At 46.5% G+C, this 270,433-nt stretch overlaps 3 protein-coding genes across 7 annotated transcripts in view; all 3 read left to right on the plus strand.

Annotated features, from left to right (window-relative positions):
* The window catches only part of Kank1 (KN motif and ankyrin repeat domains 1), a 183,034-nt gene extending 126,125 nt beyond the window's left edge, over positions 1–56,909 (plus strand). The window contains exons 1-11 of one of the 5 annotated variants that reach the window (XM_075973754.1): positions 6,461–6,613; positions 31,903–34,581; positions 45,166–45,351; positions 45,920–46,031; positions 47,158–47,400; positions 48,919–49,006; positions 50,880–51,099; positions 53,023–53,165; positions 53,241–53,441; positions 55,304–55,402; positions 55,946–56,909. In XM_075973754.1, the coding sequence (XP_075829869.1) occupies positions 32,340–34,581; positions 45,166–45,351; positions 45,920–46,031; positions 47,158–47,400; positions 48,919–49,006; positions 50,880–51,099; positions 53,023–53,165; positions 53,241–53,441; positions 55,304–55,402; positions 55,946–56,008 (3,597 nt within the window). In that variant the 5' untranslated portion in view covers positions 6,461–6,613; positions 31,903–32,339 and the 3' untranslated portion in view covers positions 56,009–56,909. Of the gene's footprint in view, positions 1–6,460; positions 6,614–29,279; positions 29,901–31,902; positions 34,582–45,165; positions 45,352–45,919; positions 46,032–47,157; positions 47,401–48,918; positions 49,007–50,879; positions 51,100–53,022; positions 53,166–53,240; positions 53,442–55,303; positions 55,403–55,945 lie in introns of those variants that run through there. The other 4 variants (XM_075973750.1, XM_075973751.1, XM_075973752.1 and 1 more) reach the window with 4 other exon arrangements.
* A 62,198-nt stretch (positions 56,910–119,107) lies between these two features.
* On the plus strand, positions 119,108–206,563 carry Dmrt1 (doublesex and mab-3 related transcription factor 1). The gene is made up of 5 exons (XM_075975053.1): positions 119,108–119,455; positions 123,489–123,672; positions 159,982–160,265; positions 171,631–171,775; positions 206,400–206,563. The coding sequence occupies exons 1-5, from the start codon at positions 119,108–119,110 to the stop codon at positions 206,561–206,563; spliced, it is 1,125 nt and encodes a 374-aa protein (XP_075831168.1).
* A 7,254-nt stretch (positions 206,564–213,817) lies between these two features.
* Positions 213,818–226,317, plus strand: Dmrt3 (doublesex and mab-3 related transcription factor 3). The gene is made up of 2 exons (XM_075975054.1): positions 213,818–214,286; positions 225,181–226,317. Exons 1-2 carry the CDS (start codon positions 213,818–213,820, stop codon positions 226,140–226,142), a joined length of 1,431 nt encoding a protein of 476 aa, XP_075831169.1. The 3' UTR covers positions 226,143–226,317.
* The last annotated feature ends 44,116 nt before the right edge of the window (positions 226,318–270,433 follow it).

A 270,433-nucleotide genomic window follows, 5' to 3' on the forward strand; every position in this document is an offset into this window, starting at 1 on the left:
TTGGCTATGATTCACCGGGTGATCTTGTCTTTACTTGGTGGTGTGGCAGTTTGCAGCCTAAGGTTCTTTTATTCCCATCTTATGAACTCTTAAGTGCATACTACACATACCATAATGATACATCATCTACGGAATGGCCTTACTAGAAGGCAGAGGCAAGAGTGGTACCCATGCAGTGCAGATGGTCAAGTCAGATTCATGGCCAGGGCAAGCTGAAGCAGAGTGCACTGCCTAACCAAGTCCTCATGAGTGGCACCAAGTCCAAGCTGGGGACAGTCTGAAGTCCAGTGCTGATCGATCAGTTGGTTAGATGGCATGTCCCCGGGTGACACTCTCTCCCAGTGTTAGCTCTCCATCCTTTATGGTATCCAGGTGGGGAGGTCATATTCATCACCCTCCTGGTGTGCTCAGTAAATTTTAGGACCTGGCTTTTCTGTGTCCCCAACCAGCTATGTTAAATTCATAGTATCTCGTAGCTTGGTTGAACAAGTAACGTGCTTCCGGGTTCACGTTGTACTAGTCGTGGTATCTAAGATGGACGCTCGTTCTGACTCAGCATTTGATTGAAAGGGAGTCCACCTGTTGCTTCATACAATGGAGTCACTCTGGGCAAGGCGTAGCTAGTTTTATACAATATGGGATAACTTAGAGTAGAAGAACATAAGCTCAGTCGCCCCAGGAAGAGACTGTATGCTGTAAACAACCTCCTTTTGGAGTGTGTAACAGCTATAAGTTTGAATCATGAAGACTTGTACTCTTACTTTGGTTATTAGAGACCTGTGTGTATTGAATACCAGTTTGCTTTTGTAAGACTTGGGAGAAATTTGTAGAATAAATGGGGTGGGGGGAGGTTCATCCTATTAGTAGGTAACCTGCGTAATCAACATATGGAATATTAATTCCTCTCTGGAAAACTTGCTGAGTAGCTGCATGATTGACAGCGAGAGTTTCCCGCTCCAGAGCCTGACTGGAGTCCTAGCTTTTCTGACTCTGAGCCCCCTCACGCGGCAGCATGGTATGCAGGAAGGGCAGACACTCAGAGCCAGGAGGCTTCATTTGCGGTCTGCTTAGTCTGCTTAGCATTTGTACTCCCGCTCCTGTTGTAGAGATCTGTGTCAACCCCTGCCTCCCCACTTCCTGACCTCACCTTGTTCCGCCCTTGAGAGCTGGTGGTATCTGGTGGCAGCAGGAACTTTCTTCCCGACTTGGTTTCCTGCCTACTAGGGTCTGGGCATCAAGTGCAAAGTAAAGGAAAGCCCTCAGATTCTGTGTTCCAGGATGTGCTGGTATGAATGGTTCCTGGCGGCGTCCAGTACAGACAAGGGGACGAGAAATCCTTGCTTCTACTGGTATAAGCAAGCCTCCAAGCCAGGGTTCTCAGCCTTCCCAATGCTGCCGCCCACTAATACCGTTCCTCATGTGGTGATGACCCCAACCATAAAATCATTTTCATTGCTATTTGATAACTATACTTTTGCTACTGTTATGACTTATAATATAAATATCTGTGTTTTCCAATGGTCTTAAGTGAGCCTCGTGGAGGCGTCGTTTGACCCCCAAAGGGGTCATGACCCATAGGTTAAGAACTACTGCTTTAAGCAAATTATTCGTACAGAGTTGCTTAGTTAACACGCATGGATTTATGTGTACATGACACTCATTAGATACAAAGCAGAGAAGTATTGGACTTTCTAAAAATGAATTCAAAATCCTTGGTACTACTGCCACCCCAAAAATAGTTTTCCCACTTTCCAAATTTTCACATCTTAAATATTTTTGATGATAAAAAGGTTTTTCTCACCAAATCATGGTTTTGTGTGCTTTTCCGCTCTCGTTTTGTATTACACAAGAAATACGTGCCCACGGACCTATCAGGCAGTTCTCAGCCACCGGTAACTCCTGCTCTCGGGGCTCCGGATCCCTTTTCTGTTCTCTATCAGAATCTGCATTCTCTACATACTCACAATCATGATGAAAAATTCAAGTGATTCTTTTTACAAGTGAGTTTTGTGTGTTGGTTTTGTTGTCACCTTGACACAGGCTAGGGTCACTTGAGAAGAGGGAAGCTCAACTGAGAACAGTGGCTCCCTAAGTTCGCCTTAGAAAAGCCTGTGGGGCATTTTCTTGATGGACACTTGATGTGAGAGGGCCCAGCCCATTGTGGTTGAGAAAGTAACCCAGAAAGCAGCATTCTTCCATGGTCCCCTTTAGTTCCTGACTGGGGTTACGTTGGAGTTCCTGCCTTGACTTCCCTCAGTAATGGACTGTGATATGGAAGCGTAAGGCAAATAAACCCTTTCACCCCCAAGTTGCTTTTGGTCACAGTGTTTTATCATAGCAGTAGAAAGAAAATTAAGGCATTCTGTATGGTGGGGGGCAACTAGTGGGGACCGGTTACCGATCAGTCCTGTGAAACTGGTCTGGGTCATTTAGTAGAAGTTTTAGATGTAAGTTATATGTTTGCAGGTCCCCTTCCCCCAAAAAAATAAAGTCATGTTTATGATTTTTTTTAATTGCATTTCCCTTAAATATAGTCTCCCAATCCTTTCCCTAAAAATAACTGTTTGGGATTTATACAACATGAATAGGAAACTCTTTTCATGTTTGTACAAGTCAAGGAAAAGTGACCAATAGAAAGCACCACAAGATCAAATTGCCACTGCCAGGGTCTCCTATGGGCAGGGATGCTAAAATAGAGCATGTGTTTACACCACAGAAGGGCTGTATGTCTGAGGTTCGCGTTTAGCTGGTGATCTGTCTACTTCTGCTTGCTAAACCTGGCTAAGCTGCCCCACCCAAACCCTTCTTTTTGCGTCACCCTCCCGTCTGCACCAGTCATCCTCACGACACTATCTCTTTTTAGCAGAGCTGTGGCTACTTCTGTCCCCTGGCATAGTTGGTATGTACTCGTTCAGAACACGGCTAGTGCCCGCAGAGTCTGCCCTCAGGAGCCGGGCTGTCGAGATTGCCTTTGACTGTTCTGTGACTAGCCAGGCGGTAGACATCCCACTGGTTAGAAAGGTAGCTGGATTTCTTCGGGGTCTCGAAATGGGGACAGTCTGTTCTTCACCCAAGTTCCCAAGTCGTGTCATCAACTGGCTACACTGATTGATACCTCTCTAAACACTAATTAATGTTGTGAAACTTTAATTAGACCTTAGGATTCCTTTAGAAGCCAAATAACAAGTGGCTGATTTGTCAGATGAAGATAATAACCCGTGTCTTCTTTTCTTCACAAGACAGGTGTGAGGGGAAAAAATAGGCAAAGCTGTGAACTTTGCCTTGCATTGTTGTGGTTCTTCTGAGACAGGGTCTCCAGGCTGCCCTTGAACTCAGTCCTCTTTCCTCCCGAGAGCTGGGATGACAGGCATGAGCCCTTACACCTGGTTTGGGAGAACACATTTTAAGGCGCAAGTGCTAGGCAGATGTCAGGGGACAGGCCAGTTGTCCTTGCCCCGTCGTCCCTGTCCTGCTTGTGCCCTCATGTGGAACCCCCCCAGGTGCTGAGACATTGGTGCCAGTGTGTTCTCCTGCCCCTCTCTAACAGTTAAGTGGGATGAACGGGCGAGTGTGGTTCGGTGACTTTTCTGGCCACTGTTACCATCTTTGCGTTTGCAATTAGCTGCCTTCCTCCATTGTGGCTCTTGTCATTCTGGGTGTCTTTGCTCACATGTCTGCTTACTTGCAATGTCTGCTCACTTACTTACTGGCTGCATTAAAAATTTTAAATTATTGGAAAAATGCTCTGTGGTTCGAGAGTATTTGCTGCTCTTGCAGAGGACCTGGATTGGGTTCCCAGCACTCAGATGGCAGCTCACAAATCTCCGTAAACCAGCTCCGGGCTATTACCTGATCGATGACCCCTCTGGTCTTTGTGGGCACCAGGCACACAAGTGGTGCATATATATCTGTGCCAGCAAACACTTCTACATATAAAATAAAAACTTTTAACTCCATTTTTAAAAATTGATTGGATCGCATTCATGAATTTTTTAGGAAGAGAGAAGGGGGCACACTTACAAACCCATCCTATGTCTTATTTTCAGCGCTTTCCCTTCCCTGGTCAGGCAAGCATAGGGCTTCACTAAGTAAGCTTTCGTACATTTTAGTATGGAGTCCTTGGCTTTAACACTCTCTGTATTCTTCTGCCCAGTCTTCATGGAAAATGCTTTCTTTTTTTTTTAATTATTTATTTATTATGTATACAATAGTCTGTGTGTGTGTGTATGCCTGCAGGCCAGCAGAGGGCACCAGATCCCATTACAGATGGTTGTGAGCCACCATGTGGTTGCTGGGAATTGAACTCAGGACCTTTGGAAGAGCAGGCAATGCTCTTAACATCTGAGCCATCTATCCAGCCCCTGGAAAATGCTTTCGAATTCCTGGTACTCCTGGCCGTAGTTCTAGCAGCCCGGTTACTCTTCACTTTTTGCTGGGGTGTTTGGAAGGAAAGTTGCTGCATCTTCCCTTCCCTGGAGAAAAATGATGCCGCAAGCCGCCTCTTGCCTTGGCATTTTTCTCCTCTTCTATGATTTCCTGAGCGTAGTTTCACAGAAATGGGAGTTGAAGAGCTCAGCTTTGTAATGGCCTCAGTAACTGTCACGGATCTTGAATCTGCTTAGCCAGGGCAGTTGATTTGGCTGTGGATTTTGTCTCTATGCTGATCTCAATTGAGGTACAAAGGGCATTGATAAGGCTGGGTCAAGCAGACAGAGCCCAAGACTCCTGCAGAGCAGGCAAAGCTAGCTGTGACACCCACAGCCCACTCTGGGTTGTGTAAATATTTTTTCTGGGCAGGCGCATTTCTCAAACAGAACTCTGAGCCCACTGAGGGTGAGCCTAGCAGCTGGAATTTCAAGTTTAAACACCACTCTGCATTGACTAGTCTGCCTGGAATCACGGTGGTGTTTGCTGAGACCATCTTTAGGAAGGACACAGCGGAGCTGCCGTGTCCCTGAGGGTGAGTTCCAGCCCTGCCGTCTAGTTACTCTGGTCCCACAGGCGGAGCTTAAACGGCGTATAAACAATGCTATGCTCTGTGACTTCTGGGGTCTCTTGGTTCTGTCTGTAACGGGACGTTAGGTGGGTGTTCTTATTTCAACCCTGTATTTTCCCGTAAGTAGTGTCATCAGATTGTCAGAAAAAAGCCGAGGGTAAAAGTGAGTTTCTTAACATATAAATACAGGTAGGAGCAAGAGGAGGTCTGTTTTATATCAGTTGTCTGGCCTCTCTTCCCTCCTCTCAGAAGACAAAACCCAACTTGTGAAGTTCACCCAGTGAGCCAGTGGCTAAGGCAAGTCCGCCTTGTGTTGTCATTGACAGTGTATATAGTGTCTGGTCAAGATAGTGTGAGAAAAGAGACCAAGGGAGATGTACGTTAAAGGTTTCTGTGCCCCAATAAACCTCTCCGCCGACGCAATAATCCAAATCAGACCAAATCAAGCTGAATTAGAAAAAATCCAGGTTTAATGGATGCCAAAGCTCCCAGGTGGCCTTCCAGCATCTCAGAGAGGAAACTGGGAAAGGAGACCGGAAATCCATGTGTCTGTTCTCTGGGGGCAGTTTAAATACCCTGTGGGAGTGGTCTTGAGCATCTCTGGGATGTGGGGGGGGGGTGTCATCGTTTGGGGGGCTTTCTCAGAGGTGGAGTCTGGACTGAGGCAACTCCCAGGGAAGGGGCTTGGGATGCAACTTCCACCCAAACATTCCAGACTCTTTGGATATATGGATGCCAGGGGCTGGGGTGAAGCCTTAACCCAAACAGTATGTATTTCAGCAAATTTATTAATACCTGGGAAGTGTGATGGTTAAAAGCAAAATATCCTTTAAGATTGGGGTTTTGGTAATAGGTATTTTCTTTAATGCTAGTTTCCTAATATGCATGATAATGGTTATATTGATAGTTTACCTTTTAATGTGCATTGATGTGCATTGTTTAATTGAATTCCATATTATTTAATGCCTTATACTTCTCTATTGTACCATGAACTTCCTTCCTAGCATTGGGTATGTTATTGGATTTAATTATATTTACATTTCAGCTTTTAATAAAACTTATATATTAGTTTTATCGAAGGCTAATTTCACACCGAAGGTCACAAAGTAATTTTTCTTATAACAATGGTCTTTGACGAGGCTTTTTTTTTTAAGTCAAATAGTTTGAATTTTATAATTGTTAAAATGACAACACTAGTTACAAATAGGAGACCCTGGGTTTTGGAGTCTTGCCTGGGTGGCTAAACAGAACCCCAGAGTTGATGCCCACCCCTGGAGAGACTGTGGAAGATCTTCCCTGCTCAGGGTTTGCCTGTTGTACTAACGCTCCTGGCTTCAGCCTAAACCTGTAGCCAGCTTCCCCTTCCAAGCATTCTTTCTCCCAGGCTTGCCCAGTCTTAATGGGTTAAGCATCAGATTTCAAGCAGGCGATTAGGGCTGCAGCTAAGCCGGGACTGGTGAGTACCAGCCTCCTTGGGCGTAGGAAGGAGAGAAAAGGGCTCCTCCCGGGGCAAGGCCAGGAAAGCTCAGCTGCAGATTTCTACTGCGCTGACTCTAAGAGCCCTGGAAGCCAGCACAGAGCCGGCACAGCCCCTGCCACACTCCAGGACTCCCCACCGTGAGTACTGTCGTTTATTATGATTCGCGCCGTCTGTGCTGTCTTCACTGGCTTCAGTGGGCTGGGGAATCCATCCATGGACAGCTCACCTTTTCCAGGGCTTCTTCCTGTGTCGTGGAGACTTTCAGTCCATCTCCTCTGTACAGTCTCAGCGGTTTCTATGGGCTGGGAGGAGGATGACTGATAAAGTTCCAAGTCTCTGCTTTGCCGTTCTTTCCTGTAAAAAGCTGTTTGATTTGATCCGGCTTGAAGAATGTAAGCATAGTTCTTAGATTTGTGGAAGCAATAAAGTCCACTCTTTTCTGGAAAAAAAAATGCATTAGCATTGCCTAGAGTAGACGTCACCAATAAAAACTTGATTCCGGATCTGGAAATCAGATGTGGCCGGATTAATTCAAACTGCTGTAGCTAGAGAAGCGATTTGCTGTCAGACGTCACGAGTACTGTGTTCACTTGAGTTCTTGTTTGTCCTGGAAGAAAATTTTTCTCTCTAAGTGATCTCTTGTAGTTTGAATGTGTTTCCTGGGGCTGGAGAAATGAATGTCTCATCGGGCAAAAGTGCCTGCGTAGCAAACAGGAGGACCCGAGTTCAAACACTCTGAGGCCAAGCGTCTTGACTTCTCTGTGAAGAGTCTGAATGAGCTGTTCATTGGCTCATTCATTTTCCTGTTTGTTAGGAAAAATGTGCTCGTGTTTAGAAGACAAATTGGATTCATCTTTGGGGCTATGCAGTTTATTAGAAAGGCTAAAATAATATGCGGCCCATTTGTGTCTAAACACTGGTGATCTCAGCGGGGAGTACTGTTCAGACAAGTGGGCGCCCCACTTAAAAATAATTATGCTTCTATTTTGAGGATTTTTAAAAATACAGTGGCCAGATTCCTCATCGGAGCAGAAGTTAGAAGCAGTGACAGCTACGGTCCAGACTCCGTGCGATCCTCAAGTCTTCTCTCATCCATAGATAGAAAGTAGAACTATAGGCAGCGAAGTTTTGTCAGGGGCTAGATGTCTGGTTTGCAGGATTTAACTTAGCTGGAAAGTCAAGCTTCTGGAGTCCTTATTTTATGCAAGCCAGGTTTGAAGGATCCCTTGACAGTTCCTTCACCTGGATCAAGGGCTGTAGACTTTATTACATCTTCAGCATATAAACCTTTATTTATGGAGGAAATAAGAATTCAGAGAAGCAATTTGCTTTTAAAAGTCACAAGTACTGTGTTCATTGGAGTTCTTTTCTGTGACTTCAGGTCATCAAAGAAGGTTTTCCTCTCAAGTGATCTTCTGTATTTTGAAAGTATATTCTAGGACCGGAGAAATGTCTTAGATTGTAAAGTGCCCGTTGCACAGACATAAGGACCTGAGTTCAGATCCACGGCACCCACACAAAAGCCCGGGGTGGTTGCAGGTATCTATAACTCTAGTATGGTGGTGCAGAGGCAGGTGGCTCACTGGAGTGTGTTGGTCAGCTAATCAGTGAGTTCTAAAGACACAGCAGAGCCAGGCGTGGTGGTGTAGGCTTTAATCCTGGTGCTCAGGAGGCAGAGGCAGTCAGTGTGAGTTCAAGGCCAGCCTGGTCTACTTAGTGGGTTCTAGAACAGCCAGGGCTATACAGTGAGACCCTGTCTCAAACAAATAGCAGCAACAACAACATATATGTATGTGTGTATGTATGTACATATGTATATGTTTACATATATACATATATAGTGGAGAATGGTAGAGGGAGACACCTGCCTGGCTCCACATGTATATACACAGTCTGATGCATATAGGCACAAGAGGAAGGAAGGAAGGAAGGAAGGAAGGAAGGAAGGAAGGAAGGAAGGAAGGAAGGAAAGAAGGAAGAAGAGAGAGAGAGATAGAGACAGAGAGATGGGAAAGGAGGGAGGAAAGGAGGAAGGAAGGAAGAAAATTTAAAAGTCAAAATGTTCCTTGTTATTGTTACGGAAAAAAATCCTAAGATGAACTGCTCCGCCGGCGCAAAGAAATCCAATGAGGTCAGATTAACTGAGAGCACGGCAGGGGAGACAGAAAAGCCGGGGAGCACATGCAAACCCAGAACCATGCGTTCCTCCGCTGGGAGCCCACTTAAATACCCTGTGGGAGTGGTCCTGACCCTGGCATGCTGGGATTTGAAGTCCAGAGCAATGCAACTCTGAGGCCAGGGGGCTGGAATGGATGCCAGGGGCTAGAGTGACGCTCCCAACTTAACAGTTAGGTAGAACCAAAAGAGAATCAGTGGCTTCTGTATTTGTTCACATAATATTTGGTGGAATCGATAAACCCCATCATCTTTGCAGATAATTTTGTGAAAACATCGACCGAGCATACTTAGTCCACTTTTCCCGACCCTGCCCTCTTTTGAGCCCTTTCCTCTTGTCTGAGCCCATTAGTGCAGGGCATGCTGTTCCTCTGCCACGGGTGCATGTTAGAGTCTCCTACAAGAAAGCGGACAAATGCTTCAAGCTAGAAACTTGGGAGGCGGGGGTTGGGAGACTGGGCATTTCCAGCAGTTCACAAACCTAGTGCTTAGTATCTTTGTAGTACTAGTGGTGTGTGTCAGCCCTTACATCCTCTGTCAACCTCCTCTAAGTCCAGAGACCCAGCAAGGTACGACTGATTCTCTGCCCTGTATTTTTGATGGGCTAGGATGCTGTATTCCAACTGGGAACACACCAGGAAAACTTGGGGGCACAGCCTGCTCCCCTGCTCCCCTCCAACTGAAGACAGAGTTGGTTTGCCTTTCCATGCCCTGGCAGAGGATGCTGAAGTACTCGCCGGGTTTATGTAGCACGTCCCCTTGCTGGTGCCCGGCCTACAGTGGTGAATCAGTCCCATGATGCACTGGCATTTCCAGGGTGGAGACCTGGAAGTCTGTAGGCCAGTGGGGGAGGAGGCATGGCCTGCCTGTGAAATGATTCCAACCGTGTAGCTTACAGGAAGAAATTGCAAAACACGAAGTCCTGTGCCACCAGATTTTCCCACTAGTGCCAGGATCTGCCCAGATCTGCCCCAGGGACTGTGTGAGGAAGATGGCCCCAGTGTGTCATGAATTTTAGGTCTAGTCACCTCTCTGTGTATCCCAAAGGGCCCACAGGGAGCCCATGCTTCTCCCTCCTCCCACACACTCAGCAGTTGCAGAAACAGCTATAGACATTGCTAGGGCTTTATCTGGGCACCAGAAAATAGCGGCTGGAGTCCACAACGCCTCAGAGTACTGATTTGAAATAAAGAATCCCAAAATAGACTCCTAGAAGGTTAAAGGGATTTCGGGGCCAGAGGTTTCTCCCCTGTCAAAACCCTTGGTTTTCCCCAGAACGTGTGACACTGAGAAAGGAAACCTCGCATTAGTGGTGAATTTGAATTGTTTAGGGACTCATAGGCAGAGTAGCGGAAAATTGCAGCAACACTCGAATTCAGAAAGCTCATTCATTTGGTGGTTCCCTTTAAAACACCCGCTCAGCTGGGCGCTGGTTGTGCACGCCTTTAATCCCAGCACTCGGAAGGCAGAGGCAGGCAGATCTCTGTGAGTTCAAGGCCAGCCTGGTCTGTAGAGCAAGTTCCAGGAAAGGCTCCAAAGCTACACAGGGAAACCCTGCCTCGAAAAACCAAACTCGCTCAGAGATGCATTTGGCAGAGGAACACTGAGTCCCGGTTTGTGTGATGAGCCATCCTAGTCCCTGGAAAGGCGTCTCGCTTCCCTTTCTCACCAGGTTGTGGTTTTGTTTGGTTAGTGACGATTGGCACGATTCTTTGATTTTTCTTTCTCCTCAGATACTTTTTCCCCTACAAACTTTGGAACTATTTTCTTAACTCCAGACCTTTGTTTGGGGCCAATTCTGACAGTAGCCGTTGTCTGCTTCTCTCCCCATCAGTGTCTGAGGAGACCGCAGTGGGTTTTCCTGGGCTTGAGGTAGCAAGAGGCCAGACGACTGTGCAAGAGGGAGAGTCTCTCCATCCCAGTGCTGCTCCCCAGCCTGGGGCTTTGCTTGAAGCACTGGTCTCTGGACCTGAAAGCCCTTCCTGCATCTGTGGATACAGGCCCTTCATAACCTTCAAACCCCACGACTCTGCTCTAGAGTCTCAGTGGTCGTTGATGGATCCTGTGGAATTCATCTTCTTAAAATCACTTCTGAACATCTCTTTTCTTGATTTGACTTTTTATTATTTTTGATTATATTTGTCTGTGGGTATGTGCATGGAAGTACAGATAGGAATACAGAAGAGGGTGTTGGATGCCCTGCCGCTGGAGTTGCACACATTTGTGAGATGCCTGATAGAGCTAGTAACCAGTCTTCTGAAAGAGCTGCTAGGGCCCTTGACCACTGAGCCATCTCCAGCTCTTCGTCTTTCTTTTTAAAAAAAAAAAATAATTCCAAGAGTGTTTTGTATTTCTATCAAATGATTATCATCACCTCCTATAACTGGAGGTTTCTCTCCTGCCCTCCAGTTCCCAAATGTCCTCTATGAGACTTAATATTAATTGCAAATTGTTTGGCCGATAGCTCAGGCTTATTACTGTCTAGGTCTTACAACTTAAATTAACCCATTTCTATTAGTTTATATTTTACCAGGAAACTTGTGCCTTGTTACCTCACATCTTGCATCTCCAACAGTTTCTGATGTCTCCAGCAGCTTCTGGCATCTCCCTGACTCTGCCTTCTCTCCCCGCCTCCTGCTTGGATTTCCTACCTAGCTATATTCTGCATGGCTATTGACCAAATCAACTTCTTTATTAACCAATGGTAATAAGACATATTCACAGCATACAGAAGGGTCATGTGCCTCTGCTGTGTACCTCATCCCTCTGTTACAAGACTTAAGACTCATGTAATGGTCTTTGTAGACTTGTCCTCCCTTGCTTTGTGGACCAGCAGATTCCATGTTCAGCCACACTTTCAGTGCCCTTGCATTATGCTTGCTAACACCGGGCACATACTTCAGAGCAAGAGGCAGAATTGTGGGACTGAAATGGGCCCTGGCACTTGCCAGTCTGACATCGTTCCAGCCGTAGCATGTTGTCTACCCGCCTGTTCTCTGGAGTCGCTTGCTCTGCTAGTTCACACTTGGTCTGTCCACCTGGGTGAACCAGACAAGTGGTTGTCACCGTGTCATAGGCACTAGCTTCCATTCCACCTCTTGTTTGGGTTGCTGCTTTCTCTCCGTCCTTTGCTCAAAGGCTGGCTTCAGTGACAGCGTTGGGGAGCCTCTGGATGCAGGGAGAAGGGCAGAGTAGTGTGAGTATAATGAGCAGCCGTTCTCAGAAGGATTTTCTGAGGCTATTTGGAAAGTTCTCTCCAGCTCCCGTGACCTTTTTCTTTGCTCCTTTCACTGCTTGTTGACAGTCCAGACAGAGGGGGAGGAGGCGGACCACCAGCAGGGAGCAGGAGGCAGAGGACCAGCTGACTCCTCTGGCCAAGCTTATTTATTCTGGTTTGGTGGAGCCCTTGGAATTGTGGGTGAGACCTGAGCTGGGGACTCTGAGAGTGTGGTCTGCCCTACTTCTGTCCCACTATTCTCTTGGCATAGCGTCTGCACATCTTTTATCAGATGTAAGGAAATAAGTAGTCCCTATTGTTGCTCATTCACAGTCTACAGCCTTGTGAACATTTAAGGTTTTCATCCCCTCATTTACTTCTGTGCCCCACAGGAGATTCTGCCATTTGCCCTTTGTTGTTGTTGTTTTGTTTTGTTTTGTTTCTCGAGACAGGGTTTGTAACAGTCCTGACTGTCCTGGGACTCTCTTTGTTGACCAGGCTGGCCTTGAACTCACTGAGATCCGATACCTGCCTCTGCCTCCCAAATGCTGGGATTAAAGGTGTGTGCCACCATTGCCTGGCACCATTTGACCTTTTAAAATACCGATTTCAGCCAGGCCTGGTGGCACAGGCTGTAATTCCAGACACTGAGGAGACTGGGACTTTAGGATTGCAAATTGAAGGACTGCCGAGGATACCAATTGAGTTTAAGGCCATTATGGACAACTTAGGAGACCCTGTGTCAAAATAAAATATAAACAGAGGGCTAGGGATATGGCTCAGAGGTAGAGTGCTTGCTTGTAAGGTCCTTAGTCCCCAGTGCTGCCCAAAGTAAAAAGATAAACTACAACTAAAATGTTGATTTTTAATCTTGACTAGACATGGCCACATCTCTCCTTTAATCTGATGAGGATAATAATGGGGGAATGGACAGTAGAGTGTGTGGAAATCCAGTGTGACTCCAGCTCGGGCCTCTGCTCAGGGAAAGCCATAACAAAACAAACAGGCTTCTCATTCTTGTCTTTTCAGATAGGACAGTGAGATAGTGTCCTCTTCCGCTGTCACTCTCGTGAGAAGAACCACACCCCTTTGCTGCTAGGACACACCCTCCTCCCGGTGCATGCTGGGTGGTCTGTCCTGGGAAAGTCTGCCCTAACGCGAGGTCTCAGGAACAGGTCTTGCTAATCCGGGCATATAAAACACCCAACACCCAGGGTGGAGCAAGGTCTACACCCCACAGAAGGAGCAGGGGTGTAGGGCCTTGCTGACTTGCCCTCTAATCCTCTGCAAGTCCCGCCACCCTCTTGGTTGCCAATGGAAGTGGGTAGAGGAGCATCAGTGTTATGGGAAGGAACTATACACCCACTGTTTGCCTCTGTACAGTTCTCCAGACACCCAGAGATCCACACCCGCACCCCATCATCAGCCAGAGGGTAAAGGAGAGGCAAAAGTACAGTAAGAGAGAGTTGAGTGTTTGGAGGCCATCTCTAACACAGCAGGAGCAGCCTAGCCCCTCCGAGAAGAAATGCAGTGAGTTCTCCTTCAACCTGTCCCTTTAAGGGTGAGCGCTCATCTGTAGAAAGGTTCTGCGAAGTGCATGAAGGAGATAGTGGTGGGATGTGATGTGAGGATGCTGTTGTCCTTGTCATTATTCCGTCTTTTTAATAAAGCATCTCGTTAGCCAAAGAGCTGGATCGAAATGTGAAAGATGGACAAATTAATATGCAACAAACTAAAGCCTTAAAATCTGAGTTATTTTTTTCCCCTTGAATGGGTTTATAAGACCAAAGTCACTGTCAAATAAAAAAAAAGGAGGCCTTGGATATAGAGTGCTTGCCCTGCACCACCAGGCAAGGCACTGTGCCTACAAACAAGATCAGAAGTTCAAGGTCATCTTCAGCTGGGCAGTTCAAGGACAGACAGCCTGAGCTTCCGGAAACTAGAGTGGGCAAGAAAGATAAGACAAGGAAAGTGATAGGAACAGGAATAAAATTGGAACGGAAGGGGTATCAGGTGTCCTCGCCTCGGACACGGAAGAGGTAATGTTCTGTTTCTCCAACTCATTCTTTTCATTTGAGTTTATTGCCAGGATATTTTAAATTGCTTCATTTTCTATAAAGATACCAATTGCTTTCGCTTCTTTGGGGACAAAAAAATCGGGAGATATGACAACACTGAACATGGACATCCCAGTGGGCACAGTCACTGGAGAAAGAAGCAGGTGCTCTCTGGGTCCCCCAACTTCGTTAACGCCCCTTTCCTTTCAGTTGAGACACTTGACTTGGAAACTACCTAGGCCATGAGGGTGCCTGAGTTGTTTAAGGGGTGTGTTAACTCGGCTCTAATTCAGAAGCCAAAAGGAACTTTATGTGGTTCTCACTCCTGGCTGCAGGACAGACTCATTGGAGGAGCTTTGAAAAACGCTGATGCCCAAGTTGGGCCAGGCCCCAGGAGGTCTGATTCATGGTGGGTGTGGAGGTCAACATCTAACAACAGCCCAGGGTGGCTTGTTGGTGTCCAGGGACTGAGAACTTTTGGGAGGTTCCAAGCTCAGTGCCAGCTCCTTGAATGACAGAGCAAAAGTCAGTTAGTGTCACCTCTTTGTGCCCAGAGTTCTGCCTGGCGGTGAAATGAGGGCATAGGATGAGTCGTTGGCATGTTCACAAACCCCCTGAAAGGAAATAAATACTCTTGGGATTTGCTCTCTGAGAAGGGCTGGAGTTGAGCTTGTCCTGTACACCCGAGGACCGTATATGGGCACAGTCCTGTCTATGATGGAGAGGACAGAGCTCTCTGATATTCATAAAGATAGGATACAAGGGGTATACCAAGATGGGGTCAGGGGCAAGCTGCTCTGATTGCCGTGGTGGAAGAGGCGGCTAAGGGGATAAGGAGCAGCCTCAGAGGGCCCTGGGAGGCGGTGAGAGAATTTCTGTTGCTGTAATGAAACACCATGACCAAAGCAACTTGGAGAGAAAGGGCTTAGCTCACTTACACTTCTGGGTAATAAATAGTTCATCACTGAGGGAAATCAGGACAGGAGCTCCAGCAGGGCAGCATCCCGGAGGCAGGAGCTGAAGCAGAGGCCATGGAGGGGTGCTGCTTACTGGCTTGTTCCTCATGACTTCTCAGCCTGCTTTCTTATAGAACCCTGGGGTAGCCCCATCCACAATGGGCGGGACCCTCTCGCAGACAGACAAGCTTGCCTTCAGTCTGATCTTATGGAGGCATTTTTCTCAGTTGAGCTTCCTTCCTATCTGGTGACACTTGCTTATGTCAAGTTAACATAAAAGCTAGCTGTGACGGAGCAGGAGGGTTGTGTTTATTTTCAGTCCTAGGGCTTGAATCCTAAACCTTGGGCATTCTAGGCAAGTCCTCTGTCTACCGCTGGGCTACATTCTCAGGCCCCAGAGCTGATATTTTGGCTAGCCTTTGGAAATGGGAAGAGTTTTTCCAGAGAAAAATAAGCTGTGACCCTCACTCAGAGAAGAAATAGCAAATGAAGTCCCTAAAATATCATTACCAAAACACGGTATTGACCAGTCAAACTTCAACAGAATGTTTTTATAGCCCTGAGACCCTCCATTCAGATGCCTTCCCTCAATTTAACGCTTAAGATCCAGAGGTTTTGTTTTTGCATTGGTGGGAAGCGGTTGATACTTAGTTTTGTGGCTGTATTAGAACAGAATTTCTTTTTCTGAAATTGGAAGAAAATTTCTTTGCAGAAATCTGCCTGTATTTAATCCTCATACCAAATCCCTTTCCCAGACCCTCTTTGCCCCCATAAAAGCTGCGGGATGGAGCGTGTCTGGCTGGACAATACAATAGAGTGTCAAGACGCAGTAGGAGGGTACTGTGTGCACGTGATGTAAGCTCCTCTGTGAAATGCGGAGATGGTCACACCTGCTTCGTAGGGCCGCTGTGAAGATGAATGAGGTCATACATGGAGAAAGCCCTCGGAAAGGTGCTTCAGCTGTCGGTGAATAATGGCAGAATGACTGAGGCTGGGCGGTGGGGAGAGGTGGGAAGCGTGTGGGCAGGCTGTTGCAAGCGTGACAGCTAGTAGAGTTGTTCCTGCTGTAGGGTGAGGCCGGGAGGGCTCTGTGAAGTGAATAAGCACGGCGGGGAACAGGAGAGGGGAGGCGGGCAACAGGCAGCTTGAGGTGTCCACCATGGAATTCACGTCAGCATTCAGCTTCGCTCTTTGCTCTTGATGAGGAGCCAACAACCGGAGGCCAGTCTTGGTGTCTTGGTGTGGCGGAGCTGAGGGGCCAGAGGTGTTGGCCTGTAATTACAGAGCTCTGAAGACCCTCCCCTGGTGTAAAGTGAGGCCTGTGCTAACACAGCAGCCTGCCGTCTGCAGCCGGTGTCCTTCTCCTCAGGGCTCACTTTCCCTGGCTACTCCCATCTGTCAGAGAATCCTCTCCTCCCTCAGCTTTTGCCTTCTTGCTTCCTCAGTCTGAAGAGGGTGAAGAGAATGGTCCTTGGTGGGCCTTCGATGGACCTTTGTGACTGACGGTTTCCAGGCCAGTGGAACTCGTCTTCTCAGGAGTTTCCCTTCCCAACCTCTGTCATCCTCTGACAAAGGCCTCGACATTCATTTGCGTACAATAACTGCTGTCCTGCCAGAATTCACCTTCGCAGATGCACACAGGTGTCTGATTCTGCACAGCATCGGATACAGGCCACAGAAGCCAAATAGTTAGCATCCACTCTTTATATACTAAATCATATTCTTGCTGGAATGCAATGTTTATATATAAAAATGTACCAGAATGCTTTTATAGGATCAAGAAACAACATATTCTGATGCTTTTCTTGGTTTAATTATTTTTTTATGGACAGAAAAATGAATGCTGGGAAGATGAGCAGACACAAAGTCCCCAGTGTGGGCACGTCTAAGCAGGAGGACGGATGGAAAGGCAAATGACTGGGGGTGAGGGGAGGGGTGGGTCAGGCAAGGGGATCTGAGATGAGCAGAGAAAACAGGGCCTATGAGTTCTAGAAGCTCACCGCTTCCCTTGCAGCTACCCCAATCTTGGGTGCTGTCTGAGGTCTTGTTTGGAACTTCCTTCTCTTGTTTGTGCTCTGATGGAATTCGGCAAATCTTCCACAGGACCACATCTACCCTATAGGCTTTGGTTGGGACAGGGGGTGGTGGTTCTTCTTTTTCTTCTTCCTCCTCCTTCTTTCCTCTGTCTTCCTCCTCTTTCCTTGTTTCCCTCTTTACATCCTCTTCCCTTCCTCCCTCCCTCCTTTCCTCCTCCCTCCCATTCTCCCTCCCTCCCTCCCTTCCTTCCTTTCTTCTTTCCTTGCAGTGGTGAACTTAAATCATTAAAGGGACACAAGTTTACTCATTTTTAAGAACAGAAACAAAAGCATGCCCCATGATGCCAGTGCACCAAACAAAATGTACCTGTCCCAGAATTCATCTTCAGCCTTTGAAATTCATGCCATCTAAGTTGTGGTTGGGGTGGGGTGGGGTGGGGCATGGTGGTGGGGACTGTGGTTTACTAATGGTGTTTTTAGCCTTCAGATTCCAAGTTGTACTAAATAAGGATTACTGGACCCAGTTAACTTCCAAGCCCCACCTGCCCAAGAATCAGGCAACTTCCTGGGATTCTGGGAGTTGTAGTTCTTAGGAAGTAACAACAAAGCCTCATAGGAATTTAGGCCTGTGGGTTTTGTCCATATAAGCCAACCTGTGTCTTGGGGCCACACAGCTGGGAAGTTTCCAGGTGGTGGTCCTAACTAGATTTCATCTTGGTGAGTAGTTAACATTTTAATAAAAGCTTTCTTAAATTCGGCCAAAATGGTTGAACTGGTTTTTCTCTGGTGAATTTCAGGATTAGCAGAATATCCTCAGGGAGTCTCCAGCTGCCCAGCCTGGGGCAGCATTAGACCAAATCACTTCCAAGCCAGCTGCTGCCTCATAACTCAGAGAACTAGAGTGAAGGAACCTGGCTACCTTTCTCTCTTCCTGGAGTTAAAAAAAAAAAAAAAAAAAAAACAACTCCATTTCTGGTACAGCGTTGCAGAGTGGGAGGGTGACTTGTGGAAGAGGTTTTTTTTGGGGGGGGGGTCCACCTTAGCCTGTTTTTCGGTTAAGATCTGTACAGCAGTTTCATTCATTGGGGATTTTGCTGTCTCACATAGCTCCGTGACATGGAATTAGACGCTGTGGCTGTTAACTGTCAGGAAATTCCAAAATGGGTATAAATAAATGCTCTGCCGTGGCTGCTGGGCTCTGTGCCTGGGAGTGCGTGGAGTCTCTTTAATGCTGAAGGAAGTTCGCTGAGACTTCCTGCCTTGCTGAAAACGACAGCTTTTGTACCCCTGGGTGCCCAAAAAAAGACAGTGGACCGTGACATGTGGGTGGGGGCTGCTGCAATACAAAGTGGAGCACTGTGTGTTATGAAAAATATTTGCCTTTATTACAGACTGGAAAAAATAACTCGGCACTTGCCTCTGGGGTCAGTGAAAACTTTCCCTTTCGCCCGTGGCCTTGGCACAAAGATGCCATTGTCGCCCTAGGGACCGTTTCACACAGATGTTAAAGCTTGCGTTTCTGAGGTCACGATTTGCTTAAATTCCAGGACTTCCCTTATGTTGTTAATCAATCCCTCTTTGGACACTTGTTCTCACATGTTTTTCTTTTAAGGATTTATTTCTTTTATGTGCTTAAGTGTTTTAAGTGTGTGTGTGTGTGTGTGTGTGTGTGTGTGTGTGTGTGTGTGTGTGCATGTCTGGTGCCCACAGAAGCCAAGAGAGGGCATCGGATCCCCTGGACCTAGAATTACAGGTAGTTGTGACCTGCCATGTCAGTGCTGAGAAATGAGCCCAGGTCTCTGCAAAACAACCAGTTCTTTGAACCGATGAGCCACCTCTCCAGCCCTCACTTCCATTTTCTCTAGGGAGCTAGTTGCCTGGGATATATTAAATCTGGTTCTGGTTTCCTATGTCAGCTCCGTAGGGGCCAGGATTCCTACAAGAGTTCTTCCACGTCCCCGAAAGTGTCGCTGGTGCCCTCTCTATCAGTCTCAGCCTAGGTACCTTGTCTGCTACTCATAGAACATCCCTGTCTCCTGGCCTGTTTCCTATTTATGCTTAAGAGTTGCACGGAATTCTTTTTGCTTGCTTTTTTTTTTTAATTTTTTTCAGGAACAGGATTTCATGATTAGTCCCTTGCTGGCCTGGAATTCAATATCTAGACCAGGCTGGCTTCAAACTCACAGAACTCTGTCTGTCCCTACCTTACTTGACTTAAAAATGTTTCTTGTGTGGTTTTTGTTTTTGTTTTGTTTTTCTTTTTATTTTATTTGGGGGTATGGGTGTTTTGCGTGTGTATATCTGTTACTGTGTGTGTGCCTGATACCTGAGGAGGTCAGGCAAAAATCGAGGATGGCTGTGAACTGCAAAATGGGTGCTGGGAACCAAACCTGGATCCTCTCCAAGAGCAGCCCGTGCTCTTCAGCACTGAGCCATCTCTCTAGCCGAGGCATGGAATTCTTGACTAAAGGTTGAACAGCAGCTCCCCTCTGTGTATGAAAGATGACGCTGGGCTGACTCAGCTTCGAGTCTCTGACTACACAGATAGAGCGTGAACAGCATGGGTGGAGCTGGGGAGATGCCTGGAGATTATTGATAAGGGGTTGTTGCATCTATTGTTGACTCTGAACAATGGATAAAAGGACAATTGTGCCCAGCCATTTGATACCTGCCTCCTCATGCACCTCTCTGGTCCAGCCTACCCTTCAATGAGACATTTTGTTCCTATGAATGGTGACTAACCCTTTCCACGTTCCCTCCCCTCAGTGCTGCTGCCTGACCCTTGACTTCTTAAGTCATATGTAAGGTATAACCAAAGACATTGCCAATGGGTTCCTGTGTTTGGGGAGGGGGTGGCTCAGTCTTGCTGGCCAAGAGGCAACTGGAAAGGTACCTGTGAGCAGGCCCTGCAGAGAGCAAGCCACAGACCCTGCTGGAGCTCACCCGCTCTGACAGCCACTGTAAATTAATTTCTACTTTCACTCGTCACTAGCCTGCTTTGGTAGGGGATGTTTGTGTCAAGTGTGGTCCGCAGCTATTCAGTCAAGTGGCAGCCGTAGAAATCATGGAATACTTATTAGTGGACCCATTTTACACACTAAATTATTATTGCATTTTTGTTGTTGTTGTTGTTGTTGTTGTTGGTTATCTTGTTTTGTTTTGGTTGTGGTTTTTTGTTGCCCATTGCTTGATGGTGAATGAAGAACCATTTATACTTCATACTCTTGATCAACAAAATGTAAGCTGTACCTTCCCACAGCTTAGGAAGGCCCTGCAGGAATGACCACCATGGAAATATACTGGCTGGGTCTCAGGCACCCTCTAGGCAGGTGCCCTCTGCCCTGAGGACCTCCCCAGACACCACAGAGTAAGCCCTCATTACAGTCATTGCATACCCCTTAGTAGGAATATATTTTACCTTAGCCTTATGCTTTGAAGAGTGAGGATGCTCATCCCCTTTTGTCTTCCTTCCTTCCTTCCTTCCTGTGTGTTATTGGTGCTGGTCCAAGCCTCCCTTCCACGGACCCAGCACCTAACCCTCGTCCAGCACATGCATGTGCTCATGCCTACCCTGCTCAGCAACACAGGACTCAAAGGTTAGCAGATTTCCTTGATTTTGAACAAGTATCACACATAACCTCAGATCCCAACTTCGTAGGGCCCTGACAGAATTTGAGGCAAAGTTCTGCCTAATTTCTGGGTTATCAGGCTGTTAGTGATCCCGTAATGATAGCACAGACCCCCAGCATCCCTTCCCATCCTCATAGCAGTGATATGGGTACCCATTTTCCTAATTATACCATGGGAGGATAATCCAACTTGCCAATAACTAGCAAGTAGCATGAACAGTCTACTTTTAGTAGAACAGGCTCCTGCTTTTAGTACAGCACACTTACTCATGAGTAGATGCCCAGATGTGAGGGTTTGGTGCCGACACATAACTAAGCATGCGGTATGCTAAGCACCAGGCTAGCTAGGCACTGAAGGACTAAAAAAATAGATATTCTGCTCAGTTCTCACCCTCCTAAGACATTTACAGTTGAGGGTGGGGATGAGCCATGTGCCTGCTCACCCCAACATGGGGCATCGCATCCTGCAAAGGCCTTCGGAGTGGTGGGAACAAGGTGACCAGTCCTGCCCAGAAGAGAGCAGCTAAGGTGTAAATGTGGGCTTTGAGGAAGGTGAGCCAGGCAGCTTAGGCTCAGAAGGACAGCACAGCTGGTGTTGACAGTTGGTGGAGCCTGGTGAATAGACGCTAGATGGAGAGAGAGGCCACAGGTAGCTATGAATATTGTTTGGCATGCTGAGGAGAGTGGGTAGAGACGTGGCAAGTGCTGGGTCGAGGCTGAACTGTGGACGCTTCAACACCACCGACAGGAACTCAGGAAGATATTTTTGTAATGGGACACATCCATCAATAGAATTGAGTGAGATTCTGTATGTTTTCAAAAATACCTCAGAGAAAGGGAACATCCTCAAATTAACAGAAACGGAGAGCGGGCTGACTGCTAAGTCTGCAAAACAAGCATCATCAAGGGCTCGGCCTGGCTCCATGATGACTGATGGGCTACGTTCATGAACCTTTAAAGTAGAGAGAAGGCCTGGAGAGATGGCTCAGAAGGTTAAGAACACTGGTGATTCTTCCAGAGGTCCTGAGTTCAATTCCCAGCAGCAGCAACATGGTGTCTCACAGCCATCTGTAATGAGATCTGGTGCCCTCTTAGAGCATGCAGGTGGAACACACATGATAGATAGATAGATAGATAGATAGATAGATAGATAGATAGACAGACAGACAGACAGACAGATAGATAGATGATAGATCTATCAGAGGGATGGAGGGAGGAAAGGAGGAAAGAACTGAAATTTATCTTTTTAAGTAACCCAGTCTCTGTCAGTCTGAAACAGTTGTATTTCCTTTCTTTGTGACTTTGAGAATTTCCAAAGGAAAGTCCTTTGGTGCTGTAGATTTGTCCTTCAGGTGGGGTCCACAGATGTTTCTAGATTCCGGCCATATCTCTCATTTGACAAAAGTGACTCCGCTCATCTCAGGTGCATTTCACAGGGGCACAATGCCAGCCTCGCTCACTGTCACCATCACTTTCTGTCCATGACGGACAGTTCTGTCTTGTCGTGAGGTTTTCTGAGACCACAGCAATATTCTCCTCTCTGGTAGGAACTATTCCATCCACCAGCCTTCACAGCCATTCCTGTCTCCGTCAGCCACTGCCGTGATGGTTGCTGTATGGTAATTTTCTGTTCCCATAATCCTTACCGTGGTCATTAGCTGGCTCTCTTCTCTAGCATTATGGACTCGCAGATACTTATCAGTTAGTCATTATCATTAATTATATTATTTTGATGCTCAAATTATCCAAGTGGCCAATGGGATTCCAGAAGAGTCTCTGAACCAAGTAGACCACTCCACTGGTTTGGAATAGCTAATGTCGTGTTGGCATTTGAGAGCAGCATCCGACAGGCAGTGGGGCTAGCTGTGGGTTTAGATGCCTGCATCATGCAGAATCATCCAAAGGAGATCTAGGCTGATAGGAGCATTCAGGACATCAGGCAAGCCAACCCCGAACCCAGCTTTAAGGCCATCTGGTGGGTAAATGTTTTGAATCTGGGGCTGGGGGGCATTGTTTAAGTCTTCCTAGCCCCTCTCTGCATTGTTGAGTTTGTTGAGTTTTTCCTCATGAGGCAGCTAGGCAGTGTGGGTGGAGAAATTAAAGTTAAGGAAGGGTTAAAGGTACAGAAACTCCTGCTGGCTGCCCGGTCAGCCTTGTGGTGACACTTTGAATCCTTGCCGTTCCCCTCCTGGAGTCTCAGGATGTGGAGCGAGTCTCCATTCCTCCCTAAGCGTGGATTCCCTAAACCTACTTCCTGGCATTACTCATGCCTCCTCTGCCCTTCACAGATTAGATTTACTGTTGTTTAATGACCTCCAGAAGAGGAAACCCCTCCCCCACCATTTTCCTCCGCGGTGAGTCATTGGCTCAAAGAAAAATATTTTTCTTTTTAGCAGCAGAATGGGGCCCAGAGAGAGACTGGCAGAGCCTTGGTCCTGGTGTCGGTCCCCAGCTCAGCCCACAGGGACTGACGTTTGCCAGGACATATAGAGGTGGAGAGATGGGCACCGAGACCCAAGTTCCGACTACCCAAATACAGTGTAGGCTTGGGTAGTTTAATGTCATGCCACGCTGATTATTTATCTCGTTAAGTAGACAGTACTCACTTGTGAGACTGAAGAGAAAATTTGTACAAGCAATCCTTGTGAGTCTACCAGGAAACAGAGAAGGGAATTTTAATATATAGTCGTTCAACTAGCCAAAGAAATCTTATTAAAATGTAAATGGACCATTTCACTCTCTTGTTTAAAACACCCATTAGCTTCAAGACACACTTCAGGATCCAAAACTGATCTTTCCCTATCCCCCTCCTCTGCCGGGGGGGAGGGGTCCTCATCCCCTCCCTCATGTACCTAATAGACTGCCCAGCAGAACTCTACAGTGCAGCTCCCAAAGATCACTCCCTACCCCTTGCCCCCACGTGAGGGCCCCGTTTCACCTCCACAGTATTCACTTAGGCAGTTGCTAATCTGTCCAAGCACTTGACTGTCTCCTATAGTCTATAAGTTCTACCTGAGCGGGCTCGCTCCTTGGCTGTTCTGTGCAGCACTGAGCAGCTTGCCACATGTTGGGTTCTTCATGAATATTTACTAAGCGAAAAACTGAATCTATCATTCTCCTAAGGTGAGGATCCCCTGTGGAGCGCCAGAGTATTCCCAAAAGGAAACCGGGGAATGTAGAGCTAGTGTAGAAAGGAAGGCTTCGGTATGGCTCGCGTGTGGGTGAAAAGCTGTGGCACAGCTTACAAACGTGGAGATGAAATCGAAAGGTTGAAAGAAAGAAGCACCAAGTCCTCTGGCAGCCACATAAACAAAGCAAAACTGTTAAGTTGCTGTTTTGCTGCCTATAGTGTCAGTGGGCCGGGTACTTAAAGCTTTTGAAATATCCTTTCTCTTTCTTGTTTTATTTGCGGAAGTGTTTGGACAGCTATTTAGAACAGCTGTGGGGAGGGACTGGCACGATTCAGATAGGCAATCTATATTCCGAGAGGAAAAATGCAGGTTTCTTCCAACAGAGCCTAGCACCCTTTTGAGTGGCTTGTTAAATGAATGGGCTTTAGCTGGGAAGAAAAGAGCTCACTTGCAAGCAACTAACTCTGTCCAGCATGAGGGCAGTTGAGGCGGATCTTGAGTTTGAGGCCAGCCTGTGATGCAACATAACAAGACTATCTCCAGAGGCAAAATAAAGAAGTAAATAAAACCAAGTAACTGTTTGATAAATGCAAGAAAGCGTCTTGCCTGCTACACATTCCAGTTTTGCAGAATGCAGAATACTGTTACTGTCATCTCTCTTGCAGTGGTTTCCTATATCATAAGTGATGTTTCTCATGTAGATTTGGTATTGGGAGGGAAGGTGCTTGGATAGGAAAGCTTACTGCTCAGTGTCTCCAGAGTGCTTCCTGCTAGACCTGTTCGGATTGGCACGGTCCAGCAGCTCCAGTTCCTGCTTTCTCTCTATACCACTGTCCCTTCCTGGAGGATCTGTCTTGCTAGCTCAGATCCCTTCAAACGCTGAGGAATTCACTGCGTGAGCCTTGCCTCCTTCCTCTTCATCTGCATGGCTTTCTTTTCTGCTGTGGGTCGTCCGTGTTGCTCCCCACAGCAACGGACTGCACTGGGTCACTTGTCAGTGTGGGAATCCGTGGTGATGTCATGCTTCTCTGGGACTGATACAGCTCCTTAGGCCAGGTCCCTGTGCTTCCTGTGAGAGGGGACAACGTGTTAGTGGGAATTAACTCTTTCGCTTCGGCAGTCAGTGAGAATGTCCGATGAGTAAAAACACATTAACAATGTGTGAGGTTGTGGCACACGGCTGTAATTATTCTTCATGCATCCTCAGTAATTGGGCTTAGAGTGTGCAGCAGAACAAAGGAGCCATTGTGCCCTGACAAACAGAGAGTAATAATATCAGGCCTTGTCCTTTCAGAAGTCCAGGGCACATCATTTTGGAAATGTCTAGTGCTTTTTTTTTCTTAATAAAGAATAGCTCATTATGGCAGAAGTCTAGGAAAATGATGAGTGTCTCTTACTCAAAAGTAGCATTTTCTCTGAAAGATAAATATTGCATATTTTCAATCATACACAGGATTTAAATTCGGGAGCATGAGGAAGAGACAGGAGGAGTAAGACAGAGAATGGGGGCGTGTGAGTGTGGCAGAAGAACGTGGTCCCCATGTGTGAGGATGTCGCCACAAAGTGCATTGTTCTATACGATGAAGAGACACTGAATGAAAAGACTGGCGGCGAGGCATGGTGGTGCAGATCTGTAATACCACCCCGCAGAAGGCAGAGGCAGGAGGATCAAGTTTGAGGTCTACAAAACAAGCTCCATGTCCTAGGGCCATTTAGCAAGACTATTTTGTTTTTTTCTTTTGTTGTTGGTTTTTTAAAGATCACCCTGTCCCTGGCAAGTAGTATTATAGTCTCATTGAGAAATAGAGGGCTAAAAAAAAAAAAAATACAGCCCAGATGTTGCAGTATGCAGATCTTTTGCTCTGTTGGGGGGCTGTCTTGGAAGAGGAGGCAGACCAGGCATTAAGCACCACCCTTGGGCTCTACTCACTAAGCCACTGCCAGCCAGTAGTAGCTCTTTTCACTACTTTGTGACCTTGCCAGATGTCACCACTGCTGGCTGGACACACCCTCACTAGTTAACTACTTCCTAAGCTGCTACTTCTTGGTGAGTAGTCATTTTTAGGTCTTCCCAAGTCGAATATTATTTTGATATTGGATTTAGTTTGCTTAAAAAGTTAAAATTGAATAAATAACACATTATGGCCCTAGATGAAATTTTTTTTTTAACACCTCAAATTTGCTGGTAAATGGAAAAGAACCGCAAGAAAACGCTGCACTGTTCTTGAAGCCACTGTTGGGCCTTTTTCCCTTGGGGTTCGGAGTTTCACGGGAGGCAAATACACACACAAAGCCTTTGCCTTATCATCAGCTGTAGATTTTGATTTCCCTCTGAACTCTTGGGAATCTGCCCTGGACTTGGCGAGTTTTCTCTGATGGAGGCTATCACGTTTGTTTGTGGTTACCCCTAATTGCACACCGGACAGACTGGGTAGAGAAGGGAGGAGAAGGGTCTCTGTGGACCTTTGGTTTTCAGGTGTAAGGTCATCTCAGAAAGGGTGCTGGCCCAGAAGGCTGTGCAGCCCACTTTAGCAAGCCACCCAGTTACCCAGGCACACTGGTGCAAAGGCTGGCGAGAGCTCTTCAGTCTAACTTCACGCCTGCTTTGTAGATCATCTTTTTTCCCCTTGTGTGTCCCATCTGCACTAGACTGTGAGCCACATAAGAGTAGAGACCTTGCTTCTTTCATTTATATTATATTTATATTATATTCTCCTATAGCAGAAAGTGTTCCGTGGTGAAGATGAATGGATGATAGATTTTCATAAGCTTTTAGTCTCAATATTGACTGTAAATTGCACATAAGAATACACAGCTTCAACTGGGTGGCCGTGGCGCACACCTTTAATCCCAGCACTTGGGAGGCAGAGGCAGGCAGATCTCTGAGTACAAGGCCAGCCTGGTCTACAAAGTGAGTTCCAGGATAGGCTCCAAAACTTCACAAAGAAACCCTGTCTCCCAAAACAAAAACAAACAAATGAACCAAAAGAACGAACGAAAAGAATGCCTATCTTCTTTGCTCTAAACTTCCCAGTGGCTATTAAGACCTATTCCTTGCTGTCACATATAATAGCACTTGGGAGGCAAAGGCAGGCAAATCTCTGAGTTCAAAGCCAGCCTGGTTTATATAATTAATTCTAGGTCAGTCAGAGAGGTACATGATAAGACTGTCTTTCAAAAAAAGGAAGCACCCTCCCCCCCCCCCAAAAAAACCATTTTATCTGGTTCCCTGAATTTGAGCTCTCTTTACCTAGCTCAGCCCAATTCCTCCATAGCTGTCAAGGACATATTTGCTGGTGCCTTTTAACCTTTGCCCCCCAGTTAGTGGCTACAGGGGGTAAAGTGCCCTGCTCTTGGTCCCAGGACCTCTTCTGCACCCATCCCCTATCTTACCTGCCCTGAAGGTAAGGTTTCTCACAGACACAGCCCTGCCCCTCTTCCCTTGGTAGTCTTCTCATCACTTACCTGGGCTTCAAAACCCAATTCTTGGGCATCCCTTTCTGTTTTGACCACTCGTTCATGTATTGCTGCCTGGCTTGTTGCTGGCCTACCTTCGTAACTAACTTTAGCCTGTGCTGTTGTCTTGGCAGTCCTCGGCCCAGCTGGCCGACGTCTCATTTTATTTCTTAGACAGTTTTCCTTCTATTCTTTTAACAGAATGGGATCCTCTTTCTGCACCCAATAAGTTTTCAATCAGCGTTATATAATGAAGACAAAAGGGTGCTGGGGTGGTCTCACTCCGGTACTGCATTCCCAAGCGTTCAGAAAATTCTAGTAAATACCTGGGCAGCCCTCCAGTTCCAGCAGGGTCAGAAGCTGGTGCTTGCAGAGTTCCACATAACCAGTGGAGGTTTGGCCTTGTGAAAGCAGACATTTCTGTTAAGTCTAAAGAGGTTTTTGAGAGAGCTAAAACGACTTTTTAACTCAACTGTGGATATTTTTTTTTCTAAAACGTCATTGTTTTTATTATTCCTTATCCTTAAATTTACCAATTTTCATAATAAAAGCTTATTGTTGTAATACCTCCTCAGTTTAGTTACTTAGCATTTTCTCCTTTGTAAGAGCTATATAGCCGGCAATTTGGGGGTAGGGTAGGGATGAGAAGAGGACATGGGATAGAAGCTGCTGCATCTCCTAGAATCTGCAGTCACTCTAAAGTTTATTTCTCTCACATTAAAGTACAGAGATGTGGGCTCTTCAAGATCCGCAAAGCCACTTGAGGCCCAGATCCCTTCCAGCACAGGGGTCCTCTATCCCCAGGTGTAAGCTCAAAGGCCAAGTTAGCAGCTCGAGCCCTGCACTGGAGGAAGGAATGGAGACAAGAGTTCGAAAGATTACTCCTGCGTCTCTCGAGGAAGGTTCTGGTGGGTGTTGTTTCACGAACTGTCCACTTCTGGCCACACTAACAGTAAAGGGAGACTGGGGGAAATACTGGCTTTATATTTGAAAAAAAAAGAAATGAAATGAAATTTATGCCCTAGCAATGCATGGGCAGCCCGTATATGGCGATTCTGTTGAACTTGTCCATATTGGGTTTCATAAGTTAATTCTACTGTGGAAGAGGAATATTAGCTGTCTTCCCTTGCCACTTTCACACACCGCCCACTTGAGCGTACTTAGATTTTTACTGCAGTGCGTTCCTGTAGGAACAGTGACTTCTGTTGGTAGATTTTTTTAAGTATCCGTGTGGCATAAAAATTTGTAGAGCACAAAATATGTATCACCCCTAATTTCACACCCTAAAATAACTGTTAAAGGGGTTTTAAATGTCTACTTGTTAACGGGGGTAAAGTTTTTGAAAATTCAGTCTGTTGCTCTGAGGATGTTTATGGTATGGAGGATAAGTTAAGACATACTTTTGTACAGAAAAACTGAGGAATAAATACGGGCCATAGGTATGTCAGCGGATACTTGTGTATGGACACACTGGAAATCAGGAGATAAAAAACAGTGAGATTGTGTCCTGGGTGTGGTTACCACACCTCTTTTCCAGACACTTGGGAGGTAAAGGCAGGTGGATCTCTGAAGGCTAGCCTGGTCTATTTAGCTAGTTCTAAGGTAATCTGGGGTATCTAATGAGACTCTTAAAAATATAAGTGAATTAAATAAAAAATATTGAAGTGAGACTGGCTATTTCAATTTAATAGAATACTTGGTACCCAGGATAGTTGTACAGATTACTCTTTGAGCATGTTTGTTTGCTTGTTTGGTTGGTTTTTGTTTGTTTCGTTTTATTGCTAGAGAAGGAAATACGGGCAGGTTCCAGGGTCCTTTCAGAACTCGGGATTCAGCAGTGCTTGGGAAGAAATCCGCTGTGGTTAAATTCTAACTGCCCCTGTTTTCTAGGGGAGAAGTCCAAACCGTCACTTGGGGATAATTCAGAAGGACCCAGACCTTTGGTTATCTCTACTCGCTGAGCTTGGGAAGCAGCTAAATATAGCGCCAGTTAACTTTTGCTGAAAAATGTGCTCTGGTGTGTGTGGTGGGGGTGGGGAGTTGAAACCTGACCCAGAATCCACTCACTTTTCCCACTGAAAGTGCTGCAGCGGGAACATCCATAAGAAAACCTAGAAGTCAGGCCGGCTGCCACCGCCTCCGACAGGACTGACTTTTTCTTTGTCAAGCCTCTGTGATATCCTGCAAACATGCCCCCGCTTTGTTTGCAGTGGATAAAGGGCCTGTTTCATTAATTTTCTTTAAGATTCATGGCTAGGGCTCGACAGTGGGAGGGGAACTGTTGGTTACCGGTCACCTGTCAGGAACTAGGCTGAGAAGTGCCCTTCAGTGCTCGGGAACAGTGGCCAATTGTGGCCCTGCCCTTCCTCAGGTGACCCGGGCTGAGTTTGCTGGGCCGGCCTCCAGAACACAGACTCTTTGATGAAGTGTCGGGCCCCAGGGGCAGACTGAGCCCTCGGTGGAGAGGCTCACATTGCCGGCTTTATTTGGGCTCCTGGCAAAGCTGCACCGACTAGCACAGGTTTTCCGAAGAAGGCAGCGGCTTCCTGTTTTCATTAAGACAGCAGGGGGCTGCCGGTCCGCTGAGTGTGCCTTGGGGGGTGCCGGCTGCGGACGCCTGAGCCCTCATTGGTGAAGGCTGGGCCTATGGTGTTCCTGCGGGCCTGGGAGGTGTGTGCGCGAGTTGACAGGCGTTCCCTTAAGTGGAGAGGAGCGGAATCCGGGCCTGGGGTGCTGCGGCCAGAGGCTGTCCGGCTGTGGGCCTGCGGTAGGTGAACTTGGGAGGGGTAGGCCTGTGGGGTGGGGCGAGCCGAGGGGTGCGGGCCGTCGGCTTAGGGGCTGAGGGCGACCTGCAGATGGCTCCGGCTCCCGTCCCACGGGACCCTGAGTGCCCCCACCCCCACCCCTCCGGCACCATACTGTGAGCCCTGGCTGAGTGAGTATGCACTCATTCACTCAGACACCCTGGGCTGGTTGGGATCTGTCCTTTTCTCCTCGCTTCCTTTGGAACTTCAGACAGTTCTGGAAACAGGTCTGGCTGCATATTTTGAGCTAGCGCACTGTCCTGTGGAGTTGGAAGCTAGGAAAGAGAGAGGGGAAGACACATTCTGGTAGCATGAGCTCAAATTTCCAGACACTAACACTCTCGGTCAGCTCACGCTGGGACACTTATTTCAAAGAGAATTCCTTAGCAGTTCTAATACTGCTTTCTGGTGCTGGTGGTGGCAGCAGCGACTGTGGTAGTTTGGATTTGGAGATTATGTGTATATGTGGAATGGTTGAACCCCAGGACTCATGCCACAGGCTAGCCAAGTATTCTTATCTTAATATTGTTTGAAATCGAGATACAAAGAATGTGTGTCCGTTTTTATTCCTGCTTGGTAATCTTTTTAAACTTTCTGGAATTTCAAAAGAGAAAAACTTGGAGGCAAATGGTGTGTGTGTGGGGGGGGGGTGTCGTTCCAAGCATTCCCCATCAGTTGTAATGTGTTGGGGACTAGGAAAGTGGCAGCAGCATAAATTGGCTTCACATCCTTGGAGCTGAACTATAGTATAGGCAGGGGGATAACCAGGACTGGGCAGGGGAAACAGATGGCTCTCATTTTCACTCCTAGCTTTTGGTTCTTTCCATAGACCTGAAAACACAGGCCTTGTTAGAAAAACCTATGACCTAATCCCACAGTTTCAACAAAACGACCTTGCTTTTAAATTCGCAATGTGGTGGTGGCTCAGATCAGCAGTGAGACCTGTGCTTTGCTTTGCAAGGTTCCTGCGTTTCCTTTTTGATGTTTGGTTTAGCCAGAAGCAGCATTTACTGAATCCCACAGGATCCTGATGGTGGAGTTTGGTTTGCCCTTCCTTCCACTCCTCTTTGGACCTGTTCTCGTTGCTTATGACTACAAAACTAGGTATTTGTGAATTGGTCAATGTTGTGTCTAAAAGCACAACGTGGCAGAGCTGAGAAAACTTTCTCTCCAGTTGGGAGAGCGCTTTTAGCAGGGAGAGAACGGAAGCAGTAGGTGAAAGTCTGTCCCCTGACCTTGTTCTTGTACCTAGGCTACCTGAGAATCCACTCCCTGTCCTGTGTCCCCAGCTTGGAAGCAAGAAGGGGTCAGGGCAAGATGGAATCATGTGGGCATAGTCAGACACCAGGTGGCTCTGGCCCACTGGCAAGAAAGACTACCAAACCTGCAAGAAGGAACACACACACACTCTCACAGAACACACTGACGTCCCCGGCTCCACGCATTCCTCTCTTTTACTCTGCTGATCTTGATGAACACTGCAGAAGATGGGAATCTTAATAATTCCTCTCTTTTCCTTCAAAGAACTGTGGAGGACAAGTGAAATTACACAGTCATGTTGTCAGGCTTTTTGTACTGATGTGCTTGGCTCTCAAGGCCGTAGTTTCAAAATGTTATGAGTTGAATGCTTGAATTATCCTTTTGTTTATTTGTGGGGGGCTTAGTACTGTAGATTGCTCTACTACTGAGCTACACCCATGGCCGTCTTTATTTTTATCTTGACATAAGAGCTCTCTCATTTGCCTAGGCTGGCCTTGAACTTGGAATCCTTGATCTCTCCAGTAACTGGGATCATGGACTTGTGCCATTACAGTGGTCGGTGTCTCTGTTTTCATTCAGAGAGTTGAGGTTCAGAAAATAGGACTGCCAGAACGTAGACGATCAGACTAGCTTGTGCCACACTCACGAGCAATTGTTCTTACTAAAATATATAACACATGTATTATCATGTCTTCTCCCTCTCAGATAAAACAGATGACGTTCTGAACGGAGACCATAACAAGGAACAGAAGGACCCATATTTTGTGGAAACCCCTTATGGTTTTCAGCTAGACTTAGATTTCGTCAAATACGTGGATGACATACAGAAGGGAAATACTATCAAGAAACTCAACATCCAGAAGAGACGAAAGCCGTCTGGACCATGCGCAGAAGTCAAAGCCACACCTGCTCATCAGGGTGTGTGGACTTCCACTGAATCCCTGTCATCCTCCAACAGCGATGACAGCAAACAGTGCCCCAGCTTCCACCTAGCCAGAAGCCACGTGACATCAACCCCAATCCCGCGACCACCTGCCCCCCTAGAGACCTCACCCACTTTTGCCATCCCAGAAAGTCGACAGCTGCTGCCCCCTCCCTCGCCTCAACCTCCAAAGCACAACCTTCATGTCACCAAGACATTGATGGAGACCCGGAGAAGACTCGAACAGGAGAGAGTCACCATGCAGATGGCACCGGGGGAGTTCAGAAGGCCCCGGCTGGCCAGTTTTGGGGGCATGGGCTCCACGAGCTCCCTCCCATCCTATATGGGTTCTGGTAACCACAATTCAGCCATGCACCAGCTTCAGAATGGATACCAAGGCAATGGGGATTATGGTAGCTATGTCCCGGCAGCTGCTACCACTTCCTCCATGGGGAGCTCCATCCGCCACAGCCCATTGAGTTCAGGGATCTCCACCCCCGTGACCAACGTGAGCCCTATGCACCTGCAGCATATCCGAGAACAGATGGCCATCGCCTTAAAACGCCTGAAGGAACTTGAGGAGCAGGTGAGGACCATCCCCGTGCTCCAGGTGAAGATCTCCGTCTTGCAAGAAGAGAAAAGGCAGTTGGCCTCACAGCTGAAAAATCAGAGGGCTGCGTCCCAGAACGAGGCGTGTGGGGTGAGGAAGCGCTCCTACAGTGCCGGCAATGCCTCCCAGCTGGAACTGCTTTCCCGGACCCGAAGAGGTGGCGGGGAATTGTACATCGACTACGAGGAGGAAGAGATGGAGAGCGTGCAGCAGAGCACACAGAGAATCAAGGAGTTCCGGCAGCTCACAGCCGACATGCAGGCGCTGGAGCAGAAGATTCAGGATAGCAGCTGTGAGGCCACATCGGAGCTCAGGGAGAATGGACAGTGCCCGTCTCGGGAGTGCAAGTCTGTGGCTGTCGGGAGTGATGAGAACATGAACGACATTGTTGTTTACCACAGAGACTTCAGGACCTGCAAGGATACAGCTGTAGGGACCCTCATCGAGACAAGGAACTTTGGCACCAGTGTGACAGAAGCCATGCTCGGGGTGATTACCGAAGCTGACAAAGAGATTGAGCTGCAACAGCAGACCATAGAGGCCTTAAAGGAAAAGATTTACCGCCTGGAAGTCCAGCTTAAAGAAACCACCCATGATCGGGAGATGACTAAGCTAAAGCAAGAACTACAGGCTGCTGGATCCAGGAAAAAAGTCGACAAGGCCACAATGGCCCAGCCACTTGTCTTCAGCAAGTTGGTGGAGGCACTTGTGCCAACCAGAGACCAAATGGTTGGCAGTCACGTGAACACAACAGATTCGTGTGTTGGGACCTCGGTGCAAACCAGCAGTGTAGGCATCTCCTGCCAACCTGATCGCAAGAATCAAGTTGCGGGGCCCGAGCTGCCAATGAATTGGTGGGTCGTGAAGGAGAGAGTGGAAATGCATGACCGATGCGTAGGGAAGTCTGTTGAGACTTGTGACCAGAGTGTGGGCGTGGAAGTCAGCATCTGTGAAACAGGCAGCAACACAGAGGCTTCTGGGAGTGACCTGACACTCCTTAAGACAAACTTGAACCTCAAAGACGTGCGGTCCATTGGCTGTGGAGACTGTTCTGTTGATGTGATCGTCTGCTCCCCCAAGGAGTGCACCTCCCGAAGCATGAACACAGAAGCGGTAAGTCAGGAGGAGGCCGCGATCATGGCAGTGCCTCATACCACAAACCAGCATACTAGCACGACTCTGGAGCAGGTGGACCAGTGCACTAACACGGAGGCGGCCACCCTTGTGGAGTCCTGCACCAACACCTTCCTCAGCACTCTTGACAAGCAGACCAGCACCCAGACCGTGGAGGTGCGAACAGTGGCCATAGGAGAAGGCCGGGTCAAAGACATCAACCCCTCCACTAAGACTCGGTCTGTTGGTGTTGGGACAGTGCTGTCCGGCAGTTCCGAGTTTGACAAGCCATCTGCTGTGAAGACCAAAGAGTCAGGTGTGGGACAGATAAATATTCACGACAACTACCTGGTTGGTCTCAAAATGCGGACCATAGCTTGTGGGCCTCCACAGTTGACTGTGGGACTGATGGGTGGCAGGAGGAGCGTGGGTGTTGGGAGCGAGCCTGTAGGGGATCTCATGGAGGAAGCTCCTCAGCCTCCGCTTGCATCTGGGATGGTGACTGATTTGGATCACTACATTGAGCGCGTGCAGAAGCTGCTGGCAGAGCAGCAGGCCTTGCTGGCTGAGAACTACAGTGAACTGGCAGAGGCTTTTGGGGAGCCTCATTCCCAGATCGGCTCCCTCAATTCCCAGCTCATCAGCACCCTGACATCCATCAATACCGTCATGAAGTCTGCAAGCATGGAAGAGCTCAGGCACCCTGACTTCCAGAAAACCAGGCTGGGTAAAATCACAGGTAGGTGGTACCCCAAAGACCTGAGCATGAGGACATGGGGACACTTACAAAAGGTAGAGGTGTGTGTAGCTTAGGGCTCTGAAGAGTAGAAGTCCAAAGCATGGCCCCAACTTTCACAAGCTCTTTCTTTGCTCTGTCATAGCCAAGAATGTATCATCTGGTAAGGCGGAACGGTAATGTCCCCATTTCCAGGATAGTGACATCAGTCCACAGGGACAGAGGGATTCATTTTCCACCACATGAATTGTTGAGGACACATTCAAACTGTAGGAGGAAAGATGGGGAGACTGTCTCTCTAAGAAGTGAGGGTGTTTGATTTTGTTTATTCTTTAACTGCTGAAACCATTTTTTGACTCTTGAAGACAACTTTAGGATGGGATTGAGTTGATCGCAAACCAAGATAACAGCAGCTTTGCTGATCCTCAGTATCTCCTAGCTCCTTTGGCCCCTGGCTTCAGCCTAACACAGGAAAGCAGGTCTTTGAGGCCTGGCTTCCCCAGAAGTATCCTCTGAGGCTCATGTCTGTCTTCTGGTTATGTATTTGCTCATTTTATACAGAACTGCTTTTGAAATGCCTGTATTATTTATATGCATAATTATCAGTATATGACCAATTAAAAATTCTAGAGTAAAATGTTCTCGGTTAGCATTTTATGAGAGGGTAGACACTTACTTCATCGACTCGTTATGAGGGCAAATAACCTTTGAATTTCCACGTCATCTCAGCACAGGCTCCCTTCCCTGCTGGGGTCACCAGGCCATAAGCGGGAGAGCTGTGCTAGGTCAGGAAGCAGCAAGGACTGTGGAGACTTTGCTTCTAGTTCCAGGGACAGGGAGTGCCGTGTCTGGAGGGAAAGGTTTGCTTTTGCAAGGACAGACAGCGGGTCTTTCTCCTACACTTCCGTCTTCCCATTCATGGAGATTCCTGCTCATCTGTTTGGAAATTAAAGCTGCTCACTGAGCAATCACCCTGGGATATTTTGTGATGTAGCATCTCCCCAAGAGACTCACTATATGTGTCTTCCCTTGGAACCGGGTGCTCCAAGTCTCTCCACAGTACCCTACTCCTAGGCATGGCCCCAGGCTCCCAGTCCCAGTACCTAGGGAGAAGGGTGCTCATCAAGTGAACTTTTTTTGTGAAAATGCGAGGAATAGGTTGGAGTAAGCCACCCATAGAAGTCTCAATATGCCCCTTATATCCAGAAAGGATAGCCATGAAAGTAGACTAACATACACCCTTTCGATATCTTCTGGGTTCATGCTTTCAAACCTGAATGATTATTAGTTTTTAGTATCTGTGCTATAGGCCAGAGTTTACTGTGAAAGGGGAAAAAAGCGCATAACAACTGATGTGTATGTCGGTTTGCCTTTTAGGATTCTAATACATACATAATGATTCTGATATTATAGACACATATATATCACTAATAAATATACAGAGGAGTCATTTTAGGATAAACAGGATTAGACTGATATGTGGGCTGAAGTGAAATCTTACATGTCTGCCTCCTCATCCTTTAAAAAAAAAACATGCTGTCAGGTGTTGATGTCAAAACAAACTTCTTCCGTGCCTCAGACACAGATGGCAGAGGGAATTATGAAGACATGCTCTTCCCAGCCTTCCTTCCTCCTCCCCAAACTGGGGTTAGTAGTTCACATTCTCATCAAGAATATTCCACTGTATTACCGGAGTGATTCGTGTGACCTTCTGAGCATGGAGATTGGGAAGTCTTATTTGATTGTGCTACAGTGTGCTCTGGGTTCTGTCCAGTCGTGCTGACATTCCACACTTTGGGGTGTAGATCTGACCCAGCAATGAACACCTAATTAGTCGGCTAATACACACGAGATCTGTGACAGCTGGGAACAAAAGGGAAAGATACTCTCGTAGCAGGTGGCTAGTCATAGTGGCAGCCATTGTCGGAACACACAAGAGAGACTTTAAAGACCGTCTGTAACTCTTGTCACATACACATCGTAACCCAGATCTGGTGAGAAAGGAAATCAGGTCAAGAATTTACCCCACATAGGGTGGCAGGCAGCTCGATACAGGAAGGTGTGCATTCTTAGCATCTGCATGCTACATATAAGGAAGTGTCTGTCACAGGACACTGGGTCACCATACCTACCTAGTAATCCACACTGTCCCTCACACAGCGTAGACCACATAGCTTTTGTTCATGCAATCTGATCCTTTCAAAACCATTAAGGAATTGGGTTTGACATGGCTCGGAGTATTAGCAGTCGCTGGAACAAACCCGGTTCTTTCAAGAAGTTAACTTTGGGGTCTGAAGTCAGCAAGGCAGTCCGAGCCCAGATTATGTCTGCAAAGAGAGGTTGTCTTTGTGCTGCCACAAGGTTGTGATGAAGAATCGGGGTCTGTAAGAGGGAAGCATGGAGTATTCTGCAGCACAGAGCAGAAGGGCTGAACGAAAGCTGCTGCCGCTGGTGTCTGAGCTCCTCCAGAAATGGGCGTGTTCAGAAAAGTTGCTAAACAAAGCTTGTGCAAGTAACCTTTGACTTGTTTGCTTGTTTGTTTGTTTTTCTGTTGTTTTGTATTTGTGAGTGTTTTGCCTGGCTGTATGTCAATGCACTGCGTGAGTGACTGGTTCCTGTAGAGGTGGGAAGAAAGCATCAGGTCCCCTGAACGTAGCTATAAGTGGTTGTGAGCCACCATGTAGGTGCTGGGACTCGAACCCAGGTCCTTCAAAAAAACAAAAGTGCTCTCGTCAGCCCCTCCCCTTTTAATCTCCACTTTTTATATTCATAATTCTGGCTTGTGAATTTCCTCTCTAACACACGCATTCACATATTGCACACTCATATGCACCAATTATTATGCCTGTCCAACTAATATTTTTATCAAGATAAAAAGTATTATAGGGAAATTGGGTGGGAGTAAGATAAATTGTCAGGACACAGTCTTTCAAAAATCAGTATTTAGGCTCAGTACATTATTATACAATATATACATGTATTAGACCTTGTCTGTAGATGCACTGTTTCTAGAGTTAAGGGTTTAATGATGGAGTCACTTGTCAGCTTGTGGACTGTTGTCATCGCCATAACCCCTCCAAGACAGGGTTTCACTGTGTAGTCCTGGATGTCCTGGGACTCACCATCAACCAGGCTAGTCTTGAACTCAGATCCACTTGCCTCCACCTCCCAAGTGCTGGGCTTAATGATGTGAACGACCACTGCTCAGCCGCGAACTGTTCTTTTAGCCACATCATCACACTAAATATTTTCGTTCTATTTAAAATTACACTGTGAGTATGTGATTGTAAGTCCTTTAGAAGACCATGAAACATGTTCTCCTGTAGTGCCCCTGTGTGCGCTAGCTATGTACGAGAGTACAGGTATGTGGCTTGTGGTGTAGAAACGTGTTTTTTTTTTCTAATCGAATTTGAATCACAAATTATGCTATTTCGCTGTGCAAAATCATGCTATCTCCCGTGTATTTCCTCACCTAAGTGGCCATAAGCATTCTCTCAGGAGTTGAGGGACAATGTGTCATGACATTGTTTGTCTAGTACAGTTAAAATGGTCACAGGAAGTAAGTTCCCTCCTTCCTCCTCTTGACAGACCCTCACTGTGGATCAGCCTGACCTTTCACTAGAGCCTCCTGGCTCAGCCTCCCCAAGTCTAGGATTCCAGGTGTGCACCGCCATGCCTGGCTAAGAGGAAGGAAACTCCATTATTACCAAAAAAAAAAAAAATCTTAAGAGGTTTTACTTTTTCCTTTATACCAGTGGGTTTATATTTGAGGAGTGGAGTTTCCTCCTTCTTCTCCCCCTTTTCTTTTCTTTTCTTTTTTTTTAACTTTGGAAAGGGGAAGAAAACTCTAGACAAATGACTCAGAGTTACAAAGTCCCTAAAAATATCTAACTATCCCTGAGCAAATGCAGATAGAACTTAACTGCCTGCCAGATGATTTTTAGAAAATTCACCTTTCACACTCAAAGAGCTGCTGCTTACACAGTCTCTGTTTGCATTCTTGGTTTAAAGGCTTGTTTAAAACGTTTATGAACTTGGAGACCTTCTCTTAGCTGTGCAGATTTGTAGGAGGAAATCTAACCAAAACAAGAGCGGGAAATGAAACTGTTACAGAATTCTGTTTCTAAAGAACTATCTGCTTGTTTCTCAAGCTACACCACTCAGTATCTGTTTTTCTTTTTGCATCTCTTTTTTAAGATGTTACAAGAGCATCAAAATCAGCCAGGCCAAGAGGTCCTGGCACCCCGCAGTGTTTAAGTGGCCTGGGGAGGAGGGGTCTCTTCTGGCCTGGGAGTCTGGAGAGCTGGCTGGTTCTCAGGCCTGGGAATTTGTGTTTGTCTCTGCAGAGTCTGAGTTCTGCGTCTGGGTCAAATGAGAAGACTCATTTTCTCCCCAGGCTCCCTCCCAGCAGAATTTTCCTGTGGAAGGTGCTGTATAAAAGACTGGCCATCCACTTCAGTGAAGGGTTATGCCTTTGAATTTATTTAAACATGTATTATCTGCTACCACCCATTCCCTACCCCCGTCACCAAATAAACACTCCAGTTTGAGGGGCATGTGGGAATAAACGGGCTTAAAGCATGGAGTTTAAGGTGAATCTGGAGGCTCACTGCCACGGAACTGCATCCCTGGTCTGTGGTCAGAGCCTCTTCATCTAGAGTCAGCCCATAACTTTGAATATCTTTATGCTTGGGCCTTTTATTTTGTAAATGGTGTATAACTTTATGTGATTGTCCAAAATGATAGCTAAACGATGGTCCATGCCTATAATCTCAATACTTCAGAGGTAGAGACAAGAGGATCAGAGGTTTCGCTTATAAGGAGTAGTGGGCTAACCTGCTATATATGAGACCCTGTATTGAAAAAGAGAAAGAAATTATTCCTGCTGGGCATGTTCTACTGGGCCCACACCTTTAATCCCAGCAGTCAGGAGGCTGAGACAGGTGGATCTCTGAGTTCAGGGTACCCTGATTTTTATAGTGAATTCCAGGCTAGCCAGAAGGGAAAAAGTGAAACCCCATCTTTTTTCTCTTCTTTTTTTTTTCTTTTTTTTTTTTTTAAGAGCTGGTTGAGCTGGAGAGGTGGCTTTACAATTAAAGGCTAGGGCTCACAACTAAATCGGGGCTAGGGAGGTGATTCGGTGGTTAAGAGTAGTTACCGTTCTTGCAGAGGATCCAAGTTCAGTCCTGGCACCCACATGGTGGCTCACAAACATTGTAACTCCAGTTCCAGGGCATCCAACATCCTCTTCTGTCTTTTACACCGGATGCACACATGGTACACTTGCGTACATATACGCAAAATACTCACATAAAATAAAAAGAGGTGGGCTGGGCGGTGGTGGTGCACACCTTTAATCCCAACACTCAGGAGGCAGAGACAGGCATATCACTCTGAGTTTGAGGCCAGCCTGGTTTACAGAGTGAGTTCTAAGACAGCCAGGGCTGTTACACAGAGAAACCCTGTCTCTCGGTGTGGGTGGAGGGGCATATCTTTTTTTAAGTGACCCCTGAAAGATTAAAATTGTAGGCCCGGCCCAGGTCACTTGCCTATGTGTTAATGATCTTGGGAAAAGGCATTCATCTGTGAAGGAAGGGCCGTCAGAGGATTAACCCCGCCCTCTCCCTTGGCAGCCCTTCAGTTGACACTTGTTAGACAATTCTGCTCTCCTGAACTTGATCTTCCTAAGTGGTTATGAGCGAACTGCAGAAGTGTCCTGGGAGAAGTGCTGGCTCACTTGTCACTTATTCCGACTGGATCCCGAAGCATATAGCTGATGTCAGGCTAAGGGCAGTTGGTAATTTTCAAGAAACATAAATAGCTTGAATTCATGCTGTCTGCAGGAATGGCAGACACGGTCACTTTCACCGTGTCTTTTCCTGAGCAGAGAGTCGCTCATACTTCAGTGAAAATGTTTAGACTCTGTAATGCCCCCCCCCCGCATCTATTCATGTTGATCAGTCGCTGTACATTAAATGTCAGCGGTATCCATAATAAAACATGCGGTACTGCAGCACATAGCTATACCGATGTGCCGTGAATAACTGGCCCACTGTTTGGGAAGCCAAGACGCAGCGTGTGGCCGAAATGTGAGTGGTCACCATGGAGATCACTTAGGCAAGTAGAGAGTGCTCAGGGTTCAGCTGTGGTCAAGGCCACCAAGGTCCGGGGAAGAGCCGAGGACCTTGGCTTCTCTGGGAGGAGCCTGCCCAGGGCACGTTTTAACTCAGCCTTAGTTAAGGCAGCTTGTCAGCCTGGGATTTCTGGGTCAAGTCATGGGAGGATATATAATTAAATGTGGGTGGGGTTGCGGTGAAAAAGAATTTGATTCTTAATCCACTTTGGGGTTGTAGTTTCTGAGCATCCACTTTTGGTGGATACTTAGCAGCCATTTGAACTGTTCTCGGGAGAATAACACAATGGTGCTAGAAATGACGGAAGGGCGCGTGGCTCTGTCCTGGCGCAGCTCCGGGCTCCTCTGGTTGGAGGTCACCATTTGTATTGCGGAGTACGTGCCTCCTCCACTTGGGGCAGAAGTCCAAGAGGGAGGGTCCTGCTCCTCCATCTAGGCCACACACTGTCCACCCTAAAGGACCTCTGTCAAAAATAGAATCTCTGCTTCCTCATCATTGAGCCAGTGTGTACACCCAAAGGGCAGGCCCCTGCTTGTGCCCATCCTCACCCCAGGAAATTCAGTTACACAGTTACATTTTAGGGGAAACACCTAGAGGCATGGACAGCCTCCATTGTGAGTCAGAAATTATGGTTCTGCTCGTTCTTGACAGGGAAGCTAAATGGTCTTTAAAAACCCATACAGAATGCTAAGGCTCAGGCACTACAGCTGTTACTTAGCGCGCCGTACTGTTACAAAGCTGTGTTTTCTCAAGGCAGCTGGAAAAATAAATAAAAATTTGGATTTGCTTGCCACGGTAGTGTAGGTATCTGTGAACAAAACTTTCAAAGTTCATCTTAGTAAATTTTCAAAAGTCAGGAAGAAATGTCACAGAGGAATTGTCCCCTATTTTTCATGGAATTATTTTTCTTATTTAATATTTTGTTTCTAATGGCCCTAAAGTTGGAAATGCTACAAAATAAAATTTACATCGCTTTTTTAAAATATAGCTTGCCTTCGCTATTAAGATTGTCTGCATATTAAATCCTGTGTGCACTTTAAAATTAGAATTAGTACATTGAATGAATGCTTTCCACTCTCCAGAACAGTAAGATTCTGTCACTCACCATCTTCCAGTCGTCACTAACCTGGCCAAGGCCTAAAACGGAGCTCATGTTTTATTAGTATCTATGTCCACTTTAAATGAGCTGGCGGCCAAAGCCATCTCGCAGCTGCCTGCTCCTCCCGTCTTTGCACTGACTATGCCTGTAGGAACCGTTGCCACCCAGAGGTGTCTGAAACATCTGGGCTGTAGGGCTAGGACAATGGAGGGTCTTTTATCGCTACCTTGCGTTTTGCTTTTGCTTGGGTGACATGTCGTCTTCGCTCTGGACTTCCACCATTGGTGGCCCAGGCTTGTTCACTAAACAGTTATTTCTTTTTTTTTAATTATCCAAATTTTCTGTATTTATTTTAATTTTTTAAATTTATTTATTTATTAAGGATTTCTGCCTCCTCCCCGCCACCGCATCCCATTTCCCCCCCTCCCCCATCAAGTCCCTCTCCCTCATCAGCTCGAAGAGCAATCAGGGTTCCCTGACCTGTGGGAAGTCCAAGGACCGCCCACCTCCACTAAACAGTTATTTCTAAGACTCCAGACACTTCCCAGTTGATGAGTTGGGCTGAGGAGGCATGCACTCTTGGTTTTCAGCCCTCAAGCTGCAGTTTAGTTTAATTTTAGTAGTTCTCGATCTTGGCTGAGGGGGAAAATCATGGGGAAAGAATAAAAAAAAAAAATCCCGATTCCACACTGGGCATCGTGGCACACACCTAATTTAAAGCAAGCCCTGAAACAACAGAGGCAGGATGCTCTCCGAGGCCAGCTGGTCTACCTTCCAGGCCAGCAAGAGCTACGTTATGTAGTAAGATCCTGTCTTGAAACAATGATGATTATTATATTATTATTATATATTATTATAGTGATTGCTGAGCCCACCAGCACATAGTAGCTCTTTTCTGTATTGTTGAAAGTCCCATCCCCTCATATACATGATTTCCAACCATGACCAGTGTGAAAATCTGGTTTTCCCTGTTCATCCCCACTCTTCCTCCTTCTTCTTGCCTGTCAGTGTCCTTGGTCAGAGCTTTGTGCTGGGGCAGTGCCACTCCATGTGATGCCCGTGCCTATAGTAAGGGCCTTGCCAAGCTCAGGGAGTCACGTCCAGGCCGTTCAAGTCCAGCCAGTTTGAACACCACCCAGCACAGATTTTCCAGCAATACAGGTAGGAGTTTTCCCTGACAAGACTAGTAAGGACTAGTTTGGTGCCCGGTGACCTTGCAGTACCTGTTGGCCTCAGGCAGCATCTCTGACCTCCAGGTAAGTTGCACAGATGTTTAATGAAGGACATCTGTTGTCCAGCACCATTCTAAACCTTGCCGAGGATGCCAGATACAGATGCAGCAAAAGGGGCTTTCAAGGAGCCTGCCCGTCCAGGAGGGACTGTGCAAGGGCTGAGAATCCGGGGCAGGGAGTGTTTGGTTTGCACAGAGCAGTGCTAGAGAAAAGAGAACGGTGTCTAGAAAAACAGAATTAAAAGGATAGGATTTAGGCCGCGTCTTGGAGAGAGCATAGACAGCACGGACCATGAAAGTGGCAGCGTGCCAGGCTGGTGAACAGCTTGCCGAGAGAAGACTCGCTGCTGTGGTCACAGCACCACACGGAACCCATAAAGACTGCATAGAATTCTCTTGTGCGAGTACCCGCTAGCTCAGCACTGGTTTCTTACGTAGACTGTGAGGTCAGCTTCTCCTTTCTGGTTTAAATATGGGCATAATGAAAAATCCTTCTGTATGTCTCTGTGTATCCGTAGAACAACATTTTTGGAAATCAAATTACTAAATTAAAGTGATTTTGAAAACAGCTGGTCCACACTTAGTATGGATTATACAAAACAAATTTCTTACACTTAGTATAGGAAGGTAGTAAATATTTGAAAAATTTTAATCACCAATAGCTTATTCCTTTTAGTGGACTTTTGCTGGTTAATCTTCTATAAAGGTGTATTTGTGTGTATTATTATATTTAGCTGGGCATAGTGGCATGCAGAGGCAGCAAGTAAGATCTCTGTGAGTTTGAGGCCAACTTGATTGATATGTATATATAGAAAATTCCAGGCCTACCTACCAGGGACATATAGTGCAACCTTCTCTCAAGCAAACATACATATCCATAAATTTCAGTTTATTTGCTTTTTAATTTAATCTTTTATTATCAAGAGCATTTCAGTGTTGGCCATCTTGAGAATTCTGTAATACATTAAATTACAAAATATTAATCAAATTTTCCTGCTTTGGCCAGTGAACAGATATGAAATGCTTCCCATGTGGAGAAGTAATCTAGTGAACACGATGAGAAATAAGTTGACAAGGAAATATTTCTAAAACTCACCCTGTCCCTGTAGGATAGACCCTAAAAGTGTGACAGATGGCTGTACTGAGATAGGAATGTTGGCTCCAGCTGAGGAGGGAGGGGACGAAGGTGATGGCTGTGTGGAGATGGGGAGAAGAGCTGTCAGGAAATGAGGGAACCCAACCTTAGCTCCCTGGGCTGCCGTTCATTTCCCCACAAAGACCACAGGGATAAGGGAATGACGATGGACCAGCAAGATGGTATTGGCTCGGTGCATCTCCATGCGGACTCCATTTCCCAGACTTCCCCAGTGGAGGAGCTGCTCCATAGGTTGTGTCATATATTTTTTTTTTCCAGCTGAAGCTTTAATGTCTTTGGAGATGGGTGGGAACGTGGTTCCTACACCAATGTGCCAGAAGGGAGCCACAGTAGAAGAGCGAGATGCTCTGTGGCTCAGATGACAAGCCTTGGCGGGCCAGCGTTCTGCTGACCAGGGCAAAGCTTAGCAATCATCGAAGGCCCTGGAGGTCTGAGTCTGGGTGATGTAAATAAGCAGTGTAATGTGTTCACAGGGGAGCACAAGAAGGAGAGTTGTGACACTTGGATTTTTTTTTAAGTATTTACTTTTTTATTTTTTTATTTTTTTGGTTTTTCGAGACAGGGTTTCTCTGTAGCATTGGAGCCTGTCCTGGAACTCCCTTGGTAGACCAGGCTGGCCTCGAACTCACAGAGATCCGCCTGTCTCTGCCTCCCAAGTGCTGGGATTACAGGAGTGCGCCACCACCGCCCGGCAAGTATTTACTTTTTAAGAATTTTATTTGCATTGGTGTTGTGCACCTGCATTTATGTTTGTGTGAGGGTGTCAGACCCCCTGGAACTGTTTACAGACATTGTGAGATGCCATGTGGGTGCTGGAACTTGAACCCCGTTCCTCCGGAAGAGCAGCCAGTGCTCTTAACCACTAAGCCATCTCTCCAGCTCCGTGAGAACTGTTTTCAGTGAAACAACTTTTAAGTACATGTGCTGCCCTAGTACCCCATTCCCACGCTCTTCTCTTTCTGAACAGGAAATCACTGTAAGTGTGGAGGCCTTCGGTCGGGAGGACTGTTAAATGTGCCAGAGGCCCAGCCTGAGCAAGAGACAGGAATGGCAGAAGGGAAGCTCGTCAGAGGCCGAGACCAGTTCCCCACTCAGGGAAATACTCTGCCGCCGGTGAACCTGACAGATGACCAGATAGCCACTGGCCTCTATGGTAAGTCTCCACAGCCTGGTGCTGGGATTCTAGGCAGCACTGCCGGCATTCCAGCTGATGATCTGTACGTTGACCTGGAAGACAGGTTATATAATATTTGGCAGCTGGGAGACCTGGAGTATCTTTACCAGATAGCATGCTCTGCAGTCTTAGCAGCAAATTATGCGCTATACAAACAGCCTTCCGTTCTCTCGCATGCTAGGATGCATGTCCTCCCCACCCCCCAGCTTATCTTAGCTGAAGAGTACCAATATCCCCTACCTTGGTGCCTAGGGTGAAATGAGACACGGCGTCACTTTATAAACATTACAGCCTGGTATAAATGCCCCTTATCACCAGTTTGTAATGTCTGGGCACGCTGATAGATTTTTTTTCTCCCCCGTTTTAAAAACACATTATTAATAGAACGAGTGCTGAATTATTTCCACTGTTTCACGGTGGTCTCGTGAAAGTTTCTCGCCCAAGCACACTAAGATCCACATTCACAAGCACGAGGAAGGATGCCCACTCTGTTTAACTCGCATGATTTCCGTGAATTTTCATCACTTCGGTTCGCTCTTCTTTACAGTCTGTCCCAATAATGAAAATACACTGAAGTCCATCATGAAGAAGAGCGATGGGAATAAAGATCCGAACGGCGGCGCCAAAAAGAACCTCCAGTTCATTGGCATCAACGGCGGGTAAGGAGAGTTGGTGGTGGCGGAGTGCAGACACCTGTCTCCTTTACGTCACTGTCCAGGTGCCTGTTCTGGGATGCTGCTACATGTTGATAGAAGAATCCTTCCTCAGAAAGGTGCTCCTGGGCTTCTCTTCCTCTCTCCTCTCGCTGTTCTTAAGGATATGTCCCTCTTCCAAGGGTACCCACTGAAACTGGGAAAGTGACTTCTCCTCTCCTCTGACCTGGAAAAAAAACATCTTCAGCAAAACCCCAGCAGGGCTGCTGCTCTCCTTTGGACAGTTGTGCTTGTACATGTTAGAATACAGGAGGGAACCAGAAGAGGCTGGCAGCATTGACCCAGGGCCCAGTGACAGACATCCCCTTCTCCAGAATGGATTGCTTTTAGCTTAGCTCTCTATGTTCATGAGCAAAACTTTAGGGCATTTCAACCGAGGAGTGGTAAACCCGGCCCTTGCTCGAGTTCCTTGCTTTCTCCATAGAATACCTAGTAGTTACTAGCCCAGGTGGTTGAGCCTGTTTGTCCTCCTGCAGCTGAATCAAAGCAATTAGTCAATTGCTCAATAAGAAGGCAACAGTGCCGGCCGGGGTGGGTATTTAGAGAGCAGTGGCTACCAGGAGAAGCCTAACATGATGGTGCACGTTTTACAAATCTCCAGCCTTACTGAGTGATGTGGCCCGGAAGATTTCAAAGGCCATGCCCGAGAGGAACTATTGGTTGCTTGTATCATCTGTCCACCTTGACAGTGGGAGGAGGAAGGGGGCGAAAATAGGAAGGATGGAGGGAGAAGCAGCAGCTGCAGATCTGGTTCTCTATAAAGTCACTCTCCTCTCGATTTATTCTGAGCTAGTGGTGTCATGGCTTTTATTATTGTTGTTGTTGTTATTATTATTATTCCAAGTGGTATATAATACCAGGTGTCAACCGGGAGATAGCTCTCTGACGCCAAAACCCACTGTAAACCTATCAGGCCTTCAAATATAGATCTGACTTTGAATTTCTGTGTGCAGGCTCTAAGCCACTGGCTAGGTGTCTGCAGTCAGGCAGCGGCTTTCCCTCCGCAGGAATGTCTGTCACTGGGTCTTAATGGGGACACCGTGCATCTCCTGAACTCCCAATTGCCACCTAGGTATGAGACAACTTCAAGTGATGATTCCAGCTCAGATGGAAGCTCTTCTTCTGAGTCAGATGACGAATGTGATACCATTGAGTATCCTCCCGAGGAAGAGGAGGAGGAAGAGGAGGATGACGACACTCGGGGAATGGCAGAAGGGCACCATGCAGTTAATATTGAAGGTTTCAAGTCTGCCAGGGTGGAAGATGAAAGGCAGGTTCCAGAATGTGAACCTGAGAAGGTGGAAATCAGAGAGAGGTGTGGTACACTCCCCTCCCCTCCCCGATTCCTCCCACGCTTGGTGTACTTGGGTAATAGAATTAACTGGTTCAGGTAGTTTGCAGCTCTACGTGTGGGTTTAGCCTTATCTGTGTCTCGGAGGCATGCGCATCTGGTTGAGGCACTGGTAAATATAAGTGCAGGGTATGGTCTCTCTCAGATCTCTTAGCGTAGCAACGAGAATGGCTCAGTTAACCGTTCCTTTGTTTGCTGAAACTTTAACTCTTTGCTGTCTAATTTGGCATGTGGAACCACCGTCCACTATAGCGGCCATTGTTTGAACACATCACCTTGAATACAAAGACATACCTGACATTTCTGATGGCCAGCACAATATTTAAGAGTTCAGATTTTTATCTTGATGCAAATGTCAGAATTGTTACAACGGGACCATTGTATGTGTGTGCAGAATGGGAGTTCAGCCTCAACCCAAAATCCTATTGACTGGAAAGGTGATGGGTGTCAGCCACATGTCTCTGCTTTGTTGCTGACCGGGTGGCAAGGAACACAACAGTAGATATGGGACTGTCATAACTATCAGCTGAAGTAAAATCTCACATTCTGGTTGGCTAAAACATCCTCTGAGACGTGGGGTGAGTTTGTGACCCCATTAGCAAGTGCAGACTTTTGGCTTATAAAATGAGAAAAGATGGGAACTTCGGTGTGTTTTTTGGGTCTATGAAGTACACATTGGCACATTTCAGCAAACATTCGCTCTGTTACATTTGTCAAATAGAAGCTCACCGTCAACACAAGGTAAGTATTTCCAGAGGGTGTGAGATGTCTTCTGGGTTTCAAACAGCTTTATTGAGATTACCATGTCATTTGATGTGGGACTTTGCGTATGTGTTGAATGAACACTTGTGTCACTAGACGTGGGTTCAACATATTTTAAAAACAGAGCCTTAGCCGGGCGGTGGTGGCGCACGCCTTTAATCCCAGCACTCGGGATGCAGAGGCAGGCGGATCTCTGTGAGTTCGAGGCCAGCCTGGTCTACAAGAGCTAGTTCCAGGAAAGGAACCAAAAGCTACGGAGAAACCCTGTCTCAAAAAAAAAAAAACCAGAGCCTTACTGTGTAGTCCTGGCTGGACTGAACTCACCCTGTAGATCATGGCTGGCCTCAGACTCTACTTGCCTCTGTCTCCTGAGTACTGAGATCAAAGGCATGTGTCATCACACCTGGCCAAGACGAAGGATATTTTTAAGAACTTAGAATAAAAGGGATAAAAATTTCCAAATGCTATTTTGTAATGTCCTAAAGGCCAAACTGATGTAAGTGGAAGTTACCCTTCTCCAAAGACCTTCATTGCGGAGTTACTGACTTTGTGTAGTGATGTGTCAATCACCACTGCCCAGAGACAGCTCCAGTCATTACAATCCATCTAGGCTGGCTCATGGCCCTGGCCTATTAAATGGTTGTGGGCTTTCAGATAAAAATCGCTTTTATTTTATGACAATTCCTAAGTTTTCTGTCTTGTTTTTTTTCTCCCCTTTAGGTATGAATTAAGTGAAAAGATGTTGTCTGCATGCAACTTACTGAAAAATAACATAAATGATCCCAAAGCCTTGACCAGCAAAGATATGGTGAGTGTGGTGATAGGAACAGTCCCCCGACTGTGCGGCATCACCCAGTGTACCTCGGTCGGGAACGTGGTAGCCTGCCCCTCAGCTGTTGCAGGCATGCTTCTCCCTAAGCTGCTCATTTCTAGCACAGCTGGCCGAGCATCATACTGCCCAGCCCAGGGAACACACTGTTTCCCTGAGGCCCAGCTTCCGCTCTCCTTCACCCACCCTGTACTTTTCTTGGAGTGGAGGCATCTGGGAGGCCCATACTTGGCAGAAAGAAAGAGAGGGCTAATTGCAGGCAATCTTCTTTCCCCGTGTTCCGCTTCTACCCATAGAACCTTCTGGCCCAAAGAGCAGCATCCCAGAACTTTTCAAAAAGTAAGCATAGTTTTTAAGGAAGCTTATCTGGGCTGAGGTCAACATTCCTTTCCATTAGGAAAGCGCCCGTTAGGTTCCGGTGGGGAATGCAGATGGCCACTATTTTTAAACAGAAAACTGACTGAACAGCTGGAGAGACGCAGAAGCGGGTAGCAGAGAGACTGTGATCCGCTCAGTGGTCAGGAGTAGCCCAACACAGGACACAGAGGGAGTGCCGTGCAGCGGCTGAGCTGGTGGGCTGCCGGGTGACTCACTCCTCTGCCGACAGCCTGGTCTGCAGCTGCTTGGCCTGGCCAGGCCTCTGATTGGCAGCTCTGTCTTCAGGGAATTGTGAAAATGTGGCTTCTTGCATTATTTTGATAATGACATAGATCTGAGTTGTCACATGTCAGCAGGTTCACCTCCCTTGAGACTGAGTCATGCAAGTCCGCATCTGCTGCTCAGGTGACTTACAAGGCTCTTGGGATTCTGGAATTCTGAAAGCAAAATGAGAGCTAAGGAGTTAGCTAATCCTAGAAACATAGTTGGGATTCTGTGGGCCTGGCACGTTATGTTAAAAGTTGGCAGCGCTGTCACAGACTTGGACACCAGTACACAGGAACATGTGCCCGTCAGACCACTCTTGCCAAACCTAGTCCCTGGATCTGGGGCCCTGGGAGATGCAGCCCTTGGGCCTGAGAGATGGCTTAGTGGATAAAGGTGCTTGCTGTCAACCTGATGACCCGAGGTTGAGTCTCAGGGCCCATACTGTAGATTAAGACAACCAATATCTGCAGGTTGTCCTGTGACCTCCATATGTGCTTATGATGTGTATTTTACACGTGCATGCATGCGCACACACACACAAAAAATAAAAAATAAATAAATATATAAAAAATTTTTAAGTATCCGTAGCGTACCAGCTACCAAGTCAGACTGATAGTGCTAGGATCAGTTCATTCCAGCTTGCTCTTTGAGACAGGCCCTCACACCGTAGCTCAGGTTGGCCTGGAACTCGCTATGTAGCCTAGGCTAATCTCACCTCCCAGCCTCGTGCAGCGGGAGAGTTGGAGTTACTCACTCTGGCTCAGGAAGCAACTTAGTTGTAGGTGGGCTAAGTTCTTCCTGATTCCAGTGAAAAGTTCGCTTGCAAGTCTAGTTAGTTCAGTAAACACAAACAGCTCAAAAGTCAAGCCAGGCCTAATAGATGCTATAAAAATGAAGTTTTTGCTTGTTTTCTTTTGTTTTTGTTTAAGACACGGGAACTAAAGATGTAGGATGGGGAAGATTCCCCAGGGATAAGTAGCTGGCTCTAAACCCATTTGCACATTACTGTAACCTCTGTCCTAGTGATAACAGTGGATAAACGAGAAGAGAAGTTCAGGTTTGCTGTCTGGAGCTGCTCTTGAGATGCTGGGTTTCACTAGCACTTGAGAGCCGACACTGACTGTGTACACTTTGACTATAAAAGGCCTGACTGCTTGGGCTAGAGAGAGCTATAAATAAAACTGACAGCAACTTGGTGTTTTGGCAGAGGTTCTGTCTGAACACCCTCCAGCATGAGTGGTTCCGCGTGTCCAGTCAGAAGTCTGCTGTGCCGGCCATGGTGGGTGACTACATCACGGCCTTCGAGGCCATCTCCCCGGAGGTCCTTCGCTACATCATCAACATGGCCGACGGCAATGGGAACACCGCCCTCCACTACAGTGTGTCCCACTCCAACTTCCAGATCGTCAAGCTGCTTCTGGATGCAGGTACGGAGGCTGCCCTGATGCTCCCCTAGGAACACTCGGGTTGTGATTTGTCTACACGAAGCCCGTTGACCCATGCCTGAGTTCGTTGACCATCCTGAAGTCTGTTCATTGCTTTTTCACATGACACGGCAAGAACACTGTTCTTGAGTCATGAGTGGGAGGCTTCAAGTACACCAAGCCCGGACAATAAAAAACAGAATCCGGGTCTATTTTGAAAGGCGGCTTTGAAGATATTCTCGCTGCAGGTTGGCTGTCTTCAAATGAGGTGGACCTTGCTAGTAAACATGGCTCCCATTGGCTCCTCCATGAATCATGCAGGCTTGGCTCACGGGCCCAAAGTCCCAGCCTTGGTGTCTGCAGCCACTTTGTCCTTGTACACCAGCCTCATGTGGCCCTACAGAAGTGAGGGGCTGCTCAGGATAGCAACTAGCAAAGCCACAATAGAGTCATGACTGTCCCTGCCCAACTACAGCGCTCCTGAAGAGTCGCAGATAGCAGAGGTGGTGTTTCCCATACACTGAGGAGAACTTGTCATCCCAGAAGGCAGCCCTGGGTCACGCCATACATGAGATGAGAGGGCAGTTCAGAAGAAACCTCTTGAGAAATTGGGCCTTCAGCAATGCGCTTAAGTGGGGGAGCCCCCAAATCACCTCCATTATCAAAACAGTAGTTTTGATATGCCTCTAGCACAGAATGTACAGTAACTCCGTCTAGTGAAGACATGTTAACACCTGATTTCTATAATGAGATCATCCAGTTTCCTTTATTGTCCTTTGATGTGATGGCCTGATAGCCTTTACTCCATCCCGGAGTTGTTAATACAGAGGGGAAAAATACATCCAAGCACGCTTATCATTTATTGCTATCTTCAGTTTCTTTCTTTTCTTGGTAAGGGGTGTGGTGGTGGAGCTATCTATGGCCTTCTGCATGCTGGACAAGCACTCCGCAGTGAGCTACCTCCCAGGGCTGCGTGTGCCCACGTTAGGGGGTGCCTGCTTCCATCTGACAACGGGAAGAAGTTACAGGCCTCCTTCCCTCTAGTCTATGACCTTCAGCTGGGGATACGTGGAGAATACCCGAGAACACAACTTCAGCATTACTCTTGAAATGAATGGTTTTTCTGCCCTCCGAGCTCTAGAATAGGTATCTTGGCAAACTGAATTGATCCCGTTGTTAGGTGATTTTAATTAATCACTTCATTTACTCTATTTTTATTGCTTCCTATTTTGAGTAGATTTTTGGCTTCATATAATGTAGCTCTGGGTGCTTCAGCATGGAAGGACTGACGAGCTCAGATTCCGAGGACCTTGGGTGCATGTGTGTACCCACTTTGCTTCTTAGACATAAGTCCTTCTGTACATTCCATTGTGTTATTATGTTATGGAGTAGGTAGGGTCCCAAGCAGTTTTCTCCTTGTGCCATCTTAAGTGTTTAACTTGATACCTGCTCAGTGTAAAAGCTACTTTCCATTGCTCTTCATCCTGGCTTGTCATTAAAGCCCCAGAATGCTTCTTGAGACTTCGAGAAGAGGAGAGCTGTAGCCTGTGGGGTCTGGTAGTCCTTGGCAGTCTCTTAGAGGACTTTTTGCATTAATATTGATCTTACACCACTGAGAGCTAGGAGCCAAGTGGTTGAATTTCTGAACATGCGCCTGTCTAGATCCCTCATGGTGCTTACACTCCAGAGTAAGCACACTTAGAGCCTGCTCATGCGGCGCCAAGCTTTCACACCATAATCACCAGTACATGCAGGGCACACTGTAATCACTTCCCATCGTCTCTGCTGCTGCCAACCCGCTGAGATGGGGCGTAGAAACAATCGTCTCGTTCTTAGTCGCTTTCGTTCCCAGAGCCCTTTCCACAGGGCTCCCCCGAACACTTGCTGCTTTAGGTGGCTCTCCCTAAGGACATTTCTCTCTTGCAGACGTGTGTAACGTAGATCACCAGAACAAGGCGGGGTACACGCCTATCATGCTGGCGGCACTCGCCGCCGTGGAGGCAGAGAAGGACATGCAGGTTGTAGAAGAACTCTTCGGCTGTGGGGACGTGAACGCCAAGGCCAGTCAGGTTAGTGTCTTGCTTACTGGGCCAGCCTTCCTGCTCAGTCTGTACTTCCGCCTCTGACCCATACTTCTTTCACAGGCAGGACAGACGGCCCTCATGCTGGCCGTCAGTCATGGACGAATAGACATGGTGAAGGGTCTGCTGGCCTGTGGGGCTGATGTCAATATCCAGGATGACGAGGGCTCCACTGCCCTGATGTGTGCCAGTGAACATGGGCATGTGGAGATCGTCAAGTTGTTGCTGGCCCAGCCAGGATGCAATAGCCAACTGGAGGACAATGTGAGTCCCACTGGGCCTCTAGCCAGGGGCTGGCGGGTGTGGGCCCCCTCTTTCCTGCTCCTTGGGGACTGGTGTTGGCATCCAAGCCTCTTCCTTTTATAGCCCAACTGAGCAGCATTTACCGTGTATAGTCTGACCCTGCATTAGCCAAGAGCAAAAATAAATAAATGGACCTCACCCTCGAGTTCATAAAAGGAAGAAGGTGAGAACCAGTGTCCCCTATGGGAGTGAACAAATGGGCCCCACAAGATGACACTCGGTGGAAGCAGTGTGTGAGTAGCCTGTCGGTAGACACTTGGGTTTTCTTCCCCGGATGGACCACTTAGGCATGCACATGCATTGTCATGGCTGGGCTACAGTGGCCTTTCAACGTGACTGTTCTGTGACTCACAAGCCAGGAAGCCCATGAGCTCTCTGGCTGTTCTGAGCCCCCTTCTGCTTGGTCTGTTTCCATGGTTACAAATGACCCTCCTCCCTCAGCTCCCAGGCTGTCCCACTCCAAGATAAACCTTGCACAAGAACCTTCTGAGGCAAGAGGACAAGCCAGAGAGACCATGTACCCCCAGGCAGAAAGCACAGGACTGGCACTTGGGCTGTGGACCCAGTCAGGGATCATGGAGGTCAGGCCAGGCTGATCCTGGTTTTGAAAGTTTCTCTCTGCAGAACACAGGTTCAAGCCAGAGTTTCTTTCAGTTCAATACACCGTAACGTTAGAGGAAAGATATCCTCCTTTGCCATAAATTTCGGATCCTCCTGGGCTCACTCCAACAAGCCAAGCAGGAGAGATCATCACTGGGTAGAAGGGCAACCCCCGCCTGCCTCCAGGGAACATGCAGTTCCCTTCACTTTCTCAGGGAGAGAGAGTTTGCAGCTTGCCTCTCCCCTACCACAGTCTCCGTTGCATGTGTTTGGGAGTTTGTTTAGTTGCTTTCCTTCGGAAAACTTGTCTCTTTGTAATAAGAACCTGTAACATTATGAAGACTTCAGCAATCATGGCTAACCAGCTGATTGTCCACTTCCTTATCCGTGTACAAGGAGGCCTATGTCCACCTGACCCCTGGAAGGAAAGCCGCTCCCTGGACTCACATATTCAACATGGGAATCATTTCCCGTTGCTATAAGCAAAGGAGAGTCCTTACTTCAGAACCAGACAGTTTGTGTGTTTGCCCTTACTTCAAAACCAGACAGAGTTGTCCTTTGCCTTAGTTCCTTCATATCCAGTTCATGCCCTGCAATTTCATAAAAATCAAACAATTAACAAAACAATGTTTCTTTCTTATGTGCAATGCTTCCCTTGGTATTTCCAGAAGATACCATGCAAGCTGCCAGGGTAGAACGCTTAAGTGTGTGTTGGGGTGTGGGGTGTGTGTGTGTGTGTGTGTGTGTGTGTGTGACCTCCAGCATTCAGTAGAGTGCTATAGGCTACAAGATCACAAGCCTCCTCATCCAGAGGCTACGCGAGTTCACACACACCCTCGTTCTTACCTGATCATTTGTGACTGTAAGAAGACAGACTAAGGTTTCGGCCCCTCCTGTTCATACTGCCCCTTCTGATAGGTGGGACAGTCGGATAGGGGTTCTTCATGGACAGCCTTCAGTTTTTAAGGATCCCAGGGAACACACATCTCTTGCCAGCCCTGATAGGCAAAACCGAATGATTCTCCTTGTGCCTGGCTTCTGATAGACAGAACCTAGTCTCACTCACCTTTGGGTCCTCAAGACCCAGCACGAAAGATCCAGAAACACTGCCTGAAGAACTGAACAGATGGCTAAATTTGGGGGACTTCATCAATTTTGTTACCTTCTGGCTGCTTGACATTTGAAAGACTCGACCTGACCTGTTGTTTCCATTTCCTCTTTAGGATGGCAGCAGCGCTCTCTCCATAGCCCTGGATGCTGGACACAAGGACATTGCTCTTCTCCTGTATGCCCATGTCAACTTCGCCAAAGCCCAGTCTCCGGTCAGTATCAGGCATTTGGCATTTACAAATAAAGTGGAATCCACCAGCTGCCCGGCCCCCTTTCCTAGGGGAATTGACAGACTACAAGGGTCTTATGTTAATTCTGAAAATGGGAGTTTTAGCCCAGAAGTTAAGTCTTCATCATTTCTACCCAATGCCAGGAAAGGCAGGGTCTCAGTTATCCTTGGGGGACAGCAGCTCCCATGAGGAGCTAGTTTCATGCATAGTGATCCAAATAGCACAGGCTGAGCTCATGGCTACGTGTCACGGTGTTCCTGACACTGTTTCTAAAGCCTTCAGTAGGCTGCGCTTCGTCTCAGAGTTTACTCAGAGTTGGAAGACTGACTCTCCTGGACAGCTGGACAAGTCCTGCTAAGGCTGGCTAGCTTTAGAGCCGTGCCTGCTGAGGGCGGACATCTGTCCCTCATTCTTAACTAGAGAGTTCCTGAATCTGGCACACAGGTGGGCGTCTGCTGTGATAACCAATGTGCTGAAGTCACTTATTAACTAACCTCCACTTTTTTTCGCTTTCCTGGTCTCTAGGGCACCCCTAGGCTTGGAAGGAAGACATCTCCTGGTCCTACTCACCGAGGTTCCTTTGACTGATCATGTAAAGATAGCCCTCCACGTGTGTGCCGCCACGAAGCTGCTAATTATTCCTGTTGAGGTGACAGATACTGAATGTATATGGACCACGCCGAGCTGACCGGCAAACAGAAATGTCAAGGAAGAAGCCGAAGGCTGACCCTTTGGCAAGGAAAGCAGAGCTGGTGGGAAATGGCCAAGCCAGGTGAAGGCCGCCTCCCTAGCCTTCCGCTCTTGTAGAACTGGGACCCAGCTCTGTGGCTGCTGTATTGGCTCCGTTATTTGCAGTGGTGGAAAGCGGTAGCCTGGCTTGGCCAGGCCATTTCTACAATGTAAATAAGTGGCAGGTTCTCCATGACATTGTAGTTGTGAAATTTTCCACAAATACTTATACTTACTAAATGTGGAGCCATTGGGAAGCCCTTCCAGTATTTCATTCCAGGATGCTTTTGTTCATTTCTCTTGTCTTTTAAAATAAGAAACTTGAGATGACTTTGATCATCAATGTCTTGGCTCCAGGCTGATCATGTCTGGCTGAAAAATAGAAAAGGGCTCTCAAACCATCCAAACTTACAAAAGAAATCTTTTCAGCTGGTTTATCTAGGTGGGTGTATTATATGGCTTTTTATATAAAAGACTTCTATATGAAATTGACACGGCATTTTCAACTTTTATATTCCACAATAGAGTCATAAAGAAATGTGTAATGTTACATTTTTAACAGCTGCCCAACTGCATCTATACCTGGTGAGAAAGGTTGAATTGGGTTAGAGGAGTGGGTTCCGGATTGGCCTCTAGGGGAACATAGTGTCCTTCTCTGTGTGTGTCCATCAGTCACATTTACTCTGGTCCTGATGTATTTAAATGTTTGAAGTGCCTTAGACTCTTGCCATATTTTCAAAATAAAATTTCATTAAGCTCTTTGGTTTGTCCCTGATTCATCACTGACAGCTGTCTGCCTGGTTCTGATGGCTTACGGCAGTCACCACAAATGCTGATGGATGGTTTGGCCTGGGAGAGCAAGAGCATGGTCTGCTGGTCTCAGGCTCCAAGGGGGGGGGTCAGGTCTTCAGAGGGGGCTTGAGCTTGTGACGTAGGTTCCACATCCCCAGATTGCATGTCACAACACTTGAGATTTAAGACCTTTTTATACGTGCCAAGCAACCTCCGGGCAGCCCCTGAGTTGATTCTTCCTGTTGCATGAATGCTTGTCCTGAACTAACTTGGGAATACAACTGCCAGTGATTAGCTAAAAGGGGTCAGGAAGCGAGCGAGGCAGGCTTTTCTTTAGGTTTTGGTATGCTAGAGAAACTGCCGGAGTTAGGGAATAAGTGCCGGGGATAGATTCAGGTCGGCCTGGGCCAGCTGACCACTCTCTACAGCAGGCCTGGGGCCTCTGGGACAGAAATCTGTCCTCATCTGTGAACTGTAAAAGTGAGGTCACCGAGGTCGGGACTCCCAAACTGCTTACTTTCCCCCCCAAACAGATCTGCGAGCTCTGGGATTCCAACTAAGTTTTGGCTTAGGAAGTTATTAAAGCCTAAGTCCCATGGACCAGAACTGGGTACAATAAATTCATATGGAAGAGTGAGGGGCCTGTGAAGGGAAGTGATTTGGGGCTTTGTCTGTCCCTTAATAGCCAAAAATGCCTTCTGAGCAAAGAGTTGTTTCCCTGGAGGTTCATGATCCTGGGGATTTTGTTTTACTGACAGGTAAAAAGCATTTATACTGTAAATGTAGGGCCAGGGTAAGGGGGTCTAGTGCAGTGGTCTTTACCTGACATGCCCAAGGCTCCGGGTTCAATCCTCAGCACTGATGACAAAAAAAAAAAAAACCTAAAACAACATTGTAAATGAGAAAAATGAAATGAACCCCTGTGCTCTGATAAAAACAAGTGCCTATTTTATCTTTGAGTCAAGTCTTATACACTGTGTATTTAACCTCTGGGGAGTGCAGACTGGCCCACGCCGTGTTTGCTCTCATAATATTGGGCACCTCGAATGCTTTTTATCTTCTGATCTCCACACACTGTATACACAAGCCGGATTACCCCTTTGGAGAAGCTGCGGTTTGTGAAAGCACAACTCTGTTCAGGTCCCTAAAGCAGGGACAGCCTACGGGAGGGGACAGCCAGCTTTATCTTCTCATCCAGTACGAGGAGACCAGACCTTCAGGTATTGCCAATTGCCTAGGAACTCTGAGACCCTGGTATCGAGAAGGTCACACTGGCAGCATGTCCAGCCACTGTTAGGACATGTGATAGCTAAATTTCTAATCACTTCTGGAGAAATCTGTCCAGAACACACTACTGACTTGAGGGCCCAAATACAAAAGCGTGTTGAGTACTGACATCCTGCTAGACGTCAGTAGTCTAAGAGCAGGTTTTGATTGTTTTTTTAATTTCGTGTGCATTGGTAGGTGTAGCACAATCAATAAAAACCCAGAGACAGAAATTGGGGTTCAACCTGAAGGTCAGAAAAGCAAAACAGCCAGCCACTGGCTTTTACCTCTACCTTAGTCCAAAATGGTGATCCTGCCTCCAAGAATCTCAGAATGGGACTGTGAGAGCTGTCTTCTCCCGTCTTATATTCCTCTCGAGTGCTGAGATTAAAAGCATGCACCACTACCTCCTTGTTTCTATGGCAAACTAGTGTAGCAACTGGGATGAAAGGTGTGTGTCACCACTGCCTGGTCTTTAAGGCTGATCATTGTGGCTGTTTTACTCTCTGAACTTCAGGCAAGCTTTATTTATTAAAATACAAATGAAATATCACTACATTTCTTTTTGTCTAATATTTAAAAGAGGGAAGGCTATCACTAATAAGAAAAACCATATACAATAAGTACAATGACGATATACAATATATACAGGCAATAGGTACATTAACAATGTCTAGTTTATTTGCATTTGACAAATTTAGAGAAAATACTCCTTAACTATCCTATCTTGGAGAGTCCAAAATCTAGTACCTAATTTACTTTCTATCATAACTTGCTTTCTGCATCTGGTAAACTATAACTATCTAATCTTCAACTCTCTTAGAGACCCAAAAAGGAAATAATATTAACTGATTAAGCAGGAAGTGCCAGCAAGCATCTCCCCAAAATGACAGAAACAGCTGGCTGCCTAGACAGGCACCCAAAAGTTCCTCTGCAATGTTGGGGATTCTATCTTCAGACTACGGGCCTAGCATATCCAATAGTCTTTTTCTGTGAGGCGGGATCTTCTAAAGGGCTATTCTTCCTAGTCCTGAGTAGATAGCGCCTAAACATTTGGCAAGAATTTTCACATAAAGCCAGAGAAAACTTTTAAAAAGAAGAGGATTCTAGATGAACAGTAACAGAATCAAGTGCAGCTTTGTGGAGTAAAGCTTCATTTTTACTCTGGTAGGCTCCGTTTGCTGGCAGTGAGCAGAGGCACGGTTCCTTTAAGAGAGGCTTCCTGACTCAGCGTTAGCAGCAAAAGTCTCAACAGCTCTTTTAAGAGGCTCTGCCACCAAACACTTAAATGGTGTTTATGAGCAGCTGGTGGCATGCTTCTTGGTGGTGGCATGGACCTAGAAACTCCACAGAGTTGTGACAACAAACATGGCTCCCACCAGTACCTCCACCATGAAGCTAGACTCTCAGGAAGCCAAGGAGTAGGGCAGAGCCAGCTTTAATCCTGCTTGTGTCACTTAGCAGATCAAAACTAATGGGGTCAGAAAAAGATAGAGATACACAGTAAAGATAGACTCGGATGAAAAAAAACTTCTAAATGGTTTACAGTGTTTAGAAATACGCATAGGCTTGGGAGAGAAAAGAAAAAGGATAGAGAAAGTCCTTTAAAAAAATAGAGTAGTTGGGTGTGGTGGCGTACAACTTCAATCCCAGTACTTGAGAGGCAGAGGCAGGTAGATCTCTCTGAGTTCAAGGCCAGCCTGGTCTATAGAGTGAGTTCCAGGACACCCAAAGATATACAGAGAAACCCTGTCTCAAAAAATAAATAAATAAATAAATAAAAATAAAAGAAATAAAATTTTTAAAAAAGCCACATAAAGATGGAAAATGCACAAAGATTCTGGATACTGTATATTATTGTGTTATCTTTGATTTGTTTGACTGCTGAGGAAGGAACAAGAATTTCTAAAAGACATTTGATTATAAATGCTGCTGGATTAATCCAACATATATATTTTGAAAATGCCTTGACTTCAAAATTTAAGTCAAAAGATACGTTACTTTGGAGAAGAGGTGTTGCTTTTGTTTCCACAGGAAATGAGAGGCTATGAATTCATTCTTGGCTAAGAAAAAAAAAGGTTTGATCAGCTGTGGATTCATTCTTGGTTAAGAAAAACAAGTTTTGATAGAGGAAGACTGGCTGAAAAATCTCCAGTGGGAATGGCTGGCCCCAATGATCCAATGCTTCCGAGCACCTCTGTTGTGTTCTTTTCTGAGTTCTCCATCCAGAACAGCTTCAAGGCTGTTGGCTAAAATAATCACAGTACTGTGGGAAGTCCTGCATATGCATTGCTTTTATTAGTTAATGAATAAAGCTGTTTCGGCCAGTGGCTTAGCAGAATAGAGCAAGGTGGGAATTCCAAGCAGACAGAGGAGGAAAAAAGTTGGAGTCAGGGAGATGCCGTGCAGCCACCGATGCCTGAACTTTGTCTGGTAAGCCACAGCCATGTAGTAATACACAGATTAATAGAAATGGGTTAATTTAAGATATAAGAACTAGCTAACAATACACCTAAGTGATTGGCTAGGCAGTGATTTGATTAATATAGTTTCTGGGTATATTCTGGTTATAGGTTATGGGTCTGGGTGGCCTGGAAATAAACAAGCAGGCTCTGTCCATAGATTGATGCCCAGCCTTCAACAATGTACATCCACCTAAAGACTAAAAAGGCTTTTTTTAAAAAAAGAAAAAAGATGGCTTTTAGATCCACAACATAGTGACTGACAAACTGCCAGTATAGGTGGAACTGTCTTTGGAATTTCCTGCTTCATGGGAAAGTCTGCCAGATACTATGGCCTGTAGGCTGAAGATGGATGTTCCAGTGTTACAGAAAAACTTTGGGTGACTGTCCAGGCAGCGAGATGTCTCTGTCAATTCTAGAGTTCTGGAAGTTGCTTACAATGTACTTTCTGTTAACTTAGGTAATATTGTATCCTTCTGTGGCCTTTGAAGGAGTTGAAGAATAGATAGTTATAATTATAGTTTTTTTAGTTACGATAAAAGGTAAAGTAGATATAAATATTGTAACTGTAATTCTTGGTTGATACTTGTTTTTTATATGCAATTTTACTATGCTGAAGTTAAAACCTTTTTATTTGAACAGAAAATGAGAAATGGTGCGGGATGTCCTTCTGTATATGTGCTGCTTTTATTGGTTAATGAATAAAGCTGTTTCAGTCAGTGACTTAGCAGAATAAAGCAAGGCAGGAATTCCAAGAAGATGGAGAAGGAGAGAAGGCAGAGTCAGGAATGCCATGTAGCCTCCAGAGGAGACAGATGCCTGAACTTTGCCCAGTAAGCCACAGCCACGTGGCAATTTAAGATATAAGAGCAATACGCTCAAGCAATTGACCAAGCAGTGATTTAATTAATATAGTTTCTGAGTGATTAATTTGGGTCTGGGCAGCTGGGAAACAAACAAGCAGCCTTCACCTAAATCATAGATTACTCCAGTCAGGACTTGACCATAATCCTAAATTTTCTTTGGTTCCTCATAAGATTACCAGCACTCCCAATTAGCAGGAAGTAGCCTTAAAAAACTGTGCCCATATTCCCAAAAAATAAATTATGGGTGTTTGTCTTTGTTTAGTATGTTGGTTGCAAGTGGTTATGGATAACAGTCAGGAAAAAAGCTGAACAAAAGAGATTATATTCAGGGTTTTTGTTTTGAAAAGAAAGGAAAAATGCTGTGGGATAATGCTCTTGTACACTATAAAGATTTGTCACTTGCATTGGTTTAATAAAATGCTGACTGGCCAGTAGCCAGGAAGGAATTATAGACAGAGCAACCAGTCTAGGAGAATTCTGGGAAGAAGAAAGGCAAAGAGTCAGTCACTAGCCAGACACAGAGGAAACAAGATGAGAATGCCTCACTGAGTAAGGTACCAAACCACATGGCAAAACATAGATAAGAATTATGGGTTAATTTAAGTTGTAAGAGTCAGATAATGATAAACCTGAGCTAAGAGGCCAATAGTTTATATTAATATAAGCCTATGTGTGTTTCTTTGGGACTGAACAGCTGTGGGACTAGATTGAACAGAAACTTCTGTCTACAGGTGGGGGGAGGGGTTGTTTGTTTTGTTTAGTTTTGTTTTTGCCTGCATGTATGTCTGTGTACCCCTAGAACTGGATTTACAGACAACTGTGAGCTGCCATGTGGGTGATGGGACTTGAACCCATGTCCTCTGAAAAGAGCAGCCAGTGCCTCTAACAGCTGAGCCATCTCTCCAGCCCCTTTGAGAGGAGTTTTATCCCTGGCTTTGTAATACTGACTACTACTACTGTAGAAATGTGAGAATCCTTACAGATGAAGAAAAAACTCTATTTTTCCCTCAAAGGAAGTAAGTAATGAGCAGCTAATCACCTTTCTTTAAATCTCTAGAGAACCTGGTGCCAATGGCAAGACCTTTGTGTGTAAGTTTTCCATTCACAGAGCAGGTAAGGATCTCCTGGGGAGCTGGTAGATTACACACATTCTGGCTCCCCCCTGGCATCTGGTGCCGTGGGTCTGCAAGCATCCCAGGTACTTGTCAGTGAGAGTTAGGTCCAGCCTGATAATTCCTTATCCATTACCAGACACTCTACGCAGATGTTTATAGCAAGGAAGACAGGCAAGGTGGGTGGGGCTGTGTCAGAACCAGGAACTCTGTATCTCTGCTGAAGAGCCCATCCACGCCTAGTGTCTATGCTGCTTGTCCAAACGCAAGGGCATTTCTGAACCCCCTGGGATAGTCACTTACGGTAGACTGGGAACCGTGACTGCCACCATGCCGTGTTTTCCGTGCTTAGCTACCACGAGGCTTATGACTGGCTGAGCAGGAAGGAGGGCTGCTCTTGGTATGTTTTCCCAATTTAATCTTTTCTTTCCCCACTTCCTCATGGAGCTGGAGTGTGGTTACTCAGGAAGGCCATGAACCTTTGCTTTGGCTTTGAAATAATGATCCTTTTCCATTTTCTTTCTTTTTTTTCACTAAAAGCACATTTTTTTTAAAGCCCCAACCCTTAGCAGGAAACAATTTCATTTTACATTCGACAGAAGGAAATTGCTAATCATAAGTTTACTCTGCTCGTATTCAGCACGACTGTAATTTAGAAGCCAGCCGATTATAGAAATATATCTAAAGTGCATTTTGTTGGAGACAATTACCACAAGAGGATGTGGTGAGCCCTTGGCCACAGCGCTCCAGACCTACCCAGGTCCCTGCTTCCTCTCAGTGCAGTCAGTAGCGGTACCCTTGGGGCCGAGAGTTAACGATGAGTCCAGATACTCTCCTGAGCTACCCAGTCTGGACTTGGCAGGAACGCTGTGCAGAAGTTGGAAAGCCAAGCGCTGGTTTTGCATACTTGTACATAATGTCTGAAGTAGAAGAAGACATTTTGGCGGTTGTGGGAAACCAGCCATCCCTCTACCTCTGCTTTAAGTTCTATGGTGATCTGATGGGCAAGAAGACAGGAAGTCTGACCCTCATTTGCAAGTCATGGAACCTGCATAAGAGGTATTCCTCCTGAGTGTTTTAAGTCAAAACAAGCGAGTTTTGCTTCCCTCTCTACATCCCAGAAGGAACCAGTATAAGGGTCCTTGAACCACCTGGAAAGGTGAGACTGGATGCTAAACAAAGAGAGGTCTGATGTGGGGGGCTGGGAACAATTCTACTGTCAGCCATTCCTGGTGGCTTTAATACCACAGAAGACCAAATTGCGCCTGGGAGGGCCACTTAGCCCTCGTGTGTCAAGCACGGAAGGTGTCTGGCTAGTTAGGAATACTGGCTGTATCTAAAGAAGCAAGTAATAAAGACACTAGCTAGGTCAAGTCCTTGAAAGCTTCGCTAACTCAATTCATCCAACCCCAGGCCTGCCTGAATTAGCACTTTCCAGAAAGTTCCCATCTCTGGCAGCGTGCCCAGTAGGACCAGCCTCTACATTTGGGTTTGAGACACTACCTGCCAGGACTGGGGGGTTCCAGTGTGTGGCTGGTGAGTACGGTTTGAGAGTAAGGCTCTGGAAAGTCAGAAGAGAGCTGCCTTTGGGGAGGAGATGCTGGGGTTGGGGGTGGGGCACCAGGAAGGAGCTCGTGAGCCTCTGCCATGGCCACTTTCCATCTGGGCGGCAGCTGCGGTGTTGTAGTCATTTTGTGTGCATGAATAATAGTGTCAGGATGGTTTTTAGTTAAAGCTTGGGTAAAAGACTATCTGGGGATGAATGGTTGGGACCCAAAGGTTGGAAGCAGTGAGAGATAGCAGGCGGCTGGGAACCTAAAGCCCTTGACCCCACCACCGTGTATCTGTAGTGTGAGCGGCAGCTCTGCTCACCGGGAGTGTCAGCAGTCACTCGCAACCTCGGATTCTAGCCAACGGGGCTGTCCTCAGACTGGTGCTCTTGGGAGACGGAGCAGAATAGGGTGTGCATTCCATCTTCTTCTGAAGGCAGCTTTGGCCATGCGATTTGCTCTGCCAACGCAACATTGACAGAAGTAATGTGTCAACTCCGGGTGGAAGCTTTTAAAGCCACTGTAAGAGGCATAGAGTGGACCTATAGCATGACTTAAAATTTCCAGATTCATCTCGAAGCTGCTTCCTGGAAGTGGGCTGCTGTAACAAGACAGTTGGTTGGTGTGGGCAGCAGGGACACTATCACTGGGGACTCCCCAGCAGACACCACCAAAGTTTAAATGACTATTTTCTGAATCTCAGGAATTAGACACCAGAGCCATCCTTGTGACCCAGAGAGCAGGTCCCCTACTGTGTGCAGCGCCCACAGGGATCAGCATTTCCACAGGGCAGGCCCAGGAATTGGCATTTCCACATAGTTCTCTGCTGAGCCAGAGGTCACACCGTGAGTAGAAGACTCATTGTAAGTAGGTCTTCCTTTACCTTAACTGCAAGGAGGAAGGACTCCTGCAGGGCAGAGAGAACACCTCAGGGCCCATGTTTGTCACCTGGGGATGTCTCTTTTACATCTTTCAGTCACAATGCTCCCTGTAGAATCTGTGCTTCCCAACAGAAAGATAATTCTGAAAAGATGCCTTTTCCTATGACAAGCCTTCTTTTTCTACGGCTCAGACAACGTAGCCTGTGTTTGTAAACCCTGCATTCATCTAGAGTTTGCTTTCAGAACTTGCCCAGCACTCATGACTTAAGTCATGGCAGTCCTGTAAGAAGACAGAAAAGGACTCCATTCACTGAGACCCCTCCTTGCTGTGCACCCCGGGATTCATATATTGACTCTCTCCCTGAGAATGTCCCTTTGGAGCCCAGGTGGTCTCCCCTGGAGCCAGTGAAACCACACAGCTGCTCTCTCAGCAGCTGCCCCTGAAACCCGTCCTCTGTTCTCATTCTGTCACTGGCCAGAAGCACACAAGGGCCCTTACACAGCCGAGACAGAGGCCGCTCTCGCCATGCCTGACAGCAGCTGAGACAGACACATCTGCCAGGGAAAGTCACCAGAGCCCTTGGGACCAGGAGCCAACTGGAGAAGTCCATTGTTCTGAAGGCGTACAGGGCATGCCAATGCCTCGGAGTGGGAGAGTGAGTTAAGACAAGAAAGGGTCCGAAGAAATCAGTGTTCTGCTGGGAAACTAGAGCCAAGGTGTTTATATCCTTCCTGTCCATAAATTAATCTCCAAGACTCGACTCTAGGAAGTTCAATCACTGAGACTGATTGATGGACGGCCTTGATGACCAAAGGGCCATCAATAAGGTGTGTGTCATTCAGTCTCTGTCAGGATATAAGGCCAGACACATAATCAAATATCCAGAAGCTCAGAGTCTATCTTACAAACTCTTTTCCAGCCCTGAGACAGGGTTTCTCTGTGTAGCCCTGGCTGTGCTGGGACTCATGTAGACCAGGCAGGTCTCGAACTCAGAGATTTGCTTGCTTCTGCCTCCCTCCTAAATGCTGGGATTATAGGTGTTTGCCGCCACCACCAACAACAACTGGCCTGGCGTCTTACAAACTCTTGATCCTGGTCTGTATGGGTTTTGTTTGTTTGTTTCAGTTTTGCTGGCTTTGTCTATTCAGGTTTGAGTTTTGTTTGGTTGTGTGTGCATTTTGAGACAGTCTTGGTGTGTAGTCCTATATGAGCACTTGGTACACATTATGTACTGCAGATTCATGGTAATCCTCCTACTTCAGCCTCCTAAGCGCTAGGATTATAGGTATGAGTGACTAAGTCCAGTTTGTGAAATGTTTGAAAAGGTAGAGTTTGGATTTATTTTTATGTGTCAGAGTTTAGAGACCTCAGCTAATGAGGAAAATAATCCTACCGTTGTCAGATACTGGCTCTTGGATTCAAAAATGTTCTGTCAAAATATTGTCTATGCTTCTGACTCACATTAATATTAGGAAAACCAAGCACTGCCTTTACTCATGAACAACCCTTTCAGCTCTATCCACTTACCACTACATGAAGAAGAACTCAATCCGACGCCAACATGCTGAACGCTGACCCATGCGATGACCTATCTGGGTAACAAGAGTGTTATCCAAATGTTTGCAGATCCAAGGAGCCATGTTTGTGGGCTTTGGCTCCTGTTTGCTTGACGCTTAAAAGAGAATGTCTTTTCACCTCATGAGTACCTATTTATTCTGTTCCTACCAAGATATCAGGCATGTGGAACACACTTAGCTCAGAGCAGCGCAAGAGAAAAGCAGTGGACAGGAGCCTGCTTGGGAGAGAAAGTTGTTCCTGAGAACTCTTTGGAGAGCCTGTCCAGTGAAGCATTTATCTAATTATTCTTTATCCACAAAAACTTGGGAGTCAGATATCAGGGTAAGAATCTGAATGATCAGAGAAGCGGTGGAGAAGTGACCCTCCCCCACACTCTGTCTCTTATTTTCCATCCCAAAGGGTTGACACTCTCTCCAAGCCCCTTCCTACCACTTCCTATGTCTCTCTATCTGTTCTCAGTCCTCCAGAACCTCTATGGTTAATGTTGGTCAGCTAGTAGCTAGCTCCACCCTCTGATTCAAAGCAAACTTTATTGGCAGCCTCAGGAACATCAGAATGCAAACAAAATATCCCACATCAGTCCTTTCACAGCAGCCCAATATCCTTTTGCCTCTGTTACTGCTATACAGCCAACAAAGAGCCCCAAAGCCCGGGTCTCTGCTCACAGGCCTGGGTGGTCAAGGATGGGGCTCTCCTGACCTTGGCCAGACTCACGGCTTTCCACAGCTGTAGGCGATCCTGGTCAGGCAGCTGAGAGGACTTAACTTTGCCCACACGATTCCAGCCTCCAGCTCAGCAGCCCATGCAGGTTCCCATGGCCATCCAAACACAGAAGAAATACGGGGACAGGATTCTGGAGACTTGGACTCAATCTGGTACCTCATCATTTCCGTGGCCTTGTATTGGCCCAAGCAAGTCAAAGGAGCAGCCCAGATCCTTGGGGAATGAAAAAATACAAGTTCTTTACTGACAGGAACTGTGTAGGTCATATACCAGAGTGTTTGTAGTTAGAAAAAATTAAAGGATCAATTAGAGTCATAAAGTGAAAGAAATCTATCATCATAATGGGGACCATCCCCTAATCCTACATCTGCAGGACTCCGGGGTTGCTCAGGAGACATACTTCTATTCACCTACGTAGGTACCCGTGGGGAAGGGTGGAGACAGCACATCTGGTCCACCCGTGAGACTGACGGGCACGTGCAGAGCTTTGTCTGAGGAGGGCTGACACATTTGCAGCCGCACCATGCTTCTTGCCATCAGGGAAACCCAGGGGAGGCAAGCTTGCCTGAATGTGAGCGGAAGATTGGAACGGCAGCCATTCAGAAACTGCTGCGGTAACCCAAACTGAGAGAAGTCCACCATCGTAGAGTCCTGAGAGCCAGTCCCAGACGATACTTGGAGGTAAAGAACGCAGAAGCGAGGACTAGACTTTTCTAGCACATTCTCACTGAGGAGTTGACAACATTAAACTTGGGGAAATTTGACTGCTACAGCGATTCACAGAGGCTTGGGGGCATGTCAGCATCTCCTCAGCTCTTGACTAAGGATTATTATTACTACAAGCCATGGCTTACTTCTTGGGGCCAATAGGAAAGGGTCCAAAATATGCTCGGTATCCTTGCTCATAAAGCTTAGCTGAGGTGCTTCTAATTAGCAAGACTGTCTAGGAAAAGACAGACAGGCATCCCCCATACCCCGTAATAGTTGATGGCAGCCTGACCTGTCATTGGAAGGCTGCAAGGTTGGGGCTGTGCTAGCATGCCTGAGTGTTGAGGTGGCAGTAGAAATAGAACCTGGCAGAGAAAAAAGCTTTGCTACTTACTAATGAAGTTAAAGAAATTTCTCTTGCTTGAGGCTCGTTTAACTGTCTGACTTGAGCCGATGAACACTGTACACTGAATACCCACAACATGCTGAGATGCCTACTTCCTGTCCCACTGCGAAGGGGGAATTCACCATCATTTGTCAAGTATGAGAAACAGTCTTACCGACATAGAGGTAACTGGGTAAGAATTCTGCTGTTGTCACCTGATGAATACTAAAGACGATGTAGCTCATTGCTCCAGGATCTGACCCCTTTGTGCTCATGGGCAAAAGCTAACATACCTTAGGGTCTATGGTCTCTCACTGAAGATAGACTCACTGAGGTGAGTCCTGAGCCAGATAATGTCTATCTGCTTCAGGGAGCAGGTCAGGGGCGGGCAGCTCTGTAGGCCACTGGGGTGGTTGTCCTCAGAGTAGCTGGTATAGTTGGCCATGAGATTTCCTTGTCTAAGCCCAAATGGGCTCCTCATCCCCATGCCCGGCTATGAGGCATTTTGGAGTCTCCTCTATTGGTATCATTTTCTCAAGAATCAAAATGGGGCTGGAGAGATGGCTTAGTGGTTAAGAGCAGTGGCTGCTCTTCCAGAGGTCCTGAGTTCAATTCCCAGCAACCACATGGTGGCTCACAACCATCTGTAATGAGATCTGGTGCCTTCTTCTGGCCTGCAGGCAGAGTACTGAGAATACTGTATACATAATAAATAAGTATTTTTTAAAAAAAGAATCAAAATGGCTATCTACCTAAGTGTGGTAGATTGAACGTAACTGGTTCCCAGAAGCTCATTGGGAGTGGCACTATTAGGAGGTGTGGCTTTGTTGGAGTAGCTATGGCCTTGTTGAAGGAAGTGTGTCACTGTGTGGGTAGGCTTCGAGGCCTCATAAATGTTCAAGCTACACCCAGTATTTCAGACCTCTTCCTTCTGCTTGTTGGATCAAGATGTAGTTCCTCTTCACTCTCTGCTTCTTCTCCAGCACCATGTCTGCCTGCATGCCACCATATCCCACCACGATGATGGAATAAACCTCTGAAACTGTAAGCCACACCATTAAATGTTTTCTTTTATAAGAGTTGCTGTGGTCATGGTGTCTCTTTACAGCAACTGAAACCCTAACTAAGACACTAAGAATACTTATGATACATGTAAGTTTGTGTATCATATACATATGTAGTTCATATGAAATTTGCTGACAGTATGTCCCCAAGTGCCCTATACCATCTAACTCCAACACCAGGCATGAGAAGCCCTCTTGAGTTGTTGGTCAGAGTTATCCAAGAGACTCCCTAAGCATTATTTCTGTTGCCTTTGGTTGACTTCCCACCAAGGTGGAAGGATAAATCTCTACTGCTGAGGACACCAGGCATTTTGGATATAGGACCCATAGGAACCAAGTTGGATCTAATCTCAAAGCCTTGTTCCTGAGGACTAGCCTTAAGTACCAGAAGCACCATGCAGCTTTCAAAGTAAGGAAGCAATCAATAGTCCTCTCCAGCTCTGATGCCTATGGACCACAGCAATGACCATCCTGGAACAATAACCCTATAGGTGCAGTAGTGGCACACATGCCTTGGCAGCAACCAATAGCTCTCTGATTGGGTATAAGGCTTGCTCAACATCAGGGAAATCGTGCTTAGTACTGGAAACTGAGCCAACTGCACGGGGCTGGTGACGTCATGGATTTTGGAGGAGAGCCCACAGCCATCCCTTTATTGAATTCACGCAGTCTCTAACTACATTCTAAATGTTTGTCCTAACACCCACAGAAAAGTGTTGCTCTCACTCCTCATCAAGGAAACTTTTCTTTGTGACAGAGACTATTCCAGAAAACCACAACCTATCAAGATGCAGAGTTGTGAGGCCTGTGCCAACTGATACATCTTCTGTACCTAAGGCTCAGGGATCATCACAGAGGAGGGCACCGAAAGACTGGAAGAGCCAGAGGATTAGGAAGTTTGCTGTGAGGTTGTGTCTTCTAGAAATGTCAGTAAAGCTACATACATGAAGCCTCAGCAACACGGCTGTCTAAACATGGTCTGAAAAAGGGTGATGCCAAAAGACAGATCAACGTGGAAGGAAAGCCCACAAGACCCCCAACCCTAGACTAAGAACTACAGGCAGCTAAAGAATACTGAGAAATAGTCCTCTCTGGGGAAAAGCACACACATTAGGTATCTAATACCTAATGGCTAGCCTGAAAATGCAAATATACAAGTAACATTCTGTGGACCAAACAAAATGTATTTATATATTTAGGAATATACCTATACACAAATTACCACTACTACTACCAATAACAACAATTAAAGAGAAAGGGGCCATGAATTTAGAGTAGGGGGCATACATACGAGGGTTTGATGGGGAGCAGAAGTAATGTCGTTATAAAAATCAAATTTAGGCGGGGCGATGGTGGCGCACGCCTTTAATCCCAGCACTCGGGAGGCAGAGGCAGGCAGATCTCTGTGAGTTCGAGACCAGCCTGGTCTACAGAGCTAGTTCCAGGACAGGCTCCAAAGCCACAAAGAAACCCTGTCTCGAAAAACAAAAAGAAAAAATCAAATTTAAACCAATAATTTAAAAATTATTACTAACACCCCTCTACCCAAAACAGAATCAAAATAGCAAGCAGTTTATTTGCTGAGCTGAAAGGAGGGTGCCTGACACAGAGGGCCATTGAGGTGAGTCTACATGAGGCTCAAGGTAAGTCTCAAGGCTGCTGGCCATACTAGGGTAGTTTTATGAGAAAAAAAATTGTGTTGGAAGGTGAAAACAAATATTCGCCTTCTCTGGGAAAAAGAGTGGCCTGTACTGAGTCAACAACTACAAAAAATAAGACATTAAATTAAAACTACCCCCAGCAGACATTAAGCCAAGAAAATGTTTATCCAGTTAAAGCAACTAAATAGACAATTGTTCTGCAGATAAATCAAGTCAACACCTGTCATCCCTCTTTAAGGGGAATTGTCAAGGGGCCTGAGAAGCTGAGGGTCCTAAGGCCCCAGTTACGAGACTGCCATACTTCAAAACTCTCCCAAACCAATTTGCTCCTCACTGAGTCCTGACCCGTCAGCACCCCTTAGTGGCCAGCTGTGAACACACCCACGCACATGCCTTTCTAGTGAGTTTCTCAAACAGGATATAGGGTTTATAAAAACAGAACACACCTGCAATCTTAGGTTGCGTTGTACTGCATAAAGTTAGAAAATCCCCTCCTGAGGATTTACCTGTCTATGTGTTAGGAGCCACGGAGTAAAGTGAAGTTATCACGGTGAGTGGAATGTAAGTTTGTATTTATTTATTTATTTATTATATATACAATATTTTGTCTGCGTGTATGCCTGCAGGACAGAAGAGGGCACCAGACCTCATTACAGATGGTTGTGAGCCACCATGTAGTTGCCGGGAATTGAACTCAGGACCTTTGGAAGAGCAGGCAATGCTCTTAACCACTGAGCCATCTCTCCAGCCCGGAATGTAAGTTTAAATGTTTGCAATGCCAGAAAGCGAACATAATTGTCCACAACTGCTCCTGGCAGGGAACAAAGGACAGAATCATCTGAAAGTGCCCATCTGGACTCCTTTTGGTCACAGACTTGTGGCTTGTGAAAGGCACCAGAGCAGGAGGAGGAACAGTCCCTGGCCACCGAGGGGCTGAGGGGATCACCAACCAGGCTTGCAGAAGGAAGACCAAATTGCAGTACTTTGGGTTCCCGAGGGAAAAGCAGCAAGGACTTCCAAGCACCAGCAGAAGTGCCTTGGGAACCAAACACAGGGCTGCGGAGTTTGTCTGAGCTATGTCAGGAAGGAAATGATGGGCAGACAGCATGAGAGAGGAACAGCGGGGTTTGCCTCCAGTGTTTGCAGGCCAGAGCTGGGTGGGCTTTGTGGGGTAGTATCACTACCTCATGGCTTTTCCTGGGAAGTCACGCAACCTTGTCTCTGTTTTCACTGCTTGCTTTTCTGTTATTGCTACAGTACTGGGGACTGGGCCCAGAACCTCACTGTTGCTGGGCAAACAACCTACCAGTGAGCTATCTCCCCATCTCTGTGTTTTGTTCTTGTTTTATGGTGAAATATACATAGCACAAAGCTCGCCATTTTAACCATGTAAAATAGTGATATAGTGACATGCACCTAGAAAAAAGAAAAGAAGAAAGGAAAAAAGAAAGAAAGGAAGGGAGGGAGGGAGGGAGGGAGGGAGGGAGGGAGGAAGGAAGGACAAATAATCAGCAAAACCGACCTCTGCTTTTTGTCCATGCTTCTTCCTGTTGAGATGCCTCGCTTAAGTGGAATCACGTGCCAGCTGTCATTCGTAGCTGGTTGTTTAGCTTGGCGTGTTTCGAAGGTTCATTCATATTATAACCTAGCCCCAGAGTCCACTGTCTTGCTTCTGGAACCACTTTCGGATGGACGCATGACAGTTATCACAGCTATGTCACCAACGTGTCTTAAGTGAAAGGGACTACACAAAGACACTCCCATGACTCTTTGGGAAGCCTGGGGAGAGAGGTCAGGCCTTCTGCCTCCTTGGCAAAGCATTTCTGTCATCGCGAGAAGCCACTGAATGCGGTCTTGCCTTGACCCCTTGTATTTCACATTCTGTTCATTTCAGACCCTGTTTACGAGTGTGTTATATACGCCAGCCCACTTTCTCCTTGCTGTGAACCTAGGAGGCAGCTGTGTGCCATTAGTTTTCCCTTTGTGTAAGATTCCAGACAGGTATCTGGGTGGTGGTGGAGCACACCGCCTTTAATCCCAGCGCAAGGGAGGCAGAATAGGCGGATCTCTATAAGTTCGAGGGCAGCCTGGTCTACAGAGCGAGCCCCAAGGCAGTTAGGGCTCCTGCACAAAGAAACCCTGTCTCGAAAAACAAAAAGATTCCAGACAGGAAGTATCAACTCTGACGCCCTTTATCTGCAAGTTGAGCTCTACCTGACCTGCACAAACATCTTGGTCCTATGACCACATGGGCTTAGGAAACAGCCCGCTCTAACTGTAAAGATTTTACTGTTCTACTATACAATGAAATCCTCTAGCCTCACATGTCTTCCCTGATACATCCTAGACCCTACCAAACTGGTGACATCAGGTCTGATTCTGCGCATGTCCTGGCTCTCATAGGTCAGTTATCCAGAATTCAGAATTCCATTCACCCTCGGGTCTCACCTCCAGCCGATTGCAAATAACTATAAACTAGAGTCCGGCCAGCAATGTACAAAGCCCAGAAGGACAACATTAGTTTTAAGAACTCTGGCCTAGTAATAGTTAGGTCATGAGACTTCCTAACTATGGAGACAGAAACTTCTAGAACAAAAGCCAAAGGATCCATAGCTGCTTTCTTTAGGAGTATTTATTATACTTAAGCAAGCAACGAGGCTCTTACTCCCTCCCTTAGGATAGAGGGAGGGAGTTTGCTGTCTCCAGCAGAACAAACACGACACTTAATTTCCCAGCTCTGGGACAAAGATATTATTAGAAAGTCTGTGTTCTCAGGGACTCTGTGTCCTTGAAGTGTGGCGCCCAGTTCGCTGGGTTGTAATTTTAGGAACAAAATCTAAGGACATCAGTTGATCAGGTAAACAGAATTTATTTACCTGCTTCTGTACCTCAGGCTACAGCCCTGATAAGTCCCTCAAGGTGCCCTTCCCAAGCTCACATGCTGCTTCTGTTTCCTTCGGGAAAGTCTGGGTGCCAGGCAGTGCCCAAACGCCCGGCTAACTCATGGGCCTACTTGCTCTAAGGTCTTTCTCTTCAACGTTTCTTGCCTACCAGGGTTAAGCCAGGTCTTCTACCTCAGAAGTCTGATGCCACAAAAGTCAGGGTTAGCTGCAGCAATGCTGTCACCTGCCTTGTAATCTCAGGAAGATGGGGACAGGAAGATCACCACCAGCTAGAGGACATTCTGGTCTGTGAGTTCCAGATCAGCATGGTTGCATAGGGAGACCATAACAAAGAAGAAAAAAAGGAGGAGGAAGAAAGAAAGAGAGAGGGGGGGGAAGGGAGGGAGGAAGGAAATAAGGAAGGCAGGAGGGAAGGAAGGAAGCAAGGAAGGAAGGAGGGAAGGAAGGAAGCAAGCAGGCAGGCAATAAGCAAACAAAAGCAGGGTAGAGAGTGGGTGGTAACGGGCAGCAGACAGGGTGGGAATACTGTTTTCTCTGCCCGGTGGCATCTACTGCTCCTGATCAAGTCTTTGGTGTTCAGTGGAACACAGCCCATGCGCAGTTGTGTGCACAGCCTTCCCTGTGAGACCCTCATGATTCAGTCAGGGACCACCCGAGAAACAGAACCAATAGAACACACAGACACCGAGAAAGTGGCATAGGAGGGACTGAGCTGTGAAAGTCTTGAAGTCAACAAACCCTACAATGTGCCATCTTTAGGTTGGATGCCCGGAAGACCCAGTGATGTGGTTCTAGTCCAAACTCAGAAGCCTGGAACCCAGAGAGCCACTGTCTGATTGCAGCAGAGAATGGAGACCTTGCAGAGGCGGGAGAGCTTGCCCTTCCAAGTCTCTGTGCCACTGGAGCCAAACTAACTATAGATGGGATGGTATATGTCTTTTTTTTTTCTTGAAGAAACTCCCTCACAGACACACCCAGAGGTTATAATTCATTTTGTCTGCTTGTTTGTTTTTTGAGACAGGATTTCTCTTCATGGCCCTGGCTGTCATGGAACTCACTCTGTGGATCAGACAGGCCTTGTACTCAGAGATCTGCCTGCCTCTGTCTCCCAAGCACTAGGATTAAAGGCATGCACCACCACTGCCCGCCTCTGGACGGGCATTCTTACCCAAGATGACACAGTAAATTAACTCTCACATTCGTGTTCTTCACAGTTGAGTGTCCCGAAACCCTGAAGCCTGACCTTCTGCCTTGCCCAGGTTAGGACCACAAAGAATCCATTCACATAGGAAGCCAGCAGTACTTGCAGGCCATAGCACCCTGCCTGTAATATACAGACTCCGTCCAGTCACACACACAGCCAACAGCCCTACCCTACTTATGTTCAGGTCATATGACTTGTTGACCATGAAGAAACTTCTAGAAGGAAAGACAAAGAGAATCTGCAACTGCTGTCTCTGAGCCTGTGCTGATGGATGCACTCTTTACCTACGCTAGCACCATGGGAATGCTGGCGATTTTGCACAAGGGAAACTCATTTTTCCTCTTCAGTTTGGGCAGCTTTTCTCTCCTTCTTCCCCTCATTAGCATTTCTCTAGAAGAACAGAGGTGCACAAACAAAAGTAAGCATCATTCTCGGGTACCCCAGAAGCAAGGCTAATAACTGGGCCCACACGAGCAAGGCGCCATTCACTGCAGTGCTGACAGAACTCAGCAGGTAACTGTGATGGGGTGGGATAAGCCATGGAACCCAGCCTAAGGTCAGCAAGAAGACTCCTCTGAGGAACCTCTAGGCCAGTGGTTCTCAACTTCCCTAACGCTGCAACCCTTTAATACAGTTCCTCATGCTGTGGTGACCCCCAACCGTAAAATTATTGTCATTGCTATTTCATAGTTGTAATCTTGCTACTATTATGGATCATAGCATAAATAACTATGTTTTCCTATAGTTGTGACCCCTGTGAAAGGGTTGTGACCCACAGGTTGCTCTAGGCTGTAGCGTCACTCCATCGATTGCTTAGAACTCCTTTCCAGGGAGTCCAGCAGCGATCGAAAGTACCGGGTCTCTCATTCTCAACACTGGATGCTAATCTCCTTTGCAGAGAACCGCATCACGGCCTGTCTGGTTCCAGCTATGGATGCCTTAACATGCCAGTCACAGTGCTGGGAGATTACCAGGATTGATCAGGATTGAGCCTAGTATATGCATCCGTTTGGAGGTTGAGTCCAGTTTAATCAGGGATTAAATAATCAGAATTCTGTCCTATATGCAAGATCCCAAGCAAGAGGGTCGGACGGAGTGGCTTTGGTAGAGGGGTCTTTCCTCCATCCTGTGGATAATGACTCCCACTCTCATTTCTCATTGGGCCAAAATCCTAACCCTGGGTAGTTCTGTAGTATTTCCTAATACTAAAACACCCAGCCACCAAGTCATTCAGCGTAGAATGCTTTGGATTTCACACAGTTAAAAGTAGGGACCCATCACTTTTGAAAGCATTTGCCAGACCACTCTGGAAAAGGCAGAGTCCCTGCCAGGCCATTGCCTGTATCTGACTTGTCTTAAAATGAAGGTTACAAGAGGGCTTTCTGGAACCAAGCAGGCCTAGCTCCCACCTTCAATCCGTTCACCCTCAGTCTGTTCACTCTGCAGGCAGATGATGAGCCAATACCTGTAGCCATTCCACATGATGTTAAGTCTTTGCACCAACACTCTCAGATACTATTGTGCCAAGAGGAAACACCATTGAACTCAGCTTCTCTCCTGTGAGATGAGAGTATGTATTTCTCTTTCCTTAGTCAGAAGAAAAGCATTGCCCTCTGGGAAAACTAAGAAAAGGAGACCTTAAGCAGCTCTTGCTTCTTTAAAAAAAAAAAAGGGAATTAAATGAAATTTATCCTTAAATGTAAGTGAAACTATCACAAGTGTTTGATTTAAGCTCTTTTTTTAAGGGGGGATTTAAATGGAATTTTTACAGCATTGAGGCTGTATCAGGGCTCTTTTCTCATTCCCATGCTTGTTTTTTAGTCTTAATTCCCTTTTTGTGTCCTGTGGTGATGCGATGGTTTGAATGAGAAAGTCTCCTGCAGGCTGGTGTGTTTGGGCACTTGGTCCCCAGGGTGTCTCTGCTTCAGAAGGGTGTGAACTCTTTAAGGGGGAAGTCTCAGGAAAAAACTAACCATTAAGGGTGATCTTATAGGTTAGTCTGGTAAGGTTTCCGCCTAATCTCCCTGCTTCCAGATCTACCAGATGTAAGGAGTCCCAGCCACACACACCTGACACCAAACACCGTGGATGCCGCCACACAGTCCCTGCCATGGTGGACTGAGCCCTCAGACCATGAGCCAAAATGAATCTTTGCTCCTAAGTAATTTCTGTCAGGTATTTGGTGGCAGCTATGTAAAAGAGTCAAGTAAGCGGCCTTCACAGCTTGGGTAGCTATTTAATAGCTACGCCTACCCTTTTCTTCACAGCAGAGTTAAAGCTACAGCCGGACATAGCAGCCTTTGGCTACAGAAACCAGTGAGCTGGACGCTCTTGGTCTGTGGAGCCCAATGGTCCCCTGCCACCTAGTGTCCACATAGGGTACCGCAGGCTTCTCCATAGGACACCTCCAAAGATGGAATCTTCCCTTCCCCTCCCTCTCTCATGGCTACCAACCCAGAGATGCCATGGAGAACAAGTGTCACCATTACAGGAAGAAAGCAGGGGCTCTTGGACTGGACAGAATGACCCAGAGTTTGCCACATTCTTCACCTGAGACTAGGAACAGGACATGGGTTGGATAAGCTTTAGCTTCTGTGTCTGCTGAAGGTGGATCATAAGAGCGATGGCTGACTTGTGATCACTGCACAAGTGGACCTAAGTTTGATCCCCAGGACTCACGTTTTAAAGCTGTAAGTACGTGTAATCCCAGCACTGGGGCAGGGGCAGAGGGTGGTGTGGAGACAGGAGAATGATCAGAGTTCACTGGCCGGCCAGCCTAGCTTGGTGGAAGAGGTCCAGGCCAGCATATGACTTTATCTCATGAAACAAGCCTGAAGAAAAGCCGAGGCTGTCATCTGGCTTCTGCACACACATGCACACATACACTCACACACACATGAACTTGCACACATGCATACACACACACACACACACACACACACACACACACACACACACACACGGAAGCCAAATGGCCGCATTGTAAATGTTAAATATTATAAAGTACTTGTAAATCTTAGATCAGTGAGTGCTCAGGAGAGTGGATGGAGAGAGATGAAAAGAACAGAAATGGTAAGTGTGTTTGTGTGTGTGTGTGGGGGGGGGGGGAATCAGGACGACAGAAGACAATTTAACTTTCTTCCCAGTGCCAGAGCTGATCCCTCTGAAGCATCCGGGAAGGTAAGAAGCAGAAGCTGGCTGCCTGAGAGGAGAAGCAGATGGTGACCGCCCACGATGGGCGGTTTAGAGTTGCTCTTATACTCCCAGCTTCAAACACAAGAAAAAGGAACTGGTCCATCTAGATTTGGGCCAGATTGCTTCCGAATATCAGAGAGTCCTTGGTCCTCTGGAATGCGATTGACACTCCGGGGGCATTTACTCAATGGCACACAATGATTGTGCCGTCCATCTGGCTGTAAAGATCAACCCAGATAGCCGGGTGGTGGTGGCACACACTTTTAATCCCAGCACTCAAGAAGCAGAGGCGGATGAGTCTCTGAGTTCAAGGCCAGCCAGGGCTACGTAGAGAAACCCTGTCTTGAAAAAACAAAAGAAACAACAACAACAGCAAACTAACTGTTTCCTCATTTTAAAGGATTTATTTTTATTACTTTAAAGTGTGTGTGTGTGTGATGAGTACAGGTGCTGGCAAAGTTCATAGGCATTGAATCCCCTGAAGCTGGAGAAGCAGGCAGTTGTGAGACACCCAGGATCAGTGCTAGGAACTGTACTTAGGTCCTCTGCAAGAGCAGTATGTTCTCCTAACTGCCCAGCCAACTCTCTACCTCCCAAAGTCTCATTTTTATCCCTTTACCCATATGGAAACCTGTTGTAGGAAGGCTGCTTGTTATTTTCTGGCTGCTCAGCCCTGAAATAATCACACAGAAACCATATTATTTGCAGTACTGCTTGGCCAATAGCTGAAGCATATTTCTGGCTAATTTATAACTTAAATTAACCCATTTCTATTAATCTGTATAACCATGTGGCTGTGGCTTACCAGGTTAAGTTTCAACGTCTGTCTCCGGTGGGGCTACATGGCTTCTCCTGACTCCATCTTCTTTCTCCCAGCATTCAGTTTAGTTTTTCCCCACCTAGCTCTACTCTGCCCTATCAGACCAAGCCAGTTTCTTTATTCATTAACCAATACAAGCAACACATATACAGAAGGACTTCCCCCATCAGAAACCAAATCACAGAGAAGTTAGATTCCCTGCTGGTCATTACAGGGACACTTGGCTCTAACCAAACTCACATTCTCTACACTGTCGTTGAGATCTCCCACTTCAGGATCATAGCCCAGGTAGAAAGTTCCCTCAGGAAATGTGAGAGTCCTGGGTACATGAAGCGATGTTCTACTATTCTAGAAATCCGTCACTGAAGTCCCCCTCTTCTCCTCCACAGGGACACTCTGTCACTGACTCCATGTACTATCAGTTACATGACTCACGGGGACACACTCTTTATCTCCCGGATGTCCTTGTCATACTCCAAAGAGCATGTCAGGAATGGCAGAAGGGTGAGGGTTAGCGTCTATGAACCTTAAAGCACAAAGATCTTGACTCTAGTACTAACCTAGTTCCACAGAAGGCGCTGTCTCACTGGTCCCTAAAATCTGTTTCTTTGGGTAAAGCATCTTTCTTTAAAAAGATTCTTATTCAATTTTATGTGCATTGGTATTTTACCTGCATGTATGTCTGTGTGAGGGTGCCAGATCCCCTGGAACTGGAGCTACAGACAGTTGTGAGCTGCCATGTGGGTGCTGGAAATTGAACCTGGGTCCTCAGGAAGAATACCCAGTGCTCTTTCTTAATCACTGAGCCATCTCTCCAGCCTGGGTAAAGCATCTTGATATGAAATTTCTAATAATAATAATAATACCACTCAAACAAGCCCCTCCCCACATTGTGGCACTTTAGAGTGTCAAAGAGTAGCAAAATGACAACTTGCTAGATGTGTCTATTTAAAAAACGGTTAGAAGATTTTTATTTAGACAGTGAGCCATAGACCACAGGGCACATGTGTGCACATGCGCAGAGGCACACACACACACACACACACACACACACACAGAGTCCCTCAGGTAAATGCCTTCCCAGATGGGTTTTTAGATATGTATCATTTACTTGATAAAGCATAGAGGTCTATGGAGAGGAGTTAGGGTCTGCTGCACAAATGGGCGTTTGGACAGCTTTAAAAACGCATACTCTTTACACCCAAATGCCAGGGAAATTCCCAAGGAAAGTGGTTATTACGAGCAAAGAGCAACCGCTTTTAAAAACCAAGGTGGGTGCTGGTCCAGTGGCCCTTAAAACCTGCCTTCTCCAAGAGCCGTATGAAGAACTGCTGATTTACTTACTTAATGACACTAACCACTGCTGGTCCTGGTTGATAGTGGGGTCCCTGCTCACTAAGAGGGGCTAGGACACTTCCCACCCCATAACTCAGGCTGGCTCAGGGTTTTCAACCTTCTGCAAACATTGCAATCTCCTGGGGAGCAGTCCCAGACCAATATCCACCCTCCATCTGGGGGGTTGGGGGGTTGGTGATATTTACAAGTTTGCCCTGTGATCGCTGTGTGTGGTTTGGGATGGAAACCTCAAGGATGAACAGAGAAATCAGCTAAAGCCTTGGAGAATCCTGGTGTTCCAATCCAGGTGTCATGTACTCTCTTTAAAGACTTAAAGAGTCCTTCCTCCCTTCCTCCCTTCCTCCCTTCCTCCCCTCCTCCCCTCCTCCCTCCCTCCCTTTGCTTGAGATATTGTGTTCCTGCTACTTGGAAAATCCACAGAAGAGGACAGCAACAACTTTGCCACGAGGTGCCCTCCTCACTAGCATATTTTAAGCTTTCAAACAATGTCATGAAATAGGAACAGAAGAGGGAACACGGACCACTGTGCTACTCAAGGGTTTCCGAGCAAGGAGGAAATGATCTTTAGCCCTGGGAAAAAAACAAACCTGTGTCGTCTCCACTGGTCTCATTAGCTGGAGACATGGAACCTGGATTCACCTGACATGACGTATGGCGGTGTTTATGAATGCCAGTATTTCTCACACCTTTTTCATTTCTGGCATGTACTGAAGGTCCCAGCCTATGACAACAAAATTCTAAAAATAGTATTTTTAAAATAAGACAAAAGTCTTTTTCATCTCAGATCTGCAGTCCAGTAAATATGGAATTCTTTTCGCAGTTTAGGATTTGTTTACAACACCTAAGCTTGCAAGATGAGGATGACCCAAAACTATAGTCCCTTGATGATGTGGGATTCCGCTCTGTATGCTGTGAATATCATTGGTTAATAAAGGAACTGCTTCGGGACTATAGCAGGGCTATAGGGGAACAGAGCTAGGTGGGGAAAACTAAACTGAATGCTGGGAAAAAGGAGGTGAAGTCAGAAGCCGGTGACAGAGGGAACTTTATCCAGTAAGTCACAGCCACATGATGATACACAGATTAATAGAAATGGGTTAAATTAATATGTAAGAGTTAGCCAATAAGAAGCTAGAGCTAATGGGCCAAGCAGTGATTTGATTATTAAAGTTTCTGTGTGGTTAATTTGGGGCTAAGCAGCTGGGAACCAGCAAGTGGCCCCCTCCTTACAACACCTTGAAACTGATGTTAAGTTAGTTACGGCCATAGAACTTCTATCAGGTAGGTATACTAAAGGGTTTTATAAGAAACAAGGTAGTGGGGCGATTAAAACTTTAAAGACACAAAATACAGATGGCAAATAAGAGATAGTTCCTATTCTACCCCAGTAGTCACGAGTCTTTTTTTTTTTTTTTTGGATTTTCAAGACAGGGTTTCTCCATAGCTTTTTGGTTCCTGTCCTGGAACTAGCTCTTGTAGACCAGGCTGGCCTCGAACTCACAGAGATCCGCCTGCCTCTGCCTCCCCAGTGCTGGGATTAAAGGCATGCACCACCACTGCCTGGCACGAGTCTTTTTTGTTTTGTTTTTGGTATCCATTAAGCTCCTCTTGGCATATTTAATGGACATCAGCATGCCTTTTAATGTACACAAATGTCAAACTGACAAACATAACCATGTCTTTCTGCAGGGTGAGGTTGTTCTCCATGTACTAGAACATGAACCATGGTTGCAGCCTGAGAAACTCAGTCTCTGTTGCTGTGCAGATTAAGTGCAGAGAAACGTCCGCATTAACATCTCTGCTTTTAAGGCTTGATAATATGTAGTAATAAGGGCGGCGTGGCTGCGTCCCCAGCACCCTGGCTGCCCACATGGCTAGCTTATGCTCCGAAATAATTACACAGAAACTGTATTCTTTTAAACACTGCTTGGCCCTTTAGCTCTAGCTCTTACTGGCTAATACTGATATCCCAATCAACCCATCTCTAATAATCTGTGAGCACCGGTCTTACCGGGAAGATTCTAGCCTACGTCCATTCTGGGTGGGAGCTTCATCACGTGTGTCTGCCCGGGAGCGGGGCATGGCGTCTCTCTGAGGCGTCTGCTCCCAAGAGGAGAGCTGTGGAGTCTGAGCTCACTTCCTCTTCCTCCCAGCGTTCTGTTCTGTTTACTCCTCCCACCTATCTTCTAACCAATGAGGGCCAAGCAGTTTCTTTTTATTTAACCAATGACCTTCCTCCGTCAATAATATCCACAGATAACAACCTCTGAGCACTTAATACTAACCTGTTTTCCAAGTATTCAAGAAATTTAAAATCAGAAATCTATTCAGTGACACAAACAGCTTTTTGGATTTATTCTAGGGTGAGGTAAACCTATTGTGGGTTATTAGCCATTCTGGGATACTCAAGTATGGGGTTTGTCTCATTGCAGTGATAAAAATTTGAATATTCTGAAGAGAATTTTATTATGAAAATTTATGCTTAAAATTGTCAATGGTAAACCAGGTGGTGATAGTGCACATCTTTAGTCCCAGCATTCAGGAAGCAGAGGGAGGTGGATCTCTTTGAGACAGAGGTGAATCTGGCCCAAAAAGCGAGTTTCAGGACAGTTAGGGCTCTGTTACACAGAGAAACTTGTCTAAAAAAAAAATGTCAATAATTTTGAATGTAGCATGAAGGAAGCATCTTTTTCTTTGTGTTTTTTTCTTTTTTCTTTTTGGAAGGGGAGAGGTTAAAGACAGGGTTTCTATCTGTAGCCCTGGGTGTCCTGGAACTAGTTCTGTAGACCAGGTTGGTCTCGAACTCACAGAGATCTGCCTGCCTCTTCCTCCCAAGTGCTGGTATTAAAGGCGTGTGCTACCACCACTCAGCAGGTACTTCCTTCTTGAGACTTAACAATTTCGTAGAGACATGGATGGACTCATCTGTCACTTAGGATATACACAGTCGACAGCAGCCAGGACTCCAGAGGAAGAGGAGATGCTGATTTGCACTATGGTGAGAGGCCAGGCTAAAAGGTGTGGGTAACAGGGTATTTGCCTGGTATGCTTCAGTGTAATCAACATGAATGGGTGGAAGGAATGCAGGACCCTGACCGTAGGGGGAAGACAGGATCAAAAGACCAGAGTTATATACAGTGCTGAGTACAATTTCGTCATTGTCATTGTTACTCATGCTTCTGAAAACTAATTTTCGGATTAGTTTCAATTGGATGATCAAGAATACTATCTCCATGAACAGTGCAACCAAGGATTCTCTGGGAAAAGCAACTTGCTAATGCCCATCGAGAAGACCCTTGCTCTGGCTGGCAGAACAGTCCCTGGGTTCTAGAATTCTAGAAACAGTCGCACTTCTGTATCCTAAGCATTTCCCTCTCTTGCTCTCCTACTAGACCCTCTCTGGAGGCTGAGACCTGGGCCGTGTAATTCCTTCCAGAAGCTCAGGTTGTGAAGGCTGGGGTTTATGGCTTGGCTGCCTGTAGGGTCTCAGCCTCACACTGTTCCTTAACGACAATCTGACTCACTGGATCAACTCCCTGTTAGGGCCAGCTGACAACTTCTGAGCCCTCTCCGTGAACTGCAGACATAATTACGGATGCTCCGTAGCTAGGATCCACTGAGGTTTAAGGGTACCACCCATCATGGTGGGTGAGGTATGACAACAGGAGAGGGAGCAGTCCAAGAGCGAAGAGGGATACATCTTCCTTTTTATATGAGTTCATCCTCTTTCATTTCATCAACATGTACGTATGATAGCAGTGATCAGTAGTTACACAACTCCAACCCTACACAGCCAGAAAAGACAGGGGAAAATAGGTTTCATTTTCCCAGTACCAGATCAGCTAGTGGTGATCTATATTCTCCGAGGCTCTGCTGTAGGCTCTGTTTTCTCCATATGTAAAGAAGAGTTTCTCTTAATATCTTTTAAGGTTTTATACTCTGAGTATTCTAGCTTCCTGCAATATCTCTATTGGTTACTTTTTGGTCTATGAATTAGTTATGTTTCTATTGCTGTGATAAAACACCATGACCATGGCCGCTTATAGAAGGAAGAAGGGCTTATTGCCAGGAGCATGGCAGCCAGCAGACAGGCATGGTTTTGGGGCAGCTGAGAGGGCTCACATCTAGTTCCATAACCAATAAGCAGATAGGGCACACTGGGCACACTGGGGATGGTGGGAAGCCTTTGAAACTTTACAGTGGCCTCAGGAACACACTTCTCCCAGTAAGGCCACATCTCTTCATCCTTCCCAAACAGTCACCAATGTGGAACAAGTATTCAAACGCCTAAGACTTATGAGGGTCGAGGTGCATCTCATTCCAGCCACCACAGCCTGAGGCCTGCTGCTATAGCAATATGCAAAGCTGGTTAGTTAGAAAGAAGGAAAGCTTGACTCATGGTTTGGCAGGCTGCAACATTCCAGAAGGGGTGATTGCAGCTGTCAGGGGTCTTGTGCTGCCTCCCCACCTGATGGTGTGGGAAGAAGCCAGCTGAAGAGCTGGGAGTGGACAGAGTTTGGTGTGAGAGTTCCCAGGTGGCCTTAAAGCATTGCTACATGCATGCATTCCTGAGAGGGAAGTCCTCAGGATCTAATTGCCTCTTAAAGGTCCCACTACCACCTTTCAAAACTTTTTTTGATACCCAAATTTCAACCTGTGGTGCTACTGATGACCGGAACACCTGTGAGCCGAACGCTCTCAGTCGCTACTGTAAATCAAGGATTTCCGCTTCCTGTGTGAACTAGCCCGTTTCCCAGCTCAGAAATGGGCAACAAAATGCTCCAGCCCCAGACAGGTGCTTTTGTCTTAAGCATCAAAAAAGCAAAGAACATCTGAGTTCATTGCCTTATGTATACTCTCGACCGGAGACCCAGTACAGCCTGAGAAGTGATTAGAATCGTTCAGAGACAGTAAGAGCTCAGATTCTGGAGGCCAACTACCAGGTTTGAAGCTTGAATCCAGTCCTTACTGGCTGTGGCTTTGGGTAAGTTCCTTCTCAGTTCTAATCATTAACATGAGGATGAAACCCGTGCCTCTTCATCGGCTGCCTCGAAGACCCAGTGAGCTGGCTGGTAGGCACTTCAGAAACCTAGGAAGCTCTGTAAATGTCGGCTAATGTTATTTTTCTCTCCTCTCCGCTCCTCCCACCCACTCCCATCCCATCCCCTCCCCTCCTCTTCTCTCTCTCTCTCCTTCTGTCTGCCTTTCTTTTCTGGTACTAGGAGCTGAACGCCTTCTGCCACACAACTATATCTCCAGGCCTTTCTTACACTTTTTTTGTTAATTTTAACAACAGGGTCTCCCTAAGTCGTCCATGCTGGCCTGGGTGCCATTATATAACCCAGGCAGATCTTGAATTTATCATCCTCCTGCCTCAGCCTTCTTAGAAGCTGGGACTACAACTCTGCTCAGCGTCATTCCTATTAACAAAAACAATGGGTCACTGATTAAATACGTGATCTGATATTATGTAACGATGAGTAAAGTATTAGATATTTCTGAATGATAGGAGCACAATTGGTTTCCATTTTCACATATCTTAAGAGGTTTCCTACGAGGAGATCAATGGCTTTCATAGGTAGGAAGCTTGCTTTTTAATACAAAGGCATCTTCAGTCACACGCATGGTACATTAGTGAGTCCTTTCTCCAGTATGTCAATGCCGCCTTCAGTGGGGCCATCAACAGCCGTGGTCAGGGTTGTGGGTCACTCCAGCCCGAGCCCCTCCCCCAGCCTGTTGCTCTCTCCTTCTGCTCATCCTTTCTGCTCCCACACTCAGCCTCTTCTCAGCACAGGATTCCATGAAGTTCTCAGGACCTGCTACAGGAGTTGACACCATTTTGCTGGCCACAAATTAATTCTCAAGAGTGGCTTTTCTTTTTCTTTTCCTTTTTTAAAGCAACACCTGGATGGACCACAAATAAGCTGTTGAATAAACAGGAAGGAAATCGAGGGCCTCTGGAATCCAAGTCTGTTGATTCTTTTAATCTAACACCACTCAAACTCACAGACGACTTGAAGAGAAAGTTCTTACCTCCTCGGACAAGACTTGGGTGAAAGGCACACGGATGAGCAAGTCTGTCAGCGGCGAAGCAGAGCGAGCAGGCTGTGGGATTCACTGATGAATATCAAGAAAGTCTTTAAGGGTACTCTGGGCCATGAGAAGTCACTGGTCAAGTAGGCTACTTTCTTAGTGAGGGCAAGAAAAATAGCAACCTGCAAGGACTAGACAGACATGTCTGACCTGCTCACCCTGGCTGGAGGATGGAAAAGCAAATGTCTTTTTGAGTTCAAAGGACACTGTCCTGGGAAAAGGGAATGATTACTGCTTGCATCTGAGCCCAGGTTCGTAACAAAGAAATTGCTTCATAATTTAAAAATTATTCATTCCCACCCTTTGCCCTGGCCTCATCCCAAGAAGTAGCAACTCAGCTGTATCCAATGAGAGATAAAAGATAATAAATAGAAGAGGAGCAATTAATCGTGCATCCCAACTTAAGGGTCTGGGCTGCTGCCTCACGCCTGAGCGGCTTATCAAATTTAGCTCCATTATGACTGTCTGTGTTTCAAATGATGTCTGTCCTCACGTCTGAGTGCTGGGCCCGCAAGGCGGCTGCAAAGCATCGAAACTTAGTACGGATTGTAATGGGATTCTATCATTTGTACAGTGCGAGGCAAAGCGCTGAAAACGGCAGCTTAATGAGTCATGCAGAGTGGCTTAGCGCTCCGTCACCGATTCCATTACTTCCCCCTTCAAAGGCCACTGGAAGCAGCATGATATAGCTGTTTTTCAGATGCCTTGCCTTTGGGTGGGGGAATAATTCTTGCCCGTTTCCTTGTTATTTAAAAAAAGCAAAGATCCTGCTTTTGACCTCCATGGGTTCCAAGCATGTATGTGGCGCCCTGACATACATGCGGGCAAAATACCCATACATATAAGAAGATAAAAATGTTCAATAAAATAAAAAAAGCAGAGAAAATCCCAGGTTTCCTGACAAATTAGACTGTGACCAGATTCACACCAGGAGAATAAGCAAGGATCATAATGACGCTTGGAACACGAGGGCCCCGTCAGACCTGAGCTCTTCCCGGCTTCGGTCGATTTGGAAGCAGGTGTAGGGGAGGACCCTTGATGAAATGCAGTATGAATTTGCCGCTTCTCAGCCTGTCCTTGGCCGCAGACCCCTGAAGGTGCCCTCAGCAGCCCCAACAGGCAAAGGTTTCTCTGCTTGAACGGCAAATCTAATTTGAACAGGGCACTAATTCTTTCATTTGCTGCCCTCCGTGTTTTCATCGTTGAGTCATAATTTCACCTGCCAACTCAGGTAAACAGCCGCTAATAGCACAAAGGCTTTGAAAGGTTAGCCTGGCCTTGATTCCCTATTGAGATTTTGTTCTCTCACGGTTGAGGGAAACCTCACTGTTGAGCTTGCCCCAAGGGTCACCTCCTTGTTGTATACTCTTGGGGGAGAAGGCTGGTTATGCCCACTTAACAAAGTCAACCCATCTGCCCCTTCAAAGCTGTGCTGTCCTCTCTCCTCATGTGAACAAGCCAAAGGAAACAAGAATGTCCCATCTCCCATCTCAGCCTGGTATGCAGGGCCAGCGAAAAGAAGCTACAGCTTTGGAGAGAATTCACAACTGAAAGGGACTATGACTCCCCCCAGATTTAAAGGTATAGCACTCAAGGAAGAAAAGAAACAAAACTCAAAATGACTATAATGCAGTATACTATATGGAATCCTGGGAAAGGAGAGGATCTAGCCTCCACAGAAGCAGACGGAGGCAGAGTCCTTTAACCACATACTAAGGTGTAGCAAGGTTTCTCTAGAACATGCCACAGTTGGAGAAGGCTACAGAAAGTATATCAGTTATAATGAGCTGACTTCTGTACTGGGTCATTGTATGTCCTCTTGACACAGCTAGAGTCATTGGAGAGGAGGGAGCATCAATTGTGACAATGCCTCCATAAGGTCGGGCTCTAGGCAAGCCTGTAGGTCACTTTCCTTATTCGTGGTTGATGGGGGAGGAACAATCCCATTGTGGGTGGAGCCATCCCTGGGCTGGTAGTCCTGGGTTCTACAAGAAAGCAGGCTGAACAAACCATAAGGCACAAGCCAGGAAACAGTACCCCGCCATGGCCTCTACATCAACTCCTGCTTCTAGGTTTCTGCCCTGTTTGAGTTTCTGTCTTGACTTCCCTCAATGGACTGGATATGTAAGTCAAAATAAACCTTTTTCTCCAAGTTGCCTTTGGTCACGGTGTTTCATCACAGCTAATAGGAACCATAACTAAGACAGCTTTGTAAACTGAGTTTTGGCAGCTTGTAGCACTCAGATTCCGTTTGGTCTGCTACACATACTGTGTATTTGTGGAATGCGTGAGGATTCTCTCGTATTTTCCAAACGCACAAGGCATAACTAGTCCTAATCCACTAACTGGATCACAACTCATCAGACTGGGTGGGATGATGGATGGTGGGGGATGAGAAATTTGACAACATAACAGGTTTCTAAATGTAAAAGAACTGAAAATTAACTAAAAATCGAGCATGTCAAGGATCCAAGGTATTCCTGGAAGCTCTCAGGCCTCTTGGTTTACACGTTCACGTCAGTCTTGGTTGTGAACACAACATGCACACTTTGCACTGAAGTTGCTGACATTCGACACAGTACCAGTGACACTGTCTGGCACACCTGAGCTGGCACTCGAGGCTAGCGTAGTTTACTGTTCTCTAGAGCAATCATATTCCTGAGGTTGTACATGATTGCTGCTCTTAAAGGAACAGTGGTTTGAATGAGAATGGTCTAATAAGCTCCTATTGGAATACTTGGTCCCCGGTTGGGTGGAATTGTTTCAGAAGGTCTAGGAGGTGTGACCTTGTTGGACGAGGTATGTCATTGAGGGTAGGCTTTGAGGTTTTAAAAGGCAATGTCATTGCCTGTTGGTACTCTCTCTGCCTTGTGGTTGTGTCTCAGAAGGCAAGCTCTCAGCTACTGCTCCAGCACCATGTCTGTCTGTCTGTCTGTCTGTTTGCTGCCATGCTTCCCAATATAATGGTCATGGACTGACCCTCAGAAACTGAGCAAACTCCAAATAAGCTTTCTTTTGTAAGTTGTCTTGGTCATGGTGCCTCTTGACAGCGATAAAAAGTAGCATGACATTGAGTTATGGAAAGCACAGCTTTTCTTGTCTTCTTCCCAGCGCCTCTCAGCATGGAACCATCAGATCACTCTATCTTTATATTGAACTGTATTGAAAACGATTTTAACGCTTGCTGTTTGAGAGACTGGAGAGATGGCTTGGTGGTTAGGAGTGCTGACTGCTCTCCCAAAGGACCCAGGTTCAATTCCCAATACACATGGTAGCTCACAACTGTCTATAACTCCAAGCCCAGGGGATTTGGTGCCCTCTTCTGGCCTCTGAACACAGCACCATTCATACATATAAAATAATTTCAAAACTTGCTGTTTGAGTTTCATTAATAAGTTGTTAAATGAATTTTGGCTTAGAAGGTAGTACAGAATTTTTAACAATTTTATAAATGGTCTTTAAAATACTTCTATCTTAGCCGGACGGTGGTGGCACACGCCTTTAATCCCAGTACTCGGGAGGCAGAGGCAGGTGGATTTCTGTGAGTTCGAGGCCAGCCTGGTCTACAAGAGCTAGTTCCAGGACAGGAACCAAAAGCTGCGGAGAAACCCTGTCTCGAAAAAAAAAAAAAAACCTTCTATCTTTTTTTTTTTTTTTTTTTTGGTTTTTCGAGACAGGGTTTCTCTGTGGTTTTGGAGCCTGTCCTGGAACTAGCTCTTGTAGACCAGGCTGGTCTCGAACCTTCTATCTTTTTGTACTACATTTATGGAAGATTCTCTACATTCTTCAGTCTCAAATATCAATTCAAGGTTTAATACTTTGTGTAAAAATAAATGCTTGCGTCTTATGACTATGTAAATCTGCTTTGTCATCTTTAAAGAGAGATTTATTTTTATGTGTATATGTGTGTGTGTTCATTAAGTGTATGCCACCTGTTCAGGTGTCCACAGAGGCCAGCAGAGGGCATCAGGTCCCCAGTAGCTGGAGTTATGAGTGGCTATGAGCAAAACTCAAGTCCTCTGGAAGATCAGGACTTACCCTTAACCACTGAGTCATTTCTCCGGCTCTGCTTTTGTCTTTACTGAATGGTAAAAATTATGCCATACTATAAAAATGTTTCAAAGAATTGTTTTAAAATACTTTTCTGATTTACTACCAGCAAATGTTTGATATATTCTAATGTATACATCTATGGGTGTCCAAAGTCACATACAATTTTCTGTGGCAAAGAGGGATTCTAAGAGGAAAAGGTGACTCAGCCCTGCCTTAGCTATCCAGCAGGTGGACTTGTGCGCTCATGCCCTAGGGCTGCCAAGAAAACTGAAGTGGGCTGGCAGGATGCCTCCTTCCAAGGGTAGCATTGAGGGGACACCCTAGCTCCTCTATTAGCTGTGGTGTTTGCTGGCAGTTTTTGCTGTTCCTTGGCTTAAAAACTCTTTACCTTGGTTCCCCTTCATCTCCACATGTTATTCTCCCTGGGTGCATGTGTCTGTGACCAAGTCTGTCTCATGTCCCATTTTATAAAAATAACAGGTATATTGGGCTAGAGGTTTCCCTATGACATTGTTTTAACTTTCCGTTGTTGTGGGATATTTGTACACCGTGTGAAGGTGTATTGCTGTGATTGGTGTAATGAAAAGGCGAATGGCCAATAGCTAGGCAGCAGGTATGGGTGGGTCTTCGGGATAGAGAGAGAAAGGAGGAGGAATCTAGGTGCTGAGAGAGAGGCGAGGAGCCACAGAGGAAACAGAATGATGGGCTGTGTGAGAGACAGAACATAGATGAATAGAAATGGAATAATCTGAGTTGTAAGAATTAGTTAAAAACAAGTCTAAGCTATAGGCTGAGTTTTCATAATGAATAAATCTCTATGTGGTTATGTGTGAGCTGCCCACCCAAAGAAAAATCCGATTGCAGACCATACCTGCAAAGACCACGCCCTCTTCAAAGAAGGCCGCCTTTAGAAGAACTGGCTTTAGAACTTCAAGACATGAATTCTTAAAGAACGTCACTCAGACCCACTCAGATTGTTTTACTTTAGGGAAAATGGCTGAGTGAGTGATTGAAATTCTCCTGATGTTAAATAAGAAGCTGGTTTTTGAAAAGATTTTTTAAGAGCCTAAATACAAATCGAATAACCTTGATTGTGCAATTTTCCAGCACCATGCTCTCTTATTTATAAAAATGAAGGATCTAGAGCTAGGAGTCTGGTGGCACACATTTTTAATCCCAGCACTCAGGAGGCAGAGGCAGTCAGATCTCTGAGTTCAAGGCCAGCTTGTTCTACAGAGAGAGTTCCAGTTCAGTTACACAGCCAGGGGTACAGAGAAATGCTGCATTGAAAAAAAAAATTCTAGGCTGATCTTAAAGTCTTTTCTAGTATTAGAAATCTAAGCCCAAAGAACGGAGGATAGTTTATATAAAAATAAAACAAAAGCAAAGCTTTTCAGGCTTAGAATCGGATAATAAGAATATATCCAAAAAACAAGACACTAGCGCTGTGGCGATGGATCTGTGGGTAAATTGTTTGCCAAGCAAGCTTGAAGACCTGAGTTCAAATCCCCAGGCCCATGTGCTGGTTGGGCACAGCAGAATGCATCTGTCACAGCCGTACTCCCATGGTGAGGAGGGAAGCAGAGACAAGAGAATCCTTGAAAACTCCCAGGCCAGCTTGTTTGCCATATACAACAACCAAGAGACCCTGATCTCAAACAAGATGAGGACTAATACCCGAGACCTCTGAGCTCTGCATGCTGTGGCCGGCATGTGGCTGCACATTCACACACACGATTCACAGGCACACACCTTACACACACACACACACAGAGGCACTGGAAGCTATGGAGACAAACAGACCTGCTCCTGCAGCCTCCGAGTATGTACCGTTCTTCAGAGTAATCCTAAATACCCAAGTAATTCTGGTTTCCTGAAGACACACTCCTCCCTGCCCCTGGGTTCTTCGGCACAGCTTTTGTAGATGCAATTTCCTGAAATGACCACAGTTAGAAATAATGAAACCAAATCTGGCCATACCGTGCTGAGGTGATTCTGAAGACAGGAGGCCAGCTTTCTTGTAGGGTGTGATGTTTATGTATATATGTAAAATGGTGTTATTTTTTACAGCTCACAAACTAAGTTCCCCATCAAAACCAGAGAGCAACCATATTCACAGGACCACAAAACTCTAGTAGCCTTTTTGTGATTACTTAATAGAATGTGGGCAGGTGCACAATTGCTATTGTTTTTTTTAATTTATTACATATGCAGGGTTCTGCTCATATGTATGCCTGCACACCAGATGGTCCCATGAAGGAACAGATTAGCAGACACTGTTAAGAGGGAACAGAAACATAAGAACAGAACACCTTTACATTTGGAGACGTGTTTGTTTTTTATGTTAGGCATTAGATAGCCCCAATTTTAAAGGATTTTTGTAAAAGGCAGCCCAAAGGCATTTGGAGATCAGGCCTCGCATTGCAAGTTTACAAGTCTCTGCCAAGTCTCAAGACTTAATGCTGACCACACTGTGTCCACTGTGATAAGACTCTTGAGTCAAAAGAAGAAAGGTGTGAGAAATGCATGGACAGACATCTTTGTCCCATGGAATCCCTCTTCAGCGAGGACTGACATGCCACTTTTAGTCAGGTTGGAGGTCGGGTGCATGTCGCGGCTTCAACAGACTATCCAACAAACATACTGGCCCTGAGGCGCACTTGAAAAAGGAGAACTCACCCCGTAGAAGTCGATCTTAGCCTGGTGGAGAGCATGGATGAGAAGAGCGTTTTCTAACACGTAGCACAGGGCCAGTGTGAAAAACAACCATCTTAGTGGAACCTCCAAATGTTAAGTTTTTTTTTGGCCCAACAAACGTCTCTGTCAATGCAATAATCCAAATCAGACCAAATTAGAAGGAGCCCAGGTTTAATGGATGTTAGCGCTCCTGGGTGGCCCTCCGGAAAAAAAACACATAGCGGGAGAGGAGAACTGGGAAGACCACGTGCTTGTTCTCTGGGAGACAGTTTAAATAGTCTGTGGGAGTGGTCTTGACCCTCCCTGGGGAGGGGGGGTCACCATTTGGCGGGCTTTCTTGGAGGTGGAGCCAGGACTGCAGCCACTTCCAGGGGAGGAGGCTTGGAACTTTCTACCAAACACTAAGGATGTCAGAATAAGCTGTCCTCTGCCGTGGATGCAATGGGCAGAAGCGTGGGGACAGAGTGGAGTTGGTGTCACCACCCTGCTATTTAGAAGCTGAAGCCTGGGGCTGGGAGATGGCTCAATGATGAAAAGCAGTTGCAGTTCTTGTGGAGGACATGGGTTTGGTTCCCAGCACCCACATGGTAGCTTACAACTACCCATAACTCCAATTCCAGAGGGATCCGACACACCCTCTTCTGACCACCTCAGTAGCCAAGCATGCATTTAACACATACATACATGCAGACAACACACACACACCAATAATAAAAATTTAAAAATCTAAAAATCTTTTAAGAGCTGGAGCACTTAGCCTCCCAGAGCCTTCTCTGGTGTGAAACATGAACAATGCTAGACTGTGTTTCACAGAGTTGTCCAGAAGTGTAAGCAGACAATGCAGACAAGTGTTTACTGCAACCAAGCAAGTGTTCATGAGCATTGGCTGAGTATGACTCTACCCAGGGTTCTGTGTGGCCAAGCTGAAGCCCTTCCCCTGAGGTCACTGAGTCCCAGAAGGTCACTAGGGATTCTGAGCAAGTAGTTCCTGGAAGGCAGAGGGCAGGGAAGGAGTAGAGGGGCCTTAAGCCAGGGAGCCTGGGATTCAGACCCTGGATAGATTTCCCTTAAACAGTTTCTTCCATGACTGGGAGTGATCACACAGTCTTACAGTTCTGTTACTAAAGTCAAAGGAATGATTATTAAACAAGAGGTATTCCATTTTATTTTCTTTTAGGTTACGACAGTTTTTAGATTGTTTTGAACATAGCCTAGATCTGTCAGTTGGTCTATAGAGAGATCAACTGTGACTGTTAACAAACCTAACATTTCTGGAATGGAAACTATAAATTAAAGTAGAACTTTTTTTCTTCTTTATTTTTGTTTTGGATTTGGGTCTTTGGAGATAGGGTCTCTCTCTATAACCTTGGCTATCCTGGAACTTATGTAGACCAGGCTGACGTGGAACTCACAGAGATCTACCTGCCTCTTCCTTTCCAGTGCTGCTAGGACTAACGGTCTTTAGCTTATAAATTCTCTTATTTTTAACTGGAAATCAAGTTATTTTCATGCAATATATTCTGATCATCGTGTCCTTTCCCTCATGTCCTCCTAGATGCTCCCCAGCTCCCCACCCTTCCAACCCCACACCGTCTCTCTCTCTCTCTCTCTCTCTCTAAAACAAATAAGCAAATAAAAAAGATAAAGACATAAGGATAAAGAAAAATAAACAAGAAAAAATGAAACACTAAGAAAAAACATCAGAAAACACACACACACACACAAAACCGACAAAACCTCAAAACTATAAGTCATAATATATAAGCAAAAGACCAGTAAGGGGAGCTGGTTGCTGGCAGCACGCCTTTAATCCCAGAGCTTGTGAGGCAGAGGCAGTTGGATCTCTGAGTTCGAGGTCAGCCTGGTCTACAAAGGGAGTTCCAGGACAGACAAAGAAACCCTGTCTTGAAAAAACAAAACAAAAGAATCCCAAACAAAGCAATGTGAGAGAAAAAAAATATCCAAAAATACATTTGAGATTATTTGTGTGTGTGTGTTAGCCATATACTTCTGGGTGTAATGCCTGCCCTGAAGTTTTTGTTTGTTATATTTTTTTATCATAAATTATGTGTATATGTGGATGTGTGTCTGAAAGTTTGAGCCTGTAAGTGCAGTGCCTGTGGAGACCAGAAGAGGGCATCAGATCACACAGAGCTGGAGTTAACAGATTGTTGCAAACTGTTATACTGGGAACCAAATTTCCGTCCTCTGAAGAACAGTGTATGATCTTAACTGCTGAGCTATCTTTCCAGCTGTTAAAAGTCATTTTTAAAGGCCAAAACTTTGGATGTTTTGTTGTGTAGTCCTCAAAATTAAAATATTATCTGACAAAACTGTAGTTTTTTTGTTTGTCTGTTTGTTTGTTTTCAAGACAGGGCTTCTCTGTGAAACTGTCCTGGCTGTCTTGGGACTCACTCTGTAGACCAGACTGCCCTTGAACTCACGGAGATCCACTGCCTCCTGAGTGCTGGGGTTAAAGGCGTGCACCACTACTGCCTGGCCAAAACCAATATTTTAAAGTGTGTGTGTGTGTGTATACGTGTTGCTTTATGTATTTGAGGATGTGGGTCCTTTGGTGCTGGAGATATAGGCACGGATGCTGGGAACCAGACCCAGGTCCTAGCCCCTCAGTGAGATAATAAAAGACGCCCCAGAGAGGCCTCCTGTCCTCATTGTTCCAAGTGAGGACACAAAGAGAAGGTGAGAATCAGCAATCTAAAAGCAAGCTCTCAGCAGAACGTGGCCAATCCTGATAAGTCCTGATGAGGATGTCCAGCTTCCAGAATGGAGAGAGGCATCTGTTGTTCCTAACACCCATTTCTGAATGGTTTGTTATGGAACCCGAATAGATTGTGGAGGGTAAATAAAGACAGGGAAGAGACACTGCCTTGGGCCTTTTCGCCGAACATACTTAAACTATTTCCAGCAACAGAAGAAAGTGAGTTAACTGTTTTCCATTGATAGGTTGGTTTTCCCACCCCGTTTGTTGTTCTGTCTTTAATTTCATGAATGATGAGAACTGCTAGTGTTCTTTGACTTAGCCAATCGTTTTACAAATGTGGCCATTAAGTTGTAGTCATTCAGTATTAAAAGTAATTTCCATAGAAATTTGTTCTGTTGTCAATAGCTGTGGCACCAACCTCACATTAGTCAAATTCTGACAGCAAAACCCACACACAGCACCGAGGACCTCACTTCATTGCACCCTCAAGAACCTTATTACAGCTCCAATGAAACAAGTTTTATTTATGGTGATGACTTGTAATTAAATCTCCAGCTAAGACCTCTTCCTTTGGGCACCTGTGTCCTGTTCAAAGCGCCATTGGTTTGGAGATGACTAGTTTATCTGGTCATCCGATGAGATTGAAATAAGACCGTTAGTGCCTGGGACCTTTTGATGTTTGCTTGTGCACATGAGTGATTTAAACAACTGTGTGTGTGCGCGCGTGCGCGCATGTGTACACTCGGATGCACGTGGATGTGGAGGTCAGAGGACAATTTCATGCAGTCAGTTCTCTCTACTTTTATGTGGGATTTTTTTTTTCGAGACAGGGTTTCTCTGTGGCTTTAGAGTTTTATGTGGGATTTAATTCAGTTTTCCATGTGTGCTGGTTGAATGAGAATGGCCCCTACCTACAGGCTCATATATTTGAATGCTTAGTCACCAGGAGAGTGGCACTATTTGAAAGGATTAAGAGGTGTGGTCTTGTTGGAGAAAGTGTGTCACTGAGGGTGGGTTTTGAAGATTCAAAACCCCATGCCAAGCCCTGAACTCTCTCTCTCTCTCTGCCTGAGCAGATCAGGATGTAGTTCTTAGCTCCAGCTCCATCATCTCCCTATGTGCCGCCATGATGAGAATGGATTAACCTCTGAAACTGAAGTGATCCCCCAGTTAAATGCTTTTGCTTATAATAGTTGCTTTTGTCATGGTGTTCCTTTACAGCACAATAGAACAGTGACTGAGACAGAAGTTAGTACCAGAGAGTGGGCTGTTTCTGTGACAGGCCTGACCGTAAGATTTACTGGAGAAATACAGAAGACAGGACTTTGGGCTGGAAAAGTGGTTGGATGCTTTAAAGGGGCTTACTGGGCCATGCCAGGAGAAGTATGGAAGACAGGGCCAGGGCCAGGGGGGCCAGGGAAACCAGGGCCAGGGCCAGGGAAACCAGGGCCAGGGCCAGGGAAACCAGGGCCAGGGCCAGGGAAACCAGGGCCAGGGCCTGGGGGCCAGGACCAAAGCCAAGGCAAGGGCCAGGGAAGCTAGGGCCAGGGGAGCCAGGTCCAGGTCCAGGGGGGCCACGGCCAGGGCCAATGTCAGGGGGGCCAGGATCAGAGGGGCAAGGGCCAAGGCCGGGGCCAGGGAGGCCAGGGGCAAGGGCAGGACCAGGGCCAGGGGGGTCAGAGCCAGGGCTAGGACCAGGGGGGGTCAGAGCCAGGACTAGGACCAGGGGGGCCAGAGCCAGGGGGGACCAGGGCCAGGGGGGATCAGGGCCAGGGGGGCCAGGGCGAGGGTCAGGGGCCCAGAGCCGAGGCAAGGTGGGCCAGAGCCAGGGCCAAGGGGCCAGGACCAGTGACAGGGCCAGGGAAGCGAGGGCCAGGGGCAGGGCCAGGCCAGGGCTAGGGTGGGGCCAGGAGGGCCAGGGCCAAGGCCCGGAGGGGCCAGATCCAGGGCAAGAGAGAGGGCCAGGGCCAGGGCCAGGGCCAGGGGGTCCATGGACCGAGCCAGGGGTGCCAGGACCAGTGCCTTGGGGCCTAGGGCCAGGGTCAAGGGGGCCAGGGCCAAAACCAGGGGGGATGGGCCCAAGGCCAAAGCCAGGGCCAGCGAGGCCAGGGCCAGGGTTGGGGGACCCGGGCCAAAGCCAGGGTCAGAGGGGTCATGGCCAAAGCCAGGGGGGCCAGTGCCAGGGCCAAGAGGGCCAGAGCCAGGGTCAGGGGGCGCCAGAGTCAAAGCTAGGGAAGCCAGGGCCAGGGCCAGTATCAGGATAGGGCCAGGTAGCCAGGGCCAGAGCCAGAGGGTCAGGGCCAGGTAGGCCAGAGCCAGTTCCAGGGAAAGGAGGGCCAGGGCCAGGACCAGGTAAGCCAGGGTCAGGGGCCCAGGGTCAGCGCGGGGGGGGGGCAGGCCTAGGGTCAGGGGTCCAGGGCCAGGTGGGCGACGGCCAGGAGTCCAGGAGCAGGGCCAGGGCCCAGGGTCCATAGTCCAGGGCCGTAGTTCTGGGGACAAAGTCTCTCTTTCCCTGGTTTTGGTCCTCTTTTTAGGTTGTGTTTTTTTCCCTGGTTCTGGACTGGAGCCAAGCCATTTGGGGTCTGTGTGGGGGCTGCAGATCAGGGATTTCCTGGGGTCTGGGTCTCTATCTTTTTGAGAATGGCTTAATTCTCTCAGTATGATTATCTCAGTTGCATATACTTTCCTGTTTTTTTCTTTTCTGAGACAGGAACTCACTACATACTTGTCTGGAACCACTATGTAGATCAGGCTTGTCTTAAACTCACAGATCTCTGCCCTCTTCATTCAATATTCTTTCTTCTAACTGGAAATTTTTGCATTGTATATATAACACATATTCCTTACACTTGTTTTCTTTTCTTTCTGAGATTCTTAGGCAACTGTATGTTTATGGCTGGGAAAGATAATATACACTCAGGTCTTAAGCACAATTCATTACTAGAAACAATTCATAACAAGAAATAAAAAATTTTTAAGAAATGGATCATAGAGACAGAGTCACTTGAAAAATGAATTTTGTAATGTATAAGTTATACATCAATGATTGTAATTTGGTTGTTTTTTTCTGTTGCTTTTTGTCTTGTAACTGTAGTCTGTTGTATTGGTCTAGGAGATTTTTGTTTAGGTTAAAAACAATTAATACAAATTTTAAAATTTCAGGTTTTTCTCACTGTCGGTTCAGTCTGCATTGTGAAGTGGTAATGAAAGGGACTGGAGAGGTGGCTCAGTGGTTAAGAGTACTGGATGCTATTGCAGAGGACCTGGGTTCAGTTCCCAGTATACCATCCACATGGTGGCTCACAACTGCCTGTAATTTAAGCTCTAAGGAATCTGCAGCCTTCTTCTGGTCTTTCTGGGCATCAGGCACACACATGGTACATATGCATACATGCAGGCAAACACTCACACAAAATAAAAATAAATGCATCTTTTAAAAAATAGTGATGAGGGCTGGAGAGGTGGCTCAGCCATTAGAGGCTAGGCTCACAACCAAAAATATAAAAAAGTATTAAATGCAGATGAAAAGAAAACAAGATCAAGTAGAAAAATATTGATCCACGCAAAATAATATGCAAAAAAAATATTTAAAATGTCAGGGAGGAGCCATTCAGTGATAGCGCATGCCTTTAATCCCAGCACTCAAGAGGCGGAGGCAGGTAGATCTCTGTGAGTTCAAGGCCAGCCTGGTCTTCAGAGCAAGTTCTAGGACAGCTAGGGCAACACATAGAAATCCTGTCTCGAAAAACAAACAGAACAAGAATATGTCGTAGAGGGTCTGGACAGATTGCTCAATGGCTAAAAGCACTTGTTACTCTTTCAGAGGATCCTGGCCCAATTCCCGGGACCCATGTAGAGGCTCATAGCTATAACTCTATTCCCAGGGGATCAATGCCTGCTTCTGACCCCGTTCAGCCCGGTGTGCACACACATGCATGCAGGAAAGTATTCATACACATAAGTTAAAAAATGTTAAAGTCTAAAAATATTTTAACTAAAAAGTAACAATGAGGGGCTGGAGAAATGGCTCAGAGGGTAAGAGCACTGGCTGCTCTCCCAGAGGTCTTGAGTTCAGTTCCCAGCAACCACATGGTGGCTCACAACCATCTGTAATGCGATCTGGTGCCCTCTTCTGGTGTGCAAGCAGAACACTGTACATATAATAAATAAATAAATAAATAGGCACAACCCACTGAGAAAAATGTAATAAAATGAGCTGTAAAGCAAAAGTTATACGTGTGGGTAAATAAAACTTTAACCCTTCCAGCTATAACAACAGCCATAATACAAGCTTCCAACTTGAGTATAGAGAAAGTTACATAAACACACACACACACACACACACAACCCAATAAATTGTAAATATCAGAAATTTTTTGGAAAATAACATTGTATGCATTTTATTCTGTTGTCAGAGCTTTGAAACTCCTCTGCCTATGTGTCCATGGTTTTACCTGAAAATGATTTCTGCATTGGTAGGTATATAAATTTTAAGATTAAAATGTATTTAAACAAATTTAAAATCCCAACACTCCCTAGTTTCCCTTTAATTTTCCCAGACTGCCCAAGTGAGAGACCCAGGCCCCAGAAAATCTCTGACCTAAAACGAAGCCCCTACATGGACCCTGAACGGCCGGGCTCCAAGCCCCAACCCAGTGAAAGAAACACACCCTGAAAATGGGACCAGAGCCAGGGAAGAGACGCTTTATCCTTGAGCCAAGAGCCGGAGGAAAATCCCTAGACCCTGAAACCAGGATCAAAAAAACACACTAAGTCCCTAGATTCAGAGTATACCAAAGATATTCACCCTAGTCCCAAAATTAGGGTCAAAAAGGTAAAATGAACCAAAGAAAGAAACACAACTTGGCCCCAGAATCGGAGCCATCTCTGCCCTTGAGACAAAACCAGCCAATCCCTGAGCAGGGAAAACTGACCAATCACTGAACCCCTAGAGGCTTGAAATTCCCCTCAGGCCTGAAAACTCCCTTGCATCGTAGAGGGCAGCCAATCCTAAACCTGGAAATCTGGAGTTCCCTTCATCCACTAGAGGGCAGCCAATCACAAGCCCAGAGGCTTGGACTTTCCCAAGCCTCTTCCCCTGTATAAAAACCTTGTTTGCTGCTCTCTGTCCCTCTCCTATGCTGTTCCTATTGCTGCTGCCGCTTCAAAGGGACAAACAGAGGGACCGGAGTTAATTCATAATAAAGGATCTCTGTTTTTGCATCGGAGTCAATCTTGTGGTTGGGATTTGGGTTCTGGATTTCAGGCATAACACAAGGACTTCTTCACGTGAAGGTTAAAAACATACAGTGCCCATTTGCAGACAGAGAAGTTAGAGTTGGGAGGGAAGGAGAGAGAAGGTTGGGAGAGAGGGAGGGAGAGACGACAGAACACTTGGTGTGGAAAAGGTTTGCGTTTTTATTTGGTTTTGCTTTCTTTGGGGTTTCTGAACAAAATCGTGCAATTGCTCCCTGTCTCTGGGACTAAAGCAGCTCTCCTGCATTTTGCCACTTGGAGTATGTGGCAGGATCTCTTTTTCCCAGTCTTTCACTGGTCCCTTTCTTGTTTAATAAGCTGTATTCTGATCTTAGAGTTTCTCTTTACCTCTTAGCACCTCAGACTTAAATATCAAAAATAATAATAAATCAAGCAAATACTAAATATTTTTAGCTTCCCAGTTTTTATCTTCCGCAGAATGAGAAAATGGACCAATGTCATTTTGAATGCGGGTATCAGGCAAGCAGAACTCTTGAGGTCACAGACACACCCCAAACAAATCGCCAGGCAGGGAGTAAGCAGTTTGTCACCTGTGTTCTGTTGAGCAGAAGGTGTGGCTGGCACCACCTTCTCTATCTGCACTGAGAATTTGGAGCACTCCCCAGTGATAATGTTTCAGTCTGTGACATGGCCCTGGGATGTTGGACAAGGGAATCCTATTGAGCTGGAAGACAGCAGATCTGGAAAGCATCGTGTTCCTGTCCCTGCACTGTGCCCTCGAGCCCAAGAACATGGGAACGGAAGCCCGCGGGGAGGAAACCTTGAGATCCTGACCACGCAAACTGTAGACCCCACCTCCCTGAGCAAAGGCTTACAATTAACAAGAGCAAATAGCTAAAGGAAAATGGATGAGAAGGGCGTGGGAGATTCAGGTAGTGGTTACACGGTACAGGCAAATGTAAGAGGCCATGAAAAGGAACATTTGGGATCCCGCACTTTTTAGATGTGGATGGCAGTGACAGCCATGCTACTAGATTAAGGTCACTGTATGGTTTGCTTAAAATAGCAAAGAGGGGAAAAAAAGGTATGCTTTACCACAATAAAAAAATTAAAATATGTGTAGTCAAGTACAGCTTACTGCTATATATTAACAGATGCCACAGAACCAATGAGGGAATGTTCTCTTTATAAGTAGGCAATAGAAAATAATAGAAAAAACCTGGATGGTTTGCTGTGCCTCTCCCCTCATTTTCCAAGTTGCTTCCTTCCCAAGGTCTATCTATTAGTAGAGGTGGAATCACACTTGACGCGTGGCTCACATCTGAGTCTCCTCATGACCTTGACCTTGTCCGAGCTGCACACACTGTCCTGCATGCATGGACTTGGGCTTCCAGGTTGGTGGACGCTAACAAAGACCTAGAGGTCAAGGGGAGGGCAAGATGCAGAGCAGAGAGAATGGGAGGGGAAAGGCCAAGGGAATATCTGCTCTCTGCCTATCTCTGGCTTCCCTCTGCTCCTCCCTCCTCCAGCCGAGACAGGAGGCAAACTGTAGACTTAAGCCATCAGGAGGTGCATCCTTGTTCTCAGCCCTCTCTCTCTCTCTCTCTCTCTCTCTCTCTCTCTCTCTCTCTCTCTCTCTCTCTCTCTCTCTCTCCAACAAGGCAAAGAAAGCACAGAGAGTCGAGGGAGCTTTTCCAGGGTCACAGCCAGATGAAGGCTGAGCCAGGACGAAGATGAAGCCCTTGCATGACCAGTGCTATACCAGGCCTGCACTTTGTGTACAGTGTGGCCTCTGCTGCTCAGGTTTTCTAGTCCTTCCTCCTCCCCCTCCCCCTTGCCTTCCCACCAAAGCAGCTGATGTACAACTTTCCCAAGGGTTAATCCACATGGTCCGCTTCACACAGTCAAAGTCCACAGTCAGTTTCAGCATATTGAGTGTTATGCCGCTGCATCCATTTCAAATCTGCTCATTTTTTCTTTATTTTAACTTTTAAAAAATTTACTGGAGGCTGGAGAAATGGCTCAGCACTGAAAAGTGCATGCTGTGGTCGCAGAGGACCTGGGTTAAGCCCCAGCACTCACAGGGCAACTAACTCACAACCATCCGTAACTTCAGCTCCAGGAGATTTGACGGCCTCCCCTGGCCTTTGGGGGGATCAGACACATATGTGGCGCACAAACATACTGCAGACAAACACTCATGTGTATAAGATAAAAATAATCTTGAAAAAGCATATTCCATGTACATGTATGGACATGGGAGGCCGCATGTGTTACAAGCATGCGTGTGGAGATTAGAGGATAACTTTTGGGAGTTGGTCCTGGGAATAAGACTCTGGTTGTTGTGGGGCTGGCCTTGTTTTAAATTATTTCATCACCAAAGAGAGATTCCTGTTCCTAGTACCTATCAGTAGTAACTAAGTCACATCTTCCCCCACAGAGGGACAAATGAGAAAGAATTCTGAGGGTCACAGCACAGAACCATCACAATGTAAAACAAGAGCTCTTCCCTCTTGTGTTCTGCATGTGTCTGCAGCCTGTGGGAATTGGTTATCTCATTGAACGCATCCTCCACAGTCCAGGACCACTACTGCTTGAGATGGGAAATGCCCAAGGAGTCTGCAGCTCTCCAAAGGAATGCAGATATTGCTAGAAGTTCTTCTCATGAAAAGACATAAACAGCATCTACCCCTTCTCCTAAGGTCCCAGCTGACGCAGGGTTCTGCCAAAATTCCCTGAGGAACCACTGGGTTTATTGGGCTTCCTTACGGAGCATAGATGAGGGGTTGCTTACAGGTGTCTGGGCCCTCCACCCACAAGAGGCTGCACCTGAAAATCCTTTACCCAGAAAGAATAAGGGTTTGCCAACAGGAGCTGAAATGGAGCACCCCTCCAGCAGTCCCGCCAAGCCTTTATACTCTCCTCCCTCCCTGAGGCCAGATGCAATTAGCAGACTCGCTAACAACAGGTGGGAGGGAGTGGCTGGGCACTCAAGTCTTGTGACCCTCCCTAGCCCTCCAAGAGAGGGTGTGAATAGTCAACAGGGCCAGCTGGGATGATGCTTTTGCAAGAGGGCACAGCTGAACTCCCCGCGGTGGAGGACGCCTGGGTCAGAGGACTGTCACTCACAACAGCGGGTTAAAAGGAACAGAGTGCAAGTCTGTTGACCCTCAAAGCGCAGTATCTCTCCCGAGACCTCTGGCAAACGTTGTTGTGGTGGGGACTTCTCGCCAACGTGAAAAGAGTGGTATTTACATGCTTTTAGGGCCTTCTGCTTCCCGTAGTCCAGACCCTCCTTATTCAGCTCTGTGTACCACACATTGCAATCCTATTTCTGGCAGCAAATGCAAATCACAGCCAGAGGAGCAAGGCTGGAAAGTGAAGAAGGTGCCCTATCACGCAGTGGATATTGCTGTATGGCGCTTGGGGTCCCCGTGACAAAATTGGCTAAGAGAACATTTTAACTCCTTGTTTCCAAGGCCTCGGTCCAAGGTCAACTGGCTCTATTGCTTTCTGCCTGGGTCAAGGCAGACCTTTATGGTGCTGGATGCAAGAGAAGAGAGCCTCCTCTCCAGCCCCCCAAACATGCATGTATATTTAAAACCCACTTGGACATTCAACAGATATTAATAAGCCCCTTGGGCATATGACGTCCTGGTCTTGATGTTGGAGGTATTGTTAGGAATAAACCAAGCAGAGGAGGTTTATACGATTTTTGTAGACTTTATAGTTCCCGTTCCCAAGACCCAAAGACTGGCGTGAAGGCCAGCACCCCGACAGCAACGTAGTTCCCCTGTAAGCCAGAGCGTTCCTCTTCTCCTTTTCCTAATTTTTGTGGAATTTATAGTCTGTACCACACATAACACTTAATTGCCGGCCCTGTCGTTTTGTCTGGTGTGGCTTCAAGAGTCTTTAGTGTCAAGTGGCCTAATGAAGTCTTCACTACTCTCCCGGCAGCTGTCAGATAGTCCCAGGACCTGAGACATAGCTCACTTGTCCATTTATACTCCTTGTTTCTGTTGCTACCATCTTGCTTATGTGTTTGTGTTTTGCTATATAGCCCAGGATGGCCTTACATTCATAATCCTCTTGCCTCGGCCGCCAGAGTGATGGGATGGAGGCCTGTGCCATTACCCTCCAGTTACTGTGGCCAGTGAGGGACAGTGGTGGCGAATGACATCTTTATTGGATGGGCTTAAGAATGGGAGCCTGGATCCAGCTGCTCTTGCTCCTCTGTTTTCAGGATGGGAAATCCCAGCACTTTGGAGCACCCCAGATTCCTCACTTATAAAGTGGGAACAATGCATGGCAGGACCTACCTAGGTCAAGGGCTAGAGTAACAGTAAAAGGAATCCACACAGAAAGCACTTGTGTGCGAACTGTTGTGTTAATCAGTCCTGTTCTCTTCAGTCAATCTCCAGGCTCCACGATGGGCCTGCTCTGCCAATCAGGTTCAGCCACATGCATTTTGTTTTCATTTCTGGAATACACATGCACATCTGTATCTGTGCCCTTATGTATCCTGCTAGGCTGAGATAGGCGCTCTTGCTTTCCAGGTCTGCCTGGCTGGCTGGACTACATAACCCTTCCAGGCAACATTAGCAGCTTCCTCTTCAGAATGCCCTTGTCCCGAACACTTTTTTTTCTAGAACATTTCCAGCAAGCCCACCTCCCTTGGCATTCTGGGAGGCTGTCTGAAAGGCAGACACGAATGCCATTTTAGAGCAAATCTGCCTTCTAGAAAACACTTGGTACTTAGTTCTAAATATGTTATACACCATTCAGTGTATTTTTATTTTAATATTTCAGACTGTGAGTCTCAAAGACGTGTGGATGAGAGGGATTCTTTGGCAGGTGTCACACACTCTTTAGGTGAAATCATTAAATATGGTATCTGGTGAAACTACTGAAAACTGTTTGTGTGTCTGCATAGTAGCTACAGATCGGTAAAGAATGGGGTCAGGAACCAGGCGGTGGTGGTGCACACCTTTAATCCCAGCACTCAGGAGGCAGAGGCAGGTGAGTTTGAGGTCAACCAGGTTGGTCTACATAGGAAGTTCCAGGCCAGCCAGGACTCTGTTACACAAAGAAACCCTGTCTCAAAAAACCAAAAAGAAAGAAAGAAACAATCAGAAACCACAGTGGAGTCTGTGTTCCAATAGACTCGTGGAACCTGACACTTGAACTTCATATCATGTTCATGTGTCTCCAGTCTGTCTTCGATTTTTCTCTTGACCATGTAAATATGTAAACCCATCCTTAGTTCTCAGGCACAGGCCATGGGGTCAGCTGGCTTTACAGCAGGGGCAGAAGACTTTTACCCCTTGGTCCTGGGAGCAAGGCATCTCCAGGGGCTTTCCCAAGAAGGATGATCTGTTTCTGTTTCAGTTTGTTGTGTTTTGGAGACAGAGTCTCACTATGTAGCCTTTTCCGGTTTGGTACTCACTCTGTAAACCAAGCTGCCCATGAACTCACAGAGATCCACCTGCCTCTGCCTCTCAAGGGCTGGGTGTATATTGCCCTGCTCAAGCTTCTTGAAACAATCCAGCTTTCTTTGTTAATTCAAATCACTGCTCTGAAGGCCTGACCCTTCAGGAAGCCTCCAACAAAGAAGGCCTCCAGCTGGCAGCCCGTACTGCCTTTTGCCTGGCCCTGAATGCTCCACCAGCCCCGGATTCCTCTGAAACTGAACTGCTCCTGTGCTCCTGAATATTTCCATAGTCAAGTATTTCACTTTTTTTTTTGTCTTGCTTTCCCAGTGCTCAGAACATCTTTCATATTGCTATGTTTGGTTTTGATATTTTGATCTCTAAACTCCTAGCAGCTAACAGTAGTCATATTGTCAACCCAAGCAGGTTTGTTTTTTTTTTCCCCAGTTTAAAACTATGTGGGTGAGTATGTTTTTTGTTTGTGGGCAGGGTCTCATATGGCCCAGGCTAGCCTCAGCCTTGATATGTTGTGGACTGGAGGAGAACTTTGAACTCCTCCTGCCTACACCTCCCGAATGTTGGTGAAGGCGTGAGTCATTATTATATCTGGTTAGATGAGCAGATTGATCTTTTTATTATTATTTTATAGTTGCAGATGGCTTCTGAGTCACATGTCAAAGCTGTCATACCCATTGGTCTACTCCTTGGCATCAAACACTATTTCTGCCCTTACATCACTAGTTTTTGACTCTCATCTCCTCATTCTTTCACACAGAGGTGGAACTTTAGTTTTCGTAACACATCGCTAAGATTCAGTACAGGTGTTTCTCATGAGGTGGTAAAGTAGAAACACGACAAGGCTTTCTATGAGGAAAAAAGAAAAAAGCTTGGTAGACTATATAACGTTGGGTATCTACGTGAAAATATTCATTTTATTGTTCCTAATTCTCTACCCCATAACAGTGGACTGTGGAAAATAAACAGACAAACAAAGCAAAACAGAACGACACAGGCACACTTACAGTGTATTTATCCTAGCAGAATTAGCTCTGCTAACCTGTCTTGTTTCTATGTCCTTAGCGTTAACTTTCCAACCGGGACAAAGGCTGAGGTGCCTATTTAACACATCAAAGTGGACCTGTCTGGTTCTTCCTCTGTTACTCAGTCTCTATCTGTTACAGGGTATAGCTGGCATGTCCCTCCCCCTCCCCTGAATTCTCCGACCCAGGGGCTGGGCTGCCCTCCCCCAGAGGCTCTTCCCTATATAATAATTCAGATGTCTTGGTTACCTGCCCCTTTTGTACCTTTGACCTCCTGGTTGCTGCACCTGGTTTCCTCTCTCCCTCTTCTCCCCACCCCACATGGCCCAGTTCAGCCTCGTCTTGTCCACTCTGGACTCTCCCGGATGTCCCTGTCCATGCATCTCAGCTACCTGCGCACTCCCTTTTATCTACAAAAACTTTCTCCTTCCCCATACCTAGGGGCAGCCACATCAGTCCTTTCCTTTCCTTTTACTTCTTCTTCTCCTTCAGTTAGCAGCTTGAGAAATCAGCCAGTTAGTGGCTGCTGAACTCAGTAATGTATGCACCTACACACTTCAGCTGGCCTACGTACTACCTCCAGATTATCTTGAAAGTCTTCCCCTGCCCAAGATTTACTTATTTAATGTATGTGGGTGCTTTGTCTGCATGGCCATCTGCACACCAGAATAGGGCATTGGATCCCATGGTAGACTGTTGTGAGCCGCCATGTTGGTGCTGGGAATTGAACTCAGGAACCCCAGAAGAACAGCCAGTGCTCTTTACTGCTGAGCCATCTCTCCAGCCCCTCATTTGGAAAGTCTTAAATGATATATTATTTCAGGATTTGTTTTTACAGTTCCCACTGTTCTTGTCTATCTCCTATAGCAGAAGACACAGGGGAATCATTGAGAATCTTAACTTATGTGAGCATCTGTTGTATAAAACTAGTGCTTAAATACTTGGTGATTTGGGGTGAAGTTTTCAAATTTAATTTTTGAAATAGCAAAGGTAAAGCAGCTGTAAGTCAAAATTCAACACGGCAATTTGACGTTCGCGCTTCACAATGGCAACATGTAAATGGATATTGTCTCTATTTCTCCATCAAAGCCACTTTTGTGAAATAGGTGTTTTCTCATGGTGCTAGGACAGAACCCTCTTGGCCTTGTGCCTGCCAGATCAGCATTCTCCCACTGAGCTGTGGCCTCAGCTCTCTTTGACTTTACATTTGAAGACGGGGTCTCATTGGGTTACCCAGGCTGGCCTTGAACTTACATTGAGTTGGCCATTGCAGTTCTCCTGCCTCAGTTTTTTTGATAATTTTAATTGAGCCTTCAGCTAAAAAAAAATCAATATATTTAAAAAAAACAGACTATTTTTTTTGAAGTTTTAACAGTTAATGTTATGAGAAAACACGGGAGCCAGTCCTTTCTCTTCCCTTGGGCTAAGGGGAATTAGTATGTCCATCATTGAAACATCTGATAGCCAGTTCTTTCTCTTTTCTTGGGTCAGTGGGAAGCCCTTCATATTTCAATCGCCTCTAATTAGTGCTCTAGTTTCTATTCTGTTGCTGTCATGAGACACTTTGGCCAAAAGCAATTTAGGGTAGGAAAGGTTTATTCGCTTACAACTCCAGGTCTCAGTCCATCCCTGAGGGAAATCAAGGCTGGCATTCAATGCCAGGCACACTTGCTATCTCACACAGCATTGCCTCCAAGCAAGGGACTCATTTCACTACCAGAGAAGTAAAGCAGGGACCACAGAGGTGCTGCTTGCTCGCTAGCTTTTTTGGTACGGTTCAGAATTACCTGCCTGGGAACGGCGCCACCTTCAATGTTCTGGGACTATACCAGCTAAAAACCAAGCTAATCCCCCATCAGCATGTCACAGGACTATCGGATCCAGGCAGTTTCTCCGCTGAGGCTGTCTGATGACTCTAGGTTATGTTGACAGTTAAAGTCAACCAGGACAAATATTATTGTTGTGGTGGTGGTTATCATTTGTTTTTTTCAAGGTAAGGTTTCTCTGTGTAACATCCCTGCCTGTCCTGGAACTCGCTCTGTAGAGCAAGCTGGCCTTTACTTTCAGAGATCCACCTGCCTCTGCCTCCCTAGTGCTGGGATTAAAGGAGTGCACCACTACCACCTGGCAAACCACTATACTCTTAAATGGAGAATAATAGACTTAATATTTGGGTGCTAGCTCAGGCACTTTTTTGGCAGGGGGGGGTCTTTTAAGACAGGGTTTCTCTGTAGCTTTGGGAACCTGTCCTGGAACTAGCACTTGTAGACCAGGCTGGCCTTGAACTCACAGAGATCCGCCTGCCTCTGCCTCCAGTGCTGGGATTAAAGGTGTGCGCCACCACCGCCTGGCCAGGGCTCCTATTTTTGATCTTCTCGGTAAAAACTGCTTAGGAAGAACTAATAAACGGTTCAGAGAGCTCCGGCCTACGTCCTAGCTCACCATTCTGAATTTCAAAATCTCCTTACAGAACACAAACCACCACTTCTTATACCTCTGCTCATCTTCTGTTCTATTGTGCCCTTAGTGCCCGTTCCCTCAGGCATCAGCAGCTGTGTCGTCCCGGGAATTCTCAAGTGGTTTCCAGTCTCCAGATGAGGGAAAGCAGGGCAAGCGACGGTCCTGGAGACACGTAGCTAGAAAGGGGCCAAGTTGAGCATCTAACACAGGCAGTGTGATACAGGTGGCAGAGCCTGTACTATTACTGTCATGACTGCAGCTCTGACTGCTTGTCCCCCATCTGTGTGGATACCTGTAGGAATTCAAGCGGGTGGAGAGAGTCACTGGTCATTCTGACTTGTTTCTGCCACCCCAGGCACAGCCACCTTCCGGCATACCCAGGGTGCCTGCCAACATTATCCCCGTTCAGATTCCTTCTGCTCCTCCAATCTGACCACAGCCGGCACCATTTAACCACAGCGATCAAACATTTCTTAGCGGCAGGCATCTTTCTGGGCATTTTACAAATATCTCTAATTCCTATGATTTTTATTGTTCCCCACTTAAGGCCAGCAAGCTCAAACACACTGCATGGTTTGTTCAAAGCACAGGGTGATTAGCAAAAGCCACTTTCTTCTCTCCAACGACTCAAGGACAAAAGCCTCCATCACCCTCCATTCGCCCAGAGGATCGACGCCAACAGGCCACTGGCAGGCTAGGTGCCGTGCTATCGGCCCGAGCTTATCTCTTGCTGGGCTTCAGCACTCCTCTGTTCCAGACTGGCATGTCTGTGCCCTCTCCCCCAACCCTCGGGCTGGCTCCCAAGACCCACACTTCCATCCATTGTTCCTGTGACCTAGAATGTCCTGTTTTCTCGTGGTGCTGCCTCAGATCCCCTGACTACAAGATACCTCTTCCACCTCATACCAAGTCCTCACTAGATGCTTAGCCCTCCCTAGCCTAATTCTGCCTTCAGTTCCGTTACTCACCCAACTCATGGAGCACTGCGCACACGTGTCTGTGCTCAGGTCGCCGGGCTCAGTGGCATACTTGACATGGTGAGCTGATGGAATATTTTCACTCATATAGTGTCTCGGTTGATATATGCGTCAGAGCCAACACCGGAAAACTTTCTCTTGATCTGTTACATCATGATGTGGAGCAAAACCAGCTGGTCTTGAACAAAATGGAAAGTCGGTAAATTTCCTGTGGGTCATATGACACCCCTTCACACAGTTTCTTTCCATGTGTAGAAGGCAGGTAAGCATACACACTCCGTGTTCCTTCTTTTTTCTTTCCACTGTGGAAATAACAATAGATATATTATCATATAGTAGGTATTTTTCCTATATATGTCACAAAAAGTAGCTTGTTTAGGTCACTATATACTGCCTTGCCGATAAACTGATGCACACTTTCCTTTATAGCAAAAGTAAATTCCTCCCATTTAAAAGATTAGAAGGATGAGGGGCTGGAGAGATGGCTCAGCAGTCGGACCTGGGTTTGGTTCCCAGCATCAAAATGGTGGTTCACCACCATCTGTAACTTCAGTCCCAGGGGGATCTAGTGCCCTCTTCTGGCCTCCTTGGGCACTGCAGGCTCATCACGCATGGTTTGTTTGTAGGTAAACAAAACATCCAAACATAAAAATAAATAAAATTTTAAAAAGGAATAAGAAAAAAATCCAAAAGGACTTTTGGTCCAGCACGAGTAGCATGTCCTCAACTTGCAGGAGGCCCTGTGTGCCATCCTTGGACTAACTCCCCAACAAACTGGCCGACCAACCGACCAACCTGATGGTAAAGCAGAAGACATATCCTGTTACTTACAGAGACTTCAATAATCTACTTCACTCTGTTGATATATTTATTTATATTTTTGAAAATTAAACCATCATATATACCATGGGTGTTTTCTTTTTGTTCAAAATTTCAAACTGTTGCCTTGAGGTAGACTATAGTATATATGCATCAGAAAATTCACCTGTTTTAATCGTATTTTAATTTTAGTAAGATTGCAGAGTTCTTGAAACTCTATCACGTTAGACCATTCTATCACTTCCTAGACGTGTTTTATATGCATATACACCCATTCTCAGTGCCTACCCAAAATCCTTGGTTAATGCCAGTTCTTTCTTTTTCTTTCTGTATTGATTTACTCCTCTGGGCATTTCATATAAATAAGTGGTTTGTAAAATCTGGTCTTTTTTACTCATAATAATGTGGGTTTCTTTGGTAAATGTGTATAGTTGTGTTCATATATGTGGACATGCATGTAGAGGCCCAAGGTTGGCATTGGGGCTCTTCCTCAATCTCTCTCTCTCTCCCTCCCGCTCTGTCTGTCTGTCTGTCTCTCTCTCTCCTATGTACAGAATCTCTCAATTCTATGCAGCTCACTGGTTCAGCTTGTCTCTAGGAATCCCACTCCTGAGGAGTTGATATTATAGGTGTCCTGTAATGCTCACTTGTCTTTTACATGAGTGTGTTGGGACCCGACCTCCCATCCTCACACCTGTGCAGCAAGGACTTTATCCATCGAGCCATCTCCCCAGTCCCAGGGTATATTTTTTGTTTTGTTTTTGTTTTTTACTCTTTTCTCATACCATATATGCTGGGAGCAGGCCTTCGGGGTTGTTAACTGAACACGGCATAACAAGAAGACTAGGCACAGAATCCTGTAGCAGGGCCGGGCAAAGAAGCCCAGGAGGAGGAAAAAAGTTCAGTGAACAGACAAAAGAGTCAGAGATGGGGCTGGAGAGATGGCTCAGTGGTTAAGAGCATTGCCTGTTCTTCCAAAGGTCCTGAGTTCAATTCCCAGCAACCACATGGTGGCTCACAACCATCTGTAATGAGGTCTGGTGCCCTCTTCTGGCCTGCAGACATACACATAGACAGAATATTGTATACATAATAAATAAATAAATAAAAGAATTAAAAAAAAAAGAATCAGAGATCTCCCTACTCCCGTTGTTAGGAGTCCCACAAAAACACTAAGCGTATTTTTAGAGACCTACAGAAGACCCAAGCTGAGTCCACGGTTGCTGCTCCAGTTAAGAGTAATTTTCTTAGGCTTGCCCAATGCTGGAACATTTATCATTGTGTCATTCTTTTTGATTGCCGAGTAAATTAATATTTTATATAGACCCAGAAAATTTTGTCTACAGATCATTTGAATTGTTTCAAATGAATAATACTGTTACGCATGTTCATGTTTTTATTTTTTAGGTCATAGGATAAAAATTTCAAAGTGACTATACTATTTTAAATTCTTGTTAGCAATCTATGAGAGTTCCAGTTTCTCCACATATGCTGTTGTCTGTGGTTTACTTTTTTTTGTAGTTGTCATTTAAATTTTTTTTTTTTTTAGAGGCTGGGTCTCACTATTTCCCCCCAGGTCGCCCTGAGTACTTGGACCTATGGGTATATGCCACTGTACTTGTTTTTGTCTCTGCTTTTATTTTCACTTTGAAAAACTTTATAGATGAGTGCTTTGTGTGCATATAGGTACCACCTGTGTGCCTGGTGCCTATGCGTGTCAAAAATGGGCATTAGGTACCCTGAAAATGAAATTACATGTTGTTGTGAGCCAATACGTGAGCGCTGGGCACCAAATCCAGGTCCATCCTGGGCTTTTGCCAGAGCAGCTAGTGGAACTCACTTTGTAGACCAGGCTGGCCTCAAACTCAGAGATCCACCTGCCTCTGCCTCCCAAGTGCTGGAAGTAAAGGTGAGCTCCACCATGCCCAGTGCAGCCAGTGTTGTTTAACCTTGGAGTCATCTCTCCAGCCCCTTGTCTGTTTTTAAATCACAGTTGTCCTAGTAGGCATAATGGGACATCTCACTGTAGTTTTGCTTTATATTCGATGGAACCAAACAGCTTTCCATGTGCCTATTGCCTTTTAGGGTGTGTGTGTGTGTGTGTGTGTGTGTGTGTGTGTGGTATATGTACATGTGAGCATGTGCATGTATGTATATGCTTGTCCCTGTGTATGTATGTGGAAGCCAGAGGTTGACTTCAGCTATTGTTCTTGCTTGTCCTCATCATCTTTTTTGAGACAAGATCTCTCATTGAACTTAGAGTCTTCTGTCTCTGCTAGATTGGCTGGAAAGCCGTCTAGGAATCAATCTGCCTCCATACGCCCAGCGCTCGGCTTATAGCTCTGGGCCACCATCTCTAGCTTTCATGTGAGTATGGCTGATCAGAATTCAGGTCTTCATGGACCTGCAGGAACTTTGCCCACTTTTCTGTGTCCCCAGCATTATTTGTTAGTGTTGAGATGTCTGATCAATTCTTGTGCCATTTTTCAGCCGGGTTATTTTGTGCAAGCATGTGTATTCATATATATGTGTGTGTGTGTGTGTGTGTGTGTGTGTGTGTGTGTGTGTGTGTGTGTGAGATACTCGGAATCAAATTCAGGGTTTCAAGCATGCTAAGCAGGTATTCAGCCACTGAGCCCCACCCCCACCCTCATTTTAAATTACTAAATCAAAATAGTTCTATATATTCCAGATGCAAGTTGCTTACCAGATATGATATTTAAATATTTTTCTTCAGTTTGTGGCTTACTCCTTGTGAAGGTAGTGTCTGAAGCACAAAGATTTTAAGTTTTGATGAAGCACAATTTACCAATTATTACTTTATTCTATTTTTAAAAGTTCATAACTAAGAAGTTTTTATCTCGATTCTGTTTTTAGCAATTTTTAAAGATAAGCTTTTAAAACTGCCCCTCTTGTTAGTGTGTCATGGACATATCTCTGCGTCCTTCGACACGGATCTGTGGCTCCTCTTTTGAGCTTTGGTATTCTGGGAAAGAAAGGAGACAACAAAGCCAGGATTTTTCAAAATATCAGTAAGAACATGGCCTGTGGGATTGCTGTCCAGGACTGTAATCCCAGCTTTGGGAAGGCTGAGGCAGGAGGATCAAAAATTCAAAGCTTTCTTAGGCTGCAGAGCGAGTTCAAGGTCAGCTTGGGCATCTTACTGAGACTATTTTATTTTTTATTTATTTATTTATTTATTTTGTTTTTCGAGACAGGGTTTTTCTGTGGTTTTGGAGCCTGTCCTGGAACTAGCTCTTGTAGACCAGGCTGGTCTCGAACTCACAGAGATCCGCCTGCCTCTGCCTCCCAAGTGCTGGGATTAAAGGCGTGCGCCACCACCGCCCGGCCTGAGACTATTTTAAAATTTTTTAAAAATACGAGAAAAGGCTGAGGAGGTAGTGCAGTGGTGGACACTTGCCTGACACACAAGGCCTGGGTTCCAAATAAATAGATCCAGTAGGACTGTTCATTCTTTTTTTTTTTCCAAGACAGGTTTCTCTGTGTTATAGTTCTAGCTAGCTGTCCTGGAACCAGCTCTTGTAGACCAGCTTTACCTCCAACTCACAGAGATCCACCTACCTCTGCTTCCCAAATGCTGGGATTAAAGGTGTGTGCTACCACCGCCGGCAAGACTGTTCATTCCTGAGGCCAATTTCCTGCACTGGGAATTGAGCCCAGGCTCTCAAGCAGACCAGGCAAGCACCTCCAACTGCGGTATAGCCCAGGCTCTCACACATACTAGGCAAGTATCTCCTACTGCGGTATACCAGGCTCTCCTGTCTCTGTGGATTTTTCCTGTATGGCACATCCCCTGTGATTTCTGAATAAACATTTCATTTGCCGTTCACTTCTTCACAACCTTCTAGGTTTCAAGGTCCAGAAGGCGTAGGTTCTGATTCTAAGTCACGCCGGGTTAAATCATTCATCACCGATTCCTCATAATCTGAGATTTTCACAGAAGATGCTTCTTCTCCCATCTATTTCAATGCCTAAAGCTGGACATTGTAATATGTAATGATTCATAGTAGTGATTCAGCTGCAGTTTATTAAAATGAAAATAATAAAAATTTAAACAGTGGCTAGCAACAGTTGGGATGTGTTTTTTAGTTGATAATTATTTAATTGATGTTGTGGCATTGAGGATTGAGCCTAGGATTCAAAGACAAGCACTCTGCTACTGAGTGACATCCTTAGTCCCACCCCCTCCAGGGTCTCATTATATAGGTTACCTGGAACTTGCCCTGTAGACCCTATGGCTTTGAATTCTCCGAGGTATACCTGCCTCTGTCTCCAAACTAAAGGAAGATTTAAGGTGTGAGCCACCACATCAGGCCCCCCCAGCTGTCTTTTTACTTTTTAATATAAGACAGGATCTCACTAAATTGCCTAGGTTGGCTTTGAATTCATTCTGTAGCTGAGGCTAGCCCTGCTTCAGCCTTCAGAGTAGCTGGGATTATGGGCCTGCTCCATCAGGCCTTGCTGCCACGTATATTTCGCTGAGAGACGTTTACAGGACTGGGTTATCCCTGAAAGGCAGCAATGGCCACCACTTTAGAAGTTCTAAGATGGATGAATGGTTGCATCAGGACCCTTTTCTGAAACAGAGTTTCTCTGGCATCTCCTGTAAGGCCCTTCGTAAAGCTAGGGGCTTCTTTTGAAGATATTGTTAACGCTAATGGAAAAAAAAATCCACACAGAAGGAAAAGGCTTGGGAATTGGATCGAGAAAGGCACATTAGGGGGATTTCGGAGGTGGGTGCCCTGACCATGCCAAATGACTAAAAAGGCATGGCCACTGGGTGATCTTTTCCATGAGAAACCAAGTGGGTCAATTGTGCTCCTTTGGAAAAACAGCCCCAGTATGGGAGGCAAGTATTGACCCTGGTGAAACCCACGAGGAGTAGAGGGTAACGTAATGATGGTTTCCTAATCAGACAAGTGCAACTGCAAGCCTAGAAATAAGACGCGTCACAGACACTTGGACAGGGTCGGTGGAGAGCTCCACGCTGGAGGGTGTCGAAGGCTAAGAAAGAAAACCAAGGTCTTCAACATCTGTTTTTTCACTTAGAAAACAGTACCTGGCTACTGCAAGACCTGGGGGGCGGGTGCTGTGTGTGTGTGCAATACACGGAAAGACTAAAGAAATAGCTGAGATGGAGGTTCCTGCAGAGACTCAGAGTTTGGGGGAGTTGGGGTGAGGGGGGTTGTACTCGATTTCATTTTATATGTAGCTCAGGCTGGACTGTAACTCACACTTCTCCCATCTTAGCCCCCCTACCCCCCAGTTGCTTAGATAACAGATAGTAGTTACCATGCTAGACTAGAGATTCAGATTTAATGTGGAGTGCTGGTTTAGAGAGACACAGGGCTGTGGAGAGCTGATGAGCAGACCTTAGAGGCAGGTTTGCAGTGCCAGTGTAAACAGGAGACAGACAGCAGACAGCCCTGGTGGAGAGCAGACAGGGAACCTGGAAAAGGCTCCAAAATTATGGAGCTGGAGAGTTTCATTTGTTTTGGGGGGCACATTTCCACACAATAAAATTGCAGATCGTAAGCAGGGTGGTGATGGTGCATGCCTTTAGCCCCAGCACTCAGGAGGCAGAAGCAGGTGGATTTCTGAGTTCAGCAACCCACTTCCCCAGAGAGAGAGAGAGAGAGAGAGAGAGAGAGAGAGAGAGAGAGAGAGAGAGAGAGAGAGAGAGAGATCTCAGCATGGAATAATGTCTCCTTTTGCATAATCCCTTTTCCAGATTCAGTTTTTGTTTGTTTTTGTTTTTAAATTTTGGATGCAGGATCTCTTTACTTAGTCCAGACTGATCTCAAACGTAGGAATCCTTTAGCCTCTGCCAGGGTGCGGGAATTACAAATTTGGGTCACTTTACGCGGTCCCAAATTCAGTTTGTGATTACCCCCCCCCAACTTATTATCTATTTACTTATTTTAAGACAGGGTCTCTATAACTAAATGGCCAGGAACTCATGCGGCCTAGACTGGCCTTGAGCTTGTGGTGGTTTTTCTGCTTCAGCCTTCCAAGTGCTGAGATGACAGACCTGAGCCACCATGCAAGACCAAATCCAATTTTTACATGAATTTGGCCAGGCAGATTCGTATGCTTGCAAAGTTCTAAACGAAGCTGCTTCAAAGGCAAAAGCTATCTACACCTACGGCGAGAAGCAATGAAGGCTAGAGCTAAATGAGCTGGTGGCACATTTATCTGTCTGGAGTCAGGTGGTAGAAATCCTGAGAACAAATAAACAGGGGTGTAGGAGGCAGGTGGGAGGCAGAAAGCCCCGGCCTTTCGGGGCGCCTGAGCCTCATACACTGAGGGTCTTTATTTGACATAAACATAGACCCGGCTTTTCTTAGACTTTCAATCTCGTGTCTCACTCTTATGGGAGGGTGGGGGTGGGGTGGAGGGGAAGAAAACGGCTGCCAGTCCCTCTTATCCAGTGGGCCTCCCTGGGTGGTAGCGGTGAGCGAAGTGGACCACACAGGGTGGTCTGCACCTCCTCCAGCAATGGGTGCCACTCAGCTCAATTCCTTGGAGCAGGGGGCTAAGAGGGAGCTCGTGCTGGTGCTCAGTATAGGGCTGTGATTTGTTGCAATTTTGCAGCAACGCTGTTCCCTGCAGCTGGTGCAAGCTTACACACAGAGGCCCACTGGATGGAGTTGGGGGACAGTGGGCGTGGCCACGCCGCGTAGCGTCCTCTCCCGCCCACGCACTCCTCGGAAGGTTCTGAAAAGTATCCAAAAGTCCTGCGCGAGGCGCGCCAAAAGAAAAAAAAAAGGTACAACTCCCCACCCACTTCTCGGGCTTCTTCATTTGGACTGTACGTCCATCTGCCGTACACCCGCCTCCCGGACTCCTTCTAGGGCGCTACGCAGCTTGTTGGGTGGATCCGCGAGTGGGGGACGAAGCTCGATGCCTAACGACGACTCATTCAGCAAGCCCTCTACACCGACGGAGGACCCGCACGCTCCGGGGGCCCCGCCGCAGGGCAAAGCCGGCGGCTACAGCAAAGCGTCCGGGGCGATGGCGGGAGCGGCCGGAGGCTCCGGCGCGGGGGGCAGCGGAGGCGCCTCGGGCTCCGGGCCGTCGGGCCTGGGTTCTGGAAACAAGAAGTCCCCGAGGCTGCCCAAGTGCGCTCGCTGCAGGAACCATGGCTATGCGTCGCCGCTCAAGGGCCACAAGCGCTTCTGCATGTGGCGGGACTGCCAGTGCAAGAAGTGCAGCCTGATTGCGGAGCGACAGCGCGTGATGGCCGCGCAGGTGAGTGCGGGCCCCGGGGAACGGGGTGTGGGGTGGGGGTGGGGTTGGGCAGCTCGCGGAGGACCACCGATGGCCTCGCTCTTCCAGACGGCGGGCCGCAGCTTCCAGACGCCTGGGGTGGGGGCGGTGGAGGGTCGGGGACCCTACCGACCGAGGAGGTTCTCTCTGCTTGAGTCCCGTGGATTTCCGGGGCTCCCGGCGGCGATGCCGGGTTCGGGCCGCGCACACGCACCCTCGCCCTGGGGGCTGGGTGGAACTCCGTTCAGAGTTCCCTCCATTCTGACCCCGTTTTCCATCAATATTTCGGGGTTCCCCATTCACTTGGTCCCAGAGTCGCGAGTTTCCTCGACTCAGACAACCCCGGGACTACGCCCTCTGACCAGGGATATTGGGGCGTCCGTGCGGATTTACCGAGATTGAGGCATTGCTAGCAAACTGGCGCGCGCGCGCGCGGATGTGTGTGTGTGCGTGTGTTTGCTCTACTGGGAGGGAGACAGCTTTGAAATCCAATTCCAAACTGGGAATTGTGGGGTTCGCCCCTCTGGGAGGATTCCCCATGACCCCGAACCCCGTGTTACACAGAGTAGCGGGGTTCGCTCTTCTGGTTTCCTGACTTGGCGTCCCGCTTAAGAAGCTACCCCAGTGGGTGGAAGGGAGGCGCACGGACCAGTTTCACCCTGGCGGCGCGGGAATGCGCTGCTCCTGGGGTTTTCTGGAAAAGTCCTTGGGGTGGGCGGGAGCGGAGCGTGTTCGCGCCTCAGTTGGCGCACTTTCCGGGTTCGCCCCGCGGACCCGGGCAAGCGCCTCAGCCATTTTGAGCGGTCTGAGGCTCAATGTGTAGTCCCGACCCAAGTTATCCCAGTCCAGATTACTTTGAAAATGTTTTAGTCTTGCTTAAAAGTGGGAAAAAAAAATTTGCAGGTGCAGGATGAAGATGCCAGTTTGAAGCTCTGTAAATTTTTTTTTTCAAACAGCGCGAACAGCAGGCTAGTAATTTAGCATCTTGACGGAAATAGTTAAATGTCGGTATCCTAAAGGATTTTTAGAAGACAATAATATACATTCTTTTCCCCAAATGTTGTTTCATCTTAAGGCAGGTTATTTAAAATGAAAAGATACCAAAGAAATTTCTGCTAAAGACAACTACTTTTGGTTAAGAACATCTTTTGAAAGTGATGTAGATGAGAAGGTTGAACGAACCTTAAAGATTATACTCTCCTATGAGCGCCATATTTTTAAAAATATGTCTTAAATTATATATACTTTGACTTCACCTATTGTGAAGTTAAAAAATAGTTTTCTTTAGTTTCTTAAAAAATATTTTAGCTTAGTCTGTAATGAATGAAAAGAATATGCTCTATATCACATTGAAAAGCATCACAATGAGATTACAAATCATAAGAACCACTAAATTATACTTGTAGGTAAAAATGGTTGGATTATGTATTTAGCGTGAAGACTATGGCTGGAAGGAGTTTCCTCAGAGGAATAAAATATTTGAATGGAGACATTAATTTTGAATCACTTTGATCGGGGGGGGGGGCTAATTTAAGGTTGCTAAAAGTCGAGTTAAAAACAAAAAAGCAATTGCGAATTTCTTACAGAATGGGGTATTAGGACTTCCCACACCAGGAATATGGTGCTGTGAAAAACAAATTCTTAAAAATCCAGATAATAATTGGGTTTCACTCACTTGTAAATAATTTGAAATAGATATTAAATGTAAATTGAAAATAATTGCATCCTCAATCAGTTGCTATCTCCTTCCCTGTTTAAATAAGCATTTCCTCCCTGAGAAGGTTTTTGAAATGGTATGGGTTCCTGGCAGAGCTAAACTGTGCATTTGGGGTGTGCCAGGGCATGGGCTTGGTGTAGGTGTGTTTTGATAAACTGCAGAGGTCTGCAGTGGTCTCAGATTCTTGTCTAAGCCATCGCTGCTCTACTTCTAAGTCTCTTGACTAATGTAGAAAACAAAACAAAAAACTCCACAACAAACCTAGACAAGCTTATTTAGTCTTGAATAACCACTTTTTTTTTAAAGGTCTCAAATTCAAAATTAAAGCTTCCTTTGATTGTGAGCCAAACTTCCACACTGATCAGTTAAGTTTGGATGATAGTTTTTTTTAATACATTGATTATAGTGTGGATTGTAAAAATTTGGGGTACAGAGTGCAGGTGTGGAGGGCAGTGGACAATTTTGTGTAGTTGGGTCTTGGTCTTTCTTTCCACCTTCCGCCTTTTTTCTTCCCGAAACAGGGTTTCTCTGTAGCTTTGGAACATGTCTTGCAACGAGCTCTTATAGACCAGGCTGGCCTCAAACTCACAGAAATCCACCTGCCTCTGCCTCCATAGTGCTGGAATTAAAGGCTTGCACCACCACTGCCTTGCCCTTGTTCCCATCTTTGATGAGGGCTGTGGGGCTTGAACTTGGGACCACAGATTTACTGCAGGAACTCTTACCCACTGAGCCATGCCTCTAGCCTAGTTATGTTATGTTATGTTATTTATTTTTAAGTTCTGTACACTGAGCCTAGGAATTTGTACATGAAGCAAGTACCACTGAGCTACATTCCCAGCCTGTGGAATTGTGCTTTTGAGTTACTATTTTAATTTCCCCTTTCCTCTTGACTTTAGGCCCCGGAGGTATTGGTACTTTACCTTCTGTTACCATATCACTGGTCAGTTTCCAGGGAAAGTCTTTTGTTTTTGTTACATATGTAGTAAACAGTACACTTTTTCCCCCCTTAAGCCATTTTGGAACCAAACTTTAACAAATGTTATTTAAAAGACAAGTTGAATAAGGATGATACAGAGTTTAGTAAATACATGGTGGTTCTTTTTCCAATTCTAGCTTGCCCTCCTGTGTGAATCACCTCAGGTCTCCACCAGGCACCAGATTCCAGCCCCCTTCTTTCCTTGCTCCATCCTGCCTTGGGAAGCAGGGCTGTTCTGGGCTACTTCACCAGTCCCATCCTCCTTTTTCCAGATTGTTCTGTCCTTCAGAACCCTGCTCACCCTATTTATCATTCATGGCTCTGCTAGAACTCTTCTTGTCCTAGAAGGCGGTTGGTCTTTTCCCAGATAGGGTCTTGCTGTGTCGCCCAGGCTTGCCTCAAACTCCTGCTCCTCCTCCTCCTTCACCTTTTTGAATGCTGGGATTACTGGCCTATGCCACAACACCTACCTACATTTTAACGGTGTTTTGATGAGAATTATTTTTTTTCTGTAGGCTTTCTATCTGTGTCTCACGTCTCACGGTATCTAGCACGTTTGCTCTTGATGTTGCTTGCTTGTTTGCTTCCCTGCATTTTCTCCTAAGTGGTGAGGAACTTGGGTCTAAGCTTACCTCACTGTACAAGTGGCCTTTAACCTGCCTGTTAAATGAAGGGGCGAATGGTCTAATTCCCCCTTCTAACTGATCAGCACTTTTTCTTGGTGTTGAGTCCACTCTACAGTTTTTCTAGCTTGGCATTATGTTCATTACCTAGTGTCTTGGGGTTTCTGTTGCTGCAGTGAAACACCACAACCAAAAAGCAAGTTTATTTGGTTTACACCTCCACATTGGAGTTCACTGTTGAAGGAAGCGAAGACTGGGACTCAAGCAGGGCAGGAACCTGGAGGCAGGAGGTGATGAAGAAGCCATGGAGGGATGCTGTTTCCTGGCTTGTATCCTAGTGCTTGCTCAGTCTGTTTTCTTAGAGAACCCAGGACCACCTGCCCAGGAGAGTCCATTGATAATGGACTGGGCCCTCCCACATCAATCATTTATTAAAGAAATACCCTGCAGGCTTGCCTATAGCTCAGTCTTACTGAGGCATTTTCTCAATTGGAGTTTCTTCCGTTCAAGTGACTCTAGCTTGTGTCAAGTTGACATAAAACCAGCCAGCACACCTAGGGAGTCAGGTGACTGGAGAAGGCCAAAATGAGAGCTGCTTCTACCTTCCTCACAGATGTGGAGAACCACAATAGGTTAGCACAACTTGGCAATGGTGTTTGCTTTGCTGAAGGGTGACTTGCTGCCCTGTGCTTCCAGGTGGCCCTGAGAAGACAGCAGGCCCAGGAAGAAGAACTGGGCATCAGCCACCCCATCCCGCTGCCCAGTGCAGCTGAGCTGCTCGTTAAGAGAGAGAATAATGCCAGCAACCCGTGCCTGATGGCTGAGACCAGCAGCTCTGCCCAGCCTCCGCCAGCCAATACTCCCACCTCTGCTGCCTCAGGTAACTTGGGGGCTTGGGTTTACTTGGTATAAGGGGAAGAAGGAGGGTGGTGGCCACGTAAACAGTCTCAGGGCCCTCCTGAGTGCCACGTGACATTCTCTGCCTCTGCTGCTTTGCCTTTGGCTGCTTCCCAAGATGCCCGTGGCTTCTAGATGCAAAGTGTAAACAGCATTGTCTTGCTGTTCATCAGTTTCAAGAGTTGTAATCGGAGAACACCGGGGAGAAGTGAGATGGTTCATGTATCTTCTGCGTCCATTATGGGGTCCTTCTGAGCGGGAACTCAGAGTCCTTGTTTCCTGGGACTGGACATCTCTTCCTCTAGCAGGGACTACATCCCCTAGGGGAAAGGGTCTGAAAAGGCACATTCTAGATTTCACATTTGAACAGTGAGAGGGAACACGGGAGGCATGCGTGTGCCGAGTGCCTTCCAGGGGTTGTGAGTACGCGAATCCATCTCTCTTCTTTCTCAAGTCACTGTGAGGCAGGGATAGTAATTCTTTGGAACAGGCTTGATAGCTGAGGTAGGAGCTAACTGAATGGCCAAATTGATTGAACTAGGAAGTCTAAATCAAATCAGTTCCTGTGCCTTCAGAATTCAGTATTCTATCTCAACGCCAAAGAACCAAGTAGGTGAGTGCTCACTACGGAAGCCTCCAGCCACGTGTGGTTTAAAACTGTTCTTCTGAAATACAATGAGAACATTTGGTTTTTCCAGTGCACTGGCCACGTAGACACATTCACACATATTAGATACAGAAACACCTACACACATTCAGTAGGCACATATGGCCCAGGGCGTCTGCAACAAAGAATGTATTTCTGTCCTTCAAATAGTTGCGAGTGCGGTTTAAGAGCACTTGCTACTTTTCCAGAGGACTCAGTGCAGTTCCCTGTCAGTTCGCCATTACCTGTGACTCCAGCTCCAGGAGATTCAGTACCCCTTTCTGATGTCCACGGGCACCTACACATGTGGCATTTACACATACGCGCGTGTGCGCGTGCACACACACATTCACATAATAAATAAAAAAAAGTAAAAAAGTTGATGGTGTTGGTTTGGAATGCAGGGGGTACTTAAGCAACCTGCTAGTGTTCTTTTGAGTTCAGGAGTTTCTGACAACTCAGTAAGAAGTGCCCCTGTGTCCGTGGGGCATAGGTTTCAAAAACTAGGTGAATGCTTGAAACTGAAGACAGTACTGAACCACAGGTACATATATACACACAAGTATACACACATACAGACAAGGCACACGAGCACATACAGGTACACATATAACCACATATTCAAGCACATATATAGGCATGCATGGATAGGCATACGTACATATACACATACACACAAATATACACATGCACACAAGGAACAAATCCATATACATGTCAACAAATAACCACATATGTACTCATATACCATTTATATAAAAAGAGACTCATATGCCCACGTACACATTCATACACATTCATACACACAGCACATAGTCACATTCACATAGTGAACAGACTCTTAGATACAGAAACACTTATACACACATGCAGACACAAACATGATAACACAGGGACACACTTGCACATTTACATGTGTTCACACAGACACATACACACATGCACATTCATATGCCCACAAACACGTACTATGCTTTCCTGTGTCTATACACTTGTGACAAAGTTTAACTTGTAAACTAGGTATTAGTAACTGCCAATAACTGGGGTAATTGTAACAACATATTTAGAATAAAATTATTTAACATTTTTGGTTTATTTTTGCAATTTTCCATTTAATACTTCTGGACCATTCTTGATCCTCCGGTAAGTGAAATCCCAGCAAAGGAGACTTGGGTAAGGGAGAGGCTACTGTGCATACTGAGAGTCCCGGCATATCTTTAGGGTCTGCTGTGGCTCCATGAAGCACAACCTTGCACTGTGTACCGCCTTAATCAAGCTTTCACGAATCACTGTTTGCTGGGCTTAACCACCAGGATAGCAATACTCAGCCCCATGTCAGTAGCTGTGCAACTTTAGATAAGTTACTCAGGTACGCTGGGCTTCCTGTTTCCCCCTCTCAAAAAGCGAGAGCATTCCTGGGGGGTGAGTGCTCCCGTGAGTCCCGCCTGTAAAGGATGAGGTAAGCATGCCTCCAAGAAGCAGGGATGTGTGTCTGTTTCTGTCACTGTAGATCGTTGAATTAACAAAGGAAAAGGCACCAGTGTCCTAATGTATGGTGATGGGATTACATCCTAAGGAGTGAAGGGCATAGGAGATACAGTAATACATTTATCCCTGAGCTACTGAGGCTACAGTTTAGACTGTATACTGTCTGGGAGCCGCGAGGGGAGACTCTGCTTCTGTTTAGAGTTGTGGGATAATCACACTGTGTATCAGTACCTTAGGAAAAGCCAGCCCACATCTGATTTCTATAGGAAGGGTATTGTTTTCTGCCAGTTTTGGCACCAAAATTAAAAAAAAACACAAAACAGAAGAGTGTTTTCTATTTTTCATTGGATTTGACGCTCATAGTACATACTTAGAATAGTTTCCAAACTTGGCTCTTATAGGAGCAGGGAAGTTATGGCAAGGAATGTCTAAGTGGTGGTGGGATTTACAGAAAGGAGTCGCAGGGGTGCAGAAGAGGGATCAGGGTTAAGGAGGACCCCAACCCGATTCCTCTTTAGCCTCAGGAGCTGACAAACCTCAGGGTCCTCTTGGCATCTCGAAGCATCAAGCAAAGGGAAGGGGGGGGTCGTTTGGGCCAGTCTGCGCTGTGCTCATTCACGGGGGGCCGAGTGGGGGCCGGGCTTGGTCTGGAGGCTCACTCTGCCTTCCCGAGGAGACAGACTCCCCACCAGCCGGCTCAGCTCTGCCTACAGGAACTGCAATAGTCTCCTTTATAGAACTGACTGTGAGACGTCTGAATTGCAACTGATGACTTCTGGACCAAGTCGGGATACGAGCATCAGGGAACTGGAGATGGGAGTAGAATTAAACTACTGTATTGAGAGGGAGGAGAGAGAGTAACAAGATAGAGGCTTGAAGCTTTTAGCAGCACATGGAAATCAACCTCTTAGGTAGCTTGCTACCAGCAAATACTAAGCATATTTTTTAGAGATTCATTTGAAGTAACATTTACTTCAGGCAGGCGAGTATTAGGTAGTGGTCTGGAGAGAAGGCATAATGGTTAAAATGGCTTTCTGTGCCTGAGGACCCAAGTTCTAGAACCCATAGGGGAAGGAGAGAATTTTGTTTTCAAGACAGGGTTTCTCTGTAGTTTTGGTGCCTGTCCTGGAACTAGCTCTTGTAGACCAGGCTCGTCTCGAACTCACAGAGATCCGCCTGCCTTTGCCTCCCAAGTGTGGGATTAAAGGCGTGTGCCACCACCGCCAGGCAGAGAATTGATTCTTTAATGTTGAACTCTGACCCCACACATGACCTGTAGCATACATGCCCTTGCAGCCAAACACACACACACTTTAAATTAAATTGAACAAAATTTAAATATTAAATATTTATTATAGAGTAGAAAGCATTCAGAGGAGGCCAGGGAGATGGCACACTGTGCTTGCTCCGTAAGCATGAGGACCTGGATTCAGATCCCTAGCACCCATGGAAAAGTCCTGTGTGGTAGTGTGTGTTCATTACCCAGTGCTGTGAAAGGGGTAGAGACAGGTGGATCGCTGGAGTTTCCTGATCAGCTAGCCTAGCTAAAACAGAAAGTTCCAAGTTCAGTAAGAGACCTTTAGAGGGGATGGAGAGATGGTTCAGTGGTTAGGAGTACTCGCTGCTCTTAGAGAAGATGAGGGTTCAGTTTCCAGTACCCACATGGTGGCTCTTAATCCTCTGTATCTTCAGTACCAGAGGATCTGATTCCCGCTTTTGACCTCTGCGGGCACTGTGAACAAACATGGTGTACATACATCTCTGTAAGCAAAACACCCGCGCACATGAAATGCTCAGATAGTGCGCATACACACATACAAACAGGCAAAAACACTTGTATATGTAGAAATAAACTTTCAAAAATAAAATGTAGAGTGGCAGAGGAAGACACCTTACACCAGCCTCTAGCTTACACACACAAACATACACACCAGTCTGATTTACACACACACATACACACCAGCCTATGATTTACACACATACATACCAGCCTCTCTGACTTGCACACACACACACCAGCCTCTGGCTTACACACACACATACACACATTAGCCTCTGACTTACACACACACATACACACCAGCCTCTGATTTACACACATACATACTAGCCTCTCTGACGCCAGCCTCTGGATTACTTACACACACACACACACACACACACACACACACACACACACACACACACACAACAAGCCTCTGACTTAAACACACAAACACACACATTAGCCTGTGGCTTACATACACAAATAGTCATAGACACACACACCAGCGTCTGGCTTACATACACACACAATCATAGACACACACCAGCCTCTGGCTTACAGACACACACAATCATAGAAACACACCAGCCTCTGGCTTACACAAACACACACACATACAAACCATCCTCTGACATACATGCATACATACACACCCAGCCTCTGGCTTATACACAAATATACACATCAACCTAGGGCTTATACAAGCACACACACACATACACACACACACACACACATACAAACACATGCACACACCAGACTCTGGCTTACACACGCACACCAGCCTCTGGCTTATACACAAACATATACACGCATCAGCCTAGGGCTTACACAAGCACACACACAAGCCTCTGGCTTACACACACACACACACACACACACACACACACACACACACTGAAAAAATGTCTTCAGGGAAAGGTCATTGTTCTTTGAGTCCAGCCTGAAGTTCCCACGTATCATTTCAGTAAAACTTGCTGCATGTAGCTGGGCGGTGGTGGCGCATGCCTTAATCCCAGCACTTATGGGGCAGAGGCAGGTGGATCTCTGTGAGTTAGAGACCAGCCTGGTCTACAAAGTGAGTTCCAGGAAAGCCAGGACTGTTACATAGAGAAACCCTGTCTTAAAAAAAAAAAACACCCACAAATAAATAAATAAATAAACTTGCTGCATGTAAAAGTTTCTGACCCTTATTATATACAAGAGTATAATGCTTACACATGACCTTTTCCCTTAATACAGCTTGGAATTCTTAAATATTTATTTTATTTGCAATTATGTATACGTATATACATACACATATGCATACAGACATACGTACACACACACACACGGGCTGGGGTACATATGAGTACAAAAACTCATGGAGGTCTGGGGTCCCCCTCACCCCCAAGGTGGAGTACTGCCTGATATGGGAGCTGAATGCTGACCCTCCCTCTGCAAGAGCATCTGTGCTCTTAACCACGGAGCATCTCTCCAGCCTGGCTGGGGATTCTTAATTGCATAGTCGTTATACAGATATGGGAGGGCTGAGTGGGAAGTGACTTAGTGATTTAGCAACCGACAGAAGTGGTAGGCATGGTGCTGGCTGGCATAGTAAAATCTGCCAGCCTGGCTCCCTAGGGACCTGGAATTAAACGCTTGCTGTCTCGTGTTTGCATGGCTTCTCACTTGGTAAAATGAAGTAGGCTTTTTCTTTCTTTCTTTTTTTTTGTCCTTGAATCTCAGTTATCATCTTTTGGCTCCTTAAGATGTCAAATGTAAGAGAGTTCAAGAATTATTGTCAAGACCATTAGCTGAGTTTTCAGGACACTTCAAAGGAAATTGGTTTACCAGGCTAAGCTTCTATGAGGAACTGAGGCCTACATCAGGTCAGGGTGTACATCAGGAGATGATCTCCGCAGTTTGTCAAGGACTGGCTAGGACAGGTTGCATGAGGTGGACCTCATATCTGTCAGATTCTATTCTTGCTATTTTGGGTGGGGATTCGTGTAAAAATAGCTTTTTGAATAAATTCCGTTTGTTATTGGTTCTTATATCAGCAGGCACACCACTGATCAGCACATAGCTCCTTCCCAGTTTGGAGGGCACCTTGGGAAAGAACAGTTTTTCGAGGGGCTTTAAAGGACAGTGACTTAAAATAGCAATTACAACATTTTTTTTCCTGTGATTTCATCTTTGAAATTTTAGGGTAAATTGAGTTTTTTTTCTATTGAGTTTTCAGCCAGTGCTGCCAACCGGTGTCGTCCATTGGTAGTATCTTACCCACGGCATTCCCCGAGCCCTGGCCAGCTCTGCTCCTGTGTCCGTGGATAGCGTTTTACCCACGGTATTCCCTGAGCCCTGCCCAGCTCTGCTCCTGTGTCCGTGGATAGCGTTTTACCCACGGCATTCCCTGAGCCCTGCCCAGCTCTTCTCCGGTGTCCGTGGATAGCGTTTTACCCACGGCATTCCCTGAGCCCTGCCCAGCTCTGCTCCTGTGTCCGTGGACAGCGTTTTACCCACGGCATTCCCTGAGCCCTGTCCAGCTCTGCTCCGGTGTCCGTGGATAGCGTTTTACCCACGGCATTCCCTGAGCCCTGTCCAGCTCTGCTCCGGTGTCCGTGGACAGCGTTTTACCCACAGTTTTCCCTGAGCCCTGCGCAGCTCTTCTCCCGTGTCCGTGGATAGCGTTTTACCCACAGTGTTCCCTGAGCCCTGCCCAGCTCTTCTCCGGTGTCCGTGGATAGCGTTTTACCCACAGTTTTCCCTGAGCCCTGCCCAGCTCTGCTCCTGTGTCCGTGGATAGCGTTTTACCCACGGCATTCCCTGAGCCCTGCCCAGCTCTTCTCCGGTGTCCGTGGATAGCGTTTTACCCACGGCATTCCCTGAGCCCTGCCCAGCTCTTCTCCGGTGTCCGTGGATAGCGTTTTACCCACGGCATTCCCTGAGCCCTGCCCAGCTCTGCTCCTGTGTCCGTGGACAGCGTTTTACCCACGGCATTCCCTGAGCCCTGTCCAGCTCTGCTCCGGTGTCCGTGGACAGCGTTTTAACCACGGCATTCCCCGAGCCCTGGCCAGCTCTGCTCCGGTGTCCGTGGACAGCGTTTTACCCACAGTGTTCCCTGAGCCCTGCGCAGCTCTTCTCCCGTGTCCGTGGATAGCGTTTTACCCACAGTGTTCCCTGAGCCCTGCCCAGCTCTTCTCCGGTGTCCGTGGATAGCGTTTTACCCACAGTGTTCCCTGAGCCCTGCCCAGCTCTGCTCCTGTGTCCGTGGATAGCGTTTTACCCACAGTGTTCCCTGAGCCCTGCGCAGCTCTGCTCCTGTGTCCGTGGACAGCGTTTTACCCACAGTGTTCCCTGAGCCCTGCGCAGCTCTGCTCCTGTGTCCGTGGATAGCGTTTTACCCACAGTGTTCCCTGAGCCCTGCGCAGCTCTGCTCCTGTGTCCGTGGATAGCATTTTACCCACAGTGTTCCCTGAGCCCTGCCCAGCTCTTCTCCTGTGTCCGTGGATAGCGTTTTACCCTCAGTGTTCCCTGAGCCCTGCGCAGCACTGCTCCTCTCCTTGGCTGCACAGCTGTCAGATGAAGGGATGCATTGTAGAGCACTGGCTTCTGCATGCATGGCCTTTGTGAGGACCTGAATGTTATCTCCCCTGGGCTCTCCCTTCTGGAGCACCCTGGACTTCCATCCACACACATCCCCACCCTCCCCCAGATCAAGCTCCACCCTACTGTCTGGGCCTCTCCCAACTCCTGCTTGTGTGGAGCCCAGTGGCCCGGATTCACTTTTTTTTCCCAGCTGGGTTTGTGTCTAACGTAGAAAGGACCCTTCTGCGCATCTCTTCAGCAGCTGGCGCTCTGACCTGAACTGTAGCCGTGTGGAAATAGAATGACCTGCGCATATTTTTCCAGAAAGAGCTTGTGATTTAGCAGTAAAGATAATGGATTATTTGTGCTTTTTTCTTTCTTTAGAAAAATAGGCATTTTCTTAAAGAGCAGCTTTAGGTTTGCCCCAAGATGGAGAGGACGGCCTAGGGATTTTCAGATGTCCTTTGGCCCGTCACAGGCATGGGCTTCCCCATCATAGCTAACTCCCCTGTCAAAGTAGCAGGCTCGTTAGTGAACCTGTGCCGTGACACCCATGACATCACCCATGATGCACGTTCAGATCCACTCACGGGGCCATACATGCTGTGGGTTTCAACAGATCCGTATCCTCCACTACATTCTTCTACAGAGTGTCTTTTCATCGTTAACTCCCTCTCTGGGGTCATAGAAATTGACAATCCCATTTCAGTTTTTAGCTGCAGGTTCTCACCCATGAAAGGAGGCAGCCGTCTCATTCAGACGGCTATTACAGTAACTCATGCAGACTGATGGAGAATCGGGATAAGTTGGGCGTTCTATGATTAAGGACCAATCTCAGTCGAAAATAGAATCGGAAATGATGTTAAGTAGTTAAAAGCCTTTAGATAAAAATATTATTAAGTTTTACTTTCAGAGTCAAAAGGTTTCCAAAGTTTCCAACAGAACAAAGCTCTGTTTTGTGGGGACAATGGTTGAGAGGCAGAATGGAAAGAAAACATTAGCTGGTGCTGCCCACCCCGTGCCCTGTGGTAAACGGGCTTGGTGGCTTTTGTTCAGGGCCAGTTTGTTTCCGTGTGTATTGGCCTCATGGGAATTGTCTGGCTAGTATTTTAGTAGTTACAACTGTAACCTACAGAGATGGTAGCCTTTCATTTTGTCTTTGCCTGGAAAGAATGTTTAAAGTCATGGAACGTTTAAATACAGAACTAACGTCACAAGTAAGTTGTATGACACCTGATAAAGCACATAAGAATTTTAACTGCTGCGCACGTTTAAGTGGTGGCGCACGCCTTTAATCCCAGCACTCGGGAGGCAGAGGCAGGCGGATATCTGTGAGTTCGAGGCCAGCCTGGTCTACAAGAGCTAATTCCAGGACAGGAACCAAAAAGCTATGGAGAAACCCTGTCTTGAAAATTAAAAAAAAAAAAAGAATATTAACTGCTTCATACCTGTCTGAAAAAAAAAAAAACTCTACAGCCAAGGATTGCATTCACTCATTTGATCAGTAAATCTTTTCAGGATGAATCAGTACAAGTGGAGGTTAAGTCGTGTTTTAAAACACGAGTGATCATGGACTCACCTATAGACATGAGGGTAAAACACTGATTTCCAGTGTGTATTTTCCATAGAATTTAAATTTTTCTTAAATGTTTGAAAATTTAGGACTGGTGAGGTAGCTTTGCAGGTAAAGGCACATGCTGCCAAGCCTGATGACCTGAGTTCAGTCCCCGGACCCCACATGGGTGAAGAGTGTGTGTGTGTGTGGGGGGGGGGGAGCAGAGGTGTACATCAGGTGACTTCCTCGGTCACAGCGCTTTCTGTTTAAATGTGTGTCTCGTTCTCTTGGTTGTACATTAAGGAGTAAGTTGCTGAGTCTTCTGGTAACTGTGTGCCTGACATTTGGAGGTCTTGCTAGACTTTTCTATAGAGGTACACTATTACGTTCCCACAAGCGTGTATGACAGGTACAGAAAATTCAAACTACAGTCTTTTTAAATAAAGAGATATACTGGGTCTGGTAGCATAGGCCTACAGTTTTGAGGGTGTCTAGAGTGAGGCGATGACGAGGGATGATTGTGGGTAGTTCTAGGCCAGCACTGATAATTTAGCAAGCTCCTGGTTTAAGGTTTTTTTGTTTTGTTTTGCTTTGGGGGGGGGGTTTGAGGCTGTAGTTTATTGGGGGAGCATTTACTTTACATGTACAAAGCCTTGGGGTTAGGTTTCTAGTCCCATGAAATAATGAAAATAATAATAATAAAAACCAAAAAGATACAATGTCTTTCTTCTAGCAGATATAGCAGGTGCTAAAACCCAGCTTGTGCCTCTCTGAGGACCAGAGAGTCGGTGGAATTGACAGCTGTCCTTCATGTTATCTTTGGAAGAGGTTAAGTCACAAGGACCCAGAATTTCTTGCTACTGTTGTAGAACTTACTCTGGATGGTGACACTCAGTGCTGTGCTCAGGCGGTGGAGTCTTGCCGTTGTCGCGACAGGAAGCCTGTGGAATCCCAAGACTCCTCCTTTCCCACCATCTCCCTCTTCTGTCTCAGTGTTTCCCTGGAGCCCTGGATCACCTCTCCCTGTTGTCACTAGCTGAAGGCTCCTGCTTACCCTCTCAGCTTCTTCTCTTTTGGTCTCATAAAGGCCTTTTGTCCTGTTTTTTATTAACCGACTTAAAAAAAAAGCTTTTATCACAGACTGCACTGCAATTTAAGCTATGCTATAACAATTAATTTTCTATTTGTGTGTGTGTGTTCCATGTGTCATGGTGTACATGCCCTGGCAGGTGTCAGGACAACTTTGGGTGTGCTCACCTGCCATCTTGTTTGCTGCAGGGCTTCTTGTTTGTCCCTGTATGCGCCTCGCTAACTTGTCCTTTGAGCTTCTGGGGACTCTTCTGCCTTCCTCCCCTGGCTTTGTGTGTATCCTGGGGATCCGAACTCAGGTCCTCACCCTTGGGCAGCAAGTACTCCACCCACGGAACCGTCTCCAGCTCCGCGTTGACTCTGTTCTGATGTGTTAGGCTATCACCACCATCCATCTCCAGGACTTCCCACGCTGGAACTTCGCTCTCAGCTAACTTGACTGGAAAGCCCTTGGACCAGCTCTGCTGTCTTTTTCTCAGCATCACAGGCTGTGAAATCACCCGTAAACCATCCATGTGTTAAGACACTTTTAATCCCTTCCTGCATCCATTGTGTTTTTTCTTCCGAGTCCCCGGTTTTACTGTGTTATTGCCTTCTCTCTTTTTATCTCTCTGGGTCTGTTCTATTTCTGGATTCCTCTGGGGTAGGGAAGAGTCATCTCTCAAAGAGCAGGTTTGTGGGGTGTGGCTTCAGGTGAACTCATGCAGTGATGAATGTCATACCTTGGTCAGATGACCTGGACCCTGAGCCTAGGCATACAGTCAGTCATACATGAACGAAGTGGGGGAAGTAGACCAGGCATCTGGCCCTCTGTGGCTCTAGCTGTTATTTCTGGTTAATCAGACACCTTTTGTGGCTTTCACAAACCGATGCAAGGGTATTGCGTTTCTGCCTCCATCTGAGCTGTCTGCTCTTCACCTGACAAAAAAATTAAATTCACGAGCTGTTTTTGACGCCCTTGTGAAAATTCACATTAACATTGATCGCTGCTGCTGAGCAAATTACATTGCAAACCCAGTTTACTCCAGTCTCTCACGCCCGCGGACCGACTTCATAATTGCTAATCTGGTCTTAGTTTCCAAGCGTTGAGCATACTTTCCAGAGCAAAATGGGTGAGTGACTTTTAAAGTAGACTGTAAATAGCTGGCTTGTTGTCAAAAGAAAATATTGATTCAGTGTTATAGTTATAGCAGGTTTTCTGATGTTTATTGGCAGTAAGAATTCTTAGCTATTGCTTCATCCAGCCAAATGTCAGGTCAGTTCATTGTGTACTAACACATGACTTTCGGTATTGATTTCCACACTTACTCCCTCTTCATACTTTCCTTTAACTCGGAGCTCAAGGTGTGTGTGTGTGTGTGTGTGTGTGTGTGTGTGTGTGTGGAGTGTCCAGAATACACAGGCCATGCATTAAGTCAATGGAGCGGCCTGTGTTCACGAAGCACCAATAAGTATTTGCTAACGTGAATTTGCACCTGCTGAGTCTGCCATCTGCAGAGATTTCCCTCCTTTACCCTTGCTAGGTTTCTCTGGTTTATTTATTAAAGGAATATTCCCTGAGCAGGCTGTCTTCTAAGTGTGTGATACATAGCTTTGTATGAAACACTTCTCTCTCATTGAGCTTATTTTTTTTCCAGGGGTGGAAAGATTTGATAAATAAGTAATAATTGAGATATTTGAATGAAGGTGTTATGAAGAGAAGGGAGTGGGTGGGGTGGATGGCACTCTAGCTGTTTAAATAGTGTGGGTCAGACAGAAAAGCCTCTCTGAGGAAAATGAGCTGGAGCTAGTTCTCAGGGATGATGAGTTGTTCCAGTCAGGGTCTTTGGGAAAGCATTTAAGATGGAGAGGAAAACAAGGCAAAACTGCTTACAGCAGGCAGGTGGCCAGTGTCTGCAGTGGCTTGAACAGGGTGACATTCGTGGGCCTGCATCAGCCTGGACTGTGTAGGCCACTGAGGGGAGGCTGGGGATTTTATTAGGTTTTAGTTGAAAGTCTCTGGAGTGTTGAAGCAGTGAGCACGTGGCTGATGTACTCGGTCTAACATCTGGGTGTGGTTGTTAGGAGCCAGGTGGGAGCAGAGGCTTATGGGATGGCTCAGTGGGGAGCTGCATGGACAGGTGGTGGCAGCAGAGGCAGGAAGCATGGGATAGGAGGTCGTTTTGGAGGTGAGGTTACCTGTCATTTAGATAGCTGTGATGCATGGCACTCCCTCCAGACAGTGGCTGCCTCGGCAGCTCCAGAATTAAACTTTCCTCTGGGCTTTGTCAGACTGAACGGTGAACGGTTATATTTAGCTTAGTCAGAGGAATGAAGGGTGCTTAAAGGCTTGATGTAGTGGAATTTTGTCCTGATTCTGGCATTGGCTGAGGCAGGAAGATCACAAACTAGAGACCAGCCTGAGTTAAATACGGAGACGCTCTCATTCCAAAAAAAAAAAAACACACACACACACACACACACACACACACACACAAAACCAGAAGAAGTGTGTCCTAGAGAGATGGGCCATGATGAAGAGCATGTGCTGTTCTTGCAGAGGATCGGGGTTCAGTTCCTACCATGTGTGTCAGGTGTTCCGTCACATACATATACCCCCCACATATACATTTTTTTTTTAAAAGGAAAATGAACGCTTCCCAATCTCAATCTCGGGAAGATGTTAACTTTGAATGTCAAGCGAGAGTTGGTAGATAACTTTAAGCAAAGATTTTTGGAAGGAGGGATGACCCTGAATTTTCTGGAATCTGGTTTCCTGGCTACCCCAAGTACATCACACTGAAGATGGCATGCTTGATCTGTGTCCTGGAACTCTGTCTGTAGACCAGACTGGCCTCAAACTCACAGAGATCTGCCTGTCTCTGCCTCCCAAGTGCTGAAATTAAAGGCATGTGCCACCACTGACCAGCTTATATCCCTCCTCTTAGCATAGTGGAGTTTCCTATTGGTTATAAAAATTGACCCTATGTGATAAGAGTTGCAATATCACCTACATGAAAACTTTCTAGGACTGGCCCCATAGAGAATAGAGACAAGAGTACTCATAGAACTGAGCGTTCTGAAAGGCAATCAAAGGACCAAAAGATGGAGCTTTTTAAAAATCATCTTCAAGATTTATTTCTAATTGTGTGTGTGCATGCGAATGTGTGTGCATGCATGCCTTCCTGCCTGCCTGCCTGCGTTGTATGTGTGTGTACCATGGGCACGTAGAGTCTGTTGAGGCCAGAAGAGGGCGTTGCATTCACTGGAACTGGAGTTTCGGATGGTTGTGAGCCGCCATGTGGATGTAGGGAATTGAACTTGCCCTCTGCAACAACAGCCAGTGTTCTTAATCACTGAGCCATCTCTGCAAACCACTTCCAGTTCTCATTAGGCCATTTTAGCCAGGCCAGTGAAAATGCTCCAAGGCAGGCTACAGCAGTGTGCTCTTTATTTTTTATTCAACTTCAACTCCTAGTTCAGTTTTAACTGCAGCAGATTTAAAGTTAAAGATATCAATCAATGACTGAATTATTTCACAGCCGTGGTCTAGAACAGTGGTTCTCAGCCTTCCTAATGTTGCCGCCCTTGAATACGGTTCCTCATATTCTGGTGACCCCCCGACCATAAAATTATTTCATTGCTACTTCAGAATCATAATTTTGCTACTGTTAAGAATCATAATGTAAATATCTGCTGTTCACAGTTTCAGTGCTTCTGTTTGGTGTGTAGCTGTGGTGGAGCTACACTGAGGAGTGAGTAGATGCACAGCTGTGTCCTGGTAGCCTAGGGGATTGGGTTCACATCCTCCACCCCATTTAAAGTTCTAGGAGGGTCAAGTCACTTTAAATGTATTGGTTACCTTTTGTTGTGATAAAATATGCCGACAAAAGCAACCTAAGGAAGGATGCACTCATTTAGGCTCAGGTTGTGAGTGGTGGCAGGGACTTCACGAGCTTCGGTTAGCTGGTCACATTGTGTCCACAGTCAAGAAGCAGACATCTATGACTGTCTTGTTCAACTCGCTTGCTCCTTTTTATACAACCCAGGATCCCTGAATAGGGAATAGTGCTACCCACAGTGGGCATGTCTTCCCACTTCAGGTAACCTAATCAGTGTAACCCTTCCTAAGTATGCCCAGAGGCCCATCACCTCCCAGGAGATGCTAAAGCTCCTTGAGTGAGATTAACCACTGGACTTTCAAGTCCTTTCTTCTTCTATAGAGGGCTCACAATAACTGATACTGTGTAAATGCTATATAAATACTTCTAATAATGGCCTGAGGTGTAGCTTGAATGTTTGCCTGTTATCTACAAGATCTTAGTTCAATTCCAAGTACTGCGAGAAGGGTTATTTTTCAGTATTATTTAGGGAATAGTGTCAAGGAAGTAGCCCTGCACACGTGTAGTCTAGAGACAATGCTCAGGCTGTACCACATGGCCAGTGAAGGAGACACGAAGCAAGTAACTGAGCGTAGGGGAGAGCTAATGTCTGCAAAGTGGAGGAAGCCCAGAACACTAACTTCATGTGGATTCAGCGTAATTCAAGTTAGACATTTTAGAGATTTGAGGAATTTTTAAAATCTATTTCAGTTGAAGTTGGTTGGCTCCTCAATTGTAGATCCTGAAAAGGGTCTGCTTAGTCAGATAGTCTGGTTAATAGAGACTAACCTTATTCTCACCATGCAGTCGTTCAGCTATTTTAAAGTTGATTTCTCTTTTTTTCTTTCTCTTTTTTCTTTTGGTTTTTCGAGACAGGGTTTCTCTGTAGCTTTGGAACCTGTCCTGGAACTAGCTCTTGTAGACAAGGCTGGTCTCGAACTTACAGAGATCTGCCTGCCTCTGCCTCCTGAGTGCTGGGATTAAAGGCGTGCGCCACCACCGCCCAGCCTAAAGTTGATTTTCATTAACGTGGAAGGAGTATTGTCACAATGGCAGATATAATACTGGGCTCCTCTCTTGAGAACACCATGGTCGTAAATGCTTGACCGCAGGTCTTGAAGAGGGAAGACACTCAGGAAAATAATTTTGCTGTTATTTTGATAATTTTTCGTCTGGCGAGGAAGCTCTTTCATTGGAAGAATCTAAGATATGATTCGAAAGGCCTTCTTACCTCTCTGATTGGAAAAGGCCACTTCATTGGTTTGTGCAAGTGAATACAGTAACTGTTTTCTGGATTTGTTAGCTATTTATAGTTTTTACACAATACTTAGAATATGCAGTTTTCATCAAATATGATATAGCTATGAAAATATGAGTTTGCAGACTATGATAAACTATAAAAGCAAGACCTAGAACACATGCACTTCAGATGAGTTCTTGCTATGGGCAGCTGAACGAGCGTGATTGTGGCCCACTGTGCAGCCATAAGCCAGTTGGTGTGAAGATTAAGCTGTCTGACAGGGTTGGAGAAATGGCTTAGTGGTTAAGGGCATTGGCTGCCCTTCCAAAGGACCCAGGCTTAACCCCCAGCACCTACATGATAGCTCACAACCATCTGTAACTCCCATTCCAAGGAATCTAATTCCCTCTTCTGGCATCCACAGGCAGTGCAGGCAAAGTATCTGTACACAGAGAATAAAAATAGGTAAATCAAAACCAAAATTTAAGACATTAAGTTACATGAGCAGTAATTGTTATATTCCTAGATAAGGAATATAACCAGACCAAGTCTCTCCACACTCCATCTCATTCAACTGTACTAAATATTAAGTTCTCACATTAAAATGTAAGTCAGCTTCTCCCTTCTCGTGGCTATGCTTTTTTTTTTTTTTTGGCAACTCCACTGATATGTGTGTGGTGTTAGCCATATTTTTTACCTTTCTAAAGGGCTCAAGGAGTGTTGTCCAGCCACACAAACTCAGGATTCTGAGGTTTGGGGGTTAGCTTCAGCATATCAGGGAGCATCCTACGACCTTGCTGGCCTCACAGCTGAGATGGAAGGCACACACATGACCACGCCCCCGAGAGCAAGATACAGGGCCTCCACACAGACGTGCTGCGGGCGTGCGACCCAGTCACTCTCCGGAAGAAATGTGGAGAAACTGCCCTGGATGTGTTGTGTTGTTTCTTCCACTGAGAAAGGGGTTGTTGACTCGGCAGCCTGGCTGTGAGCAAATTTTGTTTAGTTAGAGTTTTCTTTTTATCACTTACAAAACCTGGGCTTATTTGCAAATAAAGCGGTGTTCGTTTTCCTTGCCTTTAAGGAAAAGAGGGTCTCATGGGTGCTGCTCAGCGCATGCAGTGGTACCAGATGCAGGAGGTGGCCTGGAGTAAACAAGCAGAAGTAGTGGACAGAACGCATAACTTCTCATTAGCGGGAGGGGACCTTCCCCCTGCATCCTACTGCAGGAGCTGCTGGCTTGCGGCGCCCCATCATCCCAGCTCCCTTATCACTCTCTCCCGAGTTATCTCAGAGATGAAATTATGAGTTATTGGAGAAAAGGAGTCTGAGGCACATCAAAGAGTGTGTGTGTGTGTGTGTGTGTGTGTGTGTGGCATTGGATAAGAGGCCGTGTTGGTTGGGGCTATTAGCTGTTAGTTTTGGGTGTGCTCTTTTCGTCATGAAGCACCTGGGTTTGTTTTTCTCTGGAAGATGTAGATAAACTAGGGCGAATCCAGGAGAAGGGCAACAAAAGTGATGGATGACTGCGAGGGAAGGAGAATAACAGTCTATAAATATTTGAAAGGTAATATAAAAGAGGGAGAGAGATTATTTACAGCAGTGGAGGGGATTTTGACAGGGAACAAAGGCTTGCATCGAGAAGCGGTGGGAAATTGAATAAGGCTGGGAGGAAAAAACAAAACAAAGCTTAGGAAGTGTGATTAAGCCGAGAAATGTCATTCTCAGACTAGTGTTCGTCTCCAGGAGCCACGGTGGCAGGAAGAAGTGATGTGCTCGAACCGAGGACCCGCACGGTGTGAATCACACTTTCCTCATCCTGTTGGCTTCATTCTTTCCTTCTCAGATGTATACTTGGTTTAATTTCCAACTCTGGTGTTCCGTTTCCGGAGGTGTTAATAATTTTAACACGACCAGCTTTCTTTTTCACTGAGCGTCTGCCTTGTGGCAGGGGCTGTCTGAGCTGCTTTGGTATTTATTATTTTCATTTAACCGCTACAACAACTCTGTAAAATAGGAACTACTCTCTCCACTTAGGAGGAATAGAGATTCAGTAACTTGCTGGAGATCACATGTGTATTGAGTGGTGGGGTTGGTGGGGTCACGGCACGGACGGAATGTAACCACGCTAGACTCCGTGACTCCGGTCTCTGTGTCTGCAGTAGTAGGTGGGGTTCACCAGGTAACGGTTTGTATCCAAGGGCAGGGATAAGAAAAATGATTCGTGTTCAGAATTCTTTTTTTTCTAGTCTCTTTAACCCTTTTTAATACTATTTTTGATTTTATTACTGATTTTATTACTATTTTATCTTACGTGTATGGACGTTTGTCTGCATGTATGTGTGTGTGTGTGTGTGTATCACATGTGCCGGATGCCTGCCGAGACCAGAAGAAGACATTGAATCCCCAGAGCTGCAGTCATAGTAGTTATGAGCAGCTGTGTGGGTGCTGGGAATCAAACCAAGGTCCTCTGAAAGAGCAGCCAGTGTTCTTAACCATAGAATCATCCCTCCAGCCCTCTCCTTTCATTCTTGAGAGATGTCTTTTCAGTGAGTGGTATGTTACAAATATATTAGTTTTCTTTTTCTGTAAATTCAGGAATCCCATAGGCATTTCGCCATCCCTATCAGTGTTCTGTGCAGTCTTGTTAAGGAAAAGAACGTGTTCCACATCAGACCTTACCCTGAGCCTCGCATGCCAATGGCATGGGTACCTTTTTGGTCCTGCTTTTCTATTTCTGCTGCTTTCAATTAGGGTGTCCCCATACCAAAACTCAGTAGTCAGAATAAGGTAGTCACAGTAAAAGTGGAATGGGGAACAGGGGCTATAGTTCATACCTAACACAAGTTCAGTCCCAGCTCAAGGAAATAGTTGGGTGTCTGGGCTCTACATCATCACTGCAAGGACTTAGAAAGGTGGAGTCCAGTGCCCTGGGCTTTAAAGTACATTCCTGTTAATGCTGCATCCCTCATGTGCCGGGCTCCCCACACTCTCAGGTACTGGCGGGGAAGGGGGTTAGGGACAGAACACTTGGAACTTAGGTTTTTAAATTTCAGAGTGTTAAAAAGGAGAGGCTCAAAATTAACCTCACTTCCTTTGGCAGCTTTAGACATGGGTTCTCTTGGTAAACATTGGGGTCCTGATTGGCACTATGGAGGAGGAGGTTGTCTGTATTCAAAGGGCTCTTTGCTAGTGAAACTCACTGGCTCATCTAAAACAAAGACGGCATTAGACGTGGGCAGGGGGCTACCTGGGAAGGAAGGAGTGGATCATCGGGAGTGGGAGGGGGACAGGGTAATGAGGGGCAGCTATGACTGAAATATATTATGTACATATTTGAAAAAATGGAGGTCAGTGCCTGAGCGTTGGTTTTGCTTTTAAGAGATGGAGTCTCACTGTGTTGCCTAGGCTGGCCTCAGGTTTAGGGGCTCAAGCTTCCCAGGTAACTGCGACCACAGACATGTGCCATCATACCCGGCTCAAGCATCAGATTGGTGTTAGGGACACAGTACTATTATGTTTCAAGGCTGGTGCTGTACCAATGCCACAAGACCCTTTTCTTTACCTTTAACTCCGGTGGCATTCGGTGAAGGCTACTGCCATGGTGACATAGAAATCTAAGATACAGCTGAAGATGCTGGCATTTTTCATTGACAGTTTCCTCTGTGCCAGCCTGGTATTTTCCTCCCTTTGGGATTGCATGCCTTTTAAAAAAATAAAAGAGACTTTTGTTTTCTGTCCCTGTGAGTTGCCCGTGGTAGCGGTTCCTAGTGAATTCCATGCTAAAGTCACCCCTAGATTACTTTAGCTGTAAACTGTAATGATTCTCCCCTGGCCATATTTCTCCCAAGGTCTCCTATCTCAGTAACTTGTAAGGCTACTCCTCCCCTTTCTTGTTGTCTTTGATCTTTTATAATTGGTTTAAAGCTCGCTATATTTAATCTGCAGTGACTTTGTTTCTCCTCCCTAGTTCTTTTTGCTCAGTCCCTGAGAATTTAATAATCTGTTTCTTATTGTTTTCTCATATTCTTTTTACGGTGTCATATTTTCTGCGGCAGTGGTAATCATCGTCTCTTCTTGTCTGCCCATTCTTAGCTGTTCATGCAGGATGTCTGGTGTCAGTAATAAGCAAAGTTTTGCCCACTCTGTGGGGTTGGTGGGCTTGCCAGTTGCAGACTTAGCTGGACCTGTGACCACCTGCTGGGTATTCAGTCATACGTGTTACCAGAGATTTCCAGACCAGTGATTCTTTCTGGAATAAACTGTGGTTGCTCACATGGAAGGAAGAGCAGTTCTGTTTCGTCCTCTGTGGATGATTTGAGATGGCATTCATAGTGATTTTCCCACTAAGCCCCACGCTTCACCTCAGAGGGGCTTCCGGGCACAACACTGAGTCCTCTTCTCCTGTAGTGAGGTGTGCTGGCACTTCTCTGCTCCAGGGACATCCCGCGGCTCCAGCACTCGGAATTTCTCATGTCAGCTCTTGACTCTTCAAGCCCTTCTCCTCGATGGCAGCGTTCTAAGCGAGGGTTTTGAGCACGGAGAGGCATGTTCTAATGCCGGGATACGTCGCAGTCTCTTTTTTTAAAACAGGAGTGCACGGCAAGCTTCAGTTACCCTTGGAATGTTTTTAGTTTCTCGAGACGCGGTTTCTCTCTGTAGCCCTGGCTGCCCTGGTTCCTAGACCAGGCTGACCTCGAGCTCACAGAGATCTGCCTACTTCTGCCTTCGAAGTGCTGGGATTAAAGGCATGTGCCACCAAGGCTCCATACCTTCTGCACTCTTAAATCTCTATTTATTGTTATTTCATCTGATTCTTCAAGGAGTTTGTGAAGAAATACTGCACACTACTGCTTTAAGTTTAAATCAACAACTGTTTCTTTATAAAAAAGATTTAACTCAGTTTCTTATATTTCCTTTATAATATTTAGAGTACTTATAAAAAGATAGCTTTACTGAGGTGTAACTTAAATGCCATATAACGTTTACCCCTGAAAATATATTCACAGATGTGTATCCATCATTTAATTCTAAAACATCGCTCTCTGCTCCTCCAAATCCATACTCAATCACTGCACAGGGCTCTCTGCTCTCCCAAATCCATACTCAATCACTGCACAGGGCTCTCTGCTCCCCCAAATCCATACTCAATCACTGCACAGGGCTCTCTGCTCCCCCAAATCCATACTCAATCACTGCACAGGGCTCTCTGCTCCCCCAAATCCATACTCAGTCACTGCACAGGGCTCTCTGCTCCTCCAAATCCATACTCAATCACTGCACAGGGCTCTCTGCTCCCCCAAATCCATACTCAATCACTGCACAGGGCTCTCTGCTCCCCCAAATCCATACTCAATCATTGCACAGGGCTCTCTGCTCCCCCAAATCTATACTCAATCACTGCACATTTCCTCCTCCATCCAACTTCTGGCCACCACTGGTGTATTTCAGTCATTCACTGTAGGTTTGTCTACTCTGGACATCACATGCATGCAGTGTGTGTGTGTGTGTGTGTGTGGCTTATTTTACACAGAGCCATGCTTTCAAGGCTTTATCCATGTGTAGTAAGTATTCATACTTTTAATTTAATTTAATTTTTTTTATTTTGGTTTTCTGTTGCAGTAATATGAGCGGCGGGGCTGCGTTCCCAGCACCCCGGCCGCCTGGCTAGCTTATGCCCCGAAATAATTACACGGACACTGTATTCTTTTAATCACTGCTTGGCCCATTTCTATCTAGCCTCTTCTAGGCTAACTCTCGCACCTGGACTAGCCCATTTCTAATATTCTATGTAGCACAGCTAGGTGCGCTTACCGGGAAGATTCTAGCTTACGTCCATCCTGGGTCGGAGCCTGGGAGAGCGGAGCATGGCGTCTCTTCTGGGGCTTCTGCTCCCTAGAGGAGAGCTGTCGAGTCTCTGAGCTCACTTCCTCTTCCTCCCAGCATTCTGTTCTGTTTATTCCACCCACCTATGTTCTAAGCTATGAGCCCAAGCAGTTTGTTTATTACTTAACCAATGAAATAAACAGATTGATATATGACACTCCCACATCACTCTGTGATGGGGTTTCTCTGTGTAGCAGTCCTGACTGTTCTGGAACTCACTTGGTAGACCAGGCTGGCCTCAAACTTACTGCGATCTGCCTGCCTCCACTTCCCAAGTGTTAGGATTAAGGGCATGTGCCACCACCTCCCGGCCATACTTTTTTATTTATTTTATTTTTCTTTCCTTATCATTTAGTATTTATGCTATTATATGAACCACCAATCAGTAGAGAACATTCATGTGCAAAACTTGGTATGACCATTTCTTCCTTTTTGTATACAACCAGGAGTAGAATTGGTGGCTCACAAGGTGTTTCTTTCTTTGAGGCATCTAGACTGTTCTACAAACCATTTTACATCTCCAGAGCAATGCAAGCAGAGGGCTCCTATTTCTTATCTTTAACACCGTGCCAGTGCATGGGACTTGAGTTTGAGGCCAGTCTGGACTACATAGTAAGGCTGTCTCCAAACAAACAACAGAAACCCCAGCGTTTGTATTTATCCCTTGGGTCATGCTGTCCTGTTGGACGGGAGACAGTGTCTCACAGTGGCCTTGATTTGTGTTTGCTGGTGGTTGATGATGTGGACTGTCTTTCCATGTGCCTCTTGTTCGGGTGTGTATCTCTGGAGAAATGGTGATTCAGGGCAGGTGGCATAACTCAGTGGGTAAGGGTGCTCTGCTTCCAGGCCTGGGGACCTGAGCTTCATCCTCAGGATCCTCATGGCGGAAGGAGAGAATCAACTTTTGAAAGTTCTCCTCTGTCTCTCACACGTGTTCATTGGTGTGCTCTTCCACACATTCAGTGAGAGAATGAATGAATGATGGAAGTAGATTCTTAAAAATGGCTCTTGGAATCCCTTTCCCTTTGTAAATTGGGCTGTTTTGTCTTCTAATTGTTGAGCTTCTGAGTACACTCCACAAGCCCTCAGGTAAGGACAGGCTGTCTGTGGGAAGAATGGCCCCGGGTTCTGTGCTGTGTGCTTTAGCACTGTAGCAGACGGAGCAGGTGAAATAAAGGGAGTGGTGAGTGTACAGGTTCAGCCGTGGGGACCACGGAAGGGTAGGTGAGAGTCTCCAGGGATCCTTACTGAGTGGCGGACTGGCTTTGATGCCTTCAAAAATACCGTCCTTTTAGAGAGACGGAGGTCCATGAGGACCTGAAGGGAAGGGAGAGGACAGCACTCCACAGGTGAGAGCAAGAGTGGTGTGTGTGTGTGTGTGTGTGTGTGTGTGTGTGTGTGTGTGTTACGCAAGAGAGTAAGTTTGCCATGTGGTGCTTTCCTGAAGGCAATTCGTTAAGGAAAAAGATAGAAAGTGGGTATATTTGTCTGTGCAGTGGAAAGTGCTGAAAATCTTTAAGGGAGACAGACTGTTCTTACATAGACAGTATGGTGGTCACAGTGTGTGTGTGTGTGTGTGTGTGTGTGTGTGTGTGTGTGTGAGGGGGGGGGGTAAATAAAGAAACCAGTTCAGAATGTAGCCCTGCTGGTGACAGTTTTATATTGGAGTGACACCATCTCAGAAACTGCCTCTCTGTTGACTTTTAATCCTGTCCGATGAATGGATAGGTAAAGTAAGTCAAGTTATCCCAGTCTTAAGATTCTGTATCCAGATGTTGGCACAGCTCTAATCCCAGCACCTGAGAGGTAGAGACAGATGAATTACAAGTTCAGGATCATTCTGGGCTATATAGTTGCTAGTTCAAACCCAGCCTGAGCTACATGAAAATTGTCCAAAAAAATTTAAAGATTATTAAAAGATATGTAAAATATATATCCCTTGATATAATACATATATACTATATCAGCCTGAACTGCATGAAATACATGTGCGTGTGGGGGCACCAGGATTATTTGAGTTCTCAAAAAATCATGGACCCTATTTCTAGTTGAGACATTAAAGATGGATTGATCCATTTTTATATTCAGACATGATTAGTTCTTGTTTTGTTTGCCCTTCCGCTTATTTTTTGCAGCAGTTTTTGGTGTCTTTGTATGGGGAAGGGTGTGCACATGCATGTCGCGTATGCGCGCGTGCACGTGTGTGTGTGTGTGTGTGTGTGGTGTGTGTGTGTGTGTGTGTGTGCGTGCGCTCGAGTGGTAGAGTCAAACCCAGAGCCTCACACATTCTAGGCGATCACTATCACTGAGCTTGGTCTGGAGCCCTCTATGTCCTTTTTAGATAACTTACAAACAGAATGTAGAGTGTGTGTGACTTATCCAGTTTCCATCTCTGAACATAGCAAATCCTGGCTGACCTGGAACTTGCTGTGTTGACCAAGTTCCCCTCAGACTCAGTGCTGGAATTAAAGAAATAAAGGTATAATAAAGGGTTAAAGGTATAATCCAGCTATGGTGTTTTTATTTTGTAGTCGTTACTAACATCCAGCACCAAATTTTAAACCTCTACTCATAGGCCTCTGGGCTGTTTGTCCAAATCATGACCCTTGTCTTATTGTTCATTAAGGAAAGAAACACTGTGTTCTCCCGTCTTCCAGCAAGTATTGCTTCTGCTTAGAATAAGCCAGTGTTGTTCTTATCCTCTGGGGACTGAAGCTTCAGTCTCCCAGGACAGTTTAGGGTTGGTGATGATAACCAAAGTGCTGCCCACAGGCTTACAAGACTGTGCCACCGGATAGGTGCCCCGCCAGCAGATAGGTGCCCCTTCCTGCCAGTGCCTGACGTCCTTATTCGATGCTGGTTGTGGCCACTGTGTGACTCCTGGTACTTTTGTGACATGGAATTTCCCAAGGCATGTTAGGTTCCTGGTGAGCCATAGGGGCAAAACCTTTATAAGTAATCTTTAGATGGGAAAGTAAGTTCCCATGTGAAGCAGATGACTGAGAGGCCAGCGACATAGCTTTTTTCATGTTACTGGTATCTTCGGTGCCATAGCAGTTTATTAGACAGGCCCATTATAACTTGTGATAATCTCATTCAGTTTCTAATTTACTTCTGTTAAAATCTGGCAGACTTTTCCATTAAGGAAGGGCCAGGGCTAGCTAGCTAGAAGTTTGTATCTCAGTGGAAGAGCACCTTCCTGAGAATGAGGAAGCCGTGGGCTCCGTCAAAAGAAAAGGAAAGAGTAACATGCTTTATCTGAGTGCAGTGACACGTGCTTTGCTGTTATAGATACTTGGGGGGGGGGGGGGGCTGAAGCAGGAGGATCGTAGAATCTAGGAGTTCAAGACCAGCTTAGAAAATGGTTGTACCCTGTCTTATGGCAAAATGAAAGGCTGAGGGGCTGGTAAGATGGTTCAGCAGGTAAAGGAACCTACTGCATAAGACTACATATATATATCACACACACACAAACACACACACACCCATGATAATACACGTTTTAAATAAAAAAAAGCAGCCACTGAGGTTGGGGATGTAGGCTAGCATCTGGAACCCAGGTTATATCCTCAGTTTTGGGGTGGAGGGAGGGGAAAAATCGGTAGAAAAGCAAGCAGTAAGCTGGCTATGATGACACATATTTATAATCTCAGCACCCAGAACCGAGGCAGGAGACTGAGAGGTTAAGGCTAGCCTAGGAATGTGTGTGTGTGTGTGTGTGTACACATGTGTACATGTGTTCTAAGTTTCCAGAGTCTGTTCTTCTACTCTCCCTTGCTGGAAAATAGTCAGTTCTGCCATTATTTAGTAAAACCACAGCCTGTGATGCCAACGAAAACAATGGTAATATGGTTCCACACCTGTCTCTATGGAAGTTGGTGTCCCAGCCCCTAGGGTGGCATTTTCACAAGTGCCCTCTATACCTCAGTGGTTGACAGTTTTATGCTGGAGCAGGTAGCTTTAAAGACACAGAACCTGGCACCAAGCCACGTACACAGTTCAGGGTAACTTACGCACCGTGTTTGTGAACAGCACTCGGCAGCTGTGTCCGCTGCAGCCGGCTGACAAAGGTACTGATGCAGCAGAGGCAAATGAGGCCAGCACTGGAGGGGATTGCATTAAGGATGGACCAGAAGATCCCCAACTGCAGGCTTTGGAGCAGTGACTAGCAGCTTGAGGCCAAATTCTGACCCTTGGTCCCTGCTTTACTCAGCGTTTCTCAGTGAAAAGATGACCGTGACTGTAACGGTCTTGTCACAGCATCTTGAGACGCGTGGCCTCTGTGAATCAAACCTCCAGTCTGAGTGCTAATAGGAGTCATTCAGTCTCTCCCAGACGTAAGGACCATAATGACAGATTCCCTGTCAGCCATCAGCAGGGTTCACATGCCATACTCGTCATGGCTCTCATCCTTTCCCGTGTAGCATAGAGGGCAGTTGCCAGGTCTCCTACCGGGGTTCCTCAGCTGTGGTCCCACTGCCAGTTACCTGTGCCCTGTGTGTCTCTAGATCTGCCTCTTGCATTTCAAGATGGATAAAACGGCTTGTAGGGCCTTCCTTGCAGCTCGCTCTGTAAACGTCATCTCTAAGGTTAATTTTCCATATTTTATATGATGTCATTTGGTAAAAATGAAGGCTGAAAGAAAGGGTGAGCTTCTGTCTGCAGAAACGACTCTCACTCGAGGGGAGCTTTATTCCGAAGGAAGGGGGAAATTAAATCTTTTAGGGGACCCATACAGAATCCCAGTTGGCTTATCCCCAGGGGTTTACACTTCTTAGGGCTGTTTCTGAACACTGGTAGCATAGAGGTCTGTCTTCCATGCATGGGGAACATTGAAACTTCCAGAGGAGGTAGTGGTAGAGGAGACGACTTACCAAGGAATGGCCAGGCATTGGCTTCTGTGGCATCAGCTCGCAACCCCACCCTCTGTCCTCTCCTGGCTAATACTGAACAGTTGTGTAAATGTAAGGGCATGTGGCCCTGAATGGCCGTTTAAAAAATCACTTAAATTCCTAAATCTCATTTTCATCATTGATTGGACCATGATTTCTCCTACGCCGTGTAACTGGGGAGCATGCCTGCCCTCAATTTTAACGTTTCTCTCTCTATGATCTGCTCTAGACTACCTTTTCCCAGTCGTGGTATTTAAAGAGCATCACAGACTTTGTGGAGCTCCGAAAAGATTAGAAGGATTAGGAGGTGTGGCCTGCTGGAGGAAGAATGTCACTGGGGATGGGTGGGCTTTGAGGTTTTCCGAAGCCCATACCTGGCCCCGTGTGTCTCTCTTTCTTGGCCTGCGGACTGAGATGTTACCGCTTCTGCTCAGGTGTGCCGCCATGCTCCCTGCCGTGATGACGGTGGGCGGAAACTGTAAGCAAGCCCTCAGTTAAATGCTTTCTTTTCTGAGTTGCCTTGGTCGTGGTGTCTTTCAACGGCCATAGAACAGCGGCTAAGACATAATTAAACACAAAATAAAAGGACAGGGAGTAGAGAGGGCTTGAGATAATTTCCTGTTTGGGCCATCAACTCCCCCGTAATGGAGAGTTGATTATGTTTTATTTTCTTTTTTATTTGAGGGGAGGTAAAACTGTGGAGGTGAGGAAAGTACATTGGGGTGATATTTGAAACAGTCGAGGCTGTGGTCCAGCGTGCTTGTAATGTGTACCCATCCTCTCATGCGGGCTTAGAGTGTAGCATTACGGTCCCAAAGGTCAAACGCTTCCTTCCCAAATTTGGTAAGATGAAATGGTTTGCTGTGCCAGCGCGCAAAGCCTGGAGGTCACAGACTATGCTAGGAGAAATAATTATGTGCTGTAATGGGCAATTACTGATAATGGCCTTCCAGGGTAGCAGAAAATACACAACCCCACCTTCCTGGCTGGAACGAACATTGAATAGCACATTAACTTTATAGCGAGCGGAAAGTTCGGCCCTGAAACTGCAGCCCCCACCCCCACTCCCATATAAATAAAATTCGGTCTCTGGGAAAGCGCTGTAGCAGCACAGCAGCATTTAAGTCAGAAGCAGAGAGGAAGGGGTAGGACGGGGGGGGGGGGGGAGGCGTGCAGGATTTTGGGAAGGGAAGGAATGGTGAGCCGCGCCCCTCTCCGTTGAATCTGTCACCGAGTCACAGTCGTCCCTGTTCCCGAGAGTGCACAGAAGGTGGTTGCTGCTCTTCCTGGCACCAGATTTATGTTTGCCATTTAAAATAGCCCTGTCAGGACTGCCTTGTGGGAGAAGCAGATTGTTCCCGCGCTTCCTGATTATGGCTTTAGGGAGTGGTATCACACTGACTGCATTCAAGGCTACCGTCTGACCTCTGAGAAGGCCAGGAAAAGAGGACTGTGCTCCGTTCCAAGTTAGGTTGCCTTTGGTAAGCTCTGCAGGTGCAAGCCAGTCTGCTATGGCGCCCTAATGAGGAGCACTCTGGACAAGGACTTCGGCGGGAGTTGTCGGCTGGCTTTCTGGCTGCGTGACCGAGAATGCCATAGCTGTGCTGTGGTCAAGATAACAGTAATAGCGTTTTCAGAACACTTGCTGTGGGCTGGAGCCTGCATATTAGCTATGTAAGGACGTTTTAGACAATTATGCCCGTGTCAGGTATAGGTTCTGGGGTGTGAAACAGTCAGGTTACTTGCGTGATGGACAGGTGGCAGGAGATTCCGGATCTGTTTCAGCGGTTTGACTCAGAGTGGGTACTCTTGCCCTGAGGTTCATTGCCTTCCCATCTGTAGTTGTCACAGTGATCCAGGCTTCAGTGTGAGGCTAGAGGTGACTCGTTGGGATTTCATTGCTTAGAGAGCCACCTCATAATTGGACACTGGCCTCCAATTGCTGGAAAAAGAAATGTGTAGAAGACAGAAGTTTTCAAACATTTCAGTTGCAGAGCCCTTTCGCAGTCTTAAAGATTGTGGAGGGTCTCGAGAACCTTTGTTTATACGGGTCGTATCTGTTGATACGATACAAAGACTGAAGTTGAGACGTTTAAAAGTATCCTAGTCAGCTTTCTGTTGCTGCAGCAGAACACTCTGAGGCAGGGTTACTGTCACTGTGATGAAACGCCATGACCACAGCAACTTGGGGAGGAGAGGATTTATTTGGCTTACACTTTTACATCCCTATTCAGCATTGAAGGAAGTCAGGACAGGAACTCAAACAGGGCAGGAAACTGGAGGTGGGAGCTGATGCAGAGACCATGCAGGGGGAGCTGCTTACTGTCTTGCTTATCATAACTTGCTCAGCCTGCTTTCTTGTAGAACCAGGATCTCCCAGTCCAGGGGTGTACTCACCCACAGGGTCTTCCAACACTAAGCACTAATTAAGAAAATGCCCTACAGGCTTGCCTGTAGCCTGGTCTTGGAGGCTTTTTCTTATTTGAGGTCCTGTCCTCTCAGATGACTTCAGCTTGTGTGAAGTTGATGTAAACTTAGCCAGCACAGTGACTAAAAGCAACTCGGGGAGGAAAGGGTTTATTGAGCTTACATGTTCCCATAATGGCGCATCAGTGAGAGATACCAGCATGCGTTCAAGCAGGAACCTGGAGGAAGGAACTGAAGCAAAAACCACGGATGGATACTGTTTCCCTGCTGGCTCCCCATACTTGACAAATGGTCATTTTCTAGTTTATAAGAGACCGGTTTTCGCTATGTGGCTCAAGTTAGTCTAGAACTCACTGTGTAGCCAAGATGCCTCAAACTGGTAATCCTCCTGCCTCAGTTTCCTGAGCTCTGTGATTACATGTGTACCTATACAGCACCGCTCTGCCTTAGTCTGTGCCCTCCATTATTCCCATTCTTCCCCTCCCTGCCCTGGAGTCTTGAGTTGAACAAAAGCTATGTGAAAGAATATGAAGTAAAATTCAGATTTTTCTTTTGTTCCTTTTATGGAGGGGCCTTCAGCTTCACTTCAGATCTCCTTTGGAGACCAGCCTTATGTCACCTATATAACAAAACTTTTTCCCCGATGATGAGCATGGCATGCCAACATCCTGACCCACCATTCCATAATAAGTGGTGGAAGTTTCAAAGATACCTTGGTAATCTTGGTTACCTTGGTGACCATCAAAGTAATTGTCATCTGTTCTGAGCATCTGTTGCTTGCTCCACAGATCAAAGTTGAGCACAAAGCATGGTTAGGAGGCACTAACTCAATTAGCTCCCTGTAATCCTCAGTCATTCTTTCTGAAATGAGAATTACATTTCCATAATTTTGAAACTCTTTCATGAAGCTTCATTGCCTCTCTCTACAACTTGTGACCTCTGTGAGCTTTATTTAATCTTCTCAGACCTACCTAGGGCCAAAGATGAACATGGGCTGATCTCTCCTTCTGGCTCTCTGGGTCAGAGGAGCCCCAGGTTGGCTCTAGCTGTTGTCTCTCCAAATACTCTACCTGGCTGTTGGGAGAGTCCCTGGCTGGGAAAACCATCTGAACCATCTGAAAAGGTGTGTGTTACCACTGCTTGGTCTGTAAGGCTGTTTTACTCTATGATCTTCAGGCAAGTTTTGTTTATTAAAATACAAATCAGATATCACTACAGACAGCTACATAACCAAGCCCACCCAGCACTCAGGACAGTTTACAAAACTTGGAACCTGGAGTACACTGCAAAGCCGTCACACAGCTCAACAGGTTGAAAGGTCTCTTTTCCAGGTGCCTCAGTTTGCCTGAGCCTCTTCTACGCAGCTCAGATTGTCTGTGAGTCTTCTTTTCAGCTTAGCTCCAATTTACTCTGTCAGGGAGGCATCTAGTGAATCTGCTAAATTTCAGGGACTTCCTGAAGCTGTTGTTTACCTTCCTGCTTAAGGAGATTTCCTGTAGAATGTTTCACTCTCTGAGGAAACTGATAAAACAACAAGTCTCTCTGTTTAGCCTCCTTCATGGCTTGTGTTACTCCTTTGTTCCTCAGTGTGGAATCTGATTAATCTGGACATGGGAATGCCTTGCAGGGAATGATTTATTATTTTTGGTTTTTTGAGACAGGGTTTCTCTGTAGCTTTGGTTCCCATCCCGGAACTAGCTCTTGTAGACCAGGCTGGCCTCGAACTCACAGATATCCACCTGCCTCTGCCTCCCGAGTGCTGGGATTAAAGGTGTGTGCCACCATCGCCGGGCTAGGGAATTATTTAAAAAAAAAGCAGGTAGCTACTTTGTCTTCTTGTTCCAGTGAGGAAAACCCGAGCTTCACCCTCATGATCCACAGAATGCCATATTCAAAGGACAGTGTTAAGCAAACAGGGACCTCCTAGTTCTGAGTTCGTATTAGTGGTTATGTTTCAGATTTACTCAGATTTACTGGTGCAGGTTTCTCCTGACTGACAACACATAGTAGCATAAAAGTCTATAAAGTATGGGATTACATATACAAAAAGAAAGATTCCTCTTTTCGTTGTGAATCGAGTACTACAATTGGCAGTGGGAGGTTTGGCTTTCTTTGTGGTCCTTCTCTTCCTTCGCACACTGAAGTGGGTCTAGTTCCAAGTTTGAATATAGAGGATGCAGAGTGTGGCAATACTGGGAATCACGACAGCAGAGAGGAGAGGGCAAAGCCTGCACCCACCTTAAAATGAATGACTGGCTAACTACTATTAATATGCTGCCGGCCCGAAGACCAGCATCTAACACTCCAAGATCAATAAGGGTGTTTATCATGTATGGGTATTGATCTCTCATGAAGGAGTGAATCATATTTCATATTGCATATGTTAGTACCAGAAAAACAGTAACAGGACTGTGAAGGCTTGTCGGGGAATGAGATGTTCAAAAGGTGCTGTGTGTGAGCCTTAGAGTGGCAGATGTTGGCCTCCAAGCCCTAGGCCTGCAGATGGACGAGTGGAGACTAGGAACTCAGAGTGGATGCGATGGTACCCACTTCTCTGCCTTCTGCTACTCTTCTGGCTGGATCTAGTCCTCTTGGGATTCCATGCACATTAAGAGACTGTGCCAGCGGTCACAACACTCGAGACATCAGATCTGCTGGGTATGGTGTTCCTATAATCATAGCACTTAGAAACTGAGGCGCAAGGATCACAGATTTGAACTTTGGCTAGGTTACATAAGGAGGCCCTCACCTAAAAACCAAACACGAACGAGTGTTTGGTTAAAGTACAAGACCCTAGGCTCAGTCCCCAGCAGTGGGGAGAAAGAACTAACTTACTATTAACTGTTTGCCTCATGGCCGAGAACCACTGAGTTGATGATCTCATAAAGGGGGTCACTGGGTAAGAAAAGTATCACCTTTACTTGGGCTTGATGCCATGGACTAATCCCTTATTAATAACCTTAAACAGTACTGGCCAGTTTTCAATCCAGAAAGACACAGAGTGGCGTCTAGCTTCAGATTTCTCAACGCAATCATTAAGATATGTCTTTTGCAATCTATGTCTCTGGTCTTTGTATCAGTGGTATTGTCTGTGGAGCTTAAAGGACCCTGACGTGATGTCTTAGGGTTTCTGTTGATGTGAAGGGACAGCGCAACCGTGGAAGCTCTTACAAAGAAAAACATTTGATTACCTTTTTTTGAAAACATAATTAATTTAACTCTATGTGCACTGGTATGGTGTTGGGAACTGGAGTTATAGACAACTGTGAGCTGCCATGTGGGTGCTGGGAATTGAACCTGGGTCCTCTGGAGGAGCAGTCAGTGCTCTTAACTGCTGCACCATCTTGCCAGCCACTTTAATTACCTTTTTAAGGCAGGCTTTCACCAAGTAGACCTAGCTGGCCTCGAGCTCAGAGAGAGCTGTCTGTGCCTCCCTGGTGCTGGTATTAGAGGTGTCCACTGCTGTGCCTGAGTTGGAAATCTTAAATTGAGGGTTTTCACTACTTATTGGGATACTTAGCTTGGCCTACTTAGATGACCTCTCTATGTTGGGGAGAACACCCTTTGCTACTCCGTGGGGACTCTGCCATGACTGTGGCTGTCATAGGCATAGTGACCATAGGTGTGTACTATAGCCATTTCTTCTCAGGCTGGAGTGCCTACAGTGTGAGATCTCAGCATTGCGCAGGCTTGGAAGGGAAACCAATGGCTTTCCTGGTCCTGAGCTGGCAAGTATAAAGGGTGTACATTACTTCCTTCAGGAGACTTAGAAACCATCAGAGCAAGCGTCCTTTGGAGGTCTCAGCATCATTTTCTCCTTCTTCTGATGACCCTCCGTGCTACTCTTGCCTGCCAGCCGTGTTTATCTGGTCACTGCTCCTGGAACATTCTTTTCTGTCTGTGTGACTTCATTTCAGCCTCCTTGTGAGTGTTCTCCACCTCCCCAAGTCATTTCCATCTCAGTGCATCCCTTTAGAATCCTGGATAAACCTTTTAGCCCAGTCACGTGAGAATGTGCACGCTATTGGTGTGACATGGAAATCTTAAAACACAAAAAGAAAGGCTGAGCGTCTCACCCAGTGGTCAAACACCTTACACGTGCAAGGCTCTAGGCTCCACCCCCAGTACCTAAGACTGTATTAATCTATCATCTCTCAGTCTGTAAAAGAATAAAATGAAAATTAAACAACTGTATTGCTGTGGTTTGAGCCCTGTGTAATACTTAAGTGTTCTGGGTGATGCTATTGCAACTGATTCAGATCTTGCTAAAGCATTGGAACTAATATGTGACTCCTCAGGTGCTGATTTTTTTTCCAGCGCTGGGGTTTTTCATATAGCAATAGCATGTTCATTAAAGCTGGGAGCCATGAAACTGTCTTCGACATTGACCAAGTTTCAGTTGGGAACCTTGAAATAGAAAATTCTGTGTTGGAGGTGTTCCTTCCTGGTGCAGCGCCTGCTTAGTATGTGCTAAGGCCCTGGTTCAGTCTCTGGCAACACACACACACACACACACACACCATAAAAACTGATGGTTTAATAGATTTAATAGAGATTAAAAAACCCTCTTAGGGCATTTAGTCATTGTGTGTGTAATATTTGGGGAGCATGCACTGTTGAGAGCTTATACAGTTTCAATATTCAAATCTTGCTGTGAGACTGAACTTTCTCAACATACACCTCACCTTGCCATTAAAGCTCAGAATAACTTGAAAAAAAAAAACAACAAAATTCGAATACAGGGAAATGATGGCATCATTAACTGTCAAGTAGCCTTAGCAAAGCTCAGTATGTCTTGACCTGACCTAGCATTTTAAATCTGAGGTTTACTGTTCTGTTTATTGGCGCTATTTTCTTGTTACCTTGAGCGTTATTGCCACCGTTATTTTGTTCCTCCCCAAACTGTGGCCTTGATGAGAGGAGCTCAGAGATGACAAAGTGTGCTGAGCCTCCGTCTTAGACGCCTGGTGCCTTGGGTTTTGATTTTTTTCTTTAGTTTCCTTCCTTCCTTCCTTCCTTCCTTCCTTCCTTCCTTCCTTCCTTCCTTCCTTCCTTCCTTCCTGACATGACTTTCGAGGCACAGGCCCTAAGGTATCTCCAGATTCCTACCACAGGAACAGTTTAGGTATTTAACATGCTTTCCATCAGTGTCTGAGATTGCGTGGGAAATGACCCACCAATACTTAGGCTGGGTGATCAACTACTTCATCTGTCCCTTTCATGTTTTAAATGTCTGCCTGATTTGTCAATTTTGAGAAGTTTATGTTGCTTTTGTAAGCAGATAAAGAATAAAGGACCCAACAGTGAAAGCAAAAGCATTAGCTACCAAAAATGACCGACGATGCCAATGAATTGTTTTACCTTTTTCGATGTGTGTATGTGAGAGACTCCATGTAGTTCTGTGCACTGTTTGTGTTCTTGGTGCCTACAGAAGGCAGAAGAGGGCATTGGATCCCCTGGAGTTGGAGTTGCAGGCAGTTATGAGATGCTGTGGGTGCTGAGAACTGCACTTAGATCCTATACAAGAGCAGCAAGTGCTCTTAACCCATGAGCCTTCTCTCCAGCCCCCAACATTGCTGTTTTATGTATGAAAATAGTGCAGAGGAGAGAAGAAAGAAAAGAAACAGACTGCGGCTTGCCAGTGCAGTTGCGGGAGCCTATGGTGGATGGATTTGGATCCTCTCACGAAAAGGAGGTTGCAGTTTTTAAAATAAGGCTGTACGGAGGCTTCAGTTAAAGACTAGACCCAAGCCTGGCTTGCTCCTTGAGTGCACACAGCCTCCCTTGTGTGTTTTCTCTCCCTCCTTCTACACATTTATCCAGGACCATCCCTCCCTCCGAGTGGTTTTGGACTACACATCGTTCTGGAAATTTCTCTGGGAGCCTCTTCTTCATGCCTTGATATATTGGACCCTTCTTTGTCACAACTATGAAGTAGCAAGAGCTTGTGGTTCAAGCTTCAGTTTTTGTCTCGTATTTATACTACTTAAAAACTACTGCTTACTGCTCTCTTTAGTTAAAAACACTTGCTGCTCTGGGTCTGGTATTATATTAGGCATAGGGGGCATGTGGCATGATGCTCCTTGCAGGATCATTTGGCCGTTTGCAGCCATTGTGGGTCTCTGCTTGCTTGCTTGCTCTAAGCTACTTAGCAGGTCAGAAAATCCCAGCGAGCTGTCTTCATCTTGACCGGCTCCGGATTTGTGTGGTTTCTGAGCGTGGATTGACACAGCAGTGGCACCCTCTACCTTCTCTGTCACCTTTGCTTCTGTGAGCTGCACCTGCTTTCCTTAGTGCCTGCCTTAGCTCCACCCCATCGCTGGGTAGTGATTCCAGGTCTCTGCTGCCAGTCTCTGTAGCTTCCAGGAAGTCTTCCTTGCCTTCACTTAGCCCTGTACCTCATGCCCAGTGTCGAGATTAACCAGAACATGCCCCTGCCTCCCTCTACCACAGGCAGACTCCTACTCTTCATCCCTTTCTCTTCAGTCCTGATGTCCCATTCTCTGCCAGTTCTTTCTGTTTTCATGTCCCACATTTGGGGCCTAATGTGGTCTCTGTCTGAAATTATATTGCTTGCTAGTTGGTCCTTCTCAATTCCTTCACTTTTCCCAAGAATTTCCATCAGGTGGAACTCCGTCCACTAACTCGGAAATCTTCATTGTATCCTATTACATCCCATCTTGAAACTGGATAAAGGCTTCTCCGCCTGCCTTCCAGCCCAGTCTGTCCCTGCTTTCATTCTGTCACTCCATCTTCTGGCTTCATCTCTTTGCCCATGTTCTTTTCTCCTCATTTTCCAGCTTCTGTTTTACCTCCCAGACCCCATCACTCTGCTAGGCCTTGAACTCCACGCCTCACCTCAGCTCTCTCCTTCCTTCTCCAGGGTGTGGCGCAAAGGTTGAATTTGTCTCTAAACTACAAGTTAAATCTTCCCTTCCTCTGACTTTACATAGCAGTTTATGGGTGCTGTGGTTATACTTGTGGCCATATGACTGCAAATCCCATTGCTGCTTTCGCCCTACGCTGCAGGCTCCCCTTGGGTAGTACAGGGGATGCTCCTGCTGCTTCAGGGACTGGCTCATCTCTTAGAACATTGTGTGAGTGGATGTCCATTGGACCGAGGGCAGAGGCATTAGTCCAGTCTCTCATTTAGACAGGATACAATGGAAGCCCTCCTCCATCTCAGCTGAAGAATCAGCAGCTATAGCTTGTCACCCAAATCTCTAGATTCTTGGTGGATCCTGATGAATGTGATGGGCTAACTAATTACCCTTTGGGGGCTAAATGGAGTCTCTTCTCAATTATGGGAAAAAGCTTTATTGCGACACAGCACTGATTTGGCTGATCCACCAAAGTTCAAGTAGTGCTAACTGTACTTTTGCAGAACAAGTTGTTCTATTCCAGGTCCATACTCTGGTCTCTACTAAAGAATAGAGTATCCACCATGGAAGGACATAAAGGAAACTGTGTGCTCAAACCCAGCGCCTTGCTGAGTTCCTGGGGTGACAGTAGATCACATGGTAAGAATTCGTAGACAGGTTAACTGGATTTGATCTCCAGTTTCATGACATTTGGGTTGGAGTGTATGTGAGGTACGCCAGGCTTTATGCCACTTAATCCACCTCTAAAGTAATTTGGTATTCTTAATAAAAACAACACGGCCAAGGGTCTTTCAGCTGTGCCACCAGCAGGAAGCCAGCCTTGGATCCCTTCCCTTGGGGCTGAAGCAGATGACTGCTCCCTTGCATGGCCAGGTTCTTTGCTCAGCTTGAAGGAAATCGTTCAGGCGTAGCAAAGGTTTAGAGGACAAGGTTTGTGAACCCCCCCTATGTTAAATCTTACACCGTCTTTTTCTTTTCTCCTTTCCGTTTCAGAGGGACGCATGGTCATCCAGGATATTCCTGCTGTCACCAGCAGAGGGCATGCGGAGAACGCACCGGACCTGGTGTCAGACCCCGCCTACTACAGCAGTTTTTACCAGCCATCTCTGTTTCCTTACTACAACAACCTGTACAACTACCCGCAGTACTCGATGGCCCTGTCTGCCGAGTCCTCCTCTGGGGAGGTGGGAAATCCCCTTGGGGGATCTCCTGTGAAGAACAGCCTGCGGAGTCTGCCAGCACCTTACGTGCCCGCGCAGACTGGAAACCAGTGGCAGGTATGACCCAGAGAATGGGATATGCGAAGCACACATGTATGTAAGATGCCTACGCATGCACGCATGTGCCATGCACATGACCCAGAGTTAATGGGATATGCAAAACACACATGCATGTAAAATGCACATGCATGCACACATGTGCCACGCACATGACCCAGAGTTAATGGGATATGCAAAACACACATGCATGTAAAATGCACATGAATGCACACATGTGCCACGCACATGACCAGATCAGCACACATGTAGTCACAGTATGGAAAGCACATTGGTTTTTCTTTCCATCTGTTGATAATGTTATTTAACTCCAGAGTTTGACTGAAGGGACTCGGAAGGGAGTATGCATGCATCTGGGCTCCTTTTCAGTTTTAGCTTTTTTCACATTGTCATTTTGCAGCAGTACCCAGCTGGCCAGCATTAGATGTCTCTGTGGTCCCACCTTCTCCAGCCTCCCCCATTTGGGGGCCGCTTAGACTATATTAGGTGCAGCATCCTGGGTGCAGAATGAAGTCCTCTCTCCGCAAATTTTTACCCTAGGAGAGAAAGGATTATGATGGATGTGTTTGCACGGCTTAAAGTTTTGAAAGGAAATTCCATTGTGTTGCGAAGGCCCAGTAACATACGTGGGTGTTTTTTAGAAATGGATATCAGTCTTTCAGAGCGCGCGCGCGCACACACACACACACACACACACACACACACACACACACGTATTATTAAAATAGTGTGCAGCCAAGCTTTTAACATTTGGAGCAAAACAGTGTTTTGCCTCATTGAGGAAAGAGCTTTCCTGGTTCTGTTTCTAAGGGTGAAGCCATTTCCATCAGATCATTCATTGTGTTAGCACCAGAAGCACTCCGAGGCTTGGAGTAGCTGAGAGGTTAGACCCACACCATCAGGCCGCAGAAGAGGCTGCGATTCTGCGAGAACTGTGCTCACCATGACCGTGTGAACATGCCCTAGGCTTTCTCAGCAAGGGTTTGATTTCAGTACAGTGTAACATATATCCCGGAGTTAGTGCAAATCTTGGATGCCCTCTTTGCCCCTATTTTCTTAGCTTTATTGAAGTATAATTGACAAATTGGATGCATTCGTACTGTACAGTGTGGTGTCTTGAAGTGTGTGTACACCGTGTGTTGTTTATCACAGTTGGGTTAATGAAGGCACCGCCTGTGTGTGTGCTTGCATTCACCTGAGGTTCAGTCTGCATTTTTCAGATATGAAGTGTTATTGAATATAGCTACCACATTGTGCATTCAACTTCCAGAACTTAAAAATTGAAAGTAAAAGCTTTAATGTATGTCTCTCCACTTTTCTAACCCCAAGTCTCTGGAAGTCAGCATTGCAAATTTCTGTTTCCTAGAGTCAAGGGAGTTTTTTTTTTTTGAATGGTCTTTAACTTTCTTAAGCCCAATTCTAAAACATTATGACCTGACATTTTCCTCTAACCAAGTCTGTTTCGTTCATCCCCCCTTTTTTTGAAGTGAAGGAATTATTAATATTCAAGTCATCCCACTTTAGAGATTCTCTTGCTATGCTCAGGGATCTGACTAGCCCCGTGAACTACAGATTTCTCTTAAGTGTTCCGTATGCTTTACATTTTTGTGTGTGCGTGTATGCATGCATGTTTGCATCTGTGTAGTCAGGTACACAGGCACATAGAGTGTGTGCGGGCAGAGGCCAGAGGTTGACCTTGGGTGTCTTTCTCAATCACTCCACACCTTATCCAGCGAGGACAGGTCTCTCTCTTGAATGCACGTATTTGGCTAGTATTATCAGCCATTTTGCTCTTGGGATTTCCTGTCTCTGCTCTTCTGTGAGGGGGCTATGGAAAGGCCACCATGCCTGCCTGACTTTTTTTTACATGGGTCTCCAAGATCCGCTCCTCCTGCTTAGCTCCTCCTGCTTAAACAGCATTTGTATTGTTTCCTCAGCCCCACACTGTATTTTTTTGGAGGGAGACTTAAAACTTGTGGGTGTTAGAATTGAGAGGTATTGTGAGGATAATGGGGGTCTGGTGGACCTCCAGATGGACCTCTTCAGATCTTTCTAGCATGGTAGATTTTATGGTTTGGAGAAGGTTTTCAGTTGGCTTCTGTTGACAGTTCTCTTCCTGTGGGGAGAAAGAAACATCTTTAAAAATTTAAAGAAGCCAGGACCTGGTGATGCACTCTTTTAACCCCAGCGCTCAGGGCAGAAACAGGCAGATCTCCCTGTTCAAGGCTAGCCTGGTCTACAGAGCAAGTTCCAGGATAGCTAGGGCTACACAGAGAAACCCTGTCTTGTAAAACAAACAAACAAACAACAAGATTTAAACAAAGCAGACCTTCTTGCTGGTCCTGCAGAGACCCTGGGATATCAGTTGCTACTGGCCGGTCTGGCTTTTCTGTTTCTAGCCTTTGGTAATTGGGTAGTTGGGTGTGTCTGTGAACCTGATAGGTTAATTGATAAAGCCTGGCAGAAAGACAGCCATCTCCATTTGCACCTTAGTCACGTCTCTTCCTTTTGTCAGAACCCCTGTGACAGCTGTTAGTTCCTGCCTCTCTTTTCTGCCAAGGACCAGCAAAGTCATGTGTGAGGTCTTAGTTCAACCTGGAGACAGGTCACTCGCCAGGAGCATCTTGCTGGGGCCTGGCAGGTCCCTCCTGTTGTGCTCTAGGTGACACCACCCTTTCTCTCCTGCAGAAGGGGGAAGGAATCTGCTGTGAGACGCTTCACTTAGACACACATACAAGCCAACCAGAGTGGGAGGGGAAACTCTTGAATGTTTACTTCCTCTCTAGGTCTCTGGGGACGGCATCCTGGAATTCCAGAGCATGCGCCCCTGTGAACACCACCATGCATGCTGAGAAAGGCTTTAATGGCTTCTGGTCTGTCTCCAGCCTGCAGAGATTTGTGGCCCAATCATAGATTCCTGTCCTGTTCTGAAACAGGAATAACATTTGTGACACTGGAACAAACTCACGATGAATGGCGGCTTCCGCTGACCAGCAGCTCAATTTCGCTTCTGCATTTAATTGCCTGCAAAAGCTGTTTATTGCCTTGTGCACTCCTCCACGGCAACATTATCTCTTAAATAAACATGTTGTACCTGGTTGACAAGGGAGAGGTGCATATCAAGTGAGCAGAAATAAATATGGGAGGACTCAGAGCCCCGCCTGAGATCTCCTTCAGGCTCGCAGCTGGCGCTCTGTTGTTGGCTGTTTCCAAACTTGTGCCACCAGACGTCTGGGTTCACGTTCCCACCGCAGTCAGGGCGTGGTCAGATGACAGCCTTAGGGGTTGCATTCCTCTGGTGGTTACTTTGGTCTCCGTCTGAGTCATCCCGTGGTAATGGTTGTCCACTGACAGCTATGCACCTCACTGGAATTCGTGTATGTGTTAAATAAACATGCACCGGGGACCGCTGCACACTAGGATTGACTGCCAAATGAAGTAGGTAGAAAAGCACAGCAGGGTAACCGCAGTTAACAATAGTTCATGCATTTTAAAAATAGCTAGAAGAGACATGTTGCCTAGATATGCTGATGACCCTAATATGGTCCTTGCACGTTGTGTCTATATATGGAAAAAACACAAAGAAATGGTGGGAATAGCCTTTATAGCCCTTGGTTTGAACCAAGATGCAGGCAGGAAGGGAAACAAATTCTGGCATATGACACTGGGCATAAAGATGCCTAAAGCGGATGATCCTGGGATGATGCTCCAGCCCTCTCAGCTTGCTGAGGGCCAGATCAGCCTGGTGTTTTAAAAAGCTGACTGTGACTGTTTGCCTGCTTCCGTATATTCTTCACCCCGCGTACCAACAACCTGAGCAGGCCCTTGGCTTCACACTAACACCTTTTCTAGTGTAGCTTAGCTCTGGGACAACCATGTTAATGTATGGTGGAAAGAAGTGCATTTCCAAGCACAGGCTGTGTGGACATAGCCGGACCCCTACCTTCTCCACCACAGTGCAGTGTCTTTCCCGCAGGAAGTGTGGCTGTGTGAAGGTACATCTTAGATCCACTCTAGTTCCCAGGAAAAGTTAAAATTAATAATCCTTAAATCATTTAATGTGTGTGTTGTCTGCTTTTATTTATTATTATTAATATATTTATATATCAGCCTATTAATATGTAACATAAATATACCTTATTTCTAATATATTTATCAATATATTGTATATAATATATTAATATATTAACATAAAATATTAATATATATAGGGATGGAGAAAGACGGAAAGGATCTCCATCTGTGGCCCTGAGTGTACTAGAACTCTATGTAGACCAGGTTGGCCTTTAACGCACAGAGATATGTCTGCCTCTGCCTCCAGGTGCTGGGATTAAAGGAGTACGCCACCAAGCCTGGCTTTTGTTTATGTTTCCAAGGACAGAGTGTCCCTATATGACCCAGGCTGCCCTTGAACTTAGATGTCCACCTCCTGTCTTAGCCATCTAAGTGTCGGGGTTACAGATATGTAAAAATAGACCTCTCTCTCAGATACTCTCTTTTTTTTGTGGGGGAAGAGGAGTACTCTTGAATTTGAAAATGATAATAGCTGGGGGAAGACAGGAGAACGTAAGGCCCTTTTCCTGGGCTGGGAAGGTTGGTCCAACTTCTCGGAGGAGTCTGACCATGTCGTTTCATCCCAGCCAAGCATCCTTTTTACAGTCTTGCTGTTTATGAGCTGTCTGCCCATCCTGTGGCCCACACGGTCACCAGCAGGTTCGACTTGTCCCACTTTCTTTTCTAGAACCCATTTCTTTTCCTAGAATCCAGTGGTCATATCGACGACTTTTCTGTTGCTGTGATAAGATGCCATGTCCAAGGCAACTCAGAAAAGGAAGCGTTTAATTGGCTTATGGATCTAGAGGGCTATAGTCTGTGATGGTAGAGCCGAGGCATGGTGGCAGGAACAGATGAGAACTCCTGTCTCGAACCACAAGCAGGAGGCAGAGAGCTAAGCATGGCATTGGCCTTTGGAACCCTAAAGCCTGCCGGCCCCCCATGACATTCCCCCTCCAGCAAGGCCACCCCTCCTAATCCTCCACAAACAGCCACCAACTGGAGACCAAGTGCCCAGATGCTCAGGATTTATGGGAGACATCTCATTGGAACCTCCACATCTACTGTCTGATTGGTGGTGGACACTGGCTTTTTTTTTTGTCATAGAGAAGCCGGCAGCATTAACACGCCATCAAGGGAATTTATAAGGATATATGCAGTTTTAGGGGTCTTCGAGCTAACCACCATAATTTGGTTTCTTAAAGATTAAACACAGAGACCTAACTCGGCTGATGCCTGAAGGATTTATTTTAATTCATGTTCCATTGCTGTCATGTGTATTTATTTTTATATCTTACGTATTCATTAATTCTAGTAATCTTATAGTTGCGTATTTTTTTTACCTTCTAGTAGGCAGTCATTTCTGTTGAAAACATGAACTACTTTAAGCATCTTTTCTCATGTATGTTTTTAGTACACACTCAGATGACACTGGTGGGTAAAATGTTACTGCTCTGTGGCTCAGGGAGAAATACGCTGGGCTCAGAGGAGTGGGGCTGAGGAAGGCCCATTTTTACAGAGTACCCCAGTAACCAAAGTGGATCCCAGAGGAAAGTTGAGCTGGCCTTAGGGAACCTGGGGGCAGGAGGTGGGGAGCAGGCGACCCTGACTCAAGACAACAAGGGATGGAATAATACAGCCTTCTCCGGTCTTGTTCTTCCACTCAAGAGATAAAACCAAGACTCAGGGAAACAAAGTCACTTGGCACTATCACGTCACTGGTTAGTGGGAAGCTGGAACAACAGGCTTTGCCGACTTTGGAGGACTCTTCCTTCCCAGAATGCCTCTGTTGCCTGTGTAGGGCGCAGCACATTTCTTAGTCTTTGAATCCAGCCTGGAGACTGTAATGACACTGTATATGGTGCCTCTTAGGCTTGTTTCTCGACACATGTTGACACACACACACACACACACACACACACACACACACTACACACACACATACACTACACACACACACACACACGAGGGGTGAACTACATTTAGGGAAACCTGTTTTCATTTATTCTTGAGTCATTTGATGTGACCTGTTCCCATGATAGTCGTGGAGGGGAATGGGGCTCTTCATGCCATTTATGAGTTGGGGGTACCCGCCAGGAGCCCCCAGTCTGCACTGGAATCTTTAAACAGTTTGGGGAAAGTGTGTGAACGTGTACCTTTGTGCCCACCTGGAGGGTGGCTCTGGACAACCTCACCTTGCCCTACAAGCAGTGTATCATGTTCAGTTCTCATAAGATAGCCTTCATACTGCTGATTTATGCTAAAAGTATCCTAATGTTTCTGACAGCTCATGTGTGACATGAATATAATCCATATTTCTTAAAGCAGCTAATCCAAGTACTGCTGATAGGGCTATATCTCTCGGTATCTGCCACAGAGATTCTGATGGTAACATATTGTTTCTGGGTCACTAGCTTCGTCTAAAACAGAAGGTTGGAACAGAGTAGCAAAGGTTAATTAAGTTTGTCCATCATGGCGGGAACACATATGGATGACTCTGAAGCATTTTGCTCTAAAATCAAAGTTCCTGAACGTGCGGTTGCTGGCGTCTTCGCCTCTCATATTCAGACGATCCAAGGTGAAGTTTCTTAACTTGATGCAGAGCAGTGGAGAGAGCTGGGCTGTTGAAAGGTGGTGTTAGCAAGTCACCCTTTAAATAAGCAAGTATCTCCATTGAGATTGGGAAGGTGTCTTGGGTCAGTGGAAGAAATCAGGAGCTCCGGACAGTTCGCCTCCAGCCTGCCTTTTTTTCCTCTTTGCCTGAGTAGAATCAAGCTCTTTGCTGGCAGCGTCTCCCTATGTTGATGGCTTTTAAGTCCTCAGGATACAGTGAGACAGTGAGACAATAGGACAAGTTTCTTGTATCCTTCAGCAAATGCTCACTGTCTTGCTCTGACGTTTCCTTATTTCTCTAGTCCATAGCTCGTCGTTTCTCAGGGTACCAACGCCAAGAGTATCTCCTAGCCCTTTGCCACAGTCTGCAGAGTTGCTCTACCGTGCCACCAGACGGTCAGTGTGCCAGCAACTTGGGAAGCCATATGTCTGCATAATTTTTAGCCAGGTGTTTGAAGATGAAATTTGTCCTCTCTTTTCTTCCAGCTATTTTAATGACTTTTTAAAATATAATTGATACTGGCATTTATGCCTGGCTGTGTGAACTGGGTTGAAAAGTTAGGGTTGAAATTTTCTTTTATTTTTTATTCTCTCTCCCCTCCCTCCCTCCCTCCCTCCCTCCCTCCCTCCCTCCCTCCCTCCCTCCCTCCCTCCCTCCCTCCCTCTCTCTTTCTCCCCTGTGGTTCGTGCCCATATGTGTTGGTGCATGTGCTCATGTGCACAAGTATACAGACAAGAGGAAGTTGTCAGGTGTCCTGTTTCATCACAGTTGGCTTTATTCACTTGAGACAAGGACTCTCATTTAATCTAGAGGTAGGCTTGTGTCCTGTCTCCGCTCTCCACATTCTCCTGCCGGCACTGGGGTTACAGGTATACCAGTAACCACTCCTGGCTGATTTTTTGTGGGGTTTAAACTCAGGTTCTAGTGTTTGTGTAGCATGTGCCTTTCCCTACACCATCTTCCCAGCCCTAGATCGTGAATCATACAAACACAAGGATCTGTCTCTAGAGCCCGGAGGATTCTTTGTAGAATTTGCAAGGATAATAAAGGCCCTAAAGTAGTCAGTCCTAGCTAGGTAGGCAGCCAGCCCTCTCTTTCATTAACCCCCTGGAATATACCAAGACCTTCCAGGTCCCAGGGAAAGGGAACATTTTAGATTCTATTTGGTTGTTTCTTTCTAACTAAGTAACTGCTTTTTTAAGATCCCCTTTTCCTGGTTAACAACATCAGTGTCTTGAATGCTTTAGACCGAAACCCACAGTGAGTGTGCTTCCACGTGTCTTCAGGTACACAGACGCTCACAGTTAGCGATTCTACCTACTGTCCACACACTGTTCGTGTGGATTTGGCATTCCCTTTTGTCCTCTGGTCTTGCTGATCTTGAATTTCTGAGCTCAGGAGATTCTCCTGTTTGAGCCCTCCAAGTTGTGTGTGGATGGCAACTGGATTATTTCAGGGCCTGATGAGTGGCAGTTCTGTATTTTGGAAAACACAGTCTAAGAAGAGTCAGTGCCACCAATGAAAATAGTGAGAACACTGAAGAGCATGCATTTGGGTCTTTAAGTTAGCAGTATCCACAGATTACCTGCTTTTATGGTGATGTCAAGCACCGTAGACCACTTACAAGATATCCAGATGTGATCCTGAAGATGTATCCCTTCCAGCTGCTCAGGACTTAGGAGCCACTGTTCGGGTGCTCCAGGATTTAGAGTCCTGGGGGAAGGCTTATCGAATGTTGACACGGTCAGCTTTGGTTGTTTCCACGGAACTTGCTCACTTTGCCATGGTGCGTCCTGTGGCTGTTTTTCATTGCTTGAATTTACTGAGATAAACTCCTTTCTTCATCTCTCCTGGAAAAGCCCCATGTACAGGAGTTTTCTTGTTTTTGCATGCTTCTTTCTGTTGCTGTTGCTTTGGTAAGCTTGGGCTTTATAGTCTAAGATGGCTTTAGACGTATTGGCTCTTAAATTATTTGCTTTCTGCTGATCTCCCCCCCCCCTCACCCTGACTCCTGCTCTCATGAGGGGAAGAGCATCCTTTAAATGCTTTGATAAAGACAAAGATCTTTTGCATTCTTCAGCATCTTGAGGGCAGTCTTCATGGTGGGCACCCTCCCCATAATATTTTGAAGACTCCTTGGGCTCCCTCACAGACACCTGTGTCCTCTTTAGGCCTCTCTTCTCCCTGCCTCGCCTCGCCTCACCTCTCCTCGTCTCTCCTCTCCTCTCCTCCCCTCCCCTCCCCTCCCCTCTCCTCCCCTCTCCTATGCTTCCCTCCCCTCTCCCCTCCCCTCTCTCCTCCTCTCCCTCTCCTCTCTTCTCCTCTTCCCTCCTTCTCCTCTCCTCTCCCCCTCCTTCTCTCCTTTCCTCTCCTCCTCCTCCCTCTTCTTTTATCCTACTCTCTCCCCTCCCCTGCCCTGCTTTCCTCTCTTCCCCTCTCTCTGTCCCTCCCTCTCTCCCTCTCCTTTACTCTTCTGGGTCATTCACATAAGAAAGGTGATGAGAACATAGTGAAGAAGGCACCAAAGTTAGTGGCTCTTAGGAGTAGGTGGAGACAGGCAGTAGAAAGCCTTGGGTCACAGCCATGGGGAATGTGCCAGCATCACAGGACTCGGCATTTGATCCCCTGTTGTTCTGATAGCTCTGAGCTGTGTGCATGACGGCAGGCACTTAGCCAATACATTATAAAGAAAGTCTTTGCCGCCGAGGGCAGCATACGGTGTGGAAGATGAGCAGGTGTATGTCCCAGTGAACCAACAGGGCCCTCTGATGAAGCATTCTGCACAGGTCAGGTCTGCCCTGGCTCAAGTGGACGGCTAAGCGAACCTGGGAATAAGCATTGCAAAGCAAAGAAACTGTTTTAAGGACAGCAAGTGTTCATTTCCCGCCTTTACTCTGTGTGCCCTGGAGACCTGAGATTCCAGCCTGTGAAGACTGTTTCTGATCAGAAAACTAAAGGTTCACCCCAGACAGGGCTGCTAATCCAAGTAAGTGTCAGGGTCTGGTAATCCCTGCAGGTAGTTGTATTGTCCTTTGGAGGACTCTGGGAACACTGTCTTTAACCTGCGGCTTACTTGTGAGCTAGCTTACTAACAGCCAGGACACACCTTTTGAGCCCTTCACCTGGGAGGAGAGTTCAGATTCCCATAACGTCGAACACTTCTGTCTGAAGCCCTGCTAGACAGTCAGTTGGCAGAGAGGATTCAGGAATTTTTAAAGAGGAAACGATGAGGTCAAGACACTCTTGAGCTGTCCTGGGATATCCCTGTTACCAGAGACAGGATGGTTTAGGGTACGGAAAAGGTAGCCTGTGGTTCAGATTTATTGCCATGCATTTTCTCAACAGTTCAGTAAAACAAAACCCAAAGCTTCAAGGTTTCTTCTGGAGTTAATGCCAACAGCGCATGCCTTTGCTGCCTGCTCAGCTCCCATCTGTGGGTCACACTCCGGTTCAGAGACTGGGGTGCGTAATAAGATTATAAAACATGTCTCTGGCTTGCCGACCACCACATGCTAATAATAATAGCAGACGTAATTCACTGGAATCTTGGATTTTTTTTTAGGTTTTGCTTGGTTTATTTGTTTAATATAAAGGAACAAAAATAAAATCTCAAGGAAACAAGTTAGCATTTTATAATTTGCTCATGCGCGTGTGCATATGTGTGTATGTGTGTGTGTAACTAATATCGCCATATTATCACACATAACTGAACAGTTACTCCGTTTGCCGCTATGGTTATCTTTCACCCAGAGGGGAGGGAAGGACCCTCAGGGTATTAGATTAGTTTGAAACAGGTTCCCCAACCTTGGCACTGTTGTGGTGTTGAGGTGGATGCTTGATTGTCAGGGGGACTGCTGTGGGCCCTGTGGGAGGATAGGGTGTCACTGGCCTTTATCTCTAGATGCTTGAGGCAGTTGTCTTTGCTTCCAGGTATGACAACTGAGCGTGTCTCCAGATATCCAATCTTCCCATAGGGACAAGGTTGTCCCCAAATGAAAACTACTGGTTTAAGAGCAAATAAATTTCAAAGGCTTCATTATCGATCCATAGGCCTAAGCCAGAGTACTGTGTTGTCTGTCTATCATCAGTCTGTCTTGTCTGTCTAAAATTAGAAGGGAGCAGGAAGTTACCTGGAGTTACCTCCAGACCTTCGGGGGTGAACATCAACTCAGTTTTAACTTTGTGTTTAAGAGGGCTCTGTGTTCTTAGAGACTCAAATCTTTCCTCCTGTGCAGGTTTTCGAGGAGATAGCTATTGTGGCCTTAAGTTTTCCTTCTGAGTTTAGCCTCTCTCTGATGGCTGAACCACCTCTTCAGCCCTGACACATCTTTCTGAGTTGGATGTAGCCAAAGTGATCGATGACCTTGGTAAACTCACATTTTAATAACCTCAAGTGGAGTATCCTTTTTGTCCCTTCTTATTTTGCTGGAAGTCTTCTGTTGTGATCTCACGGAGACATTGGGGAACCTGAGTAGTTGAATACAAATAGCTCAATTTCAAGTTCACAGTTTCTGATGCTTTCTAAAAATATAAAGAATTAAATGGGGGAGCTCTGTAGACCAGGTTGGTCTCGAACTCACAGAGATCCACCTGCCTCTGCCTCCCGAGTGCTGGGATTAAAGGCGTGCGCCACCATCGCCCAGCTAACATTACATATTTAAACCATAACAAAGGTGTCCTTTAATTTTTCTTCCTCAGATGAAGAGCGCGGAGAGCCGTCACCCGGTGAGCTCCCAGTACAGGATGCACTCATACTATGGGCCTCCCTCCTACCTGGGCCAGAGCGTGTCCCAGATCTTCACCTTTGAGGACGGCCCCTCCTACTCAGAAGCCAAAGCAAGTGGTAGGTTCTGTGGTGGGTATCTGGAGCTGAGTCGACCCAGCAGGGGAGTCGTTGTTCTCTGTGGGCGTGTTTCATGGGAGCTTTGGGGATTTTTAAATTATTATTCTTTAAGAATATCACACAGCTCTTTCCAGATCTCCCACCTTCTTATCCATCCAACTTCTTCCTCCCTCTCCTCCTCTCTCTCCCGCCCTCCTCCTTTCTCCCTCCTGGAGTCTAGTTTGTGTTAGGACCTGCCCTGGAGTGTGGTTGATAAACCAGGCACCACATCTATAAAGACATCTGATTTTCCTTCTTCAAGCAGCAATCAGATACCAATAGCTTTTTAGCTAGGGAGCGGCTTTTTACCTACCTCTCCACATCCCAGCTAGTCTTAGTATCTAAAGAAATGGCTGTGAGCTTAATGTGGTCCTCTGGATTTGCTGTGGATAGCAACATGAGACTCAATGTTGTGGAAAAAGTGTCAAAAGTTTCTCCCTGACACCTTGTTTCTATTGTTTTTTGTGGAAAAGATCTGACCAGACCCCTTCCCCATCCTGAAGTGATGGTTGGGATGTATGTGAGGTGGGAGCTGAGGTTGTACATGTGTATCAGCCACGCTTGACTATTTTTGTGTGTGAGGTGCTGGGCGTTAAACCCAGGATCCCACATGCTAGACAGGTGCTGTACAACTGTGGTGTAGTCTCAGTCTCTGTGAGATTACTTTTACACAAGATTTGAGAAGTCCATGACTCATACAGGTGGGTTGTAAGTGGAAGTTGGATGTGTGAAGTCTGAGTTGAGGGGGAGCACCCTTACTAGGAGTGAAAAGTTGAGAGTTCCGTGTAAGGACTCTGTATTAGTCAATCTGACGAGGTCTCCTGGAGAAGTGAATGTACAGGAACGCAGAGGGGGCATAAAGGACTGAGTCCCGAGCCTGGGGACCGCGGTGTTTTGAGCATTGATAGATGGGTTGACCATAAAAGGAGACAGGAAGCTGGTGAGGTGAATGAGACTGCAGGTGGGTGGTGTTTCAGAAGTTGAGTGTAGATAGACTTCAGTGAACCAAGCCAAGCAGTGCCAATGACAGGCATAGAACAGGAAAGCTGGGGTTGCCCATCTGGTGCTGCACACTGGAGGATTCCTGGAGAGTCAGCCAGTCACTGGTGTTTAGTTCATGCTGAATGTCTGAGGAAATGTGTTTCCATGTTAGCAAAGGGCAGGGGCAGCAGTAGCAGTGACAGCTGTCGGATGGGTGCACTCACTAGCAAGAGGTGAAGGCAGTCAGGCAAAAAGCTCTTCTCTCGGATTTCCTTATCTCTGGGGAAGATCTCCCCGCCAGAAGTCAGCCTTTCTGGGAAATACTCTTACAGATCCATCTAGATGTGTGTCTGTTAGTTGGTTCCAGATCTAGTTAAGATTAATCAGCACAGAAGGACCCAGGGAATATAGGGCCAGTGGCCTCCAGAGTGGCAGCTCAGGCGTGTCTGAAGATCCTTTCCCTACTGGGGATCGAGAATAAGGAGAGACTGTAGCTCCTTGACGGAGCCACTAGATGTCTAGTGAGCTTGTAGTTTTTATCTTTCATTGCTGTAGAAATTCTCTTGGACCTCACATAAGAGAATTATGAGACATTGAAACTGTACCTTTGGGGCATTGTGAATGTCAGAGTGCTGTGTAGAGTTAGGGAAACTGTCACTTCTATCTGGTTCTACGTCATGTTTACCCACTGAGGAGGAAACTCATCCGTGAAGCAGTTATTCCAAGTCTTCCTTTCCTGAGCCCTGGTAAGCGCTAACCTGCTGTCTGCTTCCAGACTCCCTACTCCTGATGTTTCGTGCGGATGGAGTAGGTGACACATGGCCCTTGGTGTCTGATTTCTTCTTCTTCACCTCAGGTTTTTGTGGTTCGTCCACACTTTAGCATGAATTTGTACTCCCTGTGTTTTTATGGCTGAATCCTATCCTGTGATTTGAATGTGTCATATCTTGTTCATCCATGCTTTGATGGACATTGGATTATTGTCGTTCTTTGTCTGCAGTGGATTGACAGTGTTGGCATAACACTCATATCCGCCCATTTGATTTCCTGCTCTTAGTTCTTCTGAACTCACACCTAGAAATACGTATTCATCAGCTTTTGTCACTGTAGCAAAAAAGGACTAAGTTTCCTAGTTTTCGAAGAGTAAAGGTTAGTTTTGACTCACAGTGTTGGAGGTCCCCATCTGCCACTGAGTGGCCTATTGCTTTGCGTTTCTGGTGGGGAAGCCACATGGTAAAAGTGCACACCTTGTCAGCCAGGTGACAGAATGGAACAGGAAGAGGCTAGGGTTCTGCACCTTGTTCAAGGGTCTGTTACAGTGATGCAAGTCCTTCCCACTGGGCTTTAATTTAGGTCAGGCACTGCCAGGCAAGCACGGTACCACTGAGAGGTACCCCTATCCCTCTTCTATCCTTTTTGCTACAGGGTTTTGACAGGCTAGCCCAGGCTGGCCTTGAACTCACTTAGTAGTCCAGCCAAGCTTTGAACATGCCATCTTATCTACTTAGAATGACAGACCTGTACCATGAGACCCTGCGGCCTCCTCCAAGTTCTGCCACCTCCCAATAGTGCCACCATCGAGACAAGGCCCTTTAGGTCTATCTAAATCATCCATAGTGAAATTTCTAGGTCTTGTGGGAGTTTTATATTTATTTATTTTTTTGAGGTACATTAACCTGTTCTCCTGGCAGCTACCCTATCTTATATTCCCATCAGTGTATGAAGGCTCTCACTTCCCCATGTCCTAACCAACACTAACTTGTTTTCCAATTTTCTCAATTACGGTTATCATAATTCATCTTTATTATACTATAAAAGTATCTAATCAAAGTAGATTAGAAACTCAAAAGTAAATAAAGCATAAGTCCTTCGCTCCATATAGTGTGGAAATCAGTGATTTGCCCAAGTAGAAGACGGGTGTGGGAGAAAGTGTGCCCAGTTCATAGCAACATATGGAGGGTGTGTGGGAAGCGACCAGGAGCATCCGGGAAGTGATGCCACTCCAGAAAGGATGACATGGGATGCCCCATCCGTGCCTCTGTTTCTCTAGGGGTACATGTGGCTGTAGGTGAGTAGTGCCAGGTTAAAAGCAGTCTGCATGCATATCCAGAAATGAACTCCATTCAGACCATAGGAGGATTCCTGGCAGGTAGGTAAATGTCAGCATTCCTCAGGAACTTGTGAAACAGGTTCCTGTCTACCAAAAGGAGCCATTTCCCTCACCTGGCAGAAGGGTCATATGACTATCTGTGATTTCTGTCAGCATACCAGAGCCCGTGCTGGCCTCCAGGCTCCCTTAGTTTCACAAGTACAAGTTAATACTTTTCAGAGTCCGAGCTAGAGTCCCAACCCTTCTTACTAGCTCACTGACCCTAAGCTCTCTCCAGCTCAGGGACTTCCGTCCTCCAGAACGCCTTCCTCTTATAACCCTGCTATTCTTGCTATTCTCACATTCACATTCTCTCTCTCTCTCTCTCTCTCTCTCTCTCTCTCTCTCTCTCTCTCTCTCTCTCTCTCTCTCTCCCCCTCCCTCCCTCTCTCCCTCCCTCCCTCCCTCCCTCCCTCCCTCCCTCCCTCCCTCCCTCCCTCCCCTCCTCACTCTCTTACTGTTCTCTGTTCTGTTTCTTGCCTTCTCATTATCTCCACTATTCTTTCCTATTTCCCTAACCCTGCCCACATCCAGTCTGCTTCTCTGTCTCTCTGCTCTCAAATCTACAATAAAACCATAACCATGGGCTGGAGAGATGGCTCAGCCGTTAAAAAGGCTAGGCTCACAACCAAAACCATAACCACATCATGGAGCGTTCGTGTTGATACTTTACTGTGCCCCATCGCACACAGGTAGCATCTGTAAAGAGGGACTTTTCCTACACGTTGCTCTCTTTAATAAAGGTTCTTAGCATGCAGATTAACACCTGCAGTGAGGTTTGTATCAACTGGGAAAGACAAACACACTTTAAAGATTTGGATCAGCTTCTGGGATGCTCTCAGCGCAGACAGGAGAAATGGCGCCTCGGACTCCTGCACGTTCACTGACAGTGGGTGTCTCTACTCCACGCTGCACACTGTAGGCAGAATGGTTGTGTGGTCACCTGTGATGTGATTAGTGTTGTGTGGTGGAGTTGTGCTTTGTGGGAAAGGTCTCCTGGAAGTGCCTCCTGACTCCGCAGGTGGGAGCGCAGAGGCTATGCTGCTGTTCGGAAGCACCCTCCGGTCTTTCTGTCCTGGGTACCGTCACTGTGAGGCGAGTGGCCTTCTGCTGAAAGTCGCTATGTGGGGGCCTGGAATCGTCTGGTCAGTTAAAATGGGCCTGTGCATCAGAAGCTGTATAGCCTTAGCAACAACAGTCCTTTCTCAAGGGCTTGTTTCGAGGGTGAGGGTGGGCACTGTGAGGTCACATGACTTTTGTGAAATTTTGACAGTGTCTAGTGTCAGGAAGCTCAGTTCTGCCATAGAAGGCGTGATGGTTTGAAAAGAAAATGACCCCCAAAGAGAGTGGCACTGTTAGGAGGTGTGGCCTTGTTGGAGTGGGTGTGGTCTTGTTGGAGGAAGTGTTTCACCATAGAGGCAGGCTTTGAGATCTTGTACTGCCCATTGTCTGAGACCACTTCCTGTTGCCTGCAAGATGCTGGACTCTCAGCTCCTTCTCTGACACCATGTCTGCCTGCATGTCATTGTATCCCACCACGATGATCATGGACTAAAGCTCTGAAAATGTAAGCCACCCCAGTAATTGTTTTCCTTTATAAGCGTTGCCATCGTCATATGGGCACTGTGAGGTCACATGACTGTTATGAGGTTTATGTCCAGAAGCTCGGTTCTGCTCTAGACGGTGAGGGTGGGTGCTCTTCCTGGGAAGTCGTGAGGTTCTGATGGGATCCAGGGTCAAGAAGGCAAACACCGTGAAAGGAGTCAGGTGTCATCACACCCAGTTCCTGCCTTCAAGGATAGTGCTGATGTTGCTGGCAGTCCTTGTGGAGAAGAATGTTCTAGAAATGCATCAGTTTGGCATAGTCCTGTGGAAGGTGGTCTCGAGACTCCAAGGGCGGCTCTTGTTCTGTGTATTCTGTCCCAAGCCACGTGACCCAGTCTGCAGGAGAGAACACTGGCTCTTGTCTTGTCCCCCTCCCTTAAGAAAAGGCAATTGTGTCTCACGCAGTGGTTTTTTTTTTTTTTTGGTTTTTTTTTGTTTGGTTTTTCGAGACAGGGTTTCTCTGTGGCTTTGGAGCCTGTCCTGGAACTAGCTCTGTAGACCAGGCTGGTCTCGAACTCACAGAGATCCGCCTGCCTCTGCCTCCCGAGTGCTGGGATTAAAGGCGTGCGCCACCATCGCCCGGCTTCACGCAGTGTTTAGAAGACAGAAAAGAGTGCCGGACTGATGACCTTGTTCTCCTTCTGTTGTTGGCCCTGGCTTTGAAGAGCGTAGAGCACTCAGTGGCAGATGTCACAGAAGCTGGTGCCTGGAAGAGACTAGAGCCCTGCGGTGTGGAGGGTTAGTCCGGGTCCTCAGCTCTGGTCCAGTAGTGCAGGGCTCTATGATATGAGAGCTCCGGTTCCCTCAACAGGGAAGCTGAATGCAGTAACAACAGCTTTCCTGGTTTCATACATGGATCCATGTGTAAAAAACATGGACCACTACTATCCACGCTGACTTCCCTGTGTTACATTCCTGTCGACTCAAAGGCCATCACTCTGCCTCTACACCTTCCTGTATATGGGAGTTTCAAAATTAGTTAGCCATCATGGTCTGCTGAATGGGGAAGATAGACTATCCACATTTTTGTTTGTTTTTTGAGACAGGGTTTCTCTGTGTAACAGCCCTGGCTGTCCTGGAACTAGTTCTCGTAGACCAGGCTGGCCTTGAACTCACAGACGTCCACCTGTCTCTGCCTCCCGAGTGCTGGAATGAAAGGCGTGTGCCACCACTGCCCGGAAACCCTCCACATTTTAAACATTTAAAAATAGTTGTCATTTTTGATTTGGGAATAAAGGACGCAGGTGCTTCTCAATGAACGGAAACCAAGCAGAGAGGATGAAACTGGAGGACCTGCAACTCCTAAAGAACCGTAAAGAACAGTAGAACCTCGTTGATGTGCTCCGGGTGACAAGCAGAGCTGTTTTCATTCAGGTCCCTTTCCTTTCTCCATGAAATGCAGACCCTGCAAAGGCAATCTGGACAAGACTGAGCGCTGGTGCCCCCAGAATATCCCATGTGTAAATGTCAGCGTTTAACAAAGCTGGCCACCCTGCTACCATCTAATAATGGGGGGCGCTTCCCTGGGAGCTGCCTTGGGGAGGTCAGACTCTCCTTGTAAGGCATGGGATCAGTCATCTCCACACTGAAGAGGAATGACCAGGGTGTGTGTGTTCTCGTGGGGCGGAGGGGGAGTGGGAGGTGGGGGCTCTCCCAGGATGCTTCATGTTCTCGTGAATGAATAAGAAGACCCCTCCAAAATTATTTCTACTCTCGTCTCACCAGTGCTCGGTGAAGTGTTAGGTTTCTGCCGCCGTTAGCCTGCAGATATCCTGGACTGTATTACAACAGAATCTTGGCTTTGGGAAACTCTCCATTTTACAGAATTAATTCTTTACATGATTCTGGCTTTTGATTAAGAATGTAGCCCTGCAAGAGACCCAGATGAGGTCCCCACTGACAGAATGTCGCTGACAGGGTGCGTCCTCCAAGCCTTGTCCATAGTGGTCAACAGTAAGGGCTAGGGTTCACTCCCACCTTGGAACCACTTTCCCTGATTGCTTTCTCCCCTTTATCCTCCCCTTCCTCCACTTCCTGTCCTTGTGTTTCTCTTACAAACGTGTGTTTCTCTTACAAACGTGTGTCTCTTCTGCAGCGTCTTTAAGACTGTGCCCTGTGCAGCGTACTGGCGTACCGGATTTCAGACTCAGTATTATTACTGCTATGTGACAGATGAGGACACGGAGGCATGGAGACAGTGGCTGTGAGGCCGGGAAGAAGAGGGGCCCTGGTGTCCACATGCCAGGCACGGGAACTGAGGCACAGGGAGGGCATAGTCTCCTTAGCCAAATGGTCTGGCATATCTGTGTTTGAAGTATTGTTCGAAGACATGATGGCTGTGATGGGAGTTACTTAGACGTGGCTACAGCAATCTTTCTGTTGCTCTTCTGAAATGTCAAAAGCACGGTCCCATAGCACAGGCCCCATCCAGAAATGCCCCACTCAGAGCTGCCTTTCTGTCACCTCACAGCATAGATCTTGGGAAAGGCTGAAATCTGCCAGCAGGTCAGCTGAGACGGTGCTTGTGACAAACACAGGAAAGCCACGTAGTTTTACGGTTGTATTTGAATTTTCTTCTTCCTTAGCAGGAGATAGCAGAATACAGTTCATATTTAGTGAGGGCAGGTATTGGAAGGTTAGATACCTCAAAATTATAAGTAATTAGAAATAGGAACACCACCAACTACTTAGACACTTTTTCCTTTGATCCTAAGCTAAGTCAGTTTATTATTCTCTATGATAGACTACTTGGTTTTGATTTGTAGGTAACATGAACAAGAGTAGTCCAGTTTCCCCAGATAGTATATCTATTTTTAGTATATCTATTTATTTGCATGTGTGTTTTGTGTTGTGTGCGTTCACTGTGTGTGGGGAGGGGTTGGAGGATAGTTTATGGAACTTTCATCATGAGGGACCCTAAAACAGAACTCAGCAAGTGCCTTCATCATGAGGGACCCCAAAACAAAATTTAGCAAGTGCCTTTGTCATGAGGGACCCCAAAACAGAACTCAGCAAGTACCTTCACCCATTGAGCCGTCTCACTGGCCCTCCCAGATCATTTTTTAGAAAGATACCGTTTTTAAAAAAATTCTCTTAGTGGCCTTTGGTGGCTTGAATAGGACAGGTTTCTATATCTTCAAGTTTCTCTTGGAAGCTTTGCATTTAGGGCACGGCCTACACGGAATTTGCCTGTATCCTTGCTCACCCAGTGACAATTGTTTTCAAAGCTGTGACGCTCCAGCACTGGCCTGGGCCCTTGCGTGGAGCTGCAGCCGAGACGTCGTTTGAGTCTGACGAATCTGCCGGGCCTCGGTGCTTTGTGTCCTGCACAGCGAGGAGTAACTTAGGAGTTTATTTTCCCTGCCCAGCTCTTTGGAGGCACGGCCTCAGGCCAAGTACAACTTGAATAACCTTCAGGAGAGCTGTGCTGTCCTTCTGTCGGCTGCTGTCTTTGAAAATTGCCTGCAGAGTTAGTGAGCAGGAACAGTTAAGATTTACAAACAATGATGAAGCTTGTCATGCATCTTTCACCATTCATCACCCGGGTGCCGTGCCTGGGCGGTGAAGTGTTCTTCATAAAAACCAGCTCAGTGTGAAATACACCTCGCTGCAATGTTTACTGCTCTGAAGCCCGTCAGCGGCCCTTTATAGTAAATCCAGATTGCGATGTGACATTACAGTATATCATTGCCCGGCGCAGTGGGGTTTACACTGGGAATGAGTGCAGTGCACACCAGATGAGGTGTCCAAATTGAGTTATGTTGGAATTTGGCTGTTATATGGGGATAGCTTTTGTTTTCCGAACACTGAAAGTTAGCTTTCTATGTATTTATATTTATATATAGGCATATACTTCCCATCCTGCACCTATACACGGGATATGCAGTATGTGCTGAGGTCAGCTTACAAATGGGTTTCAGGTGTGAAGATTGGTGGCTGGATTTTATGTACCATCCAAACTGTTGTTGTTGAACTTGGTTTAGATGGAAACTTCGCGAGGGAGCTAGGGTCAGTGCATTGAGGAAGCCAGTTTGATCTGCGTGTAAAATGGTTGCGTTTACCATCGTCTTGTATACAAACAAGGATCTTTTTCTCTTGGGACTATTACTGTCTGCTGTAATGTCCCCTTTAGTATGAGGGCCAGAAGATCCTATGGGCTGATTATACAGTGGTTGAGTAATTGCACTCATCTTAGTGTGCCTGGGGAAATCTCTGAAGTCACTCCCTTATTTATTATTATTTTTAAGTGGGTATCAAAATCCTGGTGCTGCCTCTGCTATCTTGAGAGAGATGCTGCTTCCAAATAAGAGATTTATGTTGTTTTAGCTTAAATCTGCGAAATAAAAGACAGACTGAATTTATCGAATGATCAGGTTTATTTACATTCACCCTAAAAGCGCCAATATTAAAAATGGACTCCATAAAAATAATATTCAGAGATAACAGCTGCCCCTGAAGTTCCCTGATCATCTGCTTAACACATATATTTTCAAATTCTCTGCTTGGCACAGGAGGCTGTTAGGACGATTTGTGGTCTTTACCCACGTAGGCCTGCCTGGAGTCTAGGTTCACCCCACACCTCCTTTAAATGAAGAGCTGAATGACGCTCTCCTGGCCATACCCACTGCCTTTTGGGGTTGATGCCTCTATTTGTAAAGTCTTCGTGCTCAAGATGGACTAACTGTCCATCTTCCTGGAAGAGGCCTCAGGGCTTCTAGAGCAGCGAGCCCTCAGCCTCCGGTGCAAGGAGAGCCTGACCTTACATTCTCCAGCATCGCCTCTTGGTGAGGCGATTGGGCCAACAGGTAGAATCACTTCCCATGGATTTTGAGGGAAAATGAACACCCAGTTAGCTTTAATTTTTTAACAATAAAAGAATGTAAATTATAATCATTTTCTAAATATTTAATTGAACTAAAAATGATCTGTAATCTGTAAAATTTAAACGTAACCTGCCGCCTTGTGGTTTTACTTGCTCCCTCTGTCCATTGGTGCCTTCTGTGATCACTCTTGTCTGAACCACCCTGGAAGAGGCAAACCAAGAAGACTTCTAAGTTTCAAAATTACTTTTAGCCCTGTAAGGACAGGCCAGGAGGTGGCGCTGATGCCGCTTGGGCCACTTTCCTTATTGGGTTGAAGCCATTTCAGGGATTTCCAAGAGTCCAGCTGGTAGTTCATCCTTGAACATACAATTGTATTGTCTCTGCTACCGCTTAGGTAATTCGAAGGCCGCGGAGGGCCAAGGGCATCATGTTTCTTCCTTCATTTTTTATAGGTTAGACACAAAAGTGCAGCAGTAAATGAAACCTTGCCCGTTCTCATTGGGAATTAGGATGGGAACCTGTGCGTTTGCATCTTGGCGGCCATAACAGTGGCTCTTGAAGCCATCCTGCTGAGCCAGTTCTGCAGTGTCTCTCCCTAACCCTTAGAAATGCTGCCTTACCTCCGTGATTAGAAAAATCAATTTAGGTCGGGTTTAATCCCAACATTCAGGAGGCAGAGGCAGAGGCAGAGGCAGAGGCAGAGAGGCAGAGAGGCAGAGAGGCAGAGAGGCAGAGAGGCGCAGAGGCAGAGGCAGAGGCAGAGGCAGACAGATCTCTGTTTGAGACCAGCCTGATCTACAGAGTGAGTTCCAGGACAGCCAGGGCTGTACAGAGAAACCCTAACTTGAAAAACAAAACAAAGAAGAAATTGAGTGAGCACCAACTGCTTGTCTGTATACCTAGCATGTGCCCTGGAAGACAGCCACAGTGTTTTCTGAATGCTAGCAGAGTCTTAAGGACACATCTCTTCCCTTCCTGTGTGCCCAACACCATTGCCTCTGTAGAGTGTGGGACTGAGTATATAGCCTGTGCCCTGTGGTTCTGCTCTGACTCAAGGCTTGGCCGTGGTCTCTGGGAGCCTCAGGATGGGTTTTCTTTAGCTGGAAAAGCCAGGGTGCCAGCTCTGCTGTGCAGTGTGCCACTATGCAGCCTTCCCCAGCTTGTTTTGTTTCTGTTACTTGTGTGGCTAGAGAGGGGGCCGGGGCTTGATTTATTAGTTTGTTTGTAAGAGCTTTACTGAGATATATTTCACATTCCATAAAGTTCCCCCTCTTAAGCTGTTCAATTCAGTGGTTTTTAATATGTTGGCCAAGTTGTGCAGCCAACGCCACTATCTGGTTCCAAAGCATTCCCACCATTCCAGAAAGAGTCCCCACAGCCATTAGCAGCCACACGCCGTTTCTGTCTCCATCCCACCCCTACCCATAAGCATTTGCCCACTGTGGACCTTTTCTTTTTCCTGGATTGCTGGGGAAGAAATTCAGGCTCTTTGGTATGTTTAGCAAATGCACTCTCCCTAAGCTAAATCCCTCACCCAGACATTTTATTTGAATGGAACCTAATTATATTTGGTCCTGTGTGTCTGACTGCTTAGCGTGTTTTTAGAGTTCATCTGTAATAGATCATTTATCGAAGCTTCATCCCTTTCTATGGGCAACATCTTAATCTAGGAAGAGGTTTGATTAAGTCTGAGATTCAAAACTGTTGCAGGACACAGTAACACAACTCATCCAGAAACGTTTCTGGTCAAAGGTGTGCTTTATCTCAAGTAAGTTTGTAGCAACATCTGCCGAACAGCTGAGTGTGTGCCGTGACCAGGCTCAGCTACGTGAAACCGGAAGGTGGTGTGTATGGGCTGTAGGTGATGCAGGCTATGTCGTTTCTGTCTTCTGCTCAGGGTGCCATAACTAAATGCCACAGATGGATGGCTTTTGGCCCAGAACTTTTTTCCTCTTTGGAGGCCAGAAGCCCAAGATAATAATGTCGGGGTTGGCTTCTGGGATAGTCTCTGACCTTGGGATGTCAGTGTGTGTGTGTGTGTGCTGCGTGTGTTTGTGTGTGTGTGTGCGTGAGAGAGAGAGATACAGACAGACAGATAGACTGACTTCATTAACACAGCCTGTGTTCCTGAGGTTCTCATCTCTGCTCAGTTGGGGCTCGGGCTTCCGCAGCCTTGGAGAAGGTAAGGAACGTAGTTGACAGCACTGTCGCAGGGTTTTGTGTGTCTCCATATGTCTCTTCCTTCCGATAAGGTGCTTGGGGAATAGTCACTAAGAGTTCATGTATCCACAGGTACCATCTGTGCCCTGCTCCTCCTGCCTTCAGTAGGTGTTGCCCTCCCTCACACTGACCAGTGTCAGGTCCTTGCCTGCGGTCAGGTCCCCAGGACCAAGGGAGTTTTCTCAGGACCTTGGTCTTTTAAGGGTGACTCTTCAGTCCCAGGGAAATTATGATTTCCAGGTTGTTTCCTCGTTCCTGAGTTGCCATTTCTGTAATTTGGATTATTTTTAAGTATCTGAATTCAGGAAAGGGATTCGCTGTGCGTACTGCCAGAGGTGCGAGTGTTCACCAGTTTTCCTCTCTACACCGGAATGTGAATGATGAAGCCCTGAATTGCTTCTAGGAGTTATGAGCCCGCACACGGGCGTAGCAATAAACTTAATGATTGGCGTTCTGAACTAGTTGATGTTGGTTTCAGAGTCAAACCTGGGAGATAATCTGTTCCGCTCTGTAGCACGTGACTCTTTCTGTCTAATCCTAACAACGGTCTCAGAGTTGTGAGAGATAGTTCCTTTTTTTCTGACACAGTGAGATGTCCTATAATCCAATCTAATGCAGGCACAAGTTAACTGTCTAGTCACCCAGACGCCATAGTCTAAGGACTTGGTCCCCCACATGCTCCATTTAGACTCTAGCCATGAGGCAAGTGTCCAGGATGGTTGGCTACACATTTGGGGGTTCCTGCACCCTCATGTTAGGCTCAGCAGTTTTCCAGACAGCTCACAGATAAGATGCTCTATCTGTCATTGTTTTTCTAGAAATCTAACCAGGAGTGGTACATCAGCGAGGGGTTCTGAGAAGTGGGATGTGGTTTGGGAACAAAATGTCATCTCCAAGCCTCTGAGTTCCAAACTTGTTATGGGGGCCACTCTTTCAGGTAGGGGGTCACTACCCTGAAGGTGGGAGCCCCCACTAAGAGTCACCTTATCAGAATGAAAGACTCCAGCCACAGTTCTCTCTGAGGAGATTCCAAGGATTTTGGCGGGTCTCTTTCAGAAACTGGGTACTAATACCTTCCTGTAATACTAGGGGTAGGGAGAGTGACAAAGATTGACCCTATCTTAGAGTGAGCAGGCTGCAGGAGAGAGAACACGTGACAGCTAGCGTGTGGAGCATGCCGTGGCTTGAATTCCCCTAGAAAACCCGGGTTGGCATTTCATTCCACTCTAACAGAATTAAGACACGATTAGACTACTTCTTAATCTGGTCAAGAATGGATTAGGGCTCTCATCGTGGGAGACGGTTAGTTATCTCTGGAGTGGGTTTCAGATGAAAGAAGGAACCTGTCCCCATTCTCTGGACAGTCGGGCTCAATTGCTCCTATGTCTCTGCCATAAGGTGGCATAGCGCGAGGCTCTTGCGAAATGTCTATGCTGTGATCATCATCTTCGTAACCTCCAGAGCTATGATCCAGATAACTGTGTGTGTGTGTGTGTGTGTGTGTGTGTGCGTGTGTTTGTGTGTGTGTGTCTCGGGTAGTTTGTTACAGCAGTGCAGAGAGCAGAAGTCACACTTCTGTCAGTCTGTCGGTGGCTCCAGCATTGAAACCCCTGCCTTCGCTTGTCCTCCTTGACCTGTTGTCTCTAGGGCAGTAGCGACCCAGCCACACAGGGCTCTGACCTTTAACTTAAAGGTCCAGTTCCTGTCACACCAGCTGCCTTTCACCTGCGCACTTAGTAGCTGCCCTTGGCTTGAGACGACGATATTGAGGAGAGGTGGACCTTTTCTGTCATCACTGAGTGTCCCGTTAAGTAGCACTTTGGGACTTTTATGTTGACCAAAAGAATAACTGAAGCGTTCGAAGCTGAGACGAAGGTGTGAACACAAGGACCATACATTGAACAAATACCATCTAAAACGACTTAACTTTTGTGGGAACAGCAGTCCTTATTCAAATAGCCCGTCAGACCGAGCGGGTGTTACTGACAGACGTGTTTGAGTGGGTGCTGACAAACCCTGCCGGATCCTTCGTCCTGAGCTGCGGTGCACACCTTTTTCTTTCTTTCTTTTTTTAAAAATAAAGATGGAAGGGGAGTGACTAACGTAAAATGTGGTTGATCTCAGTCCAAGTGCTTACCCACGGTAGTAAACTTGCCTCGTAGCCTTGGGGCAGCACCTTAGCCTTGGGGACTTGGCAAGGATTGCTGCCATTAAAGCCAAGGTTGCGAAAGCGGCATTCATCGTTATCTGATACATGATTGACGTGTGTTCTCCTGTTCTGTGGGTTGCTGCTATACTGTGTTGCTTGTGTCTCAATGAGGAGAAAGGTTTTTACATTTTGATGAGATCCAGTTTGTTCGCCTTTCGTCTGTTGCCTGTGCTTTTGATGCCGCCACTGAGAATTGCGCAATCCAGCAGCACGCAGCTTGCTCTGTTCTTTCATTAAGAGTTTTCTAGTCTTAGCCTTTCTGTTTACAGCGGGCATTTGATCCACTCTGAGTTAATATTGGCTTATGGTATCTAGGTAACCGTCTACCTCCATTCTTGACTGTGTGGATACCCAGTGTTCCCAGCATCGTGGGACTGTCCTTCCCCTCTCTGCACCAAAAGATACAAGTAGCCTGCTTTAGAGCAAGATGCATGCCTGGTCCTCCTTCTGTGGCCTTCAGAGAACCATCCTTGCTGGCTGTCTTCTTGGTTGTCTCTTTCTTTTGTCTGCTGGTCCTTGCCAGCTACCCAGACTGGTCTTTCCCCCACTCCTTACAGTTTTGAGGTAAAGGAAACCCACGAATCCTTCCCTTCAGCATACATGGCAGACCAAGAAAACGCTGGTTTTCAAATTTCCTAATTGGAAGTAAATTTTTCTGTTTGAAGGTGATAGATAGTAATTTGTTTCAAACCCCATTTTTCAGAGTCCTCTGGAGCCACTTAGGTGCACGGTAGGATACTGGCCCTCTAGGTGAGCTCCAGTGGCAGAGCCCGCTTTCCTCCCTGTCCCTCAGGAATGCGCTGAGGAAAGAGAGCAAATAAGCAAGCAGGGGCGGTGTTACAGGCAGTCTAGCTGCAGGCTGACTTCCTCGTCAATCACCCTCTAATGTTTACAGAAGCAAAAAGTCAATGCGTAGTTGTTTTAATTTGCCACACTCGGGGCTGAGAGAGTGATCGCCGGAGGGGACAGTTAAGCGGCCTGTGCTGCTTGTCAGCCCCGCGTCTGATTCCACGCTAAGCATTTTCTGATGAGCAATAGATTAGGTTAAATGCTGCTCTAATTGCACCTTCCGCATACCGCTGTCGCCAGGCCTTGTACGACATTTCTATCAGCAACTTGCCTGGGGCTGTGAGGGTTTGTGCTGCCCAGAGTCCCTAGTGCTCATTTTCATGAATCAATGTCCGGTTTGGGAAAGCACTTGCTACAGCATTGACTAGTTCATTATACATTACACCCTCTCCAGACCTGTTGGGGAAAATTGGGGCTGTTATATCCATTCAGGTGAGTTTTTTGAGTAGAAACCACTTGCTTTGTTTACCAAACGAAAAGCTTGTCTCCAGAGAATGAAGACAAATGATTTTTTTTTAAAAAAAAAATCCTGTTAATAGGCCATTGCTGATGTTAAGCTAGAGAGGGAATTCCATACAGTGAGAGGGAGAAGTTGTCTGTCCTCTGAAGTTACCCAAAGGAGTTTCCAAGGCTAGAGACACAATCATAACCATACTGCATCTAGGTGAGACCCTGTCTGAAATTTACTACTTCAGAAGCTGTGAGTGAGCCCAGTACCCTGGGTTCTAACAGTGGAACTTTGTACTTCTGAGTGCCACTAGACTTGGGGCTGAGAAACCAAGTTTTGGAAATGTGTTTCTCTTCAGACTGCTTGGCTGTAGTCACAGTCTTAGGAAGGGTGGGTGCTGGCTGGTATGGTATGTATGTAGAAAACTCTGGAAATAACTGCATTTCTTTTGCAGATTTGATTAACCAGGCATCTTGTTCTTGATGGCAAGATGGAGTTGGATGTGGTGGCCCTGGTACGAAATAACTGTTTCACATTGAGCAATGCTCGTGACTTTCTTCTTCTATGCCTTTCTCTCTGGGAACTGGGCCTTTGTCTTCCGCTGATACTACAATAGACTAACGTACAGATACCACTAAATTTTGATTTGGTGAATTAGTGAGTTTTATTGGGGTTACCTGCAGGAGCAGAAAGGATTCAAAGATAACCGCATCACCAAAGCCCACCCCAACACGCTTGACAGTGTACAAAGCTGGGAACCTGGAGCACACTGCCAACCTGTAGGCAGCTCAGCAGGTTGGAGGCTCCTTTCCAGGTACCTCAGTCTGCCTGAGCCCCTTCCAGGCAGCAGGTCTGATCTCAGAGTCTTTTCAGCTTGACTCCTATGTGAGTTGTCTTTGCAGCTCAGCTGCTGTTCATCTGAGGGAGGCGCTCAGAGACACTTGCTGTTTACTATGTCGGGAGTCTAGTAATGTGGTCACCTTCAGTGACTTCCTGAAGCTGTTTTGAGTTGTCCACCTTCTTGCTTAAGGAACTTCGCTGCAGGATAGAATGTTTCCATCTTGGAGGGAGATGTTATACAGCAGTACCGTATTATCACCATGACAATATTGTCTTCTGTCAGAGCAGTAAGTGACACTAATGGCTTTCCTACAGAGGAATGACGTTCAGACTCCTGAGACAAGCCGTGCCTCATCAAGAGGCATTGTCTTTATAACACATCTCTGAGTTCAGTTTGCTGGTGATTATTTATTTAGTACCTTTTTTATCCATAAGGGACTTGAACTTGATTTTCCCTTCTGATCCCACAGATCCTTCTTATGTTCTTTATATAGTAACATCTTACAGATGATAGGCTCATAGGATAAAATTGAAGCCAGTCTCCTTCCTTTTCCAGTGACACGGGATTGGCTACGCCTTTGAATAGAATTACCTATAAAGCTGTCCAGATGGGCCTCTTTGGAACTAAAGAGTAACCTTTTGCTTAATTTTTCTGTTTTCTCTGTGGTAATCTCTTAAAAACGGATTTCTTTAATCACTTAGTTTTAGTAGTTTGTCTTTCAAGAGAAATAACCTGGCCAGGCAGTAAAGCACACCTTTGATCCCAGCATTCAGGAGGCAGAAACAGGTGGATCTCTGTGAGTTCGAGGCCAGCCTGGTCTACAGATTGAGTTTCATAATTGTACAGTGAGACACTCTGAAGGAGTGGGAGATGAGATATTTTTCTTTCGTAATTATTTTTAAACAGTACAATTGGAATAACAGCGTCTTAAATTTTTTTAATTTACTTTCATTTTACATATTTGGGTGTTTTGCTAGTATTTATGTCTGTGTGCTATGTGTATAGTGCCCATGGAGGCCAGAAGATAGTCTTGGTTCCCCAAGAGCTGGAGTTACAGATGGTTGTGAGCCACCATGTGGGTGCTGAGAACAGAACCTCGGTCATCTGGAAGAGCGGCCATCTTAACCACCGAGCCATCTCTCAAGCCCTTTGTTTGGCTTCATCCATTTTTGTACAGTACACCGTAAGTTAAGAAAGTACATATTTTCTGTGTTAAATTGTTTTCTTCCCTTAAGTTTGTTTTCTCTTGCTCGTAGTCATCTGTATTAGCTACTCCCTTGTTGCTGTGCAAGACTAGCTGAAGAGGGGAAGGTTGATTTTGGCTCACAGTGTGAGCATCTAGTCCACAATGGTAGCAGAGGAGGCAGCAGGAGTTCAGGTGGCATATCACATTGTCGTGGTCAGAAGCAGATGAGTGCTAATGTTCCATTTGCTCTCTCCTTTCTGGGGGTGGGATTTGAACCCTGGGCCATGTGCTAGTACCATCTTCGCGATGAGTGTTCCCTCCTCAGCTACATCCCATCATCGACACCCGGAGGTTTCTCTCCTGGATGATCTGTCAAGTTCGCAATGATGATTAACCGTCACGTTGTGTTTTCTAGCACCATCGGGCAACTATTTGTTCCTGTGTTTTGCTTCTTAGAGGGGTTCAGAACATCCGTGAGTTAGCCTGGGCTTCCCATAGACACAGAGCCAAAGACAAGTGCCTGCAAGCTAATGATGTGTTTGATGTGTAGGATGGTGAGCCTCGGGAGTGAGAGCAAGGATGGGGAAGGAGGACACACCAGCCTGAACTGAGGCTTGAAGGTGTGAGGGTTGCAGCGGTTGGGTGTGGAGGCGTCTGCAGGGTCCTTGAAAGTCCTCCAAGACTCAATCATCTGAGGATGGCAGAACTGTTCACCGACCCAGGGGTTCCCATCTCCCAGTGTGAGGTGGAAAACCCCTCATTTTTGAGGTATCTATATGTGCTTGCAGAAAAGCAGCTGCAGGCCAAGAAGAAATAAGCCACTTGCAGTCTGTCATTGATTCAGGATGCTGTCCCAGCCAGGCACGTTCCCACTTGTACAGAGATGTCACAAGATAAGGCTTGGCATCTAATAAGTTTGTTTAGGAGAGTGTCTGAATTCAAACCTGACAAGCAGTTATGCACTTGTTTCTGTGAAGATGAGACAGGGTGACCTAACAGCTAACTCACACCCTGGATTTTGCTTTTTGCGTGGCATGAAGTTTTATTTCTCTGAAGTCCCTGAGATGTGAATTACGTAGTTCATTGTCAGGTGACTTCCTTTGCCAGCGTGACCATCAGTTAGAGGTGAGGAGGACCAATTGGGAAGGTTCACCAGCAGATTCCAGTGATGACCAAGTACCATCTTTTAGGAGGATTCATTCTGGCAAGGAAGGCAGCGTGGGCACCATAAAAAAGGATTAGTTTTACCCTTCTTGACCAAACTTATCTACTCAAGGAAGGATGAATTTAAAGGCATTGGGGAATGTGGATACCTCATGGACATGATTTATGACCAATTTACTTCCTGTTCTTTGTAGAAGGTAGTAGGCCTTGTGTCCTGAGCACTGAGTTAGGGTCTCTGCAGACCTGGATGTCAGTGGCTTCATTCCTTGGGTGATTACTTACCCTCACTGAGTCCTGGGTTTCCTGACTACAGGTTGGAGCTGATAGTAAGCCTTTATTTTCTTTCTGCGGGTTAAGTAAATCATGCATGCAGTGGGCTTCTCTTCATGTTCGGCTCATTTTAGTTACTTTCATTGATTCCAAGAACCATGATCTCCTAAAGTACCCTGACCGAGTTTGAGCTGCCAAATTCTTTAAAAGATTGCAATTGGCCGGGCGATGGTGGCGCACGCCTTTAATCCCAGCACCCGGGAGGCAGAGGTAGGCGGATCTCTGTGAGTTCGAGACCAGCCTGGTCTACAGAGCTAGTTCCAGGACAGGCTCCAAAGCCACAGAGAAACCCTGTCTCGAAAAACCAAAAAAAAAAAAAAAAAGATTACAATTGAAAGTAATCTTCAATTGAAAGTGCTCCGGTCAAGACTATGTAGACAAAAGTTTCTAACCCACCTATTCCTGTAGCCATTCAGTCCCAAATAAACACACAGAGGTTTATATTAATTATAAACTGTTTTGGCCTATTGCTCAGGATTATTAGTAACTACCTTTTACAACTTAAATTAACTCATAATTCTTACTTATGTTTAGCCATGTGGCTTGGTACCTTTTCTTAGTAAGGCATTCTCATCTTGCTTCCTCTGCATCTAGATGATGACTGTATCACCCTTTTCTCTTCCCAGAATTCCCCAGTCTGGTGGCTCTGCCTATACTTCTGCCTGGCTCCTGGGCTAATCAGCGTTTTACTAAACTAATAGGAGTAACAGATCTTGACAGTGTACAAGAGCATTGTCCTTCCAGGAAAGAAACAGAGCGATTGGTGAGGTTAGCCCACTGTGCCTTTCTGTCCAGAGTGCTCACGTGAGCAAGTACATTTGCATGTGTACAGGTGCATGCATGTGAGTGCTCACTCTCTCTTCTCTCCTCTCCTCCCCCCACTTTTTCCGACTCCCAGCAGCCCCACACCCCTTCTGTCTTTGAGAGAAAACAATTTGATAAATAACATGGTGAAGTAACATTGATTTTGTGCCTTACTCTCCTTGATTATTTACATTTTAACAGGAGGCTGATGTTTATTTTGAAGAATTGAATGTTTAATGATGGCATTTCTGATATTTTGGTCCTTGCGTGGCAGGCATGTTCTAAGGATAGAATCTTGCCTCTAACCGCAAATTATCCTTTCATAAGGTCATACATGGAACAGACCCTGATTTGTGGTTTTGGAAAGCCTTCTTCTGCTTTATTCCTCCTGTTTCTGTGCTCTGTAATAATCTTAGGTGCTATGACTGTAGGCAACAGTTTCTGAAGCATCCTTCCTTTTTCATGATGCTCTGAGCACACTTCTGTGTGGCATGTTTTGGTTCTGGTTGCTGGTCGCTTGCTTTGGAAGATTCGTGACTAGGTTCACAGGATAGCCTCGCAAGTTGAAATCATTGCCTAAAACACAGATCCCCAAAGGGATAATCAAATGTCTGGGTCTCTGATGTATAAAGAGGGGCTGTATTAAAACAAACTCACTTCAAATTTTGAGTTGGAACTTCTAAGTAGCATTTTTCAAAACTTGAAAATTCATGGTGATTCATCTTAACAATATAACTAAGTGCTAGCTAGTGACTTTCTTTTTTCCTTTTCAATTCAAAGTTGATCTTAGAGATCCTCCATGCTAGTACAAATAGAATGTCTCTGGATTTCTTTCCTTTTAAGCTGGTAATATTAATGTTAACAAATGGTTCCGTTTGGAGTCCTTGTTTATTGGTTGATGTCGTCTTTTTGAGTCTGCCCTCTTGTTTCCTTTTGTTTCTTTGTTTGATGTTGCAAACAAATGCTTAACTTGTTCTTGGACACATTCTTGTGCCGGTGTTTTCTGAAAAGAGGACATTGCAGAGAATGCCTGCATTTCAGCCTGGCCTGGATGCTGCTAAATTAACCTCAGGACCAGCTTGCATTTCTAGCAGCAGCATGTTCCTGGCACGGGTGTGTTTCCCCACATCTACATTCTGTCTGGATGAAAGGTAGCCTGGGGATTTTCACCACCATCAGTCAGGTGTGGTGAGGGGCTCTCACCCAGCAGTGGGCCGCGCCTGAGGTGTTGGATAACTGGACCATTTTCTCCACCACTGCTCCCGCCTCGCCCTGCAAGAAAAGTGAAAGACTGGGTCATAGGTCACAAGCCAAGCCCCTTCAGTGTAGTCCATCTCTACCTAACAGCCACCTTGCCCTGAATCCCAATCGATCTCGGCATAAAATCACCCATTCTGAGTGCTGCGGAGATAGCTCCCGTACTGAAGTGCTTGCTGTGCAAACCTGAGGACCAGAGTTCAAGCCCCAGGAGCCCCAGGGGGCGGGGAGAAAGCCAGGTTGGCAGCCTGTGTTTGTACTCCCAGCCCTGGGGAGGCAGAGACAGGGGGATCCCTGAGACTCATTGACCAACCAACTTAGCCTAAGTGGGAACTTCATGCAGGAGACATAAACCTGTTTTAGGAAAAATTAAAGTGGGCAGTGCCTGAGGAATATCCCCAGAGGTTGTCCCCTGGCCTTCACACAATGTGCTCACACACGTATACACACCGCAGAGAAGGAAATACTCTGATCTCTGGCTGATACAACCTGACAGCAGCTGTGTCTAAAATACATGGCATCTCTTTTGTAGCAGAGATGGGAGATAGGTCCTTTCTGTGCTTATGGGAGCGTGTGTGCCTTTACTGTGTCCGCTAAGGCTACACTGGACAACTACCGAGACTCGTAAAAGAGCCGTCATTGATGTTCTTGCAGGGACTAGATTCACACTGAAGCCTTGAGGTCCTGAAGAACCAATCGTGTTAGAAAATTCATGGTCCAGGCTGCTACTGATTGGATTTCAATCCAACTGTTACATGATTGGCAGTTGGTTGTGACAGCAGAGGCTCTCAGTGTGTCACCGGCAGTAAGTCTTCCGGTGAGGACTTGAGCCTCATCCCATGCAGTAGCCACGTCCCAGTGATCGGAAAGAAGCTCAGTGTAATATTGACAGGAGCCATTAATGTCTGCTAGGAATGGAAGGATCTTAATTTCTTGTTTCAGAAGCAATCATTTGATGCTAAATTGCTCAAGTCTTGTTTTGTACTCCATTAATTCTGACTTGGAGCAGGTGCTTAAACCACTAGAGCCGAGCAGAAATGGAGCCCCGAGAAATCGTAGCACAGTGATGGCATCTCAGTTCTAGAAGAGAGGGAAGAAAAGGTCGCTGAGCTCAACACCTCCTTCTTTACAGATCTGAAAACCGAGACCCTGAAGTCGGCCTCACGGGGTCGATACTGTTCTTAGGGACAGTCTGAATCCGAGAGTTTATTTCTGTGCCTTTAACCGTTTCCTTTCACTCCGGTTGCTTAAGTTGCAGCCTGAGTTGGACTCTGTGTTAGCTTCATTGATTGATAGATTCGTCCCCACGGTGGACCTGCCAGCCAGTAAACGCTTCTGTTAGATGTATCAGGAGCCGATACTGCTGACCGGGGGTGCTGAAGCCTGCTGGGGTGAATTGGTTCATTTTTCATTGTCTCCCCCCTGGCTTCGTGGCAGGTCACAGGAGGTGGGGTTGGGTAATTACTTACCTACCTCCGTGCACCTGGGCCTGTCCTGCTGCTCCATGCTTTGGGAACTTGGTGAGGTGGAAGACCTGTGGGGACAGTCGTGCCAGGGGCGTAGCCAGCTCCTGCCTTCTGGCTGAGTCCTCTCTACTCTGCCTGTGTGCTTTCCCCCTGTTCGGCAGGAGTCCATTGAAGGGAGCTGTTGTTGACAAAGCTTTCCTTGGGGAGACAATACACACACACACACACACACACCCGTAGGGAGCCCACCACAAACCCAAGTTACAGATACCAGCAGAGTTCGACTTTGTGAGCCAGTGAGTTTTATTGGGGTTATTTACAGGAGCAGAAATGACTCAAAGGCAGCTGCATCCCCAAGGCCCAGCCCAGCTTGGGTGACAGCTCACAGAAGCTGGGAACCTGGAGCTCACTTCCTAGCCTGCAGGCAGTGCAACAGGTTGGAGAGTGTCCTGTCCAAGGGACTCTGGTCTGAACCGCCTCCAGGGAGCTTGACCTGGCTCTGCTTATCCCAGGCAGCTCCACTGGTCTCTGCTTCTCCCAGGCAGCTCCACTGGTCTCTGCTTCTCCCCCGCAGCTGGTCTGGTCTCAGTCTTCTCTGCAGCTTGGCTTGTCTGAGAGGGACTCCCAGCTTTTATTGCTTACTCTGGCAGGGAGGGGCCTAGTGCATCTGCTCAGTTTTAGGGGCTTCCTTAAGATATGTTGAGTGACCCACCTTCCTGCTTAAGGAGCTTCCCTGAGATGAAATGTTTCAGCCCAGAAGGAAACAGTTACAAAGCAAGAGGCACAGCTCTCTACCTCGAATACCTCCTTCTCTTCTACCAAGAAAAGTACAATTCCTTGAACTCATTTTACTGTCTGTCACCTCTATGACTCCCAAATCCCCATATCTTTTAGGTCCGTGGGATCCTCTGGCATCAGGTGCTTGCGGTCTCCATGGTTATTATTGGCACTTCCATGGCTGTCATTGGCTTCTCCACAGCCTTTGGGCAGTATCCCTACAGCCCAGGACAAAAAGCACCACACTTCCTTTGTGCCCTACCATTTAGGACTCTGAAGTCTCCTCCCTTCTGATATGGCTCTAAAAATTGGTTATAAGAAGAAAATCCATATCTTTGCTGTAACTCCTTGTTCATTTTTCCTCAAACCCTGGACTCTGTCCAGCTGCATATTGTCTCCCTGCTTCATGTTGCCTGTCAGCAGATGGATCCCCGAAATCTCTTACCAAACAGTCAGCTGATGCACAGTTAGTATCAGAAGCTGCATCTATGCAGCAAACAAATTGATATGTTTGGAGACCATTGCCGTGGCTAGGCACAAACCCATCCTTTGCCATCTTTTCTGTTATTTGTATTTACTGTATTTCTTGCTCCTTGACTTGAAAGTTGACTGTAGGTGCCACATGGCAGTCTCTGGGACTTACTTGTATGCATGAACGAAACTTGGGACCCTGTGAATTCATCTACATATTTCTGTTTCTGTGAGGGAGATTTGTCTGGATATTCCATGAGTCTGGGATTGGCAACTCTTGGCCTTCTGTGCCTGGCTTATTTTGGTTGGCACGAGTTCCAGGTTCACCCATGTCACGGTTAATAGCCAGAGCCCCCTTTTAAAGTCTGAATACTATGTGGATGTGTATAGCATGCCTTCTCTACCTCTCTGTCAATGGACATTAAGTTGCTTTCAGGATAATGCCATTGTGAGTTGTGCAGCAGGAAGCATGACCCTGAGTTCCCTTCCTTGGGCTACACACCCAGAATGGCATTTGCTGGATCAGATAATACTGAAGTCTGGTAGAAAGTTCTAGAGAGCTGGGGAGTTGCTGGGGAGGCAGAGGTCAGTAGAATCTCTGTGAGTTGGATGCCAGCCTGGTCTACGGGGTGCAGGCCCCCAGCGTTTTGAGTGAAGAAGAGGAATGTTGATGGCAAAGGACTGGCATCCTGAGCAGACAGGTGTGGGCGAAACCAGCAGACCTGAGACAGGGTACCCTGGCTTCTTGTAGACTGTCCAGATCGCTGGACAGTGTTGACACTCAGCAGGAGTGTCCTTGGACCTGTTAATCACCTTCTCTGAGTCTCAACATCTCAGACCCGTCAGAGGAGGATACTAAGGGGCACCCCCACGGAACGTTTTGGTAAAGATGAGAGACGTTTAAAGCACAGTGCCCAGAACACAGTAGGAGCCATTATGTTTGGTAATTATGCTAATAAATAATGTGGGCTGCACCTCATCCGCAAGCCCACTTCCCTAAGTCAGCACTTGCTGCTCCTGCCGCTGGGCTCCAGGCTTCCAGGGGCTCTTGTTTCAGGTCCCTGGTGCTCACCAACTGTGCTCATTAAAGAAGTGGTTCACTCCCACAGTTCCAGCGAGGCCCTTGGTCCAGGAGCATGGCTCCTGCAGCCGCCGGCACGTTCCTTTGCTTGTCATCTTTTCAAATACTGCTTTTTAGTACAGAAATAATAATAATAATAATGTTGTGCGCTTTGTTATTTGCTTGTTTTGGCATAAAAGGTCCTGGGTGCTTTTTAAATAAATTGTATTTACACAAAATCATTACTTAAATACTTTTTACTCGAGAAAAGATTTTATTTAAGTATATGTGTTGGTTTTATCTACACCTGTCTACTTTGTCTCAAGTCTTTTGCAATCAGCTTTCAGAAATGATTATTTTAAATAAGTAAGTTTAACATGAAAAATTCTCCCCTTAACACGCATCCAAGTGCATTAGTTCAATACTACTAATATCTGTGTTTTTTCCTTCTTAATTTTATCCAGCTCAGTGTTATAACTAGTTCTGTTTCATAATGGAAACAATGGAATATTCATTGTAGTCATTTCTCTGATAAGTACCTAATAGAACCCCAAAACCCCAATATAGTTCGGGACAACATGAGAGTGCCCTGTAAACAGAAAAATAAAATTATCTCAACATCTGCTTTTTAAATACTAGCCCACCGCTGTGTGGCCACAAGGGCTGTGTGTCTAACTCATCTCCTGGAAGGAAGAGTGGAGGGAATCAGACTGTCATGTATCAGCTGGCAATTTCAGAGGGCCTAGTCACGTGAGCAAACTGATACTGTCCCAGCCTGCAGGCAGGCTGAGCAATGGCTGCAAATGGGCTCCGCTCGAATGTGTCGGTAGACTATGACAGCCCAATAGCTAGGTGTCGTGGTGCGCACTTGCAGTCCCAGAACTTAAGAGGCGGAGGCAGGAGGATTGCTGTGATTTTTGAGGCCATCCAGGTTTATGTTGAGAGTTACAGACCAGCCAAGGCTACATAGCGAGACCCTGTCTCAGACATAACCCACCTCTTACATAGGAAAAATGAGAGAGAATGCCTTGCCTACTGATAGCAGTGTGTTCTGTGTGGGAAGAGATGTAGAGGACACTTTAGCGTTTACCCTGTCCCGGAGTTGATATCTCTGCATGTCTAGAAACTCCCTCTGTAACGCGTCAACAGGAAAATCAGCAGCACGGGGCTCCTGCCTTGAGTGAGTTAGTTTGGCTGGGTGCTTTTTGTCGAAAAGCTCCGTATCAGTTCTCAGAAAAGAACAGCTTCTAGAGCAGCCTGAAGGGGGCAGGACTGTAATTTGGCGGGGGTGGGGAGACACACTGGGAGAGGACTAGGACAGTGGGGACACCTGAGATCAGAACACCAGGCACAAAGTGAGATGTAAAAGTCAGGTCATCATAATAAGCTTCGTCTTATTCCCGAGTCTGCTTCCAGGGTCATGTGTCTGGAACACTTTCTCTTCTGATGCTCTACCTTCATAACAGAACAAACAAGAGACCAGGACTTATGTTAATGGAATTCGTGATTTTCTTGCACAAACAGGCGTCTCATTGAACTTTTGTTTTCCTTAGGGATAAGGAGTTGCTAAGAGCTGTCCTCTGATTGTCTGGGGACATGTCACTACTAAGTCACTAGGCTGGCTTTTGACCCCAAGTGTGTCTGATAAGGCGTTTCCTTATGAGTAGAGACATTTTATTCACAGGTATTTCTTTCGTACCCAGAGCAGTGCTGGGCCCAGAACAGGGGCTCAGGAAATACTCTTTGAGTTAAGTGACCAGTTTGCACATCGTTAGGGAGAGTTTTAGCTTCTTCTCAAGGCAGGTTAGAAAACAGGAACTCAGACCACTCTGCATGACCGAGCATTCTGCTCACCGATGCAATACTCTGTGTCTAACGTCTCAGATGTGGTCAGGAAACTGCCTCGAAGGCGTCCTTTAGGAACTATAGTGTCAACAAAAGCCAGTGTGTAGACCTCAATTTGTGCCACTTGACATTTCTGGTGGCTAGGAAGCTTGCAGTGGTCTCTTGGGAGATGAGCTGGTACTTTCCAGAGTGAATAGAGGGCCTATCTTGAAGGAGCTGAGGTGACTGTTAACATGCTTGTTGAGCGCCTTTTGCTTTTGGGGGCAAGGTCTGAGGGCTGGACTTCACCCTCTTTGTTTTCAAATTACAGATTTAATTAACAGTCTTCACTAAAAAGGAAGAAGTGTGGAAATATCTGCTGTCTTCAGAATATGGGACCAGGAAGGTGTGTGGGGATTGCAGCCAGTGCTTGGGCATTTAAATAATTTTCAACAGTAGCATTAAGGGTGAAATTAATTATGTTGTGGCCAAGTATCTGTTAATTAGACAGAGGCAGTAGAATTTATATTTACAGTGTTGATCTCTCTTTTCTTTCTGTCTTTCTTTCTTTCTTTCTTTCTTTCTTTCTTTCTTTCTTTCTTCTTTCTTTTTTTGGTTTTGTGAGGCAGGGTTTCTCTGTAGCTTTGGTTCCTGTCCAGGAACTAGCTCTTGTAGACCAGGCTAGCCTCAGACTCACAGAGATCCGCCTGCCTCTGCCTCCCGAGTGCTGGGATTAAAGGCATGTGCCACCACCGCCCGGCTGTTGATAGTTATTTTTTTTTAAAGCTGAACTTCCTCCCCATTTTAGAGGATATTCTAATAGTAAGAGTAGATCCTTAACTCTCCGGAATTTAAAGGTTTGGAACGAAAAACATCATTGTCATTTATGTAGGTTATTTTGTGGGCTGATACTCTGCCATTTTACACAGTCATTTCTTATGTGCATATGAGGAACGTATGTTTGCTCCATCATTGGACACATGCTAGGTGTGTCTATTGAATCAAGCTCATTTTTCAAATTCCTCAGAACTTTGGACAGTCAATCCATAATAAAAGCAATCGGTATAAAACCTAGTCTGATGGCCATAGTCCCTACCTCTTTCCCCAATAGACCTCCTTTATCTTGGAGAAAGAACGAGGCATGTCTCCATCTGGGGAGGCCAGGGAGGGTGACCAGATGCCATTAGCTCAATTGTCAGGTACCATGGGTCAGAATTCCAATGGGGTGAGGTGCTGAGGGGAGGGAGGGGCATGTGGTTCAGGATAGGAGGACCTAATGCTACTCAGAGTGGGAGAGAGTAGGGTGAGCCAAGAACACCAAGCGAGGCCCGAGGACACAGGGACTAGAGCATCAAGTTCTTGGATGGTCCTTGGAGGAAGTGGAAGGCTCTCTTATGCTGAGCATGCTAGCCGAAAGCCCTTTTAGACTGAGATGGTAGCAGTATCATTCGGGAACAAATGTAGTTTTCCGTGGGAAGTCAAGACATGAAGCCACCTTCGTGGAAATGCTACTAACGCCTTCTGTGACAAGAGGAGGCAGTCCAGCAGTGTGGAGGAGGTCTGTGCTCAGGGCTGGGTGAGAGAAGAGGGAAGAACTTCTGGAGACATGACAACCTTGTGGCCTAAGGACAGGGGGCAGAACGTGATACCCTTCTCCTGCGTGGGGAGAAGGAGGAGATGGAGTTGGGATGCGCAGTGGATCATGAGTGGGTTCCGGGAGTCTTTTTCTAGGCACTAGGAACTTGGGAAGGGACCGTGAGTGAAGGTGACTCTTCCATGGAATGGGGGAGGGGAAAAGAGGTAGGAGTGAGGGTCTCTTCTGGGTTGAGGAGATGATAGGAAGGAGTGGGCGAAGGAGGGGTGTCAAGATCGAAACCCAATCCTTAACTCCATGCAAGTGGGGGGTGTGAGTCAGAAGTACATGAAGCATGTAAATGGAAAGGGACACCATAAAGGCCGTGTTCTGGACAAGGCATATATGTCAGACGGCACAGACTGTATGTAAAACCCTATGACAATGTTCTTAAAGTTAAATAAATTATTGTATGATCCATCATTTCCACTTCTGAGAATGGGAAGCAGAGCTTTGAGCTGTTTGTGAGCCCCTGTTTATAGCATTCTCCACAACAGCCCAACTGGAGGCACACCCCAAATGGCCATTGGTGGGTGATTGTGTAAAGAAAACATTCTGTACACTAAGCCGTGAGATATTCCTCCCCCTTTAATAGGAAGGAAGTTGGGGCACATGCTCTAACATGGATGGGCCTTTATGGTATCGTGCCCAGACAGGTTCTCATTAGCCCCGTTTCTTTTATGATTGAGGAAACTGAGTCAGAAGGTGCTACTGTGGTGTCGCCATCTGGTGACAGAGCTCAATGACCAGGGCTAAAGCGGCGTGGGGACAGACAGTGACAGATGGTGAGCCTTTCTGAGGGCAGCGATGCAGTGTTGAACAGTTTGTCTGCTCACAGGCTTTGAGACTGAAGTTGATCATGGCGACCCACAAGCAAGTGATGCCTCGCTGTGGTCCTTCCTGGGTCCCAGATGAAGCAGGACGCTCAGATAGCCTATCTCCATTTTCCCTTTTTAAATAGTACTTTAAAAATAAACATACATTATTGTGTGCATGCAGTATGGAGAGAGGGGCGGTGCAAAGACGCACATACGAAGCTCAGAGAGCAGCTTTGGGGGGGTTGATTCTCTCCTACCTTATGTAAATTCAGGCTTGCCACACATGGGCAAGAAGCTCCTTGACCAGCTAAGCCGCCTCCCAGCTACCCCTACTTCCTTGTGTTCTATGTCAAAACAAAGAGATTCTTCCATTGGTGTGTTAGATGAACTCTAGGTGAGCAAGTGTCTTAGTTTCTTCTCTGATTGCTGTGATAAAATACCTTGACGAAAACCATTCTGGAGAGATGTGGGGGTTTATGCCGGCTCACAGTTGAGGATACAGTCCATCCCATTGGGGGACAACACAGGAGGAGGACAGCTGGGTTGTGACATCCACATCTGTAGTCTTTCAGAAGCAGTGGGTGAATGCAGCTCCCTTCCTTCACTTACACAATCAGTGATCCCAGCTAGGCAACTCCGCCACTCACAGTGGGCGGGGCTTCCTACTTCCATGAATGCAATCATAATAATCCCCCTCCAGGCATGCTTAGAGACTAGCCCAACCCAGACAATCCCTCTCAGGTGTGCCCAGAGGGCTGGAATCGCCTTCCAGGTGATTCTAGATTCTGTCAAGTTGACCACACTAAAGGGGGATGCCCAGAGGACTAGAATCGCCTTCCAGGTGATTCTAGATTCTGTCAAGTTGACCACACTAAAGGGGGATGCCCAGAGGACTAGAATCGCCTTCCAGGTGATTCTAGATTCTGTCAAGTTGACCACACTAAAGGGGGACAACCTGAGAGGTGTGTTAGCTCTGACCTCCAGCAGCAAAGGGGCCAGTCCCAGCAGAGCGAGGTGGGCTGTGGACGTAGCTGGGTGGACTCCCAGAACAGTGCTCTCCTGGCGGGGAACAGAAAGGTGTTTGGTAGGCCTGTGGGTTTTTGAGAATTAAAACATTCTGTCATTTTGTGAATTGTGTACGAATGGTCAAGTAACATGAGTGGAAGGAAAGAAATATGGTCACTGTCCCGTAGACAAGTGTTTCCTGGTGTCAGCTCCCCTCATGTTTAACCCATAATCCCCAGTGCTTGGAAGGGTTGGAATAATCCCTTGAGAAGGAGGATGTGCAGCAAGTTCTGGACCCATCCTTTTACCCTGGCGGGGCAGCTGCATGTCAACCCACTTTAGCAGAGCTGGCCCCAGAGTTTGGACCTGATAGGTAAGATGTAGATTTAAGGAACGAATTACCCAGTACATCCCTTCAGCTCTGGTCGCTAGCCGTTCATTCCACTTAGGGGGAAAACACACTTAATTGTTTCAAAGATTATTACTTTTTTTTTAGTAAATTTCTAGTAAATGGGGAGATTAATAATGGGCTATTTTTTCTCAGCTTGTGGTTTCTAATTACATCAGTTACAGCTCAGCCTTCCTCTTAACTGGAGCGCAGGCATGAACTGGAAAAGAATGAGCTAATCCTGATAGATCAGGTGGAAGAAAGCCTCCATTCAGGTCTTTACCTTTCATCCCTTGTTCTGAGTGCCAAGAATTAATGCTGTTTGAAAGTACAAACTGATCCTGCCAAGCTCCGGCAGCTGAGATAATCCTAATTATTTTCAGTGTTAGTGAGAAGGGCCACAGCTCCCCTCTGGAAGAGCGTTTCTATTGTGAAACATTAAATATCTGCTAAGTGGTATTGATTGGACACGATTTTATTTCCAAACACTATGGTTATCGTGAAGCAGAAGAATTTGTTGTTGAAGACATTTTTGCTGCTTTTCATCAGATTCCTTTAAGCCCACAGACCAGCAAGAGGCCAGCACTTTAGTACCCCTTGGCAGTGGCATGCAGGTAAAGAGCCCCGTAGCCCCAGGGAATGCCATTTGCATTTTATTCTTAGTAAGACTTTGATAGTGTTTAACCTACAGAGGGAAAACGGTTTTTTGTTTTTTTTTTTCTTTAGGCATGAATATCATGTGTTTTCTCACATCACCGAAAGAAAGAGAATTATTTGTTCCAGGCCATCAACTTCATTCCAACAGATCATTCAAGTTAAAAGTCAGGGGTCTTTGCAATGTCAAAAGACAGAGCGGTTTTGCTTTATTATTTTTAGTTTTTCTTTTAAAACTTACCTTCTTTGCAGTATGTGTTATGTCTCTGAAAGAATACTTTGTTTAGATAGCATCACTGAAACCATCTTAAGGGTTTTTTTTCCACATTGGTGCGAGCCCTGATGTGTAGGGTGTGTTTGTTTTTAGCCCTTAGATGCTGTAAGCCTAATTGGTGACTTGAGAGGAAGCAGGTCCTAGATCTGCAGGTTCCCACAAGGGCCAGCCTCCTTGGCTTAGGACCCCTTACTGGGAAAGAAGGACAGATGAGAAGACTAGGTTTTTCCTTTCCCTCTGCAGTCTAGGCTTTAATTCATTTCTTCTGTTTCTGGGAAGGCCCAGTGCTCACAGGGGAGCAGAACCCTTAATTGACATTTGCTACTAATGCTTTCTGCCCCTTCCTATGCAGTTGCCCTCTCACCCACGCACAAGAGCGAAGCCGGAACATCATCAGTGAAGATGATGTGAGGTGAGCATCTCTGGAACAATTACTCTTTCTTTAGGTTATTCTCCAGAGTAGAATTACCAGGTCAGAGGGGATAGATAGTTTTACGGTTCTTGTCACATGTCACTAGACTGCTGTCCAGAAAGATTGAACCAATTTCTTCTCGTGGTTGTAGCATTGCTGCCTGTGCTCCCTCGGTGTGGAGTCACCAGCATGTTTGCCAAGTGACAACAGACAAGCCTTTTGAGTGGAAACTAGTCATCTGCAGGGCCATGAGCATCAACTTAAAAAGCAAAAAAGGATCCTGTCAAGTTTTTTAATTGTCTAATTGGTACTAAATCATTTACAACCACAGTTGCTACTTTTGCCTCCAGAAAAGTTAATTAAAGTTTGTTTAAATGGATGGGTACCCCAAAGGACAGTATTTAAGGCTGCTAATAAAAATAGATTTTGTGCATTTGTCAATAACAAGACCAAGTCTTTGTGGGCACTTGGGACCTTGATGAGGTGCTATCCAAATGAATTAAACAGATTGTGACGTTCATGGCAACATCCTCTCATTCAAAGACAATACCAATCCTTGAACAAATGTAATAACAACATGGCTTTAATTTCGGACTGGAGAAACACTTAGGAAAAACACAGGTGCTTTTCCAAACAGAGTGAGTTCCTTTCTTTGCTTCCTCTCTGGAACTCGTGCCTAGAGCCTCAGATCCAGTTGACAGATAAAAAGGGCAACTGAGACAAAAGAGGCTGCCCAAATTCTTCTCTGACAAAATTCCCACTCCTCCCTTTCTTAGTACTAAATAGCTGAGTGAGAAGGGACAAGGGCACCTCCTTCAGCTTCTCACAGTTCACTGGGAGGCCCCTACTTACTCCCATAAGCCTCTGCATCAGTCTGAGAAGGACAGGTAGTTTGGTCCCTTAATCCCAAACAGGGACCCGAAAGGTTGAGTAGCCAGTTTCCAGGTGTGATAACCAAAAATAAACTGGTGCAGAGGCAAGAGCATACCAGAGTCTTGGGGTCCTCTGCATATAAAAGGGAGGGTAATCTGGTGAATGACTAGAAGGGGAAGCATGTCACTAGAGTAAGTGGCCTCAGGAGCAGAGTTCATGAACCTTCACTCCCTTTCTCATGGCCTGGAGACAGACAACTCCCTGGTTTGGTGTTGGTGTGAGAATATGCGGATGAAGAAATAGACTCCAGTCTGTTCTTCAGGTCTGCCTCCTAAGGTGATCTCTGAGCAGAAGTCTAGTGTTTGGACAGCATCTCTTTGTGTACATATTTGATGAGTTTATGGCTTGTAAAGAATATTGAAATTCATGGAATAGTCAGAATTTAGTAAGAAGGTATTGTGTACTTAATAATGTAAGACCTCTTCAGGGGAGTTCCCATTGTGTGTGTGTGTGTTGTTTTTGCTGTATTTATATATGTGCACACCTGCTCTTTGGACACCTGTAAAATATTATTTGGTGAATTTTTTAAGTTTATTAAGGAAAAGTAAACATACCTTCAACTCAGAGTGAATTGTCAGGAAATCGCCTAAATTGTTCCTCAAGTTTATCCCCTCACTGAGTTTTCAGATGGTCTCTTTCCTTGCTGGATGCTGAGGTGTCTTGTCAGCGTCACATTGGAGCTTCGGGGGTGGGGGGGTAGTATGGTTGGGCAGAGTGGTTACAAGTCCTCTTCTTGATCTCGGTTCTGCTCTTTCTGCGTGGCACTGAAGTGGCGCCATCCATTTCCAAACCCGTGACGAGTGTAAATAGTGTTCTCTTGTAAGAAGGTCTCTTTTCAGCATGGTAATATACCTTATTAAATTCCAAACATAATAAGTATTGATGGCAAACACATCAGGACCCAGTGCAGCTTCCACTATGATTTAGTTCTCTACAAATGACTTGGGCACTCAGCTCCCAGTGCATTTTGCTAATTACATCATAGATTTCCCTATTGATGAACACAAGCTGAATTAACACAGGAGCACTAATGTACCCTTTCACCATTATTGTCGTACAAGAAGCCGTGGCAGATGCTGGCAGTTAGTTACACAAACATTAGTATTAACGATTGGCCATTTGGAATTGGTGACAAACGGCTGCCCGGCAGAATCCTGAGGCCGAAACCAATCAGGAAGTTAATGAGGAGAGAAATTACCGAGGCAGCTTCCCTTTAATTACATTCACACTAGGCATGAAGGGAGTTCTTGGGGGTGGATCTGAACTCTGCTAAGGTTAAGAAGGTCAGAGACCCTTTTGCTTAAATTTTGTATCTACTGTGGCTTCCGAAGTTGCAAAAAAAAAAAAATTGTCTGCCCCATTATTATTCTTGTATCTTTCATATTTAAGGTCAGTTCCCCAGTGGAATTTTCATGTTTGTAGACTAGTCTCTTAAATCTCATGTTTTAGTGTGATATAATCCAGTATGATATAATCTATCTTTTCCTTTTAAATCCCTTCTGCTCACTGCCTTTTACTTATTTATAGTTATGCATGTTGACCCCGCCCCCCCATACTTTTGATGCCCAGTGGTAGCCTGAAGAACTAAGAAGAGAGTTGACCGACTGCCCAGTTCACCTGCTGGATCTTGCCTTTTCTGGGGTGAAAGTGTAGGGGGGTGGAGTCCTACTTAGGGATCTCCGCGGAGATTCATTAGCATCCTTTACATAATGGGGAGGGGTGGAAAGTCTTCCTGAGTGGGTGGAGTGACGTTTTGGTGGTTGCTTCTCAATGAACCCTAAGTCTGGGATTCTGCTGCCTCACTTTCCCCTCAGTTGAGCAAACGTGCTGTCCACGTGACTGACTCTTACTCTCAGGAAGTGAAGGAGGAGTTCCGAGGGGCTATAAAAACACTTGCAATGGAAACGACAGAGTGCCTGCCCCTTCGCTGGAACTTAACTGAATACTGAAGAAAGACAGGACATTTTTTTTTTTTAACACACTTTCTCTCCCCTCACTTCCCAGTGTTCTCGCCGCCCAGCAGTCAAGATTCTGGCTTGGTTTCCCTCTCCAGCAGCTCTCCAATGAGCAACGAGAGCACGAAGGGAGTTCTGGACTGCGAGTCTGGACCTTCTGAGCCTAGCAGCTACCCAGTCAGCCAGGTCCTGGATGACGACGAGGACGAGTGAGCCGAGTGAGCCGCAGGTCGGCGCGGTGCCCACTGGGTAGTAGAAGGGTTGCTTTGTCGGCAGGGTTTGTTGTTGTTGTTTGCTTTGTTTGTTTCCGTTCAGAAGTTTTGGTTCATATTCCTTAGAGTTAGATTAAAACAACTTGGAACAGTGTAGGGTTCCAGATTACCAACTGCGAGAATTAAGTGCCTGGCTCCCCAAGTTTAAACAGTCATCCAGTCTCTCTCCTTCTCCACTCCTGCCCCCCTTCCTGAGAAACTAATTGTCCGCACAAGTTAGTCACAATTACATGCTACTTTTGGAATTAAAATGAAATCTTAAGTGCCTTAGATTGTTATAAAGTTTTCAGGACTTTAATGAAACCTAGAAAATATAAATTTAGCCAAGTCCTTGACCAGAGAGAAGAGCAGGCAGAATTACTTTAGAACTCTGCAGAAAGTAAATGGGGACACTGTTTCTGTGTTGCTGTTGGAAATAGCTGTATCACACACTCCAAATCCAAACGTAACTAAAATACACAGAGAGAAGACTATTCAAGGCTGACAACACTACTTTTCCAGTAAAGGGTAACTTAAAAGCAACCTGGCCAGGCATTTCCTGGGTGGTGTTCCTAGAATGAGTTTAATGTGTACATCTTCTTTACTACAGGGGGAAAAATGGATGCAATCTAGACGGTTTTGTAACCTTAGGTTGTAATCTGAGTGGAAAAATAAGTACATCTTAAAAGTTACCACTGAAATTTGAGTTCATTATTTTGTTAAAAATTGCTTTTGGAGTACTTCCTCGTGTTACAGAAGCCATCGTGAAATGAAGCTAGTCTAAAAAAAATTAATTGTGGTGTGTGGTTGCAGCTGTACCTGAAATAAAAACGTTATTGATGACCGTATTTTCTTGTGTGTATATTTGGGGAGCCGCATTAAACAGGAAAAAAGAAATTACTTGTATTTTTTTCGCTCTGTGCTTTGAAAACATCTATTTGATTTCACCCCCATCTGTTGTAATCAATAACCTGACCATCTTGTTTTTTATTAAATGCACTTACTCTTAATTTCATCCACCAGTGGTTTTAGAGAGAATAATGTGGAGTTACCTATATAGGTTTGACATTATAAATCACTTCTTGGGACTGAATCGTATAGCGGTATCGATTGATCCTGATATATCACAGAAATTTACTGTCACTTCTGTTTTCAATTAAAGATACAATCAGTCAGATAATGACTTAATTGGATTTTACAGAAGATTGAGTTTTATTGCCCAGTGCTTTACGAGTTTAGTTAAGGAAGATCATTTTATCACACTTGTCAGACCGCTGCTACTGCAGCCTGTGCCCTCCTGCAGCTGTAGCTACTGTGGCGACGACAGCGGAGACTGCCAGCACCGGGAAGGGGAGCGATTCCTGGTGGCTCCCCACGTGAGGGCTTTCGCTGCCCCAGGCGAGGTGGTGCCATGGCTGGGGTCCCCTCCCTTCTCAGTACCCGGCTTTAGTCTTGAGGTTCTTTAGAGGCTAGGCTGGGGGCCTGACCCTTTACCAATCCCCATAAACGCTGTGTGTGTGTGTGTGTGTGTGTGTGTGTGTGTGTGTGTCTGTGTGTCTGTCTGTCTGTCTGTAGGCCGTCAATGCTGATCCCGTGGGGAAATGCCTCGATGTCCATCCACCTGCTCGCCCAAAACCCAGTGCGCGTGGCATCCAAGACTTGGGACTTTGGTGGGGTCTAGCCACAGACCAGGTTACTCCCAGTGGTACCGTCGGGGTGATGGTGGCAGGCTACAGGCTGGTAAATCCTGAGGATTATCTGTGTAAGGAAGAGACTTGGGCCTTGTCAGCAGTAGAACGGCTTTGATGCGACCTTTGCATTTATTCTTGGTCGCTAAGGAGGAGGAGATCTGTTCAGAACAGGGCAGACCCAGTTGAGAATAAATCTAGCCGGCCACAAGCAGCGGGATTTTTAACAACACATTCGAGGCGCCCAGATTCTAACAGCAAGGCCACTTTCTCCATAGTATGTGTGTGGAAAGCGAGAGTGAACACACGCGTGCAAGTGGGGGTGCGGGGTCGTTCCTGGGAAGTTGTTGCTTTATCGAGTCTGCAAACCCCTCCAAGGGAAACCGAGGCAGGCTGGCAGGGTTAAGGGAGAGCTGTCGCTGAGGCTGGGTACCCCTGCCCGGTCGTTTCAGTACGACCCACCGAGCAGAGAGGCCACTGGGTTCCTACACCACTTGCGGGTGGAGTGCGCAGCGGAACCCGGTCCAGGGCCATCGCAGCAAAAGACCCTTGCCTGCTGTCCACGCACTTAGATGGCAGAGTGGATGGACCCAGTGGGCCTGCGTCGCCGGCAAGGCATGGGTCTCCCACACTGCTGTTTTGCAGGTCGGCTAGAAGACGCCTGCCCACGCGGGAAGCCAAGCGCCTCTGCTGTGCTGACTCGGCAGTGCCGGGTCACTTTCCCACGCAGCGTTTGGATTCCCACTCGGCTCACTTTGAGACTGGAAGGGCCGCTAATCAAGGGCGTGGACATAGCCAGGGTGGACACAGCTGGGACGCGGGCGAAGACTAGTGGCCTCTAGTCTTCACCACTCAGCAACAGTGAAGTTCCTTCCCTCCCACACCCGGAATAGACGCACAAACTCCCACCCTTTGGTGGCGGCGCCTCCGTGGAGCCTCGCCACGGCTAGGGGGCGGAGCGAAGGTGGTGGGAGGAGCCAAGGTGTTCGGGGGCGGGGACGCTCGCCGGAAGCCGCCCCTTCGGGCTGCGCTGTCGGGGGGGGGAGGGGGCGAGCTCTTAGCGGACAGTGGTCCTGTGAAAGGCGCGGGTACCCCAGGTCCTGGTGGTTCTGGTGTTCCCTAATTTCGAACTCCAGAGGTTGAGCCCACTCTTCCACGGTGCTGGCATCGTGCCTGTTCCTCCTGATTGGCTGCTGGTCCTGGCTCCCTACAGGGGAAGTTACCCTCTGCTCCGCCTAGGTTTTACTCGCTCCGCAAGAAGAGAGGAGGGGATGGGGTGGGGAGGAGTTGGGAGAGAATTTTCTGGAAAAAAAAGTCGTGGAGAAGTCCATCTAGCGCTTCAGGCTAATGACCTACGGAAGGGAAACGTTTACTTTGTCCCCTGAACGTTACTCAAATTACCTGGCTCTTTTTTTTTTCTTCTTCAATCTTTGGTTATTAAAACTCTACAGAACGGCTGTGTATTTGAGCTGTTATAAAGTCAATGTCGATCATTTTACCTGGCAGGAGACCCGGTTCTCCTAGACGCACACTAAAGCAAAAGGGCCCTTCCAAAAACAGTTTGAGGACTTGTTCCCCCGCCCAGGACGGTGTCTGTGTGGGGGTGCCAGAGAGGGTGTGGTCACCCGTCTGAAGACCCTTAGAAACCTTTGAGCGAGATGATGCCAGGAGAGACACACTCCCCGGAAAAGCTGGAGCCAGACAGTCTCGGTCAAGCTGAGTGTGAGGAATGTGTCCCCAGGCCAGAGCCTTTGCAGGCTAGGAGAGTTCTAGAACTCAGACTGGGCAGCACACAGTGAGCCCTCTCTTTCTATCCAGAAGTCGAGCGTGTCTTTTAGTCCAAAGTCAGCCAGCTCCTACTTCATGTCTTCTTCCCCACTGAAACAGTGTGAGTAGGTCCAGAACCTTTCTTTCGCTGCTCAAGGTATCCTCCAAGTAGTCCTCAACTGGTCAGGTCGCCAGAGAGTGGTTTCGGGGATACTATAAGGACTGAGTTTGGGGCTTTCCCCAACCAGTTGGGGGAAAACAAGGACATTACTGTTGTCTCAAAACCCTAGTCACCCCCACCTTCCTTTAACTTGAAGCTGGCTAAAGAGAGATACCAAGAGACACTGGGTGAGGGCAGAATGGTTTCTGCTAGGTTCCTTTGTAGGAAGAGGGGTGACTTTTTCTGCCTATACAGGGTTTTTTTTTATAAGCCTCTCCCGCACCTGTCACCACCCAAGTAACGCTGTTCGCGACATCGCCAACAAAATAGAAACTCCGACTTCCCCCTGCGTGAGAATACAGAACAGATGTCTCAGTGTGTCTTACATCCAGCACAGTAAGTAACCGTCCTTTGATTGACTGTTGCTCGGTGGGAGGTGGACGACACCTATCAGGACCCCCAGATTTGGAATCAGACACCAGCACTTTCTCAACAAGAACTCTGGCCTTCAACACTGGCCTTCGGAGCTTCAGATATTCACGCCTCAAATCGCTGCGTGCACGCCAGAAGGAGCAAGCGCGTAGCCGGGTTTTTTTTCCCACCCCCTTCAGTATTAATACCTGCCATATCTTACCCAGTTAATTGTGGTTTGAAAACACTAGCGCAGCACCCAGAGGAGCCGGGAGTAGGTGTAGTCTAGTGAGGTTACTTTTGCTTGTAATCCTCCCCCTCCCTTTCCAATTTCTTTGATGATTTTTCCCATAAGTGCATAAGCTGCAGGGACTTAGTCGAAGCAGGCCGCTCCTCCTAAATGTGATTCGGACCATATGCTTTCCACATTCATTCCCGCATGGGCTTTCTTCTCTGAACTAACTGCTAACACGTTATAGTCACCTTGAAATTTCCTCTGCTATTTTCCAATTAAAAGCTTAATAGCCCTGGAAACGGAGTTCATGTGGTGAAGTTTACCATAGCCCCTTGTTCTAAAAGGCTTTCTGCTGGGATCCCATTACGTGCTCGAATAAACCCTTTCTGCAAACAGAAATGGGAGTCGGGGTTGTCAGGTGTTGGGTTACAATAGACTTTGAGGCAGGGGACATTTTACCAACATAAATACAAACCTGTCCCTATAGGGAGATGTTGTCAAATACTGGGATATGGAAAACATTCCCATCAAATATGAGAAAAGGATTACCGCGCTATATCAAATGAGTATTTAGATCTCAGCCCTCGATGTGCACTGGAGTGAAACGGGGCTCAGAACCAAATAATACCAGAATGTGTGAGTGGCACTGGGCTAGGGTGGCTAGGTGACCCAGGAAGGAAAGGGGATTGCCTTGAGAATGAAAATGTCCCCCCAAACCTGGTCCAGAGCTCCTCTGCTTTCCTTCCTCAGAGAAACTCGTTACTCTTCTATCCCCGCATCCCTTTCGCTGACCATTTAGGAGAAATTCGGCTGTGAGAAAAGTCCATGGTTCTTGTGTTTCTGAAACACAGATTCAGAGTGAAATATTCCAAGTTCCCAGGATCGTGTCCTTCACAGTTCATGAGAAGTGACTCCCGTAGGCACCGGCTTTTCTGTTTCAGGCCCTATGATCCACCTGGACCTCCGTCTCCCATCCCCACAGTTTACGAAATTCCTTCCAGTTGCAGTGTTAGGAACCTGTTTTCTTGGCGAAGGATGGAAAGGCGGGTGGGGTTTTTTGGAAAGGGCAAAAGAAGGGGGTATTGGTCCCATGCAGCTTGTGGGATGGTCTCTAGAACCAACAAATCCTCCACGCGTCTGGAACTCGGGTGGCTAATGGCATCTTGGGAAAAAAGGTACGCAACTATGTTTATATTCCCCGTCCAAAGTTTCCTTTTCAAATCACTCTTACAGGCCGAGAGCTTGCTGCTTGGATTGGCAGCGGTGCAGCCCTAGAATTCACAGCAAACCCAGCCGGCCAGCCGTGCTCTCTCCTTCTTGGCCGACTGTCGGGCACTGGGTTGGGCACTGGAAAGCGACCTCCAGACGACTGTGGGCTCTGTGCAGTTCAGGGGTCATGCACTGCAGCAGAGTCGGTCAGGTTTAACTTTCATCCACACCGCGAAGAGGGGAGCTTCATGTAGGACTCAGGGGCAGCCAACTTCCAAGACTTCCATCGTCCCCTACCAACCGAGCTGTTAACCGGTTCTGAGCCTACATTGTATCTTGATTTTTGTTTGGTGGTTTTCTTGGTGGAATGGGAGAAGGCAGCTTTCTCTATGCGTATGCAGTGGTAGCTGAAACTGGACAAATCAATACTGCGAACAAGCAAAGAATAATAGACAAAGTTTATGCCATCAAGACAAAAAAGGGTTTATGCGGTCATCTTATACATGAGCCTCTTCCCACTCTCAAGGATTTTTATTAGTAGGGTCCATCCCTTATCCGTAAGTAAATCACAGCGCCTGTGGGATTTGAACTGGGCAATTCCGGAGCTCATTTGTTGATTCAGTGACCGCATAGGGAACAAGTAGATCATACTGGGTAACTTGGGGGCCACTAACGTGTCGTGTCTTCCGCTCTCCAAAAGTTTATACCATGCTTAAAGAAAACACCCAAGGCAGAGGTCTTTCAGGGCAGAGGGTTGTTTATTTTAAAGACACAAGGAGATAGGTAGAAAAATAAAATTATCCAGTAAAACGAGTTGTCCTCCTGAAACCTAACAGATTTTTTTTAAAAAATAATAAAATTCGTTTTCTTCCGCAGCAACGAAAGAAAAACTAGATTGCAAAATGAAATGAAGAAAAGAGTTCCTCAAATTTCCGAATCATCACCACCCCTTTCACTCCTGACTTCTCTTTTCCGAAACTTAAAACCTAGTGGGCCCGGGGCCGACCTGCTGGGCACTCTCAAGTGTGGGTCTAGGGCTCAGTGCTTCCAGACCAGGCCTGGAGCACTGCGAAGAGGGTACGGCAGAGGCCTGCCGGCTGGCTCACAAACACCCACCCCCTTCCGATCTCCCCGCCCCCCCCCGCCCGCGCCCCCATCTGCCCAGCGTGCCGGTTGTACCGCAGCGGCGCAGTCCCTCCCGCCGCGGGAAGGGGTAGTGGAGAGGTGGGGGGGGCTGTAAGCGCCCCCACCAGAGAGGCCGGGCTGGTTGCCGGTGGCGAAGAAGGTGAGGTGCCGGAAACCGAGGGGTGCCCGGGAGGAGGAAAGCGTGTGTGGGGAGTGCAAGGAGGCTGGGACCCCAGGGGTGGGGGTGGCGGTGGGAAGGAGGAGGGGCGGGGGGAGGCGGCGGAAGAGGTGCTGGGTCCTGCCAGGGAGGAAGGGAACAGTAGTGGGGCTGGCTCAGACCTTAATCAGTGCTCTCACCCGCTCTTTGCCGCGGCCGGAGAGTCTCGGCGTAGGAGGGCCAGCGGGAGGAGCTTGCATCTTCAAGAGCCGGGGGACAGAGACTCGGCCAGCGTGGGGACAGGAGGGCCACCAACCAGCCAGGCGGCTCAGGCTGCGAGCGCCTCCGGGGCCGGGGAGACTGCCAAGGTACCTCCGGCCGCCGCCGATCTTCCGAGGCCTCCCCGCTCTACGGTCCAGCTCCTGTCGCCCTGCTGCCGCCGCCGGCCGGGGGGAGCCCTGGGCATGAACGGCTACGGCTCCCCCTACCTGTACATGGGCGGCCCGGTGTCGCAGCCGCCGCGGGCGTCCCTGCAGCGCACCCCTAAGTGCGCTCGCTGCCGGAACCACGGGGTGCTGTCCTGGCTCAAGGGCCACAAGCGCTACTGTCGCTTCAAGGACTGCACCTGCGAGAAATGCATCCTGATCATTGAGCGGCAGCGGGTCATGGCGGCTCAGGTGGCGCTTCGCCGGCAGCAGGCCAACGAGAGCCTGGAGAGCCTGATCCCGGACTCGCTGCGGGCTCTGCCAGGGCCACCGCCGCCCGGGGACGCCGCGGCTGCCGCCGCCTCGCAATCGTCGCCAGCCTCCCAACCGTCCCAGCCAACAGCGCCACCTCGTCCGGCCGCCGAGCTGGCTGCAGCCGCCGCGCTGCGCTGGACCAACGCCGCCGAGCCCCAGCCCGGGACGCTGCCTGCGCAGCTCGCCAAACCAGGTGAGAGCGTCGGCTGGGCGGGAGTCAGCCTTGAGCAAGGAAACTTCGAGTGCCCTCGGGGATCCGTGTGGAAGGCCCATGGCAAGTGTGCGGGACGTTGACCGGGTTGGGCCTACCTCTCCAGCTGACACCCGTTCTTACTCCCCGGGAAAAGTGAGTCTGGAGAGTCTGAACCCGATGCCCGTGGAAGCCAGGAGCCCAGCAGAGAGGCCGGCCAAACAGCCTGGTCTCCTGGTGCCTTCTTTGGGTTGAAGGGAGAACTTAACGTCAGTTTTGCAAACAATTTGTAAACCGGTGTCTGGGGAGGTACGCCTTTAAATACACCGTGATGAGGCGGGTTTTCCTCGGGGAGGGGGACTCTCATTTGGGGGTGAGTAGTCAGGCCCCAGTGCTTTGCTATTTCTAGGTGAATCTTGCCTTGGCCGGGACACGGGAGCCAAAAGGCGCTGTCTTTAAATTAAAGGAACTCATACGTTTTTAAACTGGGCTAAGAGGACTCAAGACTTAGAATTCGGTAGAAAAAAAAAAGAGTTGCCTTTTAAGAACTATAGATAAAAGGTCCCTGAAGTCTTCAAAGTTAACTCTTTTTGTCAAACTACCTCTTTGGTCCTTTAATTTCCGCTTGAAGAAATTAAAAACAAAACGTGTCACACAGTGGGGAAAACCTAACAAGTACTTTTCCAGGCTTGGGCGGGCTCGGGCCCGCTGTGGAACAAGGGAGGGCTTTCTGGGCCCCCTTGCTTCCTTCTGTTCTCCTTCCTTTCTGAAATACTTTTATTTGAGGTGGAATGAGGTAATGAGGAGGGGGGGGGTGATTCTGAGCTCTGAAAGTGGGCAGATACCGATTTCCACCTAATTCTGTCATTCTGGCTCCTTCTTGAGTCTGGCTGCCCCCGGTTTAAGCCTCTTCTTCACTTTCCTCGGAGGGAACTCCTGGCCCCTCTCATAATCAGAATTTAGTGGACGTGAGTTCCGGGGTTTCTCCTCACTGAGGAAAGGTACAAAGGAAACAACAAGCCCATCTCTTCTGAACGGAGTGCCCTGGAATTAAGAGTGAAAGGCCCCAGAACGCTGTGCTGAACTGCTGAAGATAAACACTCACTCTTGTGCGGGAGGTAGCTGGGAAGGCCAGTCTGGCCTTCTGACTCAGTTAGCTCTTCAGGCCTGAAGTTCAGAAAGCAGTTTGGCGACAGCGGTTTTTTGTGGATAGTTAACTACAAGGGACATGTAAGTATTTCTTTGAAGCACTGCCCCCCTGGTCTCCCCATGGTTGTGGATTTGCCCTGGAGAAGCTAGAGGGAAGAGGGTTTCCTGATTTTCTCCTGTCCTTCAGGTGAGACTATTTAGGAGAGTTTGGTCTCAGTTCTAGGGGTGACTCCATGATGCTACTATCTTTTAATTTTCCATCCCAGTTTCCCTGGCTCTAGGGCAGGATCCTCAAGAGTAGAGCAGAAGTCTTAAGTTAAAATTCGAGGTTTTTTTTTTTTTTTTGCAATGCCCATTATGAGCTCCTCTTGTAGTGCCGGAACCTTGAGTTCTGTGGTCTTTGTTCAAGAGGGAATTCCTTCAGCATCATGTGGTCCTCCTCAGATTATTCTCTAAAATTTATGTAGTGTCACAAAACCTAAAACAAGCTGAGAAAGACTTGGGTGTGAGCAACTAGGAGGCCAAGCTGAAGCAACAGCAGGGCCCAAGCTTTAGGAGAACGGAAAAGGACGAAGAATTTCAACTGGACGAACCAGGCTCGGTCCTGTTTTCTCTCACTCTGCTTCCGCAGAATCCTCAGGGGTAGCCTGAGCCTCCAAACTGAGAACAAGTAATTGAGAGGGGGGAAAAAAGAAGAAAGATAATTTCCAGAGACTAAGCTGTAAGGGACCAAGGGTTCAGTTCCCAGCTGGTCACAGCGGATTTGAACATTCACCAACTTTTGTTTTCTTTAATCAATTGAATTCCTTTAAGGAAAAAAAAATCATCAGTTGGCTTGGGGGAGGTTTATCAAACAAAACTGGCTATAATTTTTTCACTAGGAACACAAACAAATGGGTTGGTTCTACGCAACGCATAAAAAGGCAACTCTGTTGGGCGTCAACATTAAAATTAATTAAAACAACCTTGAAATGGGGTAGTCAAATTAAAACTCCTGGCTGAGACTGCCTGTTGCTGTGCTCCTGTACTTCTTTGCGATGGATTTGTGTGTGTTGTGCCATGCATCTTTAGAAGCATATTAGATCTTCCCGGATAAGTTAGTCCATTCCGCGCAGAGAGGAAGTGCGGCCCTGGGATGGAAGGGCTACCGTCAGTGCTCAGTTCTAGTCTCTAGCAGTCAGCTAGCAAATCGCTCAGGTCTGCTCCTTCCTTAACTGGATTTTGATAACCTGCTTGGACTAGTTTTTGCCGGGCAGAGGGCCTCCCTTATGTAGCTATGAAATGGGTTGTTCTTGAAAACAAGCGCAGGTGCAGAGTCTCAAGGAGTCCGTCCCTTCTCTGAATCTGTGAGAAAAGCACAGGCCTTAAGAAGGTCGTTGGCTAGGCATCATGGGAGAATCCCCACACAGTTCAGGGAGAGACTTGTGAATACCAAAACTGGGTTTTCTAACTGGACGAAATCTTTCAGTAATCTTTCCTTCAGTCCTCTGAGTTTGAGCGCCACTTTCAATGTGAGTGTAAGATTCTTCTGACTGCTCTGGCTACGGGTTGAAATATTTTTTTAAATTGCAGTCTTTTTTTCTGCCTAGGTTACCTTCTCTGACCGACCTGTAATTAGTTAGATTTTGATTGTACCCTAGTTTCTAACTTAGCCTTATCTATAAATACTATATGGAATTCACCTTCTCCGCTCCCTTTCTGTCACCTCTGTCCCTTGCCCCCTGACAACGTAGCAGGAAGCGTAGCCTCTCACAGCTGTCTGGGCTTCTGATTCAGCAGACTCATCCGTCAAGCCAGCTTTTCCAGACCCTGGGCTCTGGGCTCTGGAGATGAGGGAATTTAAGGGTCATGGCCAAGGTGAGACTCTGCAATCACAGGTCCCTTGTAGCTGGCTTCCTCATCACGGACTTTTCTTCTAGAGGAGGATCCTGGGTGACCACAGGAAAGATCTGTGGATGGAGAATCCTCCTTGGTGTACCTCTCTCTCTCTCTCTCTCTCTCTCTCTCTCTCTCTCTCTCTCTCTCTCTCTCACACACACACACACACACACACACACACACTATATTATATGATGATATTACATACATATTATATAATCAGTTATTTTAAATGCTCTTACAGGAAATTTTTGGTTGGGGGTTGAAGGAGGAGGGTTGAATAGGGAAATGAGGTGTCCTTTATTATGAAGAAAAAGCAAACATGGCAGCTAGAGGGAGTCGATTTGGGGAAATTGACTTTAATTTTGCCTCCTATGGCACAGCACCTTCATGATTGCTCTGGGCTTCCAGCTCCAGTGTGATTTGGACTGCTGAGTCTGCTCCCTTAGGTTTTTTTTTTTAATTCCACCAGAGAAATAGTTGACCATGTGTGTTAATGACAAACTCATGAAAACCAGATAAAGAAATCTTGTCTGACTGTGCACCCAGAGCAAGGAAGAAGTTAATTAAAAGTCACCTGGGACATATACCTATGGGTCTCAAAGCTTATCTGGTTTTAAGAGGGCTTGATTTAAAGCAAGGGCCTTAAGAAAAGCTAGATAAAAAGAAATAAGGGGACACCATTACTGGCACTTGAACCTTTTCTTTAGAGCTCGCTTTGGGGTAAAGAATTTAATCCTCACCTTGCTTGGATGGGCTAGTTGTAGTGAGGTGGGGGCAAAGACTGACCAATGACAGGAGGCTGGCCTCTCTGGTGGCCCTGTCCCTGAATGAGGTGGCAGGGATCTCAGGAGAGGCTTATAATGGCCATCTGGGCCTGTGGCTTCCCTGTGGCAGCACTGCAGGTTGTCTGCTTATTCCCTCCACAGCTCCTTCCTCACCTGAGGACTCAAGCTTAGGGGAACCTTTCCTTCTCAGTCTCCTGGGCCTCAGCTCCCTCCCTCCCTGCTTCTTCCTGGTTTGGCCTACCTCTAGGGGCTTTGAAATGTTAGTGTCTTGTCTGCTGGAGCCTAGGGCACAGTTGAAGGAAAAATGAGAACACTCCTATAGGAACCAGAGTTTATGCCAGTCAGGTCAGGGCCCCCCAGCCTGCTCCTGACATTGTAAATCTGGAGGATGGCAGTACTCTTCACTTATACCCAACTTTTCCTTTCCCTGATGGATGAACGCCAGGGTTTAAAAGATTACAGTAATCACAGGAGGACAGTGTAAATCGAATCTGATAGCAATAACTTTTGGAGAAGGTCAGGCTCAAGTGAAATGTTACCAAGCAACAGGCATTTTGTTTGCAAAATACAATCAAAGAGCATTGATGAGAAATTCTTTTCTGCAGCGAGTCAGCACTTTCTGTTAACAGCCTTACAGAGGGAAGGGGGGGTAAATCTTCATAAATCAAAGGCCCTGCAGGACTTGGAACCTTTGCTGGTGGATCTGCTGCATTTCTTCCTGACAGGGAGGAAGAGTGCCCAGTGAGGACCATGTGCCTGCTTGCCTGCCTCCTTCCTTCCTTCCTTTCACCTTTTAACCTGTTGCAACCCCTTCTAGCCCTTAGCCACCCAGATCCTTGGGGTCTCTCTGTGTGGCTTTGATGATATGGTAGGCCCGTGGCTGTCACAGGACAACCCCTTTATCATACCCATGTTCTGCCCCACAGTCCCTCCGCTGTCTTCTGGCCCAAACAACACACTCTACTTTTCTGAGAAGGTGGATTAAAGTAGAGAGGTAGGTAACAGTTTCTATTTTGTTTTTTGGTTAAGCCAATTTTAAAAAGTGCAGTTGCCCTCCAAATAATGGTGCAGTATGAACAATTGAGAACATTAACTCTTGCTTTCAGTTCCTAGTCAGGCTTGAATTTCAAGCTGACATCAGTGTTCTTCTGTTTCCCAGCAATTGTTGCTGTCTTTCACTCAGGGTCTTCATGTGTGAATATAATATTTCCTCCTATGTGAAGATGCCACAGCCTGGCCTGCTCCTGGCCTCTGCACGACTTGCTGTGTTGTATTATAAAATCCCACCAACTCAGCAGATGCTTTGGGGTTTTGCAAAAGATTAGTTACCTGGAAGCCCCAGTGGCCAAGGCAATGCTGTGGTCACCTGTGTATAATCTTCCCCAGCCCAGTACCTAGCTAGGGGTCTAAGGGATTTGTGGGGATTTGTTAAGTCGGTGGATAAACAAGTAGTCAGTTGTACTTTGTAAATAGCAGCTGGGCAGGTAGGTTTATAGATTTCTCCTCTGCTCTCTGAAAGCTTCTGCCTTCTAAGAAAGCGATCAGTCTGGAAGTTTGTAAGGCACATCGAGTCTACAACTGCAAACTATACTTCCTCCAGCCCACCAGCCCTTACAAAGCAACATGTCCTCCCCAAATCTTCATGTTCCAGGATCTCAGACTTAGGGTACTCATGTCTTAGGCCCTTGAGTGCTAGGATTGCAAGGGTGTACTACCAGGCCAGGCTAGGTAACCCTTTCTTATACAGTGTTAAACCAGTGTTGACTTTTTTTTTTACAAGGCAAAGCATGAGTGTTTTCATGTACAGGCAGGCACACACGCAAAATTTTTAGAGCAAGATTATTATTCCCACTTAGTTCAAATTTCTGCTTATCCAGTTTTTAATGATTCTTCACTCCTAGTGTGGATTAACAGGAAGCATGAAATGCTGCTTGGTTAAATGTTTGGTCCAGGAAGCCCCTGCATGGCTCCTCCTGCTATTGCAATGTAGACTGGCGTCCTTTGGAAGTGACCCACGTGGACCTACCTAGAGGTCTATGTCCCCAAAATCACAGGAGCAGATGAGATCCGACAATCTACATTTTACATGCGTGGTACCCTTGCGGGGAGGGCGAGCCCTGTGACTTCTGAGTTAGGAGAATTCTGCCATTGCGTTTGTCTTCTTCTAGGTGGTAGGTGGATTGAGGCCTCGTGCACTGATTGGCTAGAATGTATAAAACCAGTGACAGCAAAGTCAGAACAATTTTCCGTGTTTATGTGTTTGAGCATAATGTTTGTTTCACACATATGGCCGGCTTTTTTTTTTTTAGCTATCTGAATACATTTTATTTTAAAATTGTGGCTTTTTATGAAGGAATTCAAAGAACGTTAGATTGTTCAAAGCGTAAGCTTTAGACCAGAAGAGACTTGCATGTGTTCATTTTTTTTCTCCTTAAATTTCATAACAAAACATAGTTGTCATCATACGGCATGCATGTTGTCACACGGAACACGTATCACCATACGCATGGCACACGCGTCATATGGCACACATGTAACTGTACAGTACGTGTGTCATCATACGACATATGTGTCACCATATGGCACATGTATCGTCACGCGGCACACACGTCATCACACAGCACATTGTCATATGGCACACATGTAACCATACAGCACGTGTGTCATCATACGACATATGTGGAGTCATTGTTTTCCAAAGAAAATGTGTTCTCCTAAACTGAAGCTCTTATAAACCGGATGAAGAGTTTGTTTCTGAGTGGAATGTATTTCTGCTTCATGGGCTATGAAATGAAAGTCTGGATATTTGGTAATATTCATTTTTTTAGACGTTATTTAAAAAGCATGCCCTCCCTTCTAGGGACTGACCTGTCAGGACAGGAAAATCATGTTATGATTTCATCTACTCTTTTGCCTTCTTGTATGGTATACAGAGTTAAAACTGTCAGCTGAAATATGCCTCCTCTCCTTGTGTTCTGATTAGAGTCTCAGCTTCCGCACAGCGGAAGGCAGAGCGGTGTGGGAATATTTCGTGCTTCATTTTCTCGGCTGAAGCTCCATGTTTCAGTATCTAGAAAGGCCTTTGTGCTTTAGACAAACTGGAATGATTTCTACAGTTCATTTAGGGAAAAACCTGGGGCTGTAAAGAAACACCTATTATTAAATTATTCTTTATCGCTGAGCTTAAATTTCACCCTCTGTAATTATTTGTGAGGGTCTGTGTTTAGAGGAGATTTGCAGTGCCTTTAGTTCAGGTGCAATAGTAGACGTCACAGTGTCCCTAAATTACAGGGACTGTCTAGCCTGCTTTTCCAAAATTAATTTTGGGTGAGGAGTTTGTCTTGGGGTCTTGAGGTCCGTCATTCTTAGCACGGTCTGTTTTTGTTTCTTTGTTTTTGGTTTGATTGGGTTTTGTTGTTGTTTTGTTTTTTCGAGACAGGATTTCTCTGTGTAGCCCTGGCTGTCCTGGTCGCTCCATAGACCTGACTGGTCTTGAATTCAGAGATCCACCCGCCTTGGCCTTAGCTCTGGTTTGAAACCCAGCGCCCTTGGGTGCTGGTGGACATCCGGCTTATACTTACCTCTCGAGACTTCGTGTTCCCCCTGGTGTATGATCCTGCTTCTCTCTCTCACAGTGCTGAGCTCAGTTGATTAGAAAGCCCTTAATTCATGCATTGATTCCTAGGGCTTCCTACCAGTTTTCCCCAGTTAGCCGTAGTTTGCACACTGAGATTGGGAGGCTGATGAGCCCAGAAATCTCCCAAGAGTGTGGATGCCTCAGCACAGGCCTCCTCTGCGCCTCAAGCAATGCCCCACAGTGTACAGCCCACTGGCATGTCTAGGTGGCAGGGGCAAAGGACAACACAAAAAGGGGAGGATGGCTTTGTCACCCCGTGTCATTTGGAGCCTCCCAGTGACTGAAAAAGCTGGCAGCCATGTAAGATTGCATGAGGTGTGTTCTGCAGAACTTGGAGAACAACATGAAGGTAGGATTGTGTCCTGTTCATGTTAGAATCCTGCCCTTCAGTCCCTAGTTGATTGGGACACTGTATCCACTGCCACCTTGAGAAACATAGATTTTTTTTTATGATGTAGGTATTTTTGAGTAGTCAGAGCATTGATCCTAATTCTCCCTCACTAACCTTCTGGTCCTGCGGTTACCTGGAGGCTGACATGAGCTGGGGAAGAGGGGGCCGAGCTGATGAAACGGTTTTTCCTCAGACACTTCAGTGTTTGGATTAATTCAGGGCAGGTGAAATTTCACCTTTTAAAACATGAAGCTTTCCACATTTCTGTTAGCGACCACAATGTTGTGGGCTCTCCAGGTGGGTAAATTGCTCCCCAAAGTGTGTGCTCTTCACTCCCATTTCTCTGCAAAAACAAAACAAACAGAGAGCAGAGACGAGTTTCACCATCAACAGATTGCTGTGATATTCTGTCATGCTTTTCCTGTTTGATGGTAAAGTAGATGTAACAAATTTTATCATTTACCGTTTTGGGGTGTCACAACTTGGTGCATTAAAGGCGTTTATGATGCTTTAAAACAGTCCCCACTGTCCATACAGAGCCTTTCCTAGCCTCTACTGAAACTCCATATTCATTACACAGTAACCCCGTCTCCATTCCTCTGGAGCTACCTCTACTGTCTCTTCATCCATCCTAAGGATCTCGTAGAAGTGGAATCACGCCATCTCTTTTGTGGCCAGCTTATTTATTTAAGCTACAGTTAAGGTCCATGTAGCAGATATCAAAATTTCATTCCTTTATGAGGCAGGATAATATTCCATTTTATTTATCCCTCCATCTACTGGTGAACATGTGGGTTGCTCCAACCTTAGGCGTTGGAGTCCTGTATTTGATGCTTCCCACACTATGCCTGGCCCTGTTTGCTCTCTGTCCAGCACGTGTATCTCCTTTCCCCAAGTTAGTAAGTTCTCTGAACTTAGGCTTCTTGCTATTTTCCATGTTTTTTATTCTGTGTCCTTGTTTTGGCCTATTGCAGGTCAATAAATACTTAGTGCTAATAATAGATAATAAAAACTCAATTTAGATGCCTAGAGATGTATGGCACTTTAAACATCATGTCTGTATTGCCTGCGGGAAAGCATTGAACTTATTTTTTGAAGTGCCATTGACCAGGGGTCAAAATCTAACTGGGTGCCCATTTCAGAGTGAACACATTGTCACCGTCCACTCCTTCTCCAGGTTTAGGGACAGAGTGATATCTGAGTTATGTGTGGGGTCACAAGTCAGGGGAATACCTGGATGTAGGCTGGTTAGGATATAAATCTCCATGACCTTTTTGTTTGGTTTTTGTCTTGTGTTTCAAGGACATGGAACTCAAATAGCTCAACAACTGGGAGATAGAAGCTGGGCCTGTTGTCTTAGGAAGCAGTAGGAGAAGAGATGTTAAAGTTCTCTGTAAAACTAGGTCTCTGGTGAATCCCAGAGTCGTCGTTGAAAGCAAAAGGGGGATTCCTTGTGTCCACTACAAATCAGCCCCACAATAGAAGCCTAACAGTTTTTAATTGAGAAAAAACCAGCAGTGTAGTGAAAGTGAATTGGGATAACTACAAATTTGTATTAGATGTGGTTGGATGTTATGTGATTTGTTATAATTTGAGAATGTTTAAAAACACACATTTGGCAATGGGTTTTCATTGGCTTTTCATGTTACTTAAGATACCTGTAGTGCTAGAAAAATGTCTATCAATGGGTCTTTGTGTTAAGCTCTTAAAGTAAACAACAACAGGTAGGAGGGATGCCTTCTAGAAGCTTCTTTGATGAAATTTCACCTCTGGCTATCTGCACACAATCAGGTTTGTCCACAGAGAGGCCTACAATGAGGCTATTCAGGCCTGAAGAGAAAACACAGATCCACACAGCTTACAACCTGACTACTGCCTCCCTGGGAGTGGTTTTCTGCTCTTTGTTTTTCAGACCAGTTACTCTGGATTGAGCAGCCACAACTAGCACATTATTTTTTTTAAGGATAAAAATCTATTTGTAGTTCGCTAATAAAAAAAAAAAACTATGTTCCTTTATTTACAGTTCTGTTAGAATTTACTATGAAACCCAAAGTACTCTCGCCTCTCCCTTTTGCTTCTTTAGTGTGGCAAAGCCACTTTCCTGGATTCTGTCTTCTTCGGTTAAAACGTCAAAATTGACAGCTGGTCTGTTTCATAGCTAGTCTCGGCTCTATGAAGGCTGTTCTTTGTCATCGTGCCCCCTTCAAGTAGACTTTGGAATGTTGGACGTAGGTTCTTTCCACAGACTTCACTGACACACCGGTTCACACAAAGGCGGCCATCCACCTCTTGCCACACATGGTGGGTGGACAGGGATCTCTCTGCAGCTCTCAAACCTTCCAGCCATTTCTTTCTCTTCTCTTGCACCTGTCTGTGATCCAGAATTCGGACTTTGTTTGACCTTTAGTACAAGGCCCAGGCAGATGCGTTTGCCTGGCTCTTCCGTGACTTTTTACAAGTGATCGTAAGGGTCGTATTTATCGCTTGCTTAGAAACTGTACCAGCTAGTTATTGTACATGGTAACCTGGTTAAAAGGGGGGAAAATCCTGTCAGAATTTATATTATATTATAATAATATAATAATATACTACCCAGTCCTATTTACATTATATTATATTATTATATTATATATAAATATATATTATAACATAAAACCAGCCCCATGGGGAGCAGGTGTGATTATTAAGTGCCCTTTTGGGTGGTGATGGCCAGAGCCCCTTCAGTGGCCTTCTCATGTGCTCTGGCCTGGTTCTGAGCCTCTAATTGGGTAGCTAATGCTGTATACTCCAAGCTTTTGGAGGTTACTGGCTTATGTGGCCCTTCTGTATTTAAGACAAGCCTCCTCTCCTACCACATTCCAAGAAAACCCTGAGCCATCCTCTTTTGCCGACCCCACTTGCCCACCCCCATCTGCCAATGGTTTTTGCCTTCTTTAAAGACTGGAAGCCTGTTATGACCCATCGAGCCAAACTTCCTCATCCCAGAAGTCTGAGTAACTTTCGATGCCTAGCACAGCAGGAAGGGATTAACCCAGCTGTTCTCTTGTCTTCCAGATCTGACTGAAGAGCGACTTGGGGACAGCAGTTCAGCAGACAACGCTGCGGAGACCTTCAGTGACAAAGACACCGACCAGAGGAGCTCCCCAGATGTGGTCAAAGGCAAGAACTGCTTCACTCCAGAAAGCCCCGAGATTGTGTCCGTGGATGAAGGGGGATATGCCGTGCAGAAAAACGGGGGCAACCCAGAGAGCTGCCCTGACAGCCCCAAGTACCACGCGGAGCAGAGCCACCTTCTGATCGAGGGCCCATCGGGGACCGTCTCTCTGCCCTTCAGCTTGAAAGCCAACCGGCCACCCCTGGAAGTGTTGAAGAAAATCTTCCCCAACCAGAAGCCTACTGTGCTGGAGCTCATCCTGAAAGGCTGCGGGGGCGACCTGGTCAGTGCGGTGGAGGTCCTGCTGTCCAGTCGTTCCTCGGCTGCCGGGGCGGAGCGGACGGCCGAAGAGAGCCTCGTGCTGCCCTCCAGCGGCCACATCTTTGAACACACGCTAGGCTCCTACCCCATCTCTTCCTCCAAGTGGTCGGTGGGCTCCGCCTTCCGAGTCCCCGACACCTTGCGCTTTTCGGCGGACTCCAGCAACGTGGTCCCCAACCCCTTGGCCGTGCCCCTGCAGCATCCTTTTCCCCAGCCACCCCGGTACCCACTGATGCTGAGGAATACTTTGGCCAGAAACCAATCGAGCCCCTTTTTGCCCAACGATGTCACCCTGTGGAACACCATGACGCTGCAGCAGCAGTACCAACTGAGGTCCCAGTATGTCAGCCCCTTCCCTAGTAACTCCACCAGCGTCTTCCGGAGCTCGCCCGTGCTCTCCTCCCGCACCACGGAGGACCCTCGGATCTCCATCCCCGACGATGGGTGTCCAATCGTGACAAAGCAGCCCATCTACACAGAGGATGACTATGACGAGAGGTCCGATTCCTCGGACTCCAGAATACTCAACACATCGTCCTAAAGGGGGTGGTGACCAGGTGACATTTTGAGTGTGCTGGAACTCTGCCCCTCCCCCCAGGAGAGTCCACTGATAGTGTATACTCTTTCCTCCTGTTCAACGAAGTGACCGTGCTTGATAGTCTATACATTAGCAATAAAAACATAACTTATGTAATTTCCTGCACTTCACTGGAAAATGCCAAATAGGTTTGCTCTGTGGATTTAGCGCCGAGTGTTATAAATGAGTCTAAAGCCAAGGACTGCCTGGGGAGGCTGGGCCTGAGGGAGATTGAGCTGGAGGGTCAGCTTTACTCCTATTCGACCTAAATAGTGTACTTGAATGCCATTTTGTAAAAAAGGAGTCCTCAGGATACCGGAAACCTCAGGGAGTGGTTCGGTTGCCGCCCGACTATGAACAGGGACATATCACTCCCATTCCTAAGAGAGACTGTACCTCAGAACAGAGCGGACTACGCAGACGCTTATTTAAGCTTGGACAGTTTTCAGAGACAAACTCCATTAAGAATTATTCTTTTCACATGGCTGAATGGAAACATGTGTCATGTCCATATAAACCAACCCCAGCTGTGAACTGCATGAACTGTCTGGTGAATGAGCACAAGCTTAAGCTTTTGTCAGGTTAATGTAGCATGCTAAGGACTCTAGAAAAATAAACTAAGGAGATGGTCTTGGTTGATGTCTTTTCTACGTGTGGAAGGAAGAGCCCCAAACACAGAAGCTCGGGTCAAAGGTCTGTACTGATGCGTGGGTCTGAAACTGAGACACCATTCATGGAGATCCGTCTTAAACTGGGCGTGTCCTGTAGTGGTGGAGGCTGGCTTCAGCGGGTGTGAGCCCTGTCTCAGTTCCTAGCAGGCCAAACCAAACCACACCACAGCAACAAGGCACAGTAAAGATGAAAAACTACAAATGGTGTTCAACAGAGTGAGAAAAAGAAGCCATTTGTTTCTAGTAGAGATCTGACACACACACACACACACACACACACACACACACACACACAAAAAAAACAAACAAACAAACAAAAACCCCGGGGAGGTGAAGTTCATGACTATTGTTGTTCCTTGAAGTCCACATAGGTGTGAGTTTCCCCATTATCATTCAGCCAATTCTGGTATAAGGCAAAGCATTTAGGGCTCCCCCCTCCCCTTTGGAAAAGCAGTTTTTGGGCTTGCTGTGTGCGGCGAACTTCTCAGTTAACTCCTTAAGAGAAATTTCAAGCGGATGTGAGCTCCCTCCCCCAGCTCCACCCTGACTTACTGTTCTTATTCTTTGAAATAACCGAGAAGGGGGATTACTGCTTAGGTCAGGCAATAATGTCATGAGCCTTGGAAGGGAAGGTACATTTGGAAAGGAAAGTAAATAAGTCAAAACACAAAAGTTTCTACACCAGGAGCATGCAGGGAGTACCCCAGACAAGTGTAAGCTTGGAGGTGCTCTTGAGTGATAGGAGAAGGGCAATCTTTCACTCTGAGATGCTTCCACGCCCACACAGCTCCGGCAAAAGGGTCTTATTCAAAAGAATCTTCTCATTTTTGTTTCCACAAGGTGCCCCTGGAATGAGTAATCTTCGTGTTGATTGGCCTGCTATGGAATTCATGGACATAGTTACATACCAGAGTGTTTGAAAGTAAATGTCATTTTGTCGTTGAGGCTCTGTGTCAGCATTTGGTGACTGACACAGGGAGAGAACAATTTGCCCTTTGAATGGAAGGCTGTGGTGTGGTACTGATGTCTAGTATCTCAGTCTGTCCAGGGAAAATTTGCATTCCCACAGTTTGCCGACACTTAACAACCATTGGCAATCTTCTGTGTCAACCAAACCATCATCAAGGCTGCCTCTAGATGTCACTTCTCCAGGTTGAATGGTCCCAGGTGGAACACGAATTGGCTAGTGTGCACTCTCACAGCTGTATCATCAATGTCTTAGATGTCTTTTATGATGGACAGCAAACCAGAGTAATCTTAAAACCATGCAACCGTCCACTTGTGATCTGGCGAGGGTATGCTTTTTATTTATTTATTTTCCCCCTCATCGTTATCTTTTGAAGAAAGAAGTATTTTGGTGGGATAAGAGTGGACAGGGCGCCCAAAGTGAAGAATGAGTTGCTGGCTCCTATACCCTGTTCCTTCTGCATTCCTAGTAGCTGAGCCCCTCTAGAGTGGCAGGACCTCTTAGACACTGACTTGGCTTTCTCGGTTCGTCTTGCTGGAGCACATACAGCTCACGGAAGCAGGACATAACTGCCCACAGCACTCGGTTTCCCTTTCCCATAGAGGGGAACAAATGGATGCTGTGGTCAGGGGGACATCACCCCGCTTTCAGATACATTCCAACTGTCACACAGCTTCTGGGTGCTTGGCTGTGGACTTCAGATACTCACCACCCATTTCACCCGGAAGCCTGGTTAGAAAGATGTTGATTCACAGTGAACGTCAGTCTGCCCTTCCCTTTCTGATGCTATCCTGTCTCTCCTAATGGGAGTTAAATGCTTCTTCATTTATCTGAGATTTCATGACTGTGTTAGTGTGGTGGATGCTTCTGTCTCAAAGTGGTTTGTGCATCCCGAGGCTACATTTCCAAAGCAAATTCCCGAGCAGAATCTGGCTTAAGTCAGTCCCTGGCAGTTGGACTAGTGCGACTTCATCATCCTTCCTGCATAAGTGGTGAATTCGCTAGACTAGAGAATGGTTTCTTTCTCTCTCACGGTGGTTTTCATCTCAGATTTATGCTGAGTAAAAGAAATCAAGGGAGAGACACCCTTACCACACTGAAAGTTCCAGCCTGCCCTCACACGGTAAGGGGAACCTCATTGTGTAAGCGCCTGAGCGCTTGCCCTAAGTCTAATACACACAACTTTGAGGTCTAGGTCAGTTACTAGGTGAGTACACATTTGGAGTCAGAAATGCCTGATTCTGGAAACTTCACATTGCTAAAGGACAAGACAATAGCATACATGTGTGGTCCCCTTTCTTCCCAGAGGGACAGCTGGTCTTACTGGGGCTGTGGAACCTTCCAGCTATTCTGTAATTCCCAGTTTACTGGTGACATCTGAGAGTAAATTTTAGCCTGCTGCTTTTGGCTTTGAAAAAGTAGCAGCAGTCTTCACAGTGGGGGTGAAAGTAGATTCATAGATGAATCAAGACACAAGACATGTAGGTGCTCCTAAATCACAGTATGTGGTCAGGTAGGTAAAGGGGATGGGGAAGGCATGGGTGACCGAACCATTGGTGGAAGTTGCTAGTTAACTAAAAGCCTGCAGTTGGAAAGAGAGTGCAGCAGCCAGATATTCTAGGATCTGCTTCTCAGCCACTCCCCTGTCAAGGTCCTCTTGCTTGCCCTGTGTATCCTCTGGACAAAGGCAGCGAGAGGGGGGCATCTTGGGAACATTTGTCGGGTGCCCATGAAACAGGCTCTGGCTGCATTTGAACCAATGTATTTGAAAAATGAACTTGATTTCACTGCATACTGTCTCAGTGATTCATTCTCTCTATGTGCGTTTACTCAGCAGGAGGAAGGCGGGAAGAAGATGGATGCTAAATTTATATGTTAATTTTAATATTGAAGCTATCCTATATTTGAAGAATAAGATCAGTGCTTCAATTTCATTTCTTATGTGATACTGAGAGTTGTCATCACTGCGGGAAAAGAATCACTTCCGAATGCATCCTCCCCAAATTTCAATCTTCCAGGGCAGAGCAGCCTCGGAAGAGGCAATCTTGCCTTTTGCTGACGCTCTACGCAGGGCACCCTTCAGGGTTCCCACAGTATCACTTTCTATCTCGGTGTCAAGGGGAAATAGCAAGGATAGTGGCTTGTCCTTAAATTACAGCGGCGCTTCTTTACTAATTGGATTGTGAGAGTTGACTGGGGTTGCTGGGCTATGTCATGAGTTTCATATATCCCACAGGCAAAGCCCCCGGACTTATCCGAAAATAAACTCAGCCATTGTTAAGAAAATGTATCCCTTCAGAAGACCAGAGTCACTGCCTCGTGGTTTTAGACCATGACCTCAGACTCACACTGGGATTTAGATGTAAGATTCCAGAGGTCTGTGCCGAGTTGGCTGGGGGAAGGGGAGATCTCTGCCTCCCAGCCAGCATGGCAGAACCAGATGTGGAACGGCTGCTAGAAGGAGCATTGGAGAGTTGGGCTGGCGATTCTGCTCAGCTTGAAGGCTACTGGGGAAATGCCAGGGGTCGCTGTCCTCCTCATAGGCTGCTGGATGGCTGGAGGCCACTGGCCTTCTTTTGGCGTCTGCCTTAGGAAGTGTTGGTCACCGTAGACTGCCGGGGAGATCTTCATTCTGTGGATTACACCAGGACCAGCCAAAGGGTCAAGTGGGGCCCTGAATTAGTGCCCTTTTCAAGTTTTCCAGAGAAGAAAATGTTCTGTTTTGGGAGGGATCCTTCCCTTTCCTGTTCTCATCTCCTCCTCTTTTCTTAACTTTCCCTCTCTCCCCCCAACTTTCTTTCTTCCTTTTTTTTTTTCTTTGAAGATTCAGTATTCTGCCTGCATGTATGCTTGCATGCCAGAAGAGGGCACCAGATCTCATTACAGGTGGTTGTGAGCCACCGTGTGGTTGCTGGGAATTCAGGACCTCTGGAAGAACAGTCAGTACTCTTAACCTCGGAATCATTTCTCCAGTCTTTCTCTTCATTTCTGTTTGAGATAGAGTCTTGATAATTATTGGGGACTGTGTACCCCCAGACCCTGAATTTCCTGTGATCCCCTGCCTGCCGGAGTAAACAACATGTTTTCCTGTGCTTGCAGCTGCTCTGAGCAAACAACTTGTTTTGCGGCTGCTCTGAGCACGAGATCCTTAGGAGTTCCTGATGGCAGGTGAGTGGTTTCTGGTGGGCTTGCAGCTGAGAGTTAGGGCATGGCTATTAGTCAAGGAGACCCTCTATAAGCTTCCCTAGAACACAATAAAGAGGGCATTCTTGGAGTTACCTCTCTCTGTCTCTTTCTCTCTCTGTCTCTCTCTCTCTGTCTCTCTGTCTCTCTCTCTCATGTATGTGTGTGTGTTTCAGTCTCCAGCCCTTTGCCCAACTCACGAGCTGTACCATAGCTTGTAGAGCAGGCGTTGCGCTACAGATAATTATCCTAGTTCTGTGCTCAAATTCCCCATCCCTCTTTCTCAGCCTCCTGAGTGATGGGATTATGGGTGTGCAACACTGTGCCTGGCTAAGGAATCTTTCTCTACTTTGTACAAGGTCTGCCAGCGTTTAGTCGCTGTCCGAGGAAAAGAGGGAGATGGACCAAGAGTGAACGAATAGGGAGGTTGATGGTGGCTGGGCAGAATCCTGATTCTGGACCAGCCAGAATCTCCCTTGCTCGTTCTGTAGTCAGCCCATCCTGAAGGGCTGAACTGAGAGAGAAGAGTTGACCATCAACGTGGAAAGCTAAGGAGCTGTGGAGAAAGAGACCTTTCTCCCGGTCTCCCCTCCTGCTGAGAAAATAGGAAATGGTTTCAGATCACATCATGTTTAACCAAAAGCAAACACACAGACACACACACACACATACACACACACATACACACACACACACACACACAGAGAGAGAGAGAGAGAGAGAGAGAGAGAGAGAGAGAGAGAGAGAGAGAGAGTGAGTCACACCCTCAACCTTCATTCTGTGGAGCTGAGATTCAAAGTTCCAGGAAGGGGAGATCAACAGCTAGTTTTGGTTGAGAACCCACTACTTGCCTCCATTAGCTGAAGTATTCACATGCTGTTTTCCTTTTGAAGTGCTGGAAATGGGATCCAGGGCCTGCTGCATGCTAGCCAAGGCTAGCCCCCCATTCTGACCTTGTTTTATTTCTAAAGATTTTTACCTATTCAAGCTCCCAGTGACCAAACTGGACAGATGTCGTTTGGGAACGTCTGAGCAACAGTGTAGGAAACAACAGGAGGAGGCTACAAATGCCAGCAACAAACTGGTCTACACATTCTGTCTCTGAGAGGGCTTGAGGCTGCATATCCATACCTCCAATGCAGTAGCCACCACAGCCAAGTTTGCTGCACAGTCCGGATCTTTCAAAAACCTTATGTCTCATGCTGGGTACTCATGAAAAACACCTTAGTACAGCTAGAGTCTTGAAAAGTAAAGGCATGCAAAGTTCATGCCCACAGAGGAAGTCTTATTTATTAACCCAACAGCAATTTATTCAAATTAGCACTTCTGTTGATGGAGCTGCGGGCTGCATTCCTGCCACCCAGCTCCCGGCCGCCTGGCTAGCTTATGCCCCAAAATAACAACACACAAACTGTATTCATATAAACACTGCTTGGCCCATTTCTATTAATGTGTGCAGCACCAGGAGATGGTGAGTTACCAGGGAGATTCTAGCCTATGTCCATCTTGGGTCGGAGCTTCATCGCTTCTGCCTCAGAGAGCAGAGCTAAGGCATCTGAGCTCACTTCCTCTTCCTCCCAGCATTCTGTTCTGTTTACTCCACCCACCTAAAGGCTGGTCTATCAAATGGGCCAAGGCAGTTTGTTTATTAGTCAATGACCTTCCTCCATCACACCTCGAAGCTCCCCCCGATAGCACTATTTTGAAACATCTGATAATCTAAGTTAATTACAAATGCAAATTGATTGATTGAAAACCAGTTTCCTCCAGAAATTGCATTTTCCCAAAGTGGCTTGGTACTATGGGATATGGGCTTGGTATTTGGGATATAGGAGTAAGGGCTTAGAGACTACCTCTCAGTGTTAGCCTGAAAGACTCTAAATGCATTTGTAAGCCCCCCTCAACTCTAAGACATTTTTCTAAAACCTTACACTCACTCTATCTTGGAAAAGGGACCAAGCCCCCTCTCCCCCCATACTGGACTGCTCATCCCCGTGTGTCCTTGTGAATAATCTTGAAACATAACTCCATTTTGGGAATTGAGGCAAATACAACCCACAGATGTTGACTCAGTTCCCGATGCCACTAGAACAAGGTCACTAGAACAAGGTCAGGAAGACCACAGAGATGCTCTCCCTTATCACCTGACCACGTAACTATTCTCCTGCCCTGGAATAGACCAATCATTGCTAGTAACCCTTTGAATAAGCCAATCCAATACGTTGGAAAACAACCTACAGGTTTTCCCCTTGTGTCCGTGGCTTTTTGCTTTAAAAGATGGACTGTAACAGCTATCGATGTCCTTCATATCCCGAACCTGAAGGACCCTGTCACGACAGAATAAAAATCCTCTTGTTTTTGCATCAATTGCGCCCGTGTGAGTGGTGTCTGGAGCAACTCCTCCCTGATGTTTGGACTTCTAGTCCAACAAGCCGCTGTTCTTAGTGACTTCATTTTGTCCTCTTGGCAATCATGTGAGGCTGGTTGAGATTGCTATTCCCACTTGTAAGAAAGCAAAGAAATAATTTGCCCAAGGTTGGCTACCAGGGAGTGGTGGTGGTGGTTTCCTTTTCAGTTATGGGCTGGGGATCAATAGGTGTTTGGAGCGATTGACCTCTGTCCATTCAGGTTGTTTGTCTCTTGGGCTAGGGAAAGCCTTTGGCAGTGAAGGAAATAGAAGCATTGGTTATTGAGAGTGAAAGTCTCAGAGGTGAATGGCAGCAGCTTTAGAGCAACCAGAACCCTCCTTGTCCATCCTGTAGGCATCCATTGCCTGAAGGGCTGACCATGGCCACTGTTACTGTTTTTCATTGCTCTGCTGCCCCTAGGGGTTAGTGGAGTAAAGGAATGAAATTAGCATTTTCTCTCTTGGTATTCATTATTATTCCTTTGGTCAAATAAGAAATGTGTGGGTCATTTCAAAGGAATAAAGACAAAATCTTTATTCATTTCTTTTAAATTCAAAGATCTTCCCATTAGGACATTTGTGATTGAGGCCTTGGTAGCACATACACCCAGCCCCACAAAAGGCAGTGAATAGATGTGCCTGGAAGTGACTTGGATTGTGGTGGTGGTGGGGGGAGTATATGTCCGTCGGAGGGGGCTGCTTGTTTGTCCCAGCCATCCAGAACCAAAATAATCACACAGAAATTGCATTATTTATTTATTTTGATTTTTCGAGACAGGGTTTCTCTGTAGCTTTGCTGCCTGTCCTGGAACTAGCTCTTGTAGACTAGGCTGGCCTCGAACTCCCAGAGATCCGCCTGCCTCTGTCTCCCGAGTGCTGGGATTAAAGGCATGCGCCGCCACTGCCTGGCAGAAATTGCATTATTTAAATCACTGCTTGGCTCATTAGCTCTAGCTTCTTTTTGACTCTTATATATTAATTTAACCCATTTCTAGTAATATGTGCATCACCACAAGGTCATGGCCTACCAGCAAAGTTTCAGCACGTCTGTCTCTGGCAGTGGCTCCATGGCTTCTCTCTGTCTTCACCTCCTTTCTCCCAGCATTCAGTTTAGTTTTCCCCACCTAGCTCTGTTTCCCTATAGCCCTGCTATAGGCCCAAAGCAGTCCCTTTATTAACCAATGATATTCCCAGCCTACAGAGGGGAATCCCACATCATATGTCCTTGGATTTGAAATGCCCCTAGGTGTCAGCTAATAATCTATATTCCAGATCTCCCATAAGCTTTTTCATTTATGGCTCCAAGAGTGGACAGCCCCTCCACAAGGAGTTGTAAAGAGAGCCACTGGGGTCCAGTCCCACCAGAGGAAACTCAGTCCAGCCCTTCAGTGAGGCAATGGCAAGCTTCTAGTCACCATATTTGAGAATATATTGCTCATCTTTAAAAAGTCGATCCAGAGGAGCAAGCTACTCTCTCTCAGGTTAGCAGATGTGAACGTATCCAAATCACTTGTAATAAGATGTATATGTGTGGAGGGGGCGGGGTGATACTGCTGCTCAGAGACATCTGGGACATTAAGTAGATCACTTCCACGGGCAGTTACTTGCCTTTCGCAGGTAGAGACTGGTTTGATCAATTACGAGAAACATTGCTCCGACAAACATAATTAAGCAAGTCTTTGAGTGAGTGTGTGTTCTGAAATGTGGATTAAGGGCCCCGCTGACTTACAGGGGCTCCTTCTGAGCCTGGAGGCAGGGACAGAAACTCAGAGATAGAAGCAGTGACATGGTGGCTGCATCGAGCAGGTTTCTACAGGGTCCATGTTCCCTTCTGCCAGGTCGTATGAGTGGCTTGGAGCTTTCCATATCTGTTCCATACTGCCCACCTCAGCTCCAATGGGTGGACAGTGTCAGGCAGCAGAGGCCTCAGGCAGGAGGGAGGGCTCAGTTTCCTGCCCTAGAATCCTGCTCCCAGGCTGTGGCCTGGGAGCCACACTGGGATCTGTGGCTGTGGCCAGTGAGTGGGTAGAGGGCTGTGGAAGGCATCCAAGTCCTAGATTCCTAGCATCGTTGCCCTGCAGCTACACAGAGCAGGTGGCAAAGGACACGGAGCCAGGGTGTCCTTGGGAAGAACCTGGTGAGGGCCATGTGCCTGCTTCAGGAGAAGGGAGAGAGCAGGGAAGAAAAGGTAATTCTGCCCTAAGGAGGGCAAGCCACTAGCCCATGGGAGAAGCTTCTGCAGACGGGGATGAACCATTTCCACATCGTCCTCGGCACTCATTCGCCCAACAGAGGCTTTGGCATCTTTCCTACTTGGTGTCTCTCTGACTCTACCTACTCTTTCTCAGTATCTCTTCCAGCCTGGCTATATTCTGCACTGCTCTAGGACAAAGCAGCTTCTTTATTAACCAATGGTAATAAAACATTTTCATAGCATACAGAACAGAATCCCACATCATCAGAGTGTTTTTCTTTCCCTTAACCCATTTGAAAACTGGTCCCTGGCACCTGTGTGAGTCATTCATTGTTGATGTATGCAGAAGGCCCAGAGGCATTAAGTCACTTTGGGTCACAGATGGCTTGTAAACCTGGAACCCATCAGCTACCCTTTGCTCTAGGTATAAGGGAGAGCCTGGCTCCTTGTGGCTTTGTCTAGGCTGACCAGGGAACCCCAGTTTCATGGTCTTTAGCATCCCAGGTTCCTGAGTGGACTGTGGCACCCCTGAGAGCAGAGTGGAGAGTTAAGCCCTGAGACATCGCTTTGCTTTGACTAGCTATGGTGAGGTAGTTTTAATTCACTTTGCTTTGACTAATTATGATGAGGTGGTTTTAATTAGATGTAAAATGGATTAGTGTCTCCCCACAGGGAGTTTTTTTTTTTTGCTGCTTAGTGGCCCATATTCCAGCAGACACAGTTTCCAGCTTCCTGTCCTAGACACCTCCCCCCCTCGTGCACGTGAAAACCAGCCCCTTCGTGCATGTGAAAAACAGCCCCTTCTTTTGGTTTTATCTTTTGAACAGTTTGAGCATCTACAGAGTTTCTATGGGAAAATAAAATCAGAGTTCATAGTGAAAATTCTTTCCTCTTCCAGCATTGTGAAAGCAACCAATATTGCTACACTGGGCACCTTCCAGAAGGATTTCAGACACGAAACATAAGCATTCCACTCCTCCCCTTCCCCAGTGAGATACTTCATGTAAAGAACACTTTAGACCATTGTTCTACCTTGCCCCCTGCCACTGCTTGAAAGGTCATTGGATGTTATTGAGAACAAGATTATTTAAAAATTTGCATATTGCTTCATTGTGCATGACTCTTCCATGTCTACAGGGGCTTCCTCAGCAGTGAGATATGTTTTCAAATCGTGGATTTCAAATGATAGCAGTGAGTAATCTTCAACAGATGTGATTTGAGGCCAGAGCAAGTATGAGTTAAATATATCCATAAAAGAGGAATTTCCAAGCCAAAGGTGACATGCATTGCTCCTTTATTAAATGCTGCCAAATTGTCCCCTACTGTTACTGCTCCGGATATTTTATTCCCACCAAGAAAGTCTGTGAATGGCTGTTTTCCTACCTGTTCAAAGAATATCACTTTTACAGTGTTGGTTTTTCACACTCTGAACATCTTACTATGGCCTCTCCCTCCCCTCCTTTCTCTTCCTCTCCCTTTCCCTCCCCTCTCTTCCTTTTTTACTTTCCCTGTCTTTCAGAGCTAGGGAATCAGTCCCAGAGCTTTGCATACACTGGGAAAATGCTCTACTGTTTAGCCGAACCTCCAATACTTCCTTGTGTTCAAGGAAAACAGAGGCTTACTTTGTGGCTTAGACTGGCCTCGAACTCTTCGTTTTCCTGGATGCTGGGATCTGCAGGTGAGCCCCCACTGTGCTCTGACCAGGGTGCTCTGTGTTCTCTTCCTGGGAATGGTGGTGCACATCTTTTCGCATGTTAGAGCCGTGCATCTCAACAGCATTGCAGTCTCGGGGATTCCAGCTCCCCACAGACCAGGCTCAAAGTTGGCAGGAAACACCAAGGCCTCTTGGTGTCCTCGGTGTATTAGTCACCGAGTCCTAGCCACCCAAGGGTGATGGTGCCATCTACCTATTGAATGCACAGCAGTTTGGGGACCCAGCCCATGTGAGTCCTCCTGTCTTCTGTCAAAGTTTGTTGGCCCGCGGAATTCTTATTTTGTAGCTGAGGATGGCCCTGGACTTGTTCTGCCACCCCCTGGATGCTGGGGTTATAGGTGTGCCAGCGCGATACCTATATATCGTATATGTAGTGCTGTGGTCAGGGCTGCCACATGTTAGGTAGGCGCTCAGGCACCTGACATATATCTTCAGGCTCCACTCCCATCATAGTTTTTTTTTGTTTTTAATTCTGGAAATGTAACCTAGTGTTAGCTAGTGGAGGATTCCGCCACTGAACTTAACATCCTCAACTGCCTGGGAATTTTTTACAGCTCAGAAGTGAGTTAGGTGTGCCTGTCGCGGACACCCTTTCTTCCACTTCCATTCAGTACCCTGTGAGGTTTTCACTGTTTGCCACACAGACTAAGTCCCCAAATGCCTATGTGTATTAGAACATCAGCTTGACTGGCAGGAACCAGACCGCGGAGCCTTAGTTCACAGGCTTTGGAGAGAGATTGATCCAACAGGCACCACCGTCTCTGAAGCCATGTGCCTCCCTGCAGCCCTTGGTTTCCCCACTTCTGACGTGACAATAAGGCCACCAGGTGGCAAAGATCAAATGATATAATGAATTTAGAACAATTTCTTTCTGTTCACCCAAGCTTTCAATATATACTAACTTTGAAGAAAAGTAAAGCGGGTGGGGGGGGGGCGGGCGGACGTTGGGGGGGGGACGGGGAGGACATCAAGATGGCTCATCAGGTAAAGGCAATGGTTACCAAGTTGATGACCTGAATTCAATCCTGGGGACCTACTCCCTAGAAAGTTGTCCTCCGACCTCCACGGGTATTCACAATAAACAAATGTAAGACATTTTTAAGGACACGGAAAGGCCACCAGGATCTGTCGTGGTCCTGAAATCCTCAAACTCACCCGGCCCCACAGAACGCCTTAGGATGAGCATTAATAGGTCATAACGAAAGTCAGAATTGCTGCCTGGTCAAAACCAGTTTCGGCAGAACTGTTTTTCACACCTTTCGCAGCTATCCGACCTTCCCACCCTCTGCAAGGTCTAAAAATTGTTTTTTGCTTGAAGTGCTAAGGAAACAAAGCCACGCCCGCGCCGTGCGTTCCTCGGGCATACAGCGCCATCTTGTGGTGCTGTGGCGCAAACACAATTTGGCTGGTCGGGTTTTGCATTCTGCTTAGATATCCAAGGTGCTCTCAAGGACCTCCGTGTTAGAATCGTGGTCTTTCATGCTTATAAGAAAAAGCACAGTTGTCGGGTGAGCGGTCTTTTATCAGGTTCCAGAATGATGACCCATTTCTCTCTGTTTTTCTCTTATTGGTTCCATATCACTCCTGTGCCTTTGACTTTGTAGCTGGTGCCAAGTGGAAGATGCATTTTTTTTTTCTTTTTGGCTTGGTTAATTTATAGGAGAAGCGCTGACTCGAGTTATAATCATTGAGCTTTGCTTAGGGTTTAGAAGAAGTAGGTAATAGTTTACATTTTGTGAAATTTGCGTCTCTGAAATTCGGACTGGACAACATCAAGATCCTATGTTGAAGTTGTCTCTTGTTCTTTGATGCCGTGAGCTCACATAGCCCCAGGCAACATTTAAAAAGCACAGTCTAAATCTATTACTGGATCAGCGCTGGGCAGGTTCTGCCATACCGAGGGGATGGCAGTGGCCACTGTGACAGTCTGAGGCCACCGGACCACCAAGAGAACTGGGCCAGCTAAGTGTGGTCTCAGCAGGGTGATGCAGGAACCCAGCCAGCTAAGTGTACGGCTTTTCTGCCAGGTGTGGTCTCAGGATCAGCCTGCATGGTGATGGAGAAGCGGAAGATGATGCAGACTTCACGCTTGCATCTGCCGCTCAGCGCCTGGAGTTTTGATTGTCTGGTTTGATTATCAGAGATCTGCCTCCTAAGTGCTGTGATTAAAGGCGTGCACCACCACTGCCGGGCTGTAATGTGGCGTTTTCACACACGTGCGTTATCACACTTGTTCACATTCACTGCCCATTATTCTGGCTCGCCCCCATTCCTTTAATCCTCCCCCCCAACAACCCCCTTCTTCTTTGTCATATATACACATATTTCTATAATATAAAATAAAAATATATAATCTTATGCATGAGGAGAATATATACTCATTTTTTCCTTCTCATTTCTGTCTTGTTCCCGCCACAGACCCCCCCCACCACATAGCTCCCTTTTTACTTTCATATCTTATTTTAAGTCTAGATTCTGAATATGAGAGAAAACATATTATTTGTATTTCTGAGTCTGGTTTGTTTCTCTTCACATGGTGCTCTCCAGCTCCACCCATTTCCCTGTAAATGACTCAGTATCATTTTTTTCATAATGAAATAAAACTCTACACTTGTATCTATGCCATATTTTTTTATCCATTCATCCGTTGATGTTCACAAGACTTGAACCAAATAATTATAAAAGGCCAATGAAATTCAGATTAACAACAATTTAACAATAGATTCCAAGTGTAACCTACAAAAAAAATGTACACACAGAGAGACGGATACACACCGACACACCTACACACACCCATCGCTATAGAGCAAAGTGCATTCTGCAAGATGAATCCAATCAAGACATCAGCACTTGGATCAGAGTTAAAACATTCTTGGTACCTCAGAACGTCTTTCTTTCTCCTCCATGTCTTTTTGTGGGTGTGGGGTGTGTGTTGGGGCTCTGGTCACACGAAGCAAGCACTCTCCCACTGAGCCATGTCTCAGTGCTCTGAGTCTGGTTTCTATCACCATGGGTTCATTTTGTTGTTCTCAAACTTCACGCAGACTGCCTTCCACTCAGCCGGCACCTGCGGCATCTCCCCTGGCACGGTTGTTTCCATTGCCCGTGGTGTCTCTGAGTTTTGGCTCCTACAAACCCGGCTTTGGTGACCACGTGTAGACATACCGGCCGTGTATGTGCGTAGAAGCAGACACGAGCAGGCAGAGGTCACCCAAGTTCATGTGGGTTTGTCCTTCCCTGGCAGAGCACGCTGGCCACAGATGTTGCACGTCCTTGCCAACAGTTGGTTCTGTCCTTCTTTTTAATTTTACCCCTTCTGGGCATGCTCACGAGTTATTTTCCTGGAATTTCACGGGGCTTCCCTGAACAGCAACGCTGCTGGGCACCGATCCACATGTTTGTGTACCATCTTGGCCTATTTTCCTTTTCACATTTTTTTTTTCTCATTAAAACTGTCTATCTTTTTTTTTCTTATTGATTGGTATTACCTTTTATAGTTTGTGAATTTGAGTCTATAGGTGGATGTATTGATAATTCTTCATTCTAAATCATGCCTACCATTTTGAAGGCGGTCTGTTCATCTAGAACTTTCGATGTCTCACAGAATTGCAGTCCACGTGGAACTGATTTTTGGTGGAGGGTAAGGTAGGGCTCAAGACCATTTCTCTACTGTCTGCATTTCCAGTTGACCCAGCATGTTGTGGAATAGTACGTCAACCGTGCTAAGGACTGTTGCATTCGTTTGTGCTGCCTTTGTTTGACGATGTGAGGAAGTATTACATTTGCTCTGGCTGCATTCGTTCAATTATGTAAAGATGGGTTGCATTTCTTTCACTTTGCCTGCCTAAGGCACCTGCTTGGTCTAATGAAAAGCTGAACGACAATTAGCTAGGCAGGAGAGGAATAGGTGGGGCTGGTGGGCAGAGAGAATAAGTAGGAGGAGAACCCTGGGTAAAATAGAGGAAGGAGGAAGAACAAAGAGAACGAGGGAGAAAGAGAGGGACACGACTGCCCGCAGAAGCCAGGCAGCCACCAGCCAGCCAGTTAGACACAGGCGCAGCAGAAGTAAGATAAACAAAGGAAAGAAAGGCAAAACCTCTGGGGCAAAGTGTAGACAAAGATAAACAGATTAAAATAAGAGCTAGGCTACGGCGAAGCATTCATAACTAATAATAAGTTTCCTTGTCATGATTTGGGAGCTGGTTGGTGGCCTAAAAGAGAAAGTCTGATACACAGCACTCCTTCCTGGAGGGACCACTCATCAGTGCTCGGCCCTGAACGGTCAGAAGGGTGGCTTTGGGTCCACGGATCTCGTCAGCATGTGACATTACACTGTCTTAGGTTGTTCACGATTCCTCATTGTGTCTCATCATATGAACCCTTTGGTTTTGTTTAGACTTGGTTGACAATTCTCATCCATTTGAGTTTCTATATGAGTTCTAGATTCAGGTTGTTAATCTCATCAGAAGAATTAAAGCTGCTGGCCCCCTTTCCCACCTGGTCAGTGCTGGAGGTTCAGCCTGGTGCCTGCACAAGGACTCACACTAAGCTCCGCCCCTTGGCAGTGCCTGCGACAGTTTTGTAAATATATTTGGGGACCACCGTCTCTGCGGTGCAGATTCTTTCAGCTCAGACTGTATCTCATTATCTATTTGAAGTTTCACTATGTTCAAGAATTTTATAGTATTCTATAGCGAAGTCTTAAGTGTTTTCCAGGGTTATTCCAAGATAGCCTTGTTAAAGTATTTTTTATTTCTATTTTTAATTACACATGTTTTTATGCTCTTTCTTTCTAAAATTCATTTCTATTTTGTCTCCTTTATGGCCATTTCAGTGAGTGTGAGGTGGCATCACACAGTGACTGGATTTTATGATTTAATGGCTAATGATGGGAGACATCTTTTTGTGAGTTTATTGGCCATTCGTGTCTAATCTTTAGGGAAGTGTCGGTTTGGATCCTTTTCCATAGGTTCGTTGTTATTGTACACAGATGTGATCACCATGCTGGAGTGTGAGGGAGCATGCGTGCTACGGGGTATGTGCGGAACTTTGGGGAATCGGTTTTCTCCCACTTTGAGGCAGTCTCTCTTGCTTCTGCTGTGCTGTGTTGTAGCTTGCCCAGGAGCTTCCAGACAGTTCTCTAGTCCAGCCTTACCATCTCACTATAGCAGCGTTAGGATTAGACATTCCTTCATTGAAGAATTTGGGTCAGGGTGTATATTGGTCTACAATGGAAGGCGTAGAAGAATTTGATGTTAATATATATAAATTTGGGGGAAGGCTGAGGATGGGTGGGGTGTGATCAGAATATTTTACCATAAAGGAGGCCACCCCATAACTCGTAGTCTGTGGAAGAAAGCCATCGGTCTAGCAGGCAGAAGTTACTGCCCATTAACACAGCTATTCCCCCGGAAGCTGGCATCCAGGCCCCTGTCCTTATTTGGCTTTTGTCTTAGTTAGGGTTTCTATTGCTGTGAAGAGACATCGTGACCACAGCAACTCTTATAAAGAAAAACATTTAATTGGCTCTGGCTAACAGTTCAGAGGTTTAGTCCTTTAGCATCACGGCAGGAAGCATGACAGCGTGCAGGCAGACATGGTGCTGGAGAGGTAGCTGAGAGTCCTACATCCTGATAGGCAGGCAGCAGCAGGAGAGAGCCCTTGGACCTGGTGTCAGCCCATCCCCAGTGACGCACTTTCTTCAACAAGGCCACACTAATCTAACAAGGCCACACGTCTTAAACCTTTCAAACAATGCCACTCCCTATGAGCCAACTGGGGGCCATTTTCATTCTAACTGCCACAATTTCTTTTTTTTTAAATTTATTTATTTATTATGTATACAGTGTTCTGTCTGTTTGTATGCTTGCTGGCCAGCAGAGGGCACCAGATCTCATCACAGGTGGCTGTGAGCCACCAGGTGGCTGCTGGGAATTGAACTCGGGACCTCTGGGAGAGCAGTCAGTGCTCTTAACCTCTGAGCCATCTCTCCAGCCCCACAATTTCTAACTAAAGAAAAATGCTTTCCTTTCCCCAGAAGGGGCCTGAGGAGTGAGAGCTGACGGCTTTCTGGGTCCGGCATCTCCCGATCAAAAGGCTGTCCTGAAATACTCTCTGGCCTTCTCATGTAACCTTGTGCATGTTGCTTTATTTCTTTCTATAAAATGGGCATGTGTGCTGGGTGGTGGTTGCACATCCCTTTAATCCCACACTTGGGAGGCAGAGAAAGGCGGATCTCTGTGAGTTTGAGGCCAGCCTGGTCTACAAAGCAAGTGCCAGGACACCCAGGGCTACACAGAGAAACCCTGTCTCGAAAAGCCAAAACCAAACCAACCAACTAAACAAACCAAGAAACAACAAAATAAAACCCCCAAAGCCAATCAATAAATAAAATAAAATGAGTGTGTGTGGTCTCTAATTTTAAGCATTAAGAAAACACTTTTACTACCCAGAAGGTGGTCGATGATGCTCCCCAAAGTGTCTTCTCTGTGTTCATGTTTTAGCCATTTCTCACAGCTATGGAGGCTTTCCGGGACACTCTCTCCCAAAGCCCCTGCTTGCTGCGAAAGACACCAGGCACACTGTCACGCTGTCGCCTGGAAAGAGAGCAGAAAGCAGAGCCAGCGCTGAAGGGGCTGCTGAGCTACCAGAGGAAAGGCTGTCTGGTACAGTCTGGTATTCTGAGAGCTCCTCAGGCCCGGGACCCAGCGGTGAGGTCTGTAGTCTGTGTCCGAGAGCTCCTCAGGCCCGGGACCCAGCGGTGAGGTCTGTAGTCTGTGTCTGAGAGCTCCTCAGGCCCGGGACCCAGCGGTGAGGTCTGTAGTCTGTGTCCTCACCATGCTGAAGAACACAGAAGGAAGAAGGCATTAGAGAAAGTCTTCCGGTGAGCGACCCTGTACCTGACACCTCGGATGGACGGCCAGTGAACTTCACGTTCATCTGTTATTAATTCAGCCAGCCAATCACCAGCGTTTATCGCGCACCCCTTGAATGCCGGGCATGCCACTAGGAACTCAGGGTAGCGAAGGAAGCAAATGGGCCGGGGTCACGTAGAGGTCTGGAATTATCGGATCTGAGAAGAAATAGGGAGGGAGCTTGGCACCCTGGAGGAGCTGGAACAGTCGAGTTGAGATTCAGCATAATCCTGAGCCTGAATTCCAGGCCTGTGCAAAGCCAGCCCACGTTTTTCAAGGAGATGATGAGATAGGATTTTACAAGCATGTTCTACTGTCTTCGTGGGGACAGTATTTCTGTTTCTTTGCAGGCTTCTCAGAGCCAGCAGAGGTAGTGTGGGTCACAGGGGACTGGCAGAGGATGATCTAATGACATCTCTGTTAGGAAGCTACTTTGGGTTCAAAAGCCTTGTCTGGGTGTGCTAGATTAAAAACAGCGTATCTGTGTTCCCTGCAACACCTTATGGTACCATGAAAGTTTCTACACACACATGTGTGTGCATACACACACACACACACACACCATACACTATAGATGTATGATGTATGTATAAATACAAATATTTCCAAATGTTACAGTTCCTAAACTTTAGAAACCAAGGGAAACGGATTCCTTTGCTTAACCTCTCTATATTTCTACTCGAATGTTCTTTCCTTTTTATTTTTTAAATTTGCCTACAAAAATGATTTTGCTAGTAGATATGTTTCAAAGCGGGCGAAAGGAGCCTGCACAGGTTGCAACGGGCTCTTTAAAAAAGACTCCACGGATACACAGACGTAAATCACAGAAACCTCTTTTGAAATGTCACTTACCTTCATCTCTCATAGGAAATCCAGATCCAGAGAGAAAATAACGAATGTTCCAGTTTGTCTGGATTATGTTACTCCAGTAAGGACAGTTGAACAGGACTGAGGCAGGAGAAGCAAATCCACTTGGTGGTTTATAGCTTCCCATGTAAAACAGAGAATAGAACAAAACCCTCCTGCACTGTCTAGGAAGACAAATGCATTTGGCCAACACGCGGCACCTGGAAATGATTCTTCATCGGTGACAATCCCTAGCGTGGTCAGTGAGCCAGGGCTGAGGGCACACTAGGAACAGAGACCACCGCTGGTTCTGAAGTCACTGGCCACGGTGAAGTCAGAGGCCTCGACAACCGAGGAGGTTGCCTCTGAGTGTGACTGACAACAGTTCTCAGGAAGTACAGACACCTTAACCCACCCTCTCTCTTTCCCGCCCTCCCTTCTTTCACGCATTTGCCAATCACATTCTGTTAGTTCATGCGCAGTGTAGCATGTAGATCCCGCGGTGGGAAACAATGCGCAGAGTTGCCGAGCAGAATGGGACTGGAGGAGAGGGTGTGGTGGTGCACGCCTTTAGTCCCAGCGGTTGGGAGGTAGAGGCAGGCAGGTGGATCTCTGTGAGCTCGAGGCTACCCTGGTTCATATAGCAAGTTTCAGGACACTGAGGGATACATAGAGAAACCCTGACTAAAAAAAAAAAAAAAAACAGACTGTAGAAAAGTAGTTTACAACCAGAGCGCTGCTTCAGGTTGACAGGGCAAGACCTGGTGGTGATACAGAAATGGGTTAATTTAAGATGTGAGAGCTAGCTAGGAATATACCTAAGCTATTGGCCAAACAGTATTGTAATTCGTATAGTTTCTGTGTGATTATTCTGGTCTAGGAGACTGGGAAACGAATGTGCAGTCTCCGCTTACAGAATGTTTTATTCATACGTAGATTATGAATCTTAAGTTTTATATGTATGTGTGCTTGTGTGACTTTAGATTATGATACAAGAAAGGGGACCATGAGAAGGATAAAAAAAAGATCTTCAGAGAGTAGAGAGGGGAAAAAGAGGGTAACAGAAAATAGGAAGGAGGCTAATGAAGGCAGAGAAACCCAGGGAGAGTTGTATAAGGCAGAGGAGTAAGGGCAGAGATTCAACAAGGAAAACTACGTATAGAAACGTCATAATGAAACCCACTACACTGTATGCTGATTTTTAAATACTAATAAAAAAAGCGAAAAGCAACACACTGAGAATTGCTTATGCTCTTTTCTCATGAAGTCTCCTTCCAGCTCCCTGCTCTCACTTGGTGCTAGGTTTGCCTTCTAGGTGGAGTCTAAACAGAAGCACTGCCTCCCTAAGGCGTGGGCACGGCTCTGGCAGGATGGATTAGTTCTCCAGAGATCAGGTCTGCCTATGCTCTTGGCCCCGCTGGTACCTTCTGGGTATCATTTCCACTTTGCTGTTGTGATGCAGCAGGGGACTGTGGCCGGAATGCTGGATCCATTCTGTTTGGATCTTCAGGCTGCTGTAATTGGGAGGAAAAGGCTCACTAACACAGCACCTGGCTTCCGGATTACACTGTTACAATATGGATCTAGATGTCCACTCACCCGATGAGGGACATTTGTTCTACTACCAGTTTGGGGGGTATTAGGGTTTATAAATTTATTTATAAATGCTATGAGCATTTGTGTAGAAGTCTTTTCGCAGAAGTATGCTGTGTGAGGCTTTATCTTCTGAGCCAAACTGCCATGACCTTCATGTGGTCAGTGGCGCCTACTTTCCTGAGTCCCTCGCAAATTAGACTGTTGACATTCCCACCTAGACGGAAGTATCCAGCCACTTCTAGCCTCGAGTTGCCTGCAGCCTCAGTGTTATGATTCTGCGCACGAGAGACCTTTGTGGGTGGATCCAAATCATCTGTGCTGGGTGAGAACTTTACAGTGCAGTTGTTTCAGGGTATCCCATTCTCCTTGGAGACACCCCCTTACCCATGCTTCTTTTTAAAAAATATTTATTTATTTATTATGAGTACAGTATTCTGTCTGTGTATATGTCTGCAGGCCAGAAGAGGGCACCAGACCTCATTACCGATGATTGTGAGCTACCATGTGGTTGGTGGGAATTGAACTCAGGACCTTTGGAAGGGCAGGCAATGCTCTTAACCACTGAGCCATCTCTCCAGCCCCCTTATCCATGCTTCTTAAGTAAGTCCAATAACCTCAGTGGTGAACTGTGGTGGGACTGTACTTTGGTGTGTTGGTAGGACTTCTTGAGGAGGGATTTTCAGCAACACATGCTTTTGTTTCTCTCGATAAATGTGCACCAGACAAACTACCAGGTATTTCCCAAAGCACAGGTACCATTTTTCACCTCACCGTGAGTTCTGTTTTCTCTGTGTCATGGACCAGCACTGGATATTTCCAGCTACCGAATAAGTGTGTTTACCACCTATCATGGATTTGAATCCCATCTACAACTAGTAGGTCTTACCCAGCACCTTCCCATGGGCTTGCACCAATCTGTGTATCTTTGGTAAAGTTTTTGTTAAAAACCTTTACCCATTTTTCTTTCTGTTTGTTCTATTGACAAAGGGCCTTGAATAGCCCAAGCGATACAGATACTGATTAAGGGTTAACTTGCCCTCAAAGGGTCACAAATGAGGGCTCTCCTTAAAAGGTATCGTGTAATTGTTTGCTCCAGCAAAGTAGTATTCCTTCCACTCCTGGAGCTGGGTGTTGACATTCGGACTTGAAAAGGAACCCTTCCCAAGCACAGAAACAACATTCTCCCTGACATCTCCAGTGCCAGCATCCTGAGATCTACAAGATGGAGCAAACAGATGTCTTGTCCCCACAGGAGGGGTCCAGCATGTTTCTGATGTTCTGTTTCTTTCTCCTGCAGTGTCCTGGCTTTTATTATCCAGTCATTTGTTCAGTTTGGACCTCAGAGACTGAGCTGTGCAGTACTCTCAAGGTGTGTTCTGTCTATTGCTGTTAGCAGGGAGGATGGTGTTGGAGGCCATGATAGTCCCATGGGACATTTGTCAGAGGGAGAGAAGATACCTCCAATTTTTTTCTGGCACTTACTTTCTCCCTCCCTTCCGTCTTCTCCCCTCCCTCCCTTCCTTTTCCCTCCCTTCTCTCTCTCTCTCTCTCTCTCTCTCTCTCTCTCTCTCTCTCTCTCTCTCTGTCTGTCTCTCTCTGTCTCTCTCTCTCTGTGTTTGTTTTGTTTTGGTTTTTTTTTTGAGACAGGGTTTCTCTCTGTAGCCTTAGCAATCCTATAACTCACTGTATAGACCAGGCTGGCCCTGAACTCACAGAGATCTGCCTGCTTCTGCCTCCAGAGTGCTTAGATTAAAGGTATGCACCACCACCACCTGGCTGAGAAGAAACCTCAGACCAAAGCAATAACAGTAAAAACAGGTAATTTGACAGCTGAGAAAAATGTCAATTTCCATCATTTTTTACAAGAAAATAAAACAATAAAAATGCTATTTAACATTAACGGAGCCCCTGTAGTTTCCAGATACTGTGAGCCATGAATCACACACATTTTACATTAAAACTTCATAACCACTCTGTGAGGAAGCCAAACCTGTTAATTCCCCATCTCCAGAAAAGGACACTGGGAGCTCGATACAGGAACCATCAGTTCTGAGCTGGGTATTGAACCTACATCTTTCCTTCTTGCATCCAAGGCAATGAGGCCTTGAGAGAAGAACCACAGTGCAGGGTTCAGAGGTGTGTGCTTCAGGGCTGGACTTCGGAGACTTGATGTACACTCCTGTGCATACCAGCCGTGCAGCGAGTCAGATTCAGGTTTGTGCCCCAGTAAAATCAATGAACTCCACTCCCCTGGATCTTACCGGTTACTCTGCTCTTAGAGAGCCGGAGTCATGAATGCGTGTGGTAGTTTGAATGTAATCAGTGCTCATAGGCTCGTAAGGAATAGCACTATTAGGAGGTGTGACTTTGTTGGAGTAGGTATGACCTTGTTGGAGGAAGTGTGTCACTGTGGGAGTGGACTTTGAGCTCTTCTATGCTCAAGCTGGTGTAGACAAATTCACTTCCTGTTGCCTGTGGCTCGAGATGTAGAACTCTCAGTTCTTCCTCTAGCACCCTGTCTGCCTGTGTGTTGTCTGCTATTATGGTGACGGACTAATCTTCTAAACCTGTCAGCCAGCCCCAATTAAATGGCTTCCTTTATAAGAGTTTCCATGGTCATGGTGTCTCTTTTCAGCAATAGAAACCCTGACTAAGACAATATGGAAGCTGACAGTCCCAAGAATCCATGATAGCCCTGGATTTCTGTGCCAAATAACACTTCCATATCCGGACAAATTAAATGGGAACAAGGAAAGTTTTTTGCCAGAGCCAAAGTGGGAATCGGTCAATGTCACATGAGGCACAGGAAGTCTCGCTTGGATCTTGGAGCAACTGTCAGTAGGATCACAGAGGAGGGTGAACCTTCATCACCGAGTGGTATGGCAGAGGCCTGCAGACAAGCTAGGGATACAGCACAGGTGTGCTCAGGGTTCAAAGGTATGATTCAGGCAGAAATATCTGGGGCTCCTCCTGGCCTGGGGCTTGGTCTGCTAGGCTCTTGGATAGCGTAACCCGAGGCCAATCAAAGCTTGAATGTAACAAAGACTTTACCAAAGCAAAGTGGACAAAAAGTTTGGTTTTAGTTTAGATTACGTTCGCGCATCTAAGGGTTTGAGGGAGGAAAAAAAACTATCACTATTTTCTTAAAAATAGCTCATGAGATTAATAGCTGTTCATTTTCGGTCTTGAAGATGAGGAAGGAGGCAGAAGGAGTTTGACTCTGGACTCTTAAATTGAAGTTCCTAAAAGCAGTGGGCTGTACTTCTGGGCTCCTGGGAACCCTGGGCTTTGCTGCCTACATGCAGTCGCCTTAAGGAGTTAAATGGGCATCAGTTCCCTTGATATTTATACACTAGGCATTTTATTCTCTGCTGATTTGGGTATGACGTGCACACTAATGAACCTGGAAGGCTGACATGTTTTGATTTAAAGTCAAAATATTTAAATATTTATTTGGCTGCACCTGCTCATGATTACCCCTAGAAGGAGCGACAGCCTGTGGAGGTGACTAGAAAACCGTGGAGAGACGGGTGAACGAGGTTGCTTCCGTTCTTACAAACGGTGTCAGCAAGTTCCCCTTGGTAGACTTGTGAGTTGGCTTCTTCCTTTTCCAGAAGCAGGATTTTGAGGTCAAAGGATGCAAACAAATTATGTCTCTTGCTGTATCTTTCCAGAGTGCTTTGCCAGGGACTGTATCCATGACCGAACTGCACCAGCTTCCTACCACCCTCACTAGCTTCATAGGTTCATATAAAGTTCCACCTTAATTTTGCACTTCTGGAACTTCCAGGGGGGCCAGATGTTTGTTGCTCTGTAACAGAATTACTCACCCACTTATGCCTAACCCCGCTGCTAATGTGTTCTTTAGTTTCTTTTTCCTTCTTTATCCTGCTTCCCTTTCTTTCTTCATGAGTGTGCAAATGTGTGCGTGCCATGGTGTGTGTGTGTGTGTGTGTGTGTGTGTGTGTATGTGTGTGTGTGTGCCTGTTACAGCATATGTGTGGAAGCCCCAGAGGACAGCTTTCAGGAGATGGTTCTCTTCTTCTCCCATGTGGGTCTCAGGGATTGAACTGAGGTCATCAGGCTTGGCTGCAAGCCCCTTTACGCACTGAGCCATTTCCTTTTTGGTCTCCTTCCACAGTTCTGATACTCAAGCAGCTAGCTCTGCCATTCTTCTCTTGACTTGTTCCATATACGGTGAGAATGTGTCAACCCACAGAAGGGAGAAACGGCACATAAAACACAAGCTAGGAAAGATGCCTAATGGGCATCTTGCGGCAGTTTGATTAGTTCATAGCGGGCAGTGAATGATGCACCGTAGATATTTCTGTCATTGGATCTTTATTCCACAGGATGGATGACCAGGCAGGCAGCAGGCCTGTCTCCCTCCACACTCCCCTTTGGAGAGAAGGGTAGCTGGCCAGGGTACCACAGGAAGGAAAGGGATTACCACAGTGAGAGGCCTTGGGAGGGAACAGCTACCTTCCTGGTGAAAAATAAAGAGCAGAGGAAGGATGGAGTCAGTGTTTCTTGGCTCTGGCATGGCAGGCCAAGAGGGTTGACTTAGGTTTGGTTGCAGGCGCCAGTGTTTATACTGGCATCCGTGAGGAGCTACTACACGGAAGAGAAGAAAGTCATTAAAGTTAGATGGAAATGTTAGGCCAGTCTTCTGGGTGGATCTGGAAATCAGAAAGCAGATCCATTAGTAAGCTGAGGTCCATGCAGACTGGAAGAGTCTGCTTCCCCAAGGTCCCCACCTGGGCTCGCAGTACCCTGGGCACATCTGTGTCCACAGTGGCTGGGCAGGCACAGTACTGTTTGTTGATCGAACAAACAGAGCATGTGCCTTAACTCCCAGCAGCTGAACTCCTGCCCAGGCTGCTCATGTGGGTATAAGGGGTTTGCCCAAATTCTCCTCCTCAGTTGGTGAGCCTGGCTTTCTTGTGTGTTGCTTTAAACATGATGCTACCCTTACTCTGTGGCCTGGCCCTGGGGTGTGTGTTGTGTGTTGTGCTAGCAGAAACCAATCACTTGGCAGGATAGAATAGCTGATGTAAAAAGCCATGATGATTTATCATGCCTGGGAGGAGGTAGGGAGGTAGGGTGGATTACGGTATCAGAATACAGTTGGATAGGAGGAATTAGTTCCAGTGGTCCATGGTGCTGCTGGGCAACTATGTTCTTTGACAGTTTATGATGTATTTCAAAATAACCAGAGGAGTCTGAAACACGTAGTGTCCAACACATAAAACTTGAGGAGAGGGATATATCACTTTTCTTGATTTGACCATTACACACTCTAAATATGTGCTGAATTATCCTAGCCCATAAATCTGTACAAATATTATTTCTCAAAATGAGAAAGAGGAAAAAGACTTAACTATTCCCACCCCTTCTGATGGTGCAATGAGTGCAGCGGGTATGGGACAGTCAGTGATCAATCTTGAGGCAAGATGAATTTGCCTGAACCATGTAGTGGTAGTTCATCTGGCGCACAAGATGGGGCATTTATGAATGGTGAGCGGCAGAGAAGACCAGTGATAATTTGCTGCCACCTCTGCTACTGAGAGTTGACTTCCCCCACCTTCACCGATAAGAACTGGGGCTTACTATTTATTAGGTACCCATAGCACCAACTACTAAGGAAACAAGTAACCACCCAAAAGTGAACACCTGATGGAGGATGGTCGGGTGGGCTTTGGGGAGTTCTCCTGCCCAGTGTCCCCAGCATCTGATTGGTTCTTTCTGCTGCTTCAGTGTGTGGTCTTCTCAAGCCTGTTTTTTCCTGGAGCTGGCAGATACAGAGCTGGGCACTCTGCTGGTGTTGGTTTGGTGACTGACTAATGAAGAAGTCAACGAGGAAGTATAGCAATGCTCCCTGCTTGTCCTTGATCAGGGCAGGGTGTGTGGGGTTCTACAAGGTCAGGAGGAGTCTTTCTAGAATTCCACCTTGGTCTCGGACCTGGGGACTTGGTGATTGGTCTTTAATGAGACGTAATATCTCTGGCCTCTTGGAGCGGATGCTAAGAAGCCTCTATGAAGTCTTGTGAAACCTTTGGAGTATCTCACTGAAACTGTGAGCCTTGGGCCAGCTGTATAATTGTCACTGATGTTTTATAAGACCTATAGACTCAGGCCGTGCCTGAAAATATATTAGAATCACAGTGTCCAACCCCACTCTAGCTCCTTCTGTCTGAGATTCTGGGATATGAGCAGAGAGCTGTTACTAGGATATACACTAAGGTTTGAACACCACTGATTTAGGATGTGCTTAGTAAAGCTTCAAGTCAGTTCAGCATCCCTATTTAAAATACTGTCAGACTTACGTAAAGTATATAAACACGCACAGACACATGCACACACATGTGCACACACACACACTGCCAACCAAGCAAACTCATTCATCACCTTAGAGTCACCCTTGTTCCCACCCTCCTTGGCAGTTAGATGCTTCACACAAACTTTTGCACAGACTCTTACATACAGAACACAGTGCTCACCACCACGCCGCAGCTCGCTGACCCTCAGAGCACACTCACTCAACTTGATTGAGGGTTTTTACCCCTCGGTCAGCAGCATCCTGCTTCTCTTTCTCCCTGACCCCTGCTAATCTCTCTTCTAGTCTCCATGAATCTATTTTTTGTTTGTTTGTTTCAGCCCCCCCCCTTTTTTAGTTCTTGGCACTGGCTTCTATGCTCAGCACTCCACCACTAAGCTATGCCCCAAAGTCCTCATTTTGTAGGTGACCAGAAACTACCCCTGATATTCCACACCAGCAGAACTTGGATTCCAGCCCAGATATGCTATCTTAGGGACTGATGTCAGGGGCAAGAGAGCAGGGGAGACACATGCTGTAGATTAAGAAGGGAGGCAAATGTTCCTTCCTGTTTTTCTGTCTTCATTTGTGTGCTGGATATATACTTACAGATTTGCAAGGCCGGTAGGTAGGGTCTCCTCTCTTCCACTCTGCCCAGTGAGGTCAGGTTGGGAGATGTACCTTGGTGGGACCATTTATATCAGAAACTGGAGAACACCGCAGGCCAAAGCTCTGCCCTGCCCCCTACCCCTTCGCCAGTGTTAGACTGCCCAGTGCACGGTTGTATTGATGTATGCACGTCACTATGTATATGATCTATACCTGGTAGATGCTAAATACAAATGATCCTGTTAATTTGAAGTCGGCATTATTCATGAATTTGTTTGACCTTTAGCCACACCTGTATTTTCTCATGTTTCCACAGTTACCCTGGTAGAATGAAAGTTCTAAAACCTGCGGCTGGAGAGATGGCTCAGGGCTTAAGAGCCAGGTTCAGTTCCTAGCACCCACACACTTTACAGCCGTCTCTAACTCCAGTTCTACGGGACCGACATCCTGCCCTGGCCTCTTCTGACACTGACTCACGAGGTGCACACACCATACATGCAGCTAACACACTTCTACACAAAAAATAAAATTTAAAAATCTAAAAGATAAAAGGCAAGAAACACAAAAACCCTCCGTAAACATAGAATCTGAATGGAGTTGGGTTTCTCATCTCAAGCAGCCCTGAAATAGTAAAAAAAAAAATAGTAATTTTTATAATTTTTAATACAAAACAGCCCAGCAATGATCACCCTCCTGAGTGGGTCTTAGTTTTTAGGCTCTCCTCCAGGGTCCTTGTGGCCCCTGCTTTGTGATGGGTTAGGTCCAGCTGGTGCAGGCCTGAGAGGCAGCAGCTGCTCAAAGCCTGGGCGCTAAGGCGGGCAGAGCAGGAGTTGGCTTCTCTGTGGCCTGGAGGGTGTGGGAGAGGCTTTCTGAGTTCCCAGCTTCTGAGTCAGTCCAGCGGATTGAAATGTCAACACGGAGCCTTCTCTGAACTTCTGCCTCAGAGGGATTCGAGTAGGAACAACTGAGGATTTGAGATTTCAGGGTTCCCAGGCCAGGGGCCCTGGGTTTTCTGTAGTTCCCCGCCAGCCTCTAATCCCAGCCCTGTCTTAGATGACGGGGCTGCGATGTTCACGCGCAGGGAGAGCAGGGATGGGGCGTCCCTCTCCCCAGATGGTATCAGGAATGAATTAGCATGTTTCCCTCCTGTAAGCGATCCTCTTTTTGAATAAACATCCCCTGGGTTTCTGTGAGGTGTAACTAATGGAGTGCTAAACTCTCAGGGCCGGTTTAAGACTCGGAGCGCACACGTGTTGCCAATCCATCATACTCCTAATGCTAATTAACATAGCAGGGACACCATAAAGCCACCGATCCTACACACATTACCCAGCTCCGGTTTCGCTCTCATAACGATCTTGCTATTGACCCAGCGAGAGCACACACCGGGGAAAGGAGGTTCAATCCTCTCTGGCTCGGTCTTCCCTGCCAGGCGGGGGAGGGGGAGCTGCTGAGTACCACCAACAGGGTGCCCGCTGCTCACTTAATGTTTGGGCTTTGAGTTGGGGCTGAGTTCCCAGGGCTGTGACTGGGTGAAGCTTCCTGGGAGCCTGGGTCCCCAGCTGTGCCTGGGTGGGAGCCAGCGATGTTTCTCTGACCCCCTGGGCTACTGTTCCCATTGGGATTTTTGAGCCCGTCTGGTTCCCAGCTTTTAAGCCTTCCAGGAAGGTCTTCTGCCTTAATGAGAACTGGTTTACTACCACACTGCAACAAGCATTTATCCCCCTCCAAATTCAGCCAAGCGGCAATTCGTGTATCAGTAGCTTGGCTAGAACATTCACTATATAGTAGTTAATATACGCATTTGTTGAACATTGTTCCATCGTAGTGAGGACTAGCGCTTTTCATCGCATATAACTTCATTCTTAATAAGGACATTTGGAAAATGACCTTTTGTAGTCACGCGTCTGAAGGAAGCTGTGAGTTTCTGAATGCCTCATTAAAACAAGTTATAGATAGCAAGGGACGCTGAAGCTTACATAATACCCATGATCCCATGTGCCAAATCCTGCAGCCTTTATTTGCTAATGACTTTGTTTACATTAATGTAAATGACTATTAACGGAAACTTATAAGTTATTATAAAAAGTAGGAAGTGCATGTTCAAATCCTTCAGAGAGGAGAATGATACAAGGGCTGCCACAGATGATATTAAAAATTCCTGATTTGGGGGCCTCTCATGAAGGGGTGATCTGAGGGATGCATGAGAAAGTATTCTTAGTCTGGTGTTGAAAAGTTTCAGCAAAGAGATGCTGCCCAAGACAGTGTCTGGTTCAAACTTCCTTTTCTTAAGTGAGCGTTCATGATTTAGGGACCACTCTGCTGGGTGGGATGGGGCTGGGAAGAGGGAGACAGGGAAACTAGGCAACTTGGAATCCTCACTTCTGCTTTGATCAGGGTAATTTGGAATGTAACTGCTACATGTTGGAGCATGTGTAGAAAGGACTCTTGAGCTAACTATGCTCAAATCATTCAAGTAAATGGTTTCTAATGCTTTCTCTCCAGATCTCTTTATGTCTGTCACTTCATTAGGTGTTCACATGAGTATGTTACAGTATGAAATACTCACTAACATAATGAACCATAAATCTTTTCACTGAAGTATGCCTAATGTGTAATATAGGAAGAAATCATAGTTGCTCACAGTCTAAGATATTGCCGTATTTAAAAACCATTTACTTGTAGTGAGATTTTTCTTTGGGCCGCCAACTCCCAAATAGCAACACGAAGACTTATTATTATGAAAGCTTTTGGCTAAGGCTTGTTTTTAACTAGCTCTTATAACTTAAATCAACCAATATTTTAAATTATTTTTCTACCCCATGGTTTCTACCTTTCTCCTATTCTCTGTGTCTAACTCTGATGTGGGAAGTCCTGATTATGTGTTTCTTTTATTGGTTAATGAATAAAGAAGATGCTTTGGCTTGTAATAGGGCAGTGTAGACCTAGGTGGGAAAACTAAACTGAATGCTGGGAGAAAGAAGGTGGAGTCAGAGAGACACCATGTAGCCATCAGAGGAGAAAGACACGAGCTGCCAGCTGGAACCTTGCCAGTAAGCCACAGCCATGTGGCGATACACAGATTAATAGAAATGGGTTAACGAAAGATATAAGACCTAGCTAGCCAATAAGAAGCTAGAGTTAATAGGTCAAGCAGTGATTTAATTAATACAGTTTCTGTGTGTTTATTTCCGGAGTCTGGGAGGCCAGAAAACAAACAAACAGCCTCCCCCAACACGGCTTCTTTCATGTCTCCCTGGTATCTCCTGCGCACCTGGATTCCTCTCCTATTTCCTCTCTCTCTACCCGGAAGTTCCACCTATACCTCCTGCCTAGCTATTGGCTGTCCAGCATTTTATGTGAAGTAAGAAATAGCAAAGCTGAGGTGTAGCTCAGTGGTAGAAATCCTGCCTAGGACACACACACAAGGCTCTGGGTTCAACCCCCAGAAGGAAAAAAGAAAAATAGAATATAATTATGTATCATTCAAGACAGTGTAAAATATAGGCATTATATAAGATCAGTGGTTCCATAAAAGTAGGAGAAAAAGGTTTTTGGGGGTAGAGAAAGCCTGAGAGTGGTTGGCAGGTGACTTTTTTAAAAACACAGTTTCTGTCACAAGATGTGCTTGTCAACTGTTTTAAAGTTGGCACATCCAAGACCATTAGAACCAGCCAAAGACGGGCTCTGCAAACCAAGATGAAAAAGCCATGTCACACGTCTAAGCTCAAAAAACCTCAGAGGCCAAAAGCCCATAGCGGAGGCAGCGGGCAGCAGTTAAACCAACAGCCCGTTAGATGTAGAGTGAGTGGCGGTACATTGACAATCTGATGACCAGCTAATTGTTGGTGACCTTGCTAGTGTTCCTGGGTTGCAGTGAGGTGTATCATTAACCCTGACATGCTTGATAAATCACACAATTAAATTTATCTTTTCTGTCAACGATAGCATTGTTTAAGTTAATAAGTAGTAAAGATCAGACGATCAAGATCTGATGGATGGCTGACTGAACGCTGGCTGCTGTGGTTGTATAGGGAACAGGTGTTTGTTTTTGCCCCCTCTTCAGTGCAGAGTATAGTGTTCCTGGTAACTTGTATTCCAGTCAGGTTGGGCGCCTTCTCTAGCTTGGTTTGCTTCCCTTAGACTCTGGTGTTGCTGCCTGCACAGCCATGCTCATTAGTTTCTCTGCCTTCCTGTCTGGCCTCAGAATCCTCCTCCTAGCCCAGTGTCCAGCAGCTGAACTGTCGAGCTGAGTTAACACTGGAACTAAGAGCCATTTGCCATCCCCGTCTGATTGACGGATTCAGCTGGCCAGTGGGTCCCTTTCGCCATAACGACAGCGCTCCACCTTTTTCACTGATTAGAGGTCTTTATGACTGATACTCCTTTAATGCATTCAAGTCTGAACTCTGATTCTAGAAGTTTATCCAAATGATGCAATGTTTTATGATTGCAAAAAGGGTAAAAACATATCACCGCATAGACCTGTGGTTCTCTATCTTCCTGATGCTGTGATCTTTTAATACAGTTCCTCCTGTTGTGATGACCCCCAAACATAAAATTATTTTCGTTGCTACATTATGATTGTAATTTTTGCTACTGTTATGAATAATAATGTAAATATCTGTTTTCTGATCTTCTTAACATGTGAAAGGCTCATTGGACCTCCAAAAGGGGTGAGGACACACAGATGGAGAACCACTGGCATAGATCCTTAGCTGGTGAGCCTCTGAGTGATCAAGTCAGAGCCGAACAGGTGTCCTGATGCCTCTCCACTCACAGACTTCTAGATCCAGTGACTTAGAGATATATCTAAGTCCTGCTGGGGACTAAAGTTCGCTTCCCACCAGTTCAGATCATCAGCACCTGTGGGAGGGCTTGGCTGAGCATATTCTGAGGAGAAGGAGTACCAGTCTTTCAGAATAATTTCTTTGTGAGGCAGAAGATGAGAAAGTCGTGTGTGTGTGTGTTACTTCCCCTTTTGGATATCATCTTAGTTGGGGTTTTTTATTGTTGTGAAGGGACACCATGACCATGGCAACTCTTACAAAGAAAACATTTAATTGAGGTTGTGGCTTACAGTTCCAGAGGTTCAGTCCCTTATCATCATGACAGGAAGCATGGTGGCATGCAGGCAGATGTGGTGCTGGCTACATCTTGACCAGAAGGCAGCAGGAAGTTGACTGACTGTCACACTGAGTGAAACTTGAGAAGAGACCTCAAAGCTTTTCCACACATTGACACATTTCCTCTAGCAAGACCACAGCTACTCCAATGAGACCACATCTCCTAATAGTGCCACTCCCTTTGGGAGCCATTTTCTTTCAAACCACCACAGATATTAAGAAGGTGAGCAGAGAGCCCATAGTAACAGACTGCAGTAGTTGGATGTCAAAGAGTTCTAGGCACAGAGCTTTTATTCTCAGGTCTCCATTCAACTTAGTTCTATGAGAGGGTTTCTAGAATAAGTTGATGGCATTTAGCTTGTCGTTATCTTGTCAGCAATGGATGTCAAGACTTGGGAATGTTGCAGATTCTAAGGGTGGCGCTAACATGTTGCTGTTACCTATTGGCATGGAGTCAAAGGCTCGGAAACAAAGTCTGCTTGGATCCACCTTGTGACTTGGACAGGGTCTTACCCCACCTCCACAAATCTATTGAGTCATCTACATAATGTTGGACACCAGGACATTGTGCTATTGTGCCTCATTTTTTCCCACTGCTTATGTACCTCTGGGTCCTGGTTTGATCTAAACCAGGGCCACATGTACAAGGTACTGTTTCAGGAAGTAGCTTTCTCATCTCATCATGTGTCTAACCCAGCAAATCCATGCTCAGGATACCGCCCAGTGTCTCAGTTGACTTCCTGTTGCCTGCAGGATGTAGGACTCTCAACTGCTCCTCCAGCACCATGTCTGCCTGTATGCCACCATGCTCACTGCCATGACGATAATGGACTGAACCTCTGAAACTGTCATCAAGCCCCCTCAATTAAACACTTTCCTTATAGGAGTTGCTGTGGTCATGGTGTCTCTTCATTAGAAACCCTAACTAAGATACTGACCTTGTGAGGAAACGTTACTACACCGAGGCCAGTGAGAGAGTGTGGGACCTAGGTGGGCCTCTTGTATCTTTTTATTTTCCCTAGCAAACATTTAGTCTCTTGGTTAGTTTTTGGCATATGGAATTTTTAAGAAGAGCAGAAGAATTAAAGCTAGTTTTAAAAACGTTTTTCTCAGCCCTTAGTTTAAAATAATCTTTCAGAGGGACAGAGATCCAGGGATTTGCTTTCCATTATTGACTGATTGCATGGGCACACACATATGCCATGGTGGTTGTGACGGTCAGAGGACGACTTACAGGAGTTGGTTTTCTCTCCCACATGAGTTCTGGGGATTGAACTCAGGTTTCTAGGTTTGGTGTCAAGCACCTTTGCCCAATAACTGGTCCAAGCTGGGTGTTGAATGTAGGGCCTCTTACACTCCAGGCAAGCACTCTCCTACGGAGATGAATTCCTGGCCCAGATCTAGGGACTTGAATAAGCATTTAAAACAGTAACTTTATAAAATACTGTACTATCTAAAACCACTGACTTTATAAAAATCACTGACTAGAACTCATTCAAGCCACCAGTTTCAAACAGACAGAGGCAGAGAGCAGGGCTCTGTCCTGGGAGTTCCTTTGGCTGTTTTGCAGCAGTATCCACAGCCTGTTCTGTTTAGACAGTCCTCCACTGGTAAAGTATAACGGAGTTAGTTCAGCTGGCCTCTGAGGCCTTGTGGGTCTGCGGATAACTGCTCACCTCTGTGATCATTCTTCCCATCTGCCTGGAGATATGACTCTTCTCTTCTCCCCAGTCCCCAAAGCCAAGCCCTAGAAGCAGAACAGTTTGATTCGGCAATGAGTAAATTTTTTTCTTGTTCTGCAATCAAATGGCCTGACAAAAAGAAGCAGCTTAAAGGAGAAAGGGTTTGCTTTGGCTCACAGCTTAAAGGGATATAGTTTGCCATGTCAGGGAAGCCATGGAGCCAGGCGCAAGAGGTGACTGGTAATACTGAGCGTGAAGCCAAGAAATAGAGAGCAGATGTGAAATGGGGTGAGGCTATAAAACCTCCAGGCCCACTCCTGGTGACACACTTCCCTCCAGCAAGGCAGTATCTCCTAACAGTCTTCTAAAACAGCGCCACTCACTGGAGACCAAGTGTATGAACTCACGAACCTATGGGGGACATTTTACATTCAAACCGCAATAGTCTTTGAGCTTAACTTCTCATCCCAAGCCTTCTGGGTATTCTGGTGAGAATTTTTTAATGGTTTTAATTTTTCAATCACAGTAGACAGATCTGGTTATGGCTTGGAACATCATTTGATCTGGCTTTAAATTTCTACTTGTAATTCACAGACATTGAATTTCTGGGGGAAGAAAACAATAGCACATCACTATATAAAAAGAAAGAAGCTTGCTTCATATTTTCTGCTCAGAAGCGGATTAAGGCAGTGGCACAATGAAGAGTGAGAAGTGCCCTCACAGACATTGCCCATTAAAGTCGGGTGGGACTGTGGGGGATGCAGTCACAGGGGGGCTGGTGGAGCCCGTGAATAGCTTTTTCTCGCCACTCCAGTTCCGCAGCGAGTAGCTGCCTAGACTGTCAATATGTCAGGGCCAACTTAGACTGAAATTCATTACCATTTGCTTGGAGGAGACTCCAAAGTAAGGCGAGTCCCCAAGGGGGGATTCTGATAACACAGAAGCACAAGGTCCATGACATCACACGGAGTAGTCCTTGCCTGTCATCCTGTGTAACTCCTCACTGGGTGAATTGTTCTCTCACCATCCTCTGTTAGAAAATAGCCACATGGGTTTTGGGGATAGAACTCAGGGTGCCAGGTTTGGTGGTAAGCACCTTTACCCAATAACTGATCTGGACTCTATTTTGGTTACTTCATTTAAAATTTTACAAACAATTAAGAAGACATAGAAATGAAATGGTAGGCTCTATAGAGACTTCTTTCTTCCCAAACCAAGTACTACAGACTTAGTAATGTTCATAGAAGCTTAAGTGTGGTTTATATATTTGAGAAAACTTACAATGAAATAAAAGCTAATTGCTGGGCTATGGATGTGGCCAAGGGGCAGAGTGCTTGTCCAGAATTTGCAAGATCTTGGGTTTGATCTTCAACATTGGAACAAAACACTAAAAGTGTATTTTTACCGGGTGGTGGTGGTGCACACCTTTAATTCCAGCACCTGGAAGGCAGAAACAGGCTGAGCTCTGGGAGTTTGAGGCCAGCCTGGTCTACAGAGAAAGTTCCAGGACAGTAAAAGCAGCTACACAGAGAAACATTTAAAAGTAAAAAAAACCAAAAAGCAAAAAAGCTTATCTTTAGCAAATATTTTAAATTCTATTTTTATTTGTATCAAGTATGAAAGCTTTTAAGAATAGAATCTCTATGCCTTTATATTTTTAAAATATACAGACAAGGGACTGGAGAAGTAGCTCAGTGGTTAAGAGCACCCCGTACTCTTGCAGAGGACCCAGTTTGATTCCAACACCCACATGGTAGCCCACAACTAACTCCAGTTTTGAAGGATCTGATGTCCTCTTCTGGCCTCCTCAGACACCAGGCATGTACATGGTGCATTGACATATATGCAGACAAAACATCCATACATGTAACATTTTTAAAAGACAAAACAATTCAAAGACAAAGATGATCTCAGTCTCATTGTTGCGTATATTTGTCAGACTTTCTAAATTTAAGAATTAATTCCAGAAAGTGACACATATGCATGACATTTCTGTGAAAAATTCCAGGGATCTGCACCTTGTCACCCCCCCCCCCCCGCCCAGTGCTGGGGATTATACCCTCCAAGTTCTAATTGCATCCCCCAAAACCTGGAACCCTCATTTTATATTTTGGTACAAAATGGTATTAGAGATATCTTTGTGCCCCTTACCTTTTTTAAAAAAATAGATCTATTTTCAAAGCAGAAAAGCAGACAAAACTGCTCCCGTCGCTATGATAATGAACTTGCAGGTTTATCCGAGCTAACAAATGCAGACGCTCCGTGGCAGTGAAGCCCGATTACTATTGTGGCTCCAGAGAGCAATGGGAATAAACCTGTCATCCTAAAGATTTAATAAATGTTGTAATCTACAAAGATTTGTAAATCATGCTCACTTTTACTAAGCATTTGGTGACTTCCACAGGCTCAAGAGTCTCGCTCACAGAGTCAGTTCACCACTTCTCTTTTTCCCTTCTTAGTGATTAATACACACATATATCCAGGTTTGAAAAAAGAGCCTGTGTTAACTCTCCCAAATAACTAAGAATTTGTTTTCTCAAACTTCCTTTAGAAAAAAAAAAAGGTCATTCAGCCGGGCTGGGTTTATGCATGAAAAATTTCATCCCAGAAGGATAATATTTTTGGAAAGGAGCAAACAGGAGCTTTGAATGAAGTGTGTGTGACTGGAAATGGAAGGGACAAGGCTGTCATTGACAGGTCTCTTCTAAGGACCGCCGCTTCCTCTACACTAGCGGTGACTTGAAAAATCCATCTGAGATGGCAGGAACCGTGATCCTGGAGCCAGCAAAGAGAATCAAAACATGTGTGATGGGAGGAGATTCATCGACTCTTTGAGAATTTTATTCAGGAACAGACGGAAGACTTTTGAAGAACACTGCTTTAGAACGTCACCAATCCATGCAACAAGGAAAATTCGCTTTTGTAAAAAATAGGAGAACACTATTCTGTAATGGGACTCCACATCTGGCTGACATTTCAAGAAGGCTGCCAGAGTACAAGCTAATTTCAAGACAACAAACCTAGGGATATATTTTTTAAAAGAATGCAGAAAAGATTCCTTTTTTTTTTTGGATGAGCAAATCTTACCACCACATGTGAGGGAACCATCAATATTTATTACGTTAAACATTTGCCAAACAATAGGAGAACATCTGGGAAAACTTCGGAGAACACCACCACTGGAGAGTTGATTCCGTGCTTTCATGTACCGGGCTGGACTCCACACTGAAGCCAGATTTGGTTCTTTTTGGAACCGATAAGCGAAGTTCAGTGACTCTGCAATGCTTAAGTGGACGAAAGTTAAGTGTACAGATGTGTTCATGTGTTGTGCAAACTGGGATCCAGAAAACTAAAAAGAGAAAAAGAAAGCAACCAAACCCAGCAAATCTCTGTTTATTCGCGACGCTGGAAGGTTGTTGGTATAAATGAGACAGGATCGAAGAGGTTTTAGAGAGACAGAATTCCAGATTGGGAGGAGCCAATAGGTTCAGAGTTTCAGAGCTAGGCCTGAGGATTTTGTTTTTCTCTGTTAAAGGGGTAATTTTAGCTCCTTAGAGCACAGTCCCCCTACTGTTTGAGAGTCAAGACTGCATTTTTAGGGAACACCCTCCAAGTTATTTAGCAGATCAAGAAGCATATAATTAAGTCGCTATACTAGAGTGTAGATCTAGCATTCACACTGACCGCCTGTGTCCCTGTCCCTTGTTCACTGCCCTCACGCTGGGTGCTCAGTTGATGAGTATCTTGCTCCAATCATTCACCCCAGGACTGTGAAGTCTAGAATGCACCGGAACCGTGGTACAGAAATACCATTCATTCAGCAAGATGAAATCTTTCCAACTCAGCTCCCAGGCAGGACTGCAGTGGACCTCTCCAGCAAGCTGTGCAGAGACGGCAATGGCTGGTTTGCTGGAGGTCTGTGCAGATGTTCTTTATTCTTTAGGTCATCACAGGCATTAGGTTACTGTATGGATCTTATGCAGTTTGGCCTACGTTTGTGTATGGTTAAGTTTTCCCTAAGTATGAAACAACAACAGGCAAACACAAGAACCAACGGAACAAAAGCCAGCCCAGCCGAGAGTTGCTGGTCGAAGGCTATAGAAACGGCTATAGGAACGTTACAGTAAGATATAGGTCTAGAGACCTGACTGCCCCTTCCTGCTTTGGTAACACAGTTTCTCAGGAAGGGAAATGCTCCCTGCTGAGATCAGCACCTTGCTACCACCCTCCTGCTCTTGGAAGCCAGGAGGGCGTGTCTTTCAAGCTTTGCAGGGACAAGCAGTTCCTACAAACATTTGAAAGGCTGGTTCCACGGTGGTCAAAGAAAGGTAAGTCTCTCTGTTTGTTTGGTGGAGAAGGTGTGGGGTGGCAGCTTCCTTTGAGAAAGAAGAGCCGCTTGCATATTAACAAATAGGACTCCATCTGTGACCCTTCAGAGACTGCCATCTTTGACCTTTTTTCTCCGTTACCCAGGACGTGAAAAAAAAAATTAGACCAGGGAGACCTGGGCACCTACCTTACACTCACAACGCTTTTTAATTTTCAGAGACTTTCAGTTACTTTGCTTCTGCCATTGTGAGCTTGATATTGTCAAGAGTCTGGGTTCTATAAATGAGGGAACAGACACAGAATGAATTGTGCAAAACTTCTCAGGGACCCCAGAAATGATTTGTGGTGTCATGGGCTTTTAAAACCCTGGCTGGTCTACACATTTCCTCCTGACAAACTTGAACCTCCATCATTTGCAACAGAGTGGAATTCTGAAAACCTGTTTTCCACCCAAAGGTCCTCGGTTTCCCAAATCATTTTTGCGGGATTTACAAAGCGGAAGCAGGAGAGGTGGCCGCGGGGAAGGTGGGATGGGGGCAATTCTCTAATGTGTGCTCAGGGAAATCGAGTTAGCTTCCTGTGGAAGGCTGATGGAGGGAGCTTTAGGCAGAAGCAGCTGGAACAAAATTTACCTTGAGGTTCCAGGGTCGCCACAGCTGCTAGCTCCTGCTGAGAAGCGTGCTGCAGAGGGATGGCCTCAGATTGAGATCTTGTTCTGTTTCCCTTCCCATAGTGCTCTAAACAGGCTTCTGGAACCTGCAGCCTGTTGCTAGTCAGACTCTGGATCTGACAAAATGTGGGCCCACAATGATTGTGACTCTTTCCAGAGTGGAGTGATACTCCCGCTTCTTGCAAGTAGTGGGGACAGGGCAGTTTGAAGAAGTAATCAGGACGGCCAAGGAAGCGAACAGCCCGCATGATGACAGTTCCTTCACTGAGAGCCAGCCACCCGCTAGGCTTGCCTGGCAAAGTTAATGGGAGGGAGGGAGGATGTAATCCAGAGGCCACTAGTGTCTCCCAGGCTCTGGACTCCGAGGCGGGTGGCCTCCCACAGCGCCCCGCGCGGCCTTCTTGTGCAGTGCGCAGGCATTGGTTTTATAGATGCTGGACTTCTGAGTCACTGGTCCGCAGGGATCTCAGGCGTTTGGGGGACTGTTAGACACTGAAGGGGGATCAAAGCATTCTTGTGGAGCCCGAAGCTCACAAGGCTGCCTTTTTGTTTGCCTGCTTTCACCCCGTCAATAAATTTTCTACGAAGAAAGGGCAGGGGTGGAGGGCTCAGGGGCTCTAGGTGAACAAGAGAAGGGGCCGGAGGTTTCCTGCACCTGCGTTCCCGCCACGTTAAATCAGCGTGAAGCAAGTGACATCTCCTAGCTCGCCCCTTCCCAATGGCTCACCTCCCGTGGAACGCCTTCCTATTCTCTGGCGGTTAGCTCGTTCGTTCAAAGAGAAGATTTCCTGGGCTCTTAAAGTTTATGTAGCGTCTGGTTGTAAAGGCGTGCTCCAGCTGGCCTGGGTCCTCTTCCCCCCTTCTGGATTCCTACGATCTCATAGGAGTGACCACTCAAGCAAGCCTCTTCTTCTTCTCTCTTTTTTTCCCCCTCCATCACACCCAGACGTATTCTGAACTTAGGAAAAGACTTCAGCGATGATCTAGTTCCGTTTCAACCCGTTAACTGTGTAGAAGCCTCAGGGATAATGGTGAAGAAAAGACCCAAGGTCGGGGCTGCTTTACTTGGCAGTAGAGAAATGGATCCATAGAGAGCTAGTTTCCAATCATACCTCTCCTCCCAATCTCTTTTCCTCCTTCCCCCTCTCTCCTCCTTCCTTTAGTCCCACCCCCCACTTTTACCATTTACTATATTGGTAGAAAGAATCTCTTTCAGGCCCCTTTAGGACCTGTGCTTTTGTCATTTGGATTGGAGGCACAGAATCACACTCCAGACACTGAGGTCCTGGACAGACACACAGCCAAGGAGAGTTGGGATTCCCTCTTTCTTCAAACTTTCTTCCACCCCCACCCCATCTTGTTTGAGCCCCCCCTCCAATCTGCTTCGGAGACTGGAGGAGTCTAGCAGCAAAGAGGGAGACTTCCTTCTCAGCAAGAACACATTTAGAGAGCCTTCCTAGACCTACAGTTCTTGTCAGAACCCAAACCCAGACCCCAGAGTGAACCTAACGCAGGGCTAAAGAGGTCTCAAGAATCGGCCTGCTGATTTTTGGCTTAAAATCCAGCCAGCACAGACACAATCCAGAAGTCACAGGGTCACAGGTAGGCTGTGGCTTGTGTGGTCTCTTTTGGCCACGGGAATGAATCCATCCCATCCGGTCTAAACTCTAGGCAATGGGTTCTCTGTGAGACTGGGGTCACCCTTCCCTTAGTGGATAGATTTGGTTTTCAGGGGTTTTTGATTGCCCAGGGTTAATAGCAGAACTAGGGAGAAGGAGAAAGTGACCAGCCAGTCAAAATCAGTGCCAAACTGTTTCTGTCTCCACCCCCATCTTATCAACCTGAGCAAGCAGGCCGTCATTGTTCAATTTCCATGCCATTTTTCTCATGTTTGGGAGACTAACTAGAAACTATTCAATTGGATTCCTTCAGTCTACACTCAAGGACCTGCAGGGGCAGGATTGTGGTTCATATACAAGGAAGACAGTTCACTCTCCCGGTAGCTTCTGCAGGACCAACACTCTGCTCCCCTGTCCCTCCTGACTCCCTTCTGCTTTGCTGGTTAGAGTGTTGACATGAGATGTGAGTGTGGGCAGTATCTAACTCTTGAACTATCACACTCTAACACAGGCACAGGGGAAGGAAAGTTCCCAAAGGCAAGGCCATCCCTCCTCCCCACGAGGGTATGTGTACAAGGAAGCATTTGGCACATACAGTCTCCTGACTGCCTTCCACAGCAAGGCCACCACCTCTGGGGTGGAATCTAGGTCCCAGTGCCTCCTGGGGAATCTTTGACTTAGCTATTGGGAGGACGAGAGGACTCTCAATCATTGTGACTTGGAGTCTGGCTGGGGTTGGAGTAGGCAGGGTGGCAGATTTGCCTGCAAGATTGCTTCACCGTGCATGGGATTCTATATCCTACCTCAAAGGGTACGTTCTGCAAAACACAGGAAGCATCGAGGAGGACCCGAAATAGCCAAGGCCTCTTTAGGTCTGCACTGCCTCTATATTGCTATGCATCCTGTCCCCCACACCCCACATCTCCTTTGAGTTTCAATTTCCCTTAAATGCAAGAGCAGGCAGAAAGATGTTGCTTCCTTTCTCTTTTCAATGTCTCCTAACACTGAACTTAGCACGGAAGGAACAAGAAGGAATGAGGGCTCCCGCCCTTTGCTTTTTAGGGCACCAAAGCAGGGGGAGGGGGTGTGCTAACTGTCTTGATGGAGAACAGTTATCTCCTCAAATCTCTCCTCGCTCACCTCCACCCCCACTGAGTGTGACAGGTCGTATATCTGATTTCGCAAAGTAAATTGGGAAATCATATCTCTGTGGTCCCATCTGGATTATTTATTTTACCATGTCCGCAGCCAGTTAAAGTTGTCGAACTTTAGTAGGACACTGTTGCTATCCACAAGTTTGAAGTCATCTTTAAAGAAATCAGAGCCACAGTTAGCCACAGCAAAGCCCTTATACCAAGGTGCCCAGAAATGCCCAACAGCCAATCACCACATGAATTTTTTTTCACTGGGCAGTTTAAGCTGCTGCTAGTGGTAGCAGCCTCCCAGGTCCATTTTATGAGTCCTTAGGCTTGGTTGCCCTAGAGTCCCAGTGGCTCCTTGAGCAAGTGGAGGTCTCAGGGTGGAGGTGGAGATGCCAATTGGCTTTAGGTGGTAAAGACAGAAGTAGCTTAACTGCCTGACTCAGGGGCCATACTAGTGGAGTGTGTTCAAGGGATTGTACAATGAGCAGGGGCCAATCTGATATAGGCGTGCCTTCTTTGAAAACGATTTATTTATGTTTGGACAGGTGTTTGGAGAAAGCACCACGTCACTCTTACCAAGGAAAGACCCTCCCTCCCTCCCTTCATCTCAGTTCTGTTTCCCTTTGACTCTCTGAGGGTAAGCTTCTCAGCTGGTAGGCTCAAAAAGTGCTGGAGCAGGAAGGGGTGGAGGGGTGTGTGTGTGTGTGTGTGTGTGTGTGTAGATTAGTCACAAGCAAGCCGGGACACGTTCCACCTTCACCCATAAGGGCCGGTGGGGGAAGGACACCAACTCCACAGCTTGCAACAGCAGCCCAAAGAGCATTGGAAAGAACAGTGCTTTGTGACTTGGTGTTGGTTTCCAAGTCCCCTTTAGGGACTTGTTTCTTCACCTAACAAGTCCTGAGTAAAGGAAGGTCTTTTTAGGAGAGCAAAGAGAAGCCAGTTTCTTGCTGGATGCAAGGTCTGTCTTCAGAGAGGAGAAGGAGGTCTATTCCGGAGGTCACACTCTTCGATCACCCTATCCTTGTAGATTGAAGTTTTCATATGCCAGGCCAGGAAAGGTCACTTTTTAAAAAGATGTAGAAAAATAATTGTCCAAGGTCACTAGTCTGTGGAAAAACTAACTGGAGCCCAGGCTCCCTCACCCCCATTTCTCCTGAATATTTAGTTTGTGTAACTATATTTAGTTTGTGTAACTATGGCATCCTTTGGCAGTCCAGTAAAACGCATGACCATTCACCCCCAGAAGGAGCGCACACATTTTTACTTTTAGTATGGGAGTGTCTTGGATTTCCTGAAGTTTGTCCTTGGATAAATCCCCACCAGTGGTTCCCTTGAGAACTTTAAGACCAGAGGATGGAGTGTAATTCAACAGGATCTTGATCGCAGCTGCACAGATGGTGGTACAAGGAAGGAAGACACACAGGGAAAAGGGGCTGTGTGTGTGTGTGTGTGTGTGTGTGTGTGTGTGTGTGTTAATCAGCAGACAGCGATGAAGCTATTGTCCTGTGTTTTCCCTGTCCATGGGTTTCTGGAGTGCTGGAGAAGACCCTCTGGGTGTACCCACTCTGCAACCTAGGGATCCAGCTGAGCCAAGAAGCTCTCCAGCATCCTTCCCTGGTCTGGCCCAGCAAGCCCACAAGAGACAGTCTGGTCTCTGCCCTGGGACTTTCCCAAGGGCTGCTCCTCTGGGTTTACTCCTCTGCCTTAGGGCCCCCAACCCCATGTCCCATTTTCAAGTTTTGGTCTTATCTGGCTGGTTCATGTACCCAAATATTATTTGTCTCTCTCTCTCAAGTGCTGTTTAAAGTTTGAACTAGTGAGAGGGCTGCTGGATTCCCTAGCCTGTTTACTTTCAGTTTAGGAAGCAGCTACCCACACCTCCTCCCCCTGTTCCTTCCTGGCTCCCCTCTCTGCCATCTAGTAGCAAGCAAGCCTATTTTCTGAATGTCGTTAATATTTAAAATTGCTGGGGAAGGGCTAATTATTCTATCTTCTTTATTCTTAGGGGCCCACCATACAAGCAATAAATAAAGAACCAAGCCTTCTGTCTACATGATCTGGCAGGGTAGTGGTGGTGGAATTTCAATCGGAGGGCAGATACACAGAAATACACTCTTTGCAAAGGTAGAAATGTATCGTGTGTGTGTGTGTGTGTGTGTGTGTGTGTGTGTGTGTGTGTGTGCGACTGTGCTGGAGAAAACTCAGCATTATTTGACAAAGACAAAACAACGAAAAAAAAGACCAGTGCCTAATCCTGTTCTGGAGAA

This window comes from Microtus pennsylvanicus, chromosome 5 (assembly GCF_037038515.1).
Source record: "Microtus pennsylvanicus isolate mMicPen1 chromosome 5, mMicPen1.hap1, whole genome shotgun sequence".
Classification (NCBI taxonomy): domain Eukaryota; kingdom Metazoa; phylum Chordata; class Mammalia; order Rodentia; family Cricetidae; genus Microtus; species Microtus pennsylvanicus.

Coding starts and splice junctions, on each gene's coding strand:
- Dmrt3 (XM_075975054.1), top strand. CDS start 213,818: ATGAACGGCTACGGCTCCCCCTACCTGTACATGGGCGGCCCGGTGTCG. Junction 214,287..225,180: donor TGCGCAGCTCGCCAAACCAG/GTGAGAGCGTCG, acceptor CTTGTCTTCCAG/ATCTGACTGAAGAGCGACTT.
- Dmrt1 (XM_075975053.1), top strand. CDS start 119,108: ATGCCTAACGACGACTCATTCAGCAAGCCCTCTACACCGACGGAGGAC. Junction 123,673..159,981: donor TCCCACCTCTGCTGCCTCAG/GTAACTTGGGGG, acceptor TTTCCGTTTCAG/AGGGACGCATGGTCATCCAG. Junction 160,266..171,630: donor AGACTGGAAACCAGTGGCAG/GTATGACCCAGA, acceptor TTTCTTCCTCAG/ATGAAGAGCGCGGAGAGCCG.